Raw genomic sequence first — 217556 nt, forward strand, 5'->3', positions numbered from 1 at the left:
ATGGCCTTTGTAAAGCTCAGCACATCGTCATTTGGATGAGTAGCCCTCCCCTGACCTAGTGATGACAACGAAAGGGTCAATTGCGACACTTCTGTGTTCCGTAGATTATCTGGCTTCAAAGTTCATGCCAAAGTGATAAATGTAACAATATGCACTTATTATGAAGACATATTTTCACAGCCAAAACTAGGGCAGAAGAAATGTCCCTTAAATTAAATTAACAAATATATGTCCACTACTACATGTTTCACTATTGTCAGATCTGTTTGTCAGTAATTTCACTGCTCCTAAAAAAAACAAAACAAAACAACAAACACTAGATCCATAAGCTGACCTTTTTGAGAAGGAACTCGGAACAAACTGCCTTGCTTCACAGCACCAAACCACTCTGATTGCAGGTGGTAAACAACGTGGCGCCTCCTTTGTTCTTTTTATTGCGGTTTTTGTTTTCCGTGTTTTTAGCAAATCTGCAGGTCCAACAAACAATGACTTCAGACGAGAGACATTTTTAGACTCTGATTTGTGTACCAGCTTTAACTGCTTCCGCCAGCTTATTTGCAATTCAGATTTTGACCAAACTGTTGGAATCCAAAAAAAAACCCTTTATGTTTGTCAAAATGAAACAAAGAGTTATGAATGGAAGGATGAAATCCCAGGTTCTCCCTGCAATTTGCTGGTGTTTGGACCTGCTTCAGACAGCTATGCTGGTGATACGTGGAGTGAGTTAATTACTTTGGGTACTGGTCACGTCAGCAAAGACACTAACATATAGTTAGTACAGTAAAGTCTAGTTCATTCATTTTATACCATACATTTTGGTTTTATCTTCACAATCAAAAGAACAGGTTTATATTCAGGTGCAGTGTCTCTTGGCAGACTTAAATTCTTGTCAGCCAAAAACAGAGCTGACAAGTAATTCAAGCACATTTCAGCAACACTGCAGTTCAAAGTGTTTTACATAATAAAAACATATTAATAACCAATTATGAAACAAGCAAAAATATTATTTTGTCAAATGCCATCATCAGAGTCATTAATAATATAGATCAAATATATTATTATATTGTATTATATTATATTATTAATCAATGGAAGGTAATTTGAAACAGGTGAGTTTTTTGACTTGAATTAAAAGGAACTGGTGTTTCAGCTGTTTTGCAGTTTTCTGGAAGTTTGTTCCTGATTAATGGAGCAAAAAGACTGGTTCAAGTCTACTTAGCATCCCCAGAACCAAACATGCATTCATACGTCATGAGAGATCTGGAAGGTTGATGCAACAACAAAAGGTCTTTAATGTATTTTGGTGCTCAGCCATTCAGTGATTTATGAACCGATGAAGCGGCAATGACAAAAAAACTAATGGTTTGAATCTGATTTCCACTACTACTACTTATTTCATTTCCAAAAAAGTACAGGTTAATATGACATTGTTCTACGACAAATAAGGACAGTTTTACTAATAATAACTTTTAAAATTAAAAATAAAATAATACTTTAGAAAATTAATCAAATTAGCAGAATTTGTCAACAGGTAATTTCCCCCAAATCCCACTACAGTTTGATTTCTTTGAAAACACAATTGCAATGCCGGCTGGGAACTTCCTGTTGCAATCTGAGAGCTAAATGAAACAGTCAAGTGTTTTGAACTTCTGTGGTCAGGGTAGTGGAAAAGAAAACCAAACCAAAATCCTTTTCCCTGTAACTCGAACACAAGATGCATGTGCATTTAAGCGCAAGCAACCCAAATGATTAAATCATTTATTGAGCAATTATTGCCAGTTTTTCCAATAAATGATGAACACAATATTTTAATAAGTTATCTCATTGTAAAACATGTCTATGCCCACAAAACTCTGCAACTTTTCAGTTACAGCTTAAATTTCTAAGAATTTACATCATTATCATTATTCTTAATACCAAAATGGCAAGACCTTGCCAAATGAAATGTCTGCTGAGTTTTGCACACAGCGCTGCTCTCCATCATCAAACAGGTGTCTTTGTGTGTGTGGCTGAGGAGGAATGGATGCCCCGAGACTCCAGGGTCTGCTCTCTCTTCCAAACAAACGTTGTGCCAAAGTGCCTGTGAGCGTGAAATCTCAGCCTGAAGCCAAGCAATCTTTGAGCCATTTGTATTGATCATCTGTGTGTTGCACACTCGAACAAAAGTGATGTCGAGATATGCGGTGGTTGTAAATTTTCTTTACTTTCCTTTTTTTTTCTAAAAATACAAACATTCATAAATCTAATGTGTGTCACACTATGTTCTACTGAGATTCTTCAACACAGAAAATTAGGACCCTAGGCTGCCCTAAGTGCCTGTTCAAAACTGATCCCTTTCTAAACTCATTTCACTCTCAGCCAGAATAGTTACCAACATACATATGAATGTTCAGCTTAACATGGACAATAAAACGCAGTGATTTTTAATAACAAAACAAAACATTCATAGGAAAGAAAATAGAATCATATTTTAATGGAAGGAGGTGGGAGAGGGGGTCCTTGATCTAAAGTCCCCAGCAACTGGTCCCCCACATGTGCTTTCAGCTGAGCTCTGCTCATATGTTGATTTCCTGCAGTGAGAAAGGACAGGCGAGGATGCTTAAGAAAAGGAAGAAGGCACAGCAGTTGAGCCACATTTGATCCTGATTACTGTGCAGTAGCACTAATTCAGTTTGTCAGGTGGACATTAAGGACAAAACACTCACAGATCCAACATGACATGTACTTAGACAAACAGAAGTCGACAGACACATGCAGCAAAATAAAGACCCACCAAGATGAATGTCATCCAACGGCCCTGTAACAAACACAATTTATTAAATCATGCAAGGTCACGACTGCCAATTAAGATTCACAGCTTTGAAATAGTCATACATTTAGAACAGACACTTTTTAAAATAAATAAAGAACACTAGAAAAGTTTGATATTTAACAGCATTGGACTCAGGTTTTACAATTACTGGCTAATTGACGACACTTAAGAGGGCATGGTGGGAAAAGTGTTATTGTTGTGAAAACTATTATTGCATACACCAGGGAAACAAGAAAAAACATGTTTCCAGTAACATGAATAGACATTGACTTTTGCAAAGTGTAGCAGAAAACCCCTGTCACATTCATGACTTTTGCCTTTTTAAAAAATATTGGTCAAATTATAGTTTTTGTTTTCATATTTATATAGGGGCATTTCAAATTAGATAGTGTTTCCTAATGTGTGCTCAGTTTAATGTTGATTATGATATGTGAAGGAAATACGGCAGGATGCATAACCTACATTTGTTGATGTGGTTTTTTTTGTTTTGTTTTGTTTCAAGATAAACCATGAGACAGTTGGAAATCACCTAAAATCTTTGAACCTTTGGCTTTGGTCTTCAACTGGTCAACCTAATCTTAAATGAAAGACATTGTTAGACTCCTTGAAGCCAAAAATCAACTTTGTAGTACTTCCAATTTGATGTAAATTCAGTGTTGTTAATTTGATAAATTGAGCAACATGTGTTCTGGAAGTTCAAGTTTCAACAAAATAAACTTAGTTTTCTTTGGAACTGTCCCGAGTTTGTGAGTGAAGTATTTAGAATTTTAATAATCAAAGTGTTAAAACCCGAAGCTCACAGCAGCTCAGCAATATACCTCCATAATAATCAACCCATATCTAATCAATGTTAAAATCTGACTGATCTATCAGCCAACTGACATATTAACTGACCTTTAATGGTAGGTTCATAACGAAATGATTCTCTTTTCACTATCAGAAACAATCTTAAATATTTAAGATTATGGAATAAAGTCAACTTCCCCTACAGGCTGAATGTGATGTGTTAGCAGTTATCAGTCCTCATGCTGCTGCTGTGTCCCAATAAACTGGAGTGGTTGCAGAGCACTGACAACACATGGACAGAATCAATCATCACTCCCAATCAGGTTAAATGGAAAACAGCGCTTGGTTTAAGTCCACGGGTGTGGCTTTGCTGTTCTGAGTGTGGGCGCAAAGAAGCAATGACCTCCCATTGCTTGAGAATAAGATTAACACTCTCAGTAATCACTATACTTGTGAGAATTTGTGAACTGATCAGTATCATTTTGCTGCACTATTCGTAGGTTCATTTTGAATGAACTAAATGTAATTTACAAACCTACATAAATTAAAGTTTTTGACAAACAAATTGATATTAGATATTATTTTTCAGTTGAAGTCTATCACATGAAAGGTGGAAAAAACAAACAATTGTGATCAGAAAAACTTTGCATTTCTGTAATATTTTCACTTTTTAGAACTCCTATGTTTCTGAGATCAGCACAATACTAGCAATTATTATCAGTAAGCATACACAATATTTTTGTAAACCTTTAGTGTTTTTATTACTCTTAAAATTGCCCAATACTGTATCAAAACTTTACTTTAGTAATGTGATGTGTAGTAGAGCAGCTTATTCAGCTAATAGCAAGACAACATAAACAAGCTAATAATTTTTAATTAGCATCACTGCACAGCATCTGCCGTCACATCTGTTAAGTGTCACGAGCAGTTTGCAGTGATAATGATAATGCTTTTGCTGTCAAATATGAAGCCTAATTGTTTTGGAGAAAGCTGACATTTAACTGTCTCCAACATTTAAAGGTTTGGGGTTTAATTTCTCTGTGAGTTGATTACTAAACCTACCAGAGGTAGTTAATGAGAGTCACTGAAAGTCTAATTTAATGTGTTGTAACCTTTCAGGTTCTCCTTTCCCATTTCTCTGACATCATTTGGACTCTATATGGATATCGCTTTTTTAAGCATTCATATAGTATCACTCTCACATGCATTGGGGCAGGTCTGCAGCTCTTTGCCAGATCTGGTCTGCTGCTTAACAATCAATATGTGTCAGAGTGTAACCTCAGCGCTGCCCAGAGGGGCCTCATTCTGGTTCATTCATTCTCATTCGCACTTCCTCACTGACTGTCCTTGTCTGTCTTTCCAAAATTTTAGTTGCCTTGTGATAGATGTTCTTCTATTATTTATATCAGTATGATTATTCTAACACAGCTTCCAAGCTAAACTTGCCACTCATCGCTGTCCAAACTGCACTTAGAATGAATTATTTTATTTCACATCAATTGATTTAAGGTATTTCCTGAATTTGACAACAATTTTGTGAAATATTGACTCTACATATGTCTTGCCCAGCTTACAGATTGAATTTGGATGTAAAGGATATAACATATAAAGGATCCACACAGGGAGGTCAAAAATAATCTAAAATTATAGAAGACAACGCTGCATTGGCTGGTGATCAATTGAGACAGTGATTGTCTTCTTTCAGGAAAAACACAATGGAGAAATAAAACGTAGCTGCAGTATAGTGAAATACATAATAAAAGACCAACATATGCTTTTTGATTTAAATGTTTAAAGAAAAACAAAGTAAGGACGATGCTAAAGAGAAAGAGAAAAATTTGACCAAAATGCTTAGATTTCTTCAGAAGTAGGTATTTTATAAACTACATGTAACTACTGATGGTGGTAAGCTCATCTTACTTTTATTCGCTCCTTGCTTGTAGTGTTTGAAAATGATGTAACAACTGCTGAGTCAACATGTTTCCCGTCTTTGCTCAGAAAATGCACATATCCGGAGGTCTAATTTCCCAAGTGAATCTATAGTAATTAAGTCCAATTATCACTGATAGAGCATTTTTACTGATATAGAAATGATGAATTATGAAAACAACAACATGAAAAATTATGGTCGGAGTTCTGGGCTCACATGTTTTTGTTTTTTTTAATAAGTCATGTTTTTAATTGTTGTGTTAAGTTTTCATAAAAGTTTGCTTATTCACTTCATTAAGGAAGATGCGAGCCAGCTGCTTCCTCTTCAGTCAATATATCTGAAGTGCTCAAGGCAGAGGATAAACACTCAAACAGAGCCAGTCCTGGGTAAGTAAAGGTAAAGTAAGCTCTCAGGTGTGTATTAGTGTGAATTTCTTCTTCATGTATTGTTTCAATACTATAAGCGGAGACTTAGGGACACTTAGTTGGAGTTGGTATTCTGCAGACCTACCTTGGTTGTGGCAAACACTGTTTGCCAAACAGTGAATCAGCCAATTGTGGCGGTAACTTAATGCATTTAGGGATCTGGAGGTTGTTACAACAACTTGTTGGAGTTCAAACTGATTAACTGGTCTAAATATTTCAGAAACTGTTGATTTACTGGAATTTTCACTAGAAATTATTTTTGCACCTTAGACTGGTCCTACAAAGCAAAGAAAATGTCAATTTGTCTGGATAAACATGCCTTATTGATGTCAGAAGTGCAAGGAAATGGACAGAAAGGTTCGAGAAATCAAATAACCGCTCACTACAGCGAAGTTCTGCAGAATACCCACTCTGAACACAAATTGTTGAACCTTGAAGCAGCCAGGCTTAGAGCAGGAACTGAGGCTATGTTTAAAAATAGGACAACTTCAATATTTGGATGGATGAGCTTGGAGTGCATCGCAGGAAAGCATGGCTACGTCGTGTCTTGTATGTCTGGTGTAGGTGGTGCAATGACGGGCGACTGGCAATCTGTTTACTCTTGAGTAATCCAGAACAGAGGGAGTGTGGGCACAGGTGGAAGTGAAGTGAGGAAGGTTGAAGTTTGCAGTAAAACCTGTCCTGATTTAGAGTGGCTTTATAGTTACTTACAGCAAAAAGTATTACAAAGTGAAGGTTTTTTTGATTCAGTGAATCGTGTAAGAAAAACAGGTGCAGAGTTTTACATCTTCAGTGTTATCTTTGCTTGTTTTTGTTAATCTGCTCATAAATTTAGACTTAGACTCTAGAGCAGGGGTGTCAAACTCCAGTCCTCAAGGGCCGCTGTGTTGCAACTTTTAGATGTGCCTCTGCTGCGCTGCACCACACCTGAATAGAATAATTAGGTCATTAGCAAGGCTCTGGAGAACTGATCTACACAAGAAGGAGGTAATTAAGCCATTTCAGTCCAGTGTGTTGTAGTGTGGCACATCTAAAAACTTTGATTTGTTTCTGCTCTTGTGCTTGTATGCAATGTCGGATATCTGTCTCTTGTTAAGCCCATGAATTGACCTCTCTCAAGTCCAATCCCAGTTAAAAATTAGTAGTGCTAAGAGATGTTTTGAATGTGATGTGTGTATATATTAGTCATGTGCACAAAATACAGAGGCAAATTATTTTAGATTGCACAGATACCACCAGAGGATATGAGGACAGTTTTGTACATTTTAGATCTGAAAGTCTCTGGAATCTGGTTTATTTTTTTGTTTCAATTTCAGTCTCTGAAAATAAGCAGTACCAAGAAACAACTACAACTCTGCCGCAGCTTTCTAAAGGTTTAAATTACCTCAACTGCATACTACCTAAACTAGACAACAATTCTGTCTCTAGTGCCTAAAAATGACAAACCCATCTATAATAAAAAGCATCCCAGGAAAGTTGATTTCGATTGTTGTACGCAGCAGGATTTGAAAAAGATCAGAGTGGAATCAAAGCTGACTGAAGAATAAGTGGGCAACTGTAATTTGTGTCCCTGTATTCCAAGAAATGATCACAATCGGATTATTATCAGAGGAACAAACCAGCACTCAGGAAGACCGGAGAGAAGAGGTTCCACTGCAAACTGAAAAAAAAATAATAATTTTGTTTCTAACCTGGTTAAGATCAGATCATTCACATTGTAAGACCCAATTACTGACAGAGAGTGTACTTTCTTTCTACTTTTTCAGTTTATTAGAAATGAAAGATACAAATAAATCTCTAAGAAAATGTTTAACATGTTTTTGGCTTTTTTTTCTTTTCAATCGCTGCAACTGGTAAAATATATATATACATGTGCATCACGTACTTTGAATTCCCCATCTCGCTTCACAATCACAGCAGGCTTGAAACAACAGATTAATCCTCAAGACAAACATTAATTCATGAAATGTTATTGACTCAAGAGAAGATATATCTTGTCACTTAATATTTTGGATGAGGGGTGAGGTGAATTAGAGAAGATGAAAAATAATACCTAAGTTCATTAAGGTGTTTTATGAATATAGACTTTCTCATTAAATATAACAAATAACCTAGACTAAACATCACTGTCACTCATCACAATATGCCATGTTATTTTTCTCAAGCATAGTTTTACACACACGTGTAAAGAAATGTATTTACTTTTCTTGTGATTGCATTTACTCTGGTAGAACTAGAACGTATTTCATCTAAACCTGATTCAGTTTAACTGTTGGGTTTGTTTTTGTTTTTTGTCCCAATGAGAGTTAATAATTCAAAATGCAGCTCAAGTAATTTTAAAAGAAAACCATTGTAGGAAAGAAAACAAGTTTGAATTTATTGTGGGCATAACTGCATTAAAAAGCTAGTCTTAATACAAAGGGTTAAGACTTTCATCTCACTGAAACATTAATCCAAACCCACAATAGTTCTCTTGGCTTTTTTTTTTTTTTTTTTTTTTTTTTTTTTTTTTTTTTCAAAAATTATTGAAATCATGATTCATAATCAACTTGTCCCCCACCAAAAAAAGTCAAAATATTTAAATGTATAAGATTTACATGACATTCATACTAACAATGACAAAATAAATGTACAATTGAACTCGTAACACACTCCTTGACACAATATTCACACATTTTGCAAACATTACCAATTACACCTTGAAAAGAATATGTGGACACAGACTTGACAGCAAAAAATTCCTGTTTAAACCTTAAACTTTTCCCAATTTCACTCTCAAAACTAAGAAGATCCTTGCAATGACCCTTGATAGTCATTGAGTCACTGGATTTGCTGGTCCTTGGCATAAACAGAGACGTTGGCCTTAAGGCAGCTGGATGTTTTGTAGCAGCGTCACAGTGATCTCTCAGCATTGCAGCTTCTGCCAGCAGTCATCCACACACACGCCATATGCCATGCTTCCCTCCAAACGCTTCAGTAATCCTTCCCCTCCCTGTCTGCAACAACTGGAACAAAACTGCCAGCTCCCACCATGCAGGGGAGAAAAGAGAAAAGACACCAACTTAATATTCTTCATAGGGATCGTTCAATTATGAGATGAAGGAACATGAGGAAATTGAATCCATGACCAGCAGAAAACAGGAAATGTGAGACTTCACTCACACATCTAGGATTAATAGTCTGCTGCGACGATCTATTCTTTATGAACTCGGTACAAGCAATGAGGCTGAGTTCACATACTGGAAATGACTTGCTCACAGGATATCACTGAATGCACTGCAAAGGTTCCAATAAAATATCCTCTATGCTTTGCCGCCTTATTCTTTGTGTTGGCTTTCTCTTTGTAAATCTGTGTTCAGAGCTTTATTTGGTTTTTGAATGTCTTCTTATATTATTCCTTCTTTGTTCGATTTAGCCCTAGGATTTCCCCTCACCTTAGCTAAGTTTACATTAGTTCCCTGATTGCATAAAATGTATTTGGAATAAATAATCAGAATGTATTATTTACATGAGCACAAAATTGATTAATCTGGCCATGATGTGCGTTTACATGCACCGTTCTATTCAGATTAGAAGCACTGACATGAGCAGAGTTGTAATTTTTTCCTAAAAATACCCCACAGGAATAATTTCATTTGTACTGAACTTAAAAACAAATGCAGTAGTGTGTTTGATTTATGTCTTCTGAGCGCCAACAATCTATCTATGTCAGATTATAACAATTGAGATGTATATTTTCCAAGAACATAGTGTTATTTTATACCACAATGAAGTATCTGTTACGTTTAGTTGTTCAAAAAATGTAAAACAAAAAAACACTTACAACCTTAAAAAAACAACTTAAAAGAAATGTATCTTTTCATCATTGCTGTATTTGACATCTTGAAAATGGCCTCTGTCACTTTAAGAATCACTTACCTTTTGTGCCATTTGTCCTCCAGCAAGCTATCACAATATTGCTTTATTGAGACTTTTTACAATTGTTCTTCTGTAAGAAAAAAAAATATATATTTCAATTTAATCTCTGTTGTATCTATTTTCAATATCAATCTGAAATATCCAACTTCTAAAAATGGACTGCAGAAATACTGTAAATGCAAAGAAGGATTTTCTCCTCCTCAGGAATGGGAGGATCTTTAAGCATGAAACTAAGCACTAAATCTGAAGTTGCAGTTTAATAATTAAGACATAATGTTGTGAGTAAAAGAGACAATAAATGTCTTCATAATGACACATTTAGCTTAAGAGGAAGAGAAAGTTCTGGGTAAATTAAGCTTACTTTGTTTTATACAGCATTGAGTTGGAAAGACATTTAGTCATTCTCACTGAGCTGGAGGTAAAATGAACAGATTTTCATTGAAAAATATGTTCATTGGGTTTACCCTTAACAAAATTCAGTTCTGTCATGTTGTAATTAATTAATTCATGCTCATAGTTCACCATCCAGAGATTCTTAACAAAGTTCCCAGCTCCAACAAGAACAAATTCCCCTTCATCCAACATGTTTTGGCTGAAAAAAAGTTTAAAACAGTATTTAGTTCATGACGTCATTCACAAAGCAGCATATCGTTTATGCTAATACCTATAATCTGTTTTATTCAGACTTGTTGTCCTTGCCCACATAATCTGTATGTTATAATGGCTGAATTTCAAAAACAGCTGTTCTCATTCACCAATTTTAATGCTGAGTCTGAAATTGGGATTGAAAGCCAGTCAGTCCATTCAGACTACATTTTGTAATTGTGGTCACTTTCAACCCTCTTATTATCATCCCATCAGTGCAGACAGGATTTGGAATGAGCTTTTACTGTTTTTTTTTTTTGTTTTTTTTTTAGTGTATTTCACTGAATAACATCTTAATAATAAAATAATGTAAACTATAAACTGTACTGTTATTTTAGTTATTTATCTGAAGTGTTATCTAACATAGCTAGACCTATATCTCTCTCCTATGAACAATTAAATTGCAAGTTAAATTGCAATTTTGTCGTTTTGATGTTTAAGTACGAGACCTCAGTGAATATTCCTGAGTCACAGCAACGTCAAGTATAAAGTCAGTGGAGACAGATTAGACTATCAATATTTTGTCTTCTCAAAAATGTAGCAAAAACTGGGTCCAACAGCTTCTCACACCCAGACACGCACTCAGCTGTCATGAATGACAGAGCCTCCTCCTGGCTCCGATTGATTCATATTATAGTGTCAGGACATAGTGACAGTTTTAAGAAATACATTTTATAAAAGTTACATGCAGCAGCTCTAAGGAAAGCGATTATTTAAATTAACATAATAATGCTGATTACAATGAGTTCAGGTAACTCGAATAACCAGACTTTTATATTTTTATAGCGACTTGTATAAGGTAATTATGATCACGCTAATGAAGTTACTTTGCAGTTTGACATCAACAGGCTGGAAAATATGTTTAGTTGTCAGTAAAACAAAAAGAAAAACCTCATGCTCTTGTTTATGGTGACTGAAACCGTGGAAAACTGAAATTAAGGCTCTCTGCAATATCAAAAGGCACCTAGGATGAGAATAAAATCCAAAGAGGGGAAAAAATACATTTTAAATGAGTGAAACATATTGAAAGGAAACAATCAGAGTATAGTGAAGAAGCATATTGGATGTTTTAAGGTGTAAAAATTGAAAACGATGGAATAAAATCAGGATCAAACAGCCTGTTTGTGTCTGGGTGAAGGTGTGTAAAAACCATCGTTCAGCATCAGCTGCATCCTTCAGGCGAGGCTGTATTGACAGGTGTTGTCAGCAGGGGGCCTAATCTAGTTTGGGTTTTTTGCCAGCGGCATTTGTACCCATGTGTGGGCAAAGACTGTATAAATTGGGTGGGGCAGATGTCTCTACATTCATTTTCTGTATCTAATATTTGTGCAGCAAACTATTGTTTATTCATGAGGAATATTTTATGGTTTGTGTGTGTAATTTTGCCATGTCTATCAGCTCAATATCAGTTTCAATAATTTTTTTCCTTATTATCCTGACCGAGTGTCCAGTTAGCTGTCTCGAACACCAAACAACACCTGAAATATTGACAAGGGAATCAACAGACAATAAAAAATCAGAGGGAAGACGGGGTTATTAATTATTGATGTTTGTGTGATTCATTGAAATCAGTCTGTAAGATGTTGATCCTCCACTCTGACAACCCCACAGCCGACTGACTGAAGACAAAGGACTTATGAGGCATGGCAGGAGGACAGCCTGCAGATCCCTGCAGCTTTGATTGCCCCATTTGGTGGAATAGAACTACACCAATACCGATGATGGATGAGTAGGAAAATCGGATGGTGGCTAACCGTGTCTGAAATAACAACAAATATATTTTCAGAGATCAGAACAAGCTGTAAACATTAACTACCGTATGTGGAGAATTGAACACTGTGCTGTGACTTTCATTTTGCATGCTTTCAGCAACGATGCACATGTGTGGAGATCTGATGACTGTTATAGTTTTTAACCCCAGCTTTTTTATGCAGTTATGCCTTTACATGTTGCTTTTTTCTACATTTGTAGACAGTGTTAACTACTAGTTTTATACAAACATGCTTGAGTGGCTGACAGTAGATTAAAGCAGCGTCCTGTGAGAGAGACAACACTGTGACACTTTTCATCCGCGTCTTCATCATAACCTAAAGTTAAAGTCAGCAAAGGATAAAATGAGAAAACTAGATTTCTTAATATGGGGGTAGGCAGAAAAAAAGCTTCGTAATTCTGATTCATCTTGTCCAACTGAATAATATATTTTTAGTGTGGAATTTTAAGTTTTGTGACTGCATCCAAATTTTTGCTCCCTGTAGTCAGAAAAAGCTAAACTCTCATTTGACATCTTACAATTGCAAACTGCTACATATACTTTGCACATCCTAGTTATCCTAGGATATGTTTTGAATCCATATACTGGACTTCTCACTCTCATGCATGAGTGAGAATGTGTAATAGCCACAGATGGAGAACCAGAGAAGCCAGAACATTAAATTCAACTCTGGATGTTACTTTTAATTATCAAAAAGACAATTTCATTCTAAGATAATTAAGGAATAACAACACAATATCTGTCGGCTCATAACGGTGAATAATAAAAATCCCATCATCTTGTCAGTCTTCCAAATGCCAACTTCAAGCACTAGCTATGATCACACAGCCAGTCCCTTTCACTTTACCAAAAGAAATTACAGCACATCGCCGAGTGGAGGCTCAACCAGTAAAGTTTCAGATTTTCTGTTTCTTATAAGCTCAGTTGGGAAGAGAACTGAATTATTGTTAAAGTACTTTGTAGAATTTGTACACTTAGTGTTAAACAAATCAGTTTTTGCTGTGCAGTTAATGAAGACATAGCAGATTGGATTGCTGTTTTAGCTCTGCCTGGACCTCCCCGACCCTTAAATCCCTTCTATCGCCTCCAGAAATCATCGTATTAGTTAATAGAGCACAACTGTGTGTAATTTAATCTCAGTGCAAATCCATCAGTTCTGTGAAGGTCTCAGAGGTTCGTTAGAGATCATTAGAAAACAAACAGCTTCATGAAGACCAAAAATCATAACAGGGAGAGAGTTGTGAAAAAATTTAAGGGGTTAAGTTTTAAAAGAATATTCCAAGCTTTGAAAAGCTCACAAAACATTGTTCAGTCTATAAACTGAATCAGGCGGAATTTGGCAAGATTGCAAATGTTCAGCATTTGTGTGGAAAGGCTTAGCTCTGGAGGATCTGCAGCGATTCACAGCTCAGGTGGGAGAATCTGGTGCGGCACAACACAAAGTCTATTTGCAAAGCAACACTCGACACAAGACTAATGGGAGACATGGCAAACATGTGAAACAAAGTAGTAAAACTGAAGTTTTTAGCTAAATACAAAATCCTGTAGGTGGCAGCAAACTATCACTGCATTTTCCAGTTAACATAACATCCTAATGGTGAAACATGGTGGCCACAGCATCATTCTATGGGGATTTCTTTAAGCAGGGACAGCAAACTGGTCAAAGTAAATGGGAAGATGTATGGAGCTAAATAAAGGGCAATAGTGGTGAAAAAAAAACAGATAAATGCTGCAACAGACTGAAGAATGGAATCAACGTTTACTTGTGAGGAAGATATTGGCCCAGAACACACAACCAGAGTGAAATAGTTATGATTGAAGCATATTCATGTGTTAAATCTAAATGAGAATCTCCCATTTCTGTAAGAACTGTAGCTCAAGCTCCGTCTGACTGAACTTGAGCTATTTTGCAAAGAAAATTTGTCTTCAAATTTGCAAAGTTTGTAGAGCTATACCACGAGACACTTGTAGCTGTATTTTCATTAAAATATTGACTCACAGGAATAGCAGTGCATGCCATAATGCTTTATTTACAAACACAATTAAAAACCACACATGGCTTCTCTTTAACTCCAGAATTATACGCTACTTTGTTTGTAGTCACATAAAAGTAAGTCCAAAAGGATTATGTGATTTTAAGACACTGACTGTGATATTTATTTCAGTACCTGATAAGACACACATTTAAAGTGATATATTATAAATAGAAAAACAAGTTTATTAAGTAGAGGGTGACAGCAAGCAAGAGCTTGTTTGATTATGTGAAGTCCAAACAGAACCTTATATGTGAACTGAATATCTTGACCATCTACAAAAATGGAGACACGAACACTGAGGCAGTGATGGGAGGAGGGAGATGTGATCTCTGGGAGCACACACAATTTAATTACAGCTGCCATCAGACTGATTTACAACCATACCTACACACCAACCTGTACCCCAGCTCTGCTTTTCTCTTGCATGAAAATAGACCTTCTCACATTTATCTCTGGACTTAAAACTCTGCCACATCTACTCCTCATACAGACACACGGGTACATTTATGCCATCCAAGGGGGAAAAAGCTAATAAGATATGATGGGTCGACTGCTTGCAAGTGCACAACCACGGAGAGACATGCATACACTTTGGTAGTTTTTTTTTTTTTTTTTTTTTTAGCTTTAATGTAATCTTGCCTCAGCTGCTGGCTTCGTTGGACTGATGTAAATGAAAACGGGTATTTATGGTTTTCAGAAAAGATGGATTGAGTGGAAGGGGAGGTGGGGAGTGTGAGGGGGTTACAGCCCTGAACTGACTCCACTCAGCCTATCAATTGGTGGAAAGGGATGAGAAAAGGAGAGAGGTACAGTGTGTGTATGTGTGCATTGGATCAGAAGTGGAGGATGGGTAAAGACTTGTTAAATGAATGGAAGAAGAGGTGGAGAGATTAGTAATAAAGGGGGAAAGGTGAAGAGATTGCATGAGGAGAAACGGAGGGAGGAGTTGAAATAGAGATTGGAGACGGTGTAGATTAAACAGATTGAAAAGCGAGGGATTGTTTTTCCTTTTCATTTCACATTGGTTTAACTTGCCAAGAGGAGCAGTCAAGTCCAACTGTCTGAGTGTGAGTCTGTCTGTGCAGAGTGCAATGTCGCAGGGGAGTGTGATTTACAGTCTGACTATTACATGCAGAAAATCCTCCCAGGAGGATGCTGTAATGTGTGCAGTAATGCAACACTGTGTTAACAGAGGAGAAACTGGAAAAGTCAACCTATGTGTTCTGCAGAGATAACAATGATGACAAATGCAGAGGTTGCACACTGTCATGATCAAACAACTGAATTTCTAAAAGTTGAGTGCTTCAAGGAAGGCTTTGTGAGCTTTTATCACTGGAAGAAAAAGGAAAACTTTTGTCCCCTCTGTACCTACAGGAGTAACTCAACTGTATAAATAATTCACCTAGGATGGAAAAATACTTAAATACTAATAGAACTCCACAGAGAAATCAAACAATGCTGAGAGTGGAATGTTTCAATTCAGTTTATCTATAGAGTCCCAATTCACAACACATCATCTCAGGGCACTTAGCAAAAAAAAGTGAAGTCCATCCAATCACACATGTATTATCTGAGTTTCTTTAGTCTCTATATGTGGTAATGGCAGCTAGGAGAAGAAAGAAGAATGTGCTGTTGCAGTCTGCGTGCAACAAGTCAGAAGATGTTTCTGGCTAAAGACAGAGTTATTGTGCAGTGCAGAGATTGCTCAGGACTGTTCATCATGTTTTCATGCTATGAAGCATCTTTCTCTTTGAGGCTATCCTCCACTGTTTTTTTACAGTTCAACTTTTTTAAAGTCACTGGCTTTGATGTTTCTACTGTTCCTTTTGTATGCATCACTTTTGCATCTTCAGTCTCGTCTATTGTCCAAGGAAAAAAAAACTTGAACAACAGACTTAGACCCTAGATAATAACACAAAGGTATTGATATTTTTCCTCACCTGCACCTTTTCTCCCTTGATAGAAATTTTGGCTCACATATTTCTGCTTCCTCTGAAATCTCCAATAATCTCCTTTGTCCTTTTCATGTGCTGTTTGGACGTAAGAAAGATCACAGTTCTTGACTGTTTTTGTAGTGCTGCTGTCTGGCTACATTTGGTTGTAGTAAGAGAATTGAAGAAATCTCCACCTCTTTCACATCTTGTAACTGGCAGCATGATACAATTTGTGTCATCTTGTATCATGCTGTGAAAAAAAAGAAGTGCAGATGGAAAACATACACCTGATTTCTAAGCACTCAAACTCCAGCTATGGGCTAACCTTCAGCCCCAAAATGAAGCTAGGATCCTATTCCAAGTTTCCTATGACCTTTGAACTAAAGGCACATTTCACTGGTTCTAATAAGTCTGTGCTGATATTGCAATCTGTTTTTCAAGATCTAAAATAGAAAAACTAATCAAAGCTGAAGTGGATAATTCCATATTTAACAAAGATTGTTTAATGGTAGGGCTGCAAAGTATGCAATATGTCTTAATATTGATGAGCGATAGTCATATGCCTTGAGATACATAAATAAAATTTTTAAAACTATATTTCTGCTTTGGGTTCATAGCAAACATAGACCCTAGCTAATGGCAAGTCTGTTCATCTCAGTCACAAAGTTTCATTGGAAAACTTGCTTCTGTCTGACTTTCTAATGTTTTGGCAATGAAACAGTTCAGCTGTAGTTTCTTATTGACTTGGCCACCTCTGTAGCTTTTAAAACATTTTATGCTGCATTAAACAACAAATTTTACCAGATGTATTTGGAGCAAACAGACTCTGAATGAATCATGCTTAAACAATTACCTAACACCTATTGCTCTCCAGTCAAGGGAAGCACTGCCTCACTTGTCATCCTGACAGTAATGATTTCTCTTATCATTACTAATAATGATTGTCTTTTTAAGAAATATATTTTTGTATGATTTCAACATTTCTGTGGTAAAAACTGCTGAATTTATGCATTTCCTGTTCGTGTACATTTAAGAGGGAGGTGAGGCGGTGATGACTGTGACTCACCTTAATTTTTATGTGTTTATTTTATATGATAAAGTAAACAAATGACTAATGAACTGTTAAAATCTGGTTCTAATTACCAACCAGGATTAAGTACACAAAAGAAATAGAGTTTGGGGGCAAAAACTTGAGCAACAATGTGTTAAAATATTCAGATTTAGATGGATAATGGCTTTGGAAAATAGCAGAGTTGTGGTAGAATAATCAAGAGATGCAATGTGGATGGAAAAATAGTATTAAATATGCACATTAACACATAATTGAATCAGGGCATGCAATACCAAAAAGCATCAGAATGTGTATGAGAATGAGAAGAGGGATGTAACTAGGTTAGAACAAACATTACAGTAGCTAATTAGAGAGCTCATTATAAAAGACCAAATTTATTCTTTCACTTACTTTTAACTCGCCTTTATTTCTATCATAGACAATTTACCATGGTCTAAATTTATTACAAAATATCATCATGAGAAACGAATTATTATGGTTAATTTTCTGTTGCTGAGAGCATCGGTACAGATCAGTTTTCAAAATTTGTCACTAGGGTAACACTTTGACTGGGTCATTCTAACACTGTTCAATTCATCAACAAGGACAGCACAGTAAACAATGTTACCTGTTAAGAACAAACCAACCTTTGATTCCCATCACACACACAAATGCTAAATTACTTTGACCATTAACACGTACATAAAAATGCATATTAGAGAAAACTAATTCTCCACAACAAAGTAAGTTGGTATCTATCAGCGTTCACATATTTAGTTTTCTTTCAGCACTGGATTAAAAACTCTAAGATCTGTTAACATTTTTATTGCTGATAAACTGTTCTAGATATGAGAACCTGTAAATGAAAAGGGCATTTGAAGTAAATGATGTTTTGGATCTTACTGGTTTGCAGGTTCCACCTGGTCCTGCTGGAACACAGCATTGCCACACCATGACGCTGACACTGTCAGGTTTTAGAATGGGTAATGTACAGTTTTAGATTTCACATGTAAGCCAAAAAAAGTCAATTTTGCCCTCCTCTGACCTGAGATCTGTGACCTCTCTCCTACATGGCTTGTGGGAAACTGTGCAGAGGACTTTTTACGATTCTGATTTGTGGACTAAAAGTTGTCCTGTCAACAGATTATCCCAGTTGGGCTGTAGATCTTCTGCAGCTCTGCAAGAGTAACAATTGGCCTCTTGGCTACTTCTTCAATTCATGCTCTCCTTAATTGATTTTCAGTAAAGGTACGCCTAAGTATGTCCATGATTCCCCTCTGTATGTTCCTCAAAGACAATGAAATACATTAAAATGTACAGCCCTTAGACGTTAAAAAGTTTAAAAAATATATATATTTTATTTTATTGAAGCACTTTACTCTCATCCTCTGTGTCTTAATGTGATGGTGAGCAGCGATCAGGATGAGCTTCTGTCAGTGGGTAGCTGGAACTCCACAGTCAAATTAAAACCCAATTATGTTCTCATTTCACGCTTTTTTATTGGACCCATAATGGAGAATTTGGAAATCGACACAGTGGGGAAGGAGGACAGAGAAAGAGGGGAAATTGAAGTAAAAGAATCCAAATGAGGTGTAACTATTAACTAATCCCTCCTGGTTTCTTTCATTTCTCTGCACGTCTCTGTGTGTATATTTGACTTGCTGCTCTGAAAACCACCGTAATGTTCACAGGGATCATTAAAAAAATCAAACAGACAACCAACAATGAACAGGATGCAAAAGAAGGACTTGCGAACTGCAGCATTTCTATATCAATATCCAGATTCAGCTGTTTTTTGTAGGTAAGAGTAAATGATATTTTGCCAACCCTTAATTGTGACATAAAATTGATTTCAGTCCTGAACTGAGATTGCAACACAAGGTGGACAGATTTTGTTTATACACCAGATACTGTTCAATTGTGAACGCAGAAACCCGTGTATTTTGGAGTTCGCTGAATCATGGTTTTGTCACAAATTTGTGCAATTTTAAAATTGTAATTGGATTTATTAAGCGAAAAACCTACAAAACCCAGCCTAAGAATATGTAAATTAACAGTCTCAACAGGTCTAAATCAGACAAGTCATGCTGAAAAATCCTCTTTGGTTGACTTAAAACAACTCTGCAAAGAGAAGTGGAACAAAATTCCATATCTCCACTTCTCTAAACACAGATATAGACTAATGTAAAAGAGTGACCTGACATTTGTTGCAAACTCTGGATTGCAGTTTTTTTAATATGTTGTTTTATAAATAGATATGCAGACAGCTGAAGATATTGATTAAAAACAATAAATTAGGATTTATTGTGTTTTTTTCAAATCAGCGCGAGCCACACAGGCTCAAATATATGCCCATACCCCACTCATATTTACTTAAATAGCTCTAACAAGTTGCATTCATTCACACTTTTGTACAAAAAAAAAAACTTTGGACATAATCTTGGAAGAATATTAGACTTAAAATGCTTTCTTCCTGGACACTGGGCAATATTTAAAACCCAGTTAATATAAATAAACAAAAAAACAAAGTGACTATGGAATTCAATCCAAAATAACCTCCGTAGTGATATTCCTAATAATTAAAAGTAGAAAAGTGGCTCTTCCAAGTTTGTTGTAAAGAGTCACATTCATAACAAATTCTGGATTGTGGATTATGATTCTTTAAAAGTAAAGTTGAAATAACAACATGAAATTTTGTCATGACTAAACACAGATATAGACTGTGCAACTTACTACTGTTCTGCATCATTATGTTTTCTAAACAACAACAACAACAACAACAAAAGATGCATGCACTCAAACATACACACGTCTTCTCCTTTTTCCCTCTGGTGTCCTCTCTGGGATGACTGATTGATTGTACAAGAGAACACAACCAGAACAATTAGTTCATCTTGTTAGTGCTTCCCTGGGGGCCATGTTGACATGTTAGCCTCCCTCTTCACACAGACACACAACGGTTTCTCTTACTCCCCCCCTACCCCTTTTTCATTCTCCCTCATCTTTTCAATCACTCTCACTGACTTTTGCTTTTTTTTTCTCATTCACCTCATGCCCCTGCCCCACCTTTTCTCTGCCAATCAGTCAAACAGCACCTTATTAGCCAACACATCCACATCCTTGCTTCTCTCCCCCTGCTGCTGCTGTAACTCTTTTAATTACAATGAGTTAAAAATTACGAGCCCAGAACGCTGAGCCGCTTGGCAGGTTTGCTTTAATTGGTTCATTTAGTAATTCCGGACAGAGGAATGGGAGTGGGTCGCAGGGTGGGTCGCACATGGGTGGCAGAGAAAGAGATATAGAGTCTGACTTTCAAATGACCTCCTTAATCAATTGACAGACGATAGGGAAGCTACTGCAGTGCTTGTTTCCACTTGCTCTTCCCCGCCTTCCAGCCACCCCTGATGAAGTTCCCTTCCTCACACTCATTTGAATATTTGCTGTGTAATAAGACCTGCACTGGCTCTGGTTTGCACTTTTAAGAAATAGTGATGGCTGTATATCAGTGTTTGCCTACCGGCACCTCTATTGGTGGCCAGTTCCGTAATTAAATCTCGGCTGCAGGCCCCTTTAGGACACCGTACATTTTTAGATTCACGATGGAAAAGGGCCCAAAGAAAAGCCGCACATACACATCCCAGCAGCATTCCACTTTCAGCCATGAATTCATAATGATTTGAAATGATTTATGGCTCCACCCTCCCTCATATGGTAAACCACCTCTGGAAGCACTCTGCTATATTAAAAACGAATGCACTGCTTCTCCACACCGCTGTAAGAGGTAAGGCTGGTCAGCCTAAACAAGTCATAAAGCTCTTCTTGCCTCAGTAGATCCTGAACTGTGGCTGCTCCTCTGCAGTTCCTTCTAGGCTGGCTCCGCCCATCCAATAATACAGATATATTTGTGTCCTTTGCAGCAAATGTGCATTAAAATGTAGGTCGCTCAGAGGCTAAGTGGATATGCGTGTGCAGATGGTGACAGTGACAAAGATGTAAGTGATGATGGCAGCTGACCAAAGGATCCATATAGGGATGACATCATCCGCCAAAGAAAAAAAAAAAAAAGAGGAGGGTTGCTTTTTTTGTGCAAACAAAAGGCTCAGAATAATAATGTAGGAGGAGATCTCTGAGCACTGCTGCTCCTGAGGATCCTAATCTATTGATGCCTCCACCCCAGCACCTTTCAGTGTCTATAGCTCTTCTGTAGCTAGCCCTTTATCATGGGGTCCTGACACCTGTCCTTTTCACATGTTCACGAGTTTTTCCTCTGAAAGCGCAGGTTACTGGCCGCTAATCAGGTCTCTGCCTTCTCCAATCACTGTGGTGCCACTTCCCCTTCAGCTTCAATCTGTCTCTTTTTTTTCTTCTGGTTTGTTGCATTCAGTGAACTGCTTTAAAGCTGAGTGGACGCCGTCCTTGACATCTTGATGAACATTCCTTGTTTGACTAATTAAATTAATTTGTTTATTGTATTATTGTAGATCTCTAAGCCAATGCCTTGCTTATTTCCTCAAGTGAAAAGGCTTCATGTTTGTCTGAAAGTTTCTTCTTGTGACTTTCTGCTTAGTTTACTTTCCTGTTTCTCCTCCCCTCACTTATCCACCAATTCTCTCCATCCATCTCCTTCTTTCTCAGCATATCTATCCTATCCATGTTGCCTCTCTCTCCGGCTGTTTGAAGGAGCGCTCTTTGAGGGTCCGCTGACTTAATTAGTGTAATGGGGTTTTGACACTTGAGAGTGAACAAGTAAAAAAGATGTAGAAGAGGGATGGAGAAGGGGGCAAATGAAAGGACATTGTTATTAGTTTTATACAAAAGCCTTGGTTCACAAATCTAACAAAAAACACTCAGTGCTCCATGGAGGAAAGGTTTGCTGGAACATTTGTTGCACTTTATATAATTCCTTCATTAGTATGAATGCTTAATTGTTCCATTTATGGTTGCAGGAAATAGGTACTTTTTGGGCACATTTCCTCAGCAGTCAAGTATTCCCAAGCCTTTCTCAGAAAAAGAAAATCCTAATTATCTGAGTTTGTGATTTTCACCTTTTTTATGGTCTCTGTTCTTAACTACAGCTCAAGACGTTTTCAGGGACCATTGAGGGGATTAACTTAGTTTGCTGGAAACAAATTTGTCAATTTTTCTTTTCCTATCAGAAGGAAGCTGAATATTTTGACATGCTTCTTGAACTTTTGTGTATTTTTGTCACACTGAAAGGCACAAATTTTATGTGGTATACCAACAGAAATTAAGACATTACTATAAAGTAAAATAACAAAATACGAGTCATGTTTTTCAAAATGCTTCAGAAATTTGAAAAGAGTGGAGTTTACATCTAGTACTTAAGTTTCTTTGGATCAAAGTTTGTTGTACTTCCCACACAGACTCTGGTGAACTGCAAATAACACTCCATTTAGCTTTCTTTCAACAAGGGCTTTTTTTTTTTTTTTTTACAACTCTTACCTAAACTTAACATTTAAATCCACAACTTATATTTGCCAACCCTCCAGACTCATTAAGGCTTTATGACTAATAATATTCAGTCCCCATTATAGCAGACTGAAGGTTGCGGTTGTTGTGAAAAATGTTCCAGGGGTATGTATTCTTTCAGAGGTGACTGTAAACCTAACACATTTATATTCCTCCGGAAGTCTGGTTTCTACATATTCAGCAGAAGATATTATTTACAAATGCTGTCCCTGGCTGCACAATTTAAATCTGGACCTAAAGGAAAGGAAAATAAACAAGAACAGATGAGTGAAAGAATGATATGCACAAAACAAAGATGTCAGGAAGAAGGTAGATGAAAAGATAAAAAAGCAGACTGGTTTTTCAAGGCATTTGTTTGTGGAGTGTTTGTAGAAATGTTTTACAATATGCAAAGACAATTAGAAGCTATGCAGTCATATTTCTTTAAAACTCCACCTCTTTTGGAAGCTGAGATTTTAATTTTTCTTGCACGATCCATGCTCCTCTCTGCAGCAGGATGCAGGCATGGTTAGGAGTAAGGTACTCTTGCTGCTTCCATGAGAAGGAAAATAATCAAATGGACTTGATTAATAAACTGCATTATCAGTAAATGTGACAAAATTCAGGAGTTTTAGCAGTTTACTTATTTATTGCTTGAAGAAGTTTTACTATGCCAAGATGGAAAGACATTAGTATTAACATGAGAAATGCAACTGTTGCCTGCCATCAATTTCAACCAGGGTTAAATGGCAATTTCCATACAATCTATCACACTGAGTGAAAGGATGTTAAGTCAGAAGATGAATGTGACTTCTTTGGAGCCATATTCACCAGTTGACATTAGTACTTGGGAAAAGTATGGGGACTGGATTTTCAGTTACTATTCAGTGAATCGCATTACCTCTCAAACAATATTTTCAGTATATGTCAGACCAAAGTAAGGCTGTTGGCCCACTGTTTTTCTGCACCATTTTTGGAGAAAAACAGACAGACCACATCAGCGCTAATATGCCTACTTTCAGCCCTGGTGGTGGATGGCGGATAATTTGGGGATTACAGAGTCAATTCCTGTGTCAAATGTAAAATTATCAGCAAGGCTGCAGAAGCCTGGCAGAAAATGGATCATAAAACAGGACAATGACCCTCAATTAAAGCTGAAAATCTTCAATAGCATGGCTGGCAGATAGTTTATTTATTGAGTTTAAAAATATATTGTTCTGCATAAACACTCTTTCTCTCATAAACCTATACAGAAGTGTTGTCAAAGCTCCCCAGTCTTTACTTCAATTGGAAATGGAATTAAGATTAAATAATTTGTATGGCTTCACATTCCTGACAAATATCTGAGCTGTGTAATAAACATGTATTAATCAAGAACACAGAGCTGAATGTGGCCACAATTCCGCTCATTGGAACAGAGGGTGAGCGGTTTATACGTTCCTCTGGCTTTTGGTAGGAATGTGACGCCATAAATTTCTTTAATATAAATTTGTGACTTACAGAACATATAAATTACTATATGTATACAATAGCTGATTGACTGCAGCTGTAGAGTTTATTCTGAAACAATTGAAAGTGTCTCACTGGTTTACCTTGACATTTCATTGACACTGTTCATAAACCTACTGTCATAAATTCCTTATTTCCTGCCATGATTCATGTTGCCACTTTGTTCACAGCTCCTCCCTTTGCTGCTGATTAGTTCTCTGCTCTCACCTGTCCCTTAGCTTTTGTGCTTCTGAGTACTGATTGCTCTCACCTGTGCTGTGGCCTATAAAATCTCCTGCTCTACACCCACTCAGAGTGAGATTGTTGTCAGTCATTGAGTGGTTCTTTCCCTTGGCCTTTCTTATGAGAAGGTTCCAAACCTGTTGCCATCTTTCTGACCCCCACCTCTGCCTGCTCCATGTTTGTACAACTAGTTTGCTAGTTTAGTTAGCTATTGCCTCATGGATTTCGACTTGTTCTGACCTTCCATGTCTGCCTGTTGCTGGCCTCGATTATTCGACCCACCATTGAGTTACAGATTACAAGCACTTGGATCATTCACGTCCTCTTGGTAAGGCCAGATCAATGAAGTGGAGTGTGTGAATCACTTTACCCCTCTACTAAAGTTTTTTCCCTCTCCATGATGTAGAGTGCACACAGTTCCCACAGCGTAGAGCGTGTCCTTCACTATAAGGTCTTGTGGGTGAAACAATCCCTGGACGTTTTCCTTCCCTCCAGGGATTCAAGACAATCAAGGTCAGAGTCACCGTTTATCTGAGGAAACCACCTGTCAGTTAAACCACTACATACACACTTCTGCTTGTTTGCTGCCAGTCACTCACCATCCTGTCTTCTTAAGAGTCTGACCAGATGGCTGCTTCTGAGAGACCGTTATATTCCAGTTTATGCATTTCCTATTGTTTCAATAAACATTGCTTTGACCTTTACCGGGGTGTGATTTACATCTTGAGTTCAACTCGTTGATCTGTAAGACCTTATACAAACTAGTGCTTTGCATTATCCCTAAGAAATGAACACTAAAATTGTCTGAGAAAACTTAGGCTTAGATGTCCCTCTGATTTCTGGTTATCACCCTACATCAATCAACCAAACCTATAAACTGGGGATCCACAAATCTTGGCCTCAAAGGCCTACAGGTTTTAGATTTGGCTCTGGTTCACCACAGGAAAGTCAAATAATCAGGTCATTAGCATGAATATGGAGATACTGAAAAGATAATTCAGCCATTTGATTCTGGAATGTTGAAGTAGGAACAAATCTAAAATTTGCAGAACACTGGATCTCGAGACTTGGATTCAAGGGCCACTCAAAAGACTGTTAATTATCGTTTTCAGCCCTCCATCTTCATTACTCCTATAAATGGTCAATAAGAACAAATGATATTTTGCTACCGGCCACTTTGTTCACTCTCCGTACCAATCTCACTCTGGTATGCTCATTCATTTTCTCTGCAGCTCATTGCTGAATCCTTCCAGTTCCTGCTGGATGTCTCCTTTTGCAGTTGGGCTTGTCCCTGAGTTTTGCTCCTGCTGGTCTGTCTCCATCCATCCTTCTTTGCTGCTCACTTTTTTCTGCTTGTGCCTGCTGTCTTGTCAATCTGGTCTTTCTATGCCACTGCATCTGACGAGGAAACACCTGCACTTTCAGTGTGTTCTAGCTTGAATAGAGTAATGGGTAATGGCCTAAACTTTAACGCAAATATAAAAATATATACTCAAACTAAAACATACAACACAGCAAACTTAAATAAATCCAAAGGTTCCGTCCTCAGTTTCTGGCTGCCCTAAAGCTAGCAGGGGATTTTCATTTATTTCTCCACTGCACATTTGTGATGAGATAAACTCTGAGATGATTGTGAGAAGGTGCAAATTCACTCTCTGCCACATTGGGGGGTTTTTTATTATTATTTCTATATGTCCAGTGCACATATTCCAACATTTTAAATTTATATTTAGAAACCATTTTAACAACCTTTTTGCCGCTTAAATCTGTGTCTGATCAGGAGGACAGATTAAAATGCAGCCAAAAATCCTAATTTTCGGCTGCATTTTGACTGCAAAATATCGAACCGTAACAGTGCTTTACAATGGTACACACAAAGAGAGAGACACACACACATCTGCTTTAACTCCTCCAGGGGCTGGAATCCGACAGCTGAGGTAGGGTCCCAGTAGGGGTACAAGCAATATAAATGGTGCTCCCAGCTCCCCATTAGTCTGTCTGAGAGGAAGATGTAGGGGTTGGACACACAGGGTGGGGCGAGGCTCAGGTGCTGAGCAGGCAGGTCTCCTCTCGTCTTATCTAAGTTGTTGTACCTTTTGGGCAAACTGCCTCCATCCATCTTAAGCCAAACTAAACCAGAGAAGTACCTGGAGGATAACTATCCAGTTCTTATTTAGCCTTTGGACAGGAAAGACAATTGTATTATAATGTGGTTCACAATGGTTTGTGTATTCCTTTTAAATTAATTAGCTTAGTTTTGTAAGTTTTTGAGATACAATTGTCTTTGCGTTGGAGTCCTCTCTCTGAGATTTCAGCTTCATTAGGGATCATGATGAATCAAGTGAACCAGGTCAAAGAGATATTTTAAGAAACACAGAAATAGCATTGCAGTATTGAGCTTATTGAAACTCTTGAATAACTATCAACAGATGGTACGATGGTAGGTTTTTCAGACCGGCCTTTTTGTATCGTATTTAGTTTAGCTATTTTAACAATCCCCAGAGCCAATAGATCCCATCCCTGTTTTCTCTTTATGAGGTAGTCTGGATTTCTAACTGAGAAGTGGTTTTGTGTACATTAAGGCCAGAAGTGAACAGATTTCTTTGCTTGTCCCAGTGGGAACAGGTGTGTAAATAACATCCCAATATCAAATACGAATAAATCAAAGAGCTGAAGGACTGGAACACACACTGCCTTCCCCTTCTCCTCATCAGCACATTGCTCCCTCCCTCTCTCACTCATGTGTTGGGCCACTTGTTCTAATTCTGGGTCTGTAGGCCGGATGTGTTGCAGCATGATTTTGCCAATTGTCCTGCTTACATGCAGGCTGACAGCTGCCCACATCCACTGCTTCACTGAGCCGAATTACAAGCCAGCGGGCCTGGTTTGCCTGACATTATTGTTTCCTGTTAGGAAAATCAGTGCATTGCATGGTGGGAAGAGTTCAGTGGAATGCACCCAAAGAAAAGGTAATTAGTAAATCATTTTAAAGCAAGTTGTCAGTCTTGCAGTGGGTTGCAAAAAGTTACCATACTGTAACCTTTAAGGTTTTAGTACATTGCCATTTTAGAATGTATATCACTTTACCTAAAATACTTTTTCTTTTTTCTTTTATTGCCAAAAATGATTTTTGAAAAAAAGATTTCCACCTCTTTCTTTTCAAGAGATGTTAAAAATGATTTTGGAAAAAAAGATTTCTTCTTTCTTTTCCTCTTTCTTTTCAAGAGATGTTAAAGGTAGCAATAAATACTTTGGGCAAAACCTTACTTAGGCCATTTTAGAAAGGTGATGATATGTAATGGTGTTTTTTTCTGGGATTTCTTGCTATAGACCGTCATAAATAATAAATATGAAGTGTGAGCTTTACGAGATCTAACACTTTTACATACATAAATCTGTAAAGTGTGCAGTGTCATTTTGTTCAGTCCACAGAACTGAATACCTCTTACACTTTGTAAAAATCCTTTGTTCAATTCTTCCCACAGATCCTCAGTTGGATTTAAGTCTGGACTTTGACTGGTCCATTGCTTGGTCCATTCTACAAATGATTTTGTGCTCATATTTAGCTTGATCCAACTTCCCATAAGCTATCACCTTCTTCTCTACATCTAATGAAGAAAAGCATCCTAACAGCATCATGTTGCCACTATGTATAGTATTTTGCATGCCAAAAAGTTCTGTTTTGGTCTCATCTCAGTTTTTCCAAATGTTTACTATGATTTCCTAATCTTCAAAACATCTCCTAGAGCACTACTCAATTCATCATCCAAAAATGAAAAGCCAGCATGCCATCAATGGTGTCAAGCTACACTTATGGTGTATAAGTTTAGCGTGTATAAGCTTATTGTGTATAAGCAAGAAGACCATTAGAGAAGCGCCTCTCAACCATCATTGCTTTGCAGTAGCTGCAGAGATTGACAACTCAGGATGGGAGAATCTGCCAATAGGACCATTATTAGCCATGCAGGAGACACAGAAAATATTTGGAAACACTTATTCTGGTCAGATGTGACTAAAATTTAATTTACTGGTTTACATGCAAACTAACAGTTAACATTACCCTGAACACATCATTCCCATCATAAAAATAGTGGAGGTAGGATTATAATTAGGGAATGCTTTCCTTCAGCGGGAACAGAGGAGATGGTTAGTTGATGGGGAGATGGGTGATGCTAAATATCTTGGAACACTTTGCAGACAAGAGAGACAGGGGTGGAGGGCAACAACCCTAAACATAAATCTCCTATATTACTATAGGAGTAATGAAGTTTTTAAGATAACAAATTAACATTCATGACCTGCAGATCAGTGAAAGGCTTGATTTTATTCAAAGGCTTGATGGTGGCCCATTCTTTATTTTCGTCAGGTATGAAAACTGTAATTGAATTTTAGCATTTCATGTAGAAAAACTGGTGTGTTTGTAATTCCCTGAGGTGCAGTTTCTTTAAATATTCACTCATCGATGTGCACGCCTGCGCGCGCGCGCGCGTGCGTGTGTGCGTCTCACCTTGTTAATGAAGCATCCCCTCCCTCTCTCCCTCCCTCCTCCTCTGTCCTCATACATCGGAGGCTGTGCGCTGCAGCGGCCGCAGAAAGCGCCGCTGATCCTGGTGTGTGCCGATCTCCGGAGGGTCCCGGATAATCCAGTTGGACCCTCAGTGGACTGGATCTTCCTGCTTACCCATACTAAGCAGAAGTGGGGGGATTCACAGTCCGTGCGGGGATTTTTAATTCACTCAGCGCAGGTAAGCCGTTTTAGTACCATAAGTTTTCTTCACTCCGCGGACATTCACATTTCCACTGAAGCTGCTCCTCTAGGGGTTTGCCGTCTGAAAGTCATCGCAGATGGGGTTCAAATGATAGAGAATGACGGTGAAACAAGTGGAAGCGCCCAGAGATAAAGTGAATAAGTCGGAGACTGTGTGCCCTGGTTCGCTCCTGTCTCTGCGCACATGGTCTCAGTTTAGGATGCGCAAGCAACCAAAGTTTTTGTGTAGTCACCTGCTCATATGAAGAGTGAGTCTATTTGCTAGACTAAATGTTACATACTTTCTGCTCTTATTCTACATCAGGAATGCCACATTTAAATGCTCTGAATGCGATAATTTGCGAGCGAACCTGTTTCCAATGTGAATTGTTGCGTCCTTTCAGAGTTAATTGAAAGATCATCGGAAAACATTTGTGAACTGTAGTGATTCAGATAGAATATATATTAAAAGTCTTTTGTACTGTAATGAGGTTGGATCCCCAGGCCCCCACCTTCCCCAAGTGCGTCTTCACGCGCTGTCAGTTCAGTCGCCAAGGAGAAGATCGAACACCAAAGCGAGTGTTGAAGGAAAACAAATAGAAGAGTCATGCGTCTTTTTGGTTTCTTTTAAATCTTTATACCCCACAAGAACGTCTGGAAAACGAGTTTGTAAAGCAGATCAGATTTTCCGAATACACAAACTGATGGTTGTCTGCGCGTAATACCCAACCTTGTTTAAAGTTGACTGAAACCCATTTTTATCTCTCAAAGTTTGAACTTACAAATTTTAAACGGTGGAAATGTTAATTGGAACAAGAAATATTAAGTAAATTTTAAAATACGCAACCTAGTGAAAAAATAAACAGACTCAGAGTCAAAAATCTCAGTAGGTGTGCGCTCTCACTTTTGCTGCTGTTTAACTTCAGTTTTAAATTATGTTCATAGCCGAACTACTCTGGTTAAAAATACATTTACCCCAAAAGTTTGATGTAATAAATAGCAAAAGTGTTGTCAAATTTAAACAATACATCTAAATACTGATACAGCGTAAATTAAATTCTAACAAACTATTGTTCTCATTTTGTTACTCGATTGGCATTCTGTGTTATAAGAGCAACAAAAAACATTAAAAAACTGAAAGAAATTAACTATTGTCATCTATTTGCCAAGGAGACTTGTAAATCTTTTCCCTGACAAGATGCGCTGTTCATTGGTATTGACTGGCTCAAGATTAAGGAGCTCAGCCAGCTACAAAATTTCACTTTTGAAACCAACTAAAGTGGATTCAAACTTACATTCTTGTTCCAACACAAAAACTGTCTCAATCACAAGCCTGCAGGCAGTTCTTAGGTTTAGTAAATTATTACATACCTTCATAATTAACCCGTAAACACAGAACAGTTTTCTGCTTGTTACCACAGTTGGCAACATGTTCATTTAAGGTTTAGGCAAAATTTGTTATCAAAATGAGCAAGCTGATGTTTTGAAGATTGAACCGTTATCAAATATTACAGTTAAAAACTAATATGATTGATTGCATTTTAATTTTAACAATTTATATTTAATGCTGTCCAAAATTCATTCATTCATTTTTACAGTGTAACAATTGAGACTGGAAGCAGGTCGTGTATTTTCCCAGAAAATAAAGGATAAATCAATAAAAGGGATTTGCATCAGTGTGGATTCAGAAAAGCTACATTGCAAATAAAAGGATAGACTCTACTTCATCAACATTTTTAGACGTTAACTTACCGTTACTGTCAACCCTGATACATCAATTATATTTTTCATAAAAGAAATTATCTTCATCTAAGATATTATCACTTTGTGTCATCTAATAAAGTATCGCAGTCTGATACTTGTCATTTTCAACTGCTGTTATAATTATGTTATATTTAAAAAAAAGAGAACAATTGAACTATTTGACATGCTTTAAATCATCTTGTGTGCAAGATTCAATACATGCATGCTTTAACAGCTCCGCAGAGGAAGTTCTGCTTGAGTACAACTCTAAGTAGAATGTTAGTACTTATGAGCAGTGTGTCCAAATGGGTAGCCCATACAAATGCAGCGCAGCGCTCTGCTGCAGCCTCTGGCGACTGGTGATAAGACTCAAGGGGGCTGACTTTCACTCTGAACCCTCCGAGTGTCGTAGCTATACTGCTCACGGGGAAAAGCTCGGTGACCATTTTGATTAAGGGATAATAAACCCATTTATAGAGGGCTTGCAGGTGATGCAACTTGGCGGAGAGAAGATAAAAGAAGAGGGTTTCTTCTAAGCCCTTATTTCTGGGTACCACAAAATATCATTACGAACTGCAGCAAAGAGAGAGCAACTTTTTTTTTTCCTCACAGAAAACTTGCAGTTTCTGCTTGGAGTAAAACATGAGCATGATGTGTTCTGACCAGTAATTAGATGATGAGTGACAGAGTTATTATTAATGTATTAATATCATATAATCTGGGACTCCGCAGTGAAGAGTTAGCAGACAGTTTTAACCTCAACTGACTTTCATCATCAGAATGAAATCTACGAGACCACAGGGAGCAGTTCGGATGTCATAAAGTCTCAGCTTCCCTTGACTCCAAAGCGAAACCATGATCAGCTTCCATTTGCTGAGAACAATTGATATTCTCATTTCAGGAATCTGAATTATGTGACAGGTAACCTTTATGATCTGAAAATTGTCATCCATCAAAAGTGATATGAACCTGGTGTTGGACAGATGCTTCTAAATTAAGTACAAATTGATACAATGTGATTCAGAACTTAAAATAACTTTTAACATTTCCATCCATATTTGACACATTTATTCTCTGACTTAAAGTTTGCTCTGTTTCTGGTTGAAGTTAAAGAAAACGTTTCGTTTCATCCCAGTAGCCACTAGTTCTTGAGATATTTTGTCTTATCTTTGAGAAATTCGTGAATTTGTTGCTCTCAGCTTTGCAACAATAGTTTACTATTTTTTGTTGCATCAAATGACAGCCATACTGAGTTTGGCTCTCATTAACAAATAAAAGCAATTTGTGTATTTGTTAAAAATGAAATAATTAATGGCATTAAAGAGTTTGGATACACAACATGAAACTTTCACAATTCTTTTCAAAAAGTTAAGATGACCTTTTTTTGTCGCTTTTGCAAATAAAATACATTTTTTAAAATAAAACTCCAGCTTTTAATCTGCAACCATTGTACAATAAAAGTAACAGAATGAAAATATTTTCTAATTATAAATTGGTTCTAATGTCAAAAATACAATCAAAAATGCTTGTGCAGGTTTTAGTCAAACTATTTAGATTTTGAGCAAGACATGATCAGATTTGTTCCAGACTCATTAAAGAAATGTGATAAAGCCCTTTTGCTAAATGCCAACACTTCAAAGTGGAGCCCAAATTAACAGTGTTTATTGACTAAAACTTGTGGTATTATCACAGTGTTTGCAAAGTATTTGAATATTGTCATTTTGTCTGTATTTCCATTTTCTAGTTAGTACCAAACTGAGGTGAGAGCAGCTGTGAGCGCTGACATGTTGCTACTGCAAGTGACTCTGTTGCAAATTGGTCACAGGTCCGTACCTGCAATGCTCTGAAAGGTTTTCTCCTGCATTTTATCCGATTTATGGTGACTGCGAGAAATGCGTTGTTGTAACTCCTAAAAGCTAATTCAGGTTCTGTTCATTTTTACCTCTTCTGTCCACGGCTGTAAACTGTCACACAGAAGAGATCGTGATGAGCAGGAATGATTTTGCTCTCCAAATCTAAATGTGGTACAGTTGGGTGAGTTGCGTCCAATCAACTCATTGTGTGGAACTAAAATATAGATATTCATTTAAAAGGGTGTCATGAGAATTAACAAAGATTGTGTATTTATTTTTATTTTTTGTCAGATTTGCAGAAAGTGCAGACTTGTTTGCCTGGGTCAAAAAGATTGATCTATAACTTTTAAAATGTTGGAAGCTATTGCGTCACTTGCTCCATTGTTTAGTCAAGTGTATTTATGCTATTTATTTTATTTATTATTTATGATAGAGGAAGAAATAGTACTTACTTACAAATGATAAAAGCAGTATGTTAGCTGTTGGTACAGTTTTTCTCCCTACTCCTTCTTTTAATTAGTATAAATGCTCAACGAGGAGCTGGAAACAGGAGTCCATTTTATTTCTTTTTGGGTCAAACACTGAAAAGTTTGCAAATCATTGTGCTAATGGACTACTAATGGGTATACATACATGGAAGAGGGTCAATGTAGTGTTAAGGGGATCTCTGTTCCCCCTGAATATTCCCTAAGCCACACTTTATATCAATAAATAACTGATGTACAGTGACTTTTTGACAACTGCTAAGGATCAGTTCATCAGCTGTGCAGTATCAGTGCGGCATTTAAAGGTGCATGTGACAAGCATGAGCAAGAACGAGGGCGTGCATGTGTGAGTGTGCAGCTGCATTAGTATAACTCTCAGACATTAGGCTCTGTCATGTTTGGTAAATAGCCATTTATCACGCAAATCTCTCACTGCGATGGTACCCACAAGATCCAATCCATTAGCCATACATTAAATGTCCACCCAGCATGCGATCATCTGTTGTGTGTGCATGTGTGTCTCATAATTTATTATCACACTTAAGCATTTGTGACACAGAGATGGTGTTTGCAGATTTGCTAGCGGAGGGAAGTTGCGTGGAGAGTCGGGTTTCTTCATATTTTGAATTGCAATCCAATTTCCTTCACATTATAGTGAACAGAGGGCAGGAGTCTGTGAGTGGCTCTGCCTTCCTGGACCCAGAATGATTCTCATGGGGTGTGTGCATCTGTGTACCAATGCAGAAGATTGATGGATGATAGGGTGTAGTGATAATGACTCTCCATAGACACAGTATCCTTGAATCTCACTGAGTTTTCTTTCCTATTCTTCTCACTTTGATATACTCAGTTTGTCCCGTTCTAGACTTTTTACCTGCAAGTCGGGAGCAGCATTAGAATGATGTAAAGAGCAAGAGGTCACCATGGTTCCACAGGCTATGTATAGAAGATGAACAAAGCCTGAGTGTAAGAAGGGAAGCCTTGTGTGTCTGAAGTCTGAGGCAGAAAGGGAGATTCCTCTGTGTTACTGAGAAATGTGTCGCTTTTATTACCTAGTAAGCATTTTCGGATGTTTTATGATTGCTCTTAAAAGTCTGAAGTCATTCTCTGTAAAGTAAAATAATCATTTATTTGATTATAATAATCAGAAAAAGTAATTTTAGATACCAAAAAGCCATAAACATATTTTAAAGTCACATGTACATGGTTCTAAACTAAAAGCTAATCCTTGTTGGTAGTAAGAAAATGACACATTCACACTTTGTGTAAAGCATGGTAAAATTGGAGATCTATTTGTAAATAAAAAATGACAAGTGGAGTTGCTTTCATTTTATTTACCTTTGTTTTAATATATATATATATATGTATTTAGCTGTTGAACCAATCATCCACTAATCTTACAGAGTTCATTATTATCCCTCATAGAATAAAAAAACGTGGGTTCCACTTTTCCTTGGTTGTATTTTCCTTATCGTTATACAACACTTAAAAAAGTCAACCAACAGCTTGTAAAACAAATCAGAGCTGAACCTGCATTCTCAGTGGTGATAGCAGGGATCAATTTTTATGAACTGCCTTCAGAGCATTCAGCAAGTGGGTTTCCACACACTAAAACACACTCGCCCACACTTTCTTCAACACTTGATTAACATAATACATCATCCAGCACTTTCCACTAACATCAGCCATCCCAAAAAGTCTGTCCCTAATGAAGATATTGAAAACTATTTTTTCCATTTTTTTTTAATCCCCTGTTTCAAAATACTTTAAAATTTTAAACTCCTTAAGTCTTAATTAGCTTAGGTGCCAAAGAAAGAAAACATATCCAAATGTTTGTGATTATTAATTTAATCTAGTAGGTCATTCTTTGAACACCGTCTTCTGTGGGAAAGAATCAAATCCTTTTATTGTAGAATTTGGGTCTTGCACGGTAAGCTTATTAATACATCAAAAGACAGAAGAAAAGCTGAAAAGAGAAAAGTATGAATTACATAAAGAACTTAAATTCTGCATTTAATGTTTGTATGTGTAGTGTAGCTCAGACCTAATAAATGTTACTCTTTTGCATTATTCCTAGCCTCTTTTACACAATGTATGAGCTCTTTAAATAAGAAACTTTGATTTTTGAACTGATGAAGGCTGGGTTATGAATAAGGAAAAAATGTATTTGCAATTGCAAGAATTATCTACTACGTCTGTGTAAGTAGGGAAACACCTTGCCAGATTTGCAGAACTATATGCCAAAAGTCAGGATCTCTCCTTTTTGCACAATTCTACACAAGAGCTTTTGCAGAGGATAATAATATTTGTATTAGGATACAAGTATAATATTGCAAATATATTTCATTTTGCAAACAATCTGCAAAGCTATGCTAATTGTTGGAAGTGCCTGACAATATTTTCGCTTTACTTGTAATTATAAGCAATCCCAAGGAAAACTGTAAACTTTTTTACTTTGACTGAATCAGCAAAAAGAATAAAAGAAACCACTGAGTTAAAACATCTTACAAGTAAATGTATTAGAAAATAATTGTTGTAGACTAATTTACATTGAGAAATATGATGGCATAAAATTCTATTAAGACTTAGGATGGAGTAGTTAAGAGTGAATCAAAAATTATCTGCCTACCAAGGATATTCAATGGCTTACCCTGGAAATCTGGTTTTGCTCTTATAGAGATTAGATTAAAGGAGATGGTTGTTGGTTGGGCTGGTTTTCTAGGTATGGCCCTAGAAAACAACACTGAATCAAAGAAAAGGTTTCTGCTGCGCCTTTGGCAAGATCTGATCAACAGAAGAAAATTACAATACTTGCTTTTTATTTAACTAATATAAATTTAAGCCATAGAGGTCACAAAGTATTGAAAAACAATTTGTTCCTTAACTGAAGTACAATCAATCAACACATTAGAGATATTTTTAATTAAATCTTTATCTCCAACTGGCTAAAGGTAGAGCACAAATTCACACAAGAAAACAACCATGCAGACTCACATGACTAACAGTAGTTAAGAGATTGATTAACTTAAATCAGGGGTGTCAAACTGCAGTCCTCGAGGGCCGCTGTCCTGCAACTTTTAGATGTGCCTCCGCTGCACCACACCTGAATAGAATAATTAGGTCATTAGCAAGGCTTTGGAGAACTGATCTACACAAGGAGGAGGTAATTAAGCCATTTCATTCCAGTGTTTTGTACCTGTGGCACATCTAAAAACTGCAGGACAGCGGCCCTTGAGGACTGGAGCTTGACACCCCTGACTTAAATGGACTGTATGTATTTTCAAGACACAGTGCCATTCCATAGCACAGTAAGGTAACCCTGTTACCTTTGGGTTTGAAAATGTTGCATACATATCAAATATGATTTAAAAGAAATTTGACTTTGGAATTTGACCCCTGAAATAAGGTCTCTGTCTCTTTAAGAAGCTTGTGCTCTTTGTGATTCTCCAACTTCAACACGTCATCGCAACATTCTTCCATTAATAGTTTAGCAGCACTCTAAATGAGTGCTGATCATCATCTGAGCTGATCATATAGACTCTGTAGTCTATATGATCAGCTCAGATACGCAGTTCAACCAGGTGTTTCCTGTCTGCTGCTGCCACTAGTCTAAAGGAGCTGAGTAAACTAAATGGAAGCAAATAATAATGTCCATCCTTCATCCAATTAAACCAGGTCCTTGATGCATCCTGTTGTAAACAGGGTGCTGTCTGTGCCTGTTGATGCAACAGAGGCAATAAAGTCTGGGTCCCCCTGCAGTAATATCAGTTTACATCAATTTGGACTGACACAAGTCAAGTTATGGTTATTGTAACACCTCTCCATGGTCCAGCTGATGCCCAGCTCTTTGCTCTCCGTCTCCAGTGATATGCAGGCAATTTTAAGTCACCCGAGGGATACTCTCTGTCCCCTGAGGGATGACTAGCACTAATCAATTGAGCAGCTTGAGCCGACAAACAGAGGCAGACAAAGAAGGGAAAGATGCGGCAAAACGGATGTTATTCTGTCATTCTCTGTTGTTCTGATGTTGGATTCAATTTCCTATTTCTCTTGTGAGTTACAGGCCTCCTCTGTCTCATTTCTATTTTTATTGACAGGTGACCTGAAACGGATTGCAAAGAAGGAGGACTGGAGAACAAATGGAAGGAGAGCAGAGAGAAAGTGGATAAGAAAGAGACCAGAAGCAGGACCAGAAGGTTTCCTCCGGCAGCAGAGAAGTCTCTTTCAATACAGGGCTTTGACTTAAAAAGCAGACAGTGGGCATTACCAGAATAAAAAAGGTAGGCTCTAGACACATTTTAGTCATGAGGACCTTATTCTAAAGGCAGAAAAAGTTAATATTCCAACTTTTTTCCCCTAAAACCTTCAGTTACTACCAGATCTGTTATGATGGAGAAGACATACTCCCTAACTGCCCACTACGATGAGTTCCAGGAAATCAAATATGGCGGTCGCTACAGCAGTGACATCCTCAGCAATGGCATGACCCTTCACCTGGGGGGCAGCCTGGACCGCCATGTGGTTCGAGGAAGGGGCAACACCTGGTCAAACAGCCGAAACAAAGACCTGAGCAGCAACAGCAGCAGCGGGGGCCTTCCTCGCTGGAGCAGGAGGGAGAATTGTCTCCTGTCTGCATTGGTCTTTGCTGCAGGCATGTGTCTCATCCTGGGGAGCATGCTGGCTCTCAAATACATTTCATTTGATGACGCAGACTGCAGGCAGGACTGCCAACACAAACGCTCCCTTATGCGGGCAACTCGCTTCGTTCAGGCCAATATTGACATAACCATACAGCCTTGCCAGGACTTCTATTCCTTTGCCTGTGGAGGCTGGCTGAGGCGCCATGGTATCCCCGAAGACAAGCTCAGCTATGGCATCATCACAGCTATTGGAGAGCAAAATGAGGAGAAGCTACAGCAACTCCTTCTGGAGCCAGTTCAGAGACATGGGCCAGACTCCGCAGAGCGGAAAGTCAAGGAGTTTTATCGTTCCTGCATCAACATCAAGGATATTGACAAACTGGGGTCAAAACCCATGACAGAGGTGTTAGACAGCTGTGGAGGATGGGACCTGGAGGGAGCTCCTTCGGGCAGCGCCCCCCAGAGGCCGGATTTTAATGAGCTGCTCTACAGGACGCAGGGGGTTTTTAGCACTGCTGTTTTCTTCTCCCTCACCGTTAATGTGGACGATAAAAACTCCTCCAGGAACGCTATCAGGGTGAGCTCAGAAAACTAATTAGGGCTTATAAATGGCTTATCTGTATTTGTGTGCTGTTGGTGTTTTATTGGCTCTTTAGGAACTTTAATGGCATAATCATCTACCTTATCAAGTTCTACTGTCTTGAGAAAGCTCTGTTTTAAATGCATAATATCATTTTTATGTGAGAAAGGGAAAAGTTTTGAAAAAGTTCTGAATCTCAGAATATGTTTTAGCAATCTCTGTTCAGTGTAAAATTATCCGGTTCAGTCAGCATGATTAGATTTTGATCCAGGGGTCGTAGGTCAAGTCCAGATTTCTTTTATAAAAATTGTAAAATCACCGATCAGCTTAGAATCAACAGGTAATTCTGAGACAGATGTTAACATGACATGAAATTGTGAGTTTAATTGCAAATTTCCACACCACACGTGCATCAGGTTGTGTGTGTATAGAGAGCATGTCTGGGTAATGTTAGCCTAGTGGAACAGCACTTTGACCCAGGAAGACTAGAAATGTGACATGTAAGGTCAGCATATTTACCAGTAATTAAATTAGTCATTTAAAGATGTAAGATAGTGTGGTCTAGGGTCTTCAAAGTGAACAAAACAAACTGCATAGATCACCAGGTTCCAGCGTTTTCTGAAGAATTTTATTTTATTTTCCTCTTCTGACATCCATCTGCTCTCTTTTGAGCTTCCACAAACACTCTTTTTTTAAAGCCAATTGGCAACACAGCTGCACATAAGAGGGCCAAGCCACAATCAAACAGGTAAAAATGAAACAAAGACAAAGTCTAAACAGAAACAAGAATAATATTAATCTAATTTACAAACTCAACATAACAAAATAATATACAAAATAAACCCTGCCAAACAAGATAACTCAAAAGTTACTTTAAAGAAAAACAAACAAAGCAATACTAGAAAACCCTCTAATTGGTAGATCCTAGCAAGGTAATCAGTGACATCATTCAGCCATTCAACAGGAGACACTGGGCCGGCCACTCCCACACTCCTGACCTGCTGCAAAGCTACAAGGGAGAATGGTAAGTAAAAAGAAACACAAATACCAAGAATATAATATGAAACAAAATAAACAAGTTCAACCAATAATTCAAAAGTGGTAGCTTTAAACTAAACATATAAATAGATGGAAACTGCAACACAATATCAACACAAACAAACCCGGGATAGTAAATGAAGCAAGGTTGTACTAATGTTTAAATTTAAGCATTATAACCCATTACAAAAATAAATGTATCAAAATAATAATAAGGGACAAATGGTGAACATACACTGAACCACTTTGTCACAAAAGAAGATAAATGTTCCAAATATAAAAACAGGCAGGGGTAGCAGTATCTTGGCTCATTGTCATAAGTTATGCTAATTTTCATCTTACTAAATCATGCTGACAGCAGCTTGACACCACTTCAACTTTGACATACATCACTATGTAGAAAAATTGTGTTTTATTAACGCGAAACCTCGTTCAATGAGACTTACACCCCTGGTGCTGTGTAATTTTGATCCAGTCACAGTCACATTTCGAATATGTTATGATGAAGAATTATTAAATCTCAGAGTTCATAGACAAATGGATTCCTTGGCCTGTGGGAAAACTCAAGGGTTCAATTAACCTGAAAATAACACAACAACCAAAATCCACAAATCATGTTTTACACAATTAACTGCACAGTCATTATCTTGGCTGATCTGTGAAAATAAGAGTTGCTTAACTGTGTCAATTATTAATTAAATGTTAGGAATAATTCTGACATTATGCATTCAGTGTGTTGAATGAAATGTTGGTGTTACAGCAAAGCTTTCAATCATTGACTAGATCTGAATGTACACCTTTGGTGTGGTTACAGGGAAACATAGAGGAAAAAATACCTAAATTTACATCAAATTGAATTCTTAACTTTTTATTTTCCTGTGTTTTTGCAGATTGATCAAGAGGGACTCACTCTGCCAGAGAGAAGCCTCTACCTCGGTCAGGATGAGGATAGTGTGAAGGTGAACAAAATTCAGTGGTTTTGCTTCGGTTTTATGTTATCTCTTATATCTTTTCCCCTCATTTTAATCCATTCATGTAACCTATTTTAGTCACTTAGTTTTCTAAAATTACTTATTCACAGTGCCTTTCAAAAGTATTCATTTGAAACATCAACATTTTTATGTTTTTTCATTTTCACATTTTGTCACTTCACACACACACCAACTTCAGTGCATTTGCCTGCTTTTAAGTGACAGACTAACATAATTGCATAATTACAACATGGAAGAAAAAATGTCCCATTGTTTAAAAATCTGAAAAGCTTGACATACATGTGTTTTATCCTCCTTTATTCTGATACATTTTTAGAAAATGAGAAGCAACCGTCTCAAACATTTTTTTTCTGGTTTGTGTTGCTTCACATCTAAGGATGTTTTCACACCTGATAGTCCAGGTGTGACTATCAACCAATAAATCGAACCAATTTTGGTTCGATTGGGAACCAAAATTGCAAAATTTGTTACATTTTCAGCTAGTGAGGTTTGCTTTCACACTGCACTGTCAAATGAAGACATGAATGCAACTTCCTTTTTCATGAAATTTAAATAAAACTGGAGTGGTATTAGATTTTAGCATTTTTAGAATTTGTCTTTGATTCTTGGTAAAAGACAATAAGCCATTTCTCATGCCAGCACTACACTAGACACCTGTATTTGTTTTGGTTGTTTTTACCCAGAATTTCCTGCACTATAATTTGATTTGCTTGCCATTCACGTTATGCGTTTTAACTGTTCCTTTCAACCAAACCAAGATCAATTTTATTTTCCACATCAATTTTATTTTGCTTTCAAACTTCCCCAACTGAATCAGACTTTCTAGGCAAACAAACCAAAGTTTGATTTAAGTGGACTAAACAGGGCTGGGGTGAACTAATGACAGATAAAGCTTGGGATGTTCAAGAAAGAAACGCAGGGAGACTCTGTCCACATCCTGACATCACAGGAACAGGTTCAGGTTCAGGGACAGTGAGATGTTTGTTGACTTTAAGCTTACTGTAAAAATCCTAAATTGTTATGATAGGCTTAGTGTTGGAGCACAGCTAATCTTCATTCAGAACCAATTTCGTATCACAGATGTCAGGAGCTTCTCAAAGGAAGTTATACAGCACTATAAATTGGTAAATGCTGGGCATCTCCAAGCAGGGGAGTGAAAAAGAGTCAAACAAAAATAATAGCACTGCGTTCGGCTTCTGCCTGCTTTATTCAAACCAACATGGAGGGCTCTTCCACTGCATCTGCCTTGTGCACAAGTTGCCTACTCACAAATCTCCCAGAACCCCCAGGGTTCATACCGAGTGAGTCGTATTTATGCTAGAGCCGGTCTGCTTTTTGAGTGTAGAATTCTCTTCCAGTCCTGTCCTTTCTTTGGCTGACAGAGATCTCTTGGCTTGCTTCAAGGAATCCTTAACTACTGTGGCTACAGCTCAGTTCATCTCTCTACATCTTGTCAAGTCCTGAATTCCTTCCTAACTCTCCTAACACCCGGTATCCTGCACACTCATTTCCTTCTGGTAAAAACCACTGCCTTAATTCAAAGCAACCACAAAGTGTTGAGTTGGGCAGTTGATTATAAATACATAAGAGGCTTATTATATCTAGTAATTTTTTTCTTCACTTCAAAATTTAGCTGGTTTTAAACAACATTCTAAATTAATACCGATTATAACAAGTTTGTTCGCCACTCTTTCTTATCCTCCTAACCTCACCTGTAATATTTATTGTTGTTTTTGTAACTGGCCTTGATTGTTTTCCCTGCTGCCCCTCATTTAACCATTTTCCCCTAAATCCTCTCTGCCTTTTCTCTCCCCTCCATCTGCCCCAATTGACTCTCCCCTCGTTCTTCTTCATAAACCCACCTGTTTTCTTCAGCCACCCACTGTGCTTTTGTTCCACTTTGCCACATGTCACCATTGCCACCAGTCATTACTGGTGCCGTCGCCGTGGCACCTCCTGTCCTTCAGCGCTGATGTCACTGTATTTCCCAGATCCTGGCAGCATACAAAGCCCTGATGGAGCGCCTGCTGAGCATGCTGGGCGCTCACAATGCCACACAGAAGTCCAAGGAGATTATAGAGCTGGAGACCCAACTGGCCAATGTGAGCTGAAAGAGCACAGCATTTTGCACATGTGCAATCATGCATGCTGGTGCTTGTGTATATGCATTGTTTAACCATGTGTTTCTTCCAACAGATCACTGTGTCAGAGTACGATGACCAAAGGAAAGACATCAGCACAATGTACAACCGAATCACCCTTAGGCAGCTGCAGCGAATCGCACCTAGCGTGAGTACAGCACACAGACCAGGCATTTATATTATATTTAGGTATACTGCAGGAAAAACATATTTGTCTCCTGTTTTTCTTTTTTCCTTTTGTGTCATGAAATGTTTTCAGATCAACTTTTTTTTCCAACCAGACAAAGATAACTTGAGTAAATACGAAATGCAGTTCTCAAATGAGGATTTTATTCATTTTGAGAAAAAAGCGACTCAAACCAACCAAGCCTTAGGGACACAATACTATTGGGTTATCTTGGTCTGATATTTAAATTATATTGTATATATGAATAAAAAAATTAACAAAAAAGGATTTTAGATGGGGAATCATTTTTCACAGCACTGTACATACAGATGATTTTGATAAAAACTGGTTTAAAAATTGAGTTCCAGCAGAGCATTTTGTGTAGTGATGTTAGTGTGTATGGCTAAAAAAACAGTGAACAGTGAACACCCAGAAAGAGAGAGGCCTAAGTGGCTCTCAAAAGCTGAGGTAGAGAAGCAGACTGAGATGCAGATTGAAAGAAAATGTTCAAGAAACAGAGAAAATGAGGACACATTGGGGGGTATTCACAAAAATGGAGAGAAGTAGGAGGAAAAGAACAGAAGGTAAAGATTAGGAGGGAAACAAAGGGAAAGGAAGGAGGAGGAGTCTCTTGAGGTGTTTCTCCTTGCTTAGAAAAGATGAATGAAAGTTGACTTGGAAGAAATGGAAACTCGGCAAAAGATACAGAGCTGATCTTAAGGAGATCAGCAAACAATAGCTGCAATAAAAACTTTGCAAAGGCTTAACTCAAGTGTCAATAAAGGGGGTGTGAGAGAGCGTGACTGTTGTGTAGCAGATTGGATGATGCGTCTTAAAAGCAATTTGTCGCAGCAATTTATTCGGAATGAATTACTAGGTCCTCGCTGCTACCTCATTAACTGGCCAGGTTGGTCTTCTCAGTAGCAAGCCTGCAGCACACTGATACGCTAACTCTTGTAGATTTATACAAACATATATTGTAAAACAAAGTTACCTTAAAAGGAGTGTTGGGGGACACTTCAAAGGTGGTGAGTAATGGCTGCGAATGCTTTGAAAAAGGGGGAAGAGTTCAGGGTTTTTTCCCCATCTTACAAAAGCTGACTGACAGCTTGAGGTAACAAGTAGAACAAGAAGGGAAAGTATTTTATGCTATTTTTAAAAAATACATTGCTTTCTCTGGCATCTTGTAAAGAACAAAAATAATCTGTGAGAACACAATGATGCAAAAATATCCTGAAACCAGAAACTGGTCATGCCTGTTATTTAGTAGCTTTAAACAGAAAGGACAGGATAAAACTTTTTTTTTAAAACCAAAGCTCTAATCAGTGGGAAAATGCCTGGTTATCAGTACAAGGGGCATTGTGGCACACATCGTTGATATTTTTACCTCATTTTGGATGCATCATGTTGAGGTTTTCTGAAGCAGAGCAGGTTAAGATCAGCTGTGGATAATCACCAATCAGAATGTGGATGATTTCTGTTTTTTGGAAAGCTTTGTTTTACAATACCAATTTTATCTGATTCTGATTTATCAGCAACTTTCTTCTAATCACTTCAACCTCAGAGGTTGTGAGCCTTCATAGGTCCCATGTGCCATTATTAATTATACACATTAGGAGCAGAGTGGACGTAACGTAATGTTACATATGTGGGAGAGCACTGGTTCCAAAAGAGGGTTCAACCTTTTTAGAACAAAAGCACAACAATTAACTGTCGTTAGCGTCTCAGATTAGCAATTACCACAATTAGTAAAGATATTATGAAAACCCCAGACTCCATATGCATGTGAAGAACCAGAATCTGCTTTATTCTGTGCAAAATATTTGAAGACATCACGCAGACATAAAGTGTAAATATAGTTTAGAGGAAATAAAATGAGCACCCACCATTTAATGATCTGTTTGATAAGAAAAACAATCATGTTATGTGTTTTATATGACTGTAGGTAAATATAGGCAGTAAGGTCTTTACTGAAAGTTGCTTTTTTTTGAGAGGGAGTAAGACTTTTGTATTTTCTTCCACAGCTTCACTGGAAGCGATTGTTGGACCGAATTTTCCACGACAACTTCTCTGAAGACGAAGAGATCGTGGTGCTCGCCACTGATTACATACAGAAAGTCTCTGACATAATCAAGAACACTTCAAAGAGGTAAGGAAAGTAAAAGCAGTCCTAAGTGTGGAGCCAGGGTGGGGGAGAGTACAATGATGGTGGGGAAGTGTATGGAAAATTGATTTCATTAGACTCATGCAATTTAGAGTCGGGTTGTTTTATATGTGTGTGTCGGCGTGTGTGTGTGTGTGTGGGCTGCCTGTGGTTGAGGCCTGTCACTGGCGTTTGGAGCACAACACCAGTCACCAGATGTATAGATTAGCTTTTTAGTGCTGCTGTGCATGTCTTTGTGTACATATTCATGTTTGTGCGTGTTTGGAGAGAGTCACTGTTGGGTGAACTTCCAGTTCTACTGCAGCTGATTATTATTGATCTACACCCACACCCTCCGCACCTCCTGCAGTCCCAGATAGAGGCACATGAACAGACCCCAGTGCATGTACACACTTTCACCTCCTTCTTCGTCTTGACAGACTTCAGGGGAGGCCTTAGAGGGCTGCTGCACGTCAGGGTGTGTGTTTCAGCCAGTGACAGTTCGCCAATAGTCACTCTGATCCACACATATACACAATGGCTGTCAGCCCCCATGCATGGCTGACTGGTTGCATGACTGGCGGGTGGATTTTTTGCTTGTCATTTCTGTCTGAGGCAGGATGCATGTCCGTGTAACAACATAACCGCTTTAGACATTTTGGTAATTTCATGAATGGCCGGTTCATGACGCTACTGTCTCATTTAGTCCTGCCATTCCTTCGCCTTCTCTCAATGATTTGACCATACCTCCAAATGTTTTGTCCTGAAACTTCTGATTGATTTTGTGCAAATCTGGGGCTGGATCACATATTGATTGCTTATACACAAGATATAAAATCAATTTACCAGAAACATTTCCACTTAAAGTCATGGTATGAAATTGCAAATTGACAAAAGTCAGACTATGGTTGGATATGACTGATGGCTTTTGTTGGTGGAAGCTAAACTAATCAGCTAATGCAGTAATAGATTACCTTATCAGAGTGATCAATGGAAAAAGTTCTTTGTTGACTTGTGTGCTCTCAGTGGTTTTCTAAGGATGAAATACCCCAAACTGGTGCTGTGTTTCTTTTAGCTACGGGTTGTTTGTTTGGTTTCTGTTCTTGCCCACTAATCAGTTGCAGTTTTACACTCAACACTGCTTTAAAAATTAAAATAAAATTCTAAAAACTCACCCAGCAAGTTAAGATTGTGAAATGTCTTACTGTCCAGTTCATTCTAATGTGATTGGAATCTTTTTTATAATTAAAGACAAAAACTGTATAGTTAGGACAAATTTTGTAAGAGCAATCTGAGATTTAAAAATAAAAAAGGATAAGAGCCAAACTGCACCAAATGTTTGTGCTTTGTGAGTTAAGAATTAGACAAAGAATAATGAAGTAAATAACACTAATTTTGAAGATTACTGACTCCAAATGCAGAAATGGGCTTCTTGCCTGACATGGGTTTTAAAAAGCAAGACTGTCCACTAAATCTTTCTGCTAAGGCGGTGGAGACTCAGGTCACTGGACATTTAGCGGTTCTTCACCTGCACAAGGAACCATAACTCAGATTTCTGCAGCGATCATTCATCTGCACTTTGATACCTGGAATGAGCAGATCTATTTCAAAAAGGTCATCGTGGTTATCATTGCGTTTTCAAATGTCAGCTGACTAATTTGCCTAATCTTTGCAGATAACAAAGACCAGCAGAAACCATTCGTCTCTGAAAAGGTTTCCAAACAGTTTTGTCACAAGCACCTTGAGTCTTTTGCTCACAATCTACTTCATTCTTGTTCAACATATGAACTTGCAGGGATATTAATAAGTATAGAATATTATTCACTGTTAATAAAATGTATTATTTTTCCAGGTTGAGTTCAGGACGTTCACCAATATTTTTGCATTGCTGTGTGTTTTGGTTCTCCTTATGCTCTTTGAAGAAAGACTCTAATTGGTTCTTGTCCTTGAATATGTCACCTCTGAGCTCATTTGATCTGGTCCCTCTCTGGCCTCGTTTACACTGAGCTAGAGCTTATATCAGGTCTAACCCTCCCGTACTCAATCAGATCTGACTAATTTTAATTATAGATCCAAGCTCAAGGTAAACCAGACATATTATATTAATTAAGATTTTCCTGCTTTTGTTTAGAGCATAACTTGAGTAAACAGTATAACTTCTGGTGTTTTTATCTTTTGTTTTACATCTTTCAACTCCATCTTGTCGCTTGATCTAACTTCAGGGTGAGTCAAGTGCAAATCATCTGGGATGTGCGATTGATAGGAGCGGAGCAGGGCGGAGCTGTATGCGCATTAATGTGCAATGCACAGCACTCGCTACAGTCTAATGAACGTCTCCATTGTACTTACTTCTCCTAATCACCTACTTTGACTGAAGTAGATCAACACAATTTTATATGGTGCATTTATGGTTGGTCTCCTCTTTGCTGGATGTATCGTAGGTTTTTTAAAGTCACCACAGAAACCCGAGACGGACCCAACCATCAAGCAAATAATTTTTACCCATCCTGGCCCAAATTTTGGGTAGAGTTCAGGCTATAAATCTAAACTCTTCACTGAGCTGGTTCTCAGTGAAACTGTAACATTTTGGTTGTGATCCAGTCGCTCGTTTACACGTCTCCAGTGATTGTGGTCTCTGACATTGGCACTTTTGAAACCAGGACAGTTTGTGAAAGGCCATACAGGTAATGCAGATACTGAACAGACCTGTGAGGCAAAACAAAATTGTCGCCAGATGCTAAAATAACAGCAACAGATTGTGGCCTGGCATGACATTGGATTTAAAGATTCTTAGTCTCATCTACAGTGATGCAGAGCCATGTAATTCTGGAACATTTCCCCAATCAACATCAGAAAATACTAGCAGTTTCCAGACAGAGTTCTTGTGTAAACAAAGCCTCTGTCTCCCAAATCCCCTTCTAGCTGGAGCTGTATGTGAAACAGAGAGGGAGAGCACTGCTACCACTGGAAAACGTTGCTGTCTGAGCCCTTTTTAGGAAGCTGAATGCCTTCTTGGAAAGCAGAAGTTGTCCTCACCCCTGGAGCAGCTGGAGTAAAGCGGTATCAAAAGGTTCACCCTGTTAGGTTGAGCTGGAGAGCAGGAGCAACTCCATTTAAGTAAAAAATAAATGGGGGGAAAAATTGTGGTTTCACAGTAAAAATACAAGAATTTGGGCTAAAAGCTCTATTTACTTTGCACAAATAGTTTTGATGCAGGCGATTTACAATAGTCTGCAATAATCAATATAAAGACGAAGCCTTTTACTGCAAAATAACAGCACTCTTATAAAAAGGTTGAGTAATTTCAACTGTGGGTGACTTGAACATTGAATGTAAGTTCTGTGGAAGATGACTGTCTTAATGACACCATGTGGACTGAACGTACATTAGCTGCCCTGTTTCATCTTAATATGAGAGTTTTTATTTCGTGAGGCAACTAGCTGCTTCTTAAAATGCATCCTGTACTTAAAGAAGTGCATTTAAAAAGCAACATGGGTATTTTTCAGAAGCTTGTTTTTTAGTCTTGTTTTCAGACATTGGACTTTTTTTTTTTTTTTGTTAAATATGGTTACACCAGCTTCTCCAGACACATTTTCTTTAAAGCACAGTGGTTGCACTTAAAGGAAAAAGAAATCAGTAAAGGGAGAAACTTATTTACAAATGTAATAAAGTTAGTCTGTTTGCACAGATGTGCCATCAATCTTTCGCACATGCTGTTTGCTTTAATTATGACTGCTTTACTGCAGGCCAGCTGACAGCCTGGCCTGTTCACAAGACAAGATAATCTTAAATTGATCTCATCCACAGCATTCAGCAATTTGTAGAAAATTAACTAATATTTACAATTTCAAGACATGATTGACACTGCATTGTGTCTCCCTGTTTTTTCTCAGGTAAACCCAGATATGAGGAAATACTGTCAAACATAGAGATGTTACACGGAAATGACTCATTAATATTGTATAGAGGAATAGTAGCGAATGCTGCAAGTCAATGACTGGTTGCGTTCTACTGGGCTTCTTTACAAATCCTTAAATGTAAATTAATTCTACATTTAAGAATTAATTTAGCGTACTGTATTGTTTAATAACTAGAATCCATTTGAATGTATGACTGAATCAAAATTGTAGTTGTTTTTGCAAAATGCTCTGAGAAAGCATTTGTTGTGAATTGTGAATTTCATATAAATAAATTGAATTGATGAAGCACTTACCCTCCAAAAAACTGTTTTTTCTCTAGGGCAAATTTTATGTCATCTTGATGATGTGATTTCAACTTAATTTTTGTTTTTTTCTTTATTTTGCTCTCCTTTTTGTCAATTATGTGCATGTTATCTTAAAATTTTGTTGTTGTTTTTGTTGTTTTGCCCAGATATTAACGGATAATCCACTTTGCTTAGTGTGGTACCATCCCTGCTTTCACATCCATTAGGCTTGTTTAACTCCTCTTGTAATGCTAGGTCTGGTACCATGTTGTTCACCAATGCTGCCTCTCAGCTGTCCAACCATCCATCCCTCTTGATGGCTTTTGTAATGAGTTCTTCTCTATATTTCAATCATCCCTCTCTACCTGTCATTTGTTTTCTCCACGAGTGTTTATCTGACAGTATGCTTTTCCCTTTTTATCACTCAGTCAGCGTTTGGCAGAAATGGGTTCCGGTTTAGAGGTACAAACACTTTGTGCTCAAAGGATGCATTCATCACCTTGGAAAACTTGACTCTCCCCAGCCTTAGTTGCATAAAATTTGGTAGTTTTTTTCTCTCTTCCTGTGCCTGTTCAGGTTGATAAAACTCTTGTGAAGCTTCAGTAAATTCCTGGTTGAGGCTTGTTTTCTAGAGTAGAGTACCAGCTTTGATTAAACTTGGCCATTTGGGAACATCAAGGTTTCTCATGCAGTTACAGTGGTGAAAGAAAGATTGGCTGAACCAGAACTCTGTCAGTGTACACATCGTTCAATAGCGAAAAGGTATGTAGCTCGCTTTGTCAAAACTTCTCACATCTATAAAATGCAAGTTGGAGGTACAGTCAGTTGCTATAATATCAAAACCACATTAAATTAATATTTTAGTATTTCCAAACTTCAACACTGACCATTATCAAGTGGAAGTATTGTATAATGACACAGACATAGGTAATGCCTGCTTATGCTACCTAATACATTTCAATAAACCTAATCAAATCTCCAGTCATTTCTACTCTAAACGTTTTGAATTTTAGAGTATAATTGAGTCAAATTAATTTCAGAATTTGTAAAAAAAAAATTCTGAATATGTACTAAACCATGCTTGTTGTTTATCCTTACAGTCATATTAGTTAATTTTGCTGTCTTGTGGTTCTAAGTGCTATTGTATTCCTCCATATCTTTTGTCAGGGTTACCATGATGCTGCACTTTTACTTTCCCAATATTAATAATTTACTCTAGTAGGACCTTACCCTCTTTCTTACGCCTCCTCAGTCCTCCTGACTCAAAGGTTTCTCCCCCTCTCTCTTATCCTCTTCAAACTTTTTCTCCAATCATCTGCTCCTCCCGTTGTGCCCATCTGTCTTTCTTCTTTCCAAACCTCTCGCTGCATCTGCCACAACTCTATCTGATAAAATCTCTTTCCTTTCTGTTCTTTTTCATTTCCCAAGCAAACTCTCCTTTCCCTCTATGTACAGTTAATTTCTGCTACTCCTTTCTTATGTGCAAATCTTCCTTTTCTCTTTCTGCTTCCTGTAACAATTAATATTTTCTTACACATCATTCTCTGTGAACTACAGAACTGTTTTTTAACCTGGTTCTGATTTCTAAAAGATAAATTGCTGGAATTTTAGACAGACTGGGATAATAGCATTGGTATCTCTCGTGTCTTATTTGTGTTATTTAGGACCTTAAATAATGACTTAATTAAACTCATTGTCCTCATAACAGAAGTACTGTTTTCATTTTGTCTGCTTTTTTTTGTTTTTATAAAATGTAAGAAAATTTTGTAAGAGATGCATCCATGGTTGCCTTCTTATTGCAACTATATGAGGAGTTTGTGCTTGAAAGTTTTGATTCCTTTAAATCAATGTAGAGCAATGTTGAACATATGAAAGTTCACAGAGATGGTTAGCATTGATCTTTTTTTTAATATAAGAAGGACAAGTCTAACATTTTGCTGTTGAGGGGAACCAGTCATAAAATGCAGCTTGTGCAAGTCAAACAAAGATACTATAGAGGAGATACTTCACTCACCTCTTAAATTAAATAGACAAAATACTTTTCAATCAGGAGTTCAAGTTAATTGTTTCACTACATTACTAAAATACATTCATCTTTCTACTATGACTAGAGATTCCAGAGTCACCCACAGCACAGAGCCAATGTTTTATCAGATTATTCCATTTATTTCTCCCAATTGCTTTACTGATTCTGGAAAAATACAACTCTTTGAGGAAGCTTTACGTAACACCTTGGTGCCAACATTGAAAATCCTAAACCTCAAGAGTATTTCTTGCTCTTTCTTTAAAACATTTGTAACACTTCCCACTGAGCAGTACAGCATGGATCGGTGTGGTCCAGTACGCTGCCATTGTGAAAGTGACCCATTCAACCAATCCGTACTGTCCCTACATTGTCCTACAACAGAAAGGACAATGGTACAGTACGATTAATGCAGCGCTTTTTCCACAAAGCGCTGCCAAGGATTTATGCATCACTGAATGGTTGCTAGGGGAAATTAAAGGATTTCTCAAACATGCATGGAGGAATCAAAACAACACTTAAGCATGTTTTTGAGGAAAGAACATTACAGCATGACATAAAGCTTAAAAAAATGAATTTTACATCACACCCGCCCTTTAAGATGAAAACAAGGTTATGATCCTTTTTCTAATAAGACAAGCTTTATTTTTTTTCTCCTTACAAGATGAGGTGATTGTATTCTCATCATGACACAAAGCACTCCACTAGTTGGGTACTTAACAATGACAAAATTCACAACTCCAGGGTCATCAGTATGTTCAGTAAATGACCAGACTGTATGAGCTTTAATGATCTTCTGGAGCGAGGGATCGCCCTCTATGATGCACAACCTGTCTGTTTTAAACACAGAAACCTTTCTGTCAGGTAGTGAATAAAGTGTAGAGGCATCCACCTGTATTTTCTAGCTAAATTGTGTCATAAGCACCGGGGAAATCAAAGAACATGATCCCCACAGTGCTCCCTGAAGGAGGTGCATGATAGCATCTTGAAGAACTGCCCCATGGCAAAAAGTAAACTGCAGTGTGTCCTCAGAGGAGCCGACTTGCTTTCCAAGGTGCAGAATTTGAATTGGGCCAGGACTCTTCATGGCTCGGCCGTGACACACGCTTTATGCTGTGTCCTCATGGAACAATTGTCTCTCTTACTCTCTGCCAGTGCCTGAGTTTGAGCTCTTGAAGTTAGCTGCTGTGAAGTTATCAGAATTAGGTCCCTTATGCTTGGATGACTGATGTCTTTTGAGCTGTTTTTACTTGATTCAATCAGTCCCAGGATTCATTGATATTTTCAACAAACTCAGTGGTATGACATCTTTCTACTACAGGTGAGAAAAGGCATTTTTGACAATAACCTCACAGAGATTCACTTCAGAAAATCCTGACCAACCAGCATTTTCTGGGCTGCAATTTGTGATGAACTAAAGCAGAAAATGACTAAAATAAGGGCAACACAGCATCTCTGACTTTAGATGTAGAAACACCATAATTTTCTATTTGAAGCTCTTGGTTAAATGAAGATTATTTTAAATCTGGGTCTGTTGGGGAAATTAATAATTATAAACTGTAAATCCTGATGGATAGGGTTACTAAAAAACTATGTGACTATATTCTTGATCTGTTACTTGTTGCTTGTTCGCCTTTTGTTTCAGATCACTTCCTGTCTTTTTTTAAAGCTTTTTATCATTCTTTCCATCGTTACAACACAATTTCTTAATTTTTCTCCCCCACTCCATCATCCTCATACTTTCAGATTGATAATATTCCATCTATCCAACCATTTTCTGTTCACCCTTGTCCCTAGTGGGGTCAGGAGGGTTGCTGGTGCCCATCTCCAGCTACGTTCCGGGTGAAGGCGGGGTTCACCCTGGACAGGTCGCCAGTCTGTCGCAAGGCAACACAGAGACAGACAAGATACACAACCATGCACACACACACTCACACCTAGGGAGAAATCAATTAACCTGACAGTCATGTTTTTGGACTGTGGGAGGAAGCCGGAGAACCCGGAGAGAACTTACGCATGCACAGGGAGAACATGCAAACTCCATGCAGAAAGACCCCAAGCCAGGAATCGAACCCAGGACCTTCTTGCTGCAAGGCAACAGCTCTACCAACTGCGCCACTGTGCAATAAATTTGAATAAAATTCCCGTCATATAATTCTACTGACAATAGCCGTCACCCCTTGATGTCTTCCCTTCCTCCATCCATCATTTTTCTCCTCTTCTTCCTCCCTCTTGTGTGTGTGAATGTGTTTGCTGTTCCTCTGGCGGTCGTGAATGCAGCCAATCCCATTAGTCAGATGAGCAGACCTCCAATGAGGGGGAAAGCGTAATGACAACACCAGCGTCTGCTCCACTTTCAGCTCCCTCCCTCGCCACTACCGTCTGTTCTCCCCGTCACTCATGAGTGGGTGTGTATACGAGTGTGAGAATCCAGTGTGTGTGTCTGTCTGTTCGGGCCTTGCAATCCGAAGCCTAGCAGGGGGAGTCTGTTCGCTGTGTGTTTGCTTAGGTGAGTTTGGGTGCACTGTGTGAGTGTTCATGACTAATCCAGAGATGTAAAACAGCAGCAACTGAGGGTTCACTCCCTGCTGGGCCCATCAAGTATTCTGAGAAAGCTTTTCCCCAAAGAGTAGATTTTATTTTGCGGTGCCTGTCAGCTGTCAAGGTTGGAATCGCAGCAGGGCCTCCTGAGTTGGAAACACATGCCATTCAGCTACCGTAAGGTATTATGCATAAAAGTCTTACTGAAAGCCTCTTTCTGTCTGCGTAGAGTTTGGGTGGACAGCCTGGGAATTAGCATATATCTCTAATTACTCTAATTTAACATTCAGAAAGATCAAACTCAGAGAGTTGCCCCCTAAGTGTCCATCTAAAATTAAAGCGTAGCTGGAGTGAAGTTTGAAATAGAGGAGACCCTCCCTCCTCCATTACCTGCATGGTCATTACCTGCAGTAATGTGTTAATGTAGTGCAAAGGGACAGTGTCTTTTCATCTCCTTAACTAGCTCCATTAAAACCCATTCAGCTAATGAGCCTTCAGTCAGTCCTGTGGTAATTAAAGCCTATACTGCTTAAACTGTGCAGCACTCTGACAGACACTTTCATTCCCCTCTGTTGTGGCTCCTTATTCTCTGAACAACATCTACTCTAATACAGTTTCATCCTGTTTTATTTTGTGCACCAGGCAGGATTTCTAGAAGCAAAAGAAGATGCAGAGAACGCATCTGTAAAAATGATAGATTTTTGTAACGTAAAAAGTAGGCCAATCAATAATTTCGCAACTTTTTGTACATGTGAACTATTTTGAAAGAAACTATATTTGCATATTTAAAAGCTCTAACAACCTTGCTGCATAAATGTGCAAACTCCTAAATGGTTGGTGTCCAAAGATTTTGCACTGTAGGGCAAAATTTGAGAGCTTAATAATTTTGTTGTTCTTTCTGTTTTACCTGCTCAGCTATAAATAAAACATTGAATATTTAACAAAGCAAAATAAAAATAAAAATTAATCTGAAAAAGAATCTTAAATAATGATGAACACTTTAAAAACATTGTCTAATGTTTTCTCTCTTTTTTTTGGTCTAAAATATGTTTAGTCTATTCCCAGTGAGTCATGCAATCACCTAGTAGTAACTCAATGAGCTTATAAATTTTGGTGTAGTAACAATAAATAGCTGAAGGTCAAATTTAACATCAGAATGAGGGAGAGGAAGATTTCGAACATGTCATGGTTTTTGGTGGCAGGCCAGATGTTCTGCGTACTTCAGAAACTGTTTATCTACTGGGATTTTCTAACATAACCACCTCTCAGGTTTACAGAGAATCACAATGTTGCTTGTGTGTCAGATTTAGAGGGGTACCAGAAACACATAAATGCAAAGGTTCCTCTTCATACTTTTGTATGTATAAAAATAATGACTAATTGTGTTAAAATCTTTGACATGCTTAAATCTATGTAATTAATGACTCAAAATGGATACTTTAAGGTCCCGGCCCTAAACCAAATATGAATAATTTACACAGACCATGCTTACTTTGTTATAGTGCATGCATCTTGAATTGTACTTGATTATTAAATAACAAGCCACAGAATTATTCATTTACGCCTGAAATAATAATAGGCAACAGAAAGTTGCTAAATCTGTAGGCAAGCGTCTAAGAAAGAGCACAACAAATTTCAGATTTTTAAAAAGCTGTTTTCAACTTTGTGACTTTAATGGGGTGTATAGGTTATAAAATGGTCTGGAAAGTTACATCATCTAGCAACAAAAACACTCTGTGTACTTTAACCAATCTTGACCTCAGAAGGAGAAACTTCATTAAGCTACAGAACGATTGAGTCTTTTATTTTACTGACACATACTACAAAGCTTATGATGGAGAAATTTCAAACAGTTTTACCTCTTTATGATGAGCAATTGTACTCATTAGCCCAGTTTGCACTGCTAATTCTAACATCACCCCCATATTTATATTCTAGATATTTACATCTTGTGTCAGTCTTCCAACACACTGCCAAGTTTTTCAGATTCTACACGCTTCATGGTAAAACCACAAGAGAGAAATATTCTGCATGCTTCCTCTGAAGCTGTGTGTTGCAGCTACAGAGCTCCAGTTGCCTGTAACAGTCCCACACAGCTTCCACTGCTCTAAATGTCTGCAACCGGTTCACGCTGTAAGTGACGCCTGCCTGGCATTTTCTCCCTTTTAACACTAAAATATCTCCGAAGCCCAATAGCACTGAAGAGTTCTCTCCCTAATAGCACATCGTTTACTGTTTCCAAAACAGACTCTGCCAATAACAAGAACCTTTTAATTGTTTTGTAGAATCAAATTCATCTACTCATATTTGAAACATCTATTGACATGCAACATATGAAATTTATGTCAATGTATTTTATTGTTTTGGTGAATAGAGTAAAATAACTGAAAATATGCCCTGCATCAACAACACAATCATGATGTTGGGATTTATGAATTGGTAGGTGGCCTCAACCCACATTCAATCTAAGATTGATGTCAGCATGGGGTCTGATAACAATATTGAAGCTGACTGGCCACGCTCCACAAGAAGCAGGATACAAGTTGAATATGAACCACACAGAATACTTTTCCTTGTTTATGTCACATTTGCAATAAGTATTTCTTCTTTTCAATTTGGCGAGCCGTGCAGATGTCTAAAAAAGCAAACCTGAGAGCAGACTCTACTCCACAGTTATTCTTGTTTTGCCACCTGCTGCATCATATGCCGCTATCTTACAACGATCCTAATGTGGCAGTCGCAAAGAACAGTAAACACCCAAGAACACCCAACCACTGCTTTCCTGTTTTACAGTCTTGAATAACAAACATCTATAAATTAAATGGTTTTGCAGGATTGGTTTTAATCACTATTACCTCATTGTGGAGTGTCCCCAGACTGTCATCAGTTTTCTTCAGAGATGCCTCAAATAAAGCTGCTCAACCACTGCCCCCAGATACGCATCAGAGACATGTCTTAGTTTCACCATTATCATATAGACGACTTCCACATAAGTATGATAGCTTTACTTTACACACACACTCCCAAACCTACACCACTAGATACTCATGGAGGCATAGCTGCAGTAAAAAGAGCAAGTCAAACCTGTAACTGCGCTAACAAATATATTGTAATCAGCACATTGTCCTCAGCTCTTATCAGAAGTCCAGTCATTTATTAAACCACCCATCTTTCTCCCTCCCCCTCCTCTTTCTTTGCCCATTAATTAAATTATCCTCACAATTCTGCTGTTGGACCTCAGGGTGCTGTTGCCAAGGCACTTTTGACTTAACATCTGTCATGCATAAGCAATATTATTTTTTAAAAAATGCAAAAGAAAAAAACAGCAACAACAACAACACGCCTGAAGTTTAGCATGCAGCTTCACAGTAGGAGCAGGGGGCATTTGTCTCTGCAAGACATATTGGATGCACGGACACAGTGGGAGCATGAGGACACACCAGCGCTGCATCGTCTGGGGGGCAGAAGACGCAGCTTGAATACATACATGAATGATCCATTTTCTCTTCCTCTGCTTGACATTTTCCTCAGCCCTCTGCTGCCTCACTCCTGTAAGTCAGTCTGGATCGGAGGGAGCTCTTAACTGCTGGACCCCACTGATTTCTCACTGTTCAGCAGTGTTTCTCTGACTCTGCACATGAGAGAAGTTGTAGGAGGTGTACCCAAGATACAGAATCCTGACTCAAAAACCCATGAATTCAATAAATAATTAAATTAAGCTACACCTTGTTTTAATGCCCATATTTTCACAATTTATAGGAAAAGTAAGACAGGTATTGTAGTTTGCTAATGCTGTGAATTTAGCTGCAGATTTGTCAGTTTGGGCTTAAAGAAAACTAAAATAAATGCATCCTCAGGCAACACTCTGATGTTTTTCGCATTTATAAGAGGATTTATCAAAATTATTTGCATTTAATCTGCCGCCAAATAGGATTACTAAGGTAATGACATTGCATCAGTTGAATACTTGAATTACAATTGCAACTCAAGTTCCATAGCTATAAGGAAAAAGTTAATGTGTAGATTTTTCTATATATAAAGCTTTAAGTTTGATTAACAACAGGAATGAAGCTAAATCCTTCAGCTCTTGATCTGAGATGGAGTGGTGGAGCAGCAGTACTGCGAAAGAGATCATTCAGGATCTTCTGTAGGATAACATCGCTAAAATTAAAAATAAAATGAGTGATAGACGATTAACAAAGTCTGGATTTAAGAAGTTCCGTTCAGAAAACTCAGCACAACATTCCCTTGAATATAAATTTTGGCTTTTGAAGATCCCATTTTCAATTGCTGTGCATATACACCTAAATAAAGTAACACGGACATTTCCAATATTGGCTTTTTCCACATTTCAAAGTTTCTATATTTCATACTTATTTTAATTTTGTAACAACTATAAAGTATTTTTCCCACCTCTAGCATTTTTTTTTTTTGCAGGATTTTCTTTCATTTCACTCCTTCCATATTCCTATCATTGTCCAGCTTCCCTGTCCTGTCAAAGAAAATCATATCAATGGCAACATTTAGTTGCCATTGTCATGGCAACTAAATGCTGCCATCACCATTTTTCACAGTGGGCATGGGATGTTGAGGCTTCCAGGTTTTCTCCCATACATAGTGTTTATTTGTGAGCTAAAAAGTCTGGTTTTGGAGGGATTTCGTCCACATGGTTTTGGTTTCCATACACGACTTGCTGCAACATTTAATTGGGACTTCTTATGTCTTTCCTTCAACAATGAATTTTCTTCTTGCCACTCTTGCCTAATGTAATTTGTGAAGTGCACAACTAGATGTTGGTCTGACATGTCTTGCTAGGTTTGCTGTTTTGTTTTTATTTTTGAATGAACCAAGACCTTTCAGATTTTCACAACTAGGGATATCAAACTTTGCTTTGAGCTTCTCCACAACTTTGTCCCTCAGGTGCGTTTCCTGGTTTTCATGATGCTATTTACACAATAATGTTCTCTGGCAAACACCTGAAGCTTTTTTAAAATCATTTGTGCATTTACAACAATAGAACATGCAACTGAGTTGGTTAATTTAAAAATGTGCAAAACATGCATGTCTGTAAAATATAAATAACTGCAACAGCATAGATGTGCAGAGATCAGCAGAAATGTTATTCATATTGAGTAAAGTTGTACAAATACCAGCATGGATGTAAACACTTATTGAGTTTGTTGGGAGCAGCGATGCATCAAATGGAGCACAGCAGTGTCAAATAAAACAAATCTGGACTTTGAAGCAATGGTGATGGTAAAATGTCCATTCAGCCATTTTCTTCTCCCAGATAATCTGGTTCAAGGGTTATGAGAGATGGAGATATTCCCAGAAGTCACTTGGTAAGAAATGATCGACATCTGTCGATCATGTCCACATGATGTATGCCATGGGAAGTGGAAGCATTGTGTTAAAATAATGTACATGTTTTGGGGTATTATTATTTAATGTAAAATGATTTATTTTGAAAAACCCTAGACAGAAAAAATGTGGCAGAAGACGAATAATGTATCTATTTTCTTCTCTTCAGGGTTCTGCATAACTACATGCTGTGGCGCATTGTGGCCGCGCTAAGTGAGCACCTGTCCACCGCCTTCCGAAGCACCATCCACGAGTTTTCTCGAGAGATCGACGGCACCGAGCAGCAGCTGGAGCTGGGCCGGCTCTGCCTCACTCAGGCCAACAAGCACTTCGGCATGGCTCTGGGGGCGCTGTTTGTCAAGAAGCACTTCTCTTTAGAGAGCAAAGTCAAGGTTGGAATACATGCAGACTCACGCCTCTCCGTCTATTGGCTTTGATTTAATCCTTTATTAAAAAAAAAAAATGCTTGTTTTCATGTGTCATAAAATACTCCACATTTAGGCTCACATTTCTGTCCAGAAATACTATACACTAAGTATTAGGTACAACATGCTAGTAGTAGGAGATTATTCCATTTCACCAGCTGATGGAGGTTATGGCGACCACTGGAGTGCAATTCCAACTTTTTGAGGCCTCAGTAGCGCTCCCTGGTGGCTCACTCTTTGAAAAACACTATAGACTATACACCACAAAAGACAATAAAATTGGTAATAGTCCTTTGCCAGTTACACATATGAAAGTTTTCAACAATTATTGTTCTAGAACCACTAAAATGTTCTTACTCTGCTGGCAGTTAGCCTGGCTAATTTAAATTAATCCCTAAAAAGACCTAAACCAACATATTAAAAGGACTTTGCATAGGTTCTAAGTTTGCTACAATCACTCTAACATTATCAGAAGGACCCAGTGTGTTTTCTCTGTTTCTAGGGCAGTTCTTTCCAAAATGTGGTAAATATCATTTTTCACAATTTAACAGTGAACAAAAACACAATCAGCTTTGACAGCAGAAAATAACAAAGACTTATAGAAACAAAGCTTTTGTCAAAACACATTCTAGCCTGCAGTTACGGCAGCTCACACTGTGAATTCTGAATACAAACATAAGCATATGCTCACTTTCTGGTGGATAAAGACTCTCTGTTATACTTAGCAGTATTTTCCTGAATTCAAAATGTTCTGTAATAAAATGTGCACTCTGACCAGGTCCAGACAAAACTGAATGCATTTCTGAAATGGAACTATTTAAATGCCTTTCAGCAGCCCACATCATGCTCTCAATTAGATGTTTTCTAGTAGAAAACTAAATCTCTTTTGGCTAATGTATCTTCATAGAATAACAGAAACATATTTTTGATTCAACGAAAGTGTTACGAACATCTATTTTCATTTTCCTTCTTTTGGAGGTCATCATTGTATTATCTTTATTTGAGTCTATGGAGGCGGTGTCCAGCAGAGTATTTTGTCATGGCTCAATGGCTCTGATGGCTGAACTGGGATGTTGAAATCCCACCTGCACTAATCTCAGACATCTACCGTCTAGTTTTGTTTGCTGCTTTTTTTCACGTAACTCTCTGCCTTGGTCAGTCCCAAACATTTGGCATTTACTACTGTCTCACCTGAGTACTCCTCCATGATTTCTTTTGTCTGTTGTCTGTTCTAGGTCATGGAGATATGGATCCCAACGGGATTTCTAATCTCTTCATCTCTATGTTCATTCTGTAAACCCCACCCGGTGTCTCCTTCATCTCCTCCAATACAGCTTCTCACATCATCACACACATAATCCCATATACAGCATTTCTGTTCTTTAATAACCTTTTACATTTCTGCCAAACTGAATTTTAAGGCATAAAGCATTTTGACTAAATAAGCCATGGATGCTAATTAATTTTTTTGGATGGTATCTTAATTGAAAGTTAAATTCCTGAGCTCCTTACGTTCCAGTTAAGATTCTAATAAGATAACAAAACTAACTTTCAGAAGTGTTTCAAACTAATGAAGCCTTTTTGATTATTGCTAGGGATGAAAGCTTTTCATAATCAAGTATTTAACAGCGGCTGCTTAACATCTCAAAACAACAATGGTTTTGAAGCTTCATGCGTGCAAATCGTCCTTTGTGTGGAGAGGATGGAAAGGTTTGAGTGAATGTGCTGCATTTTTGTCATTGGCCATGCCAGCAGTGATTGATTCTTTGTTTAACTTGCCTGTTGTCATGACCACATAGGTAGCAGACCTCATTGAACATCACTCAGGTACCCTACCTTAAGCCAGTGACATTGTGTGCAGCTTTCAGTCATTTACAGATGCTGCTTACCTCAGCGTGAATAAGAATTAATGAGCCTTCAGGAGCTGCAGCTGAACAACAGAAGGCTGTGCAAAGAATGACTGACTTTCTTGCTAAGCTTGTTATGGTGATTGGCAAATGTAGAGACATGAGCATCTTGTAAAAGTGGCATTTTAAAAAACACACATATTATCTAAATAGATAGCAAAAGGTTAAACACAAAGCTACTTCACAGCATGTTTATTTAGGAGCATTGTTCTTCAGAAGCAGAGATGCTAACAAAATGTTGTTTGTGCAGATGCTCTGATTTTCTGGCAAAATTCAGGTCAAGCTTCATAAAGTTTTGACCTGCTGATACTGATGTTATCTAATTTCTCTTTAGGAGCTATTATATAAGCAGATATGTTGAGTGGCCAATCATATTTAAAGCTCAAGCATTCTTACACTGTAGAACAAAGAATTCAATTTACTCTTACATCAAATACAAAATCATTATCAAATCATTATTTTTGGAATACAAATATTATTTTATTGTTAACATGATTAGCACTATGAAAAATGCAGTCAGTGTGCACACTATGAAAGTAAATACAGCTCTGGAAAAAATGGAAGAGCATTGTACTGACCCCCATTGGAAACCTCATGGTTTTTCCACCAAACATTGGTTTCTGAACTCTTCCTGAGTTAAAACATTAGTGTTGTTGTTTCTATGTGAATATGATCATTTCTCATTCTCTGTAAATAAATACTCTATTGTTGCTTGGAATTTAAGAGACATGCATGACATGAAAGAAAATTATTATTTTATTCTAGTTCTTAGAATAAAAGAATAACATTAATTTTACTCAACCATATACCTATAAAAAGAAAAATCAGAGAAACTGATCATTTTAACCTTACTGTTACCCAGTTTGGACACTTATAACTTAGATGAAAATACTTCCAGTTAAACAGGCTCTTGATATTATCTGGCCATTACAAGTAATCCTTTTACCACCTTTAGCAGGAATCCTCTATAACTGCTTCTCATAGTTTTATATCAGTAGGTCACTAATCCGGGCAGATCAAGATAATAGTTGATTGAGTCCATTCACTCTCCAAAAAGCTCCATTGAAGAAAATAAAAACAAAAAATAACCTGAAACACAGTTTAATTCTTAATATATTAATACATCCCCTGGTGATGTAAAAAAAATCTGAAGAGTGTTTATGAGTAAATGTTGATAAATTCAGATGAAAGTAGTGGCTGGGAGTGAAACTGGGAGGTTCAATTACCCAACATCTTTTTCTTATGTTTGGCAATGAAACAAATAGCAGCAAAATGAGAGACAGTGAGCTTGTGTTAATCCAGAGCTAATCTGTCCCTTTTATAAATATGGAGTTCAATATTTTAATTTGGGAATTTTAAACATGTCACAGAAAATTTTAACTGTTTGGTCTCCCGGAGCCCACCTTCAATTCTTGATGAAACGGTATTTTTCTCTTCCTCAGGAAACATGGTGTCTGATTGTTTTACTTTGTTTCGGACTCAGTGCTTCCAGTGCGTGTAACACAAACTAACTGGCCATAGAAAACTTTCCAAAGCAAGCTTTTGTTTGATATTTTCCAATTGTCTCTCGCCTAAAACATTCACTGAAGATAGGCACCAGCACCCTTCCCAACCCCACTAGGGTCAAGGGTATACAGAAAATGGATGGATGGATGGATGAATTTTCACATTGCATAATATTTACCAAAGTTTGGTTTGCTTAGGTAGACTCATTTCATACCAAGTTTTCTGAAAGCGGTCCGTCTTACAGAAGGGTCTGTACCAAACAAAGCTCTGTATCAAATACATGTTTCAAGGCAAAGTGGATGGGCGGTGGACTGTTGCACTGACAGGAAAATGCCTGGTATTTATCAATGTGTTTGGGCCAGCCTGGTGTTAGTGGGCTAGTGATCTAGTGGTTTTGTGGGTTGGTCAGGCCATGTCCACTTTAATAGCATTTCAGCCCACCAGGAAAATGGCTGGTATCCCAGATGGCTAGTCTGCCATGAGTACAGTTGTCTTCAGTAGAGCAGTAGTAGGGGGAGAGGAAACTGGACCAGGTATAAGGACTTAAATGCTTTTCAACTAATAAAAGATGAGTTAATGACGCAAACTTATATCCACGAATGTTGATTTGTATGACTTCCTTCAGCCTATATTTCAATCCTACTGATGTCCCTGCTTCCCACTCTCCTACAAATGATTACTTTTGCAGTTTTGCAATTATAAACGTACTGCTACTAGATCTATTTTCCCTCCAGGTACAGAAGCTAGTGGAGGACATAAAACATGCCCTGGATCTTCGGCTGCAGGAACTGGACTGGATGGATGAGGCCACCAAGGAGGCTGCCAGAGCAAAGGTTTGAATCCTAAACTGAACCTTGAAATCACAAACACAACTTCCTGTGAGATCCGATTAGTACTTGAAAAGGTTTTAATAACTTCTTTGTGATTCTTTTCTTTTGAACAAGTCTAACTGATTGCGTGGTAAGATAGAAATGTGATAGGATACATCAAGGGCTTGACATTGAGAAGTGAGGATTGCCTAATCCGGATCTCTCTGTGGTGCTGATTTAGGATCTGCACTGCAAGATATCCTTTCTAATTCTTTTACAATCTAAAGTTATAATCCTTTTACAGGGGCATGCTGAATATAAAGAGCTTCTCTGTAATCCTATTAGACTGGGTTTGCTTGATTAGTTGATGCGCACAAGAGAGCGGGTCAGAAACCAGGCACATATGTGTGATATTCAGTTGCTGCAAAGTGGATGTGGAATTTTGTTCGACCGATTTGTTTCTTTATTTTTTCCACCATACCTCACTAATTTCATCTCCTCTTCTCACAGCTGAAGCACATGATGGTGATGACAGGATACCCAGACTTCTTGCTCAAAGATGAACTCATTGATCAGGAATATGGGGTGAGTCATGGACCTCCTATTTCACTTTGGCCCGTGCAGTCATCCAGTACCCACACATCATCCCCTCCAGTCATTCTTCCCAGCATCCAGCTCTTTCTCTTGAGCACTAGAAGGATTTATCTTCAGGTGGAACCATCATGCATCACCGTGATTGAACTCAGTTAGAGAAAAATCCACCATCATTTACAGAATGGTGATGGGACTATTTATAATAAAGAAGCAGTTACAAGCATTGTTGATTCAGACAGGTCCAAATAAAACTCTTGTCAAACAATATGTTTATAAAAGGCAGCTGACAAATAACTCAAAAGAAATAAAGGATTTTCATTAAAATTCTGCATCAACGTGGTAAACATGAAAACTAGAATTAACAATGTCCTTAGAAGAGGCAAACTCAGAGTGGTTGGACATAACAGCTACTTAAATATTTACACAACTGGATATTTTCAGATTTTTCACATTGCATTTTACAGTTTGTAGTTGTGAAAATCATTTTGCAAGACAGTGGACATTGACCCAGAGATATAACAATTTGCAATGGTAAGACAATCTAGCTTTCCACTCAAAATATTAGCTAGAAACAACACTAGTGACCAATTATAGCACAGGGTACACTCACACTGCATAAGTAGTATTAATTGTTGTGAAAGTGTAGTTTCAAGACAAACAAATGTTGATTTGAATGTGTAGATGGAAATCAAGTACATAGAGATAGCAGAAATTTTCTGAAAGCTAATTATGTCGTAGGAATTGGTCCTGATGATGGAGTATAACAGCTAAAAGCTAAAAGCTTGTGGGAACATTGGCTACAGAACAATTGCATAAAATCTCATCTGGAAGATAAATTAAGCATTTGTTTTAGTTTAATTATTTTCATATTTTACCTTCAACTGATTATGAATAACTGCAACCTGCAGTGTCACGTCCAGCTAACTCTGTGCAAGATGCTTTGATTTTCTAATTAATATCGTCCATCTGGCTTTACCAATAAACACTATACTACTTCTTCTTGAGAATTAGCTCTACTAATTTTATTAACGACACACCAACACAAAATCACTGCATACCGTAATATGGAAGCTAAAGTTTCCATCCACTGGAGAACATATTATTAGGGGAGAGAAAGTTGAGTTTCTTCTGTTACTTTTCTGAGTAGTTTCCTCTCCAAAAATCCCACAGCATGTTTTTAAGTAATTGTATGTAAACATAGTTCCCTATAGTTCCCTATCAAAGCTCTTCAATCTGACATCTACATTTCAATTTCTGAGTTGGTGTGCACTGCCTACAACATTTGCAAAAAAAAAAAAAAAAAATCTGCTTCATCTTATCAGTCCTCTGCAATTTAAGTACCGGTAGGTAGACCAACCTTGGAGAGATGCCTGTCCAGGATCAAGAGGCAGATTCAGTGAGATAGTGTCTAGCCTTACTGTACTTGTCACAAGTAATTATATTGGAATCAGTAAAGGAATCCAACTGCTATATTAAACAGCGTTTTACTAAATTTCCAATCATAAAAAGGGGAGTAGAGTTTGACATCATATCTTACGATGATGTCAAACTCTACTATTACTATTACAAATTACTAGAAATTTGTAATAGAAATTCTTTAGAGGTCAGTAACTACTTGTGAATAGTTTCTGATGAAGAAACGTTATTAGTGTCTTATATCACAATTATTTGTTTTATTTACCCATAAAATACAGGAAATTGCTAAAATGTTTCACGGGTCAATGAAGTCGGCTTAAGTGATTTTTAATTTTCTTTTTGTAATCTGTTTGCCTTGCTGATATTGCTCTCTCTAATGTTCCCTCTCGTCCTGAATAAACTCCAGACAAGTTTACAAGAAACAAGTTTTCATTATGTTGTCTATGTGTGTGCTTCTTCTGACTTCACCTTACAGTAGCACCCTTTGCTGCTACTATAAATATTTACACTTGTGTTACTCGGTAACAGCATCGACGCTGAAAGAGTGTTGTCAGCTGGATCTGGAGGGGTTTGTACACGGTGCATTCAGAGACAGAAAAAGATTAGATTTTTCTGTTTCCTACCAGATATTCACTGGTTAGAACCGATGAAGCTAAAAATGGAAAGATTCTGGTTTATAGGTTTAGGTCAAAGTACTATTAAGAACAGGACTCTGCAAACTTAACAATCCAAAGAGCCATGTTTGTCTTTAGTTCAGTAAAATAAAAGTTGTTTAGTGCTGCAAATGTTACATGACGTTTTTAAGAAAAAAATTATAAATATTATAAAAATTTACTGCAGGAAATGTGTTGCCATTCTTAAAAAAATATAATTTATTTAAATGTTTGGGGTTTACAATAATTAAAAGCATAAATCCTTTGCAAAACAGGAGGTGAATAGGTTTTCTTCTGTGGGATATTATTTTTTTGGAAAACTATATTAAAAACAGTTTCTAACCTAATGCAAAAAAAAAATGTAAATAGATCTAAGATGTTGTTCTTTTAGTGTCATTCTCTAAACTAAATTGCTATATTCTGCATTTTTTTTATTTAAAAAAATATAAACTCGTTCTTTATTGTTTTCACCCATGTTATTACCTTGTAAAAGATCCAAAGAGCCACTTGTAGCCCCAGACCTGCTCGTTGCAGACCCCTGGTCTAGAATAACAAACATGATTTGAATCACATTTCTGAAATGTCTTTGTTTTTAACCCTTTATTCACACTCAAATCTACACCGTTCCCTTGCTTTGCAGTTTGATGTGAACAAGAAGACCTACTTCAAGAATATCCTCAACAGCATTAAGTTCAACATCAAACTGTCTGTCAGGAAAATACATGAAGAAGTGGACAAGACAGCGTGAGTGTCACCTTTTAGTTCTGTAATTCCCAACAATATCCTGCATGTTTCAGATGCATCCCTTTCCCTGCTACGTGACTCTCATGTGTCAAACATGCCTAACATATGTTCCCAGAAATCTCTCTATTGCCACGTTTGCTGATGTACCTCTAAATTAAACAAACAGATCCTAAATCAGCATAAACAGCTGCAGAAAATCCATTTGACGTACTTATCTGTAGCAGCCAGGCAGCAGAAGAGTGCTGTGGGACATACAGTTCATTTTTATAAAATACAGCCCTGCTCAGCTTGGATTGAGTGCATTTCTGTTATGACAACACATTACTGGCACATTAGTATTCCAGCATGCTTGACACAGCGGTATCGTTAGCCCACACTCACATACGCCCTCTTTATCACCAAAAAGTGGACGTTCTATTACTCACCAGGTTTTGCCGGTGTTAAATAAAGACAGAAACCGTCTGTCTTGTCACTCCACCGTCTCTCCTCAGTCCATGCAGAGCCATCACTTCCTTAGCTGGAACAAGGGCATCTTAGTCTGTCGGAGTTAGTCATTTGGGGGATCTATGCCAATCGATTTTACTGGCTTTAAGTGGATTACCATAAAGGAACCATCCATGTTTTTGTATGCACAGAGGCACTTCAGCTGTGGAATGTTACAGAGTGGATATCTCAACAGGGGGTTTGGAGGGATAAAGGCAGCGGTGTTTGTGATTCTGTTCAGTGTGTTTGGAGTGGATAGAGTGTGAGGGGATCTTGTCCCTAAAACCTTTTTTTGTCCAATTTTTTTCCTCAGGTGGCTTCTCCCCCCGCAGGCTCTTAATGCCTACTATCTCCCTAACAAGAATCAAATGGGTGAGTGCATGACTTCTCATCGTTCACAGCCATACAAGTGCCAGATTCTGCCACAAACAAGCACACACACACAAAGGAACCCTTTCTGTGTTTAGTCACAGACAATTACTCTATGTTGCTGTCTGTTTACAGCAAGTCAAACACAATGACTTCTGGAGGAGCAAAACAAAAAACATGTTAATCTCCCCATACCATAATCCCCCTTCATTCCTCCCTTTCTACAACAGTTGGATGTTTAATGCACCCCTGAAGGAAAAACAAGCAGTATCACCTTCCTGAGCTTTAACAAATCTAGCCTAGCGCTATCACCCCTTCCTTCGCTCTTCATCGTCTCCCAGGATCGGCCCGCCGTCTGTGTCTGCCTGAAGGATTCAATCTCTTCTAGAAAAATCGATGGCCTGCTCACAGATTGATGCTGGGGGACAGAAGGAGTTTGACAAACGCAGTCATCAGAGTCCACTGGAATATTTTTTCTTAGCAGATAAGCTCTTACTCCTCTCAAGTTATCCACATTTTTTTCATTTCCTTCCTTGTGTTCACTGTTTTTACAAGTGTAGTCAAGTTTGATTTTAAGACCAAGGATTTCTGCTTTCTCAAAAGTTGTTGCTGTATCACAGATTTCTGTCTCTCAATGTGAACCTTGCGTTTCTGAAAAAACAACTTCCAGTTGTAGTACCAGAGTGGTTTGAAGATAGCTCTACTATAAGCTGCTGTAGCACCGTTTCTTATCTTCCCTTGTATGCCGGCAGGTTAAAACCTAAAAATGAAACAGATTTTGTGAAACACCAAGTTCTCACCTTTGAAGTAGTTAGGTCGTTTTTAATGTACTCTTAGTTGGAATAGTCTGTGTATGTCTGGATCAGAGGTGTGGAATGCATTTTGTTCAACTGAGTCAGAAAGGCATATTTTACTTTTCCATGACTTAACTTTGTTGTTTTTTTATATTATTATTATTTTTCAAAGATGTGCATACTAAGCTGACCTTCTAAAAGTAAAATTCTAATGATTAATAAAAGTTACAACGTAGTCAGATAATTAGTCACTGAAATAAAACGAATGTAGCACCAACAGTCAAGTTCACTTTTCAAAGGTGTCAATAGACATTAAAAATGAATAAACTTTGGGATTTCCATTATGTTACATGAAATATGAAATGTAAATATTGTGTGTGAGGATGGTGGCACACGTGTTTTGGATGTTTTTGACATTTAAAAATATTCACGACAACTTGAATTAGACGAAGATCAACTTTTGTAAGTAGCAGAGTTTAGAAGTTAATTAGGCATTAACTACTAATAAATAATAACCCATAAATTAGTAAATAACATTATTAGGAATGTTATTTACTAAGGGTATTCCTTTTCCTCTGCCATTAAAATGTAAGGCGGATGTGCAATAGTATGACAATGTATTAGAAACATTAGCAAAACACATATGGCTTAAAGGCAACACAGAACTGCATTCCATTAAATATACATTTTCTTTACCACCTCATTCATGTTCTGACCTGAGCAAATTATCCTCCGTCTTCTTTTCATTATTGAGTGAGTTGTTATATTCGGGCCGGATTTTGGCCTAATAAATTTCTAAACACTTGTAACTCTCTCATGTCACCTTTTTTTTTTTTTATTTGTCTCACAGTTTTTCCTGCTGGCATCCTGCAGCCCACCCTCTACAATCCTGAGTTTCCACAGTGAGTGTCCCCGTTGCCTCTCCACAGAGAGTCCACAGTCGCTCCGCAGCTACAGCAGTGGTCGTTAAAGACCACATTAGTCTGGAAACCCTCTGCTTCTCCTGATGTCCCAGCACACCTGATTAAACCAATTTAACTACCCACCAAGAGCTCAATTACTGAACAAGCCACTGCTAATGGAACAGGTGTCATTGAAAGGTCGTCTCCCTAAATTTAAGTCTGTCGAGTAATTTGATGGTGCATGAAAGAAGATCATTTCCCTGTCTGTTGCTGCCTGATCTAACTCTCTCACTAGAGTATTGGATGAGATTTTTCTAATAAAGTACTATGGACTTACAGTGACAGAAATATTGGCTACAAAAATTTTTAATATTCAGTTGCTGTCAAAGGTTAACATATCATCACTATAAGCAGATAGCATAGAATAGAATAAAGTTATCTTCCATTTGCCCCTCAGGGAGGAAATTCAGGTGTGCCAGCAGCAAAGTGAGGCAGATTAAAGAACTCATATACATTTAAAATGAAGCAATCCTATAAAGACTGTACAATAAGATCACATATACAGTGTATGAAAGACTGCACAGAATAAAATAGCTGATGCAGAATCTAAGAAATGTGCAGAAGCACTAAGATGATCACCAATGCTAAAATGAATGAGAAACTAGAACACCAGAGTTAAAGTCCATAGTGATTCTACTTTTACTGCACCATAAACTGAGAGTGTGCTGACCAAGAAAGAAAACCCTGCTTCAAATACATTACCTTTAAAGTTCCAGTAGGTAACTTTTATTTAAGAAAATCATGTTGGTTTTTTTTTATATTTATTAATACTGTCACTATGGCATGACAATATATTATAAGACATAATATCTGTGAAAAAAATCGAGCCCTTCTGCCTACTTCATGTGATTCTACTGCCATTTCCAGAAATACACCACTCCTGGTCAGAAACAGCCAATCAGAGATCATAGAACTGTCAATCAAGCTCATGTACACAGTGCTAAATGTGTTAATGGCAGACGAACAACTCACTGTTACAGGAAAATTGTTAATCTGCCTTCCTTGTTGGCCATGGTAACTAGCCCCATTAAAGGCAGCTGCAGGGAAGGAGCTGTAGAACAGCAGAGAGCGAGGGTCAGGCTGTGAGCAGTGCATACACAAGGATGATTGACAGCACTAAGACCCTCCTCCTGGTTCTGATCGGTTATTTCTGACCAAGCGGTGTATTTCTGCAGATGAAAGTAGGATGTGAGGTTTCACAATGTAGTGACAGTTTTGATAAATATGTAAAACAAAAACAAAGAAAAAAAAACATATTGTTTCTAAAAGTTTATTATTATAACTTTAATTTTGACTGAAATTTACTCTCATGGGCAGGTCAAATCACTTGTTAATAAAGGTTTTATGAACAGATGAGTTAAAGACTCAGGTTTTGACCTCAATGATAAGAACATATGACTAGTCTAGATAATTCTTTCAAACAAAAAACAAAAATCAACTCTCACATAGTGTGAGACTACACTACACCATATCACCTGTAGTTTTATAACTCCCCTGAACAACAAGATACTTCCAAGCATAAAACAATTAGACATAGTGTCTGGCGTTTTCAGTTTTTTCTTACATTTTTATGCCTTCATTAGAGGTTATCACTCCTACTTTTGCTAGTGGTAGCTATGCATGCAAATCGATTTTAATTAATGACTGTACCAACACACACACACCCCACACACACAGACACATGTCACCATAAAGTTATTACTGCAGTAGCCTCAACCTCCCATATAGACTCACACACACACTCACACCTCTGCACTGATGTTGAGTATAATGAAGCTTCAAACAGCCTGTTAGTTTAGCAAGGGAGTCGGCCCAGTGTGAGGCAGCTTATCGACTAGTTGTCAGAAAGTCATTTTCAGATGTAGCCATGTGAATAGCCTTAAGTCTGCCCTCTCATCGCTCCCTGGATCTGCATGTACAACACACACACCTCTCCCGCTCCTGACAGGGTTCAGGGAGAGGGAGGAGCGACATGAAGCTTTCTGGGGAGGACATAGGAAACTCACATGATTTGTGCCATTTATTTTTTATTAATCAACAACTAGGGAAATTAAGATTTATGTTCCAAGTCCCTCTATGGATTTGTGCATCGCTTGTGGAACATATATTTGGTCCTTTCTAATTAATACAAGCATAAAAAGGTGGCATTGCTTTGATTTGTATTCAATACAAATCCAAAACACATGGATTCAAGCAAGGTCTCATTTGCTCAGTTTTTTAATCCTGCTTGGCTAAGCAGAATTTCCAATGAGGACAAAGGGACACAAGCAAAGAAAGCCAAGTAACTGACAGCAATGAGACACCTTAAATCGGTCAAATTACTTTTTTTTGCCAGATGCTATAAAGACGTCAAGTGTATAGCATTAAATTTGAAATATCTGTAGGATATTAATTGTGGTGTGTTGAGGAAATGCCTCTTAGAGGGCAACTTTAAGAAAAAGTGTAAGGAAAAAGTGTAGCTATTAGTAAATATTGATAAATATCTTACAACATTTTTTATCAATAAAATAACATTATTCCCATCGCGCCACCAGTCAGCTACATTAGTCTTAATTTGTCAATCTGTCACAGTATGACATTTAAAGTGCTAACTTCCAAGGTTATAACATCTGAGGGTTTTGATCTAGCAAATTTTACAAAATACAAACCACTTCTTTTCAAAAACATTGAATTTTATTAAAGTAACAATTGAAATCACTGAAACACTTGATTTCTAAGTAGCGGTCTATTTACTAGATTTATCATTGGAAATATAATAAATATAATAATGTCTATGTATGATGGTGTAATACAAGGACAACATAACATTTAAAATATTCCCAAATTGCTGTCATCACCAGGTAGTCACTCCGTTCTTCAAACAAGATGGCTGCTGTAGCTGTGACATAGGAACATCTGTGTGTTGGTTAAATAAGATCAGAACAAACTGAACTCATATCGTCTGACGCAAAATTTAAAAAGTTAAATCTAACTCTCTGTAAATTCAACAGTTACCACTATGAGCACAGCAGCTTTCCAAAAATGGAAATTTTGACTTTCCATTGTTTTATAAAACGATTATTTCTTACTCTTCGTTGTTCAAGACTTTGATTAAGTTTGAATTTTAGTCATTTTTAGTTTTCCCATTCTGCTTCCAGATCTCTGAACTATGGAGGAATAGGAGCTATCATTGGCCATGAGCTGACACACGGTTATGATGACTGGGGTAAGAATGAAAACCTCTCTGTCCATGTTTTATTACATAAACAAATGTTATTCTTTGCCATTTTTTTACTTTGCCTCCTCACTGTGCTTCTTTATTATTTACTTATAACTTTTGATTCCAGTCAAAAATTACCATGATGCTCATTTGATATCTGCTATTCACCTAGCAATCAATTGGACAACACAAGCCTCTCAAGATGGTGCATTTTGTGCTTATTTGCAAGATAAAGGGGTTTAATCTACAAACAAAGTAAGGGGAACTTGCAGTAAAATCCATTCTCCAAAATCTGGAGCAACAGCATGTCTGGTAGTTCTTTGACTGTGAAGAAAAGTTATAGATTATGCTGACTTCATCCTAATATTCAACATCCACCCTGCACTTTTGCCCTTCATCTTAGTGATGCAATGGTTCATGTCCCTAGGGGGCCAGTATGATCGCTACGGCAACCTCAAACAGTGGTGGACTCAGGAGTCCTACAGAAAGTTCCAGAAAAAGGCTGAATGCATTGTCAAGCTCTACGATAACTTCACTGTATATAACCAAAAGGTGGGCTTTAATCCATACAACACAAGTAACACTGACTGAAAATGCATTTATTTTTATTTTATAATACAGTTGATATTTGTACATACCTGTCATTGAAATATAGTGATTCTATTTGTTGAAATAACTTCTAGGTTCTTAATTTCTGTCCTGTTTAATGGACTCTCACAATATATGATTAAAACTTGCGATACGACTCGACAATTGATCTGAATGTCCTGGTTCTGATTGTTCTGCTTTAACTTCACTCATTTAGATACAGAGTTAATAGCATTCTAGTGGACAAACGGCTTGGTAGTGGCAAAATCTTATTCTGTGGCTTCAGGATTTTTAGATGTTTTTCAATATTTTGGATGATAAAGATGTTCATTTCAGAAGTTTAAAGTGTTTTATCAGCAACAAAATTATGTAAACAGTCAAAATACAGTGTTGATGCTTCTCCCTGACTGACGTTGATCTAATCTTTTTTTAATATAGTAGTTTCATGAAACCTAATTAGAGAGTCTGAGTGGAGTACAGATCTGGGAACTTTTCCAGTAGAGGTGGGCGGATCGATCCAAAATATTCAGAATATTAATACCAAGTCTATATCAGTATTCAATTAGTACTGTCATAAGATGGATACTGTAGTTTCAGATTTTCTCTTTAATTTTTACATTATTTTTGCATTGTATTTTCTCAACTCTACGGTAAAAATAATTTTGCTTCTATTTGCTCTCATGACAAGTTTTTGCACTTTTTTTATTTAGAAAACAGCACACACAAAATAGTTTTGTTTTTTTATTGGTTTTCTTTATTGTGTTAATATTTTTGAAGTATTTTTGTAGAAACCAATAATCTTTATCTGAATTCTGTCCTAGGTTTTGCCAAAATATTTAAAAGGAAAAAAATCACACTTTGTTTGAACATATATCATACTTGAATAACAAGTATTGGTAACAGTATGGGTGATGCTGGCTCTGAGTTTGCTTGGTTTCAGATTGGTATCAAAATATACAGTACAGTAACCTCAATTTTCCAGGCAACTGGTCCTAAATATCAGTTTTATTTGAGCTTCTTAGTGATCTCTTTTTTATGACACCATGTTCTGTCATGGAAAATATTCAGACATCATTGCATTATATTGATTCTCAGGATTTGAACCAATCTGCTGGTTCCTATGAACATTTTTTTACTAATTAAATTTTTTTAATTAACTGAATTCAGCTGTATTTCTTTACAGTTTAAGTAAACTGAATCAGACTGATCTGACCTACTTCACATTGAATTGAATTCAACATAATGACGAGCATCGGTCAGAGGACTCAATGACGGTTGCATGGCAGCCTCGTTTCTGTCAGTCTGCCCTCTGACTTGATAAAGTACTATAAAAATGCAGACAATTTTCCACTATAAAAGGCATAAGTATTCAAAAATGGCATTTAGAAAGGATTTGTCCACCTTAGTACGTCTCACAGGGTTTCAGTCCGTTCTTGTTGTTTTTCTTGGACACAACGTGGTTTATGATGCCTTGTTGTAAACAAGATATCTATCTGAAAGCCTTCATTTCAATTTCTATTCAGACTATGCTGAGCAAGCTCTGCATAGTCTGAATAGGGGACACGCTGTCTGGAAGAAATGGTTCTGATCTTGTTTTTGTTGTTACTCCACTTCTTGATCATCTTGAAAAAGTTGTCTCACATGTAAAATTCGTAGCAGCATTTTCTTTATGTGCAAGACTTTTCTTGTGAAGTGGTGAAAGGCTTAGCATTTTTCCTTCAAGATTACTATTGTAAACAACTCTCATTATCATCAGCTGCTCATTCCTACTTAGGAATGTCTCCAGCTGTCAAACGTGTGAGAGAAAGTGCAGACCATGAGCAGATCTGCAATGTGAACCCATGATCTTGCTACTAGGCAACAGTGCTGCCCCATTTTAACTGAAGATGCTGATGATGCTTTAAGGATATTTGTTCTTTTTATAGCAATCTATCAGTGATTAGTTTGATAAACGGAATTCAGCTGGACTGGCTTACAGCTACATTTCTGCTTTTGATTAAATTCAAGTTAATCATTAGCTCGCTATTCTTCACCTGGGTAATGTGAGGTTTTTGTTGTAAAATGAATGTTTTTAAATAAATCTCTGACTTAGAATGATTTGAAATGCAAACATCTTATAAATCTATACATCTAAAACAAAATTGTGCAAAATTGGCAAAACAAAATTAGTGTCACTGTTAAGCATTTTAGCCACGACTGCATGAAGTCAAATCTAGCTAACTAGTGTTAGCTTATGAAATAAAACAGGAAGTGGTTCCAAGAAATCACAATATTTGTCCAAGAACTAATATGACAACACTTAACAAAAGAGCGATGTCCAATTTATTGTATCGTTTTAAAATTACAAAATCAAAACAAAATGATTGCTAGCTGTTTCATCCTGCTTCCAGGTGTAGTTACATGAACTTGACTCCATTGTACTCAACATGAAGGTTTGACATCTCTCATCACAGTGACCTTTGATGTGAGTCATACAAAATTGCAAGTCCCACTGGAGCATTTACCGGTGTTTTGTAGCATAGATCTCCTGGTCGGAGTGAACTTGATATTACAGTCCTTTAAAAAGCTTTTTAATCTTCCGTCCTTCCTGTGTGTGCAGGTGAATGGCCGCCTGACATTAGGAGAGAACATAGCTGACATGGGAGGACTAAAATTGTCGTACTATGTAAGTAAAAATACTTTGCAGTTATAATTAACTTTTTTCCCCATAGCTTTCTGAACATTTGCTAAATTCTGTGTTTGGTTTGAATTATTCTTTATAAACCACCCTAGTTTGTTTCATTAAATGAGTAAAGGCTGAACTGCACTAAACTCGAGATAAAAGATCTGATTTCTTTCAATTTCATTCTTTCAATATTTGAGTTTCCTTAGAAAAAGAAATGTGGATCTTGTATAATTCTCTGAGAATATCAAGTCTCCACTGAACTGAGGAGTATTTAATGCTGGTAAATACAAAAGTTTATCTCCCTACAGTTACATAATTCAAATACAGTGCAGTGCAAAAACATTCATACCTCTTTTCCATTAATATTATAAACTCTTACGTCACTCTTTGGAATCTTATGTGACAGATAAACACAGAGTGGTACATAATTGTGAAGGAAATACAGATTTTTCAGAAGAATGGGGTGCATTTTTATTCATTCTTAATTACTTTTACACCTCTAAATAAAATCCAGCAACACCAATTGTCTGCAGAAGTTACCTAATTACGAAATCAATTCCACTTTTGAAGGATTTATTCTCAGCTTAAATGCTGTAAAGAGAGAATGCACCTCCAACTTTAAAAAATGGTGGTAAATGGTCACAAGTAGTAATTTGTCAAAACTACTTTATTTATGTTTGCTTAACTTGACAACTTAGTAATCAGAATAAATTAAGTTGGATAAGCTAAATGTGATTCCTTGTGACTAATTAATGGGCGTCACAGGTTTGTTAAAGTACATTGGTGAACAAACGGCATTATGAAGATTTTTGAACACAGTAAACAGGTCAGGAAAAAGGCTGCAGAGAAGGAAGAGTGGTAAGAAAAAAGCAATAGTTAGGGAAAAACGGCCATAACAAACCCTCTTTGTGGTTTTTTAAAAGCCATATGAACGAGACAGCAAATGGAATACAAATACATCTCGCACTTTTCTATTCACAATTCTGCATTACATGTTCATCATATAAAATCCCAACAAAACAAATTAATATGTATTGTTTAGCATGCTTGAATGTTTTCTGCTTTATCTGTTTTCTTACTTTCCTTTGAAAAGTGAGGAACATTCTAACATCTAACCTGAAAGTTATTTGTTTTTCTATTTCCTGTCAATCATTATCCCTTCCCTTCTCCTTGTAGGCATATCAAAAATGGGTGAGGGATAACGGTCCAGAGAGGCCCCTCCCTAAGCTAAAATACACCCACGAACAGCTGCTCTTCATAGCCTTTGCACAGGTGAGGAAGTTTGTCTGCGGCTCTGTTTTTCTTTACATTTACATATCAAATCATATCAGGTGCCTCTCTCAGCTGGAGCTGGAAGGTAGAGGACAGGTTGTAGGTGTCACATACCAGCATTAGTTGATAGATACATTAAGTATTAGAGGGATAAAATCAGCAGAGCCTTGATGACAGCACGATGTCTCCGAGCGCTAGACCACCCCTGATCCTTTTAAGTATTACGAGTCATCATTGAAATTCAATGGTTTCATTGAAATTCATAGCTTAATGTAACCAAGGCGGAATCTGAAAACACTTAAGAATGCAACGTGGTGTGTTTAGGCTCATTTTTTAAAACTCCTGCCCTGGGGGAAGTGTTATGAAAATCAAGAATATGTGCTTACATTCATTTGAAATGCCCTACGCGAGTGTGAATAAAGCGCTTGAGGCGATGCAATCACCTCGAACAAAATGAATCCGACCCTCCAACCTGCACAGCAGGCCGACACACGTGTCTTTAAAACATAAGTCTTATTAGGTGTGACTATAAAATCCAAAATAAGTTAAGAGAAATGCAATCATCACAGCATGAGGACTTTAAAAGTAATAATCACAAACAAATAGCAGGGTTTTATTCCATTTAATTTGTCGCCACCTCAGAAAAACGTCAGACCACACAGTTACTCAGTGTTCGACCACATCAACAGTAAAAAAAAGAGAAAACTGTATTAGATCATTTTTTCTGTCAACATTTCTGGTTGCTGTACACAGAGGAAGATTAGAAAGTATTAGAAGAAGAAAAGAAACCTTTAAACTAATTATTTGATCCTACTCTGAAATTTCTAAACTTGAAAGCTTTACCTTTAAAGCTAACCCTTGAGTACTTATTTGTTTTTTAATAAAATGGCACAGTTACTGGTATCCCTAAAATCCTTTTTAATATATATTTAAATATTAGATTAGCATTGTTTTCAAATTACCACTATTTTATGTTGATCAGAAATCTGAGATTGAAGTAGGAACTACTGTTTCCTGACTTCTTGTTTCCATGGGATATAATTATGACATGGCACAAAGGCTAATTTCTCTCAGCTACTGGCTGCTAAGCTGAACGATGACACTTATTTATCTTGCCATCATTCACAACAGGCAATAAAGATATAAAGTTGGCAAAACTCTAAAAGATGAGTTTAGATGAGATTAAAGTTTAGTTTATAGGGATAAAACACCTCAGGTGGACGAGCCATGCATATTCTTTGAAGAACCAATGATATTTTTGTTGATCCAACTCTTTGAAATACTCTCTAGTTATTTATAAACACATTTACAGTTTTGCGTCAGATTGTGGGGGGGTGGAGCAGGGGAGAGAGATATATAGGCACCCTTCTGTCAAAACTAAATCGGGGAGTGATTAATGACCCTAATTAATTGCTTTTTTTAAATACTCCCTCTCACGGAGACTAACTTGCATCTTCTGACAGCTAGCCCAACTTATAATAACATTGACTAAGTTTGCTATTGGTACACTTTACCCAAAAAATTATAATAATTTAACATACTTGTTACACAACCATGCTCCAAGAGTTTATCACAACATGTGGGGATTGAACCCATGACCTTGGCTTTATGAGTACCACACACTGACCAACTGAGCTAACCAGCCATACATAATCTTGTGTCTTTGTCAGTATTAGAAAAACGTACATGATCTTACTGCAATGAAGACTTGTAGAAATGCTGTTATGTTTTTCAAAATTAACATGCTTAAAGGTGTATTTTCCAGCAATATTTTATTTTCAAGTATTGATTGTACATTTTCCCCTTGTCTCTGCTTCTATTGGCTAATTCAAACTCATAGAGGTCAGAAGGAGTTCACCTAAAACACATTGTATCACATTGAGACATCCTCCAGGACATGTTCTAAGGTCACCCCTCTCCCAGTCCACTGTTCTGTCTGGACACACACACGCACACAAACACGAACGGCTTGGTGAGCAAAACCAGAGTTAATTACAACATTCTATTTAAATATACTATACTGTAAATCATTCTTGATTATTTAACACTTTTTGTTTTTTATTACTCATAAAACTCAGAGCCTGTCTCTGTTTCTATTGGTTGAATTGAAATTACCGGGACTATAGTGTCACACGTGTTAAGCATTCTGAGGTCATGAGACATCCTGAGGGGGTGCATCATGTGACCGGAAATTAAAAGCAATTACCGGTAATTAGGGTCATTAATCACTCATCAATCGCTCCTTGATTAAATTTTGACAGAAGGGTGCCTATATATCTCTCTCCGGGGGTTTGGCATGTAAAAGAACCCTAAAGATGCACTTTAAAGTTGATCACAATTTGTTGACTTTGGCTTGTCTTCCAGCTTCAAGTACTGACCATAGATTCTCAGAGGGGTTAGGACCTCAGGCCTTTTTTGGCTATGGGTCTGAAGTTTGTTTCTCATCATGGTGCTTCATTATGCTGGAAGATGCTCAAGATAATCACCTAATTGTTTCTGGATTGTTTCTGGTCTGCCCTGCTGGGTGTCTTTATCCCACTCTTCATTGAGCATTATGTCAGGCTACCTCACAACCATGGTGGTTCTGCTGTTCTTGCAGTTTCAATCTTTAATAGATGTCTTTCTTAATTACTCTAAGCTGAGAAATCAACTTTCAATGTGTTAATATACAACTAGCCACTATGTGACTGCCTTAAAGTTTGAATGAACACTTCTCTAGTCAACTTTTTACTTGTGTGCTGTCTCACTTTGTTGCGCATTTCCTCAGCAAAATGGATATTTAAAAGGCATAAGAATTTATCATGAATGCAGAAATGCTGTTTAAAACACCATAAAAAGTGGTTAAATTAAAGCACTGCAGAAAATATCAGGAAAAGCATAAAGTGACCAGAACTACAGCTGCAGAAGCTCTGGTATTTTTTCTAATTTATTGTGATATGGGGATGCTTATAAGTTCAATGCAATAAAACTAACTGGAATTATATGCTGTATTTTTTTTTATAGCTTTTCCATTTCAATTCTGTTCCAGCCTGTAGCTCTTGATATGTATATTTATTTTTCATGATCACAAATAAAAAGAAATAAAGTTTGCCCAATACAACCGACACAAAAACTGTTGAAAGAGTGATGACATGGTGATTAGAGCTCTGACCTTTGACACCAGAGCATCACACTACAGCCACACCAGGCTAAAGAAAAATCTCAGGAGTGATTTTTTCTATGAGCAAAACACTTCATTCCCTCAGTTCTCAGTTCATGACTTTTCTGAATTGCCAGTAAGCCGTCACATACATTTTTGAGATAGTGTCTTTAAAAAAGGTCTTTTTATTTAAATCAAGAAAACAGCTTGTTCTCTGTTGACAGCCAGTATGGTTTTTAAAGTTACTATTTAGAAAAACCATTCTTAAAGCAGGCTGTAATTTCAAAGTCTTTCATCCGTTTACTTTGTTTTAGCTTCAAAATGATATAAACCCTTCAAGCCACTGTTGTGTTGTTTTGTTTGTTTTTTTTCTGTCAGAACTGGTGTATGAAGAGAAGATCTCAGTCCATCTATCTGCAGCTGCTCACTGACAAGCATGCACCAGAGCACTGCAGGTGACATTTTTATTTAATTTTGGTTTTGAAAAAATAATTTTGCTATAAAACCTTCATGAACAATGTGATATTTTACACATTCCACGTCACTTTTAACTTCTTTTTATTCCTGTTTGCTTCCCCTGCAGGGTGCTTGGCAGTGTTTCCCAGTTTGATGAGTTTGCCCGTGTCTTCAACTGTCCCAAGGGTTCTCCGATGAACCCTGTGGAAAAGTGCTCTGTTTGGTGACCCAGTGACCCTCAATTTTCAAGATCCAAACAAAGCTCACCGTTTCTTCAGACACGTCACATATTCCCCTAGTTCATCAGGGAGGAAACAGTGTTCAGACCCCTGTCTATGGATCCACATCATCATCACCGTCAGTGACTGAGTACCACTGGTCAAACCAAGCATGAGCCATGTGACTGTAGCTTGTGTACAAATACCATGTGATTATAAATATTTTTCTATGTTTACATTTATTTTGAAATCATCTATTTTTCTATTTAGCAGATATCTCATACACTATGTTTAGGATTTTAAGAGTTTTGTTTCAGCTTAGGCATTATGTTTTCTTCTTTGTTTTTTGTATGAAAAAGGCTTATTTCATATGTAATGGTAAAAAAGTCAATTTTGAGTGAATACGGATTTGTAGCATCTTAGTGCCAGCCAAACAATCAGGAAGTATCCATCTGCAGGCGTCACTCTCAGGCTCACTACCATTTCCAGTTCATAAATTGTTTGCTCTCATGCCAGGAAATTAAACCTCATAGTAAACTTGCTGTGGCTAAATTCATATTTTTATTATCCTCCAGAGAAGACACATGTTTACATACACTATGAAAAGATGCGTATGCGGGTTTTTGTTGTTGTTGTTGTTTTGTTTTTTTTCTCACTGTATGGTATTAAAGCTAACTGAACTTTTTCTGTTTTAAATCAGTTAGGATTAACACATTTATTTCAATTCACTACATGGAAGATATTATAGAATTTGAAGAAACCTAGATGATGTCATCCAAGTCAAATGGAGGCGTGCGTGTAAACATACTGTTGAGGAAAGAGACAGGTTCTGTGTCCAAAAGATGAGCGTAGTTTGGTGTAAAATGTTTGCATCGACCCCAGGAAAAATGCAAACCTTGTAAAGATGCTGACTGAAGCTTGTAGGAGAGTCATTATCTGCTGTGAAATGAGTCCTGTACCAGCTTGGAGAGAAAGACCCTTTAGAGAAGAGGAATCCTCTCCAGAAGCAACTCAAAAGAAAAAAAAAAGATTACAGTTTGCAAATGCACAGAGGGACAAAGATCTTAGTGTTTGGGGACATGTCCTATGACCAGTGAAACCATCCAACTGTGTACCACAGAGGTGGCAGAATTGTGTCATGTGTATTATAAGACAAGTGCACGTCACACAATAGATGGCATTTTGTAGAGAGAACATCATGAGTAAAAATGAAAGCGTCTCAAAACCTCAGTCTGAAAGTTCAAATTTGGTCGCAAATGAGTCTTTCAAATTTACACTACACTATCCTGACAGTTAGTTACAAAGTAAGTTGAGAACATTAAAGTTACAGTTTGGGAGTGGCCAGTAGAAAACCCTGATTTCAGTGGATTTACAGACAGAGTTTTTTTTTTTAAAAGCGTATGGGTAAATAATAAGTAATAATGATATAATAAAATTGGCTAAAATTCCCACAGTCCAAAAAGATGACTATTAGGTAAATTGGTCTCTCTAAATTCTCCCTAGGTGTGTGTGTGTGTGTGTGTGCGTGTGTGTGTGTGTGTGTGTGTGTGTGTGTGCGCATGGTTGTTTGTCCTGTCTGTCTCTGTGTTGCCCTGTCCAGGGTGAACCCCGCCTCTCGCCTGGAACGTTAGCTGGAGATAGACACTACCACCTCTCCTGACCCCACCAGGGACAAGGGTGTTAGAAAATGGATGGATGGCTAAAATACCACCAAACTATTGTGAGAGCCTCATGGAAAGAAACCCTAAAACAGTTTAAAGGCAATTCCACCAGATACTAAACAAATTCATGCAAACCTCTTATTTTAAAGTTTTTATAAAAAGTATTATAGTATTTAGCAAATAGAAATATTAGTAATTCTGGTAACCATTACTGATCTAAACAGAAAAGGGTTAGTCTAATTTAATAACAGTAAGAAAAAAAAAGATGTTCTTTTTTACATTTGTATGTGAATGTGCTTCTAATCATGAACTAAAGAACTTCGAACGGATTTGTCCTTTCCAACACAACAACAGAAAATGGCATAATGCGGATGGTAAGCCCTTGAGTCGGGAGCCTACAGTTATTAGAAAACATTGGCGTTTTCTCGCTCCGGGGTCGGAATTTAATATGTGTTGCAGCGCTGCCCTCTTGTGGCCACGGAGAGCAATGGTCAGTGTTCAGCTCGTCTTGACTGTTGTAATTAATGTCTGCCTGCATTGGTCTTTTGTTACTGTGAGTGTTTGTAAGATTTTGGGGGTTTTTTTGACTCGTTGACTCATGCTGAGTACTTTTCTCAGGATTTGTAGCGACACGCAGCACCAAAGAGAGAAATCGTCTCTTCAGTCCATGCTGCCAAAACAGAAGAACTATTGTTACATGTAACTCATCACAAAACCCAACACCCTGTACAATAAAGTCCAACTGTAATTATAAAGAATCATACATTTGTACACAGTGTTACTTTTCTATGAAGAATTTGTTAATACAAAAACAGAAGAATGATTAGACTCTTTGTACAGTGAAGAAGTATATCAGCTGTAATGGTTGTTGAAGTGAGTGCATGTTTCCATCCAGAGCAGCATTAAATTCTGATCGATTAACATGGAGGATCACCCATGCGCCTCAGTGTACAGCTGCTAACCCACATGTGGCTGCTCTCCTTTCCTCTCTGTTGGTCGCTGTTTAATGTTCTAATAAAAACAAAGGCTCACTCACCGTGTCCAGGTGGTTAAATAACTGCGTTTTCCTCCAGGTTCTCAAGCTCCGAGTGATGTGAACTAAAACACTTGGCTTAACATTGTCAGGCATTGAAAGTTCACCTCTCCCACTCTGCCTCTAGATTGTTCATGACATGCAAACCCTGCCAGAAATCAATACAACACAGTCTGTACAAGCTAGGACATTGTTTTATACAGCATACAGAGCGTTGCATAAGTTATCACACCATGAACCTTTTTTTATATTTTGCAACATTACAAAAACAAATTGCAATGTATTTAAGCTGAAGTGAATATTATTTAACCCATGTTGCTAAGAATAATTGTGAAAAGTCCAAAAATCCAGTTAATATTTTAAACATAAATAACATAATAAATGCAAGTTTGAGCAGTTTTATTTGTTGAACAAATACAAAGCTTTTTTTAAGATCTATTTTTCCTTGTCATTAGGTTGAAATCTTTTTAATATCATTTCTTGAAAAATAACATCCCATAGAAGAAAACTTATTCATCCTCTTCTTGCAAAGGTTTTATGCTTTGCCTTGTTATAAAACTCAAAAAAATTAAATTAAGTGGTTGTTCTTTAAGAATGACAACATATTTCATGCTCCTCTGGATTAAAAATTATTCTGTTTGAGCAAAGTTATCGAAGTATAAAATAGCAGTAACTTCTTAAACATGTTCTCACTGTTGCTGTGAAACATCCCTCCTTTAATCCCAGGATTTCCAGTGGCAGCACAGAAGCAGTTTTTAAAACAAATGCATTGCTCGACTGATAATCAGTAAATATCATCACTTTTAATAAATTAATAAATTTTCAAATTTGCCATTCTGTAACATTTAGGTGTGTGAGCACAAAGATAACACGACACAATTTGCAATTGCATTACTTAATTTTAAACGTTTAGCTATTTTTTATTTGTCACACCCTGCTATATAAATTTGCATGTTTTTTTTTACCATGTATTGTAAACAAAGCAAAAGTTGGTTAAAAAAGGTCTTTAGTCTTCTAGCCTCCACTGATCTGTGTACTGCATCAGAAAGAAGCAGCTCAGTCAGCATTATGGATTTTTAATAGATTGTGTGGAGGCATGCATATTTACACTGATGTGTAAATCACTCAGCAGATGATTCCCTACAAATAAGAGACCCAGTATGAAAGATTATGTTTGCAGAACAGTGTTTGGTGGCATAATTTCAATCTAAAATCACTGTCATTTTCTTAGCCAGGATGAAACACCTGCGTTGTTTCTTTATGCTTGTGTTAAAAAAGAAACATGACTGATTTCTGTTTATGCTCGGATTAAAAACCTTTACCTCTGGGAATATGCATCTCAGATCTTTTGGAAAATAATCAGGAAATTGAGATTTAGGAAGCTGGTAGATCTAGAAAAAACATTGCTGTTTTTTTTCTCATTTTGATTGTAAAATTTCTCACATATCCTTAAAAAAATAAGGGCGCAGAATCAGAAATGATCTGATGCTCCTAGAAGCAGGTAAATATACCATCCTTTTGAAGTGGTATTTCATACAAAGAGGAAACCTGATGACTTTAACCGGGACTATTGCTACCTTCTCATTTTTCTTCAGTACCGAACACCAATCTAAAATCCTCCTCTTGTTTATCATTTTGTAATTCATAGGTTGGAGCCCATAACCAAATAAATGCAGATATAAAGAATGCTCTGTTGTTGCGTTCTTGTATGAATTTCACCACATCACTATAACCACCAATGAACTGATGGTGACCTTTGAGACCAGCTCCTCTTTTATGATCAGCTCAATTTGACTGCACTGTACTGTAAGGAGATGGGTTGACTTGTGAAGAATTTTGAACTGAATATCACTATAATTATGAATTTAGAAACATTTATGACAACTTATGAAATAGTGCTCTCTAATCAAGCCGAACTGAACTGAATTGTGGGTTATTATGAACCGTTATAACTCAATAACACATTTTAGGACAGATGATGTCTGGACTTGAGAATGTCTTTTCAGCGGCTGGTTTTGCAGCAAAGTCAGATGACATTAATTGTTTTCTAAATCACAGGAATTTAATTTTAAACAAAGAAATTATTTTTAAAAAACTAATTAACTACAACCCATCTTATCTGAGAAACCTGCTGCTTTAAAATGTAAATTCAGTCTTCTCTCACACTGTTTCATGAGTATTATTTTGATCAAAAAAAGAGACTCAAAAGCTAACCCAAAATCTTTCAAGTCAACTCACAAAACCTAAGACAGAGATAAAAAAAAAAAAGAAAAAGAAAAAAACAGAGCTAAAAAGAAAGCTTTACTTTCGTTTTAGATGTGAAAATATATTCAGCTATTGAGTTTTTACTTTGGACAAAAGCTAAACTGATTACTGAAGCAGTTTCAGTTTTGCTTCAAGAATTTTAAGAGGTCCTGTTCTAATAAGCAGCCATAGTTTCCTTATAATTGATTTCCAAGAATTGATACTGGTGAAGTAATTCTTGTTTTGAAATCAAGTTATTATTGGTCATAAAGGGCTTCTGCTAGAAACTCTGTGCTTCTGTTTCTTTCGTCACACCTGATCTGAGGTGTTTGAAACACTGATATTGTATACAAACGTAAGAAGAAAATAAAATTATTTATTTATTTATTTATTTATTTATTTATTTATTTATTTATTTATTTATTTATTTATTTTTAAATTAACGGAAGCAACAACTGTATTTGACTTTTTTGATATTTGAAACGTTAATATGTGAATAAATACAGCAGTCAATACAAGTTACCACTCAAGTGCCTTCAGCGCCTCCCGGTGGTGAATCGGAGGGCGTGCAGCATGACGGAGCAGATGATTTCACTTTCTGTTTCAGAGAAACGTGATTGAACTTTGCGTTGACATTTCAAGACAATTTTTCCCCACAACAGCTGTCGATGGAAAACACAGAACCAACCCGAACCTGTGACACATGGTAAGAACTGACATAGAACTGCATTGAACGATGAGTGATTTAAGTTTTGTTTTATTACCAACATAAATAGCCTGAATAATAATATGGATCTTTGAGGTGTAGACGGTAAAGACGCCTAGGTTTTAGAACCATTTGTTCACATTTTTATCTCAGCCCAACATGAAGTTAAATATTTGAAAGCTCTTTAAGGTGTTTGACTAAAATGCGCGCAGGTGCAAAGGGAAAGGTTTCACTTCAGTGTGGCCTCAGTTTGAAAGGACATATTTGGAGTCGCTGGGTAACTTTCCTGTAGCTCAGTGAAAACAGCTGGTCAGAATAAACAATAAGTTTACTTTCAAGTTTGAAATGATTCCTGCCCCTTTGATCAGAGGGAGTCATGTTGTTATGACACTGTTAAAGCGAATAATTCCTGAATCCACTTTTAGGCTTACACGATATCACCCTGTGAAGTTTTCGGTCCTTGATGAGAGAACTTCCTGGTTCAAAGACTCAATCTTTACCAGGTCATAAAAATATTTTAAGCTATCCTGAAGTATTTTTCTCATGAACTTGTGCTTTTTTTTCTTTTAGCCACAAGGAGGTGGCAGAGGTCAACTTCCCTCTGCATGAGAGCCACTGCAAACGATTTTTGTGTGTCTGTCCTGACTGTGATGAAACTGTCCCCAAAGACCAGCTGAGCCAACACAGAGAGGAGCAGCACACCATGGTGATCATCCATATATAAACTACACCACTTTGTGTTTCTCCAACATTTTCCCAGCAGAATTAACCTTATGTAGTTATTTCCTATCAAACCATTTCTCTCCGTCTAAAGGTGAAATGCTCCAAGTGTAACAAGAAGACTGAACGGTGTCACCTCAAGGATCATGAGGTGAGTTTCTTTGAACTAATAAAAAGGTTCAGTACAATGTTGTGTGGAGGAATATCTCACATCTCAACCTTGATTGCTACGTCTGTTTCTTTTGTTAAATAAGTCCAGTCTTGCTGTTTTGGACTGAAACATTTATAAGAAGTTACGATTAAGGAAGTTTAGGGCCAGAAATGGGACAAAAATTGATGATATCGCTACAAAAGCTAAATATATGATAAAAAAAAAAGTTATATTTTTGGGATCTCTAATTCTAGATGAACCTTTTGGTTCATCCTGACTTTAGCTGACAAAAAAATCTATGGACTTTTCTTCGAAGCCGAGTTAATGACCAGAATTGACCAATTTAAATGAACTCTCTTTATGCTTTTCAGCATAAGGCAAGTATACTTCACTATGCTATTCTTAAGTATAGTTTATAAATAGTAAACTTCAAGTACACCGCCTTTAATTTAGTAGTGCAATATCAGTGCATGCATTCTTAAGGGTCAGAAAGGACTGCTTGGACATTATTTTTCAAGGCTTAGCTTTGTCTGTATGGCTTTGTCTCATCATGATCTCACTGGATGCAGGTCTTAGCCACCAGTATCAGAAAGCTCATGCAGACTGCTGGGGGTTATTTGAAAAGACAATTTCCTGTCAGATCATGATACAGAGTAAACGTATCGGTGTGTGCGTCAGAACAAATAGATCTTCCCATCTCTGCTCTGCTTACAGGCGGATGAGTGTCCGGAGCGTCTGCAGAAGTGTACGTTCTGTGAACTGGAGGTGCCGTGGAAGCAGCTGGAGGAGCACACTGTGGTCTGTGGGAGTCGCACGGAGCTCTGCAAGGACTGCAGTCGCTACATTAAACTGAGTGACCAGTCAGAGCACAGTTCAACCTGCTCAGCTGCCGAAGGAGAGGACTTGACTCAAACCCTCAGCAGTGCACTAGATAAAAGTACTGAAATGGACCAATTCAGCCCTGAACTCACTTAATGTCCAGAATATGTTTCCCTCCTGTCTAACCTGAGCTTTTCTTTGTCTCAGCAGAGAACAGAGTGAGCTGTAGAAACTGTGGGAGATCATTTCTGGAAAAAGAGATAGACCATCATGAGGTGTGGTAAACATGTTCCATTACATTTCCTTGAGAAACTGTGAATTGGACCAAACTGTGTCCAATTCACAGTTTGATCCAATATGAATTATGCAGTTCATGATCCATATTTTGTCATAGTATTGCCATAAACCTCAATATGGCAATACTATCAAGATAATGTGTAATTGTGAAGTGGAAGGAAAAGGATGCAATATTTAACTTTATTTATAATATCTGAGAAGTGTGGCATGTATCTGTAGTAAGCCCCTCTGAGGCACTGCTTTGCTCCAACTGCAGCTGCAAGTCTTTTGGGTTATGTCTCCACCAGCTTGGCCCAGCATCAATATCCCTTGTCGCCAGAGCATGCTACTGCCACTACCATGTTTCACACATCTAAAAAGTTCTTATTTGACCAGATTTTTTTCCATTGAGGCTAATTTACCTTTGGGCAGGTATTAAACAGATCTTTTATTTGTGGGATTACCACACTGTAAAAATAATCAATAAAATTTATGGTAAATTTTCTTTCAAAATATCAACAGTTACATACTGTAAAATTCAAAACATTATATTACTGTAGAAAATGCGTGGAATTAATATAACTCAATAAACATAAATTTCACTTAATTTATGCAGTCATGAAATTCAGAAAACAGAGATTTATTGTGGACTGATATAAGACTTTAGTCTTAAATGTTGTGTTTTGTCATCTGCTGATCCTGAACTGCATCACCACAGTAATATTAGGATTTAAAGCCTCAGGAATTCACTTTGACACGTATCTGTGTCTGTCTTCCTTTCTCACAAGCAGCTGAGGTGTTATCAAGAATCAAAGCTGCTCTATGAAGAGATTGACACCAAAGAAGAAACGTGGGCGGATAAAGATGACTTATTCAAGCAGCAGAGTCAGGACCAGCTGAGAAATGCTTTTAAAGCCACTTCCCAGTCACATGCAGGCAGATGGGGTTTGGAGGTCAGTGGAGACCAGGACCAGATCAGCACTTGCCCACATTGTCATCTGGCCCTGCCATTCCCAACACTGATATGGCATGAGGTGAAATTCCTGAATCACACAGATTTTTTATGTATGCTAAATATTTCCTTTGATAACAATGTTTTTCTTCTTTTTCATGTCGTAGGCAAAATGCAGAGTCCATGTTGTCTTGAAAGACAGAGAGGGCTAAGGACAGAGAGAAGTCCTTTGAATGGATCTTCTGAGAGTAATGATCAACACAAAGACCATCCATTGACTCAGCTGCCATCTTAGAATGTCTGTTTACATTTTTTTTGTTTTGTCATTTTTAATTTTAGCTGAATCATCTCTTAAAAGTGGGGTATTGTGTATTTTTAAGTCCTATGAGAGTCAATGCTGTTGTGTCCAAATTTTGAATAGTACGTCTGTACTGGGATGACGGGTGTGAAATTCAGTGCTCTGCTATGTCAGTACTGGTGACCTTATTGCTTTGGTTTAGTTATTGGTAATGATCTGAAGTTTCATTTTATAATGCTATTTATTCCCATTCAAATCCCCCTAGTGACTAAATAGTAATTAGTTGAATTATTCACAAAGAAGGCAATGCTATCAGCTTTAGGATCTCCAACCATGCCTTTCCTCAGCTAAGCTTTATCTTCATCACTGCTGACAGAGTTCCGCATGGCATAGCACGAGATCAAGTAATGTTATCTTGTCATTGCCACAACATTCGAGTAATACTTGTGTCAGTTTTGTGGCACGCTTATGATGTACATATTAATTAGAGCATATGCTCATGCATTTAAATCTTTTGACATTACTAAAAAAATCTTTCTAGCAGTCTGGAAAACCTGGAAATCACATTTTGTAATGTATTTGTATTAGTGTCATAGAGACATTAGCTTCCCTCTTGTTTAAACTCCTGACATTCAAAGGAAAGTGTGAATTCATCCTGACAGAAAAACACTATTTGGTTTGAAAGTGTGAATCGGAAGGGAAATTATGTTTGTAACATTTGTAAAAACATTTTTAAAATTAAAATCTAAAATTTGGGTTCATCTGTGTGTAATTTGATATAGTATAAGCCATATGTTTTGTGACATTTATAATCTACTTCACAGGCTTTGAACACCTCACAGAGCTTTGTTCAATCCATCATCTGAAAATAGAAAGAGTATGGCACAACCAAATGAACTAAGTCATGCAAAGAGAGGATTAATCTGAGATGCAAAGATACCACAGCTCAGGTATCTGTTGCCATGACACCTTTTAGTTGTCCTGGCTACTGAAAGTCCATAAAAGTTTATTGATGAGTTAGAATGTCAAACCATGCATCACCTTCCTTCCTCTTTACAACAATCCCCTACTTTGTGCTGGTGTCTCACACAAAAGTCTCAATAAACTACAGAGATGTTGGAAGTTCAAGATGTATAATTAGTTTTGCCAGGCAGTGTGCTGACATAAAAGCTTTATTAAGTGATTTTAAATGTGGAAAGTTTTAGTCACAGAGTAAAGAAAATTGGTATGTTATATAACTGTATTTATTTCCTGAAATATTGTACATGCCTGTATGTATCAGTAACATATACACATGAAGCTTTGCTGCTGATTGGTCAGACGTGGCAAATGACGATGGGCTCCCTAAGCTGCATGCAGACGACCTCATCAATGTAGAGAGAGTTGGTTTTGATCTCAATGTTTTCCTGCAGCTCCAGCTGGCAGCGAACCAGCGCCCTCTGCTCCTCCTCAGACAGAGCCAATTCCTCACGCAGTCTGACATAACAAAATAAAAAACAAACAGCCATGTCATGACAGGCACTGAAGTGCAATTTTAATGAACAGGAACTCTGAAAACATCTATGAAAGTAGAAAAGGTACAGTGGGTTTCCAGTAATATTCCAGTAAATATGCTCAGTATTTCTTTGAATCTTGTAGTACTGACTTTAAAGCTCTAGAAATTTGAGCCATTCAGATATTACTTAGCGATATTTAGCAGATGGTAGAAACAGGGTTGAATCGAGGATTTGATATGATTTACAGATATAAAACATGAGTCCAAGGCTTTTCTAAATTTTCAGACTGACGACTTTGCCAAATAACCAAGAGGCTGGAGGAGAAGCTTACTCTTTACAGTTACTATTTCTGGAGCCAAGAATAATATTACTTAATTTTTTTCTTCATTCAACTATATAAAAATTCTTGCAGACAAGCAGCTTCTAATTTACCATAGTAAAATGTACCGTTTCAAAACTTAATTTGGAAGACAAAAGAACTGGATGTCATCTGCTTAGCAATAACAGGAAATATCCTTAAAAGATGACAGTATCGGGCCAAGAAGAAGCAGGTAAAGCAGACATAACAATGGCCCAAAAACAGAACTGAATGCCAAATCGAACAGCACAGGAAAGAGATCTGTAGATACATTGATCTGTGACAAAAGTGTGAAGATACTCATTTTAAAGATGACCTGTTATACTTCCTTGAAGAGGTTAGGATAGATCAAAACATGTTCATTACATGTTTTGCACAGAATTTTTCTGGTCACTTCTGCCTATTTTGAGCTTCTTCCAGAATGAGCTGTTTTAGGGTCTCTTCTTACTTTAAATCCAAATAAGCTGTTACTGGCCACACCCCCAACTCAATGTTTACACTCACATGTGAAAATGATTGTAATCTGATATACAATTATGCAACTGTACAAATTTGAAAAGCAGCAGTAGAGCCTTTTGCACAACCAAGCACAAAAAGAATGCAGCAAGTGGCTTCTGGATAGCAGGTCAACAACAAAACACACCTCTTTTCTAGTAGTCATTTTAGGGCACATGCAGCAGACCAAACATGCTGACACTTGGGTTGAGTTCTGCTGGGGTTGCTAGTTTAAGGGCAATGCCTGCTGATTTCTGATGTTATGTTCGAAATATTTTTGAAATGGCTCACTTTCTAAACACCAAAAAACATTAACTTATTGCTGAAAAATGGCAATAAGTGTTTTTTTAAACACTTGGGTTGTTTTCAGAAGCAAATGGAAGCACACTAACAACATCAAACAACATGTATCATATTGTAGAACTCACTTGGTGATGTGAAGGTTGAGTTGCTCAACCTCGGCGAGGAGCTGGACCTGGGCTGCGTCGAGACACTGCTCTTTGCCAGGCCTCTCTTTGCGCAGAAGGAGCCGGGCCTGGGCCAAACTCAGGAACTGATCACTCTCTGCGATGGCTGCTAGCAGATCCTCTCTGGCCCTCTGAAGGTTGCTGATCTCACATATGACCTACAGAGAAGCACCCATAATTTTAACCATAAATTTCTGCTGACTCAAAGATACCAAATTAGACAATAAATCTAAAGCAAGATGCAAAGACAGTATCAGACCAAGTAAATGGCTGTGTATTTCTTTGAATACGCAGTACATTTACTTACTATTGGTCACTATTACGTCTTGATTTCGTCTTATTGTTTATATGTTTGTATTGATTTTGTTGATACTTCTCTTTTGTTTCTGGTGGTAAACAACAATCCATAACTGTCCTACAGCTCTGCTAACTGTTGGGCAGTTATGGATTATTCTAAAACAAAACAAAAGTATGCACTTTCTTTGTCTTTGTACAGTCAAAGAATGGAAATGTTTCTACCCCTCCCATGCTCTTGTGAGTCCACACCTTATCCATTTACTGTCTTTACAGCTGCACATGTTTGGTGGTATGTTTCAATCAGATTTGCGCATCTAAAGACTAAAAGTTTTGAATGAGGAGTAGTTTTCAAGTGAAGCCACATATTCTAGTTTATGTTAGGGGGATGTTAGACTGAGCCATTCTAACATCCCCCTAACCAGATCACCTTGCTGCACATATTTGATTTGATCCCTTTCAACAGTGGCCTTCAACTTGATAAATTTGGGGATTGCACAACTAATAGTTGTCGTTTCAGATACTATCCTAATAGTGCATCTCTGCAGCTGCTCCAGAGTTACCACAGTTCTCCTGGCTGCTATTCTGACTAATGCACACCTTGTCAGTTTTGGTGAAGAGCGAAGTCTCTTTAGATTACTCTCCTCTCCACATACTTTCCTTCTGATCTTGGAATATTGTTTGTGACTAAACTTTTCTCTTCTAACTTCTCCACAACTTTCTCTCCCTGATTTGTATGTTGGGTACCTTAAATGTCATGAAGCTGTTTTGTTACTAACTTCTGAAGTAGATTGTATTCAGAAAATAGTGATACACTATTTTGAGTTGATTAACCACACAAATTTACTAGAAAATACATAAAATACTTAAAGTTATTCTCTTCTTAAAATATACATATTAAAACACTGTTAGTAACAGTGGCTTTCCTCAGGGTACAAACGAGGAACATAAATCTCTCTTTACTGTAACAACTAAACAAATTTCTCTTTGCATCTCGCTTACATAAACCACGCACTGAGCTCTACCTTGGGAAGCTTATCTTCCAGTTGGGTCTTGGCAGCCTTGAGCAGCTGAATGTTGAGCTGAAAGGCTTCATTAGTAGCCCTGAACTGCTTCTGCATGTCGTCGGCCGACTGCGCCAGCAGAGACTCCACCAGAGCGCGCAGGGACAAAGAGTTATTCTTCTGCTGCTCTGCCCTGGCTATGTTGAGGTCTGAGATGTTCTCCCACTGCTTTGGGCTAACTGTTGCGCTGATAGAGGAAAAAAAACCATAAAAACAGATTGGACTGAAAATACTTCATAATCTCCACCTAAAATCTTGACCAGTTTTGAAGACTTATAAGTCAAGTCAAAATTTGAGAATTTTGAGCAATTCTCAAAGGACTTTGAGAGATGATGATATAAAGTAGCACCTTTTAAGTCTACCTAACAATTTTCCAAATCAATCAGACTGTGAGGTCTGTTCCTGTAAACAGACTTTTAAGTGACCCTTGGATTTTATGTCAGATTTATTTCTGCAGTCTCGTTTGATTTGAACCAATTGTGCTGCAGCGGTGAGGTATCTATAAGTCTGAGCTCTCAAAGACACCCCTGGTGTAAATGAAGTTGATAGGTGTGCCCTCTTATACAACTGGGTTATTGCTTTTACACTTTTTATATTTTCTGCACAAACACACAAATCCTACCTAACCTTTAAAGTAATCAATAAAGAGTGCTTCAAATAACAGGCTTTGGAATAGCTATACTATAATATTTCTTGTTTTCTGGGAACAACAAGAAGCTGATGGCTTACCTTGACAGCATAGTGATGTTTTTCTTGGACAGTTGCAGATTAGGGATTGTCTGCACGGTCATCAAGGCACAAGAGTTGTCAATGTTTTGAGCTTGAGATTTCTCCTTCAGATCCTGTTCTAAATAGAACTTAGCAGACCTGTTCAGACTGGAGTAATAAAAGAAAATCAGCATCATTTCATGTTCCTGTTTATGAAATGTATACTCATTCAGTAGTGTCATTATAGGACAACACAATACACAGATATCAGTCAGAGTTCTCACCGTATCTGCTCAGCAATCTGTTCTAGCACAATCTGTAGTAGACTTGTCACTTCCTGAAACATTGAACATTCTTTCAGTAGCTCAGCGTCCACTGCATCATGCACCCTGTCAGAAGGGGCCCGTTTCCTTCTGCAAGCCACATAGCAGAACATTTTCACTCAACAGCTAGGAGTTTAAGCTTAAAGTTACTGAAATTTCAGGACAGCTGCCAGATGCTTAAGACAGAAAAGAGAAAGCTAGGCCGTTCGCTTCTGATTTGGTGGTTTCACCTCGCCTCCAGACAGAGAAGAGTGACTTTCATTGCGTCTTGGTTCATCGACAAGGCCTTCACCACTCTGCTATGTAAGGCTTCAAGGGCATCAATCTCTGGAATAAGCTCTTCGAGCTTCATCTCCACTTCCTTTCTTAAAAACTGAATGTCTCTGACCCGCTGATCTGAACATCAGGGAGAGAAAAGAAAAAGTTCACAGCTCAATTACAAGCAAGCAATTTTCTTTAATTCTAAACATGAGCCACCACAACCCCATCCTTCCCTACTTACCAAGGCGCTTACTGTCACCATCTTGCATACGGATACAGGCGCTCTCAGACTCTGTTATGAGCCTCTTGCACTCTGCTCGAAAGAGCTCAGAGCGGTTCAGGACAACCTCAGCATTGAGGAGATCAGGTCCATCAAATTTCGGGATACTCACGTCCAGGACAGACATGGTTCTGAAGAGAGATAGATGGAAAGGAGGATGTCAAAGGAGAAAATAGCAGAAAATCCAACTATTAATAGTTAAATATAAATAATTTACCTCTTTTATATCTGGGTTCTAGATGTTTGTGAAAATTTAAAAAATCTTTGGTCTTTACCTGGTCTTAAAATTATTTTAATAAATTTTTAAGTACACAAAAAACACAATGGATTCCACTATGCCATTATTTATTAAACAAAACATAAATATCATGTCAGTACGCTTAGAAAAGGACTAAGCAGGTAATGCTTTCAGGGCTAAAACAATCAGATTAATCATGATGAATCCATTATTGAAATAATCTTCAACTAATTTAGTATTCTGTTAATTTGAGTATGCAGACTGAGAAAAGGCTGTTTGCTGAAAGAACAATACACAAAAAAATTTACATTTTTCATTTAAGATTAAAAAAGCCTTTGTAAATTTGTTCTACTTTCTCAAGTGGCATAATTTTAGCTTCTGCATGTTCAGATTATATTAAATTATGTCCTTTTAAGCACTTTTAATCAGTTACAAACAATAGACAACAAATACTTATCCTGTATTGATGTTAAGGTACACAGAAAGGCAAAGTGGAAATTTAATTATGTATTTCTATCTTTTAATGTATACTGGATAAAAAGGCTTCATTTAAAAATCTGCAGAATGTGATCATTCTTTTATCCAATTAATAGTCAGAATATTCGACAGATTAATCAGTTAATAAAATAATCACTTGTTGCAGCCCAAATTACTTTTTAGGAATGGCTGCCAGAAGAAAGCTTTGTCTCTCTTAGAGCATTGTTTTTAAAGTTAAACAACTGACTTACTAAGCAATGTTCTTTAGACAAATGTGGTCTAAAGTGAAAACAATAGGTCATAATGTCCTGATCCAACCTAACCCAGCACATAGGCACAAATACTTCATACAAACTGTTCAGCAGTTTGGATCAATGTCTGCAGACACCGTTTGAGGTTAAAGGTGACGGAGTCTGCCAGACAGCTAAAGCCTGGCTGGAATTTCGCTATAAAACTACTGAAGCAGTCCTGCAAAAAACTGTGGGACACAAAAATACGAGAGACTGAGAGTTAAAGTTACAGAATGAAATGCACAGTTTGAAACCTTATCCTGACTGGGGGGGATTATGCTGTGTGTTTTCGAAAGGACTAAATAAAATACTATTTCCGAATACTTAAAACAATAAAATACATTGAACTTTCTTTTTACGCCGGAGTTTTTGTTCTTAAACAATTTAAAAAACCGTTGACATTAGCAACAAGTCACCCAAACCTGAACCTGTTAGCTAACCAGAGCTCTTTAATAAGAAAGTAACATTTTTATCTCGACATTAATATAAGTTTATGAATAAATAAGTTGCTGTGTGAAACGTACCTTCTTTAGCGCAGCTGAAACAAACAAAATGTAGCGGATATCCCGCCGACCGCAGGCACAAATTAACAAAACAAATGGTTACTATGGCAACCGGTCGGACAATTTTAAAGCGAGATTGAGGCGTTTCCCTACCAGCTGCACTTCAACGCAGCATTTGACAGCCGCGTTTTAACTCCATGGTGCATTCAAGTCAAGTTGTACAAGAGCATATCAACATTGAGATAACTCTAAAACAATTAAATCTTTAATTTATCTCGTCAACGGCCATTAAGCTGTTTTACAAGTTTCACATAACATTATTTTTGAAGTTCGGTTCTGTTAAATGATCGAAATCTGAGGTGTTGCTGTCCATGGCACTGGACAGTCCGTTTGTTTAATTGGGGGAAAAAAAATATTCAAAGCTACAGCAGAATCACAATGAAACCTTGTGTGCTTTAATGGATGTTAATCTAACAGTTAAAGTAAAGTGATTCAATTTTAGAACATTTTAAAAACCAGGCAGTATAGCGCTAACTGTTCATTCAGATGAATATTAATCAAATGTATTATCTAATTTTTATCAATTGATCACAGTTTAATTGGTTCATATAGTCGATTCCTTAGTAGGTTTTTTTCTGAATACATCAGTTCTCTGACATTTACCAAGTCATGTCCCCAGATCCTTTCCATCCTGAAAGCTATTTACTGTCTGTGTTAGCAGAATATAAGGTTTTGTAAAGTATTTAAAGTGTAAACTCTTGATTGGTTGTTAACATTCCTAGATCATCTAAAAATTATGCAAAAATTACAGTAAGTTAGCTCAAAACTAATTAAAAATGCCAGTTACTAGTACACGTACATTTCCAGCATAAATACCAACAAATGAATAAAACCAAGACTAAGTATGGAATTATATAAGTTTTATTTTTGAAAAGTTCTTTTTTTTTTTTTTTTTTTTTACAGTACATTCGCAAGGAAACAGCTGACAAAAGAAGTCAACAGCAAAAAAAGTTTCAGAAAGATCAAATTGAGATCTGATAAAATAAGCAATAAAGATGTCAAAAGATTAAACATAAGGAACTGGTGATGAAGAGGTCAAAGTTACGGCAAGCAGCATACAGTTCAGTTTAGACAATAGCTTTAAAGGCACTTGATGAATTTGCCACAAAACATATACTGAATAATAATAATGACAAATCTTAAATATATATATATATATATGTTTAACAACATTAAACAGTGCAAAAATAGTCATTAAGTTTACAGTGATGCCACAATCTACATTAAAAAGGAATGATTTCAATATTTTCTTAAAACCTCCTGTGGGCTGAAGTTACAAATCTGACTTGTAGTCATTGGAAACAAATCCAACTAATAAAACAGCAGTTCAGTTCTCAGTGAACAATTGGAGAGCTTTAAAATCCAAACTGTCAAATAATCATTTGTCTTTGTACAGCAGCTTGTCTCTACAACAATATCAATAATCACAAATTATTTAAATCACAATCACATCTAGCTTTCACACAACAGCAGTGATTCTTTTATGACAGTACACAGATAGAGAAGCTTCCAGAACAAAAACTTCTCACTTTTCTAAACATTTCACACTTTCTGCACACTCTATAATCTCACAAAAGATTCTGTTTTTTTAAGGTTATTTTCTTCAATGAGAGAATATGCTGTAAAATGAGGAATCAGTGCTTTGCACAAACACAGACTGGCACTCAGAAAAAGCATACAATTGCTGAAAATATGAAAAGTGTTTACATATAAATTGGTGTTAAGATAGCATGGAAAGAGAACAGTTTGCTTTCCAATTCCCTTTTCCAAGCTGACAGTTTACTGGAGGGTTGCTGTTTTCTAACAGAAGCCGAGCTTAAGCAGAAAACCTGCCGTGGTTCCTTCATCCCTGAGCTGGTCTTAAGGAAATACCCTTCGTCTTTACATCTATAAGCTATTGAACATTAGCCAGGTAATACTACAGCAGTTGCTCTGTCTACCAGAAGACCACTCATTCTAGAAAAATATACCAACCACAGAGGTGTTGGGGTCACTTGGGATGAGATTCCTAATTTGAATTCTGAGCTGGAGGTCAAGAAACCGGATCAGGTACAGTCAGATCAATTGTTCCACATTTGGGAGTGATTTGGTGATTTGGTTTGGTTAGTCTTCACTTCTTGCTATTCTGTCCAGTCCATTGATCCTCTCAGGAAACAAGCCTTCTGCCACAGCTACCTTGGACTCTTGGACCTAAAAATACAAAGATTTTTTAAAACGAAAATACATTGAGTTTTAGGCGAGTTCTCGGAAAAATGGTGAAAATCTGAGTAGTAAAATGCTCCTGTATGGAGGGTTTTTGTAGATTTCACCAACTCAAATTTAAGATTTTTTAAGACCATTACGAATGAAATTTAAGACCTGTCTCACAACAGAAATGTACAAAAGAAAATACTATATTTTATATAGTAGCGCCATGCGTTTTTTCCACAGAATGCATGTTGCATTGTACTGGTTGGCAACAGAAGTGAGCCAGAGGCACAGACAAAAGTCATCCAGCCAACTGGCAATAATTTACACTTACTAATGAAGATGAAGAAAAGCCAGCGAGCTGGTGATATCCTCAAGTCAGAACATAGTGAAGATATCTCAACTTTTGACTAACAAAAAAATCCCATGAAAAAAATTAACTACATAAAATATAGGCGATTAAACAGACTGGTGAGTTTATAAGATCAACTTATGCATTTTCTAATAAATTTAAGATATTTTAATGTCTTAATTTTAGATACATGACTTTAAGACTTATTGAGTATGTGTGGACACCCTGCTATGAGTGCTAAGCAGACAGTAATCCAGTAGAAATATTAATATCTAACATATTGAAGAATTATGTCCCCAAATCAAAACACTCCATAAGCACAATCATATCATAATTCCTACTTTAATGCACACTTTCTTTCATATTAATGCATGCTTTTGTTGATCACTCACCTTAAATGGTTCACTAATTCCAATGATGCACCGCAGGTTGCTGCTATAGTAACACAGGACACACTCTCCACCCCTAACCGGGATTTCCTCTTTACCCATGAACACCTAAAAACAACAAAAGAGTAAAATGCCTCTGCAAACATTTCTGCTCAGACTCAGCAACACTCCATTCTTCTTTAGCTCCTACCTGCATCACTTCGTCGTTGAAGGCCACTTCGTCGTCTTTGACCCACGTGTAGGTCACGTAGTCTGACACGCTGCTGAATCCAACCTGAAATCCAGACATGAAGTGAGTGAGGTAGAAACAGAAACCTTAATGAGCTGTTAGTGGACGGATAACCTTATAGAGTCCGATCCAGTCCCAAGTACTGGATGGGAAGGGCTGCAAGGGGTTGTAGAGAACAATGGAGTCAATGTCCGCACTCCAGTCGCCTTCTGCATGCAGACTCACCAGAGGAGTCTGGTGCATCTTTGTCAGCTTTAAGGACAGAGATACCAACTTTAATGGGTGTTTAACTATTAAATACGATCATTATAAAGTCTTTAACACTGCAGGATGATAGAAAACAATGTGTATTTATTCAAACCTCTAATCTATTGTCAAGATGACAAAAACAAAGTCCATATTCAATTTTATCTCGTCTTAAAATAACCCAAAATCACAAAGTCGTTGTTTGAAAAATTCTCTGACTTCTTAACTGGGAAGTCTGAATCTGGGGAACCTTACAGTTGATTTTTCCAACTCAGTAGTCAGAATTTCTTAGGTTCTGAATACAAATGGACTGCAGCTCATCTGTAGGTTAAATCTCATATTTTCAATAGCAATTCTTAGCATTGCTATGAATGCAATAAGAGGTTTCAGTTCACGTATGCAGCTTTCACTTTGGTTCCAAAAACAGAGGCCTTGAGCTCAAACTGTACTAACTGTAACTAAGCTCTGATTTGTCACATTTCTTCCCACTTGATGGAGTTTCTCACCTCCAGGGTGAAGATCCCGATCACAGGTTTGTGGTCACTGATGCTGTACTCCATGTTGCTGGTGTACAAGTCCTGCTGGACCTTCAGAGGATACTCCTCTTCCTCTTTCAGTTGATTCCTCTCCTTTACATCGTTTTCATCTTGCTCGTCATTGGATTGGGATTTGGGTCGGACCCGCCACAGAATCCGGTCGGTCCAGGCAGGTTTTCGCTTCTTGCCGCTAGTCAGGTGATCACAGACAAAATAAGGATGGAAAATGTCAATTTGGCAAATAAAACAAAGTGTTTGACAGAGAAATACCTTGCGAAGGTATTTATACATGTTGAACGTGTTTACATTTATTGAAATGACAACCACATTACATTTGAATCTTTTATTTCTGTTAAGGCTGCAGATGTTTAAAACATGTAAAACATATTTATTTCCCATCTTTTAGCATGGTTTGTATAGCCAACTGGTTGTTTCTACTGTTAGATATAAAAGCAAAGTATTCGACCCTGAATGATGCCGAGAGCAGCATCAATATTTTTATCCACTTAAGGATCAGACCTGTAAGGGTTCAGAAACCTAATGGTCTAATCTTACAATCACTCCTTATGAAACTCATACAGTCACTGTTCAAGAATTGGCACAACCTCTATTTCTGTCCACACGTGTTAGATAATAAGCCAGCCATATTAGAAACCATGCTTCTTTTTACATAAACAATCCTGAAAAGTAGCAGTTTGGTGGTAAACAGTGAGGGTTAACAGAAGTTAATACAGGTAACAGATATCAATGATGTTTTGCAATCTGTTGTAAATTTTGCTGTTAAGCTCTTTGTTAAAGAACAAGAAGTTGAGCAAAATGTAACAAAACATTAAACAGTTGGACGTGTGCAACAGCTTAGAGAAGGTGACATTAAGTTCACCTATAAAGGTTAAAATGATTTGTAAGGCAACTTCATCCTAAAGTAAAATATCTCTAACTCTTCATGAGTAGTGTAATCTCACTACTCATGTATATCTGAAATACTTTAATGATTTAAATCTATTACATAATCTAATGACAGCTCTTTTTGTGTCATGGTGCTTCAAAAGTCCAAAGGGTCTTTTCCCTAACATCAGAAATTAAGTGGAAGAAAAATATCTTGGTCTTTGTGTGTAAAGACAGGCTGAGTTTAAAACTCATGACCATCTCTGCTTGTTTCAGTCTCTGTTTCTATCTCTGAGCAGCACAACTACGGTTTAAATATGACGCTTACAATGTCACTTTTACTAGAAGGTAAAAGTGTTACATATGCACATGAAAGCATGGTTAGGTGAATTAGGTACGGCTAAATACAGAGCCTAGCTAAAGTATTCATATCTCTCAAATGTTTTTGAAAGCTGCAGTATGTAACTTTTATAAAAATATATTTTTTATATATTTCTTAAAACTTTCACTATGTCCTGACGGCATACCAAGAAATAGAACATCTGTGAGAAAAATTGAGCTCCTATACGTTCTCCCAGTCCTGCTATTGCTGGCTGCAGAAATACAACGCTCAGTCAGAAACAACCAATCAGAGCCAGGAAGAAGATCTTAGCGCTGTGCTAAATGGGATCATGGTGGAGAAAACAACTTCCTGTTACAGAAAAACTGTTTATCCTCCATCGTCTGTGTCCATGCTAACTAGCCTGAGTTTTCAGGCTCCAGTGTATGAAAGGAGTGTAGCCCAGCAGAGAGCTACAGCACTGAGATCCTCCTCCTGGCTCTAATTGGCTGTTTCTGACAGATTGTAGTAGGACCACAGCGCAGAGGCAGAGGAGCCCAATTTTTCAGATTCTTTGTTTTATGTTGCACCATCAGGACATAGTAATAGTTTTAACAAACGTAAAAAAAAAAAAATAATAAAAAAAAACATTTTTTATAAAAGTTATATGCTGTTTATTTAAATCAGATTTTGTCATGTTACAGCAACAAACTTCAATGTAAATTTGAGCCCAAAATTATTCATACCCGTGGCAGATTTAGCTCTTAAGAGCATGTTGGAAAAACAATAAAACTGCATGAAAAGAATATAGATATTTGATCAAATCAAAATAATTTACCTGGTTTTATTTACAGTTTATTAAAAATGTCATGTCAATAATAACCTATACCCTTATAAATAATATATGGCAATTGGCAATATAACAATGAAGTCCTTCTAATAATTCCTGATCAGGAGTCTGACTGGGTCACTCCAAAACTATTACCATTGCTTCCAGTCAGAAGAAACATGTTGGTAAAATTAAACGACAACTAAAACTAAATCTGCAACGGATATGAATAAGATATGAAAAATAGAAGGTCCTGTATTTTAGGGAAATGTGCATATGATCAGACTTTAGGAACGCTTACTTAAAGCCAAACCATGTTGTGTAGAATCTGTAAAGTTAAAAAGAAGTGAAGATAAAATAAACACAAATTGGAAATAAAATTATGATTTTCATCATCATGATGATTTCAATCTGAGTACCTGCTGTCATAGGTATCTGAGTTCAAGTCAAATTTGAAAGTGGGCTGAAAGTCCAGTGGTCCTTCTTCAAACTCCTGCAGCAGCTGCTCCTTTTTCTTCAGCATGAGCAGCTGAAAACACAACATGTTTATCACACAACCTCATCATAGAAAGCTAAGTACTGATGGATGACCCCTGGATTCTCTCACAAATACGAGCTGAAAGACCGTAAAAGAGTCCAACCTGGTCATGACTCCACAGCAGGTTGTAGGTTTGGTTGTTGATACACGAGCGGACAAAGTGCATGCCGTGGTCCTGGATCCTGAAGTTGAGATCTCCGAACCAGAATACTAGCCTGATCAGAACAACAGCAGAAATTAATAAAACATGTTGCCTATGCTGTTTGAGCCCACATGCGTTTTCTCACCTGTGATCAATTATTCTTGGAGCTTTCTTGCAATCAAAGGTCTGTGTGTCCATGATGTGCTCAAACTCATCCACCCTTTCATTTGCATAATTCATATGGGCAGCCAGGTGGCAGTTGAGGAAGCAGAGCATGTGTCCATAAAAAGACAGACGAACCGACACACCGCCTTTGTTACCCTGACAGACAAACAGGAAGAGAGAGAAATAAAACAGTCAAACATGCAGGAGTGAGAGTAAAAACACACGAAGAACTGAAACGTACAAAAATTTCCTTCTGCATTTTTGGTCTGCTTCATGAATCAAACAGAATAATAAGGATGCAGTGTGGCTTTAGAAACTACTGTACTAAAAATATGACTGTGGAACTTCAGGTTTTTGAGTGCACATTTGAAAATGTGCTCCTCACATTTTTCACAATACAGTTTTTACTTATTTAACAACAAATAGTGATCATTACTGATTTCAAACACTCCTGATGAGAACTTCGCTGGATTCAGAAACAGCTTAGGTCCTCTTTTCACCCAATTACAAGAGTAAAAATACAAACTAGTGTGTGTGTCTGTGCGGGTGTGTGTGGGGGTGGGCGTGTGTGTGTATGTGCTTCAATTCAAACCTCAATTTGAATTAAAGTTTAATTTTCTATGTGTGTATTTACTGCTCACCCAGTAACCAAATATGCCGGTGCGGGTGTAGGTGGCCTGGATGTCTCTGATGAAGGGGACGTGCTCCAGTTTGGAGAAGAAGAGCAGCAGCAGACCCTGCATTCTTATTGATGACAGCTGAAACATGTCGTTTCACAACATATGCAACCCTTAGTTTGAAAGTATTCACTGTTTATTAAGACAAATAATAAGAAGATAGCAAGCAGTATAGTAAGAACACTATACTCCGCAGAATATGTCCATTGCATGGCTGTGTATAAAAAAAATTTACCTTGACGTAATTCAATGGAGCTAGTGTGGAAATAAACAGCTGACTCCAGGGGTCGTCAAATATCATGTCCGACACAAACCTCGCTGGCCCTGAGTACACTTCCTGCAACCTGCGCACATACAGGTCTGACTGTCAATATGCCATATAAATACACACAAAATTGTTGGTACCCCTCTAGTAATGATGGAAAAATCCACAATAGCCACAGAAATAACTTGAAAGCAGTAAAAGTAATTATACATAAAAATGTACTGAAAATAGCCAATGGAAATCTGACATTGCATCTGAATTGTCTTTCAACAGAATAATTTAAAAAACAAACGGGCCTGGACAAAAATGCTGGTAACTGTAACTTTATTGTCGCTCAATCTTTTGAGGCAATCCCTGAAAAAAACTATTTCTGTAACTCTTAATGAGACGACAGTGTATGATTTTCATTGCTTCATTTTTATTACTTTGGTCAGTTTCAGTGACCATTGTGGGGTTTTATATTCATTAACAAAGGCCTACCAACAGTTTTGCCATTTGTACATATATATAAAAGAAGACTTCAACCATACCCTATGACATAGAGGTCAGGAGTCTTTGGCGAGTTCAAGTGGAGAAGTGAGGCCACATCATCAGGAGGATCAGCCGTCGCCACGTTCCACGTCACCATGTGAAGTCTGGAAGATGGAAAAAAAAAAAAAAGATTTATCATTCTGGCTGCGACTTATTCTGAAAACGTATTGGGTCAGCGCTTCTCTTTAACCATCAACCAAAGAACCAAAGCTCATCAACCCTGAGCGTGAAGGTTGTTACAATGGCAGCAGTGAGATACCAGAAGCAAATCAGGCTGCTACAGTTTGTTCAGACTCAACTCAGAGCACAGACTGTCCTGATCTTAACCAGAAAAATGAAAGGAAATAGTTCAACTGGAAAGCTACAATTAGAAGAAAAGGAAGTTATTAAGGAGAAATAAAGGAGTTTGTTGAGAACACAGAGCAGTATAGATTAAAAAAAATAACAAACAGAACAAAATCATTTCTCTAAAAAAACTGATCTCTGGGTTCAGCTCCTTATTGTTCCACCTGAAATTGTCCTTTTTTGGCTTGTTGGCTCTCTTGGCACAGGAGCGGAAGGCACTATCCAGGGTCTTGATCATTTTCTGGTGCAGCTCGGTTTTGGGGTCCAGGTCATCTACACAGGTCATCAGCTGGTTTAGCCGATGGCGCAAAGCCAGTTTGCTCGCCGTTGACTGTGTGGCATCAGAAGAGAGGGTGTCACTGCGGACACGCCCCATGGTTCCCAGCAGACAGCTGATTTCGTCCATTCTGGCTCGAGATAGTAAGAACTCCCTGAGAAGGTTCTAAAGTTATCTGAAGGACTCAGTGAAAAATATTAAAAACGGGTTGATTAAAGAGTGAATCAAGGGAGCCCAAGAGCGCTTTTAGTGTAGAATCAAACCACTAAAAGAGAAGTGGAGAAAGCCCAGGCTGGGTAGCTGGACAGGGAGATTAGGGAATTGGCTCATTTGTCTACAAGTCGTCTTTGTGCTCTGAACTCTACCTCTAATCTCACTGAAAAATGTCCCAACAATAGGCCTATTAAAATAATTGAGAAACCACATTGCAAACGAGAACAGAACTGCTCCTGCCTCAGCTGGACGGCAGCACGCTGGCCGGTTGTTTCACTCCAAATCCGTATTAGGTGTATGTTGTTGAGCAACCTAATCCACCCATCAGAATGCAGCAGAGTGGTAAATAGTGCTCAGGGTTTAGTGTTACAGCACATCCAATCCTACATGACTCACGCAATCAGGCTTTTTAAAGAGATCCCTGTAGTACCAGGCACGGCACAAAGAGCAGATCCACTATTTACACCAAAACCTCTGATTGAGAGAAGAAGGAGAACAGCTTCATGTTGACACTTGATGAAGATACTTTTTAACTTGGTGCTATAATGTAAAGTAGGATGTCATGATGAAGAGTTTTACCCTCACCTCACCTATAATTATGACATCTATATCACAACAGAAATTACAAGCCCATGAAATGAGCTTCACTAGCAGAAAGGCAGCATTAAAAAGAGTCAGCTGAGTTGGTTCAGACATCTGATCAGGATTCCTCTGACAATCCAGACTCATTCCAAAGGAAGAAGATCCTATGGGAGGTCCAGAACTGCAGGGAAAACATTTTTGTGACCTTCTGTGGAGCCCCTTATGCTGATAGGTATGTGGCTATAAGTGATTTCTGTCCAATCTCAACACTGTAAACAAAGTGACCCTTAGTGAACATCCCAAATTAAGCAAAGAACAACGAATGAATGAGTAGATGGATCCATGGAGATCCTTCTTGCAACTTCAAGGTCTTAAGAGATCTAATGCTGACAGCTTAGTACTAAATATAGCAGCAAATGCATGCCTATAAGTAATGCTATGACTAAAAATTCTTAATTTTGCGCAACTTTTTAAATACATTTTTATCTTCGTGTGAGCCTACATGCTTCGATCCTGGTGTTACACCTGAATTTTCCCACCGGGGAACAATAAAGTATATTTCTATTCCAAAAGTGCAGATCATAGGAAGTATTTCAATTTTGTTTAAAAGATTCTAAAACATCACAGAAGTGCTGCAAGCAATATAAAAGCAATGAACAACAAAAAAGAAAAGCAAGATTAACTTTCTGTTACTGAGGATGTGCACCAAACATCATCTCATTTCACCCAACACTGTTTACCAGGTAGCACTTATTACCTGGTTTCTAACTTGTGCCAGATCCACCTTCATTATTACAGAGCAGGACATCAATATGACTTTATTTACTTGTTTATTAACCGAAAGAAGATCCTACCTGAATCTTTCACTTTTCTTCTCCAGTGACTGATGATCATCTGGTTGCTCCTCGTTCTCCATCCTCTCCACACCTAGCAGCACCAGATATAACAGTTCAGCTCCAGATTCGTGTCATTGTAAACAACTAATCAGCCAATATCAGACCTAATATATTTTATTATTTTTTTCTTTGCTTCTGTAATCTTACTTATTACAAATCGTTGGTCCCAAATACTCTGGTGATGTGCTATTGTAACGAAACACAACGCTACGCTAGCTGTATTGCGCAGGAAGCTAAAGAGGATCCTGTTTTAAATTAAGTACAAAATATCCGAAGCAACAAGATACACCAGAAGTTATATTATCACGTACAACCTGAAAGGCTTTGGTAATATTTATTTTGGCTTTAAAATCAACTTACGAGAAGGAGTATACCAGTCAGAAGCCGCAGAAATGAAGTGTTGTTGTTGTTGTTCCCGCCCCTTGCCGGAAAGCAGGTAGTTTACTTTCAAAATAAAAGACTTACTCTAAGAGATGCTTCTATACGTCAGCGTGTTGGTCATATTATGAGTGGCAAGATCCTTCAGCTATATCTTTACAGACGTGTGTAGTCTGGATTTTATAACAAACATCATTTGTAATAAACATTTGTAACAAACATCCGGATTTAATTATTTCCATTTATCGGTTTATCTAGTTCTTATAACAAGAATGATGGTGAGTTAAAAAAAATTACTTCTACTAAATTTTTAGTACAGGAAACAGTATTTCCTGTTTCTATTCTAAATACTTTGGAATATGCGTCCCAGTAGGATTATTTTCTCCGATTTAAAGTGCATTTTGAAAATAACCTTTAGGCAGGTAAACAAGCTTTTCTTTTAGCTTGCATTGCAGAATGAAACTTTGTTTATTGGTCTATATTGCAATATTCTAATAGTAAATGTGTGTTACTTAAGCTCAAATCAGAAAGTTATTTAAAATATAAATTGCATTTTATATATATGTCCGGTTACAATAATAAGGAGCATGAGAAATTTGATAAATACCAAGTTTTCAAAGAGGAAATGAAGTTGGAGAGTCAAGTCCTCAATGATCTTCGACTCTGAGCTGCTACCCAAACTGAGGGAGTGGTTACAGGAACAACCTCTATCTCTAGCCAGAAGAGGGCAGTCCTACGAACATGTAAGATAATAAAATGCAGATGCTCAACAAATGTCTTTTCTATATGTTCAAAGTTGCAATACTACAGCAACTCTTCTATTATGTAGAATATAGAAGCAACAGCTTATCAATTGCTGAGAAAAATCGATAAGCCTCAACCTCGTCTCTTGCTCCGCCCCTGCCAACACCACCAAAAGTTGTCACCAGGCAGAGCAACCAAATCTTAATCTTGGTTAGGGTAACAAAAATAAGGTTGGCAAATGCCAAAAATCTGCAAAAAGTTGTGCATCTACCATACTGTGTACAAATGTCAGTAGATCAGCTGCCTTTTGTGATTTTTATCAACTCAAATGTGTAGTTTTGTTCTCCAGTGCGCTTTTGAAAAAATAAAATAAAATAAAACTTTTTTGTGCAATCATGCAATGAAGATCCACATTTCATTACCCAACTGTGCTTTTGTTAGTGTACATTTGCAGCTGCAAAAAATTTTAGAATTCTAAAATATGTTCCATCGTGAAAAGTGTGCAAAAGCCTATTTTTTCATTCATAGAAAAAAATAAGATGAATCAAAGTCATTTTTATTTTGACCATTACAGTAACTATGCTTGTAAATGTTTTAATGTTGAATCAACTTTTTTTCATGCAAGCAGGGAATGATTGTCTGCTCCTCTTAATGAGCTTCTTCCAGAACTCAATGTCAAACTACATGTTGCCAATGAAAAATGTCTTTAATACAATGCACAAATCCCATAAAACTCTAGAATATTTGCAACTGATATGTGACAAGACTCATAATGACAAAATATTTTTTAAAATCTAACCATTTCAGCTTCTTGGGAGACATAACACTCAAACCCTAATCTTAATTATGAAGTATCTAGTGCTGGTAGCTCATGAAAGTCAGACCATCACATAAAAGGGTCATCATTATTAAACACCCTTATGTGTAAAAAAATATCTATCCTCAAGTTTTTATTCTCTCAGTCAATCATGGCATGATTGAAGGCACAAAAAGTGGAGCAAGTGATAATTTGGACAAAATTAGGAAATAACATCAGTGCCATAGAAAACATCACAGGAAGAATATTCCTGATTCCTCTAGTTACTTACAGTACAAAAAAAGCAACACTTACAAATATTGACAGAAAAGTTTTCCTTACTGTGGAAAGTAAACAATAAATCAGAGAAATAATACAAAATCAAGAGGATTAACAAATCCTTTATGCCCAGAGAACCCACACCGGTATATTTTAAAAGTTGTTAGGAATAGGCATAAACAAGAACATTTAATCCAAAAAGCAGACCTTTTAACTTGCATCTTAAATAAAAAAACTGAACTAAAAGCAGCCGTAGTCAAATTTAATAGTACATAAATATGCACGAGTGCTTTGCAATAATGAGCTCTTATTAAGAGCAAATCTTTATTAAGATGTAAGGGGGAAGTATTCTTGATTATGCCTACGAAGCCACTGTAGTTCCAGTCAGCCTGGTGAGTGGAGAGCAAGCTTGCTGGACAAGGTCAGGTCCTCCAGGATCACAAGGGTCTGGGTAGAAAAACAGAAGACACAATAAGACTAATTCTGTTAAGAGAAACATTAATTTAATAATGAAATTATTTCTGACTTACGGCTTTGACATCACTCATCAGCGGCACCCATTCCTTTGACCTCCTCACTTTCCCTCATCTATTGACAGCGAAACATGGTAGTGAGAAGTGTGCACAGTTACAACTTACTTTTCCTATTCATACATCTTGAAGACTTTTTATTTTTAGTTTTAAAAAATGTAATCACTGTAGAACAAATGATTCCCACTGAGTAAATGCTGTAGAATCACAGGAACATAAGAACTATGGTGTGTTTTAATCACATTATTACTTATTTGCTACAATAAAGGAAAAGTTCAATATTCTTTGTCATAGACTTCAATATGTGAAAATTATCTAAGGTGCAGATTCATTACAGAAAGCAATATTTCAAGTCTTTGTTTCTAGTTATTTTAATGATTACAACTTAGAGATAATGAAACCTCAAAACTTAGTATCTTGGGAAATTATAATAAAGTATAAGATCAATATAAAAAAACGATGTTTTAGGGACAAATGTGAGGCTTCTGGATAGCACGTCAATGCACTCAATACTTGGTTGGGGCTCCTTCTGCATGAATTACTGCATCTATGCAGCTTGGCATGGAGGTGATCAGCCTGTGGCACTTTATGGATTGAATGGATTTTGCTTGACTATTCTTTCAAGATAACAGCTGATTACAGGTAAAAACAGTTAAAACTATAAAAATTATGAATATGCTCAGATCCAGTAGTGTGAACAACCAGCTTCTTCAGCCATAACATTTTGGATCTTACCCTCCTTGTGGACATTTGTCAAATACATGATTGTGTGACCATTACATAACGTTTATACAGTTTTTCGTTAATTTGGGGTAAAATCTAATATTCTAATTTTTTTTTTTGCCATAATCAAAATGAGAGTAAATAAAGACTTAAAATATTTAATTTCACTTGTATTGAATTTAAATGAGTTTCACTTTCATAAAACTGGGTGAAAATGATGAAGTCATGCTAGTAAGTTAAATTAGTATCCTAAGTCTTGAGCTGTACCTGTATGGAGGAGGAAGTGGAGATTGCAGTTTGATTCTCATCACTAGATGTCACCATAACCTCAAAATGTGACTTTAAAAAGGCATTTCTCAAGGTGGATTGATTATGTTGGATCCATTCAATACATGCAGTCAAAGGTGCAGTCAAATGTAGACACATTAAATCTGCCACATAATACTTTAATTTACACTTACAGCACACAGTCCAAAGAAGCTGGTTTTAGAATATTTGTATTAGGTCATTTCCTTTGTATGAAGGGATGTACTAAGCCTCAATCCATTTGTCAATCCAGCAAAACAGCTGCCTGTGGAAGTGGGTAAACAAACGCTTTTCCACCTGGACACAGTGGGATAAGTGGGAAACGACAGAAATTGAAATGGCGGGAAACGGAAGTCAACAAACTTTACAGCAAAAGCCCACTTCCACAACAAATCAAAATATAGCAATTATAACATTTCTTTTACTTTTTGAATGAAGCTCTCCATCTTGTTTTGTAGTCCCAGCCACTTGAATTCAACAGTGACTAACTTGTAGGCACACATGTGAGGACAGTTTTTGCTGTTGGCAAGCTCATTCTGCAGATTTAGACAAAAAGCAAAAATTAACAAGATAAGTTAAATAAGTAAATAAAAAAAACCCTTTAAGGTACTTTAATCATAAAATAATATTCTGTACCTGCCACCCAGGTTTCAGAGGGCCTCTTCCTGTCTTCTCTGACTTAAAGATGGCAGGATCTTCTTCCTTTTTGTAGTCCTGTAAAAATCAAGGAAGCATGTAAAATAGCAATAAGACAAGGAAATAAGTAATAACTCCTTTACTGAATGGTAAGCAAAGATACAACTTTCCTGGGTTCCACCATTTGTATTATTATTTATATATTTGCATAAATCCAAGTAGATTGAAAAACATGCATAAAATCTGGATATATGTATTTTCAGCAGAAATTTCATTTTTCATTATTCTTTTCTTCATATCTCTAACAGATCTGTTAGAGATATGACACAGATGGCAAACTAAATGGTGCCATCTTTATCCCTTTATTATTATAGGCCATTACCTACCAATCAAAATGCTTTTTCACCCTTTTTCCTTTCTATTAACAAAGTCATTACGATTTAATTTCTGACCTTATAACTTCAATGTTTTGGAATTTCTTCAAAAATTTATGTTTTATTTCTTAGCAATGTGAAAATATTTATGGTAAATTTACAGAGCTAAAAGTAAAATTGCAGAAAATATGACTGAAGATTTATCATGTACACTTTAGAATTAGCTTCATTTGAAAGCAACAATGTGAAGCAAGTTATTCTTACAGCATTCTGTAAAAAGGTAAAGTACTAAAAACGGCCTCTGAAGGTTATATTTAGAAGCATTCATCACGAAGAATCTGAGCTGAAAAGTTTCTAAAATGTTTTCTTACCTTTTCACTGATGCAGCTGTTATCTGCAATGTCAATTTTAACAACTTCAACTGCATCCCATTTCTCCACTTTATGTACCTGCAGAGTAGTGAAGAAAAAAATCTTCATGGTTTCATTGAACAGACAAATAAGTGGCAGTATTAAAACAAATAGCCGATTACAAAACAGACATGCTCTATGAACTCTGCATTGTAGAACCAACCGATGCTGTTGTTTCTTACTCATTCTGTGGTATGTTGGCAAGACCTAACAGACAGCATCCGGTTTAGGATTTTCAAAATAAAAGCTCCTTCAGACTCAATACATAGAACGGACACATTTAATTATTTCTTGCGCGGCCCGGTACCAATTGGTCCACGGACCGGTACCGGGGTGCGCGGCCCGGTGGTTGGGGACCACTGCTCTAAACTATAAATTACATCAATAAGCCCCTCCAGTTTTTCACAAATCTGCAAAATTCACACAAAAATAATCAAATCTCGACATTTTCTCTAATTTTACTGCAAATTTTCTCAAGATTGGTCTAAAACATTGAGTTTAAGTGACTGGTGATTCAGCCTTACTTGAAGTCAAGTTATAGTCCTTAATGAAAAGTCACATTTAACATCATACATTAGCATAAATATAAAAATCCTTACAAAAATTTCTAAATTGGCACCACAAAATCCTGGAAGAACCACTATTTATTGATATTTTAACAGTTCATTTGGATTTTTCATTATATCCTGGCACAACCAGCCTTTTAAGAACATTCAGACTTTTGATGTGGCCCAAAATGAAAATTTGTTTTACACCCCTGCCTTAGCACTTCCGAATAAAAGGTTTAGCGAGTACTTTCTTGGGTTTATATCAAAGATTGTGGTACACTTTTTCTGTTCATTAAGTTGACTGACAAGATTGTAAAAGTCCCGTCATAACCCATTTTAAAACATTAACTTTTACAAGGATAATGACTGTGGCCTAAATTCACAGTCTCACACATTCCTCCTGGTCTGCCTGGACTTGAACTGTGAGCCCAATTGTGTGTAATTTAGTCTCCAGTGGGATTGCTGCAGAAACTATTGGCATAAAGGTTTTGGGCTTCTGACCAATAGATTTCCCCTCTACACATCCAGGCTTTTTGGTTAAATGTTTTCTGTAAGTTAAAAGTAAATCTAATAGCAGTGGTGGACATTGCGACTTACATTCACTTGCTCACCCATATCAGGCTTGTGCCACGTCTCAATCTTGATCATGAACTTTTCTTTCATATAGACGTTCTGTAGTTGCAGGACAAAATGGTCAGTGAACAGGGAATATTAGTGTGTTCAACTTAAGAATGATTCACAAATACTTACTGTAAGGACTGTTTCAGAAGAGGAGGTGAATTGTGATCGAAGAAGAATTATGAGAAGAAATTTAAAAAGATGTAATTATAATCTGCAGATTTCAACATGGCCATACTTTTCTGCACTGAGGTTTATCTAAATCTCAGGGAAACAGGGTTCAACTGAGAAGGACTTGAGTGGGTTCAGTGTGTCACATGTTGCTGTATGTGTACACTGCAGTGTGACTTACTTGTACGGCAGTAGGGATATGCATTCCAGGCCTTCTCGTGGACCTCAAGAGAACCTTTTGGAGCGATCATGCGGACGAACGCTGGCACTTTGCTGCAGAGACAAACATGCAAAGTGAATGTTTTTTCTTGAAAAATGGTCCTCTGTTGTCATACTTTTTATACTGTATAAATTGAACAAACCCCACTCTATATGTAACATTTATACAGACTTATTAGTGGAGATTAATTTAAGCTTTTGCAATGTTCAACCACAATTTAGAGACAATAATGGTAACTTTAACATGAAGGAAAGTCAGAGTAAGAGGATTGTGACATGCATGAAGGGTTTGGCTAACCAAAGGTCACCTACCTTTGCAGGTGGTAGACCTTATGGGTATATTGCCCCTTCTCTCCATTCTCCTCGTATGGCTCGTTCTTCAGAACCTCCACACCTTCTCCTCCTCCTGTCTCATTTTTGCTGGCTTCTGCTACTGTGTACAGCTGCCCCACTTGGTACTGAAAAGAACCAAGAAATCAATTTAAAAAAAGTGTAAGTGTATAAGTCCTGACCCACTTATAAGGAATTTTTTTTTTCCCCCATTATTGGAATAACACAAAAGGTCAAAGAAATAATTTCTATTTAATATTTTCACATTACAACCACAAATGTCGATGTGCTCCATGGTTTCCCCCAGCGAATTATAAGCCTGGCGGGCCACCAGACTTTACTTGTGCCCTCACAAGCATCGCAATAACAACTAAACTAAGCATCGTTTAGTTATTTAAGTTTTTTCTTTTAAATGTTTGCATTTTTTAAATACTTTATAGTTGATGGTCAGGTATTAATCTTCCAATCTTTCAAGAACACATAATTATCAAGTGATATATTCAAATTTCCTGTCAACTTTAAACATTTTTTACTCAAAAACACGATGGGCCAGTGGAAGAATGGCTGCCCCAGCACCCAACCACCAGGCTTAGCAGGTTTTTTGGGGGAAACCGTGTACCGGTACTCTATTTTGATTTCCTGTGATAGAAAAAAAAACAAACAGAAGTACATAATTATTGAGTAAGAAATAAATATCTAAAAAATTTAGAATGCATTATCCAATAGGCCCTCTGTTTCTAACTGCCTTTCAATGCAATTACAGCTGCAAGTAATGGGGGTCCTTCACCCTTAGGGATCCACCAATATAAAAATAAATTTGGGCTAAACAGCGGCTATGGCCGTTAACCAATATTTACTGACATATTCTATACATTTCCTTACACTTTCAAAACTATGCTTCAGTTAAACACTCCAACAATCCTGCACTGCCTCACCATCACTGTTACATGATTGAACAAATAGCACATGGTCCCTCCAGAATTCTCTTTTTGCATTTTAGGAAATAAAATGTTTATTTTGTTATTTTAAAAAGCTTTCTTTATGCATTTCTAATATTGTATAGAAAATCTTAAGTGGCTAAATGAAAAATCTGAATGTCCAAATGTTTTTAACCCGATGAATCATACTAATCAATAATCTATTAGTTAAATAATCATTAGCTGCAGCTCATGTCATTTGTTCACTAAAAAAAAAAAAACCTCTGAGTCCCCCACAGAACATATGGATTTATACTGAAATGAAAATTACACACAAGTTTGTTCTGATTGTGGGAGGTGAAGTTCTGCGTTGGCCTCAAGTCCTAAAATCTTTGACCAGTTGGAATAATTTGCTTAGGGTGATTTGCAAGATTATCCTCAAGTACATAACACACTTAAATAAAATTGTCTTCATGAACAGAGTCACCAAAACATCTCGGCACTGAGGTACTAATTATCCCCACATGCTAGACAGCCAAGGCTACAAAGTTAGCATTTAGCTAGGATGCTACATTTGCCAACTAAAGTCAAGGATCTTTCTAAGCTGTTGCTTTGAATATTTCGGAGTGTGCCAACACGACTCAGGTGTAGTCAGATTTACATCTGTTTAAGTGTCAGAGAAGAACGTGATGACTATGTAAAGCACTTCTAGAAGTCAACACAAATAATACATGTTGAAAATATTTCAAAAATGTTATTCAAAGTGCTCTGAATAACAGGAGAGCTATGTAAGAGAAGCTTATAAAGAGCAGCACTAATCAATCATAAACAGTTTTACAGCCACTACCAATTTAATGCTTTATTAGAGGAAAAGCAGCTGGGTGAGCTTCTCTCTAACTTGGCTTTCTTCTTCGTCCTCCCAGGTCAGGCAGAACTGCTGTGGCACTGGAAACGGTGACTTGCACCTTGGGTGTAGTCGGTTTTGACACACACTCTGACAAAACAAAAAGGCTTGTCGACTGTTTTATGCAACGCTGAGACGCCTGATCCACCAGGGCAGCTGCTATGTCATCATGAGGCATGCTTACGAGTGGGCTACAGTTGAAGAGGAACTGTTATAGCTGGTGCTTCAAGCAGCCCAGACGCACACATAAAAAGCCATAATCTTGTATTTGGATTCAGACAAACCCTCTGTTAGTCAGAAGCAAGGCGTTGCTACGGCCCGACAACTTGTTTTGGAAGCACTGGATGTTCAGTTTCTCCTTTGTGATGAGGAATGCTACCTGCCACGAAGAACCAGTCTGACTTACCAACGACAAAAGCAGGCAGAAGGAAACAAACGGTCATCAGCAAGTAGCAACCAGAAAACAACAACTGCTACAGCTTCTGGCACAGAACTGCGTCAACAGGCTGGTCAAAGAAAAAGACAGCCTGCTACAAACTGACAGGGACAAGGTGTGTATTTTAAAGTTGAACAAGAGCTATAATGACCACAGTACAAGGACTGAGTCATACAAATAAACCTCAGAATAACTTTAGTATCAATCTGACCAAAATTTGAAGCTCCTTTTTGAGTCAGACCTGAATAAACATTCTGCCATTCAGAATATGTGTAATTTATTTTTTGATGCAATAATAAAATTAGTCAGGCCTTTCCATTTTAACCTGTTTTTCATTGGATTCATCACAGATTCAAGGTAATTAATTTAGCAAATGTGGCTCTCTGAGGTTTTCCAGGTAGGATTTGTTAGGTGTTCCAGATTTTAGACATCCAGCCATCATCTGTATCTAATCTGGGATCAGTTCACACCCACTTGACCCAGATTCTCTGGGGGAATCCAAAGCCAAAAGAGAAACTGATTCCCTACAGCGTGTCCTGGTTCCTCTCCCTTGCCATAGAGTAGGGATGCAAACAATTAATCAGCTTGCAATTGTTCATTAGATTAAAATTAGTTCCAATCGATTAACTAATAATGGCAGGGCGATCCCAGACCAGCAAAATAATAATAATAATAATAATAATAATAATAATAATAATAATAATAATAATAATAATAATAATAATAACATGTGTAGGATGCAAAATGCTAATTATGCTGTTCTGTTTTCAAATATAAACATTTGATATGTTCATTCAGCCGAGCTGCATGATGGCATCAACTTCTCAAACGAAAATTACTGATGTGCTACAACCGCAAAAATACTAACGTTTTATGTAAACATTTAAACAGAAACAGCTGATTCCTTTCTGTGACTTGTGGTCCAAAATGTCCATATTTTGACAACAAACCGGACACAATTATCTAAACTACCGTATTTTCCGGACTATAGAGCGCACCTCACTATAAGCCACCCACAAAGTTGTTGTTTTTTTTGTTGTTGTTGTTGTTTTTTTTAACTGGAAACGTAGTACGAGCTATAAGCCGCTGGTATCTCCGCCGCTTTCGGTTTTTCACAAGGACGCAGCCCTACGTCTAAAAACGCCGAACCATGGATTCGTTCATGCAGAGCTTACGTGCAGCGGCTACCGATCTGTACTGCCAGATCGATAGCCTTCAATTTAAAAGCGGCATCATATGAACTTCTTCGTGTGGTTTCCATGATGAGGGGTATGAGTTTGAAAATATTTCTCTGTCGTGCCCGCTGCTAGCATGTGCTTGTTCTAAATAAAAATGAGCGCTTTCTTCTTTGATTTCCAATTTTGTCTTACAATGATTCACTTCCTGCTAAAGAGCCCCCTGGTGGTTGAAGAAAAATCCACAGAAAAGTCGCACCAGGCTACAAGCCGCATGGTTCAAAGCATGGGAAAAAAGTTGCGACTTATAGTCCGAAACATACGGTACAATATATTCTGACCCTTTTCATTCAATTCATCTTTTTTATTTCCATTTATGTTGTTTAAAACCTGATAATATGACAGATTCAACTGACTCAAAATTGAGAATATTTTAAATAGAAGGTTAGTCAGTAATTCTGAAAGAATATTATATCATTTTGATATGAATTACTGGCCATAAAAACACAATAATGCAAGCCAAGGCCAGAACTGAGATCTACGTTTCTCTGACTGTAGACACCCTTGATGCATTAGCATGCATTATTAATTTGTAACTCCCCAGATGAAAACTTCATGAAACCTGAGCTAAAGGAAGGGTTCCACTTTTTTACCTGTTTAGCGCTAGATGAGAAGCCTAGCTCTTGTGTCAGAGTGATACATTCATCTGACCCAAGCATAGTGTAATAGGAACCAGGTCAGCCACTAGCATGGCTGATCCAACTTTGGGAAGTAAACTCTTCACCTCCACTCTGTCAAAATATAAAACAGGTAACAGCCATCCATTTGGGTGAGATGATTTTGAATGTTGAAACTGCAAATCCACAATAAGCATTAGGATTGCACATGGTATCCCTAAATTATATCCAATGTGATCAAAGTCAAGATGGCGTAAACATCCCTGTTGCTCAACTAACAGGTGAACCAACTTGTCACACTGAGGGGAGGAAAAGCCAGTCTCACAACAAACTGGTTACGTGCTTGAGTGAAATGCTTGCTTCTGCTCTGTGTGACACACTAGGAAAAAAGACTTCTCTGTTTTAAATGACATTTGGATTAAAATGCACAATGAATGAAAAGGGAGGGACTCATCTAACAGTGCAGGGAGAGGTGAAGAAACAGAACCTGCTCAACTGAATATTCAGGAAAAACCATCATTAAGGTAAATTAACCCTGACCAAACACACTCCTGGCTAACACTTAATCTTCAAGAGCGGTGACCAATATTCTCCAACATGAATCATCTTGAAGAAACAGCAGGGTCAGAATCACAAACTGAAATAAGTCAGTCACCGGCATTCACTGCTGTTTCACACTGTGATGTGAAGCCATCTATGCTCATAAATAATCACCATCTGCTTAGGCAGGAAAACTAAAAAAAACATATTTTCAAAATCAGAATGAGCAAAAATTCCTACACCTTAGAAAAGCTGCTGATAAAAAATTAGGCACAAAATTCTGATAGCTGTATCTCTGACTGTGCAAGAAAGCGACAAAAACAAAATATTCTGCAGATAAAAGACAGAGAGTATCCAACACATATCTAAATATAAAACATGTACAGTCTGTTGAAATCAATAATCTTGATATGATTGAAAGTGAAGTAAATAAATGAGTACCTCCTCGACTGAGATGGGCAGGACAATCTGGCTGTAAGAGAGAGGGAGAGGAAAAACAAACATAACTCATTAGAGTGCACACATCAGCGGGAAGCGATGAAAACACGCAAGTTATAGATTTACTGCTGAGACATCACATCTGTACAAAGAGAAATTATAAAGCGTTTCCTCTTTTCTAACAGTGACTACATGATCCTGTGGGGTTTAGAGGAACAGTACAATCTGCAAATACTAATATTTACCCAGGATAATTAAAAGTTCCCAAGAAGGTACAGTAAAGGCAAAGCCTGGAAAAGTCACTTTCAGATTTAAGCCGAGTTTCATTGTAAAACTAAGTACTATATATACTTCTTTTTCTGGAAAGAAAAAAAACACACACTTGAATCCACAGTGAAAGGATGACCTTCATGGTCCACTCAGAGATGAGGAAACAGCTGCATTTATGGGCCACTTTAACACACAACTCATCTAACTTCCACTACACGTGAGCTGAAATATACAGTAGGACTCAGAGAGATAAGGTTGGTCAGGCACAGGCGAGGAAGACTTGAGATCAATAACAGGTAAAACCAAGGCCTCGCCCCATGGATCACACAGTTATGAAGAAAAGATACAAACATATGTTTATTTTTCCTATTTGCACACTACAACCAGAACGTCGATGAAAAAAGTGCACTTATACAATACACACTGTACACTGGGAGGTAGCAAAGCATGTGATCTTCTACTGGAGTCTCCACTATCACAGGAACAAAAAGAGCAGGAAGAGGAAATTATGAAGCTGCAATCAAGACGTGTCCCATAAAGCGAATAAACAAGTCTGGAGTTTTTAGTGGAAACTTTGTCTTTTGAGTGTCTGTCTGCATTCTTTGTCCTCCTATACAATAGTGAATTAATGACTCACTGTTGTCAGTCTAGCGGAGCTTGAATATTTCATAAGACAGATCAGAGTGGAAGAGGAGCTTTAAAGGCATCAACCTGTTGCCTACTGGGCTAAAAATAAGATCAGATGCTTGAATTCAAAAGAAGAAAAGAAACAGTTCAAATGGTTTCATGTTCTTCTAGCACTAGTATGACCTAAAGGCACATCCAGCTTTATTAGGGACTGTAATTAACATGGCTCAGCCTGGTAATGTACTTTGCACCGTGGTCAGATGACAGTCAGAGCTGGATGTCGTCCCAGCAATAATGTGCATATGACAAGAAGTGATCAACTATAGGCGCTCATAAGCCCAAACACTTGTCTTGTAAGGAAAGTGTTTAAAGAAATGCAGCAACAACGTCCTCTTGAAAACTTACCGGTATGTTTCATTTAATGCAATCCTACATCTTATTAAATAATACTTCTTTTTAGCGTGGGATTATAGTTTCAGGAAAGGAAATGGAGTGGGGGAATAACTCACTGCTCCGTTAGCCTCCGTCTTCCTGTTCATTAAACCGCTCTGGAGTCCAATTTCAACACTGAACTCCATTATACCGCTGTTTCAGGCGCAATTTAGTAAACCTGCTTAAGCCGAAGTTTCATATACTCACGTAGGCGTTCAACCGCAATTATTTCTAAATATTCTCCTTTGCACATTTGCTAAATCAAAAAAATTGAGAGAAACAGGAAGAAATCTAAACGAAGTTCTGCGTTTAACAACTCTGGGATTACATTCTAAAATATGTAAAAAGACGCGGCTTTTGAGGGAAAAAAAGCAAGTAAAAACGAGTCATACAGTATGAAACATTCATTTTACGTTTTTAAAGTCTAGTTAGCAATTTACTAGCAGTTCATTAGATTTTATTTTAGTGCAGACTTTTCAAGTGGTCGAAGTGAAATGGAAACAACGCAGCGACTTAAAGTCAAAGCGTACTTACAACTCTTTAATCAGCATGGTGGCTGTGCCTCCGTCCAAACGTCCGTGTCTGAGTGTGGAATGAGCCGAACCGAGCTGTTCATTCACTGCTTTGAAAGGGTTTTTCTTCCTGTTAGATGCCGTGTGTGTAGAAGGGGCGCGGCCGAGGAGGAGTCCCCACCTTGTTTCAGGTAACTAGCAGTTGCGTTCAGGTTCTGTCGGAAAATAATCAACCAGCTTTACCAGTTTTTCTCGAGCTACACGTTTCGCTACTGGCTGAAATACGAACCAAATGTATGCACCGCACAAATAAAATGTAGTTTCATTGTGCATGTTACTACAAAACTACTCTATGTTTTTATATCCACCCCTGACATTATGTGAAATTGACGAACCAGAGTCCATTGATATGCCCAGTGTGCAGTGGCGGTGTTTCTGATATGAGCGACATGGGCAGCGTCCCAAGGCGCTCTGAATACTTTATAGCTAAACAATTTTCCTTTATTGGAAAGAATTATAGATGTTCAGAAGCAATTTCCTGACAAACTCTAACATATTCTGTACAATTTAGCAGAGAAGATACGTATACCCAACCTGACATAAAACCAGCAACAGTGTTAATCCAAAAAAAAGCCCACATTTTCTATTATGCTGGTCTGGGGACTAAAACACTTTATCACTCAGCCTGAAGGTGTGTTGAAGTCATCCAGAAATCATTAATACTGACTATATGCTTAACTGGGTGACTTGCATTTCTTACTATGTTTAAAATGAGTATCACTCACTCCGAGTGATACTTTGAACACGATGACCACACACAATATGGTCATCGTGTTCAGACCATATTCTAGACATGTACTTCTGTGTGCTTCTGGAAACACACAACCTCATGCTCTCTACTGAACTGCCTCACCCCTTTATCACCACGTCTTTGTCTTTTATGGGAGATACAACAATAATAAGATAAAAACAATGTTTTTCGCCTCTCAGTTGTTGCCATTACCAAATGTAGATTTCCTTGAACTGGAAAACAAGAGTAGCTATAAATATCACAAATGGGAAAAATGGCTCATAAAACAGATTTTAATGGAAAATTGTTTACCTACGTCCATTGTTGATTTTTTATAGTGAGCATAGTTTTAAATGAACAAATCCAATATTCATTCTTTCTTTTCTACACCAGAGAACTAATGAATTAACTACAAAGTTATAAGACATAGTTATGCTAATTTTTTAAGTAATAAATCACAATGTGAATCTCAACTATTCCTGTTTTTTTATTATACTTCTTTTTATAAAATTATTCAGGCCATTTTATTATTGTATTCAATCATTCATTTATTTTATTTGCCATTTTTATTTCCTTTTTATTGGTTTGGTTTGCAGTTTCACTCATTGTCCATTCACACCATCAGTATGTCACAGTGGTTTATGGTATGTGTTTTTAATTGCTATGTTTTCTAAGAGTGTTATAAATCTTTCAGAAGGACAACTATGTGTATGAATGCTTATGTTAAGCATTATATTTCTTAATAGTTCTGTCCTTTTTCATTTTTTGTTTCCTACCAAATCACTTCAAGTTTTCTTCATCAAAAGTGTGTGTACTACAATCTTCCAATTTTGCTAGTTCTTTCTCAAAATGTTAGACAAACATCCTGGAAACAGCTGCTTTGCAGAACTCCTGGAAGGACTTTATGTTTTCCGTTGTTTCAATCAACAGTTCTCTTGCTGAGATGTTCCTACTCACTAGGGTTTGCAAGCAATCGTTTCTACTAAGAAAATCATTTGCAGACTAAGACTGGAGCCAGCATTTGTTTCATAAATGCAAATTACAAGCAATTCATTTTTTTAACACTAGATGGTTCAGGTATTTTTTCTCTGGTTGACCTGGAAAAAAGGTTGTAGTTTTAGTTGTGTCAGTCACTTAACTTTATACATTGAACAAATAGTTTCAAAAAGTATTTTTGTAAGAAAAGAATTTGGGTCAATTTTTTATTTATTTTTTTGCAGCCCAGCTGTACAAACATAACAATGCTGTCTAAATATTACCTTTAACATGGAAGTCTGACACCTAGTGATTTAGAAAAGTATTGTCTCTCCTTTTCTAAATCAGTACAAAAGGATTTAGAAAAACACTCAAACACTCCTGTTTTTTGTGCCATTAAAAACAGGAGACAAATATACAAATGATTGTTTATTTAATTTTATATATTCACACTTTGCTTTTCTTTCAGTTGAAAGAACATATTTTGAAAAGTCACTGACAATAGTTATACTGTGTAAAAGACAAAAATAAGTCATACAAGGTAAAATATCATGGAAATGCACAAACCTGTAAACTCAGAATGGGAAAAAAGTAACGACAGTTAGACACGATAGGAAAATAATTCAAAATGTCAAGTGGAGAAAAAATGGTATATGTTTTTTTCCTCTTATATCCCCACTATTACGCATCACACATACATAACTGTTAAAAGCTAACACCCAAAATTCATTATTAGGAAACAAAACAATCCACTAAAACAAACAAGAATACACAAAATCGCTTTAGGGCTCAGGGTTCGGTGGGGACGAGGTGCGTAATCTAAAGAAGTCAGTGAGTTCGTTCCCATTTTCTCATCGCTTGTTCAGTACAGGCTCATGTCTCACATTGGTTAGCAATGCTAGACAACTTTCCTATAAATCCTGCTGATATAATACCAGGAACTCAGAAACAGAACACTTTAACCCAAATTCCTGCCTTCTAGCTTCTTTTTCATAACAATCCCAAATTATTTAAGGAAGGAGAGGAAGTGTTATCAAAATTAGATTTGAGTGAGGGACAAACTGTGTATTTCAATTTAAAATGTCTGATTTCTTTTAAATAATTGGGCAATTCTTTTAGCAAAATAAGAGTACATTCTATCTAAAAAGAATGGATTGTGAACTGAGAGACAAGACTCTGCTGGACCTTCTGTGTGAATAAAGGCCAAATGTGAAGCAACGCCTCTCTTTTTTTCTGATTATAAAAAAATAAAAAAACATCTTTTAGCTTCCACAGCATTAACAAATCTACATCCAAAAGCCCTGGGTCTACATTCTTTCCACTGTGCACCACCATTAAGGAATCGTGTGTTAGAAACAGCAACAACAAGCTGTGCAGGAATATGCAAATAAGGTCCATTTTATACATTTTAAAGTGCATTATGTGCTTTTTTTAATCCTCACTGAAAGTCTGTCGCTGGGAGTACGTGAAGGCAGCAGAGTGTCATCTCTCAGTTCGGGCACCTGTAAACAATTTACGTTGCATGTGCAGACAGGGGCAGCTGAAAGTGATTATCAGACAGTTTTACAGATGGAAGGAGAGAGAGTCATCCTGCCTGGATTCACCTTATGACAAGCTTCACTGTGTGGCATTTACAGTCAGCAGACTGAATAATATTCAGCACTCCATGCTTCTGTTTTATTTGTCTCTCTAAAAGACAAAAAGTCTTTCTTGTCTGTGTTGAAGCTTATTACATTCCGCTTTTTTCTCTGAGAACAATGAATCATTATGGTTTTCTCGTTTAGGCAGAGGCCCTTTTGCTATTACAAAGGTTTTAAAACAGTGAAAGTAATTCACAATATTTATTTAAGTACTTGTAATGAGAAGACACTCACTAAAGAAGCACCACCCATCATTCTTATTAAGGTAATGCTGTTTTAAATCTAGTTGAAGAGCTACGAGTGTGCAGAAGCAGACTGCAGGCTAGCTACCAGAGCTGATAGCTGAACTATCAGCTCTTATACTTGTCTTTTAAAAGCAGAAAGATAAAACAACATTATAATATCCTAACATAAAAACTAAATGTTGTGGTTGTGTACTCAACATACTACCAATTTTGGCCACATAATACAGTTTTGTGCTAAATATTTGTGCAAATACTGTGAAATTGTCTTAAGTTACCACACTATGAGAATCTCATACCAGCCCATGCCTAGTTACCATCAAGCAAACTGCTGTTCCCAGGTTTATGACAAAGAGTCAAGCTTCCCTGAGCTGCTGGTGCTGAACATCAGGTTTTACGTTGTGAAATCACCATGAAAGGCATACGAAACAGAAAGCAAACGCTACATGAAACTATAGCTACACCAACTCTTTGGAAATCAACCTGTGAAGGAAAAAAAATGGATATTTGATTTGTTTGTTTGCAGTATGACCACCTCAGCTGTATCGTGAAACGCAAACACATTTCTGGTATTCTAACTAGCACCGTCCACAGTGTAGGAATAGACTTGTTGAAATGAACACGTATATTTGGATGAATATCCAGAGCCCACCAGTGCACTGAAATACTTATTGCTAAGATGAACAAATATTATGATTTCATTGTGTATGGACACTACTCCGATGTTTAAAAAAATCTGCTGTCTATCTGCACTAAACAATCCTTCATATTATTGGATCATGATTGAACGTCACACAGAGACCCTTATCTAAACTTACACAAGGTCTGACAAGTTTGTCAGACACAAGCTGTGTATAGATCTGTTTTCCTGCTCAGGAGCCTGAGTAAGACATAAACAAAGGATCAAAACTCTCACTGGGATCATGCACCGACAATATAGCACAAACACAGGGGCTGCTGTGTTTCCTCAGTGACTTCTCAGTGTGTTGTGCACTGATCTCAAAGCTGTTGCATTGTGGGTTTCTGCTGATCCCAACAGGAGGAAGTGGAGATGACAACCCAGAGAACGCTGCTCAAATTTCTTTGTGTGTGTGTGGGTGTGTATGTGTGTGTTACTCAAAAAAAGCTGAGTAAGTGAGCAGGAATGCAGCACCACTGCCCCCTGCTGGTTAAATTCAGATTCACACTGTTGATTGCAGTCAGCTGCCATTTTCTGTGCTTCTGAATACAGAATGGCAGGAGTGAGAAGAAGGAGGAGTGATTAGGGGAGACGCGAACTGTCTTTTCTCTCCCTTTTTAGTCAGTACTGGATCATGATTGGAGGAACTCCCCGCATCTCCCCGCAGTGTTTGAGTTTGTGTTGGCTTTTTCACAGAGCATCACAGAAAGTGAAACTAGTCATCACAGTGTTCACGCGTGCAGAATCAACAGTTCGATATATGTGTCTGTGTACAGGTTCGCCACACGGTCATCCTCCTCTCTGTGCCTTAGCTTGTTTATTTCTAAAAAAACAAAAATGTCTTCATCCCTTCTACACGGTGGCCTCCGGTGCGCTGCCGTTGTTCATCTTAATGTAGACCTTGGGGTCGTCGTTGTGCTCATCTCGTAGGCGCTGGAGGTGGCGGCTGTGGCACAGGAGGTAGAAGGGCAGGCAGAATCCCAGCATGCTCAGCACCAGCAGGCCCACGTTCACCTGAGCATTAGACAGACAGAGTGATAAACAGTGATGCAGAACAAGGAACTATACTCTGTCATGCTGGTGTCTCAGTGTGTGTGTCTTACCCATAGAGGGTCTCCCTCCAGGGGTCCCACCATGGCCATGAAGAGAGGCTGCTGCAGCAGAGCGAACAGAGCGCTGATCAGGGACTGCATGCCTGTCAAGCTGCCAAACTGAGAGGATGGGTACCTGCAGAGGACACACAGAATGTGAGCATATTTGGACTGAAATGATAATTTGAGTTGGTCTACCTCATAAAATTTCAGAAATATAAAAAGGTTTTTATATCCCTTTATAGCCCCTTTTTTGCTGCAGTCATCTTTTAAACATGCCCCACACTTACACAGCAGCATATAGGCCTCCAACAGCAGAGTGGATGAAGCCTCTCACTATTGTGTGCAGGACGAAGGACAGAATCTGTAAAGAAAAGAGAAAATAGACATGTTGTCCTTTAACAATAATTTTACAGCACAGCAGGTCTATATTTAGCACCAGCTGGCTTTCATCTTTGATAAAGGCCATTCAGAACCAACTGGATAAATAAGAAGTAATTTTAATTTTGTCCAGTAGGTGTCAGTAAAATACCAAGAAACATATTTTGCTTCAGTGTTGTGCAGCTAAGGTTGAGAGAACTGCCTGTATCTGCAGTGTTACCCTACCATGGAACAACAGAGGCACATGTTTGGAAATGTGAATGCCCAAATATCTATAACACTGCAGAGCAGCAACACACACACACACACACACACACACGCACACACGCAGTTTCACACCTGAAGCGGGAGGTTTGGTATGAGACATGTGGCCCCGAAGCCAACCAGCAGCAGGTTGGTGAAGATGAAAGCTCTGGTTGCATTGATGATCTTCTGAATCTTTTTGGTTGGGCGCCGGGGCTGGCCGGGCTCACTGATTAGAGGTGGAAAAAAAAAAAATCAGAAAATGAAATAAAATATGTTTTAGGGTGGAAACATTTAATCGGATTAATGGTTTATTGAAATAATCCACTAATTTAATAATCGACTAATCGCTAACTTGGCAAACCTTGCTGAAAGAGCAACATATCCAGAGGAGTAATTAATCCAAAACTATACAAAATATATACATTTTGAATTAAAAAAACTTTTTAGTTTGTTAATGTGTTCCACCCAAAACTGCTCAAGTCACTTCTAGCTTCACTTGGTTTGTAGAAAAAAATTTGTACAAAAATCTCCTATTAGGCACCTTTTCTATTCAACTATTAATTGGTTTGATCAAAAAATTGTCAAAATATCAGCCCAATTTTTTTTAGCTCCAGGTCATCCTTTATTACAAGTGTTCAAGCATACACTGAAGTAATTCTATTTTAATGCATTTCAGCTGGTAAAATGTTTATTTTATTATTTTTTAAAAAAGAACTGAATTATTGAATTGTATTTTTATACATTTATAATATTGTAAAAAAAAAAAAAAAAAAAAAAAAAAAAGCTTAAGTAGTTAGATGAAAAATTGAAAGTCTGTGGGAATTTTTTTTTATCTGATTAATTGTCTGACTAATTGGTAGAATAATTAATTACTAATATAACTGTTAGGTGCAGCCCTGCTATGTTTTAGCCTGTTTTCCAGCTGTTGGTTCTGAAACTCTCAGAACTTGTGGCGCTCTCACCTTTTGACAGTCTTGTCGTTCTCATCCTCACAGTCTTTGAGCTTCCAGTCCATGACGTAGCCAATCACAGGAGAGGTGACCAAACACAGGAGCTGGAGCACGCCAAAGATTGAGGTGTAGACACTCACTAAGGAACACACAGCAAAAACACATTTACTTATTATTCTTTCAGGCCAGATCACAGTAATTGATCACAACAGAAAAATGATGCATGATGGACAGCAAAGACAGCCGAGGAGGACAGACAGTGGAGGAGGGGATGAATGGAGGTGGTTAACCGGGCCTCAGAGTTCTTACCCACTTGCATCCTCTCCACTGTAACAGCAGCAGGAAGCAGGCATGACAGGGACGTTCAGAGGTTAAAGATAAAAGACACACAAAGCAGCTTCTGCATTTTTATGTGCAGCTTATGGGTGGTTACACACACCTGTGCTCAGGTCTCCCTCGGTAAGGGACTCCAGGATAGTGTTCATGGCTCCCATGTAGAAGATGAGTCTTAGCTGTGTGACGCACATGGTGATGAGGCTCAGCAAGAAGATGGGACTGAAGATGCTCCTCATGAAAGACTGGGCTGCAGAGGAAATGAGGCGAGATTTAATAAAATGCTTTACATGGGTGATCAAAAAGATATGAAACATAATAAAAAGTGTGATGTTTGACTGGTTGTGGTGAGTGCAGGTGCTCACGGTGCGTATTTATTTGGAGAGATTTTAGAATTTTCCCTCAGTGCACCAAATGCAACTCTGATCTCTATAAATTACTCAGTGATTCAGTTATGCAACACTCCCCAGGGCAAATCTTATAGCAGCCAAACTTGATTTTATCTTATTCAGCAGCAGGATACCACTTGCTGATGGTATCCTGTAATCTCCCACATTATCTTCTGATCACCTCAACAGCAACAAGCTGCTAATGGGCTTTAACTGAGCATTATGTGAGAACTGAGGTCAGAATGTGGCTCTGCTTAGAGGAACAGATGATGATTCAAAGGGTTTCATTTAACTTCCTATAAGTTCAATGAAACAGTGGTTGGGCTTGTAGAGATTTGTCTAGTATCGCCCAGTGACACATTTTAATTATGCACGTAAACAACTTTGTTTTTAATCTAATATTAGGCTTTTATTTAACATTCATATTTTCTTTATTTTGGTTCCCACTGAATGAATCAGATTGCAGCTGCTACAACATTTTAGATTTTGCTGGCATGTTTTAAAAATGGATACATAGCTTATAGTAAGTTTGAACGAACTACAAGTGTACACTCATCAACCCATGCTTCATGAGTACTGTGTCTAATATTTCAGCCGCAGGAAATCACAATGTACCTTGCAGACAAGTACAAGCATGCCTGTCTTTTGGTTCTCTGCACTGATTTGATTATATAAGACTGCTCCAGTTGCTTATTTTCAAGTGCATCTGTCTTGAAAAGGTTTTCAATTCTCGATAATCTTAAATTGTATTGAAGTCTGAGGTTGTAAAGTGACAAAATGTGAAAAACTCAAAGATTATCGGGATAATTTTAGCATATTTGGTGGACAACTGTCAGTTGGTAGGAAACAGATGGTTTTCAAAATTTCCACAACTAAAAATCTGAAAAGTGTGGTGTTGAGTTCAGACACTTTAAATTAATGCATATTACAACCACTTTTTATTCTTTCCTGGTTTATGTCTATATATTTTGCATGCAGGCCAAAATGTTTATGCTTGGTTTCATTTGACCAGTCAATTCTTTAGCAGTAAACTGAACATTTTATAGTGTCCTTATTGTAATTCTTCCAATAAGGCCAGCTAGAGTAGAGTAAAATCAATAAATCAACTTTATTTATACCATTAGAGATATTCAATTACTTGGTAAACAGTGATAGTTTTCCAAAGGTCTGGTTGTCCTGTCATCAGACTCTCACACCTGACCTGTTGCTCTATTACAGAGTTAACACCAGCATCTTGGCTACTTTCCTTACAATCCCAGTGGCCTACTGGTTAAGATGGACGGTGCTCTACATGGATTAAACAATGCTTTGTGAGATGTTCAAAGATTTATGTCTCGTTTCCTCCTCTTTGTTTCGGCCTGTTATATAAAATCCCAGTAAAAAACATTGAAGTTTTCTATTTCAATGTAGCAAATAGAACATTGAAATTATTCGAAGATTGTGAATAATTTTGCAGTAGAAATTGTCATCTAAATATTTCTGTTGCCTTCAGGTGCCATGGTGACACTTCTTAACCTGAATTAGGAGCAGGGGGATCCAAAGAAAAGCAGAGTTGATCATTAATGAAGCTTGTGAATATAAATGGAAAATGGACACTTCTGTCCATATGGTGAAGTACAACAACATCCAATTAGTGGTGAGTCCACAGATGGACCAGGTGGTTTTATTGCCTTGATCAACAGATACCCACGTCGGGCTAATCACTGGAAATGTTTGGTCATGGCCACAAGGAATTGGGATGTTTTCCAAACCCTTCTATCCATGAATTATTAGCATCTGATCACGGTCCATTAACCACGGCATAGGGCAAAGAATGAGCAACCTAGGACAAATTTGTTGCAGGTTTCCATTGCAGCTGTGCTTTTAGAAACACAAAAAAAGTTTGTTTGTTTCTGAATATCAATCAGCCACAGATAAAATAGGTCCTGTCTTATTTCCAGAGAGTGGGGTTTACATGCCAAACTAGTACATGCTGGTCTCTAACAGAGAGTTTGTTATTACATCCACATAATTTATGACTGTTACAAACATATTATGAGCCATTTTTAGATAATGCCAGAAACTGATTAATAACTAGCTAAGCCAGGAGAAGGTCAAGTTTCTTCGCCACATTATTTCCATTAAGAGAATCAATCAGTTCGAGAAACTCTTGAAGACCAATTTCTCACTGGCTTTCAAATGCAACCAGATTTTGTTCTTAGAACTTCCTTCTGGATTTAATGTCTTTTATTCCTTTCTTGTCTATCCTTTGCTACCTATATTGTTCCTTGTAAAACGCTTTGGAACTTATAAAGTGCTATATAAACAAAATTGACATTGACTGTACAGTTTTAGACAGCTGCTCTCAATAGGGTATGCAGACATAAATATGAAGTGCACACATGTTTGAACCAGTTAACCCCAAACAATGTCTTTCTGGAGCTCCCTGCCAGAGCGCCAAGCCCTGCTGAGTGACTTTCCTAGAAATTAGTCGGAACTGGTTCTACGGTCTATTTGGTATCAAAAGGATCAAGAGGGAACCCACCAGCCTACCGCTGGGAGAACCTGACCCTGAGGAAGAATTTAGAGGCCCAAGAGAGGCCTGGAGGCACAGGGTTGACAGAGGTGACAGGGGTCGATGTAGTGTGAAAGTGGTGCAAAGGTTTCTTCTGTAACTGCTGCATAGGCCAAGTCTTTCTGTTTATTATGCAGGGCTTTTATAACTAAAAATCTGAAGACCATACAGGTGTTTTTACACATTCTTTACATAAAAAGAATGCATGAAATGGTTGCTGGCTTGGCTAACCCATTATTGTCCCATTATTTTTCTTTTATGCATCAGTTTAATCTACAGTTTCTATCACTAAAAGACTGAGTGCTAAAGTGTGTTCAGCAACTAGCTGCTAATCAGGCATGGACAGATATTCTCACAGAAAAAAAAAAACTAAATTGAAAATAATATTCTACAACATTATCTAATTGATTTTTTTAGAAAGAGAAAAGGAACAATTATTCCAACTGATATTAACTATTTTGGCTATTAGCTCCAGCTGTTACATCAGTTCAAGTTCACATTTTTATTACTTATATTGAGCAAAAACTTGTACAAAAAAATATAATAATAATACCCACTATAATTAGTTGTGTTTATTTTGGCTCTTTAAAGAGTGACACTATACAACATGGAAGCTGGTTAATCAGTCCACAATCAGGGTAGCTAGCTTGCAGCCAACTGGCTAACAAACTTGCTAACTGTGGTTTATAAGCAGTGTTACCTTATTAAGGCTAACAAGTGGCGCTATTTTAGTCTGTTCTTCTGGACCTCAATTATTACAAACAACTGAATTCGTCCTTTTTTATCAAGGGAAAAATGTAACAGCTTTCTTTCAGCCAGCTGACTGACAGTGTGCCACATAAATGCCTTCAGCGAAGCTTCACTCTAGCTGGAAAAAGCTTGATGTTCTTTCAGTCATTATGCCATGTGCATTTATATCTGGATATGACTACATGCCTAATTATTTGGTTGCCACTAGCTTGTTTGGGTTAAAATGTTGAGTTAAAATTAGCTTAAAGGGATATTTCATTCTAAGAACTTCAAAGTCATGAATCATTTCCTTCATGGCTTATCCAGCAACCTAATACCCAAGATGCTCACATGTACATGTTTAGCTGACGCAAAAATAATTGTGGATGATGCTATTTGGTACCAAATCATTTAGGCACATGTTATCAGTTTTATTTTGGGATTCTGGCTCCCTCTCAAATAAGCATGCAGTTAATATCAGCTTGTTCAGATCAGATGGGAATAAAGCCAAAAAAGAGAAGCTGAGACAGAAATCCCCTTTCATGGCATGGCCTTGATTTTACCACACCTTCAGAAATTGGTTACCTCTTACTTTTTACTACCAGCTTCAGTCCGATCTGCACCATTGCAGAATTTCAAAGTGTTCCTTCTGTGACTTACACTCTTCGCTGCCCTTGCAGTTCACCTCCAGGTCTACGGTGGACAGGCACAGTTTGCTGGCGTCCTGCGCTGACAGATCTGTGGACGGCTGCTGCGGCTGCTTTATTGCATTGCCCACACTGAGTCGGCGGCCCACCGTGGTCACCTGCCGGTAAAACTGCTTCCCAGTGATCTTGTGATCAAAGCCCAGCCAGCTGAATTTGATCTTTACCCTAAAGGGATACATGAATGGGTAAGAGACACAGAAGGTTCTTTGTGAGCCCATATATCTTGCAAACATGCAACATGACAGCTGAAAAAATATAAAAGTAAGAAGAAAATCTGAGCGAACAGAGAAAAGAGAGAAAACACCCTTAAAGAACCGTATGAAAGAGAGCAAATCCTGCCAATCTTCTGGCTTTAGGTTCTTTCCCCTTTAGGGCTCAGTGGGTTCTGCTGCTTTACAAGAGGATTTACCACATTGAAGTGAGCTGGCATATCTATGCAATCTGCTATGTGTGTATTTAAAGGCTAAAGTATCAATGCCTTGTTTTGTAATGACAACAAACTACTGCGTATTTTAATGGGACTTTATAAAACAAATCAACACAAGGAGGGGAATAACAAAAATTATATGGATTTTTTAAAATTAGTTCTGAGCGAATCTGACTAGAGCTGCAATGCTTAATTGTGATTAATTGATTATTGAAATAATTGACGAATAATTTAGTAACTGAAAGAACAACACCCTCAGAGCAGCAATTATTCAAAAACTGTACAAAAAAATTCATATAAGGAAAGAAAAATTGTATTTTACAGAAAGTATTTACAGAGTGAGCATGTCTTTTGGTCTTACGTAAAGTCCATGTCCTCTGGTCCTGGGAAAGGCTCGAGAGGCCAGTTGATGAAACAGTTGAGGAAGACGAGGCCAGCGCAGCCGGCCCAAACCACCAGGATAGAGATGAAGGATGCATCTAGATCATAAATCACCTGGAGGCAGACAGACAGAAGCCAAACAAAAACATCATAATGAAAAATCAATAACCCATCTTTTCCTGTCTTTTAGGAAAGAAATAATGGCTGAACAAACTGGACCAAATCAAGAATAGCGTGAAGTTTGAGGATTTACCTTGATGCCAGGAAACGTGACGGCAGAGGAAGCATAGGATCCGATCATCAGGGCGATGAAGGTTGACCTCAGGTCTCCAAACATGTTGGGAAGCTAAAAAAAAAAATGCACCTATTTGTCATGGTCATATTTCTCTCCTAGTCAGATTTTCAGGGTTAGAAGGAATCTGACAGGATCTTAGTGCATCACTTCTATTATTAATTTAAAGTTAAACTGGAAGTTAACAAGCATAAATAAGGTTATGTGATTCCACAAGAAAATGGTTCCAGCATCAACATAAAACGCAAAAAATGCTCTGGAGGAAACTAGATAGTTGTTGATTTTTTTAATACCAAAGAGCAAACAATGCTATTTTGTGCATTTTCCTTGATGTTTATTAGTCATTTCTGTCTCATCTCCCCGGAGAATCCTCTTCCACATGTTTACTGTATCCTGAGTTGCAACCAGTCGGTCTTTTACTGACTGGAAAAGACTTCCCTCTTTCTTGTCTACTATTTTCTTTAAGTCTTAATGAAGCTGCTGATTATTTAAGGCACTTCTTAATAAATCACTCTGGATACAAATACACATCAAACTTTTCATATTTTACTATTTGCTACAATTTGTATAACTTTCCTTCTGTTTCACAATTGAGCCCCATTTTGTTGTGTTTAATCACAAGAAATTTTCATGAAACGTTGTATTGATTTGTGTGATTGTACTGAGACCAAATGGTGAAAAAGTTGAAGCAGAATGATTGCTACAGTGTACTGAATGTGAGCTGAAAGTTTTACTTTGCAGGAGTAATGCTTTCAAGCTGATACACAAAATTATATCTATTGGATTTCCTTATCTAAAATCAGATTTTAGCTTGTGCTTCAAACAGCTCTGGAGGCTCTACACCAATCTCTGTCAACCAACAAAAGGTTACTGACTGGAAAAGAATGTGGTAAAATACACACATGTTGGCAGACGATGTTAAATCCCACAGATTTCTGATAAAGCTGTTCAGTAGTGAATTGAACTGGATGAATATCACACCATCTGTGTTGTGGTGTTTGCAGCAGTGGAGTGAAGAAAAAAGGCTGGGGTTGCATTAAGTCATGCACAGCTCAAAAAGAGGACACCATGTTCTCAACCAGACGAAACAGTAAGCAGTGCTCTTCAGGAAGTCAAAAGCACAGAGGAGTGAATACATGTCTGAGTGGTTAATCATCTCTGTGATGTATGTCAGCCTTAAACCTTCTTCATTGTTGTACTTTTGTTCTAGAAGCTACAGAACTCAGCAGCAGTGAAACAGATGAGGCTGATTGTTAAAGGCAGTATTGTGGGTCACGTATAGTTTTTCATTCTTCTCTAACTTGTCATGATTTATCCATCCAGATAAAATGTTCACCGCAGGTGTCTAAAGTAACCAGCTTCCTAAACCTGCTCAGCCCAGACAGATGTCATCCTTTGGACTAACTGGAGCATAAAGTGAACATAGGCCTCACAATTCAAAGCAAATTAAAAACGTTCTACCTTCTCTGCAGCAGTACAGAACCAAATAAGTCTAATTTGAAAACCATAAAGGGAGAGATGAGGTAAGATGGCTAACCTACGTTCTGACCCAAAGCTGCTTTTTTTGTCCAAATGTGATCTGTATGCCATTTTTTAAAAATTACTTTTTTAAAAGAATAGAACATTTTATCAGCTCTAGAAGTCTTTTTTGACCTCTAGTTGTCAGACAGAAAAGCGGGTTGTGCAGCAGAGGTAATTGAACTGAGGCGGCCATGTTGAGGACTAAGAAGTCGCACATCCTTTACCCTTGCACCATCAACATGCTTGAAAAATATGTGCTTTTAGGAATATTTTTACTACACTGTACTATTTAATTTTACTCTAGTAAAATTTCTGGATACTCTGGCAACTGCAACTAACTTTGCTGAACAAACAAGTTTGTTTTAACCATAAATTCACCAAGCAATGACACACAATGAACAAAATTGAGTCGGAAAAAATTTTTCATTCTTGTTTATTTTGTAATCATGTTATTTATATGAATTACTTTCATTTTGGTTTTTAAAATACCAAAATTTCCACATAATTTAACATGTTGGTCCATCTGATGCAAGTTTTAAATAATAAATGATTAATGTTTTCATCAGCTACTCAGTACTTGAGTAACTTCTTGGACGGCTACTTTTTACGTTTACTTGAATAAAACTAGGTAAAGTAATGCTACTCTTGATTACAATGTTTACATACTCTATCCTACTATACACACAGAGAAGCACAGGCCTGTTTTTATGTCACTCTGAGATTTTCTCAGGGTTATTAAGAGTTTAAGTCACAGTGAAAACCAGTGTTTTCCAAAAACATGTGACAATCCAGTCTGGGCTGCTGCTCACAAAAGATGCAGTCTGGATTAATGGATGCAGTCGTGATGTGAAGTGTGAGTGAGCATGTAGCTGGGAGGAGCAGCTGCTCACCTGATGAGATAAAGATTAAAGTGTTTTTCTAGCTGGAGGAAAACAAACCAGATCAGTCAGGCAGTCAGTGGTCTGTAAGTGTTACACATGAAGGAACAAAGAAACAGCTGTGGGTTCAAACCACAACGCATACAGCCGTAACTTTAACAGGAACAGTCCCAGAACAGAAGAAACGAGTACTGAGATGAGATATGACTGATTCTGTACACGCTCCATCAGCTGACTAACATTACTGTCATTCCCTAAAATGAAAGTAAAAAATTACTTTTTTAAATGTGCTTACATTTAGACTCCATGCTGTTATTCAATTGTACAATTTTTCAATAAATTTAATGACTCAGTCTGCTCCTTTTTCAAGATGAAAAAGTTACGTGACAATTCTGTGAATTTTAAATTTAGGTGCATGAGGCTGAATTTATTGCAGATTATTTTTCATCCACAAAGGTTCAAAATTCAATACACAAACTCCAATATGAGAGTATACCCCCACTAAAGTCTCTTGAGGCATCAACAAGCTTCTGGCATCATTATAGCTCAATGTTTGATCACTTTTCCTGGCAATAAATAAGTACTTAATAGGGCTGAGCAGGAGCTTTAATGTTACCCTCTTTAATCCAATCCAAAATCTGTTTTGATGTGTGTTTCTTCATTTTTCTGTTGAAACACAAAGTTTTATTCAAGTTTAAACCATCTCAGTCACTTTCAGATGAATGGAAATTAATTAGAAAGTACAAAAGCAACAACCAAGTAACCTTCAAGGCCCAAGCCCATTAAAAACCAGAGTCAGAATATGTGAAACAATATGATAGAAATTCAGCTTTATGGACTAAGATGGATCCAAAGTTAAGCTCAGTAGAAATTTTCAGCAAAGTGACTTTGGTAGTAAACTCTGATAAAGTAAGACAAAGAGATCGTTGGTCTCTTTGACAAAAAGAATTAAAAGCCCCAAATTAATGTAATATGTCACATAAGTGGACATAAATTGATCAGAACTGTAGATTACAACAGGGTTTCACTTGGGAAAAAGCTAAAGCATTTAATAACTCCCAAATCTAGAAAAACCATAAAAATAAGAAAAATAGAGACAATTAAAATTTCGTCTTGAAATGTCTTCATACTTATATTTAATTTCCCTTTGTTATTAATAAAGTATTTTAATTTTGAATTGAATTGAATACACTGCAGGTTATTGTTGATAGTAGGCATCACCCAAGCTTAAGCTTTTATTTTATTTTATATCCATGTTACTGAATATTACAGCTTTGATAGAACAAGAATGCAAAACTAGCAGGGTACAGTAAAGTTTAATGTTTCAGTCTGCAGCTGTTTGAGGATGTTATCACAGTTGAAGACATGAGGCAACTCTTTGCACTGAAGGTTAAAATTACTAGATGATCTAGAATCAGAGCAATCTTAGTATGACACACAGTCTGAGTTAAGATCATTAATTTTGAATCACCATCGTCTGTCCCTAAGGCTATCTTAGTCTCAAGGTGTTTTTCATGTTGTGAATTCCTACTAGATTTTCCAGAAGAAAACAGGGGCTTGTGTTGGTGACTTATAATCATCAAAGGAATGTGTTTTCTATGTTTCTCAGCCTTCAAAGTACACCATGTGACTCCTGATCAGTCTTTTAAAGTGTTTGTTTTGGAGATTTTGTCCCTTCTTTTACCTCAGCTGCTCTTTTCTGATTTGTCACTTTGAGACTTTAGTAAAAAATATTAACGCCTCTATTAGTTTTTTAACCTGTGCTACAACACAAATAATAGGTTTGGGATGTTCTTCTGCACAGATACATCAGGGATGGTCTTTGCTATTTCTTCTTGAGAGAGTACGGTAGTTTCTTTGCTTTCCAATAAGTAGATCCAATGCAGGGAATCTACTATTTTGCTTAACCAAGCTTCTTAAATGTGTTGGTTTTTTCAATGCTTTGCCAAAATTGCAGTGCTTCTCAGCCTCCACTTTGTGTTTTGGCTTTTATAAAGGCTTATCAACATCCTATAGATTTTCCTATTCATTTGCCTTACAGGCAAACGACCTCCGACCAACGTGTTTGCTTTTTCCTTGTCAACTGTCATTAAGGCTCTTCTCTGTACATACTGCACATAAAGGAGTTTTGAAACTTTAGCACCAGCTCTGTGTTTTGTCAGCCATCATTGTTCAGCTGAGTTGCTGCAGGCGAAAGGAGCAGCTTAAATATCTGTGTTTGCAGCACTGCGTGCAAAAGTGTATGATAACTTGGGTAGCTTAAAACAGCTCTTTTTATACTTTAAAAATATTTTCGTTCTGTTTATATTGGCTTTTTAAACAACTCTACACTTTAATCAAACTGTGGGTCTTTTGTCAAAAAAGCCTGGTTTGTTTGGGAAGATGTGAACGTGCCATTGAACTCTGATGTGAACCAAAAATGCAAACTCTGGTCTACTTAAAAACTTACGTCTCAGTTGAAGTGAACTTTAGTGCAGTTGGAATGTATATATGAATTCTAACCAGACTGGAGAACGCTCCAAAAGCAAGAAGGGTACTATATAGCGCAGGGCATTCTGGGTAAATACAACCAAACCATACATGAGTGTCTAGTGCTAGGGTGAAAAATGGCTTATAGTTTTTGCCAAAGAAAAAAAGAAATCCTGCTGCAAATCTGATGCCGCTCACTTTTTTTGGTAACATTTCGTCTTCTTTAGAGGTTGTTTGTGTTGTTTCCTTCAGTGGTTCTCAGTGCAGCTGTACCACAGGTGAGGAGGTTAACAGGCTTTTAAAAGGGTTTGGTAGTTTGATTCAACAGTGTAGTGTGAAAACAAACTGCACCAGCTGAAAATGTAGCAAATATTGCCATTTTGGTCTCCAGTCAAACTGAGTCTACCTGACTAACAAGTCTTAAAACACCCTGAAAGCAGCTGTCAGTAATGTTTACCTGCTTCAGTCCTGGTGAGCTTGCATTTAAATGTATGTGCACCATCCATCATTATTATTGAGGGTATTTCAACAATTCCTCAGGCAGAAGTGACACTTTCCTAGTCTAACCTTTGTCTCAAACTGGGAACATGTTCTGCAAACAAGGTTTCCTGTGCATATTTTGGAAGTGGTGTTGGATAAAACTGTGTGCTGAGTGTTGAAAACTAAAGTGGGCAGAACCGATTGCATTGTGACTATTAGACCAAGGAACAGAAGGAGAAACATGCTGAGTCACTTAAACTAACTGAGTAAAAAGAGGAAACTGGAAACGGCTGTGTGAAAGGAAAAAATCAGTAACGAAAGGAGGAAGAAGGCTTTTTTTTTTGTTGCTGCATCGAGTGGAAACTTCAGCTGCCAGAACCAGCTCTGACCGGTCCTGTCCTGACGCATTAAGCGGGACTCCATCCATCATAAAGAGCAGCCAAGTGGACTGGAAGATTAGCAAACACCAGCTGACGAACAGCAGACAGCATGCCTCCATTGACCTAATGTCAGCTCACTGCAAGGATTCCTCATGAGATTACATCCGTCATAACTCTTTGGTTCCTCTATCCAACCCTTACATCCTTAATATGACGACTAACTTCTTCCACTTCCTTCTACTTTGAAGCTCATTCGAAAATACTTTGAATGTCTTAGAACCATATCAGCTTCTGCTTCATCAAGAAGGGTGTGAGGAAGATGAGCACTCGTGTGACCATTTCACATGGTCCATACATATGAAATATGTTTGGTGCTGGGTAACAGACAGAGCCTCAAGTGTTGCTGTGGACGCACTGCACAGATGTACTGCATGTGTACCATTACCAGCATAGAGGGGCTTTTATTTGAGAGTTTTTTTAATGGAAAAAAAGAGGGGCTTCATGCTGCGTTTTCCACAAATGGAAAAGGACGTCATTCCATCCAAATACAATCCATGTTTTCCTTAGAGGCTAAATGTGGCCAAAGAGAGGGGAGGATAAGGAAATGAGGAGATGATTGGAAAAATAACAGACAGGGTAGAAAATAATTCAAGAAAGAAGGACTACTTTTCCGCAAAGTTTGACTAACTCTAACTAGTGATGATGCTGGATTAGGAGATCCATTCACATAAATAACAGAAAAGGTTGTTAAAGCTCTCACTGTTGGCTATGTTTAATAGAAACAAATAAAAAAAGCAACTAATTAAAAACTTTTTGCAGGACCAATGAGAAGCTGTAAACCGCAGCCTGTGCAGACACAACTGCACACACAGCAGCATGCACAAACTGTTGCGTACCCATGACATGCTTTTAACAGCTGCATGTGGGTCCTGCCTCGACAAGACGGAGGAGGCTAAAAGCGGAAGAGGAGGAAAACAAATCTAAGAGTGGGAGGGGGGGAGAGGCAGAACAAGACAGACTGAGAAACAGGTGTGTGTGTGTGCGTGTGTGTGTGTGTTAATTCAAGTCCCAGCATAACAGCAGAATTGGGTGTAGAAATTCTCTTGTTGCAGCTTCCTGTTTAGATCTTCCTCGCCAGTATGTCTCTGAGTGTGTGTGCGATTCTGTTGTGACAGACAGAATATCCATTCTGCCACAGTTCAAGGAAAGCGCTATCATGTACCACAAACCCAAACACAGATTTTAGGTTAAATGTAACTCTCATATTGTTGTGTGCTATTAAGGTCAATATGCATCTGGCAAAATACAATAATCCGTGTTCCTTTTGTGAATGAAATAGTAATGAAGAGTTTTCTGCCTTCAAACCGCAGCAGTGAAAAAAAGATGGCTGAATCTGTCTCCATCCTCACATGGTATCTCCTATGATGCAGCACAATCTGAGTGATGATATCATCCCAGCCACCATATCTGCTGATTGGTGACCTGCTCTACTATGCACACATCTGCTCTTCCCTTTCTAAACAATTCTGCACCGCAATCCCTCATCTATCTTCTCATCTCATCCTTGTGTCTAAACTATCTGCCTCTCCATCTCCCCTATTCCTTGAAAGTGGACTAATGCACTCTCCTGTTCCACTTCCTCTCCTGTTCAGCTTCTTCTTTTAATTTCTGCTCCTTACTCCTAATAATGTCTTCTCATCTTCAATCTAATTAGTAGTCTACATTTATTTGTTATTATCTATAATGAACCAATATTTCTTTTAAAGCTATATATAAACAAAATTTCACTCAGATGCCCTAGGAAATCGGCTCAACCGGCCGGAAACTAAAAAATACCAACAATTTGCAATCACTAAATACAGCATATTCAAGCGTTAACAGACTGGCATGACAACACTCTTCAGTGTGGAATAAGAGAGAAGAAAGACTTTACAAGAAAATTACACTTTATTGTAAGTTTAGCTAAAACAGGACAATATAACTCGCTCTTACCGTCAGAGAGGTAAAGGTCATACACATGCCTCCAAAGCCGTTCATCGCCAGAGCAAAGAAGATCAGGATGGAAAGACCTGACAGTAAAACAGGACAGATAAGCCAAGTCTGGCTTGACTGAATAAAATGTAGATGTTCGGGATCGTGGAGGACCAAACAGAACACAACAAGATACGTACTGTTAGGATCGCTGGCACCATAAGCAATTAGGAGGCAGGACAAGGCGAAGCAGGCACTGGGAACACAAAGTTTTAGTTATGCATAAGAAGAAGAAGACATTTTTAATGAAGAGGGAGTTCCTTCTCCAACCTCACCTTCCTAGAAGTCTTAGCTTACGTGGACCATACTTGTCCATGACAATGCCCAGAGGCAGAGTAATGGCTGACAGGAGGAAGGAGCCAACAGTGAAGGCCAGATTCAGCATCTCATCCTGGTCTTTGCAGATAGGCCAGTTATTCATCAGCAGGAACTCCTCTGCCTCACCGTCAGCCCCAGACTGGGATGAGTTGGAGATGTTGAAGTTGGAGGTGTTTTCTACAAGAAAGGAACAAGAGAAGAACTTTTTCTTTACATGTGAATGTAGCTACATATTTTTTATTCTTACATTTTCATCTCAACTGCTTCTAAAACAACCCAAGCACACACACAGAAGCACACATACACACACATACACACAAACTCCCAGGCAATCAGTTACTGTTTTTTGGTGTCTGGAAAATGAGCCTTTCCAAAATCCTAAATCACAATTGACCACTGCACGATTACTTAGCAACCCCAGGCAGCCCAGCATAGCCTCACCGAGCAACTCAAGCAAAGTCCAGCTATCTACCTACCAGCCCCAGGAAATACCAGCCGGTCACCTAGCAACCCAAGCAGAGCTCCAATACCTTTGATCAGGTAGTTTTACCACTACACGCGCTATACATGGCTGCTGGAAAACTGTATACTGTTGACTTTCTATCCAGAAACCACTTCAGGGATCCTTCTTGGTTGTGCAGGAAGATCTATTAGTGCTTCTCAAAGATGAAAGGTTGTATAATTGCTCATCTGTTTGCAGCCATTTTCACATGTGAGTGTAAATGTTGAGTTGGGGGGGCATGGCAAGCAGTAGCTTATTTGGAGTTTAAGTGACAAGACGGCCTAGAACAGCTCATTTTGAAAAAAGTTCAAAATAGGAGTACTGAGCAGACTTAGGTCTCCTCTGAAAATAGTTGTGTGCAAAAAATGTAATGAACTTGTTTTGTGTAGCCCACAGACCTATTCTTACCTGTTCAAGGAAGCATAACAGGTCACCTTTAAAATACTTGTTGCATTACTGTTCATTTTCACATGGCATTTTAACGCTGAAATACCAAACTGTAGCATTACCTGGTGCTGATACACTCTCAGGACATGTTGGTAATATCTTAGCTTTCAGACATTTCAATGGTGTACATTTAAAGTATTGCCAATGTCCCTTGCAGCCGACTAGCTGATTGAAAAACCAATGAATTAAAGGTTGAGTAAACAATCCAGAGGGGGGAAAACTCAATCCTGGGTAAACAGCCCCCAGAAATAGTCATCATCTGAACTTTGGCATGGTGGAGGGAACTTTCTGTCTCACTCCCTCAGCTGAATCACTGGTAAACACAGTCCACCGAGTTCATTTGGAGTCTATTTCTGTCCTGATGCTCTATCGGTGTGTCAAAATCTGTTGGTATAAACAGATAGATGGTGTGCTGGGAACACAGCCGACAGGGGAACAGCTCATCCCCCACCTTGACTTGCTTGCTATAAAAATGTCAGAGAGCCTCATGGAGAATCTGCATATCACAGCCCCTCCAAATGCAGGGAAACAATTTTCTAGAGACAATTTTATTCCAGTTGCGAGCTTAGCTGTCAAGAGCAACTAAGCTCTTAACTTTATCTAATGAAGAACACATCTGAAACTGAGTTTCCTCTCTGTGCTCGGGCTGAGAACATAACGTTGGTTTCTGTCTTTGCTGAGTCAGCTCACAGTGAAACATGACAGGGAAGGAGATGTTGACACCAGCAACCCTCTGGAAAAGGGAGCTGTGGGTGGATTCAGAGCAACAGGAAGCTCAGATGTCAGATGAAATGCTTCCTGAAGTAGAAAACTTGTTTGTATTTATAAAAGTTTAAGTAGGTGAAAGGCTAATTGCTGAAGTGTTTGAATGCGGATGCATAAATTCACAGAGGGATGTGAGAATGGTGGATTTTGGCTGGCTGATTTTCAGTGCCCACAGCCAAAGGAGAACCAAGGCGATCAGTGATCAGAACCCAGCAAAATGACTGATATAAATGTGAGGATGTGGCATCCATCAAAATATTCAGTCAAATGTAGCCACTTGTCTTGTGGTCAGATAGGATTCACAGCACCTGTAAATATAGTTCATAAAATTTTGCAACAAATTCTCAATTGGATTTAGGTCTGAAACAGATGTGAAGGGGTATGAATACTTTTGCTTTTAAATCAGAGTTGCAGACTGCCTTCATAAGGTAGAACAGATTTTGCTGAGTCAAATGATAAGACATTTCATAATTTAATAGCATCTTAGCACTAAAAAGTTTAATTAAGTGTATCCGCTTGGTATTTCTAAAACTTAAAAGGGAAACTTTCAGCATGAGCTGGATGACTTGTTCTCCCAGCAAATCTGGTATCTGAAGTGTTTTTTGAGCATTAAGTGCTGACTTGTGGCTAAAGAGAGCCAGCAGCATCTGTCCCTCCGCGGCTCCGCCTGCTGACTAATCAAATGATCGCAGCAAACCTGAGTCAATAGGGGAAGAACCCTGCACACACACTCACACACACACACACGCGCGCACACACACAAAGACCAGGGAGAATTGATCCTCCTCAGTGAAAGGTCTCTCTGTGTTTATAACACACCTGCTAAACTTTAGCAAACTCTCGTGTCAACACCATGAAAAAAAATCAGTGAGTCTGTGTCTTCACAAGACCTTTTCTTTCACAGCTTGGTCATGTGCAAACAAGCTCTCGTCCAACACAGTTGGATTAATCATTAGAAAATTGTGCCAATAGAAAGCCCTGAGATACCGCTCACAGTAAAAGTTAAAACAATGCTATGGCAGAGACGCAGTCAGAGGGGAGATGTTCAAGAGATAAACTTAACAATGGTTGTTTTAATAAACAACAGAGGGAGGAAAACCTCCCAGAAACAGGCTTATGTTCTGACAAACAGTGCTGTACACAAGGATATAGTCATTATTACGCAAATTTAGAAGGACTTATTAGATAGTTATCTGAAAGCCTACGTAGAAACAGACATTTTAACCATTGTTTGTCCTTTGTTAAAAACAAGCTTTTTAACAAAGCTTGTTTTTATGACGAATATTTGAGCAATGAGGGACACTCTGAGATGATACAGAGCTTGCTTCATGAGTCAAGTTAGAAACATAAAGTGTTATGCATTTCACGTCTGTCTAACCTTTGACACAGATAAGCAGGACACCAGCAGAACAACCACAAAACGAGACCGCAACGCTACATAATAGAAATACACACTGAGAGGTACAAGAAAACAAACCATAAATAAATACAACCCACAATATGTACAGGTTGTTTTCTGCTCATTCTGTGACTGAATCTTACATCCTTTTAATCATTTCACTCCAAGACAAATCTGAGAACTGTCTTGCAGTCGTATGACTTGAAAATTTAGGTCAGCGGTAAATGTCTTGGGGCTTTAGTTGGCAGCTGACTACATCAACAGAAATCCCAGACTAGACTTCCACTTGTGTCAGTCAGACTTCCCCCAAAAACAGCGATTTTAAGGCTTAAATGTTGCAGAGTGATGGTTTCGAGGCTAGATTTTACATAGTCTGACAAAACAATGTTCTAGGGAAGTGTCTGGCAAACCAAAAAGCTGCAGATATGTTCCATAATTATGCATGCTATACATTCATGGAGGTTATTATGAGTTAGTAAGAAGCCAGTAGCACCACCCACAAACATATATTCTGACATTTCTTATTATATCAGATCTACAGACACTGGAGTGATGTGAACTTTTGTAGGTTGAGTCACTGTAATCTGTCAATCATACAAAGATCTTAGGATTATTCAGGTGCTACTTTTCTACCTTCCACAGCAACTAAATGTGCTGCAGTGCAAATTTTAGCTTGTACACCAACAAGAACGAGTGACTAATTGCAATTAGCAAGTAATACTTGCTAATTGCAAGTGTTACTTGCTCACCATAGTTTAACATTGTAAATTTTAACTTTTATTTAACAGGTCTTATTTACATCTAATTTAAGGAACCAGAGGAGTCAACTTGTATTAAAAGAGTTAAAGAAGTATTTCAAGGTCTCTTTTTTCAGCTACAGGGAGCCAGTACAGACCTTAAAACTGTGGTGATGTGCACTACTGTCCTAGTTTTAGTGAGAACGTAAGCAACATTGTTTTGGATCAGCGGCAGGTTTTTGACTGATTATTTTAGGCAGACTTGTAGGTTTGCAATAATGCTTTACTAATCCAACTGAAAGGAACATTTTCAGTAAACGTTTTGCTGGAAAATATTAATTAGTGGATACCCAGAAGGCAATGTACTACTCTTGGCTTCAAATGGTTTCCTTTCTTAATCAAATCTTAATGTTTTTTCCAGTGCGCCATCACATAAAGCAGACAGCAAATTGAAGTGGAGAATAGCTAAAAGCAATTTAGCTGAAGGTCAGAGAGTCATCTGAGAGTAAAGGATAGAAAGGACCAAATGGTTCCTTTTCCAGTAAAGCTCTGCTGATTTTACCGTTACATTAGTAACGGTAAAATCAACAAAGGTCTGCTTGTTACACAGCTCATAGAATAATAACGGTGATGCACATTTGCATTTAGAGCAGGTAACTGAGATGAAATCGCAAGAAGTCATGCCAGTATTTTTTATCTCCACATGACAACACATGGACTTTCAGACTTGTATTCAACTCATTATACGTTAGATTGATAGAATATGGTCCTCGACAAAGGTCTGTGTACTGAAGTTGGTATAAAACTACAGCATCACTTCCAAAAAACAGGCCTTTGTTCACAGAATGTAAAAGTACTTATCTGAATGTTCTCCTTTAATGCAAAACAAGAGCTATTTTCTCACAGCAAATAGTTTGAATCACATTTCAAACATTTAAAACTCTGCTCTTATCAAATATTATGCTAGTACTTGAAAATATAACAACTATGACAAAAGATCAGATAATGCATGCAGATAGGTGAGAGAAATGTAGTTATTTCACACAAACAGCAGATTGCGTTTCTATCTTTCTCCCTTTGCAAAATTGTGAAAAATGCACAAAAATACAATAGGAGGATGAAAGAAATCTGCTAAGCCAGAGATCATGTCGTTGATGGAGATAGACTAGCTTTTATTTTATATCCTCTTGCACCAAAACACCAAGACAAAACCCCTTTAAAGCCTAATAAAGGCCTCCTGAGTGCAGCAGCTCACCACATATCCTTTGATCATAGTGAGCAAGGAACGGAAAGAAATGGTAATGAAATTATCTTTGTTTTGTTTGACCATTCAGAGCTTCGTATTAAGCTTATTTAGAGGCAGTTCGTTGCAATTCAACATGTGAAATAATAAGAATGCTCATAAGTTTGCTGATAAATCTGATGTCGTCACACCTCAGGATACTTGCTGGTAAAATTACATAAAAATCGTTGTGGTTTGCCCCCAAACCTGCAGCAATTCATCAAGCTAGCACAACACAGAGGTTGTTGCAACAGGCCTGTTTGGATGGTTTTCTCATTGTTACTTTGTGCATACCCTGAAGATCCATAAAAATAATTTGCAAACTCTAAATTAAATCCAGACTGTGTTTTTTGGGACGATAGAGGATGAAAACAGGCTGGCAGCAATTAAAATTCACAAAAGGCCCTGCCTGTAGATTTCTAGAGCATCACAAACAGCCAAAATCGATGTCATTTATTAGTCTGATTACTTCAGAATACTAAAGTAATAGACATAACAAAAAAAGACAGACATCTGCAACGATCTAACCCCCTGGTCAGAAATGATAACTCAGATAAAGGCAGACACACCTGGAGCTTTGCACAGGTAGGAATAGAAGCCCTCAGACTTCAGCATGATGAGAAGGGACGACCAGCCGAGCAGCACAGCAGAGAAGAGCAGGTTTTCAATGACCGCCGTGACGGCCATCCACCAGCGGCGTCTGAAAGCTGTAGCGAGGGTTGGAGCCATTTCTGCTAGCCTGGAGGCACACTGACTAGACCTGATCTAAGGGAGGCTGCAGGTGCCTTGAAGACAAGAAGAGGAATAGACAGAGAAGAAGATAAGTCAGAATCACATTAAAATATGTCAAAATGTCGACAAGAGAAACTGATCTCCCTTTTCTTATTAAAACCAGGTGAATCCATGTTTTTTAGGTTGTCAGTTTGTGCTACAGTAATTCCCATTCTTAATATTTTTTCTCCCCTGCCCTTAAAAGATAACTATGGAGTGGAGAGATATAATTTGGCTTCATTTGTAACAAATCTTAGTGACCAGCTGAGTAACCGGAATCAAGAGACTTAATTTATTTATTATTTGGGATTTGAAGCAAGTTTATTGAAGCAATGGCATTAATTTTCCACTTTACAAATTCATATCCACATTTTGTCTCTATCTGCCTTTATTTTGTATTTAATCCACTCTCATATCAACTCCTTTATGTTTGGAGTACAATATTTTTCTGAATTATAGAAATAAGTAGTCACTAAAATAAGCAAATTCCTATATATAATTGAATGCAATTTTAGATTGACACCCCCATTAAGCCAGAGTAACTCAAACCAACTTCCTTTGTGCAGAAATTATCCATTGAAGTTTTAAAACATTCTTCTTACATGAAGTACGCTATTTCTTAATAATTAAATTAACAAATTTAACTTCATGCCTTAATGGAAAACTGTTTTGGATCAGAATGAGGAATAAATCAAGATTTGTAGGATGATCTCTTTCAAAAGATTTCTGGAACAAATACTTGGATTATTTCCACTAAATAATATATTGCATGTTTTAGAACTGCCTGAACAACAACAACCTTCTGGTGACGTTTTTCACAACTACGAAGTTCAACTCTTTGTTCCCAGCACTGTAATGATGGTGGAGAACAACAACTGAAGCCTCAAACCCCACCTTTAAATATTTATTGCTACGCCCACATAATATCTGATTGGCTGCAAAGTTTATTGTCTCTTCGTTCATTGGCTGCTGAGGTCATTGCTTGAAGTTACTGCACGTGAGTCGGTTGCTGCATTCTTGACCTATGGGAAAAGATTGCACCGAGATCTTTTACTGACAAAAAAGGCTGCTACTGTTAGCGCCTACGCTTCAAATACTCATGTATAGAATTAGCTTTTTCATTTTAAATCAGTGAAGCCGTACTCGGTTAAAGAGCGGCTCTCGAAGTCAGCTAGATAAAAAGGTGGTACCGTAATTCCGTCATGAAAAAACGCTCCACTTTAAAGGTGAACGCATTTTATTTTAATATTACATCCACGAAGCCTGAAACTTGTATGTGTAGATAAAGAAAATACAAAACGACTGAGTGGAGGGGATTTTTTTTCTTTAAGAGAAAACGTGTTGTTTACTGGAAACTGCACTGAACGTGAATGCAGCGCGGGGTGAAGCCAGTTCGAACCGGTACGGCGCGAGACTGCTCTGTAGTTGTGCACGAGCCCTGCTGTGGAGATGCTGGCAGCTGCAGCAGTCAGTGTGTAGGTGTAAAGAGAGCACTAGTTTAACTGCATTAACAGGTAAGGCTCATAACTAAAAACAAAAATAGTGCAGTTTTCAACAAAGCATTTTGTTAGCAGAAAATTAGTACATCCTTTGTGTGTGCGCGCTTTTCTGCATAAACTAACTTTTCGTCTCCCCCGTGAGAATAATAAGCAACATATAAAATAACAAAGGTGCCATTTTACTCTCATTTGGCATAGCCTTTATCGCTGTGAGAACAATTAAAGAATATAGAGCTGAAGGAAATGCTGCCTTGAAACTGGTCTAAACTGGACTGAAATCATCTGCACAATAACCCCCCTTCCTCCCCTCCATCACACCCATCCATCGCTTCCTCTGTGAAGTTAACTATGACGGAATCATAGCGTTTCCGCCGAGGAGTTTTAATGTCAGAAACACACATTTCTTATTTCCAAATGTGAATGCAAATATATAGTGTAGAACTTAGACGCCAAATTGTACCACTCTTAAAAAGAATCAGATGCATTTTAATTTACGTGTTATTGTTCGTGGAATTAGTCATTGGATTTTGATGCTTTTATTGTGAAAGCATTTATTAGCTTTTTCCGGATTTCTTTGCGTCTTGACAGAGCAATTAAAGTGCTCAGCTGTTCAGCGATAACAACAGCAGCGAGCAAAACATCCTCCTGGAACAAAGACAGTTCATCACGGGCAGAAAAACACAACCAATTTAAATTATACATAGTTACATACTAAATGTTAAAATACACGATACGCTTTTTCTTCTGCAATTAACAAATAACTTTAATGCAACACTGAAAAATGTCTGACTTCAGAGTCACAGATATCTGTCAGCCTATATAACTAAAAATGGCGACAGTGAGATAATTTTACCGCAATACAATTTTTCTTATAGTTACCACGTTAAGGACCAAAAAGGGGAAGCTGTCTGTGCCGATAAATAGTAACAGTCCTGAAGTTCATACAGTGTTTTCGGACTGTTGCACCGTTATTTAATGTAACCATGAAGCAGAGTTGAAGAGGAAGCGACTCAGGGGTGACCTGAAAGACGCAAAATGCCTCTAATTTCATTACACTGTGCTTTCTCAAAGCCAGCCGCATTAGGAGACATCCTGTACTCTTCTGTCGGGGCTCCGTTGTGTGTGTGTGTATGTGCGTGTGTGCGTGCGTGTGTGTGTGTGAATGCGTGGAGCATAGTCGGTAAATGCGGACAGCCTCACCTGAGCGCGGGGATGCTCGGGGTGGGACAAGCGGGACAGCTCCTTCAGTCCTGTCTCTGCGGCTCCAGGCGTCCCTCGCTGACAAACAGACTAAGCAGGGACGGACAGTCACCTGCGGGGATGTCTGTTCGCTTTTCTTCTCTCACTTGGTTTCTGTAATTTTGGTTCTTCTTTCATTGCTGCTGTTTTTATATCAGCTGCAGCGGTACCGCACAAACAGCCGAGCCTTCGTATTGGTCCGTGGCTAAGCTGAGAGACCACCCTCAACCAACCATGTTACATTTGTGCGGTGTTTCCCAATGTTTTTGTTTCGTGTGGAGAAACGGTTTTTTGAGAATGACTGGATGCAGGGATAATTATCCGAACCAAAACAACTTTTAAATCAAAGCAAAAAATTATACCCTATATTTTTTAAAAATATTTACCAAATCTCAAAACTTCAACAAAGATGGCTGATTATTAAACACACCAAGAAAAACAAAGTTCTTCTATTGCACAAAAGTGACTTCTTTAATTTATGGACTCTGCAGCTAACTTTACATCTACTTTGCTTATTTTTATTTTCATACTTTAAGCATCCAATATGGTTTGTATAATTTTAGTTTATTTCGAAACTTGTAAACACTTCCCTGTGCTGCTGCTGCTAATACTCCCATCGTCCTGTGAGTTGACACCCTGTTTACATCGCTTCTTCATACCAAAAGTGTAGTTCCTAGAAATCAGGGTTCACATGTTTCGACTGGAAGAAAGGAGGGGGTGAAGACTTTGGGACAGGAAGGAAGGGCGACATCTAGTGGCTACTTAATAAACAGGACATTCAATACCGGAACACCTTGCAAAAATATCAACACCCTTGATGTATTTTTACAACCAAGAACTGCAGCGTATTTTAGAGGGATTATGTTGGAGAACACCAACTACCACATACTTGCAAAGTGGAAACAATTGTGGCTTTTAATGTTACCTTCTTTCTATTTAGAATCTAAAAAAAAGCCAGTCATTTGAAGGACCACCATTTTTTGCAACCACAACCACGACTGGAGTTTTCTTTTTTGTGTGTGTGTTTTTATTAGCTTTACACATAATGAAAGTGAGGGAAACAAATGGATGCCACATTTTCAGAATTTTATTTCTAAAGCAAATTAAAGTTTACTTTCATACCATAATTTTGTACCAATAGATTGATCTGTCACATAAAATCCCAGTCAGTTTTCTGAAAGTTGTAGAATGAACATGACAAAATCAGAAACAGTTCATTTGGTGTTAATGCTTTTGTGGGCAGTATAAGACAAGCTTATAGTCTGAATTGTGTTTATTTGTACATAGTTTGTTATGCGTTGTAAAACAAACTAAAATCTCTTTAATTATAAGATTTTACCTTTTAGGATATCATGAAAAATAAACTAATCTTTTTTGATTAAATACCTGCAAGACAGGTATTTATGCAAGACCGCATAAATTTGCACCAAACATTTGCAAATTGGGAACCACTTAAATGCCCAATTTGCACTTTAGTGTGGTGCCCAATTATATAAGATTTATTGCCATTATGCACTGTTATAACAGTTTGTCTAGAAACAAAAAAGATTCTGGATAAAGTCAGTGTATCAATGTTTCTGGAAGAGATGGAAGGATTTTTGTTGTTGCCTTTCTCGTCATGACATGATTTGGCGCCCCCTTGTGCTGAGTACGTGCCCTTCCAGCCTATAAGACGGGGGTCTGCAGCCTTTACAAACCAAGAAGTAGATTTTGCTCCAGTACAGTTAAATAAGTCATTAGGAGCAGCGAAATGTTATGACCCTTTTGTGAAAAGACAACTTTTTACTTCTACAACTTTAACTTTTTCAAAATGTTATATGTTTATTACAAGAAATTTGTGGTCTTTTTAAATGGCTTAAATTTATTTCTGTATGAGGGGTTTTAAAACACACAAAAACATAAAATCTTAAAGAGAGAACTGGTACATTTTCTTCTAAAACAACTTAATAATGAGAAAAAAATATTACTGCAAATTCAAAGCAAGATTTATATGGAAAATACTAAAAAAAACCTGGTAAAACCTGCATTTGTTATATCTAGATTTTTATATCTAGATTTTAAGTGCAGAATAAATACATTCTTTGGAAAGTCCAAAGAACCATATAATTAGATTTTGAACTGCATTGGTGTCTCAGTCTTAGAAACTGAACTATCGTCATTAAACAGTTTCACTAAGCTCCAAATTTTTAAACGCTCAAATGGCTAAGTACGTAAAAATCCCCAAACACTCGCAAGGTAGTATTGTTTTTTAAAATTTATTTATTCAAATTATAAGTATTATTTAGTGTGTTGGCATAGTTATACATAGGTTGTACAGTAAAATGAGCCTGAAAGCAGGAGTGTATCTGTAAATCAACAAAAATTGGACTTAGTTTGAATAAAGCTTGTACAAAGGAGCAAACCACAGACAGTCAGAGAGGGATTTCTATCAGCTTGACTAAAAGAAGGCACATGAACACAAAGTTTCCATTAAACATCATTAAAAGCTTTTTTCCCCTCTCTCATCAAACCTCTCTCTACTTGAACAGCTCAGTTATAACAGACATCACAAACTGTACATCTACAAATCTCTCCCCACAGAGAAACAAACAGGACATTCATTACAGATACAATTTAGCATATTAATCATACAACACTGAATCACAAGAAATCAACCAGATCTTTGGCTATTAAGTGCAGCGGCACAGTCTAATATCGTAGAACCATGATGCAGATCAAGAGTTCTTTCATGGAGTGAATTTTGGATAAAATGTGAAATATATATATATATATATATATATATATATATATATATATATATATATATATGTGTATATACTCTGAGATGTGTTTGAGAGGTTTTTCACCACCAGTCTTTGGTCTAAAAGAGGTCAGAGCTGGAGTTAGGCAGCGTTGGTTGTTGCAGAACTGGTCCTCTGGGTGCCTGGGATTAAAAACTAGACAAATCCAAAACTCCAAGCTATGAATTTTTAGTGTTAAAGGCATCAGTATTTCTTCTCATTTCTTTTCTCTCTGGAGCAGCTGGGCTTGAACAGACTGCTGTGTCATAAAAGCTGTTCTAGTTAATATTTGTGCAAGTGACTAGCCTGATGCTAACAGAGACATTTATGCTAGGGTAGAGAAGCTACCTCTAGTATGTATCGTCTTTATGACAGAGTGGCTTTATCAAATCTTCACCCAAAATGTGAAACTAATCCCTTAAAAATAAAACATTTTTACAACATATTTATATCTTTCTCTTGTCATACTGGTGTTTTTGGTGTTTGTTTGTGAGAAGTTTAGCTAAAAAGTTAAGAGTCCCTAAAGTTACAAAATATAGTCTGGAGACAGAAATGAGCCTGTCTCTGGAAATATAGATACACAAGAAGAAAATTTGTCAAAATTAATCATCGCTGTTGTTTGTACACGTTGTTCAGACTCCAGCCAGATGATCCCATTAGACCAGTTCAGGCATTGGGAATAAGGAGAACAGCGAGACTGAAGCTGCAATTTAACTTTTAGTCAAAAAATAACTGAGAAAAAAAACCTCTTCTTTGTTGAGTGCAAGAGTTTTTAGAGTTGTTAAAACAACTGATGAACTGTCCTGAAGAAATTAACCAATGAAAATAAAAACCAGGCTGCAAGGTAAAACATGGCTGTGCTTTATCGTGTTTTTTTTTTCTACCGTTCTCTTATCCACATTTCACTTACTTTGGTCATCTTCATGCAGCCTTTTCAGCAAACTACAGCAGCTGTTTCTGTGTTCTAGGCCTACTGATGAATTTCTTTTCCTCACCACTTTGCCCTTCCTCATCTGCTCTCCATGCTTCCAGCCTTGATCTGTGCACCTTCATAACAATAAGTCATCTTGCCCAGAAAAGCAGAAATTAAGCAAATTAGAATTAGAAAGCAAATAATAAAAACAGCAACAGGTTACTCTGATCTTCTCCGGAAACTGTTCTCCTTGGTATCTGAGTCTAGTCTGTCGCTCACTGTGTTCTCGCTCCTGAATAAAGCACAATAAGCAGGCAAGGTGCAAGAAAAACGCACCAGAAATATTTGTTATTCCTTGGCCTTATACATATACATATATAGATATATAATATATGTATATATAAAATCAGAATATTCAAACAGCAAAAGTATTAATCTCAAAAATATTATATATAAACATAAATATATCCATTAGTTTAGCTAGATTTTTATCTGTTTTTTGGTTTAAAATTTTAATTGTATGCACAAGCCCGCAAATGTAGAGACAGGTGGCGTCTGATTGGCTAAGGCAGAGTGAGGTCTGCGTTCACGTGATTGGAGGATGAGGAGCTTAGGGGGTTCCTGCTACATCCGGTCAGGGTGGCCATCATCTGGAGTTCAGTCTCGGAGCCGTCTGGGTAACAAAAACAAAGTCAAAGCTCAGCAGGATGTGAATAAAGATTCTGTAGCAACTAAGAGTCAGATGCAGCTGGGAAAAATTCAGAGTACTTTTCTTTAAGTACTCTGAGTTAAACTGAAAAGAAAAATCCTCTCTCACCACAGACAAGTGTCCGTTCTTTGCCTTTTCCACGTGTAGTTCTGACCCGGGCGTGAAGTCTATAATCCCTTCTTTCCCATTACCTGCTGTAAACTTTATACTGCAGGAGCAAAACCAGATGATAAATGGAGTTACAACAGGAAACAGAGAGGGCAAATTTGCAATTTATTTTCTCTGCTGCTAGACAGGAAACATTCACAAACACACGATGTGGTCACAAGTGAAACTCCAAGAAAATAAATGTGATCAAACTTGCGACATATTCATAGATCATCTTTGGTATTAAGAGAAACTTATTTTGGATGTGGGAAAATTTGAGAAAAACTGGAAGAATTTAAATCCTCCTACAACCACTAGAGGGAGTTATTTTAATTTCTCAGAGGAAAACATTCAGAGGGCTTGCTGTAGGAGCTCACAAACAATTCACAAGAAGTGAACCATTGTAACATTTTGCAACGACATATTTTTGTGCATCATCAATCTGAGGAACTCCAAGACTGACGTAGGCTATTTTTTTGATTTTCTTATGGAAATGAAACTATCAATTCATAGCTGATCAATGCTCGTTGTGAACACACATTTAAAGCTAGTTCTGCCGTGTCTGTTCTGACTCTCACCTGCCCTGGTTGATGTTGATGCTGTTGATTTTGTCGCCACAGATGGCGATCTTAGTCAGGGTCTCGATCACATGGTCGCTCTGCAAAACCACGTCCCCCTGGGTGTAAACAGGCACACACACATTTAGCATTTTCACACAAAATAAATGAGAAACATTCTTAGGAAGCTTTTGTGACTCGTCTTTGGTCTCACCTTTTGTTTGTTGTCCTCACTGGGCACATGCAGAACAAACAAACCATCACTAAGAGAGCTGACTGAGATGCCTGAGACACAACAATATGACAATAAATTAGATCCTGGTTCAGTTTGACAATTTTCCATATAATCCTCAGATTTATTTCTCTTTAGAGGCATTTCTCACCTTTCAGGGCTCCGTAATCGATGCGCTGTTTGAGTTTGCCCTCCTCGATGATGATGGCACTGTTGGAAGTGAGGAGCAGCTGCCGAGACCGAGACTTGTAGCCCTTCCTGTCATACTTGGTGACCGGCACTGCGTACTGAGATTACAGCAGAGACACCTCAGCAAAAAGCAGAACAAATCAGCAGTGTGAAAAAAAAAAAGGCTACACTAACCTTCATCTTCTCACTGCCCAGAGCTTGTATTGCTTTGGGGTTGATATCCTCTCCATCTGAGCAGCAACAGAAAAAGCGGAATTAGATTAAATACTGGATAAAAACCGGCATCGTCTGAATGTTGAAGTCTTACTGAGTCTTGTGCCGACAAACAGCTTGGGAACACTCTGTGGGTAGTTGTCCTTCTTGTCCTTGAAGATCTCGCTTGCAATCATTTTCTGCTCCATCTAATTATATATAAACCAGAGACGAATAATGAAGCAAATTAAAAGAGCAGCAAATACAAAGTATAGATTCTAAAGCGAAGGTTTTGACTGGTGACATTTCTCACCTGGTGTTTCCACTCAGAGCTGATCTTCTTGCAGTAACTCCACACCATGTTCTGCATGCACATCTTGCGCAGAAGCTCTGATGCCTTAAGACACAGGCAAGGTTTTCACAACTTTGTATATAAGTGCCGTGTAAAAAAAAATTTACCTCCCTTAAACGTTCACATTTTGTCACATTACAAACACAGAATCAACTGTATTTTATTAAGAATTTATGTGATAGACGAATACAAAGTAGTGCACACTATAACTTGGCTGGTTCTTGGAATAATGTTTTCTTACAATGTTCTTTTTAGTTGGCCATGTTTTGGTAGGTTAGTAGCTATAACATCCCAAAAGTGAAAAAGTTCAAAGGGTATGAAGATTTGTGCAAGGCACTGTATCTGATTTATCAGAGACAGTAAGTTTTCCATTACTAAGTTTATTGCTTAGTGCTTTCTCTTTATTTAAGATGCAAAGAAATTATTAAGTCAAGCGTGTTATCTATACTAAATTAAGAATATCTGTAGTGAAACAAATCCAGATTCCCACCTCAGTCAGAGCAGCCGGAGGTGTGGGCCAGCTTTTGTCGAGGACGTTCTTGGGAAGGTTCCTGTGCAGATTCATGAGGAAGGAATAACGCACGTAGTCCAGGAAATACTCGTTCTCTGGACAGCGTTCTTTGTGTCGGTAGATGAAGCCTTTGATAAACCTGAAGAAAATGAGGACATCATGCTATAATCAGTTCAAGTACTGTAACAAGATGGCTTTAAAATAAGTATTTTATCTTCTTTACACCTTTTTTATATCCTGACATACTGCTGTATAGCCTCATACCTGCGTATAGTGTTAGCTGCCTGTCGCCGGTGCTGGGCCTTCCTCCTCGCCAGGACGCCCCGCCACCAAGCCTGGATCGCAATGGCTGGTTGGGACAGAAAAATAAATTCACTGGACCGATGACATTTAACTGTTGTTTAATGTGAAATTCTAGATGCACATAAGACATATAAAAATGGTGGCTTCCTGACCTGAGGTCCTGAGTTTTTGGTATTTGGTCTTCTGGCAGTAGCCTTTCCATCCCGCCTGTAGCTTGGTCGCTGTAAGGCAGGAAAGAGATTTAAAGGGATAAATTAAAACTGAAAAAGTTGATCAATCTCAACAGAATATCCTGACTCTTACCAAGGCCATGTTTTCTGGTCTCCAGTGCATCCTCAGTGGCAAACAAAGTCTTTGGGAAGCGGATGAAGATTTTGGATCTGTTGCATTTAGAAATTAAATGTTACTTTCTACCCTTCACGAACAACCAGATCACTTTGTAACAACACACACACAAAGTTCAGGCGCTTACAGTAACCTCTTTCACAGATTTCTGTGCAGCTCACCTTCCCAGTTTGTACTCCTCAGGCTTGTATCCCATGTGTTTGACAAGTGTGGACACACCATCAGACAGCTTTCCATTCCAGTTAGGCCATGTCTCTGGGCACAGGGACTTATACCTAAAAGCAAAACACACAAGAACCAGCATGGTTGTTCAGATATGAAGCTTAAAGGTTGAAGAGGACACAGTGATGGTAAAGGTTTGCTTTTTAAAAAATCTCTTTGGCTGCAGGTTCTTTAAAGTTGGCCTGTTATGCTTTCTTGAACAGGTTATGGTAATGCAAAATGTTTATTACATTTTTTGCACAAAATTATTCTTGGATATTGAGATTTTAGTTTGATCAGTTCTGCCTATTTTGATCTCCTTTCAGAATGAGTTGGTTTAGGGCCTCTTGTTACTTTAAATCCAAATAAGCTGCAGTTGGCCACATCCCACCTCCCCACCCCCCAACTCAACGTTTACACATTTATCTGCAAACAGATGCACAATTGAACCACCATGCCTCTTTGAAAAGCAGAAATAGAGCCTCCTGCACAACTAACGAGAATGCAGCAAGTAGTTTCTTGATGGTAAGTCAATAAGGAAACACTCATCTTTTCCAGCAGCCATTGTACAGTGCATACAGTGGTAAAACCAGCTGATTAAAAGAACTAGAGCTCCGCTTAGGTTGTTAGGTAACAGGATGGGTTCAGCTGGGGTTGCTAGGTAACAGTACAGTACATAGGTTTTTTGAAAGGGCTTATTTTTCAGATACCAAAGAAAAAAAAACCTTACTGCCAAAAACAGTTAAATGTTTTTTCTTCTTTTTTTTTCTTTTGAAACACTTGGGATTTTTTTTAGAAGAAGTTGAGATCCAAATACAAGTATAAAAACATGCAAATGTGATTTTTTTACATAACATGCTTCCTTTAAATTATTCTTTCAGGCACAAGTCTGACAGAATCGCTGAGAAGGAAACTAGTCATCAAGAGATAGATGCTAATAGATTGAGCATCCATGACTTTATCTGAGGGGGAAAGTGAGAGCTGCATGCAGAAATGTTTTGCTGGTGTGTCTTCATAAAAAAAATTAAAAAAAGAGTGGCTGATCACCTCTGTAGGAAGATCTCATAGCGCCGCCTGTAAGCGAATCCAGCCCTCCTCACCCTCAGGTTCTCCATCAGTCCCAGATACTTGACCTGGTGACGGATCAGCACCTCGTCAAACCGACCTGCAACAGAGGAGAGAGAGAGAGGCAGAAATGAATCAGCCAGCTGGACAACATGAAGCAGGGAGAGGAGTACGTAAATGGTAAGCAGCAGCAGTAGGAGTAACAGAGGACAGAGGGACAGTGTGGAAACAACAAAGGGCCGAGTGTGGAGAAGAACAAAGGCAGCCACACAGAACTTCATACTGTCTCTCCTGATGCAGCAGAAATCGGACTGTTTGGGTTGGTACTAGTAAGATCTGCATCATCGCGAGGACCAGATCTGTTTCAGTGGCGTTTACAAAAACGTCTTAAAACTCTGACACGTTGTAAAGAATGATTTCAGCACCACTGATGTCATTTGACTTCACTAATCCGAATATTAAATAAAAAATTCAGTTTCTACAATTTCGGAATAACATAGCTGTATGAAAAAAGATTAATTGCATTGATGCACTAAAAGTTCTTTGATGACCGGCCAAAAGTAGATCTTTTTGTGTGATCTGTGAAAGCATAATATCTACGCAATACATCATGCCATATTTTCACAAGAAAACAAGCAGCCACAAGCCGCTATGATGGATTACCTTGTACTTTTACATGATAAATGTTTTTCTGCTGAGATCATGGACTGTGCTGCTGCAGCAGTTTTTGTTTACCACGTCAAGGGTCTGAAACCTGTGGCTGTTTTGACCTTTCACAGTGTCTCTTAGACACATGGATAAAAGTAATGAAGGATATGTTAATATTGCTAAATATAGTTATAATTCAGAATGTAAGAAAGTGAGAGAGAGGAAAACTTTCAATGAAATTGCCAGGGCATGTAGGCAAAATGAAGAGCAGAAAACTATTGTTTTAGAACATGCTGAATTTGGAAATGTTGGCAGTCTTCTGGAAATTTTACTAAAGCTCAGCATCTTCATTCGCTACAAATTACACACAAAGGCTTGTATTTTAGTAACTAGCCAATTTTTTTTGTGAATGTTAAATTTAAAAATATAATATCTAATCACTTTATAATTGTTTTAAAAGAGTAAAAAACAATTTTACAGTTTCTGACCTGTCGCACATTATCATATTGTCACCCCCGCAGCTACTGTAACCAATTAATTGCTATTTATATAATTTCATAAAAAGAAAATCAGAATTGGAGAGTCAGAAAACTGGTCACAAATTTCTGATCCATGAGTCTCTGAATAAACGTCTAACTAGATGTTAAGACAATAATGCAAAGCTTTATTTTTTTTTATTTCAACATCCAAAAGTTCCACTTTTACTTACAGTGCCACATCTTTAGTTTAAAACCAACTAAAGAGCAAAAAGTCAACACAAATGCAGTAATTCACTACATCATACATCAGTAAATAATAAAAAGAAGAAAGGATTAACACCCTACTTGCTTGTTTGGAGTCATTGGGCTTGATGCAGCGGACATACGACGGCTCCTTGGACATGAGGATCTCCATGAGTTTCGCCAGACTGGCTTTGAACTGGGTGGCTGCCTGAAGGGGCAGACACAGAAAAATAAAAAAAGATTCAAAACTGTTAGGAAGGGGTAGACGGGAAAGCGACTGGCAAAAGAGAAGAGCTGGAAATGACAAAGAGGCGAGCAGCAGGTTAGACGAGCTATGTGCTGAGGAGGACGATGTTAGCACAGCGATGGTCGATGCGACTGGACACTGGGTTCACTGTGGAGGACTGGGATGCTAACTTACCAGCTTGTGACAGTGTCCTGCATCATTATGTGTCTGTGTGTGTGTGTGTGTGTGTGCGTGTGTGTGCGTGTGTGTGCGTGTGCGTGCTGGGCATTCCTCAGTGCGAAGGCAGCTGAGGAGAATCCCCGTCAAACAGCCCACTTAGCATCGGAGAGGGAAACACACGGCTGTTTATTGTGCTGTGGGAAACTATGCTGAGAAGCATTCAACCAAAACCAAATCATTCAATGAAAACCAGCAGAGGAACCTCATGAGAGCACAAACACAGATGCAGGGTGGAGAGTAGTTCACCGTGTCAGGACGTTTCTTGTCACTCAGCTCGTCCCGGTCAAAACACTGCGTCAGAATCTTGTTCTCAGACATGCACATAACCTGCAGATACAAACACATCGACTCACCTCAAGCTGTAAAAACAAACAGGAAAATGCATTGTTCTTTATTCAGACAGTATCTAACCTCTTTTAAATTCCTGAAGAGAAGATCGTTGTTTTTGTCCAAAAATCCTGGAGAAAAAAAGAAAGTTTCATTCATCTAATCACAAAACAACTCGTACCAGCTTCTCTCCCTACTTCCTACACTACAGTAAGAGGTCACATATGTTGATGGATAAAAACTGAACTCATCCTCTAAAGTTTCTAATAATTACAGGGTGTTTTGCTGCAGGAGAAACTGGTATACTTTCTAAAATAAATAGCATCATGACGAAATACAATTTTGCAACAATATTGAAGCAACAACTTAAAAGATCAAAAAAGTTCACACTCAAATGGGTCTTTCAAGTGGACAATGACCCTAAACATACAGTAAAGTGTTTACAAAGAGGCAAAGATTTACAGAGACCATCACAAAGTCATAATCTCAGGTAGAAAAATAAACATCAGTTCTGTCCGCAGGAATGAGCCAAGATCCCAGCAATGTTTTACCCAACTCGTATAGCTCAGAGGCAGCGCTACCAGATAATAAAAAATTGTATGTTTCAATGTAACTATTTAAACAGAAAAAAGCAATAAATGATTGACTGTATAATTATCTGATGTATTATTCTGGAATTTGGCAGAAGGAAATAATTTCAGTCATCTGTAATTTATCTTTCATAATTTGGGTTAATATGAATTTCTATTACTAGGGCAGTACTATGCGTTTTCCAGGCATGTTACATAATCTTGTAATGCTTATGTTACCATATTTGTATGACAACTGCATCATTTGATATAACTTCATCTAAGTTTTATCAAACATAATTTAGAAGAAGAAAAATAATAATAATTTCGACACCCTGAAATTGGCCTTTGTCTCTTTAAGAAACTCCCCCTATAAGTTTTGATGAAAATGTAAATACAGTATGTTTATCAAAGAAGGAATCTGTTTATTTTGATAAAACAATCCATTCAGAAAGCACACACACCGTTAACGTTATAGTTGACCTCCCCAGCGTAGTGCAGCAGCCTGAATTCCTCTCGGCCCATCACCTTCCTGGTCTTTCCGTCCGCCAGCTTGTGACTGAAGGGACACACACACACACACAGAGTGAGGATAATCAGCCACATTAATGACACTTCTTAAGTCACCTTGAAGTGACCTAGCAGCTCATGTTTACTAATCTGAGACCAAACTTGGGTTGAATGAGTGTCAGACTGACGTGACGAAGTGCGGGTGTCCCCCCAATGTGTCCTCCAGCTTCTCCAAGAAGGTGAAGTCGCTGGCATCTCCAGGTCTCAGACACTCCTCATCCTGTGATGAGAGGACGGGGTTAAGATCTCAGAGGAGAAAAACTAAATTTACATTTGTGTTTACTGGATGTTCAGCTCTCTTATTATTGTTAATAATAATATATTTGTGTACACTGCATTATCAGGCTGAAACACTAATTTATACCTGACAGACACAAAGCAGAAAACTTTCTGACATTCTGAATGTTGAGAGAGTGAGGAGCTTATGAAACATGAAACTTCTAATTAATAATGTATGGTGAAAGCTAAATAATTTATAATAATAATAATAATATTTTTGTTTTACATTTAGATCTTTAATGTGTAAGAAGAGTTCAGCTTATCTGAGTATTTTGGGGATTTCTTTTCAATTGAAATACATTTCTTAGAGTTATGTAAATCAATTTAAAGGAAAAAAATAAAAAATACATTTTGTATTCATAAAACATCTTAATCAAAATTATGATTAAATGAGTCACAGCTATAATAAAAACATAAAACTACAACTTTCTACCTGCTAAATGGAGTTTGAAAGAGTGAACTTCAAGTCTTAAATTTGACAATGTGCCAAAAAAGAAATCTCAACTGTGCTTAACATGAAATGACTAAATAATCCAAAACGATCAGATATCATTTTGGCCTGTGCTCTATTACATGTTTATTTATTGAAGAGATTTTATGTTGGCAAATAATGACAGAAAACTAAGTTCTTGTTGTTGCTAGAGCCAATTTCCACCATGTAAAACATACTGTGGAGCATCATATAGTCCTCAGAGGTCAGGAGAAGAGTATGAGGCCTTTTTCATTTGTTGAGATAAAAGCTTCAAACTTGCAGTGTTTGAAGCAGTGAAAAGGCGAAGTTTAAATTATGTGTTTGGTGCAGCGCCTCACCAGGATGGAGATGATGCCTTTGAACTTCTCCTCCACCAGGTCACAGATGATCTTGTTGTTGAAATACTGGACCGGCTCCCACTGCAAACACACAAATCATTATGTGAGAGCAGCAAAAATTAACTGATTGTTGGAAAGGTCACAGGGGACAAAAAGCGGACACTTGTATAAAACTGGAGCTCCTCTAGAGAGGAACAGCTGAAACAGCTGGTAGCAGCTTTTCATAGTTCACAGTTTTAAGGATCCAGAGAATGCCAGGAATCCTGGCACACAGACACACCCTGCACCTACATATATGTGAACACACACACACACACACACTCAGAAATGTTCCACAGGCATCATTAGCTCATGTTAGCTTCGAGAGTCGCATCTTTTCCACAGACACCAGAGGGAGCAACCCACGTTTGTCATGACGCATCATAATGGGCTCTTTGAGAGGCAAAGCCAAGATTCTCCCACAACTTGTTTGCTCTCGACACATTTACATTAGACTGAAACCAAGAGGTCTTTGTTCTGACCAGGCAAAACAGCACAATACAAAGGCAGAAACAGGGAAAGACAGAAGAGCAGAGAAAGAAAAAGGAGAAACATCACTGGGATCAGCTTTCATTACAGGACTGTTCTGATATGAAATCTCCTCAGGAGGTTTTACCCTGAGAATGAATTACAGTCCAGCATGTGGGGATTCAATTATTCATGATGCAGATTCTTTCTAAAAATATATGCACTCGATACTGATGGATCCTATTAGGGTAACGCTGCAAAATTCAAACCCAGACTGAGAAAATTTAACTGTGATAATAGAAGGGATCAGCTTTCTGGAAATATTACACAGCTCAAGGTAGTGAGTCACATTTTCACATTATTCTGTGGAGTTTGTGTGAACAGTGTGTGTGAGGAGCTACTGACTGTGATGCCTTCAGCTTCGTACTCCTCCTGCTCTGACTTCAAGGTGAGCTCGATGAAGAGCTGCTGCAGCTTCTCGTTGCAGTAGTTGATGCAAAACTGCTCAAAGCTGCAGAACAGAGAAAATCAGGAGGATCAGATGATCTGATTGAGCAAAACGTAAAATAAACGTCAATATGGTCAAACAGTTTTGCAGGTTAATTTTTAAAAACGTTTAAGGACCAGAGACACTCGCTGTACGAGACAGAGAAATCAATTAGGACTAAAAAGGTTTTCCACATTTTGTCACATTATAACCACAAACAATACAAAGAAACTAGGGCTGAAAATAATCATGAATATTGAAATAACGTCAACTATTTTAATAATTAATTAATACAAGAGTATAAAGACTCAGAAAAAGGCCAATTTCTGAAAGAACATCATATTAAGAGCAGTAATTAAGCCCAAATTGTGCAAACTATATATACAGTTTACATTTAAAATAAATCTATTCTTTGTCTGTAAATCTATTCTACCTGAAACTCCTCAAGTGGTGTAGTTTTAGCTTCACCTCGTTCAATTCCTGTTAAAAAAAATCTTAGTACCTTTGTGATATTCAATTACTCCTAATTTATTTTATTATAAATTGCCCCTACACTGTATTGACATTAAGTTACGCAGAAAGGGATGAGCTTTTTACATGTTGATGTAAAAATTTTTTCAGCTGCAGATGCATTCTTTGTAATTAAAAAGAAACTGAATTATTTATTTATTTGTACTTTTAAGCATTTATAACATTGTATGAAAAAAGCTTAAGTGATCAAATGAAAAATCTGCAAAATGAGCCCCATTTTTTATCTTATCAATTAATTGTAAAAATTGAGTGGGGCTAAATATAGAAAAATCCTGAAATAAAACCTGTTAGAAACTGCTCAGGTTCCAACAGGACAAAAGCCTTAAATATACATAGTGGTGGCAGCATTACTCTCTTTCAAATGTAAAATTGTGCACAAATTTGTGTTTGTCTATCACAGCAAACTTCAACAATGTAGATTTAATCTGTGGTTATAAGGTGATGAAAATATTAACACTTTTCCAAGGAATCGAATTTGTTACAGTGGAGTGAAAAAGGGAATCTGATTTTCTCTCTTTCATGTTTTTCACACTTTAGTGTTTAAGAACATCAAGCCAACTAAAACATTAATCAAAGGAAAAAAAAGAAAACAGGAAAAAATATTTTACACCACTGTACATTTCAGAGAAAGTGTTAATTTAAAACATCATGCTAAAACAAAGAAGACATGGAACTGTCTTTACCTGTTGTGCTGGAAAACCTCAAAGCCGTAGATGTCCAACAGACCGATAACAGATGAGTTCTTATGAGATTCATTCTGTTGGAGAGAAAAAAAAAATCATATTTGGTACCAAAACCCCTGAGAACATCCATGTAACTAATATTGTATTATTATCAATGAGACTCATGCATCCCGAGCTGGTTATTTATGTGTATATGAGTAACTTTTTGGAAAAAATAAACATTTTAGGAATATTTTTACTATGTTGCACTTCCTAGTTTTAATTTAGCAATTTTATCATGAAGTATTGCTACTCTTCATTGAGTAAAACTTTTGGCATACTCTATCCAAAAGTAGAGTAACTTCACTGAAAGAAGATTGTTTTAAAAAAGATTCACCAAACACACCTGCAGTTGCAGGCTAAAAGTTTCATATGTTTTATACTTTGCGTGATTTTATTTTGTAATAAGTACATGAATTATTTTCATTCCCAAGATTTTTTCATAACCTGAAATATTGGTCCACCTCATGATGTAACTTTTAAATATTAAATGACTTATGTTTAGATCAGTACTTGAGAAACCATTTTACAAAATACTTTTTTACCCTCTTACTTGAGTAATTTCTAGGTCAGGTACAAGTTTAAGTAGTGCTGCTTTTCTTATCTATAGTTCTGGGGTTCTCACCGACCTCTGGATTTAAGTAGTCTGACTATAAATGATAATCAAAAAGCAGTTCTTTATCTATAGATTATATTTAAGTTGTGGCCACAAGGTGGCGCCATCTAGCTACAGAATAAAGATGATCCTTGCAGCAGGGTTTGGTCAGTGAGTTTATACCTTGTATGTCAGCGAGGTGTTGATTTTGTTGACCAGCCAGGTGAAGGTGCGTCCGTACACCGCCTTGGACAGAGCATCCCGAGCCGACGACGCCTGCTCCATGTTCAGAGGGCTCACGAGCTGCATACACACACACACACACAGTGTGACAGTAACTCAGAGCTGAGCTGGGACACTTACACATGTAACAATATTATTATTTCTAACCACAGCAGACATTACACAGACAGGAAAGCTTTGTATACAAGTACTTATCACACAGTGACGGTGTGTATCCAAACCTACCTCCTCTCCCTTGGCAATTATCTTCTTATGTGTGAGTGCCTCTGTCAGCACCGTACCATTCACCCCCAACAACTGGAAAAGCACAGCAGCATTAGCACACACACACATATACCAGTAGTAAAACCAGTGACAAATCCACCTCTTCCAGTAAACAGACAGGCGTCACACCAGTCTGCAGCCAGAAAGGTTTCTCTGCTGCCTGCTTATTATGTCTGTGTTTGGTGGGGCCAGCAAAAACAGAGGTGAAAATAAACTGAGGGACAGAGATGATCTGTTTTTTGTCTGTAGATTCACATTTGGAGTCGAGAGAAAAAGAGGAAATAATTTGTTAGCACCGGTAGAGGCGCAAACAATGAAACATAATAGATAAAATGAGTATGTGGCAAAAAAAATACAAAAAGTTATCATGTATTTTTAGCACATAGTCCCATTTTGTAGCAAAATCAAGTACCTATGAAACCTTCAGTTGTTATAAGAATGCTATACATATGAAGCATAACTTAAAATACATTTGACTCCTATAAATTGTCATCAGACTCTTTAAGAAGCTGCTACTATTCCGACACTCCACCTTCAGCACGTCATCACAACATATGTGTGTGTGTGTGTGTGTGTGTGGGTGCGCGGGTGTGCGTGTGCATCCATTATGCCATTTATGACCGATCATAGGAGCATTTTTGTATGATCAGCTCAGCAGATGCGAAAAAGGTACCAGATGTTTGGCTAATTGCTGCTGCCGCTAGTCGGGAGGAGCTGAAGGGGAGGAAGCCTATAAGAGGTGCTAAAATTGTTAATATCGGCCTCAGTTAACTTATGAGACCAATATCACTATTTCAAAAAAATAAAAAACCTGAGAGATCAGTAAACTGCTATAAACATCAAGACAAAATATAAATTTTATTTAATTTTTCTGCTGTTGAGTTTTCAAGTATATATGCTGATATTTCTCTTAAACTAAGGAGCATAGAAGAGTTTTGTACGGACCTAAATGACTAAATAAATGTGCAATCGTTTAGTAAAATAGTGCAGTATAGAAAATTTTGGTGGTCGACCAGAAATTTTATTCAACTAAATGAACTAACTGATTTTGAAATTGTAAATTTAAAAAAAACCTCAAGTTATATACAGCTCTGGAGAAAATTAAGAGCCCACTGCATTTGGTGGCGGTTATTCCACCAAATATTGATGTCTGATCTGAGCTGTATGTATTAATAATTTAAGATATTCTGGATATTTATTGAAACCTCTGACACTGGATTTCATTCTGAAAAACAGCCTGCATCATTGGACCTAAAATGAAACTTTGGTATCAGAAACAGGTTGACCCATCTCTAAAAGAGCAGTGACAATCCTGTCAGTGTGTTTGATAATAAATCTAAGCTGTGGTTTCTATAACTTCGCCGTCTCTGAAACCTTTACTGTCTGAGTCATAATCTGAATGCCATCTTATTGTGCCTACTTTCTTTGAATTCCCACATAAGAATTTTTTATAAACTTATTAAAATCTTATTGTTTGATCTGGAGTGTTCATGAACCGGCTCGGCGTAGTCTTACCCTGGCAAGGTACTTGATCTGCGTATCTGACGTAATGTGGGCGTAGCCTTCTTCCTCACTGTATTGCACATTCCCGAGGTGAAGCACACTGGCGATTATGTTCAGCAGCTCCTGCACAGAATAAAAAAAAAACACATTAAGGATGACGCAGTGAAAAAGATGAGCTGCAGAAGGACACAAAGAGAACAAAGGTGAGAGGATAAGAGACGGCGGCGCGGTAAAATCTAAGCCATCTTTACAAGCGGCTCAACTGATAAGCCCCGCTTTGATTAAAAACTGGACAAAGATCGGAGCATCCCGGGAATGTAGCAACCCGCACGCACTCACACCTGCTGCCGTCTCTGAGCAGTGGGAGCTCCAAAAGAGCTTTGGGAGCAAGTCCAGACTCACAAACGTCTAGGAAGACTCCCAAGCCGAGCGAAAGTGACCTATGAGTACTTAACAACAGCTACACACTGCTCTGTCATCCATACAGAGGCAGAAAGGGTCTCAGAAACACTGAGAGCTCCACCTAAGTTAATATAATGGTTAAAAGTTATATGGGTTAATATTGTTTTCTGTATTGCTTACAATATATTTATTCAAAACATTCTTATGGACTCAAAATGGCAAAACCTCTACTAAACCATAAAATGAGATTCTACAATCTCAGGTGACCAAATATAAAAACTGTGGACTGAAAAATGCGACATATACAAGTTGAATTTAATTAATTCATTTTAAGAAAATGTTTCTAATTTCTGCATTCGGGTGATTTAAAGTATTTTGAATTCTATGAGATTTGGAAAAGTCCAAATAAAAGTGTCATTAACCACCTGATAAACTCTCTATATCTTAGTTAGGCATGTATCTTTATCATTCTGTGCAACTTTTTGACATTTCTGTTAATTTGCCTAAAACCATGTTATCATGTCATGGTTGAATCGTGCCTAATCTGTTAAGTTCTCTGATTTGTTTAAAACGGATCGGCTTTTCATCACACAGTACGACATACAACCCTGGTGGCGAGTCAGGAGTTAGGATAGTGAACCTTTATCAGTAGCCTTTCTCTGCATGTGTGATTTATTTGCAAAGTGGACTCAGAGTTGGATGGGTCTCCTCCACTCAGATTAATGTCTGCATGCTGTAGGATGGACTCTAATGTAAGACTGACTGCAGTCTTACATGAGTAAGACTGCCATGAGCCTCAGGAGAGGCTCATGGCAGAACACAGCGCAGCGGCAGAACTGCTTTCATTTCACCATAAAACTTTCCATTAACAGAAAGAAGTTGCTAGATTTATAAGTCGTCGCTTTTTTAATAGAAAGTTGCTATAGGGTCTGAGAAGTTGCTAAACATTGTGACACACTGGATAAGTAATGATACAACACAACAAAATTTGGTGATTGAAAATAAAAAATAACTAGATCATCAGCATAAACAGCAACTTTAGGTTCGAACCTGTTAAGTTTCTGTTGCTCTGATATCAATTAAGCAGCAGTTAAAGAAAAAGACGATTCAGACTTCTTCACAGAAACACCCACTCTACCCACAGTCAAAACACAAATAAATGAGGAAGAGGCGAAATAAAGGGTAACTGTAACGTCTTTCAGTTCCTGGGTTTCTTGTTTTGAGACAAGATATGATTTGGTCCTTAACACAAATTAACGCAAGGCAAATACAACCTCAAAAACTACGATGCATAACGTAAAATGCACAAATACACAATCCCTACGCATTTCAGTTGAGCTTCTGATATCATGTCATAAATTGTGGCTGACTTGAGGTTGCATATCCTTAAATTTAATACCCGTTAAGAACCAGATTGTAGTTTGTGTTCTGATGCATAAAACCAAAGGCTAAAAAGTCTCTGACCTTATTCTCACCATAATTACATTGTTTGTTTCTTACCTCCACTTCATCGTCATTGAAGCCAATGACAGTCAGGGCTTTTCTCACCGCCTTCCAGTCGCTGCGGTCGTTGATGGAGCTCACTTTGGGACAGTTGCCCTGTGGGACGCATCGGACAAGTTAAGCCCAAATTTGGAAACCAAATGAAGCAGAGATGATACTTTTTCAACCATGAAACAAACATGTAAGGCAGAAATTCACAGAGCAGGTGACGCGCAAACAGCTGTTTACAGCTAAACACCTTTGTGTATGCAATATAAACACCTACTTAGACAAACACAGGTGGAAGGTGCTTTGGTTTGGAAGGTGATGGAGAGAGTTTGTGTGAAAAGGACTGTTCAGCAAGTCCCTTAAGAAAGATTTGTCCTCTGAGGAAAGCTCTTACACTGCTCTGAGCATCGCTCGCTCTGAGCCTATTAACTTGGCCGTCCACTGGGACACAGGCAGGCGTTCAGGACCGACCACAAGCTTCAGGCAGGTTGGACCAAATGGAGCCACTGAAGGACATTTTGCTGTAGTAGCTAAAGCTGTTTCACAAGAATGGCACAACCTTCAAATAGTGTCATTACCCCTTTAACTTTTTTGTCAGGTTATAAACACAAACTTACATGTTTTTTATTGGGGTTTAATGTGACAAAGTAACGCATAATTGTAAAATAGCATTTGCTAGTCTGTATGACCCAGTACTAATTAGAACCATTTTCGTCTGCAAGTTGAGTTAAGTTTATTTTTACAACTTGTTTCAGCAACAAGAGCTTTACACCATAAAAACATGAAACTTTAGCCAATTCTGAAATAAATAATAAACATTGCATTTTCTCAAATCATCAAGAATAATTAATACATTGATCGACAGTCTACTAATTATGAATCACAGACAACTTTAAACAGCTGGGGTTTTAGCCTTGATTTAAAGGAATTTTGTGTTTTGGCTGTTTTACAGTTTTCTAGAAGTTTTTTCTAGATTGGCGGAGCATAAAAACAGAATGCCGCTTCTCCATGTTTGGTTCTGGTTCTGGGGACACAGAGCAGACCAGAACCAGAAGACCTGAGAGGTCTGGAAGGTTGTTACAACAACAAGCCTTTCAGTGATTTATAATCTAACAAAAGTATTTTAAAATCTATTTTCTATGAATTTGTAAAGACTTTAGTGTTTTGGAAAACACTCAACCCACATATTGTGCTACTAAGCTAAGAATTTTCAATTAGACTTTGTTTGGACTTTGACTAGGCTCTCCTAACCGGGTTTTCTGTTCTACTAGTACAGTACAAACCAAAAGTTTGGACACACCTTCTAATTGAGTTCAATTAGAAGGTGTGTCCAAACTTTTGGTCTGTACTGTATGTAACCTCAGTTTTAAGTCTTTTGAAGCCTCCAGCTGGTTTTGTTTTATTTGTTTTTGCCTCCATCCATCTTTCCATTAACTCCCTGATGAAGAAAACCATCAAGCTGCCACCATATTGTTTCAAAGTGGAAACAGTGAGTGGAGGAACATCAATGTTTTTGTCCCACCCGCACCTTAACCAGGTACTGATACTGCTGGGTGTTCCTCTCCAGGCCAAGCCGTCGCAGCAGGTCTTCTTCGCCTCCTTCGATCATCTGATAGAAAATGTGGAAGTTTCTCTCCCCATGGTTCTGGTGGACCACCCGGGACTTCTCCAGTAGGTAGTTGATGATGTGGCCGCCAACCGGAGCCCCCTGTCGACGGGACAGAGGCCAGGGACGGCGGTGGGAAGAAGACGAGGAGAAGGAGGATTGGGTAAGGCTGGGGTACTGAGGTGTAATAAAACATGCAGGTTCCAGAGGGATTTTGTCGTCCATTAAATATATAGTGCACTCATAAAAAAGGGGAGGTGTGAATTAGATGTATTCTAACGTCTTCATCCTTAATCCTCAACAATTTCTTTATAAATTTCATTGGATTTTGGAGACTTTTGTCTGCTTGTTACTCACCTTAAAGTCAAACTGAATGTCCATGTACTTGCCAAAGCGGCTGGAGTTGTCGTTACGCAACGTCTTTGCATTCCCAAAGGCCTGGAAGGGAGAAAGACACAGCAGATAAGGAAAAGAGAAAGAGGAGAGGCGTGATAAGTGACGAATTATGGAATAAAGATAACAAGATATGCAGATGAAGGAAGGTGATAAAGATAGGAGAAGAATAAAGAGTAAAGAAAAAAGGTGAGAGCAAAAAAGGAACAAAGGAAATTGACAGAGAAACCTACTAGTAAAGATGATTTATTTCAGTGCTTTGTTCTATAACAAAGCACTGAAATCAAATACAGATACCTCCAGCACTGGGTTGGACTGCAGCAAACGATCTTTGACGGTCTGCACTTGTTCGCTGGCTGGACAGGTGACGGCGTAGTACTGCAGGATCTTTTTGGACGCTTCCGTCTTCCCAGCGCCGCTCTCCCCTGAGATCAGGATGCACTGGTCCTTCCGCTCTGTCCTCATGGAGCGGTACGCATTGTCTGACACCGCATAGCTGCAGGAGGGCAGAAAGGCAAGAGTAGCAGAAGATTTGATGTCTGAAGGGAAGAAGAAGATGTATTTGGGTGCTTAGTTTGCTTTAATAAAATTCTAGCTCATTTGTCTAGAAAGTTTGATTGTTTTGAAGATGTGTGAATGTGCAATTGAGCTCTGATGCAGACCAAAGAAGTAAACTCAGGTCCACCTAAAAACCTAAGTCTCAGTTTGGTAGACGTGAACTCTGGTGCAGATTGACAATTTGGATTATAGCGCAGGGCATTCTGGGTAAATACAACAAAAACAAACAAGAGAGTCTAATGCTAGCGGGAGAAATGGTGAATGTCTGTTACCAAAGACAAAAAATTTATTTGACAGTGGCTAAAATCTGATGCTACTCCACTTTTGTTTGCATTTTGTGAAGAACAAAGTTGCGCTCAGTGTCTTCATCAGATATTTTTATGTCATTTCCTTCAGTGATTTCTGGTGCAGTGCCACTGCAGATGAGGAGGTGAACAAGTTTTCAAAAGGTTTGGATCCTTTAACACAATGCTGTGTGAATGCAAACCGCACCAGCTGAAAATGTAACAAATGCTGCAATTTTGGTCCCCAATTGAACTGAGTCTACCCGGCTATTGAGTGTGAAATACCTTTAGTTTATCCTAAGACAGTGACAAGGCAAATATAAGCTTGTTTTATAATGGCTGTTCTTCACACTTCCCTTCTTTTTCAGAGATGAAATCAAGCAATTGGAAATTCAGAAAACTCTAAGAGCAATACATCCCTTTACTGGATGACAATGTGTTAAAGAAAATATTGACTTTGGAAAATTCATGCTTGGAATGTGTCATATGCTAACCCGTCACCATCTGAGTATAAGCATGAATCATAAAGACCAGAGCAAAACCCAGCTTGTTCCAGTTACACCATCGCTCATCAGCTCCGGATCGCTATCTTCCTGGTTTTGTTATTTCAGCCTGTTTTGACACATTTCTGACAGTGGACTAATCGGTGAAAGATAAAAAGCAGCAGCTTGAACGTTGTTGCACTTGCACTTGGTGCCGTTCGTGTTTGACACCAGAGTCTGAGCGGGGGTCAAGTTCGGGTCAGAGGAATTCCCTCTGCAGGGAGGAAACCTCTCGCCTGGTACCAATGCTTGCTTACTTTTCTCTCCAGCTCCCCCCATCCTCCACCCTTCTAACATCTGCTCTTCGCTGAAGCACATCTCTCTTTCCACTCAGATGGAGAGAAAACATTTAGCCACACGCTCGAGTGGAGACAACTAGAAAGCACAGGCTTGTGAAATGTTTCAGTGCAGCCGCTCTAGACTCTTTGTAATGTGCTGGATTGTTTCACTGCAGATCTTTGAATTTTTGAAGGATTTAAAGGGAATTCCCTGACACTTCCTGTGCCAGCATTTCAAACGCTCAGGACGCAGCCATGACGAATAGAGAAAAGGACACTCAGACTTGTGAACATGACGTAACTGACCAACTATGAGAAAAGCGGACAAAGCAAACATTTCAACACATCTTACCGCTGTGACAGTATTTAGCACAGACATGTCATTCTAGAAAGAAAGCAAGGAACACATCATTGGTCTCTGCTGGATTTGATGGATTAAATAGTCTGACTTTACACATTAGTAACCATGTGACAGAGCAGGAAAAAAGTAGGATTAATGAAAATCTGTCAACTTATTCACTGTAAGCCTCCTTCACAACCTGAGGAACCTGCTGAATGCTCTGTGCTGCAGGTTATTTTCTTTTATTAATCAATTATTCTGATGACTAATTAGATTAAAAAAAGATTGTCACATTCTGTAGATTTTCCAGGTAAGTCTTTCTCAAACATTAGAAATACATGAAAAGATAAAAATTCCCTTTTCAAATAAGAAAATAAATCATGTGAAAAACCTTAACATTAATACAGTGTTGGGCTGATATACTGAACATTATTTTGAATTAATTGATGGAATATTTGGACAGTAAAACGTGATTTATAGGAGATTTTCTTTTTACAGAATTTGAACCAGGTGAAGAGTAGAATATATTCACAGACAAATATGGATTTATCTTAAATATATTTTTGTTTAGTTTTGACTCAATTAATCCTCCGAGTATGTTCTTTCAGCAAATGGCCTTTATTGAGTCTGTATGCTCCAGTTAATGATTACTGGATTACTAAATCAACTGACGATTGTTTCAATAATCGATTAAATCTTGATGAGTCGTTTGAGCCTTTTAAGACATTCTGTACAGGGAAACATCTCAGACAAGACAATTTTAATGGAGCGATGGCTGCATACGGAGAGATTTGTGCACTTACATGTGTGGAGAAACCTCGTAGAAGTTGACGCCACGGTATCGCTCCATGTGGTTCTTGGTGTAGATCTCCAGGTCTTTATATGGGTTCACTGATACCAGCACAGAACCGATGTAAGTCTGAGGAAAAGAAAACGAATTGGTCACGCCGTGATAAAATAAAAACGGTTTTATAAGAACATGTTTGAAAACCGTCAGCAAATTTCTTACTTACTAAATTATGGCTCTAGCAATTAATTCAGCTAAAGAAAACTGTAAACTATATTAAATTCTAACAAAATTTAAGAAAAACTCGGAATCCCCCTTTTTTGTTTTTTAAAATAAAAGGGTTTGAACACATTTGACAAGGTTTTAAATTATAAAATTTAATCTCAAGAGGTTCAAATGCCCCAGCCACAAAAAATAAATGATTCATAACAATAATGTTTTCAAGATCCTAATTCGTTTCAGAAATCTTAAATTGCTTAAAAAACGTTGGGTGTTTTTCCCAGTAGAGCCATACAAAACCAATTTACAATTAAAACCAAATATTTTTGAATTTCAGATTTATTTAAACGTTCCAAAGCAGCTTAAGAATTGGTAGCTGGTTGTGTTGTACAACAAAATTATGTGGATCGACTTTCACAACCCAACTACCAAATTTTTTACTTTAAAATACGGGTCTCAAAACTAACTCTCACTTTCATAGTGAGAGTTTAGTCTTTTTTCATCTAAAAATTGTGATGCTTACAGATAGCTGCTTAACAAGAAACGTAAAATAATGGTGGTGTTTCGCCATTGCTGCAACAATAAGCTTTTTACTTCCAGGTAAAAAACTATCTAAACTTAAATAATCCCATAAAAATCAGGAACGTTTTGCTTAATATGTGCCCCTAACCCTCGTCATTGACTCACATAGATCAGGTTCTCCTTGAAGCGTTTTCGCAGGTTCTCTATGAAGGCCGCCTCGCTGGTGTAGTTCTCCAGCAGGACGAAATCCTGCACTCCCACCCGGTCTCTGGCTGTCAGGGCCGACTCCATCATAGCCCGGACCCCGTCACTCGCCACCACCTGAAACAAGAGGATCACATGTTTGTTAGTGTAACTTAAAAAAATAATACAACAAGTGTTATTCTTCAGTGTGCAACACAAACACCGATGGAGAAAAATTAGAGTCTTCGATTTCCAAGAGTTGTTGCGAAGGTAATGAATAAATAAGGCGGTCTGATTGAAAGTCAACCAGCAGAAGAAGAAAACGTTCTACAGCAGGTTATGTCAGGTTGCATAAAACTGCATTATTTATTGTTCGTAAGGAACTAAAAAATTGTGTGCTAAAAAATTCACAGCAGCTATTCAAGCGTTGCTCTCAGATAGAGCAACACTTAATGACTCAGTCCCTTCGTGTAAAGCAAAAAACAAAAAACTTCGGTTTGATTCAAAGCTGTAGGAAATTAGAAATTATTTAACATCTACGAAATTATAGAAACAAAACCTAGAAGTTATGTCCCTTGTTTTTGACAGTTAAACACATTTAGTGCATTTAAAAAAACCACGTCAGACGGCCAAAGTGCTTCACAGTTACATCCACAATCGTAAAACACTAAATGAAGTAAAAACAGTAACAAGAGTAAGTAAAATACAAAATTAGGATTTAAATTACTATCAAACAGTTTTTATCTGCAATTTCTATGATATTAGAGTCTGAGTGGGATGGACAGGCAGAGGTAAGATATTTCACAGCAGCACGTTTAAAACTTTAAAAGTGAGCACCAAGATTTTAGTGTTTGTGCTAGAAAGAGTTTAATTCAGGCTTCTACAGTGGGAAGCTACTCCTGATCATTGCACTCCTTTGACCAAAAATGCAAAGGTACAAAATGGTGAAGCCACAAATCTTTGATCAGTGCATTTAAAGAGGTAAAGAGGTAGAGATATTGCTTCGTTCAATACTCCAACAATAACAACAAATCTACACCAGTTCAAATGCATAAACAGCACTTGGTAAACTATAAGTGTGAAAGAAACACTGAAGTTTTTCCATCCTCTAAAAACCCCAAAATAAATACATTTTCTGTTTTCGCTGAAGAAAGGCTTGTAAGGAAACTTCTCACGTCTAAAATAGCGAGATCGAACCGAGCCCAGATGAGGATGGAGAAGTGTTGTCGCCCCAACACAAGTGAAAAAAAAAACACCCATCTTGGTTTCACCTGTTTAAAGAAGTAACACCAGACAAATTTAGCATCAGAAGTGCAAAGTCAAAGCGCAGCACTCACATGTCTCAACTCTTCGAGGCGTTTGCCCAGGAAGCCGTTTTCTAAAATAGTGGATTGAGTTTTCCGCATAAGACTGGCCAAGTTACCGACATCCATTGTTGAGATGCAGTGAGCAATAAAGAGTGCAAACTAAAACAAGTTGGAGGAGGAAGGAGCCAGTCTGAGGACAGAACAGGGGCACAAGACACACTCAGTAGCACAGCAGGTGTTGTTGTTGTGTTAGGCAGTGCAGAAGACGCCTCCCCCAGGAGACTACAGTGAAGACTTGGATTGAGAAAGAGATGAGAAGGCTTGAGGGAGGACAGAACATATTAATTAGAGCAGAGGGAAAAACAGGAGAGGGAGAAAAGGGAAGGTGAGTCTGACGGATGCCGGGTTGCGACTCCAGTCCAGCTCCACCACTGCTTAAACACTCCTAGAAACTCCTCACTACAGCCATCTTGAGGCCCATTAAAATCTCTGCGTACACACACAGACACGCTCTGCATCTTGTTCAAGTTTCACCCAAGTATGCAGAACCACGTTTGATCTCAACCCAAGTGTTCGGTCGGACTTCCACCAGCCTGAGTCAGTCCATGTCCCTGAACGCATCGCCCGACGACAGGACAACAAACCTGACACAAACAGCAGCTTCCTGAGCCTAATAACATTAGCTAACACTGCCTGCTCCATTTGTGCTCTTTAATTAACTGAACCAGCCTGTAATTTATCTTTACAGTCTCTCAAAGAGGCGAGCGGCTGGGAGGGAGGGAGGCTGCTGGAGTCTCTCTCTCCTGATGCTCAGTCACTGTCGTCTCTTTCAGGTCAAAATCAAGGCTCTAGAGCCGCCAAAGGTCTTAAAAACGGCATAAATTCAGGGGATAACCTTCTGATTCAGTCCCCAGCCATTTTCAGTACCAGATGTAAAAAGGACCAGATAATTCAGGCTGTTAAAACAAGAGACAGACCTCAGCCAGAGCTGCTCATTTCACTTTTTCGTCATTTCATATCCAACTTTTTTTGGATCAAAATGGTACCAGACACCCAACCAACAATGACACTTTCAGGGCCATTATATCTGAGATATATTACAAAATAAAACGTATTCCTTTAGATTTCCCCACAAAGAATAAAGTTCTTTTGTCAACATTTTAACACTAACTTAGACAGATTTCTGCAAAGATGCAATTTGCAATTTGGCTTCTTTATATTAATAACATTTCACCAATTTATGATTAACTGAATCTGACCGAAATTAACTGTGTGTGACTGTATGACTGCTTTGAGCAGGAAGGATTTGGATTGCTTGTTGAACAATTATTCATTTCCTGAGCATGGAATCAAATCTACAGACGAAGTTTGGTTTATTTCAGATTATCTCTGTTGGCATCAGGTCATAGCAAACATTGGTTTTGGCATTTATATCTCTTATTTTGTCTTTGGGTGTGAAACATCCTAGTACTGCGGGGATATGCAGCGGATCCTCTCTCCTTTTAAGCTTTCAGAAACAAACACTTGATATAACTCATCCTCTCAAGATATTTTCTGATTAAACACGTCTAGTGCAAATCCTACCTGAATGATTTATTTCTATAATGTATAAATGATCCTTTGCTTTCTTTACTCCCATGTAAAAAACAAAGTAAAGCAATGAATTAGAAGTCTAGGAAGTTGGGAGAACACCTCTGGGGATAATAATTGTGTGTTGATATGTAACTTTATCCCACACAGCCGTGTGTCTCCCTCCTCTCAGCTCTGTTTGGACAACATGAGCTCTGGTGACCTATTGTTTCACACAGAAAACAGCAGCTGTGAGCGAGTGTGTGTCGCTACAGCTGAGTGCTTTAATATCCTGGTACTCAGTCACCACTTTGACTTCATTTTATTTGCTCTTCTCACCTCCCAGTAAAGGAACGAAGCTTCTATGTTCAGATATTTTACCAGTTCAGATCTTTGAATTCAAACGGGTCGCTGCTGCGGAAACGCGACTTCCTCCTCAGAGGATTGTTCATGGGAACGACTAAAGTAGCAGGAGGTTCAGCCCAAATGTGAATAAAGAACCAGGCAGATTTTACTGTAAGATAGCAGAAAATTTACATGACTTTGCATATTTTATGAGGAGACAGCTTAATTAGAGTGGCCAGCACATTTCTTCTTCTTTAATACATCCTCATCTGTGTCGCACTCATGCTCCATTACTTCACTTCTTCTTCTTTCACTGGCTGACCTCCACCAGCTTTCAGGAACTCAAGACGTACGTGCCTGCCTGGTTGCCACTAGTCGTCATGTTTTCCAAATGCTGTTCGGCAAACAGAGCCGCTCAGCGCCAGGATGGAGGGAGGAGACCTGAGAAGGTCCCACACTTCTGAGATGACTGATCGCTCCAATCACTATCGCTCTGACTAGGGCTGAAACTATTAATCAGATTCATCGTCAGCTGATTTAGTAATCACTAATTATTAACTGGAGTACACAGAAAAAAAGCACAGCAGTAATTAAACCAAAACTGTACAAAAATATAAAGATTTTGCATTTAAGTTAAACAGAAAATTTGTTGTTTGTCAATATGTCCGACCCAAAAAGTAATAAAATGTTTATTTTCTTATTCTTCTTATGAAAAATGAATTAAATTGTTTGTGTATTTTAATGCATTTCTAATTTTGTATAAAAAAGGCTTAAATAAAAAAATGCGGAATGTGGCAATTAATAAAATAATCAATAAATCAATCATTAAATAATCATTACTTGCAGCCCTAGTTCAAATATCTCAACATCATCAGATCTAATGTTATTTCTGCTAATCTTTAATCAACATAAAGTACCTCTTAACACCAACTGGCTCCAGATTTATACTACATGTTCATGTGTGTTATACTTAGACCTTATTTAAATGTGTTTTTCTGTAGTTAAAATCATCCACTTCTAAAAGGAGCATTTACCAGATTTATGTGCAGTAAAGTTACTGTAAATGGGTAATCTAGTATTATAGTCTTGCAGCTTAATAAATTTGGAAGAATCAGAAGAGAAGAATTAAACCATTATGTTCAGAGTTAAGTAGCAGAAAGCCAGATTCTGCTATTTAAATTCGGAAAGTGTCCCCAGCTGCACAGTTAAAACAAACTGCATTTGTATTGCTGCTTGTCTGGAAGACCACAAATGTTAAAAGGACTGAGTTTATTTAGCACTTTCCTAGTCAAACTACCACTTAAAGCACTTTACGCTACAGCAGCATTCACACACAGTTCAGCAGGAAACTTGAGGTTGAGAGCATTGCCCAGGAGCACAGAGACAGGATACAAGGAATTTAACATGCAACCTTCCATTTGCAAGAGTCTACCCACTGGTTTAGACGGTCACTATTAAAGTTTATTACTGGGGAGTCAATGCACAAGATGCAAAAAAAAAAAATTAAATCTTACAAAAGCATTCTTATCAAATGTTATCAGCTTACAGCTGCAAACATCAATATATTTTATTGGAGTTAGTTGTGAAAGACCAACACAAACACATGCATGAGTAAAAACAGGAAGGAAAACAATCCACAGTTAAAAAAAGAAAAACATTCAAAAATCTGAAAAATGTGGTGTGCAACTGTGTTCAGCCCCCTTTACTCTAATTCTCCCAAATAAAATCCTGTCCAATGTCTTGAGAGCAATTTGGTTAGTGAACAGAAGTTGAAGAGGAGTTTAAAGCAAAGCCAGATAATTAAGCAAAATCCCAAACTTTAGGCAGAGAAGAGGGAAATGGCAGAGCCTAATACTAAGGTCATGATGAACGTATTCATTTTAATTCCCTACCGATCTGTGTATTGGTGTATGAATGTGTTTGTGAGTGTGACTGGGTGAATGTGGCTCTAGTCTAAAGCGCTTTGAGTGGTCAAAATGACTGAAAAAGCGCTGTATAAGTTCAGTCCATTTACTATTTACCATTTACTGTATACCTCCTTGTTTGCTTGGGGTTTTTTGGGGTTATTTTACTTTTATTGCCCTTACTTGTTCTATTATCTGTTTATTTATTTTGTATATAAATATCCTTTCTTGCTTTTTGTCAGTTTTCAATGTTTACAGACTAATTGGGGAATAAAAAAAAAAAACACTCAAGGATCAATCTATGATTGAAAAATCCAACAAGTTCAAAACAACTTAACCAGAAAAACGTCATTATGATACGATGGAATAATACTCAAAAAAGTCCATTTTACATATTATTCATTTAAAACCCCCAAAACATGAAAAGGTTTAGGAGTTGGCAATACTTTGACAGGACTCTATGTATCTGAACTCATTGGCTCAATACTTTAGCATAAATTTATGCCATGTTTAGTAAAGCTTTGTATAAACCAATCAGACCCTAAGGCATGTCAGCCACCTAGAGTACAATATGTAAGCACATAAAATACAGATAGCAAAAATGTCTTGTTCTTTCTTGTTCACATGATTTGCAAAAAAAAAAAAAAAAAAAAAAAAAAAAAAATAGATTTGCACAGGTCTGACTAATTTAACTGCTCTCTCAGCGTTTTGCCCCTTTTCCACATTTTTCACCTCTGAATCAGATTTCTGGCGCTGATTTCTCCCCTCATCTGGTTCTGAGCTGGCTGGTTGAAACAAAAGGGAGAAGACTGTAGAAATAAAGACTTCAATTTAATTCAGTCTTAATTTGTAAGTGACTGAGGTTTCAACTGAAAGCTGGAGTAAAGCTAAACACACTGTGACCCCAGAAGCTATGCATGAGCTGCTGGTTTTGTTAGGATCACAAGCCAACCACAACATTTTATAAACAAGGAAGTGGTTAAAAAAAAACACAACAGAGATCTTTTGCAGAGCTTCCAATCAGTCAAGGTCTCCCTAAGCTTGTGTGAATGTGGAGTAAAACATATCCCACAAGTCTGTGCATGTAAAGCTGTCAGTGCTCGAAGCGTTCTCCCACTGTTCAGCTGCACAAGACGCCAGACGTATTACCATTAGATTTTAGTATTACCATAGAGACGATCCTCCAGCAAGTTTAGATCTCTCCACAGAGCGTAACAACGCTCCACAAAGCAGTCAAACAGGTGGAGCAAGAAAAAATTAACCACACAGCTGAGGGCATGTGGGCTAAACAAGCTGGCAGCTGCTAAAATCCTCCTAATTTTCTTTCACAAAAAATCCATTTTAAACAATTCACATTGTTTATTTACTCTATTCTCCACTAGCATGGATCCAGTTCATAAAAACAGACAACACATAATATTGGTTTTCACAAGGAGGAGACAAGATTTGAGATTTTATTCTGGACAATCTAAGAAATCTGCACGTCTACTGTACATAAAATCTGCCAACTCGTGTCCTGCACACCAAATCTGTGCCAATGCATCAAAATCAAAAGAATAAGAACAACAAATATCATTTAAAAAATGTTATAACTGCAATATGTTATCAGGCTGAACTCGAGACATTGAATCTTACTTCTTTGGAATTATTTCAAACTATTCTTAAGAAGTAACATTTATTATCCAGTGTCAATGTTCTTAGGATGTTTTCATGATGAAAACATCAGGGGTGAATTTAGTTTGATTGGGAACATTTGTTACATTTTCAGCTGATGTGCTTCACTTTCATACTGAACTTTCAACCAAACCAAACACTTTAAAAAATATGTTTCATCCTCTCGCCTGTGGGGGCGCTGCACTAGGAACCTTTGAAGGAAACAACATGAAGAAGACACCAAGCGCAACTTTCTTCTTCACGAAAGGTAAATAAAAATTGAGTGACATCAGATTTTTTTTTTAATTTCTCAATTTTTAACCAAAGACCACAAGTCATTTCTTCCATCAATATTGGACCCGCACGTTTGTTTTGGTTCTCTTTACCCAGAATGCTCTGGGCTAAAGTCGGCTTCCTGTTTTTCGAGCTATTTCCAATCTAATCCAGCTAATTCCAAAGTTCAGAAACAGTATCGATACCAAATTATCCTGGTCATACTCAACCAGTCTAAAAAAAAGTTTTGATTTTGAATTAAAAATTACTATTAAAGGATTAGCCAGCACACAGTTAGTTAGTCACAATATTCTCAATTTCTTCCATCCATCCATCCATTTTCTAAACACCCTTCGTCCCTAATGGGGTCGGGAGGGTTGCTGGTATCTATCTCCAGCTGCGTTCCGGGCGAGAGGCGGGGTTCACCCTGGACAGGTCGCCAGTCTGTCGCAGGGCAACACAGAGACACACAAGACAAACAACCATTCACACACACACTCACACATAGGGAGAATTTAGAGAAACCAATTAACCTAACAGTCATGTTTTTGGACTGTGGGAGGAAGCCGGAGAACCCGGGGAGAACCCACGTGTGCACAGGGAGAACATGCAAACTCCATGCAGAAAGACCCCGGGCCGGGATTCGAACCCAGGACCTTCTTGCTGCAAGGCAACAGCTCTACCAACTGTGCCACTGTGCAGCCCCCAATTTATTTCTACTCAAAATATTGTCACACAATCCATTCAAAAAGGGTGGAGATCTCTTCACGACGCTCAAAATAAATCTTTCTAACATGGAACCACTTACCTCAACAAACTAAGCTGCATTTTGACAAAAACTACATAGTGGTTCAAAAGAGAATGTACTATAATGAAAAACATTAAAATCAAGAGATCTCCTGCCACACCCCTGCAAAACACCACCGTCTACTTTCAGGAAAAAGAATCAGTTCCTCTCCTGGAAAACAGAGAGGTAGCGGATACTTTCAACCTACAAGTTAGCATTTATGCATTGGTGAAGAATAATTTGTCATTCAAACAATCTGCAAGAATCCACCAACTTACCTGGCACCAACGAAACTCCATAGAGAGAGGCTGCTTTGTGGCTTTCATATCATTAATCTTTACTCTCAGCCTGATTACATTCCCTTACAGAACAAGGAAGAGCTTTTCACAACTCAAGTTTGCTACAGTCTGCAAAGTGACAACCGAGGAAAGCCTGAAGAGAATGAGGCAAGCCCAGTATCAACTACTTTCTGAGCTGAAGTCAAATGCCTCGCAGGCAACAATGACAAGTGTGTCAAGAATTTCTTGGTGTAATATGCAACCCTGGCATGTGTCAGCTATCCGTCGTACACATACATACCCTGCTGAGGCTCAGGGAAGACTTTTGATGTGGATGCAATCCCTATGGATGTCCCAAAGCATGAAAGAAGTCTTGACCTGCTATGTCCAAAGTAATAAGCACCAAGTTTCTACTTCACATTGACACACTGACTCTTAGGTTCAGTGAATGCGCAAGAATGCAGCACGGCTACGCAACACCACTGTGTGACTGCCTCGCCCTGGGGCACCGCAAACACACACGCACACATTCAGACACACTCAGAGGTGCTGGCACTCCCCGGGCCACTCCCCAGATATCATGAAGGTCCAACATCACTGTGACAAATACGAAGCAAGATGTGCAAAGATGCTGAGAGGAGACAAAGTAAAAAAAAAGAAAGGGGAAAAAAAAGCAGAGCAGGTGAGCATCAAGTTATTTAATCTCACCTGTGTCCTTCAAGTCAAAAAATTTACCATCAAGGTTGTTTCACTATCTGAAGCACAGTGTGGGAATCTCACTTCACAAGTCAGATGAAAGTAACTCCCCTCCTAAAGATTAGTTCTTACCAGTTACCTCTAATTGCAAACTAACAAGTCCAAACTTGACCATTCCTTTTGCGATCAATCACCGATAAAAAACCTCTTCATTGACCACATCCCCAACAACTTTTTCCTCTCTTTCTTACCAAAGGTCTGTATTTCATGGCTCCTGCCCAGCTCTCCTGCGATCTGGACTTATTCTCGTTCCCACTGTTCCAACAGCCCGACTGTCAGGAATGTGGCCTCCAGCGCCGCGTCACGACCACTATTTAACCAAGAGTTTGTTTTTAGAAGCTCTCCCCTTCGTCCTGAGAACCAGCTGCCATGGCTTCTCCTCTTACTACTGCTCACAGGCTCCGAGCGCACACCTCACTCTGCCTCCTCTTACTCCCACCACGTTCACCCAGTCTTCCTCTCCCTCCCTTTGGAGGAAACAGTCCCTGTGTTTTTGTGACACAGAACCTTCCACCCCCTTTCTTTTTTCTTTCTGTAAGTATTTTCCCTTTTGCCCCCTCCTCAATCCAATGGACAACTAGGGGGAAAAGATCGAAAGCATGCTCCTCATCTTCTTATCGTGTGCACAAACACACATCTGGCCCTAACCACCACTGGAAAGAAGAAAGAATGAGAGGGAAAAACTGCATGCTGATGCCACTGTGGTGAGGAGTGTGTGTGTGTGTGTGTGTGTGTGTGTGTGTGTGTGTGTGTGTGTGTGTGTGTGTGTTTTTGTGTGCACGCATCCAAACTGAACCGTGTTCGCCTTCTTCAGTTCCTCGCCTCCACTTAGATTTCCTTCTGGTGTTTGCTTATGACCGTTGCTTACTGTATTTAGCAAACATCCCATATACACACATGCAAAGTTGGCATTGTTCAATCAGTGTCGACACAAAGAGGGTAATTTGTCCAGACCAGTGCAACATGCACACATACACACCCGTCCACTGCAGATCAAAGGTCTCTGTGGTCTAATGCATCTGCTTGTTAACACTAATAACATCTGGCATCTCACAGGCAAGGGGCGTGTGTGATTGTGAACCAAGGAGAGATTTCGCTACACTTACTGGACTATGACATAGATGTTGGCACAACCTTAGTCATCATTTAAATACAGTTTAAATTTGATAATCTTATAAGCCACTTGAAGCATTTAGTGGTTTTCTCTGTACTCTCAGAGCACCAGACAATGTTTTGAGACTTAAAAGTGGCATTGGACGTATTTGATATGTAGTAAAGAAAATATAGTCAAGTTATATAAAAAACAGAAATCTTTTAGCTAATGCCAGTGAGCTGGAAATGAAGTGCTCTGAAACAACATTTTAAGAAAGAAGTGGAAAAGCCAACCTTGGATTCTGGTCAATACTTTTGAAAATGATTATGTCATATTCCCACCTGACTCGCAAACCTGCCAGAATATTTTATGGAGGTGGGAACTAGAGCCTGCTAGTGAAATTTCAGAAAAGTAGGTTCAGCCGAACACATAATCTGAAAAAGTATTCGTTCTTGACTTGAAAGTACTTGATATGTTACAGAAAGTGGGAAAAGTTTCTTATAACAACTTTATTACCAGGCAGATTACACCCATTTTACAATAGTTTACACTAAATACCCCAAATCCCAAGAACTCTCACAAAATAGAAACATGCTTCAGAAGATTCTGATAAACAGTGAAGTACTTTTAAATGTCGAAACAGGTCTTTGAGATGTAAGGATTGCTCACACTCATATTGTAATGATGACACACTTGTGATATATTGTGCAATTCAAATAGGTATTTACATGCATCTTGGCAGATACAGATAAATGCATTAGGCATGACACTGCAGAAACCTTGTGCAGTATTCCTGCCAAATACAAATAAATTAAGACATTAAACATGCATTCTTCTCTTCATTTAAATTGACATGGTTTACACTAAAGTCCACTCAAGTTTTGCAGATTTATATCTAGGATTCATGAGTGAATAAATAATTTTTTCCCTGAAGAAAGCTAGCCAGGGCTTCTTGCTTTGATGGAACAGTAACCTGCATAAAATAGTTTTAAATGGCAGAGTAGCAAGATATTGCAGTTGGAGATCTCTCCATACTCAAATGATAATTCTTGTCCTGGGAAGAGCTGTCTAGTTGCTTTCTGAGCAAATCCATTTAAGTTACTATTGTGTTGATGTTGCACAATAAACTATCTCTGTCCAGGGAAAACTTTTGCAAGAATAAACAACTTCAAAAACTTTGTTTTCGGTTTCTTTGATCCAACAGGATTTGGCTTGCTTTACCTTACTCTCTGAGGTAAACATCTCCTGAACAGGCTTTGTGACAGAACCAATCAGCAGCAACCTCAGATCAGGAGAACCGATTAAAGCGGGACAGTCTAATCAAAGCAGCAACAGGCAACATGTTCAAAGAGAGGAGCTTTTCCTTGGCAGGAAAAGCCAAGTTTTATAGACCTCATTAAGATGCCTCGCTTCTTTCTTGTTGGTCCGACAGAATAAGCCTCTAATTCAAACAATTAGCACCTGCTTCCTTTGAATGTTGTCTCAACATCTCACCACATGCATTTTTTAGTAAGAGCCAGAAAGCAATGTGGAGAAGAATTTGTAGAGAGGGTTCTGTCTCTCTCAAAGCATTTCATTTTACCTCAGTCAGCTCTAGCGAGGCAAAGTCCTCCTCAAGGTTATCCTGTTCTTACTTTTAATTAATTTACCTGAAGGTGCTCAGTCCCAAGGGCAAAGACCAAGTCTCCTCAGGAGGAACAAAGGCCCTTTTCAACACCGGTAAACTGAGTAAGAGACTCTAGCACTTATTTGCCATCATAACTCTTGACAGCACCTCACCATTATGTAATTCTTAAAAGTGGAATAATTATGTAATGGTCATCGACAAACAAAGTCATGTGGGGAAAAAAAATATAAAAATCACATTTTGTACATTTTTGTGCTTCCAGTTGGGTCTCTACTGCTTATTAAAAAAATAATAATCAGCTGTTTTTTTGGTGTCTGGAAAATGAACTATTTCAAAACAAGCTAATAGTTAAACCACATTAAACAGGCGCTGTGCTGTTAACAGAGATGGGCAGAGTACCGAAAGATTTTTCTCCAGAAAGAGTAGCATTACAAGCCGTTCAAGAAATTACTCAAGAGCAAAAAAGTATTTGGTATTGAGTAGTAGGTCACCTTTAACTCTCGTCAAACAGAACTAAAGAGGCAGAGAAGGGCAATGTTACACAGTCTAGACTCTAGCATGCCCTCTACTGGCCATCTCATGTCTTTTCTCCTCTGCAGACAAAGCAGCTAAAATATCTGAAACAATAACCTGTGTGCTCAGCAGTAGAAAGAGACAACAAATCCTTCATGTGGGTTACGTTGCACTCGTTCTTTGCCAGTTTTATTCGACGGCCCCTTCCTCTTCCATTACCAGTACATTCAAAGCCTGTGCTGCAGGAATTTGAGTAATGCTTTCCAGACGCTCTCACTCTCTCCCTTTATGTGTGTCTCACTCTCACCACAGTGTGAGAACACCGTGGTCAGACGGAGGGAAGCAAGCACTGATACAACACCAGATAGCGGCTAACACTTGTTACACAATCAACAGATCCTGCGAGTTTCGGTCGTTCATCCTTGCCAGCCACTTCTGGCTGAGAACTGAAAAGGTGTGCTTCATGCTGAGGCAGCATATTTCAGCTGCACTGTAAGAGAGGAGGGGCTACATCTGACCACCACTATCTAACTCAGCTCTCAGACTTTAACCCTTTGATACTGTCCGCTATTATACCTCAGCAGATCCTGGCACTGGACTGAACATCCGGCTAAACACCTCCAATATGGGGATTGTATTTGCTTCGTATCTAATATGTGCATTTTATAACTAGAAATTTACAAATGATGGGGCATAAAACCACTGAGAGGCTATAAATCCATGGAAACAACACAAACACTGGTTTATACCTGCCATTTGTTCCAGGGTGGAGCATTCAACCACAGCCCTGATAGCCTAGTGCTGCAGCAGGTCCATCCACTTTACAAACAAAACTTTGGCCACTCTGGCGTTAATCATTACAGGATTTACTTTGGTCCTGGTGTGCATTCAAGTGTGCCTTTTAAGTGAAGCCCTATTCTGATTTGTAATTAAATACGGACACGTAACTTTAGAGAGAAAACAGTGTTTTCATTTGCATAAAAAAGTGATTGTTTTCAGGTCACCGCATGTGATCCCAGCTCCGTGGGAAATGAGAAACGAGAGCCTGACTTTCCCTTCAAGCTCCATGCCTCCTCTCTCCCCATGACTTAAATTCTTCTTTCCTGTTGCACTTCCTGTTCAAAGTTTGCTCAGAGTCGTCTTGGATATAAATAGCAACTTTCCGTTCTCCCCGCATTGCGGGCCCAACAAAAAACTACAACTTGTAAAATGTCCCATGTAATATGATACGCATCGCTCTGTCGTATTTAGCGGCTGCTAATGCTGCACTGCAAGGTCACTAAGCTGTAAGATTTATCTGATTCAAAGTGTCCTCTTAGCAGCCGGTATGCTGTGAATATATTTCCACACTAAAATTTTGGAACTAAACTAAAAGTTCTTCTGACATCAAGAAAGTAGATATTTCTAATCTACTTTGTTTTTCTTCCTCATGCAACAATCACAGATAAAAGCAAAGTTTTACAGTGTTTCAAGTTTTCATTAGAAAATAAATAAAATAAAAAAATTAATAAAAAAATCTTCCTTCCCCTCACAATGATGCATTATTTTGCGATGGTTTATTACATATTCTATTAAAGTTTGTGGTTCTAACATCACAAAATTAGATAAATATTCAAGTGGAGCTTCTGCAAAGGGTTGCATTTACCAGAAATAACATGCTATTACCAAGTCATGAGCTTATTTTTTATGCTCATTAGTCTGTGGTGCTGCTAATGTGTTTTATTTGTCTTTCTCATTTCCTCAGGTGAATTTATGCAGGAACAACAACAAGCTGTCAGTAAGATGAGCTCACTTCCTGAGTTGCATCACCGATCTGAGCACACCCTTGACTCCAAGGTTGCACAGCTCATTTTTAGCCGATGCTGTAAAGGTTTCATCCTCCACAGAAAGAAGGCTGATAGATACTCAGCTGACACATCAGTAATAAGACTCCCTCACTGCTGAGGAACAACACTAAATCACAATCATTTTTGGCGCCGTGGAGATTAGCCTGGAACTCAAACATCATGGTGGAGGAGTAAAGCAAATATGTTCATGTTTGCTCGTCTAGAGCAAAATCAAGATGGACAAATTAAAGATTGATCTCTTAAACAATGATTCACAAATTACTTCTATCCTTCTTCATTACAGCCAGACAAAATAATCTGTAGGATGTTAAACTCCTGACCTAGTGGGCACAGTTCCAACATATTTGTCTTTCATCCAAAAACAACATATCCGATACTGACACAAGTTATGTCAAAGAAACATCGATACAGGGAGGAATTTGGCCGGCTGATGAAAGATTGTTGATGGACCTAGTCAGAGCGACCCTGACATTTCAATCTCAGTCTAAATCTCAATGAAAGATACAGCAAAGGAAGGAAAACGAGAAATACTGCCGTCATCAAAATTTAAGAGGAAACGTGTGGCAATTTCTGGCCTTCTCTTTCACCCATTATGTTGTATTAGCCGATGTACAAACGTTGCTCTTGTACAGTAAATATTTCACAACAAGAAACTTTGAACAACAGCACTTGAAAAACCTCAAAACCTCTCAACATTTTCTCTGTTTACTATGCAACAACTAAAGGTTAAATACCGAAGGTTAAAGACAGGAGAGCCCCACATCTTTTACATTTTCATCTGCAAAAACATTTAAATCCACATTTAGAGAACACGTTTGGCCTTTCTTTGTTGCTCAGTGATTTTGTCAATGAAGGGTGTGACAATGGCCTAAAGGAGGATCAAACATGAGCTTAGCGACAACAAATCACAAAATGAGGAAACAATGTTTACTCTTGAAGCGTTAAATACATCAATATATCCTACATATCTGGACAGAAGGGAGAAAGAGATCCTGAATTGACACAGGAGGCAATGAATCGTGGAGAGTAAAATACTGGAAATGCATGGCAGCTGTGATGTCAGAGCGAAAGTATGTGAGCCATGTGGGCGGCAAGCGAGAGTTGGAGAGAGCCGGAGAGAGAAGTGTAGAAGAAGAACAGGAAGAAGCAGGAAGCTGGTCACACATGGTGAAAGTGTGACCGTAAAAAAAAAAAAGACTTGAGTCAGTGAATGAGTGTTTGTATTCTCTGAGATGACTAGAGGGTCTGACAGGCTGAAGAGATCCAGGCCTATATTGACACAAGGGGGTTCCCAGCAGGCCAATTCGCTCAAACTGGCCTGCCACCCACTTGGGCTGCTTCTCTTCAAGGCCCTGATGATCTGGATTCAGTGAGAAACCACAGTGGGTATGCTGGTGTGCACCAGACCATAGCAAAGTGAGATTCTGGCACAGCAACACTTAAGTGACAGAAAAAGAGAGCAGCTGGCTTAAAAATAAGTAAATGAGGGAAACTGGGCTGCTGGGTTGTTTTTTTTTTCCTCTTTTCAGCTCACACACCAAATATGGAGACGCTCTGTGTCCTTCGCATATAAACACACCCACTTTTCCACTGTGGCAGCACTTTGGTCATGAAGGCATTTCCTAAAGTTTCCCATGTCTATCATTGAGGAGGAAGCCATAAGCTGAAGTACAGAGACATGTTGGCAGAGGATCTGAGTAGAGAGCATTAGCATACAATCAGAAATACCGTTTTTAGCACCTTTGGAGTCCAGACAGGCGCTATACAAGGCTAAAGAGTTTGAAGCTCTGATACAAGCCTGTGCATGCATGCAAGAATGAGGCAGAGCAAGACTTAGCATCAGTCATGAGCCACATGCTAGTGGGATTTGATCAGAGTCAACACCTGCAGGATTGCTGGAAAACATGGAGAAATTACATCAGAAGTAATCAGATTGCGGTAAATATGATCCTAAATATCCAGCATAATGACAGTCTGAAGCCGGACAGGCTAATCTAATCAGTGAATGTGGACCTCTTGAGGTGCTACATAATTAGCAAGCTGGTAGCTCAGTATCAGTCCCAGTCAATCATTAGTTCTGACACTTCATGTTCAAGATTTAAAGTCCACGTTCTCTAGCATAAACAACCACCAAATGATGAACAATGCTACCAGTCAAGAGTCAAGACCTTAATGTGGACTAACTTATCAGTTATCAAACTTTTTCACTTTTTAAAATGATTTTATTAAGACTTAATAACCAGAACCAAATAATAAGAAGCAACATTCAGTCTTTATGCTCCTCTAATCTGGAAAAAACCTCCAAGAAACTAAAATGTTTGTATTTTGATTTTCTTTAAATCAAGGTTAAAAACAATTTGTTTATAGTCATCTTTGACTAATAATAACTGGAACATCATAAACTGTAGTCTACCTGTCACTGTCACAGTGTCTTTTTTTTATGCTTTTTTTTTTTATTGCCTTATTGCTAAAAATGTAACATCAAAATCAAAATTGCCTTGTCGTCACCTTCATAGCTTGTCATAAATACAAAATTTGAATTTCACTTCACAATATCTCACTTCGTTGTCTACTTTTATACCTAAGCTGCAGCCCTTCTGTAGTAACTTAATACCTTTAAGACTTTGAAATTATGTAAAAACTAAACTTTTAATACATTTTTCTAATTTTACAATGTCTGTTTTTAAAGAGTTTTATTTTACTTTAATTTTAAACACAATTTTATCAGAAGATGTTAATAGGAGTCTCTTTATTTTATAGTTTGAGATTTTTATTGGAAGTCCTTGTTCTGCATTGGATTTCTATGGCAAATATGATTTCAAAAACAGATTTAGCATTCAGAGTAGCTTTTCTAAACAGCCTGTCAATAAAATTATTTCTACACTGAGGAGCAGAACGAGGAATTCATAACGGGCAGATAAACTATTTCAGCTGCACTCGTTGAACATTTTCTTAACTCTCCAACTCTCATTCCGCCGTTTTCTTCCAAATAAAGTTTACATCTGTTCTGCTACTCTGCAGATATTCCTACATCTAAATCTCATAATGCTCTTCTTCTGTTGCATGTAGAAGTGCCTCATTGCCCTCTTTGTGGTATTAATACCCATCAAGATTTAGTTGTGCTGATTAGAGTCATGCTGACAGATTTATTACAACAGAGCCTAATAAATTAACACTATGAATATATCATGTTGTATTCATAAACTGGGTTTTCACTCGTACATAGATGCTGTTCGGCTGGTTCCTGTGTCAGTTTGAGTTATGTTGGCCGTAGACAAAGTTTAGGCTAAAATGAATCAGGAAATGTACAATCAGATTTGACTAATTCCATAAAAACTGGACATGTCAACATGTTTCCAAGCCACCGTTTCTGTATGGAATTGTACAGACAGAGCTGCTAGGTTTCCAAACAGTGAATGTCCTGTTTACTCTGAACACTTCCTTTAAGCTAATTAGGCATTATTCACAGTAGGGACAAAACAAAACCAGATGATAATGACTAATGAAAACATCATAAAAGCTGGTGTATTCTCTACTCTCACACTGGGAATCCCTCTACTATCTCTCTCTTTCCTTTTCCTTCAAATGTAAATTAGATCAGCACTTCTGATCCAACCAGGAAATGGGAGAAGCACACCCTCTGTTGGAGCTGTGTTTCAAACCTGTAAAAAGTCCTGTACCTTATTTTTATCTGGTTAAATAAAGGTTTCATGATAAAAATAAAAACAAAAATTAACAGGATAATCTATAGAAACACACTGTGAGATGTGAATGGTGAACTATTAGAACAAACAGCTGCCACTAATTAAGTTAAGATTGGAAAGAAAAATGCACTTATAGAATATCTGGTGACCAGAAGAGGCTGAATTTAAGATGATCTTGACTGATCGGCCTAAAGCCCAAAGATCCAATCTTTTATCACCAGGTCTCTGAAAATGTAGGAACTGAACCCTTCAAAAGGACCCAGTTTTTTTTTTATAAAAGTAATTTAAATATTTGTTTATTTGTATTCAGTATATCTAATGTTGCATAAAAAATCTTAAGTGGTTAAATGAATAATCTTCAGAATGTACAAATTTTTGTAGCTAATTAATTACCGGAATAATCAATTACTAAGATAATTGTTAGCTGAAGCCTTAGTTACATGCTGAGCTTTCTTACTATGCATTAATTCTTATAAACTAATATTTACATTTCACAAAAATTATATTCACACAAAAGTCTGTGCAAATGACAAAGTCCTAACAACACAACCACTGTAATCCTTTCATCTTTCTATGATCATATTTTAATAAACTAACATTTAAAATTTTCTGGTTTATCCACCATCGTTACAAGAATAAAAATCTCTAATTTGGCCGGTGAGCTGTGGCGGATACACCAGACCCATTCTTCAAATCAGGGGAAAAGACAAATGCATTTGTGGGTGCAATTCTAGAAATCTTTGGAATTGGGCAGCCTTGGTTGCATTGCTGTAATTCAACCGGTCTTTGAAGGTTGCAACCCCTGAATTTGGACAAACCCTAGAGCAGTGCATGAAAAGGTCATGCCAACAACAATCTTCAGAGTGGAAGAAGTCTTTAAGCTAATGTATTTTCCACAGCTTCTTGAGGCATGTTTGAGGTTTATTCGGGCTGCAAGAGAGCAAGGAGGAGTCAGACCTGAAGCAGATAAGAGGAAGGTTGAACAAAGTGCAGCACACTTGCTCTGCTAATTCTTCTATGATGTCCTTTTCCATCTTTGAACATGCTGAATATGGAACAATTTGAGCTAAATCTGTAAGAAATATACATGAAGATGAATGTTTCAGTAATGTAAGATGCAAAAGAAACCTTAAAATGTCAGCAGTGGTAGTTTAATGCTTTTGGTGAGAAATATAAGAACCTCAGTTTTGATTATCTTTAATTATCAAGAAGGCTGGATAAAATAAAAAATCCTCATAAATGCTCCTATGTTACAGTTCTTCAAGAGAAATTGGAATCTGTTGAAACGTGCATCCATCAGTCGCAGTTTTACAAAACACAGCAATCGGAAATCAGCCACAGAGCTCTGATTGTGGCATCTCTAATTTGAAAGTGTGCCATTTAGGAATACAGCTCCTCAGAGGCCATCGGTTTCTAATTAAAATGCAGTTGCACTCAATCTAAAACTGACAGGAGTGGATATTTATGAGTGAACAGCTTAAATGGAGAAACTTAACACAGACCTCCTCCCTGCATAAGCAGACGGCTCAGCATTCTGATCATGCAGGCTCTGTTGCAACATCTCAATCTGAATCCTCAACACACACAGTTTCACAGAAACGCACTTCATTCTGAGATATGCATCACACCCATTTCGAAATGCAGCATTTAACCTTTCGCTTTTACTTTTTGTTTTCACTCTGCAACTCATAGTTAACATAAAATTATTCAGAAAAAACACACACACACACACACACACACAACTTCACTTCAGACACACAGGATTGCTGCTCAGGATGCAGCAGGTCATTTGGTTAGAGTCGCCCAGCGGTGACCAGACCGCTACTCAGTCCTTGACACAGACAAACACCTTGAAGTCATCACCATGATAACGGTAAGACTGGCAGACGTGGGTTATATAAAGACAAACATGGACACAGGAAGGAGCACCATGGTGGGGAGGGGATGTGCTCAGAGCCAAGACAGCTTCTGCAACATAAATCATGCAAATAATTATTTATTATAAGCCAGTAGAAGAACTTATGGGAAAGTGGAATGGAGAAATTGATGGGAAATGTTTTAGGAGGTTCAGTTCCCAGCTATGACCTCAGATCACATTATAGAGCCTCATTTAAAATGATGCTGACTGATCATTAAAAGCTTGTCTAATTGAGAATACTAATTCAAAACGTGAAGGCGGTGTGACGATTACATGTAAATGATCTGACGAACAGTGGCATTTATTTTCAACATTCAGAGTTAAAGTGGAGTTTTCTGAACTGCCACACCCACAATGGCTAAATCCCACTGGGCAGAGATCTAAACAAACCGCAGCTCCATCTCTCCTGAAAAGCAGGATTCCAGATGAAGGTGAAAACGATTAGATGGGAATTCTGCACATCAACCTTCTGTGGCATGTTAGGTTAATAGCTTGAGGGCCAATAACTGCTAATGTGTGCAAAACTTCCATGTTCTTCAGCAAACAGCATGATGAGGCAAAGAATGAATGATTACAGGCTCCACACTAAGAAGTTTGCTTCAGGGCTTCCATTTCTTCAAATTGGACTTGTCTTTGCTTTCAAGACATAAAAATGTTTCCCTTCAAACTACTTAATTACATAGATTCTAACGCCTTAACATTTTTAACGCAATTAAATGATGTTTTTCTTTCTCTTGCAAGGTTTCCAGAGAGAACTTTTGAATATGAGAGTTTCTGGTACGGCTGCAAAGCAAAACGATGGACAACAAAAATGCTTCTCTTAGTCCAACGGGGGTTAAAAGGATTTGATGGAACGCTGGAAAAAAGAAGCTATTTAACCCTAAAATGGCACTGAAATGCTAAACATGTTGCAGCAGCGCAGACATACCCAACGCTAATGTTAGCATCTACAGTCCGCATTTCTAAAGTAGAATTTTTTCCAAATAGTTACATCAGGTGTTCCTGAAACACTTGAAAGCTGAATGGGTATAATGGCACTTTGCACCAATCTTGAGGTTGAATTACCTAAATAACACATTAAAAATCAGAAATATCTTTGTTGTCAATTTACTCAACAATTTAACAGCAAAACTGCATTGTTAATTGAAAACGTTGCTTATTTTGTCACTAGTTTTTGATTGTGCATGTGATTAATTTACAGATTCTGCAGTTAACTATATTAAAAATATGAATCGAGGTTCCATCAAAACTTCCAACACTTTGTGACATTCTACCTGTGTGTCCAGCAGCTCCAACTCTGCTGCCATGTGGTCCTTTTATTTACTCAGTCCACCTCATTCTCTGCAGGCCCAGGCCACACCTGCCTCCACTTTTGTTTATTTTATCCATGTTTCTAGGAAAGTCTTGGTTAAAGGTTAACAAAGAGGCTCTGAATGAGACAAAGCCATAACCAAGGACAAAGCATTATCTCCCACAGCAAAGCAATGGAAAACACACCCACTAAAGCTCACTACACTCTACTGTAGGATTATCACCTTAAGCTGATCCACACAGCGGAATTTGCCAATATTTGTTGCTGTGAGCTAAACAGGAATTGTTTTAAGCTACTCAATAATGTCCATGTGATAATGTTGCTCATTGATTTCCTGCTTGAGTCAAATAATTACCCTGAGTCACCACCAAGCAAACCAGCATGGAACAAGATACGACCATTTCAGCAGTTCATGCAGTCATAGATGGGCAGCAGGTGGATTTTCAAAATTTCCAAACATTTTGTCTCCTGTGGCACAAAACTCTGGCTTTATCTTTTCAAATAACCGGAATATGGATGGCATTGTTGGTGATCAATGAACAACAATTTAAAAAAAAAAATTTTAACAACAGAAATGAGGCATTAATGTAAAGTGTAATTAATATCTGCTTAAACGTTACAGTACTATTAATCTGACCAATGAGACTCATAAAGATGTATATTCTGATTTATTGAATATGATTGTATCTTATTCTGAGGCCAGATGTGTTCTCCGGCTAATTTTGAGTCCCTCAGATTTCTAAAAATAAAGATATCAAGGAGACTAACCAGGTGCCTAAAAAGCATAATAAGCAAACAAAATGTAACCTAATATAAAGCCGAACTGCTTTTTACAATAGCGTTCATTATGAGATACGTTTTAAGTGGTAAAAAAAATAATAAACATGAATTAACTCGGCTGACTTTATGGTGCTTTAAAGGCCTTTTCCAAGGACTGAATTAAATTTACTTTCTTGTTCTTTCTCAACTTGAACATAAATTATACCCATGTTTGTTTAAACTGTATAGGAGGGAGTTCAATTCTGCAAAATTCAAATGATCCTATGAGATCCAGAGGCATTCATCATTGCAATACAAGCAAACAAGGACGTTCCATACAAAGCTTTGTTTCAACAAGGACTCAGATTTGCCTTTGGTGTCATATCACAGTAATTATCAGGTAAGCAGGTGTGTCTCAGCACAGAGTGAATAGATTTGGATTTGAGGTCACAGCAGGAATGACATACTATCAAATCAACTAAGCTGAGAAAATGAGTCAAGTAAAATAATCTGCAGATGAAAACTAATCTGCCAGGTCTTAAATGCTGCTCTGAATTAGGAACAAGTCCAACAATAGAAAGGTGATAATATTAAAAGGTGACCGAATACGTTTCATTGAACAGGTTAGGATAGATCTATATGCTATCCAAAACATGTTCATTATACTTGTGGCACAAAATTATTCTTTGACAATGAGATTTCAGTTCTGCCTGTTTTTAAGTTCTTTCAGAATGAGTTGTTTTCATGCATCTTGCCACTTTAAATCCAAATAAGCTGCTGCTGGCCACACCCCACGTTCATACTTGTAAATAAAAATGACGGGAAATAGATGTGCAATTGTACAATTGTATATTTTTGAAAAGCAGAAGTAGAGCCTCCTGCACAATCAAGAAGAATGAAAGAAGAATGTCAACAACTTGTCTTTTCCAGCAGCCATTCTACTGTGCATACAGCAGTAAAATCAGCTGACCAAATGTGCTGAAGCTCCACTTGGGTAGCTAGGTGATGGGCTGAGCTTGGCTGAGGTTGCTAGGTAACGGCGATTGTGACTTAACATTCAGGAGGTTTTTGAAATGGCTTGTTTTCCAGGCACTAAAAAATCTTTAACTTCTTGCCAAAAATACAGCTGGGTAGGTGTATGGCTGATTTTAGAAACAGGTGAGACCCAAATAGAAGTACAAATCATTAAAAATGTTAATTTTTATAATAGGTCTCCTTTAAGTTCCTAAAAAAGTTGGTTCTGGTTCTGACTGACATGATTTATGTGAATAAACAAACTGCTTATATTCCTGAGACCGCCTAAGCTCTCTATGCATGAGAAGCTGTGCCCCAATACAATGACGCACATCAAGATGTATTTAAATAAACATCTTTTATTGTGCATGGATTAATGTTGGAAGCTACGCTGACTGCACAGTCACACTCTCATGATCAAGTAAAATAAGTACAAGGTTAAAAAAATAAATAAATTGGAGGATTTTAACCAAACACATCCTTCAAACAATAAAAGATTTCTTCTCTGCCAGGCCTAGCAGAAAGTACATGCAAAGCACAAGACCAGATGAAACGGGATTACCAGTTATCTTGTTAGAAAGGGTTTAATCTGGGTGCAGGTGAAGGTGTGAGTACAACCGAGCAGGATTATGAAGTGGCTTGGTCAGCAGTGGTGCATGTGAACATGAATGAGCAGTTCTGTCCTCGAATGACGCACAGCCGTGCATAATGTGAAGCAGGTTATCGAGGTTCAGGAAGTCTGTCCCCCAAGAAGACTTTAAACACTGCTGATGATGCTGTGGTCAGTCAGAAACCCAAAGATTGATTTTATGACACACAAAGCGAGCTGTGTTGGCTGAATCTCTTGGCTCAGTTTACAGATGTTTCTTTAAAACCAAGACAGACAGGGGGGAAAAAATGGAAAACTCCATTATTTTTGGAGTTTTCTGGACCTCCCACCTCTTCCAGCTCATGTCCAAAAATGGCAGTGAATCTGACGTGGGTTTTGACTCACACCCAGGGTGTTTTCCAGTCTCTAAGCAGCCCAGACTATAAAAACAGAGACAAAAGGGACGGGTACCTCTCAACATTTGTTCCCAGCAGTGTAGTGCTCACACTGTACTAAGTCGGCTGCTTTTTGCCACAGCAGCATAAGACACTCTTTACAACCTACTCGTCATCTCTCAGGTAACAGAGATGCTTGGCTACTTCAGACACACCCCTCTAATTGCTGCCATTCTACTGAAATGCTCAGCAGAAGTTCCCACGCACTGTATCTGCAAAACACAGACCTTCAGCAATACTGAAAACAGTCCAACAGTTATTGTACATTCATCTTTTTAACCAAAATAAAAAAAATAAATCTGACGCATAAAGTTTTTAATTTCAACACAGTACCTTGCAAAAGCAAATGATTGCATCAATATTTCTGCTAATGTTGAAAAAGCTGCTCTGAGTTTTCTGTAAAAAGATGCTGAAACTATTATAATAAACCCAGAATGCCTTTCTCTGTCTCCAACTGTCTCTGCCAAGATTCAAGTCGATTGACATTTCCCTCCAACACATTCCCATTTCAAAGTCTGACTCAGTTTCTGAGCAGCAGCCGTCATGAGAACCGTCTCCCACACATACCATCAGCAAAGCTTACTCAGCTATGTTTTATCCACTTAATGGAATCGCAGTCTAACTTGATCTGATAGGTCTCATGTTGCATTCCCCAGATTTGTCTCACAGGAAGCATCAAATCAGTCCGCAGACATCAGATCATCACTGTGAAAAAGAAATCTGTTTGTCCCTCTGATACAGCTTTACCGACGAAGGAACTGAACATGCGTCATGTTTGGAAAAGGTAGCATTTCCAGAACATTTTGATGAGAATGCAAAATAGAAGGGAGATTTTAAGATTTTTACAAAACTTAACACTCTCCCAGGTTCGGCCAACATGCTCTAACCCTCCATGTATGAATAAATCAATCAAAAGATTGACTATCCGCTCCAATTGCAATAGGTTCCCATCTATCTTACTTCTGGATCAGATTAATCTGAGCTTTTTATTATGAAAGGTCCAAACCCCTGAATGCATGTTGGTTCTTGAGTTGTAACTAAACGCGCACATGACAGATTGTAGATGAGGCATACAGTCATGGGAAAAAACAACAACAACTGCCAACACAGTTCCAGGAACTAATTACATCTTTACTTACGACCTACAAGAGAAAGTAGCAGCCATGTTTTGGTAATCAAATGTAACTGGTATACTTATTATCAGTTAGTGTAGCCACATCTCTAAAGCCCAGGGTTTATAAACAGTGCCAAGATGGATACCAGCAATGATGCAAGAGATGATGACCAGCACATTCACCCCAAGGTTGGACTGCACAGAGATCAGCAGCTGCAAATTGCCTAAAGCTCTTTCACAGACACTACAAGCCCATGTTGGCATGTTCATGTAAACGTTTGATAACAAAAGTAGAAAGAAAAAAAAAAATATGGCATATTTGAAACAGCTGATCACAGGCTGAGCAGAGGTATTTTTCAGCAAAGTTTTTGCTGAATAAGAACCACATAACCTCTTGATTAATATGCTTTGGACAGATAAAAACTGCACGTTTGAAGAAAACCAGCCCTGTTTAATCCACTTTAGTTGAACTCCAGCTGTGAATGTGCAATTGAACTCTGATGTGGACCAAAAAAAAGTGAATTCTGGTCCACCTACAAACCTAGGTCTCAGTTCAGTGGAAACGAACTCCGGCACGATTCAAATGCATATGTGGATGCAAGTGGACTGGAGTCCGCTCCAAAAGCAGGAACCATACAACAGCACAGGGCATTCTGGGTAAATGCAACCAAAACAAACGTGCATGTCTAGAGCTATAGAGAGAAAAGTTATTTTACCCACTACAAAAGAAAAATTGTACAATCACTAAAATTTAACACTACTCCATTTTAGTTTAGATTTTGTTTGCAGTTTACATTCTTCAGGTTTTTCAAAGAGTGTGAAACCGAACCGCACTGTCTGAAAATGCAGCAAATACTGCAGTTTTGGTCCCCAATCAAATTGCATCTACCAACCTTTTGGGTGTGAAAACGCCTGAAAAATATAACAATCTAGATTTGTAATGAACCAGTCATATTCCAGACCTCAATATGGGTAAACTTTAATCTTCCAAACCGGTTCACATTTTAGCTCACAGAAGTGGAAATAACCCACCCTGACTGTTTCCTAAAGCACAGCACAGGTAGTAAATGTGCCTATGCGAGTCTGTTTTTCCTGTTGCAGAGGTGATGATGCTGATGTTTCTAACGGCCAATCGGTTGGGTGTGTCCTGTGGGAAACGATCAGGATCCACCTGACGAGTAGCTGACACCATGTTACCATGGAAAAACCTTCAACCTGTCAACGGCAAGTCGCATTTCCCTCAAAACAAAGCACACATTCTTTTTGAAGCACTTTCTCTGTACTTATAGTTCACAACTGGATTTAGTTTTCTGTACATAATTTCCTAAGATGGTTTGTACTTCTGTGGAAAAATGGAAGGCTAGAGTTTAATCAGATAAACAGTCCAAAGCAAGCCAGGACCAGTCTACTCACATTTTTCCCCCACCCTTCGAATGCCCTTTAAGTGTAAAATGAGAATGTGGGAAAGGTAAGTGTATGGACATTTGTTCTCATCTATCTACAGTACTGTAGTATTTATCCCCTTACAGACTTCTTCTGTTTTTCCTCTTGTTGTCCAACAACAAACTAATTTAAATACCACATAAAGATAAAGCAGTTTTAAATGGTCATTATTATTAGTAAGGGAAGTGAAATCTGTCCAAACCAATCTGGCACTGTTTAAAGAAAAAAAATTACTCTCTAAACCTATTCATTGTTCCACCATTGTAATGAGTTTGTGTTAACTGTCAATGAGTGTTTTATTTATAGCATGAAGAAAACCCACCAGCATCTCAATCATATTTAAGTCCACTCTTTGACTAGGCCACAACAAACTCTTTCTTTTTTCCCCTTTGCATTCACAGTTGGACTTGCATGTATGCAAATTTTTCTGTTTTTTTGTCTGACCTCCTTAAGGATTTTACTCCAAAATCCTGGAGCAACTTTGGGAGGCTGGCTGCTTATTTGAAGGTTCGCCACTGCTCTATGTGTTTTTTTCTTCCATTTGATGATACAGTAATTGTCATTACTATGGTTCACTGAAGTCCCGACTGGCAGATGTCTCTTTAGCTCTGGGCATCATCTGTTTACTGGGTTGTTTATAATTCTACAGACTCAACAATAATCATGCCTGGGTTTGGCTGGTAAAACTGAATCAAAACAATTTCACTAATGATTTAACACATGGTGCCAGATCAATTTGGATATATATATTTTTTTGTCTTAGCAATGTATAATTACATTAATCCTCTAAAATAAACCCATAGCTATCTCACTGATCTTTGTTGTTTTAGTGATTATAGATTCATAAACAAAGTTGAATTTACTGTTCTGGCTTTATCCACCAAGGGTGACATCTAACCAAACCATTCAGTGGATATGAAGCCTGTGTTTAAAGGAAAATCAAGGACATTAATCACAGTTCAGCATATCCCACTGGAGGTCTGTTTTGGAAAAACATATTGACAGCAGGACATTGATGTTTTATCTCTGCTGCTTAGTTGTGTTCAGGCAGAACATTGTGCCTTAGGAGGCTTTTAAAGAACCAAAGTTCCTAACCCTCCTAAAAAGTCAATGTCACTTCATCCTGCCCTGCCTCAAAGTCAATTCTTTCTAATAAGCTGTCCTTAGCTATCTATTCAATCTGGCCATTTTTTAAAGAAACTTCAGGCACTTTCTGATTGGATATTTGACCATTGTTCTCAATAGAAAATGTGCTGGTTTTCTGCTGCAGACCTAGCTTAGAAGAAAAGTACACAAACTTTTGATCAGGTCGAGACCACCTGGATGCCAGAACCGGAGGACTGGAGTTGAAGACCCCTGTTTTGAAGAAAGGTTTTATGAGCACGCAAGACAAAGATTGTTCCTTCTTGCAAAAAATGTTTGCAGTAGCAAAACCAAAATTTTCAAACTTAAGATCACCAACTAACTGCCTTGGCTGCAAACTATTAATTATGGTGATGGTAGCATTATGATGCAAGGCACGAAATGGACAGATGATGTCCAAATTCTTCAACTTTACCTCAACAGAGTCCTGGAAAGCCTTTCCAAAGTCCCAGATATTAAGCATACTGAAAGTTTATGAACTATGCTCAAAGGTTAGGTACACTGCAAAAAGCTAATGAATCACAGTAAGTTCCCCACTTTCCAAAAGGTATAATGATCAAATAACCAGGCAGTGTTATGGCAGGATCTTGGTGGTGCCTTGATAACTCAGCAGATCTAGCTATCTTACTAGATTAAATCTGCTTTATGGCAGGATCTTGGTGATGCCTTGATAACTCAGCAAATCTAGCTATCTTACTAGATTAAATCTTTGAGAAGTTTCTTGCAGGAACTGTTTTCACCAAAAGGCAGGTGTTCTGCAAACCTTTCCATGTTTACAGAGCAAACACACATTAACAGGTGGACTGTTGACTTCAAACTGCAGAGACAGGTGTCCAGTAAATAGAAGTCCAAACAACTGGTGAGATTCTTGCAACACAAAATTCTCTCATATATATGTAAATACCTCATATAACTATAGGTTCTCTAAAAGCTCAAGAGGTCAGGTAAGGCAGCTTGTATTACCTGTTTATTCACGCTGTCTCAGAAGTGTTGAAGAGGATTTTCAAAGCAAAGTTAAGAGCAAATATCCCCATGAATAAGTACAACAGTAGATATAATAGTATAAAAATGTCTTCTCCCATCAAGTAACCTCTCAGCCTCCTGGTGCTGAAGTGTGGGATACTGTTTAGTTAAGAGTCTTAGTCGGTGTCTGGGTGAAGTCTATAAAAAGACAATCACAACCTGAAGGTTGTGAGCCACAAGTCCAATTAGCACCTCCAGTGTCTGTCAGACAGCCAATGGGGAGCTCAGCTGTGTGACACTTAAAATGGGATTACACAAAATCTATTCCCATCATTAATATTATTTGTATTCTTATGATTGCTACTGAAGTTTTTAAAAATCTTGACAGCGTTTGTCACATGGCGTCCATTCAACCCACGCACTGAAACATGCTACAGTGACACAAACTACTCAGCAGAATGAGTCCGCATGTCCCGCAGAGCTGCAACAAATCCTTCTGTTTTGTCGTTCAAGGTAGGCAAAGGTTAATAATAGCCTGCTTTAGAAAAATTATGACGCCTGAGGCTAAAAATAACAGTTATTGTGGAAAATGTAAACATACCTGAGGTCAAAAACAACGTGAGTTCCTCCGTTCAAAAGGAGACGCGACAGACCTGTGGTTTGCGTTCAGTCCCCGCGTTGTGTGATACCGTCAACCCGGTCAGCTCCTTCTCTGTCAGTCTGCTGTGGCCCAGTCCTGCCGGGTTCTTCCCGACCCTCCCACTACCACTCCCAGCGGTTTGCCCACAGTGGACTCTGCTACAGCTGCGGTTTCTAGCACAGCGCACCGTATCCAGCCGTTCACCCGCAGGAAACCCCGGTCACTCCCATAACCAGGACTCGAGGTAGAAGTAGAACAGCGTTAACGGAGCCAGCTGTCTGTCAGTGTGCAGCTTCTGCCGAGATTCGGTTCCCCTTGATCCACTGTGGGAGTGGTATGGCAATTTCCCCTTTCCTTTTCTGTCATTGAAGGACAGCTACACCCAGAACTACCAGGAAGTTCACCAAAAACCCTTCCCACTCCTGCTGCTCGAGCCGAGGCGTCTAATGCCAGCAGAACCGAACCAGGTTTTATATCATCCTTCAGCTCAACGTGAGCGCTGGTCGTCTTCATTAATAAGAGTCTGATGGAAATAAAATATCCATCAGACATTCACTAACTTCATCAACTTCATTAACTTTATCGTTCGCTTTAAGTTCTGCGTGTTTGTCCACAAAACCATAAATCCCAGTCATAAAAAAGTTTCATTGGTAATTTTTCGCTTTAATTAAACTTTTTTTTTCTTTCTGAATGACTTTAAACCTAAGCAGATAGATTAAAAACGTATTAACAAAGTACTTGTAATGTCGATTCAATTCATGTCCAGGTTATGCAGATGTTTTGTGAGAAATGTAGAAACGGCTTTCAGAAGTAGCGCCCAGTATAAAAGGAGCTCTGGCGCCATCTGCCGGTAGAAAATATGCAACTGCAACACCCTGCTGTTGCTGTGGTGGGAGTGGATATTACGTCTCTTCCAGTAATTTTGGCTCAGGAGGGCCCTTCTGAGTCAAGCGTATCCGTAATTATATTCCAGAAAAGGGTTCCGATCAGTCTCGTTCGTCAGATTAAAAGTACTTTGTGAAAATAGAGTTTAAGCAGGTACTAAATATTATTTTTGATAAACCAAAATTTCTGTATTGAAAGTATTTTTAATGCTATTATCTCGTTTGTAATTTGAGTTACTGAAATAGACTTTTCAATACATTTTAATAAATAATTTAGTGATCAATTACTCATTAACTCTAATACAAAGACTCATAAAAAATACCATTTGCTGCAAGAACAATGTACTCAGACCAGCAATTAAGCAAAAACCAAAAGGAATATATACATTTTAAATTTAAGATTTAAAAAAACCCTGTCTGTTCTGCCTAGCACTCTTTAAAATTCTTTAAAATTCCATAAATATTTTTGTCTGTAGATGTGCAAGCTGGTGAAGATCTATCCAAAAAGACTTGCAGGTGAAGCTTCAGGGACTGATTCAGTGGCGCTTAATTCAGTGGCACACCACACTTTTTAGAATTATTAGTGAAAAAAAATATGTATGTGTCCTTTTCCATTCACTTCACAATTACAATCATAATTAATTAATCATTAATCATTAAGTTCAGATTTCTGTTTTTTATGGGGGTTTTTTGTCTAATGTAATATTATAATTTTAAATGCCATGTTTTCAGTAGCTGTAATTGCAAAATCATCATAGAAATAAAGGTTTCAAATATTCATCTCCATATAATGTTTTACTAAGTGACAAAGTTTCTGAATAAAATTGACTTTTCAATAATCTAATTTATTGAAGGGGCCTGTATTCACAATTTTCTGGTAATTGATCACAAAAATAAAATATACAGAATATTGTAATTGTAAAATGATACAAGGAATGAACACTTTAGCTAGGAACTTGTGGTAAAGTTGAATATTTCTGCATGTTGGACTTTCATAACGGAGGCTTATGGGTCACACAGACAGATAGCAGGGCTAAGAGCAGACTGTATCTTTGTGATATTACTGTGGTTATGCAATGTGCACTCTGCTCATGTGGCGGTGACCTCAGCCAGTTGGCCACATGGGAGCACATGAGATAGACTGTAATATGGCTGCATTGCCAGAGGGGGGAGCGATCGATTCAGAACAGAACCAGAATCAGTCAACATACACTAACATATGGACAGTGTCCTGTACACAAGGTCATGTTGGACTGTCTGACTCTAACAGAGGGAAAGGTTGTCAGCCTGTTCCCTCTACTCTCCACTTCTGCATGTATCATACTGACGATTTTCTGGTTTTACTGTCTCATCATCCAACTCTGTGGGTATGATGCAGAGAATTTAAGAAACAGGAACTATGTCTTCACATCATGATGCCTTCAAGGGGGTTTACAAGATGGCTGAAAATGCTAGGTTGACAAAGGGCCCCATTTTTCTTCATTATTAGAGTTTTTTTATGAATGCATGTTTTGCTGACATTGTATATTATAAAATACCCATATCAGGTAAGTTGTAGTAATATGTAGGGATTTTTATTAATGTAAACAAATTACAGTAATTTTTTGGAGAAAAATACAAAGATCCTGGTCAAGATATGTATTATTTTCAGTTGGTATTATCAGCTCATACCCAATTATGTAAAGAACTACCTATTAACTTATTGCAATTTGTATTAGCAAAAGTATTTTTCTTTAATGGATAAGGCACCAAATTGGTTTCCAGGGGCCCATATCCTTGTAAATGCGGCCCTGCACATGGCACAGGTATAATCGCCATAGATCCTAATGACACGGCGTGATCCAGCCCTGAAGAAATGTCGGAAGGGGAACAAATGAAGCCAAGTTCAGGAATGTGTTTGTCGTTTCCTCTCGTCCAGGCTCCAGTACATTCCTCACCTCCCCAGTCATCACCGGGCCGGGCACAGCCGGCTGCACTCAACCCTCTGACTGAAACTCTAAAGCTTACATGAATCCATGATTTATCTTTACCACACAGTGCCTGGGACCTCTGAAGGTCTGCTTTTTAAAGAGCTCACTCCCTTCATTCCTCAGATGCTCAGCTCATACAGAGGGCAACACATGTTGAACGGACTGAGTGGTCCATCGTCTGTTTCCTGCAGGAAAACTCCACAAAGGCAGAAGCTAAAGGTTGAGATCAGAAGATCTCAATCAGACTTCAACATTAACCCCTTAAAGAAACCAGCAGAATCCCAGCAAAGATTCATTAACTTGTTTATAAGCCTTCACAGATGTGAGCAATTCAAGCAAAGTTTTACAAAAACAACATAATGTAGATTCTGAGCAAGCAGCTGTTGCAAAAGTTCAGAGTGAGCAGTTTTTTTTTTTCTTATTTGTTGCCAAATGGAGTCATAGAGTGAAAAAGACTTTTGGGCCAAAAATTAAGGGAGAAAAAGGAGTGGAGTAATAATGACTAGAGTCAAATTGTTTGTTATTGTTGATTCAAAACGTCAAATAAGAATGTAATAAGGTTTTCCTTATAAAAATTTGAAAATTACTTTTCTTGTCAAATCTGAGAAATAAAAAACAATATTTAGGTCATTTTTATTGTAAAATATATATCCAAATTTGACACATTCATTAAAAGTAGATCTGAGTGAACCAAAGCATGGTGGGTAGACGTGGTCCTCCTAAAAGATTACAAAATGCATGTGAACTGAATACTTTTGGCTGTAGCAAACATTTTCTATTGTAAGACTTTAATTTGTCTGTTCTGTGCAGTGGGTTGGTTTGGGCTGGGGTGGGTTGGGGTGGCCAAACTTGTGTCATTCTTGAATTCCAGTCATGGGCCACACAAAATCACTCAATGAGCCACAAATGGCCCACCAGCCACACATTAGGCCACAATATAGCAAATATTTTCAAATGAGGACTGACCTACATTGTAATTTTTTTGCTGAGAATAGAAAAAATATTTTTCCTATACAAAAAATACATATAGAAAATATGTATTTTCCAATCAAGCTCAAAAGAATATAAAAAAAACTAACTGGATGCTTTTCATTTAACAAGGAAAAAACATTTAAAGTTTTTTGAAGTTTACAGAAAAAATTGAATACTTGTTTAATTAAAATACTTCATGCTTGGTATATTGTTGAATAAGTACAAAAATAAATTTTTGGTGACTTTAGTCTTTAAAAATTGTATTTTTTTTTATTTTTTATTTTTACCTTTGAGTGCTTTTGAGCTGGTCGTTTTTGCCCACATGACAAAAAGTGAGGACACCCCTGGTCTAAACCCATCTGACCTTTGAGCTTACCTTGCAGCTGTGGCAGTAGTTTTCTCCATTCTTCCCCGGAGGAAGGATTATTTCCCCCGTTGGGATCAGCTGGATCCTCAGCTCCATCATTGTTCCCGTCTCCCCCTTATTCCCGTTTTCTCTTTTGAGCTGATTTAATCTTCAGCTGAGCCCAGAGACAGCCTGACAGAGTGAAAATGCTTCTTTCCACTGGTGTGAGGGAAAGTCCTTCTGAATCCAACCCCAAACAATGCCTGAAAAGGAAACAAGTAAACGTCACAGATCTCCTTTGTGACGTGCCCTAGACAATGTTTCCAGGTGAAAACATGAAAAGAGGGATTGTAGATGTCAGTGCAGAGTGTAGCGACCGGCGTGTTACCTGTTGCAGGGCGCTGAGCCTCAGTGAGGGCTGCTTCCCCTCGCCGCAGCCAGAGGATGTTGCCTCGCCGGCTGAGGGATCATGGGGAGGATATGGAGCTCAGCCGGACTGGAGATGGGTGTCACATGGAGAGGATGTGTGTCTTTTGTCTTACAAATGAATGGAAATGATGGGGGTGCCTGGATATACAAGCTTTACAATATATGTAGAAAGATATATTTATTGAAAAAGAACCAATATTTGTAGCTGTATAGTTCTTCTAACTGTCTAAATGTCAGCATTAGTTATCAATCAGGTTTTTGATTACTCTGACTTCCTCCAACCGTCCAAAAGCAAAGAATGGAGAGGGTCTTTGTTCATTACTGATTCCTCCCGTTATCATGTCTGCTCACCCTGTGATTACCTTTATAAGTTTTCCTTTTTCTTATTGTTAAAGTTACTCCCAGCCACCTCTGCATTCTGGGCTTATTCTAAATGCAGCAACACTTAATGTCCCAATAAAATACTATTTAGTTTCTGGTTATAGCATGACAAAATGCCAGAATGATGGAACAATTCTTAAAGTAACCGTTAACAAATTTAGTAATCGATTAATCACATATTGGAGTACACAGCCTCTATAAAGGCCATTTGCTCAGAGCAGTAATTAAATCAATACTGTACAAAGAATATACAACTCTGAAAATGATCAGTTTCTCTTATTTTACTTTTTATAGGTAAATGTTTGAGTAAAATTAACATTGTTCTTTTATTCTATGAACTACTGACAACATATCTTTAGTATTTATTTGCAGAAATGAGAAATGGCTAAAATAAGAAAAAAATATTGCAGGGCTTTCAAACCTCAGATAATGCAAAGAAAACAAGTTGATGTTCATTTAGAAACAACAACACTAAAGTTCAGAAATCAATATTTGGTGGAATAACAATGAGGTTTTCAATGGGGTTCAATGCACTGGGCTCTTAATTTTTTGCACAACTGTATGTATATACATTTAAGATAAAATACCCCCTATGTCTATAAATATGCTATACCCAGAGCTCCTATAGTAGCATAGTTTTGGTTTCACAAAGTTAAAATTCTGGGTTATTTTTTAACTAAGACCAATTGAATACCTTTTTACCATCCAATTGTTATCAGGTTAATAGAAAACATAGTCAACATATCACCCTACAATGTATTGACGCTAAATTGAGCACTAAAGTCTGAGTTTTGCACGTTTTATGTTAGAATTATTTATTAGCTGCTGATGCATACTTTGCTTCAAATGACAAAGCGTACACAAAGGATGTGCTGTTGCATGTTGCATATATATGTTCACATTTAAAAAATAATTTTATTTATTTGTGTGTTTATATCTTTTTATGGAATATTGTATAAAAAAAGGTTTAAGTGGTTAAATGAAAACTCAGCAGAATGTAACCATTTTTTATCCAATTAATTGATCAGTGGTCTAATAGCAGCAAAGCAAAACAGTTTAAAAAAATATTTGACTGTATTTTTGTCCCAACAAGGTCAGTTTGATACCAAAAAAAGTCCTGAGAAGTGAACATAAACAAGACTACAAACACAAAACACACACACACACACACACAGTTGATCTGAGCAGGAGTTTCCTTATGGAAACAGCATCCTGCCTCAGACACTTTCTGTATCCACCCTGATGATTTAGTGTGTGTGGCGTGTGTGTCACTGAACTCTCTCCTCAAAGACCTAAACAAGCGAGAGCACTCACTTTCTAAAAACAAATAAGGACTTGCGCTGTCAGAGAAACACTTCCTGTCCCTACAGACTATAGACAAACCGCGATATTTACACTAAGCACACACATATTCCATCCGACAATAGCATCTATTAACGGTGAGGTTGGTTTCCAGGGTTAAAATGTAACTCAGATGCTCCTGTGTGTGAACAGAAACTATAAACATTCATCATTCAGAGGATCTTCCTGACACTTCCGATAACTCCGTGTTCCTGCTCACGTTACATCCAGTTTATCCTGCTATTCATAACATTTTTTTTCTGAATTAGATTTAATCCTGGATGAACTCGCTGTACTTGTTTCTAAAAAAGGAAGGTTTCTGTTAAATGTACCCTAACAAAGGCTTTACAGATGTTATTTGACAGAGATTATGTGATGAGTGGTGGGGTTGGCATTCTGTACACTGTTGCTGAGAGAGGGGAAGGGACAGACACAGACATCCTATGACCTCTGACCCTGGCTGGAGGCATTCTCGGCAGCCTGGCATCAACAGGAAATCTGCATCCTTCACACACTCCTGTGAACGCACACACAGTCACAGACCTTGGAGAACTCACGTCTCCTCTATACGCCGTTTTCACACAATGTTAAGGGAATGAAAGTGAAAAGACACCAGACAGACTGCTTGGTAACTAAACTGAAGGTACTGAAGGATGTTCATGTAGAAAATCATCCATTCATGAGTATAAAGAGCTACAAATTAACCCAAACCTGCTCTAAGGTTTGCTCCTCTTTATAGTAGAAAGAAAACATTTAATCATTGTTTTTCCTTCTCTGCAGTACTATAATAATGTATAAAACCTCTGCTATATTTCCAGAGTTTGAAAGTAAATAATTACATTTACTCATTTATATTTACTTGAATAACTTCTTGGAAAGCTGTTTTTGTTGTTGTTTTTGCTTGAGTAATTTTATAATGTAAATATTGCTACAGACTTTTTCACAGAATTCAGATTTTTTTGTTGTTGTTGTTGTTTGTTTAAATTGTTTATGCATCATCATGTAAATTTAAACTCAAATATACCAAGTAAATTTTGGACAGGCTAAAGTGCAAGTTTTCAAATCCTATAAGAAGGAAGAAATATTATTATTTTCAAATGCTAACAACAGAATTGACATACACCTAAGAATGTTGATTACTTATTTGGATTTTGACATAGATTGACACCAAATTAAAATTAAAAGGTCAAAATTATGAGAAACAAAAACTGAGTTCTGGGGAGAAAAAAGTCTGAATTTTGAGATTAAATTCAGAATTCTAAAAAAACAAAAGGTCAGAATTCTGAGAAAAAATGTCAGATTTCTAAAAAAAAAAAAAAAACCAAATATATATATATATTTTAATTTTGAGATAGGGTCAAAATTCTGCAAAGAAATAAATGAAATCAGAATTCTAAGGAGAGAAAAGGCAGAATTCCGACGTAAGGGCAGAATGCTAACAGAAAAAAGATTCAATTCAGAATTCTAAAAACAATGAATAAATAAAAAATAAAATCCTGACCGATTTTTTCGGTCAGGATTCCCAAAAATTCTGACCTCACAGAAAGCTAGAACTCTGAGATTAAAGTCATTAATTTATTCCCTTTGTTTCAGCTGGCCCTAATCCTCTTCCGTAAAAAGCAGAGTTGTTTTTAAGGGAATAATCATGGGAGGAAAAAAATAACGTAATTTGTCGACGCTATGTGATTTAAGCCCGCCTCTGGGCTCTGCAGAGCAGTTTGAAGGGTGTATGCGGGACAAGGAGTGCTTCATTTTACAGCCTCATCCTGCCGTATATATCAGTGGCTGCAACCAGATCCCGCTCAGAACCCACCGGCCTCGGGGTGAGTAAATCTCACAAGTGCTGCCTGAAAATAGCCCTGGCTATTAATAACTGCTGTCTCCACAGCAGGGGGGGAAGTTACTTATACTCCAATGACGTTTGTTCCCATGGTCCCACTTTGCGAGCAGGAATCTCGCTCCAACAACAGAACACTGAGGCAGTTTCCAATTTCCACAGGAAGCTGCAGGACGCTGATCTGGCTGCAGATGGAGCGGCGAGCGCCACCGGCTCCTCGAATGAAACACACCCTGTGGAGAACGGCTAATGAGTGGAATGTTGCGCCGTGCTTTGTTCACTCGCAGCGCCTCCCAGGTCCGTCTCCTGTGGAAACCTGGAAACCATTGCAGGATGACTGATGCATTGTCTGATTAGATGGAACCTGCTGCCCTCTTGAGGTTTCACATTAGAGCCGAACGAGCCAAACTGAAGGCAACACAGCAGATTTACAGGTGTACGTCTGCACCAGAAAAATACCAGACAGGAGAATTTTAGTATTAAACTTGTTAAATAAAGAACAGATTTTGTACTACTGCAAAATAACTTATTGCTTGTTTCTACTCAATATCAGATCTGTCTGGTATTTTTGCCATATTCATATATTTATCTCATAGCATTTTATTGCTTTATTCAAATAATTATATACTTTTCATTTAACCCACAGTACACAGTTTGAGTGAGTAGATAAAAATCAGGCAAATGAAATCTCTGTAAACTGCAACAAACTGATGTCTGCAGGCATAAATCAAGGAATGGAATAACATTAATCTTTTAATTTTTAAATGGTAAGTGTCCCTTAAGATATTTTAATGTATTTAATCTAAAAGGTGTGCGTCTAAATGTACCAACTGAACTTCCAGAAGATTAACACATTTTTATTCGTTCCTGGAAGCCAGACCTGCTGTTGGAGGTCTGTGGTTTTCCTTCAGTGCCTCTAGTGGTAGAAAAAGGTGTTACATGAACAAACAGGGGAAAAAAATAAACATGTCAAAAGTAATAATAGTTCTCTTTTGCCTATAACAGCAGTTTCTTTTTTTTAGAAAAGAGAGAAAAAGAAAAAGAAAAACTAGGCTATAGTCAGACAGACTTAACAAAAAGCACACTTGATCAGACTTTTTGTATGCCAATGGATTATTTTGGGAAAGGTGAGTTTTTTCTCACATTTCAGAAAATAGAAAGTTCCATGGAGAAATAAACAAACAAAAAAAACTTGCAATAATTTAATGTAATTTTTTTTTCTGATATCTTCTGAAGTTGCCAGGAAAAGAACATTTTGGTGAGACTTAGAAAATTGTTCTTTAAAAAAAAAAATACAATTTTACATACTTCTCAGGGCTCCTGCATCTGTCACATAAAAACACAATCAGATATTGCACAGTTTTGTGTGCAATATCTGACCTACCTTTTGAAGGTGTTGTCATATTCAATAATAGCAAACAGATTTTACTGAGCAAACACATTCTGAGATGCATCCTGTTAGTGGTCTGGTTTCACTTTGCAAAAGGTAAAAAAGATAGAGATGTAAAGACTGTATCTTGAATACAATATGCTTGATACAAAACTGGTATTGTCATCATGTTAAACCTCCACCAGTCTAACCATTAAAGTGATTCATTACAGTCTCTGCTGTGGTGCTGGTTTGACATGCAGAGGGCACCAAAGGAGGTGCTGTAATTCTGACTAGCAGCGCTGCATGATTCCTCTGTCCTCCAGAGGAACACGCTATTTTCCTCATACTTCACTCATATTACAAAAAATCCTCAAGACGGACATAAAATGTTCTGACGGGTGAGTTCAGGAGTGAAGCAGACGTAATCATTTTCAGATACAAACACACCATTGTTGGACATTAAGTTTAACTGAATAAAAAAACTTCCTCAGAGAAACATCAATAAAACAGAGGCTTTGAATATAATTAAAAATGATTGAAATGCAGCTTTAAATAATAGTCATTCAATCTGACTACATTTTATTTCTGTATGCTAAATTCCAAAAAACAAAGTACAAACATTAGTTTCCGGAAGTTATCTTGACTTTATTGAAATCTATCTGGAACGATTTGACTCATTGACCAAATGTTGGTGCCAGCAGGAATTTCTAAAGATGACATATATCCTTTCAGACCTTTGCAGCCTTTAAAAAAGTATTACAATTATGGAAAAAACAAACACTAACTTAAAGGAAAAGGTGAGCTTATGTAACTGATATTAAAAATCTGGAATGAAAATAAAAACGCTCACTCCTTAAAGAGCATTAAAGTATTTGAAAATGTTCTGTGGCGATATGCCTTTTATATCAAATCTTGTTCAAGATGCTAACTCACCATAAATTGTCAGAAGACCTGACAGAAGTCATGTAGCTGCACATGAAGCCCACATCATGAGGCCTCCTCCACTGTGCTTTGTAGTAGGAATGAGGTATAGGAGCCAACGTGGTGCTAAGTTGTCATATTTAGATTACCTTCAAGTCGAAGAACATCACTTATTTTAATTGCAAGAAAATGTTTCCTCTCCTGTTCTTCTGATGTCTTTGTATACTTCCCAAAATGGGGGATGTTTGGTGTACTTCTAAGCAATCAGTGTTTTAAACCATTTTGTCAGAACTTCCTAAGCACCTCAAATAAAAGCAATATTTAACATTTATACAACATATTAGCCCTGAATTGAACAGGTTTTTGTATTGCTATTATCTTTCCACTAAGAAAACAGGCATTTCTAAAGTGGCTAACATACAGCAAGCAAGCTGCATTAGCTTTTCTCTCCTGAGCATCTTGTGGTGAATTGACTTGTCTGTCAAGGTTCTCATGTCAACTGCTATTTGTGGAAATTAATTTTGATAAATAAACTTCCGCTTTCATTTGACGCTTTACCACATATCTACAATCAAGTCATCTTTGTTCAGTGACTTATTTTTTGTCATTGTTGCGGATCCGGGAAGCCCCTGCGGTGTTAGCGCTGGCTCAGAGATCTGGTCAATTATTTACAGCATTTAAATCATTTTTAGCTACAGTGCAGGAATAATATTTTAGAGTAGCTTGAGACCACAAAAGCGACTGGATTATTAAAGTTTTGCACAAACTATAGTTGAAATAGTACTTTTTGTTATTCACCGTAATCATAGAGAGGCGGGGGAGACATGCAGGTCTAGAGGTCACCTCCAGACAGTTACTTCAAGAAAAAAATAGCCTGGCTGTACCAGTACGTCATGTTGCACCTCTAACAGTAAATACTTAATAATGCAAAGAACTGCTGAGAACTAATGACAACATAAAACCATCTCTTCAGCAGCAAATGCAACCTTTGCAATGCTGGATGCTCCGACAGTTGCTGTCTGACAGGCTCCTCTACTTTCAGTCCAGAGTCTAATTTTAGCGCAGGGCGGCTCTGCCCGTTAGGGTGATGTAACTGTA

The 217556-nt window shown here is 37.9% G+C and overlaps 7 protein-coding genes and 1 long non-coding RNA gene across 22 annotated transcripts; 2 read left to right on the forward strand and 6 right to left on the reverse strand.

Moving 5' to 3' along the window:
* Positions 1-5750: 5750 nt before the first annotated feature.
* LOC122832213 (endothelin-converting enzyme-like 1) lies at positions 5751-81602 on the forward strand. Of its 6 annotated transcripts, none has more exons than XM_044118758.1 (20): positions 5751-5914; positions 29092-29253; positions 37434-37616; positions 37706-38553; positions 40485-40553; positions 42578-42688; positions 42783-42875; positions 44918-45042; positions 59335-59557; positions 63738-63836; positions 64323-64397; positions 67116-67219; positions 68016-68074; positions 69716-69767; positions 72965-73032; positions 73454-73578; positions 76214-76279; positions 77456-77551; positions 81069-81145; positions 81274-81602. In XM_044118758.1, the coding sequence occupies exons 4-20, from the start codon at positions 37723-37725 to the stop codon at positions 81371-81373; spliced, it is 2373 nt and encodes a 790-aa protein (XP_043974693.1). In that variant the 5' UTR covers positions 5751-5914; positions 29092-29253; positions 37434-37616; positions 37706-37722; the 3' UTR covers positions 81374-81602. The 6 variants fall into 6 exon arrangements, with proteins under 6 accessions (XP_043974693.1, XP_043974688.1, XP_043974689.1 ...); XM_044118753.1 differs by having other exon boundaries at positions 5752-5941; XM_044118754.1 differs by lacking the exon at positions 29092-29253 and having other exon boundaries at positions 5752-5941.
* A 5268-nt stretch (positions 81603-86870) lies between these two features.
* On the forward strand, positions 86871-90981 carry xaf1 (XIAP associated factor 1). 4 transcript variants are annotated; one of them, XM_044118763.1, is made up of 7 exons: positions 86871-87008; positions 87579-87714; positions 87823-87879; positions 88594-88816; positions 88909-88973; positions 89766-90008; positions 90094-90981. In XM_044118763.1, the coding sequence occupies exons 1-7, from the start codon at positions 86971-86973 to the stop codon at positions 90136-90138; spliced, it is 807 nt and encodes a 268-aa protein (XP_043974698.1). In that variant the 5' UTR covers positions 86871-86970; the 3' UTR covers positions 90139-90981. The 4 variants fall into 4 exon arrangements, with proteins under 4 accessions (XP_043974698.1, XP_043974694.1, XP_043974695.1 ...); XM_044118759.1 differs by having other exon boundaries at positions 86884-87008; positions 88906-88973; positions 89763-90008; XM_044118760.1 differs by having other exon boundaries at positions 86884-87008; positions 88906-88973.
* A 469-nt stretch (positions 90982-91450) lies between these two features.
* Positions 91451-97635, reverse strand: tekt1 (tektin 1). The gene is made up of 8 exons (XM_044118764.1): positions 97500-97635; positions 95932-96101; positions 95660-95825; positions 95391-95519; positions 95128-95274; positions 94360-94585; positions 93002-93198; positions 91451-91700 (listed from the first exon to the last, which is right to left on the reverse strand). Exons 2-8 carry the CDS (start codon positions 96095-96097, stop codon positions 91541-91543), a joined length of 1191 nt encoding a protein of 396 aa, XP_043974699.1. The 5' UTR covers positions 96098-96101; positions 97500-97635; the 3' UTR covers positions 91451-91540.
* Positions 97636-98383: 748 nt separating this feature from the next.
* On the reverse strand, positions 98384-109185 carry inpp5ka (inositol polyphosphate-5-phosphatase Ka). 4 transcript variants are annotated; one of them, XM_044118767.1, is made up of 14 exons: positions 109127-109185; positions 108502-108562; positions 108100-108172; positions 105828-105932; positions 105268-105376; positions 104997-105113; positions 104336-104511; positions 104152-104263; positions 103930-104039; positions 101448-101667; positions 100810-100947; positions 100657-100740; positions 100470-100574; positions 98384-99728 (listed from the first exon to the last, which is right to left on the reverse strand). In XM_044118767.1, the coding sequence occupies exons 3-14, from the start codon at positions 108159-108161 to the stop codon at positions 99642-99644; spliced, it is 1425 nt and encodes a 474-aa protein (XP_043974702.1). In that variant the 5' UTR covers positions 108162-108172; positions 108502-108562; positions 109127-109185; the 3' UTR covers positions 98384-99641. The 4 variants fall into 4 exon arrangements, with proteins under 4 accessions (XP_043974702.1, XP_043974703.1, XP_043974700.1 ...); XM_044118765.1 differs by lacking the exon at positions 108502-108562 and adding an exon at positions 103812-103838 and having other exon boundaries at positions 98390-99728; positions 109127-109184; XM_044118766.1 differs by lacking the exons at positions 108502-108562; positions 109127-109185 and adding exons at positions 103812-103838; positions 108289-108474 and having other exon boundaries at positions 98390-99728.
* Positions 109186-109798: 613 nt separating this feature from the next.
* Positions 109799-111528, reverse strand: LOC122832218. The gene is made up of 2 exons (XR_006370815.1): positions 110869-111528; positions 109799-110785 (listed from the first exon to the last, which is right to left on the reverse strand). It is a non-coding gene; the product is annotated as an uncharacterized LOC122832218 (long non-coding RNA).
* A 594-nt stretch (positions 111529-112122) lies between these two features.
* LOC122833052 (phosphatidylinositol transfer protein alpha isoform-like) lies at positions 112123-122306 on the reverse strand. The gene is made up of 10 exons (XM_044120353.1): positions 122154-122306; positions 120294-120324; positions 115186-115331; positions 114836-114927; positions 114616-114623; positions 114463-114537; positions 113279-113356; positions 112534-112611; positions 112323-112433; positions 112123-112194 (listed from the first exon to the last, which is right to left on the reverse strand). Exons 1-10 carry the CDS (start codon positions 122168-122170, stop codon positions 112123-112125), a joined length of 708 nt encoding a protein of 235 aa, XP_043976288.1. The 5' UTR covers positions 122171-122306.
* Positions 122307-124312: 2006 nt separating this feature from the next.
* LOC122832219 (large neutral amino acids transporter small subunit 4-like) lies at positions 124313-151953 on the reverse strand. Its single transcript, XM_044118769.1, has 14 exons — positions 151617-151953; positions 148716-148931; positions 142972-143191; positions 142837-142892; positions 142658-142734; positions 134899-134991; positions 134626-134759; positions 133791-134002; positions 129565-129708; positions 129138-129264; positions 128269-128401; positions 127839-127912; positions 127561-127684; positions 124313-127471 (listed from the first exon to the last, which is right to left on the reverse strand). The coding sequence occupies exons 2-14, from the start codon at positions 148873-148875 to the stop codon at positions 127310-127312; spliced, it is 1716 nt and encodes a 571-aa protein (XP_043974704.1). The 5' UTR covers positions 148876-148931; positions 151617-151953; the 3' UTR covers positions 124313-127309.
* Positions 151954-155244: 3291 nt separating this feature from the next.
* Positions 155245-210595, reverse strand: LOC122832220 (unconventional myosin-Ic-like). Of its 4 annotated transcripts, XM_044118771.1 has the most exons (33): positions 210566-210595; positions 210208-210440; positions 176982-177137; positions 176092-176207; positions 173584-173782; positions 173251-173331; positions 172816-172995; positions 171297-171395; positions 169407-169517; positions 167853-167924; positions 167568-167687; positions 166751-166824; positions 165455-165560; positions 164543-164623; positions 163582-163673; positions 163348-163442; positions 162399-162445; positions 162234-162314; positions 161624-161729; positions 160134-160251; positions 159047-159160; positions 158844-158920; positions 158693-158761; positions 158502-158586; positions 158217-158376; positions 157688-157771; positions 157490-157583; positions 157357-157412; positions 157145-157280; positions 156976-157046; positions 156783-156880; positions 156166-156265; positions 155245-156021 (listed from the first exon to the last, which is right to left on the reverse strand). In XM_044118771.1, exons 2-33 carry the CDS (start codon positions 210295-210297, stop codon positions 155995-155997), a joined length of 3195 nt encoding a protein of 1064 aa, XP_043974706.1. In that variant the 5' UTR covers positions 210298-210440; positions 210566-210595; the 3' UTR covers positions 155245-155994. The 4 variants fall into 4 exon arrangements, with proteins under 4 accessions (XP_043974706.1, XP_043974708.1, XP_043974707.1 ...); XM_044118773.1 differs by lacking the exons at positions 210208-210440; positions 210566-210595 and adding an exon at positions 205967-206454; XM_044118772.1 differs by lacking the exons at positions 210208-210440; positions 210566-210595 and adding an exon at positions 186063-186239.
* Positions 210596-217556: the final 6961 nt, after the last annotated feature.

The sequence above is a fragment of the Gambusia affinis genome, linkage group LG06 (genome assembly GCF_019740435.1).
Source record: "Gambusia affinis linkage group LG06, SWU_Gaff_1.0, whole genome shotgun sequence".
Classification (NCBI taxonomy): domain Eukaryota; kingdom Metazoa; phylum Chordata; class Actinopteri; order Cyprinodontiformes; family Poeciliidae; genus Gambusia; species Gambusia affinis.

Excerpts from the sequence above, each read along its gene's own strand:
- LOC122832213 (XM_044118758.1), top strand. The coding sequence starts at position 37,723 with ATGATGGAGAAGACATACTCCCTAACTGCCCACTACGATGAGTTCCAG. Across the intron at positions 45,043-59,334 it reads ATCAAGAACACTTCAAAGAG|GGTTCTGCATAACTACATGC; the intron begins GTAAGGAAAGTA and ends TCTTCTCTTCAG. Across the intron at positions 63,837-64,322 it reads AGGAGGCTGCCAGAGCAAAG|CTGAAGCACATGATGGTGAT; the intron begins GTTTGAATCCTA and ends CTCTTCTCACAG.
- xaf1 (XM_044118759.1), top strand. The coding sequence starts at position 86,971 with ATGGAAAACACAGAACCAACCCGAACCTGTGACACATG. Across the intron at positions 87,880-88,593 it reads GTCACCTCAAGGATCATGAG|GCGGATGAGTGTCCGGAGCG; the intron begins GTGAGTTTCTTT and ends CTCTGCTTACAG. Across the intron at positions 90,009-90,093 it reads CAACACTGATATGGCATGAG|GCAAAATGCAGAGTCCATGT; the intron begins GTGAAATTCCTG and ends TTCATGTCGTAG.
- tekt1 (XM_044118764.1), bottom strand. The coding sequence starts at position 96,097 with ATGTCTGTCCTGGACGTGAGTATCCCGAAATTTGATGGACCTGATCTC. Across the intron at positions 95,275-95,390 it reads CAGATTGCTGAGCAGATACG|TCTGAACAGGTCTGCTAAGT; the intron begins GTGAGAACTCTG and ends TTATTACTCCAG. Across the intron at positions 91,701-93,001 it reads CTCAACCTTCACATCACCAA|ACTGCGTGAGGAATTGGCTC; the intron begins GTGAGTTCTACA and ends TTGTTATGTCAG.
- inpp5ka (XM_044118765.1), bottom strand. The coding sequence starts at position 108,161 with ATGGAGAACGAGGAGCAACCAGATGATCATCAGTCACTGGAGAAGAAA. Across the intron at positions 105,377-105,827 it reads CCTGACCTCTATGTCATAGG|GTTGCAGGAAGTGTACTCAG; the intron begins GTATGGTTGAAG and ends GTATGTGCGCAG. Across the intron at positions 104,040-104,151 it reads TGCTGTGGAGTCATGACCAG|CTGCTCATGCTGAAGAAAAA; the intron begins GTTGGACTCTTT and ends TTGTGTTTTCAG.
- LOC122833052 (XM_044120353.1), bottom strand. Across the intron at positions 115,332-120,293 it reads TGCCCATCTCAGTCGAGGAG|TACCAAGTGGGGCAGCTGTA; the intron begins GTACTCATTTAT and ends GGTTCTTTTCAG. Across the intron at positions 112,195-112,322 it reads TGGAGAGCTTCATTCAAAAA|GTGGAAAAGCGTTTGTTTAC; the intron begins GTAAAAGAAATG and ends CACTGTGTCCAG.
- LOC122832219 (XM_044118769.1), bottom strand. The coding sequence starts at position 148,875 with ATGGCTCCAACCCTCGCTACAGCTTTCAGACGCCGCTGGTGGATGGCC. Across the intron at positions 129,265-129,564 it reads CGAGGGAGACCTGAGCACAG|TGAGTGTCTACACCTCAATC; the intron begins GTGTGTGTAACC and ends TGTGTTCCTTAG. Across the intron at positions 128,402-129,137 it reads AACGACAAGACTGTCAAAAG|TGAGCCCGGCCAGCCCCGGC; the intron begins GTGAGAGCGCCA and ends ACCTCTAATCAG.
- LOC122832220 (XM_044118771.1), bottom strand. The coding sequence starts at position 210,297 with ATGATGGAGCTGAGGATCCAGCTGATCCCAACGGGGGAAATAATCCTT. Across the intron at positions 171,396-172,815 it reads AGTATCAGTACCTGGTTAAG|GGCAACTGTCCCAAAGTGAG; the intron begins GTGCGGGTGGGA and ends TGCGTCCCACAG. Across the intron at positions 158,921-159,046 it reads GAGGAGTACAAACTGGGAAG|ATCCAAAATCTTCATCCGCT; the intron begins GTGAGCTGCACA and ends TAAATGCAACAG.